General features: G+C 43.6%; 33 protein-coding genes, 3 long non-coding RNA genes and 2 pseudogenes across 54 annotated transcripts; 17 read left to right on the top strand and 21 right to left on the bottom strand.

Annotated features, from left to right (window-relative positions):
* Nucleotides 1–11,354: 11,354 nt before the first annotated feature.
* On the bottom strand, nt 11,355–17,353 carry LOC4337430 (MLO-like protein 14). 2 transcript variants are annotated; one of them, XM_015780298.3, is made up of 15 exons: nt 16,325–17,353; nt 15,915–15,972; nt 15,575–15,822; nt 15,384–15,500; nt 14,616–14,676; nt 14,031–14,125; nt 13,863–13,937; nt 13,584–13,669; nt 13,407–13,456; nt 13,278–13,318; nt 13,037–13,201; nt 12,916–12,951; nt 12,714–12,781; nt 12,563–12,623; nt 11,355–12,107 (listed from the first exon to the last, which is right to left on the bottom strand). In XM_015780298.3, exons 1-15 carry the CDS (start codon nt 16,472–16,474, stop codon nt 11,592–11,594), a joined length of 1,827 nt encoding a protein of 608 aa, XP_015635784.1. In that variant the 5' UTR covers nt 16,475–17,353; the 3' UTR covers nt 11,355–11,591. The 2 variants fall into 2 exon arrangements, with proteins under 2 accessions (XP_015635784.1, XP_066165687.1); XM_066309590.1 differs by lacking the exon at nt 16,325–17,353 and having other exon boundaries at nt 15,575–15,620; nt 15,763–15,822; nt 15,915–15,949.
* A 1,495-nt stretch (nt 17,354–18,848) lies between these two features.
* Nucleotides 18,849–23,262, bottom strand: LOC4337429 (uncharacterized). Its single transcript, XM_015780297.3, has 5 exons — nt 22,672–23,262; nt 21,639–22,554; nt 21,036–21,560; nt 20,463–20,921; nt 18,849–19,551 (listed from the first exon to the last, which is right to left on the bottom strand). The coding sequence occupies exons 1-5, from the start codon at nt 23,229–23,231 to the stop codon at nt 19,246–19,248; spliced, it is 2,766 nt and encodes a 921-aa protein (XP_015635783.1). The 5' UTR covers nt 23,232–23,262; the 3' UTR covers nt 18,849–19,245.
* Nucleotides 23,263–24,627: 1,365 nt separating this feature from the next.
* LOC107276265 (tyrosine--tRNA ligase 1, cytoplasmic) lies at nt 24,628–30,230 on the top strand. Its single transcript, XM_015780302.3, has 12 exons — nt 24,628–24,760; nt 25,075–25,234; nt 25,752–25,784; nt 25,875–26,035; nt 26,158–26,254; nt 26,666–26,777; nt 26,970–27,052; nt 27,876–28,021; nt 28,191–28,296; nt 28,772–28,831; nt 29,835–29,900; nt 30,026–30,230. Exons 2-12 carry the CDS (start codon nt 25,082–25,084, stop codon nt 30,026–30,028), a joined length of 1,020 nt encoding a protein of 339 aa, XP_015635788.1. The 5' UTR covers nt 24,628–24,760; nt 25,075–25,081; the 3' UTR covers nt 30,029–30,230.
* Nucleotides 30,231–32,117: 1,887 nt separating this feature from the next.
* On the bottom strand, nt 32,118–36,865 carry LOC4337428 (probable allantoinase). Its single transcript, NM_001419985.1, has 16 exons — nt 36,672–36,865; nt 36,484–36,580; nt 36,214–36,331; nt 36,042–36,115; nt 35,598–35,674; nt 35,459–35,495; nt 35,210–35,295; nt 34,879–34,938; nt 34,625–34,770; nt 34,080–34,206; nt 33,667–33,822; nt 33,467–33,577; nt 33,151–33,261; nt 32,848–32,946; nt 32,535–32,670; nt 32,118–32,442 (listed from the first exon to the last, which is right to left on the bottom strand). Exons 1-15 carry the CDS (start codon nt 36,765–36,767, stop codon nt 32,542–32,544), a joined length of 1,524 nt encoding a protein of 507 aa, NP_001406914.1. The 5' UTR covers nt 36,768–36,865; the 3' UTR covers nt 32,118–32,442; nt 32,535–32,541.
* A 1,780-nt stretch (nt 36,866–38,645) lies between these two features.
* On the top strand, nt 38,646–41,049 carry LOC4337427 (uncharacterized). Its single transcript, XM_015778825.3, has 5 exons — nt 38,646–38,968; nt 39,079–39,132; nt 39,718–39,821; nt 40,581–40,619; nt 40,718–41,049. Exons 1-5 carry the CDS (start codon nt 38,893–38,895, stop codon nt 40,859–40,861), a joined length of 417 nt encoding a protein of 138 aa, XP_015634311.1. The 5' UTR covers nt 38,646–38,892; the 3' UTR covers nt 40,862–41,049.
* A 3,247-nt stretch (nt 41,050–44,296) lies between these two features.
* LOC4337426 (general transcription and DNA repair factor IIH subunit TFB2) lies at nt 44,297–49,743 on the bottom strand. Of its 2 annotated transcripts, XM_015778262.3 has the most exons (15): nt 49,302–49,743; nt 49,042–49,209; nt 48,356–48,424; nt 47,773–47,866; nt 47,521–47,621; nt 46,985–47,030; nt 46,840–46,899; nt 46,674–46,742; nt 46,118–46,201; nt 45,963–46,046; nt 45,728–45,813; nt 45,042–45,132; nt 44,882–44,962; nt 44,726–44,800; nt 44,297–44,599 (listed from the first exon to the last, which is right to left on the bottom strand). In XM_015778262.3, the coding sequence occupies exons 1-15, from the start codon at nt 49,412–49,414 to the stop codon at nt 44,465–44,467; spliced, it is 1,356 nt and encodes a 451-aa protein (XP_015633748.1). In that variant the 5' UTR covers nt 49,415–49,743; the 3' UTR covers nt 44,297–44,464. The 2 variants fall into 2 exon arrangements, with proteins under 2 accessions (XP_015633748.1, XP_025880940.1); XM_026025155.2 differs by lacking the exon at nt 49,302–49,743 and having other exon boundaries at nt 48,356–48,441; nt 49,042–49,183.
* A 3,828-nt stretch (nt 49,744–53,571) lies between these two features.
* LOC4337425 (tetraspanin-19) lies at nt 53,572–56,949 on the top strand. Its single transcript, XM_015780889.3, has 6 exons — nt 53,572–54,007; nt 55,293–55,392; nt 55,737–55,817; nt 56,017–56,121; nt 56,361–56,555; nt 56,657–56,949. Exons 1-6 carry the CDS (start codon nt 53,847–53,849, stop codon nt 56,666–56,668), a joined length of 654 nt encoding a protein of 217 aa, XP_015636375.1. The 5' UTR covers nt 53,572–53,846; the 3' UTR covers nt 56,669–56,949.
* A 632-nt stretch (nt 56,950–57,581) lies between these two features.
* Nucleotides 57,582–60,159, bottom strand: LOC4337424 (E3 ubiquitin-protein ligase AIRP2-like). Its single transcript, XM_026024772.2, has 6 exons — nt 59,796–60,159; nt 59,367–59,517; nt 59,193–59,259; nt 58,847–59,084; nt 57,885–58,086; nt 57,582–57,804 (listed from the first exon to the last, which is right to left on the bottom strand). The coding sequence occupies exons 1-6, from the start codon at nt 59,873–59,875 to the stop codon at nt 57,775–57,777; spliced, it is 768 nt and encodes a 255-aa protein (XP_025880557.2). The 5' UTR covers nt 59,876–60,159; the 3' UTR covers nt 57,582–57,774.
* A 6,610-nt stretch (nt 60,160–66,769) lies between these two features.
* LOC4337422 (CBS domain-containing protein CBSX5-like) lies at nt 66,770–68,328 on the top strand. The gene is made up of 2 exons (XM_066309589.1): nt 66,770–67,226; nt 67,305–68,328. Exons 1-2 carry the CDS (start codon nt 66,901–66,903, stop codon nt 68,149–68,151), a joined length of 1,173 nt encoding a protein of 390 aa, XP_066165686.1. The 5' UTR covers nt 66,770–66,900; the 3' UTR covers nt 68,152–68,328.
* Nucleotides 68,329–75,582: 7,254 nt separating this feature from the next.
* Nucleotides 75,583–77,584, bottom strand: LOC136356097 (uncharacterized). The gene is made up of 3 exons (XR_010740789.1): nt 76,306–77,584; nt 76,099–76,228; nt 75,583–75,975 (listed from the first exon to the last, which is right to left on the bottom strand). It is a non-coding gene; the product is annotated as an uncharacterized lncRNA (long non-coding RNA).
* A 1,304-nt stretch (nt 77,585–78,888) lies between these two features.
* On the top strand, nt 78,889–80,484 carry LOC4337421 (stem-specific protein TSJT1). Its single transcript, XM_015780474.3, has 3 exons — nt 78,889–79,258; nt 79,359–79,602; nt 79,814–80,484. The coding sequence occupies exons 1-3, from the start codon at nt 79,047–79,049 to the stop codon at nt 80,132–80,134; spliced, it is 777 nt and encodes a 258-aa protein (XP_015635960.1). The 5' UTR covers nt 78,889–79,046; the 3' UTR covers nt 80,135–80,484.
* Nucleotides 80,485–89,706: 9,222 nt separating this feature from the next.
* Nucleotides 89,707–93,668, top strand: LOC4337420 (cold-responsive protein kinase 1). The gene is made up of 7 exons (NM_001419979.1): nt 89,707–90,102; nt 91,211–91,345; nt 91,530–91,645; nt 91,758–91,968; nt 92,059–92,296; nt 92,384–92,531; nt 92,946–93,668. Exons 2-7 carry the CDS (start codon nt 91,279–91,281, stop codon nt 93,288–93,290), a joined length of 1,125 nt encoding a protein of 374 aa, NP_001406908.1. The 5' UTR covers nt 89,707–90,102; nt 91,211–91,278; the 3' UTR covers nt 93,291–93,668.
* LOC4337419 (clathrin light chain 1-like) lies at nt 93,602–97,413 on the bottom strand. The gene is made up of 3 exons (NM_001419980.1): nt 96,946–97,413; nt 94,438–94,591; nt 93,602–94,341 (listed from the first exon to the last, which is right to left on the bottom strand). Exons 1-3 carry the CDS (start codon nt 97,293–97,295, stop codon nt 93,940–93,942), a joined length of 906 nt encoding a protein of 301 aa, NP_001406909.1. The 5' UTR covers nt 97,296–97,413; the 3' UTR covers nt 93,602–93,939.
* A 2,556-nt stretch (nt 97,414–99,969) lies between these two features.
* Nucleotides 99,970–102,213, bottom strand: LOC4337418 (probable polyol transporter 4). Its single transcript, XM_015778424.3, has 2 exons — nt 101,834–102,213; nt 99,970–101,445 (listed from the first exon to the last, which is right to left on the bottom strand). The coding sequence occupies exons 1-2, from the start codon at nt 102,066–102,068 to the stop codon at nt 100,073–100,075; spliced, it is 1,608 nt and encodes a 535-aa protein (XP_015633910.1). The 5' UTR covers nt 102,069–102,213; the 3' UTR covers nt 99,970–100,072.
* Nucleotides 102,214–102,927: 714 nt separating this feature from the next.
* Nucleotides 102,928–105,662, bottom strand: LOC4337417 (probable polyol transporter 4). Its single transcript, XM_015778423.3, has 2 exons — nt 105,285–105,662; nt 102,928–104,650 (listed from the first exon to the last, which is right to left on the bottom strand). Exons 1-2 carry the CDS (start codon nt 105,514–105,516, stop codon nt 103,266–103,268), a joined length of 1,617 nt encoding a protein of 538 aa, XP_015633909.1. The 5' UTR covers nt 105,517–105,662; the 3' UTR covers nt 102,928–103,265.
* Nucleotides 105,663–106,243: 581 nt separating this feature from the next.
* On the bottom strand, nt 106,244–110,017 carry LOC4337416 (probable N-acetylglucosaminyl-phosphatidylinositol de-N-acetylase). The gene is made up of 9 exons (XM_015778583.3): nt 109,606–110,017; nt 109,174–109,244; nt 108,950–109,014; nt 108,806–108,850; nt 108,635–108,715; nt 108,181–108,248; nt 107,595–107,643; nt 107,098–107,255; nt 106,244–106,733 (listed from the first exon to the last, which is right to left on the bottom strand). The coding sequence occupies exons 1-9, from the start codon at nt 109,998–110,000 to the stop codon at nt 106,670–106,672; spliced, it is 996 nt and encodes a 331-aa protein (XP_015634069.1). The 5' UTR covers nt 110,001–110,017; the 3' UTR covers nt 106,244–106,669.
* A 200-nt stretch (nt 110,018–110,217) lies between these two features.
* Nucleotides 110,218–111,855, bottom strand: LOC4337415 (protochlorophyllide reductase A, chloroplastic-like). The gene is made up of 2 exons (NM_001402458.1): nt 111,727–111,855; nt 110,218–111,605 (listed from the first exon to the last, which is right to left on the bottom strand). The coding sequence occupies exons 1-2, from the start codon at nt 111,781–111,783 to the stop codon at nt 110,499–110,501; spliced, it is 1,164 nt and encodes a 387-aa protein (NP_001389387.1). The 5' UTR covers nt 111,784–111,855; the 3' UTR covers nt 110,218–110,498.
* Nucleotides 111,856–118,179: 6,324 nt separating this feature from the next.
* On the top strand, nt 118,180–119,468 carry LOC4337414 (dof zinc finger protein DOF3.1-like; annotated as a pseudogene). The gene is made up of 2 exons (XR_001545635.3): nt 118,180–118,416; nt 118,741–119,468. The product of XR_001545635.3 is annotated as a dof zinc finger protein DOF3.1-like (transcript).
* Nucleotides 119,469–119,754: 286 nt separating this feature from the next.
* On the bottom strand, nt 119,755–125,370 carry LOC4337413 (uncharacterized). The gene is made up of 7 exons (XM_015781503.3): nt 123,703–125,370; nt 121,868–121,958; nt 121,596–121,753; nt 121,462–121,513; nt 121,214–121,296; nt 121,008–121,101; nt 119,755–120,575 (listed from the first exon to the last, which is right to left on the bottom strand). Exons 1-7 carry the CDS (start codon nt 125,098–125,100, stop codon nt 119,992–119,994), a joined length of 2,460 nt encoding a protein of 819 aa, XP_015636989.1. The 5' UTR covers nt 125,101–125,370; the 3' UTR covers nt 119,755–119,991.
* Nucleotides 125,371–130,298: 4,928 nt separating this feature from the next.
* On the bottom strand, nt 130,299–135,510 carry LOC4337412 (uncharacterized). Of its 2 annotated transcripts, none has more exons than XM_015781795.3 (3): nt 134,942–135,510; nt 134,610–134,815; nt 130,299–130,944 (listed from the first exon to the last, which is right to left on the bottom strand). In XM_015781795.3, the coding sequence occupies exons 1-3, from the start codon at nt 135,035–135,037 to the stop codon at nt 130,686–130,688; spliced, it is 561 nt and encodes a 186-aa protein (XP_015637281.1). In that variant the 5' UTR covers nt 135,038–135,510; the 3' UTR covers nt 130,299–130,685. The 2 variants fall into 2 exon arrangements, with proteins under 2 accessions (XP_015637281.1, XP_015637282.1); XM_015781796.3 differs by lacking the exons at nt 134,610–134,815; nt 134,942–135,510 and adding exons at nt 131,532–131,734; nt 131,820–134,066.
* Nucleotides 135,511–136,475: 965 nt separating this feature from the next.
* On the bottom strand, nt 136,476–138,945 carry LOC136356326 (uncharacterized). The gene is made up of 6 exons (XM_066310068.1): nt 138,541–138,945; nt 138,149–138,447; nt 137,814–138,072; nt 137,436–137,721; nt 137,214–137,345; nt 136,476–137,150 (listed from the first exon to the last, which is right to left on the bottom strand). The coding sequence occupies exons 1-6, from the start codon at nt 138,865–138,867 to the stop codon at nt 136,861–136,863; spliced, it is 1,593 nt and encodes a 530-aa protein (XP_066166165.1). The 5' UTR covers nt 138,868–138,945; the 3' UTR covers nt 136,476–136,860.
* Nucleotides 138,946–143,567: 4,622 nt separating this feature from the next.
* On the top strand, nt 143,568–148,548 carry LOC4337409 (uncharacterized). Of its 8 annotated transcripts, none has more exons than XM_066310101.1 (12): nt 143,568–143,749; nt 144,274–144,344; nt 144,537–144,678; nt 144,813–145,007; nt 145,568–145,645; nt 146,041–146,360; nt 146,480–146,590; nt 146,679–147,169; nt 147,259–147,427; nt 147,673–147,912; nt 148,025–148,159; nt 148,243–148,548. In XM_066310101.1, exons 2-12 carry the CDS (start codon nt 144,342–144,344, stop codon nt 148,369–148,371), a joined length of 2,013 nt encoding a protein of 670 aa, XP_066166198.1. In that variant the 5' UTR covers nt 143,568–143,749; nt 144,274–144,341; the 3' UTR covers nt 148,372–148,548. The 8 variants fall into 8 exon arrangements, with proteins under 8 accessions (XP_066166198.1, XP_015633797.1, XP_066166200.1 ...); XM_015778311.3 differs by having other exon boundaries at nt 144,517–144,678; XM_066310103.1 differs by having other exon boundaries at nt 144,501–144,609.
* A 3,242-nt stretch (nt 148,549–151,790) lies between these two features.
* Nucleotides 151,791–161,109, top strand: LOC4337408 (katanin p80 WD40 repeat-containing subunit B1 homolog KTN80.4). The gene is made up of 18 exons (XM_015781199.3): nt 151,791–152,272; nt 152,672–152,802; nt 153,133–153,250; nt 153,408–153,634; nt 153,836–153,938; nt 154,608–154,678; nt 155,440–155,514; nt 155,602–155,745; nt 155,852–156,080; nt 156,181–157,128; nt 157,631–157,687; nt 157,760–157,875; nt 158,695–158,817; nt 159,143–159,217; nt 159,299–159,411; nt 159,597–159,716; nt 159,855–159,923; nt 160,494–161,109. Exons 1-18 carry the CDS (start codon nt 152,239–152,241, stop codon nt 160,555–160,557), a joined length of 2,817 nt encoding a protein of 938 aa, XP_015636685.1. The 5' UTR covers nt 151,791–152,238; the 3' UTR covers nt 160,558–161,109.
* A 220-nt stretch (nt 161,110–161,329) lies between these two features.
* On the bottom strand, nt 161,330–162,277 carry LOC4337407 (uncharacterized). The gene has a single exon (XM_015779651.3). It carries the CDS (start codon nt 162,222–162,224, stop codon nt 161,625–161,627), a length of 600 nt encoding a protein of 199 aa, XP_015635137.1. The 5' UTR covers nt 162,225–162,277; the 3' UTR covers nt 161,330–161,624.
* A 3,744-nt stretch (nt 162,278–166,021) lies between these two features.
* LOC4337406 (pyruvate kinase, cytosolic isozyme) lies at nt 166,022–169,386 on the top strand. The gene is made up of 3 exons (XM_015780286.3): nt 166,022–166,393; nt 167,267–167,728; nt 168,307–169,386. Exons 1-3 carry the CDS (start codon nt 166,133–166,135, stop codon nt 169,117–169,119), a joined length of 1,536 nt encoding a protein of 511 aa, XP_015635772.1. The 5' UTR covers nt 166,022–166,132; the 3' UTR covers nt 169,120–169,386.
* A 527-nt stretch (nt 169,387–169,913) lies between these two features.
* Nucleotides 169,914–173,630, top strand: LOC4337405 (uncharacterized). The gene is made up of 10 exons (XM_015780284.3): nt 169,914–170,217; nt 170,403–170,628; nt 170,735–170,821; nt 170,901–171,070; nt 171,226–171,368; nt 171,461–171,641; nt 171,726–172,329; nt 172,581–172,693; nt 172,817–173,060; nt 173,184–173,630. Exons 1-10 carry the CDS (start codon nt 170,078–170,080, stop codon nt 173,427–173,429), a joined length of 2,154 nt encoding a protein of 717 aa, XP_015635770.1. The 5' UTR covers nt 169,914–170,077; the 3' UTR covers nt 173,430–173,630.
* A 2,505-nt stretch (nt 173,631–176,135) lies between these two features.
* On the top strand, nt 176,136–177,229 carry LOC4337404 (NDR1/HIN1-like protein 6). Its single transcript, XM_015778719.3, has one exon. The coding sequence runs from the start codon at nt 176,218–176,220 to the stop codon at nt 176,983–176,985; it is 768 nt and encodes a 255-aa protein (XP_015634205.1). The 5' UTR covers nt 176,136–176,217; the 3' UTR covers nt 176,986–177,229.
* LOC4337403 (DNA damage-repair/toleration protein DRT100) lies at nt 176,158–179,450 on the bottom strand. The gene has a single exon (XM_026025266.2). It carries the CDS (start codon nt 179,362–179,364, stop codon nt 177,760–177,762), a length of 1,605 nt encoding a protein of 534 aa, XP_025881051.1. The 5' UTR covers nt 179,365–179,450; the 3' UTR covers nt 176,158–177,759.
* A 6,026-nt stretch (nt 179,451–185,476) lies between these two features.
* Nucleotides 185,477–186,012, bottom strand: LOC136356096 (uncharacterized). Its single transcript, XR_010740788.1, has 3 exons — nt 185,872–186,012; nt 185,699–185,769; nt 185,477–185,605 (listed from the first exon to the last, which is right to left on the bottom strand). It is a non-coding gene; the product is annotated as an uncharacterized lncRNA (long non-coding RNA).
* Nucleotides 186,013–186,210: 198 nt separating this feature from the next.
* On the top strand, nt 186,211–188,342 carry LOC4337402 (protein ASPARTIC PROTEASE IN GUARD CELL 2-like). The gene has a single exon (XM_015781780.3). It carries the CDS (start codon nt 186,675–186,677, stop codon nt 188,094–188,096), a length of 1,422 nt encoding a protein of 473 aa, XP_015637266.1. The 5' UTR covers nt 186,211–186,674; the 3' UTR covers nt 188,097–188,342.
* On the bottom strand, nt 188,085–193,744 carry LOC9268644 (probable protein arginine N-methyltransferase 6.1). 6 transcript variants are annotated; one of them, XR_001545688.3, is made up of 15 exons: nt 193,510–193,744; nt 193,299–193,364; nt 193,131–193,199; nt 192,598–192,633; nt 192,099–192,164; nt 191,757–191,825; nt 191,570–191,647; nt 191,289–191,367; nt 191,081–191,175; nt 190,901–190,985; nt 190,470–190,651; nt 190,242–190,360; nt 189,681–189,767; nt 188,706–188,812; nt 188,085–188,603 (listed from the first exon to the last, which is right to left on the bottom strand). XR_001545688.3 is itself a non-coding variant. In XM_015781782.2 (14 exons), exons 1-13 carry the CDS (start codon nt 193,696–193,698, stop codon nt 189,725–189,727), a joined length of 1,176 nt encoding a protein of 391 aa, XP_015637268.1. In that variant the 5' UTR covers nt 193,699–193,744; the 3' UTR covers nt 189,027–189,344; nt 189,681–189,724. The 6 variants fall into 6 exon arrangements, 3 of the variants coding, with proteins under 3 accessions (XP_015637268.1, XP_015637269.1, XP_015637267.1); XR_001545687.3 differs by having other exon boundaries at nt 188,706–188,805; XR_010740787.1 differs by having other exon boundaries at nt 188,706–188,759.
* A 4,327-nt stretch (nt 193,745–198,071) lies between these two features.
* LOC4337401 (uncharacterized) lies at nt 198,072–202,337 on the bottom strand. 3 transcript variants are annotated; one of them, XR_010740786.1, is made up of 4 exons: nt 201,402–202,337; nt 201,237–201,256; nt 200,111–201,108; nt 198,072–198,357 (listed from the first exon to the last, which is right to left on the bottom strand). XR_010740786.1 is itself a non-coding variant. In XM_015778857.3 (4 exons), the coding sequence occupies exon 4, from the start codon at nt 200,881–200,883 to the stop codon at nt 199,900–199,902; it is 984 nt and encodes a 327-aa protein (XP_015634343.1). In that variant the 5' UTR covers nt 200,884–201,108; nt 201,237–201,256; nt 201,402–201,654; nt 201,936–202,337; the 3' UTR covers nt 199,497–199,899. The 3 variants fall into 3 exon arrangements, 2 of the variants coding, with proteins under 2 accessions (XP_015634343.1, XP_025880293.1); XM_015778857.3 differs by lacking the exon at nt 198,072–198,357 and having other exon boundaries at nt 199,497–201,108; nt 201,402–201,654; nt 201,936–202,337; XM_026024508.2 differs by lacking the exon at nt 198,072–198,357 and having other exon boundaries at nt 199,497–201,108; nt 201,237–201,253.
* A 5,289-nt stretch (nt 202,338–207,626) lies between these two features.
* LOC136356248 (uncharacterized) lies at nt 207,627–208,542 on the bottom strand (annotated as a pseudogene).
* Nucleotides 208,543–208,848: 306 nt separating this feature from the next.
* Nucleotides 208,849–210,526, top strand: LOC9266316 (uncharacterized). The gene is made up of 4 exons (XR_010740785.1): nt 208,849–208,934; nt 209,032–209,097; nt 209,201–209,499; nt 209,563–210,526. It is a non-coding gene; the product is annotated as an uncharacterized lncRNA (long non-coding RNA).
* Nucleotides 210,527–215,500: 4,974 nt separating this feature from the next.
* Nucleotides 215,501–219,654, top strand: LOC4337399 (transcription factor SRM1). Its single transcript, NM_001425686.1, has 2 exons — nt 215,501–216,195; nt 218,845–219,654. Exons 1-2 carry the CDS (start codon nt 215,741–215,743, stop codon nt 219,344–219,346), a joined length of 957 nt encoding a protein of 318 aa, NP_001412615.1. The 5' UTR covers nt 215,501–215,740; the 3' UTR covers nt 219,347–219,654.
* Nucleotides 219,655–220,305: 651 nt separating this feature from the next.
* On the top strand, nt 220,306–226,841 carry LOC107276135 (putative B3 domain-containing protein Os04g0676650). Its single transcript, XM_026024707.2, has 11 exons — nt 220,306–220,456; nt 221,400–221,477; nt 221,647–222,209; nt 222,759–223,031; nt 224,553–224,701; nt 224,773–224,892; nt 225,204–225,293; nt 225,450–225,550; nt 226,085–226,131; nt 226,208–226,284; nt 226,436–226,841. Exons 3-11 carry the CDS (start codon nt 221,879–221,881, stop codon nt 226,562–226,564), a joined length of 1,317 nt encoding a protein of 438 aa, XP_025880492.1. The 5' UTR covers nt 220,306–220,456; nt 221,400–221,477; nt 221,647–221,878; the 3' UTR covers nt 226,565–226,841.
* A 1,263-nt stretch (nt 226,842–228,104) lies between these two features.
* On the top strand, nt 228,105–233,640 carry LOC4337398 (B3 domain-containing protein Os04g0676600-like). The gene is made up of 11 exons (NM_001419972.1): nt 228,105–228,308; nt 228,429–228,520; nt 229,171–229,678; nt 230,202–230,483; nt 231,053–231,210; nt 231,282–231,398; nt 231,842–231,931; nt 232,081–232,181; nt 232,942–232,988; nt 233,065–233,141; nt 233,323–233,640. Exons 3-11 carry the CDS (start codon nt 229,378–229,380, stop codon nt 233,449–233,451), a joined length of 1,302 nt encoding a protein of 433 aa, NP_001406901.1. The 5' UTR covers nt 228,105–228,308; nt 228,429–228,520; nt 229,171–229,377; the 3' UTR covers nt 233,452–233,640.
* Nucleotides 233,641–238,734: 5,094 nt separating this feature from the next.
* On the bottom strand, nt 238,735–241,014 carry LOC4337397 (uncharacterized). The gene is made up of 2 exons (XM_015778570.3): nt 239,951–241,014; nt 238,735–239,087 (listed from the first exon to the last, which is right to left on the bottom strand). The coding sequence occupies exon 1, from the start codon at nt 240,953–240,955 to the stop codon at nt 240,080–240,082; it is 876 nt and encodes a 291-aa protein (XP_015634056.2). The 5' UTR covers nt 240,956–241,014; the 3' UTR covers nt 238,735–239,087; nt 239,951–240,079.
* Nucleotides 241,015–249,209: the final 8,195 nt, after the last annotated feature.

Below are 249,209 nucleotides of genomic sequence, written 5' to 3'. Positions count from 1 at the left end.
TCTATTGTCCTATTCACAAGACAAAGAATCACGACCTCTCGAGCTGCAAAGTCTTTCTCGGCGCCATGAAAGCTCAGTCTCCTAAGTCATATATCCCCATCAGGGATAACAGCAAGGAACAAGGAGCGACTCCAACTTCAGATCGATTCGTTGGGGTAATCGATATCGATCCTCACGAACCATCGGTCTTACATCTCCTCGAGGACTATGGGTCATCGACAACGAGCGCGCCGCGGGAGGTATTGGCTATCGATGACGTTGGCACATCAGCGCACGCCAACACAGAAGCGGGGAATCAATCGACTACTCCAGCCCAGCACATCAGGGTTGTTCAAGCGATACTGAGGGAAACTCCCTACGATCCCGTTCTGAACGTTGACCTCGAGCGTTGGACAGAACGACTACGGGAATCGGTGACTAACCTCAGCAACGCGTTTGAAGAAGCCGCTACCGCAGCACACCAGGAGCAGCCACCAACTAGCAAGGCCAATGGTGAAGATCCGGAACGGAGGGAATCACCTCAACAAGCTACCCCTCCACCTCGCGGCACTGGCGATCTTCCAGATCAAATCAACGGCCACCGAGAAGCACGACGCACACGAGACAACGTGAATCGCTCTCGGCGTCATGTCTCTTCACGGCGCCATGACGGCGCCATGATAACGGAAATCGAGGAAATTGCTCAAACGAGGACCGGGACCATGACAACCACCACGATCACAACGATCGAGAACGACGGGTGCCAGACAATACTGGTCATGGCCGCCGCCGTATCGACGACGACGATGGAGATTGGCGCCGAGACAACAGTGGAAGACGACGACAGGATTCCCGAGATCCAGGCCGTCATCCTCGTAATCGTACGCCGGAACCAAGTGACCCATCGTCATCGTCATCATCCGCGTCCTCCTCATTGTCAGACAGACATCCACGAAGGACACACGACCGCCGGCAACCCACCGCCCCCAACGCTGGGAGTAGGGCTTTCGGTCGTTCCCTACGTTATGTCCGATGGCCTGAGAGATTCCGACCCGGAGCAATAGAAAAGTATGATGGGAGCACTGACCCAGAGGAGTTCCTTCAAGTCTACTCCACAGTACTCTATGCTGCCGGAGCAGACAACAACGCGTTAGCGAACTATTTACCAACTGCGTTGAAGGGTTCTGCACGTTCATGGCTGATGCATCTTCCTCCCTACTCAATCCCTTCATGGGCAGACCTGTGGCAACAATTCATCGCCAATTTCCAAGTAACATACAAGCGCCACGCGATCGAAGACGACCTACACGCGTTGACACAGAACTCGGGTGAATCATTGAGGGAATATGTTCGACGTTTCAACGAGTGCAGAAACACAATTCCTGAAATCACCGATGCTTCTGTAATTCGCGCCTTCAAATCCGGTGTCAGAGATCGCTACACTACCCAGGAGTTGGCGACAAGACGCATCACAACCACTCGGAGATTATTCGAGATCGTTGAGCGATGCGCCCACGCTGATGATGCGCTAAGACGCAAGAACGATAGGCTGAAGACCGGGGGAGAGAAGAAACCAGCCACGGACACATCTGAGTCAAGCAAGAAGAAAAATCGCAAAAACGGGAAAAGGAAAGCTCAAGCGGAAGTCCTCGCAGCAGAATACGCGAACCCTCCCAAACGCCCAGACCCACAAAGCAGCGACACAAAGAAATCATGGTGCCCCATACACAAGACGGACAGACATTCTCTGGAAGATTGCCTTGTTTTCAAAAAGTCGCTCGAGAAGCACATGGCATTTGAAAAAGGCAAGCGAGTACGCGTTGTCGAGACGAACGAAGAGACGGCTCCTCACGAATCGGACTCAGCGTATCTAGACTCCGACCTCCACATCTCACACATCTTCGGCGGTTCCACAACGTACTCCTCCAAGCGAGAATACAAGAAAGTGGAACGTGAAGTCTGCTCGACATGGCAGGGGGCTGCACCCAAGATGAAGTGGTCTGAGTAGAAGATAGAGTTCTCGGAAGAAGACCACCCCAAGACCGCCGTTATCCCAGGACGATATCCGATCGTGGTCGAACCCACTATTCGGAACATCAAGGTAGCGCGAGTTCTCATTGACGGTGGTAGCTCAATCAATCTTCTTTTCGCCAGCACTTTGGACGCGATGGGAATTCCGCAAAACGAGTTGACACCAACTGATCAACCCTTCCATGGAATTACTCCCCAATCATCGTCCAGACCTTTGGGCAAGATTACGTTGCCCGTGACTTTCGGTCAAGCCAACAACTTCCGAACAAAACAGATCACCTTTGATGTTGCTGAATTCGATACAGCTTACAACGCCATCATCGGGAGAACTGCACTTGCGAAGTTCATGGCCGCATCTCACTACGCATATCAAGTGCTTAAGATGCCGAGACCGAAGGGAACAATCACTATTCAGGGGAACGCAAAGCTGGCGGTGCAATGCGAAAAGCAAAGCCTCGACATGGTCGAGCAAACGCCCAGCCCACCCGCCACGACTGAGCCACCCAAGAAAGTGACCAAGACAAACAAGACGCCGAAATTAGACAGCGCCATCAAGATTGTTCCACTCTCCAGTGCCAACCCCGACAAGACCGTCAAGATCGGGGCGACACTAAACGAGAAATAGGAACTCGCGCTCATCACCTTCCTCCGCGACAATGCCGACGTGTTCGCTTGGCAACTGTCCGACATGCCGGGGGTCCCCAGGGAGGTGATTGAGCACAAACTCATGGTGCGACCCGATGCCAAGCCAGTAAAGCAAAGATTGCGGAGATTTGCACCAGACCGGAAACAAGCCATACGAGAAGAGCTCGACAAACTTCTCAAAGCTGGCTTCATCAGAGAAGTACTTCATCCCGAGTGGCTAGCCAATCCAGTCATGTTGCGGAAGTCCAACGGAAAATGGAGAATGTGCGTCGACTTCACCGACCTCAACAAGGCGTGCCCCAAGGATCACTTTCCACTTCCTCGAATAGACCAACTGGTGGATTCAACAGCCGGTTGCGAGTTATTGAGCTTCCTCGACGCTTACTCTGGCTACCACCAAATCAGCATGGCAAAAGAGGACGAAGAGAAGACAGCATTCATCACGCCGTTCAGGGTATTTTGCTATGTTAAGATGCCGTTCGGACTGATAACAGCTGGGAATACTTTCCAGCGCACGGTCCAGGGCGCACTTAGCAACCAGCTTGGCAACAATGTCGAGGCTTACGTCGACGACATCGTTGTCAAAACCAAGACAGGCGACTCATTGATTGACGATCTGTGGGAAACGTTCGACAACCTCCGACGATATCGCCTCATGCTCAATCCTGAGAAGTGCACGTTCGGAGTACCGTCGGGCAAGCTGCTCGGATTCCTTGTCTCTGGCAGAGGAATAGAAGCAAACCCCGAGAAGATCAAGGCAATCGAGAACATGAAGTCGCCTACAAGACTCAAGGAGGTACAAAAGCTAACCGGATGCATGGCAGCACTAAGCAGATTCGTCGCTAGGATGGGAGAACGAGGACAACCTTTCTTCGCTCTGTTGAAGAAACAAGACAAATTTGTATGGACACAGGAAGCCGAAGAAGCATTCATTGCACTCAAGCGCTACCTATCAAACCCCCCCGTACTTGTTGCTCCCCCAACCTAATGAAGAATTATTCCTCTATATTGCCGCCACGCCACACTCCGTTAGCACTGTCATTGTTGTCGAGAGAGAGAAAGTACAGCGACTAGTTTATTACGTCAGCGAAGCTCTCCACGACGCAAAGACAAGATACCCACAAATCCAAAAGCTGCTTTACGCAGTTATCATGACATCAAGGAAGCTACGCCACTATTTTCAAGCCCACAGAGTCACAGTTGTCTCCTCTTTCCCTCTTGGTGAAGTTGTGAGAAACAAAGACGTTGTCGGCCGCATTGCGAAATGGGTAGTCGAGCTAAGCCAGTTTGATGTCCACTTTGTGCCACGAACAGCCATCAAGTCCTAGGTACTCGCCGACTTCGTTGCCGATCGGACTATGCCAGATAACAAATCAGACAACCAAGGCGACAATGCAACATGGACAATGGCGTTCGATGGCGCACTCAACAGCCAAGGAGCAGGGGTAGGATTTATCTTGACGTCTCCCTCCGGAGATCAATTCAAGCACGCAATCCACCTCAACTTCAGGGCGACCAATAACACTGCAGAAGGACTACTCGCCGGGGTACGAGCTGCAGCTACACTTGGGGCCAAGCGACTAATCGTCAAAGGGGACTCCGAACTAGTCGCGAACCAGGTACACAAAGATTATAAATGCTCTAACCCTGAGTTATCCAAGTATCTCGCAAAAGTCAGGAAGCTAGAGAAAAAGTTCGATGGGATCGAGGTCCGACACGTCTACCGCAAGGACAACGTCGAGCCAGACGACCTAGCACGACGTGCGTCCAGACGAGAATCGCTCGAGCCTGGCACTTTTCTCGATATCCTGACGAAGTCATCGGTGAAAGAGGTTAGCGGTGAAGTCAGCCCGAACACCCCCGACATTAGCTCGGAGGTCACCGAGGCAGAACGCGCCGTTGCCGACATCTAAACCACAGACGACTGGCGCATCCCACTAATCAAATTCATCAGCAGCGAGGAGTTGCCCGAGGACGACACAGTGGCCGAGAAAATAACCCGTAAAGCAAAGATCTACTGTATGGTCGGCAATGATTTATACAAGAAAGCGCCAAACAGGGTACTTCTCAAATGCGTCTCGACCGACGACGGCAGACACCTCCTCCTCGACATACATGAAGGCATATGTGGGTCACACGCCGCCGGTCGGACATTGGTCGGCAAAGCTTTTCGACAAGGCTTTTTCTGGCCAACCGCCCTTAAAAATGCATGCGACATGGTCCAGCGATGTGAAGCCTGTCAATTCCACAGTAAACACACAAAGCTACCCGCGCAAGCACTCCAGACTATCCCTCTGACTTGGCCATTCTCGTGCTGGGGGCTAGATATACTTGGGCCATTCCCACGAGGACAGGGCGGCTACAGATTCCTATTCGTGGCGATCGACAAATTCACCAAATGGATCGAAGCAGTACTCACGGGGGAAATCAAGGCCGACAACGCCATCAAATTCATCAAAGGGATATTTTGCAGATACGGACTACCACACCGCATCATAACTGATAACGGCTCTCAGTTCATCAGCGCCGATTTCCAGGACTACTGCATCGGGCTGGGGGTCAAAATATGCTTCGCCTCGGTCTCTCACCCTCAAAGCAACGGACAAGTTGAGAGGGCAAACGGCATAGTACTACAAGCGATGAAAACCCGCGTCTACGACAGGATCATGTCACACGACAAAAGGTGGGTTGAAGAACTCCCGTCAGTACTATGGGCCGTACGCACCACACCGACAACGTCTAATAAGGAAACATCCTTCTTCCTCGTGTACGGCTCTGAGGCCATGCTCCCAGGCGAGCTACAACATCAGAGTACACGAGTACAGAAGCACTCCGACGAGAACCAGGAGGAGCAGCGAGATATCGCTGTAAATCTTCTCGAGAAGCATCGGGAACGAGTTGCCGTCCGAGCAGCCAGCTATCAACAGACCCTCCGCCGTTATCACGAGAAGCGCATCCGTGCACGCATACTTTCGATCGGCGACTATGTCCTCCGACGAGTTCAAAGCCAAGCAGGGCAAAACAAACTCTCACCTAAATGGGAAGGACCTTACACGATCACACAAGTCTTGCGGCCAGGCGCATTCAAAATCGCAGACGGCGACGGTCGCGAATTAGCAAATTCTTGGAACATTGACCAACTACGTAAATTCTTTGTATGAGTCAATATCATTCATACCTGTAAGCACCCTTACAGTATCAATAAAGGCTATTTCTAGGCCCATATCACAATCAACGTGTTTCGCCCGATGATCCCTCACTCTGATGACACCTAGCGTTGAAACATGTCCTTATGTCCCTTTACGCCGTCTCGACAAGGCCTCCGAGGAACCTAAGGGATCTTCGGCTGGGGACGCCCAGAGCCGATAAGGCCTTGTCAGATCCTGTAGAGACGAAAGACCATGTAAGATCTGGTCGTGTAAGAGTTCTCACCGTGCGTATTAACCACGCCGTGAAATCGGAAATCAACTTTCCAACTTCACGGCTGGGGGCTAGGATCAGAGCTTATTCAACCAAGGCAGGTCAAAGGTCCAAGAGCCTTATCCTCCGAGAAAACTCCTCCGACGACAAGGCTAGGGGCTAGGGAGAGTGTACGAATCAAACGGCTGACTAAAGTCGTTAACCGAGAACGCACTCTTACACATGACATCCAGAGTAAGAGACATTTGTCAAAGATAGATTTCTTTATTCACAAAATACTCCTTACAGTTTTTTCACAAATCTTTCGCTACATTACATCTTTTCCTAAGATATTTGTCACAGGGTACGAGTACTACCAAGAAGGCCAACGCCAGTCCATAGACTGGAAGATCTTCTCGGCCAACGGTGACATTGACCTTGCCAGATGGTCTATCTCCGCCGGAGTCCTCCGAGAACGAGCAAAACCCTCACGAAGATGTTCGAGGTCCAGGTGCGGGCGATGATCTCGTAAGCAAGCCAACACGTGCCCCCCGGCATATCGGCTCGATCAACGACACTCCTGTTTCAAGGCCTCGTCGATACGCTTGCCGATTCCATTGAGTTGGGCACAGGCCCCATTAAGCCACGAGATGTACCCGGCTGCCGACTCCTCGGGATCTCCGCGGACTACTCGAAGCTCCCTGCATACTCTGGCCATGGATGTGTAGCAACTCTTCAAGTACAAGTTAAACCATACCTCACGGCCTCGGAGCGTTTCCACAACCTGCTCTTTCTTCACGGCCAGCATGGTTCTCTCGAGCTCCGCCACTTCAAACTTCGTCTTCCAGTATTGGATACGACGATCTTGGCTAGCAAGGGCACCCTCGAGATCTGCTAAACGTGATAACCACTAAGTCAAGCTATACATCTCTTTCGGGAACATGGCTGACCTAGTCAGGTGGGCATTAAGGGGTGAAGGGACTACTAACCTGAGGAAGTCGTTGCCATCCTTCCCTCTATATCAAGGGGTTGATCCACATGGTCAGGCGAGACGTGTGGTTCAAACTCGAGTACCGGAATTACTGCCAGTGACTCGGGCTGCCCGCGCTGCTGGATATCCTCGTCATCAATATCTCTACAGAGGACAAAAGTTCCCGAGGACAGCATACCAAAGTAAGCCGGGATAGTAATCGCACGCACAAAGGCGGTCAGAGTTCGAGTTTTACACATTATCTAGGAAATACAAGAAGTCCTACTCTTCAAAAAGAGGGAGAACGGACTCCCCCAGATCACCGACTTCTTCCATCACCTCCTTATGCGTGTCGCTAGCCGCTCCCTGGTCCAAGATCTCGCGCAGATCGAGTTCAGGACGCGACAGCCTTACACACGCGAGGACATGACACGCCCCGGTGTAGATTCCGTTTGACGTCTCCTCCGCAATCCTGGCCGCATGCTTGGAGGGATTTCCCCCATCGCCGTCGCCAGTTCCGCGAGAGAGGAGGTCAGCGAAAACTCATCGGGATTCGCCGGGATCGTGGACGTGACGCCGCATTCCCCGGTGAGCTGGTGAAGCCTAGTGTAGGTGACCCTCAACGAGCCCCGGATCTCAGATAGGTTGTTCCCGAGTTCCGACATTCAGTCCTCGAGCCCCTTCCATTGTCGCTCGTTGCCGGCCGCCAACTCCCTCATCTTCGTGAGGTCTTCACGGGCTTCAGCCAACTCGCGCACCAGTCTGTCAGCACGCGCGTTCGCCGTCGCCGCTTCCGACCTCGCCTCCGCAATCTCGCGGCCGATGCCGCGAGCACCGGCTTCGAGGAGGCGCCCCATCTCGACTTGGAGCTCCTCCTAGGTGAGGACTGCAGCTGGCAGGTCACGACCTGCCGCGGGGTCACTGACTGGGCCACTAGGTGTCACCTCCCGGCTCCCGGCTACGGGCACGACATCCGTCGAGGCCACGACGGGCGACGCACTAGAAGCTCCTTCGGACTTGGCTCGCGCAGCCTTTGCCCGCGCCTCCCTACAGGACGACTACGAGTCAGACAACAATCGAATAAGAGGCGCGGGGATTCAAGAATTCATCTACTTACTTCTCGCCGATTGTCACAATGCGTTGTCGTCATGGAGGTGGGGGAGACGCGTCCGAGGCCTAGAAGACAATCAACGCAAAGTAAGGAAAAATCCTTCTTGCTGCACGATTTAACGATAAAATAAATTACCGAGGGGGTCGACGCCTTGCGACGTTGTCCGATTACAGACGAGAGTTTCCTCGGCTTTGTCAGAACATTGCCACCGCTAGTGGTGGCAGCATCAGACGCCTCCTTGACGACCTTCACTTTCAGAGATGACGCCACCTGATGGTCCGCGAGCGGTCCGATGATATCAGTCAAAGGAAGGGCCTACGCTCAATCAAGTCATAAAGTGATTTCGAAAGGAGAATGCGGGATGTTCATCGAATATACTTACGTTGATGGCTTCATCACGTTCCGCCGCCCCCTTTTCACAAAGGGACATAGGGATGTCACTCGCCGTGGTCGGGCCACTGATCATCACTTGGCCGACGCGGCGCTCCACGGTTTCCCCGCTCAGACCTGTTAATCGAGAACCAACCTTCGATAAGTCAAGAGGAATGCGAACACAAGTATGTCAAGATAAATGCGAGAAAGATACCCCGAGGAGAAACCCGGGTCACGTCCTCTGGCCCGGAATAGTTATAAGCTGGATGGGCCCGAGCCTGAAGCGGTTGGATCCGCCTACCAACGAAGTCTGCAACGACTTCATATCCCGACAAACCCCGTACTCAGAGATTGTCGATGATGTCGATAAACGACTGAAGAGAGGGGGTCAAGGGGGGCTTTGCGGTCCAAGACGGAATCTTGTTCGGTTGATCTTCGGGAACCACGAAGTCAGGGTTCGAGTCCTTGATCTCAAGATAAAACCACCTATTCCTCCACTTGCTGTGAGAAGAAGGGCACTGGAAGGGAATGTAACGCGACTTCAGGCCATCCCGAAGTCGGAACCCGACGCAACCAGATACCCTGTTGGATTCCATCCAACGCAGTTCATAGTAAAAGCGAAAAAGATCAAGGAAAGGCTCTACCCCGATGTAGGCCTCACAAAGATGCACAAAGATGCTAAGGAAGGCGATGGAATTGGGGTTCAAATGGAGAAGAGAGAGGCCATAGAAATTCAAAACCAGGAGAAGAAATTTGGAAGGTGGAGGGAGAAAACCGCAGAGAACATAATCTTCGATCGCAACCATGCGACCCAATATGGGCTGAGGATTAGTACCTCCTGCTTCCCTCTCCATGGTTCCATGGCCAGGAAGAGCGCCATCCTCCTGGAGTTTCTTCAACGTTGCACTAGTGGAAGCTGATTTGCCGAGGTCCATTGCCGATAGAAGGTCGCCGAAAAGCGAGCCTAGGTTGATGAACTAGGGTTTCTTGCGGCGGCAGAGAAGGCAAAGAGTGCTTGGAGGTGGTGTGTGTTTAACAGGTTTGGCGGACTTCAAGATGGACTCCCAAAATTCCTTTAAATAGGCGCACTACCGACGGTGCGAATTCCAGGGAACAGAGAGAGATGTCCGCCGGAAATTTCTGGTCCCGTTACGCGCGGCGGTTTTTTGGACTTCAGTTTAAAATTCGCTCGTGACCGTTGAGCTTCAAATGGTGTGCTCGACTACGGTCTATCTCCGCGGTTCTCGCACCGGGAATGACAACAGTCTCGACACCCGAAGTCGCAAATGGTTGCACGAGTTCATTTTAAGCAGAAGTCGGGGGCTACTGTCAGGGTTACGGGTTAGGCATACCCTTTGCCCTTCGATATACGTTACATATCGATATGGCATACCCACGCGCATGCGGATATTTCCTGTATATTCTAAGGAAACCTTTCACGGAATCTATAGATGGGAAGAATCCTACTCGGGTAGAACTGGGTCGTTGGCGTATCGTATAGGGTCTGATACCTCCGAGTTCTATGAGGAGACCTCCACATCTGTGATATAAAAGGGGCCCCCGGGGGGGGTTTAGACATCGAATCTTAGAGCCAACACAACCTCCACAGCCTATGAAGCCGGAGCTTACGAGGAGCCAAGTCATCGAGAGCTAGTCGAATCAACTCGACTACAATCTCGCCGGATCCGACAAGTTCCCTTGTTCTCTTTGTAACCTGTGTTTTCTACCATATAATCCCACATCAACTGGATTAGAGCTATTACCTATCAAAGGGCCTGAACCAGTATAATTCTTGTCTTTTGTTTGCTTGATGTCGTACTACGTATCCTTGTACCAACGTACCCCAATACCCTCTATATCCGGTCTACGGGTATCACCCGTCGACACATATAACATATAAAAGGTTCTCCATAAATTACATGTAAAACAACTTATCAGCTATAGGCCAAAACGATAGAAGATTAAATACTACTCCCTCCGTTTCGAAATGTTTGACACCGTTGACTTTTTAGCATATAGTTAACCGTTCGTTTTATTATATTTAACAATGAATAAAATGATAGGAAAAGAATTAATAATTACTTAAATTTTTTGAATAAGACGAATGGTCAAATAAGTACTTAAAAAGTCAACGATGTCAAACATTTTGAAACGGATGGAGTAAAACTACTCCACATTAAGTAACAAAATTTATTGATAGTAAAAGGTAAAATTATATCGGTCAACAACGACAGCTATTTGAAGTCGGAGGAAGCATCAAATCGTCCTTCGCCGCGGCGGCGGCGGAGGCGTCAGTAGCCGAGACGGCGGCGGAAGGTGTACCACCCCTTCTTGCACGGCGCGCCGATGACCCTCATGCCGCGCTTGCACGGCTTGGTGACCACCTTCGCCACCATCCTCCTCACGACCGACCTGCGTTTCTTCGCCGGCAGCACGGGCAATGCCTGCTGCTGCTGCTGCGCTCCGGCTCCGCCGCCGCTCTTCCTCGGCGGCGCCGCCGTACATGGCGGCGATGAAGACGACGCCGACGGCGAGCGCATGAAGACGACGCCTCTCTCTATCGTCTCGCCGGCGATCGAGCAGGGAGATGATGGAAACGACGAGTCCTGTAGAGAATGGCTGGCAACGCGCGGCTGCTGCGGCGACTTGTCGAATAATTTGCGCGCACTCGCCGTTGGTTTGGTTTATGTTTAGGCTGCATCGATTTGGGCGGTGGTTGGCACGGTTAGTCTTGCTAATCCTTTTTTTGAGTTTTTGTTTTTATTTATTTTCGAAAGAATGAAAAATAATGGATTAATGCGACAGGGTACAATGTTAAAAAAAAAACGATCAGCTGGAAGAAGGAAATTGTTGTCGAAAGCTGGAAGAAGGTTCTCCAGTAATGACGCTTCAATTACCATTGGTTGATCCATGTACAAAGTCCAATACACTCAGGACTCCTTTGGAACGAATTTTACAGGATTTAGTTGAAATCCTCTAAAATTCTCCAAAATTCCTCCGATTCGAACTCCCTTCCTAAAGTTAAATTACATCTATCTCACAAATAGCTCTGCTATGTATGTGTGTGTATGTGTGTGCTTTGCTTCAGTTACGCGCGTCGCTCAGGCGTGTCGGCGTGCCGGCGCCGGTGCCGGGGCAGGAGCCTCCGGGCGTCCGCGTCAGCGAGGCGAACCCGGGCATCGACATCGACCTCGTCATGCCGCCGCCGCGGGGCGACGGCGACGACGGCGCCGACAGCGACGAGGCCTGCCGCTGCAGCATCGGGTGCGAGCTGCCCTGCGTCGACACGCTGTGCAACGGCGGGAGCCCGACGACGCCGGGGTGGCACGGCGTGCCGGGCCTAGCGCTGCCACCGCCGCTGCGGAGCGGCTGCAGCTGGATCTTCAGGTACGGCCGCGACGGCGTGGTCTCGACGAACTGGCCGTGCTCGTCGTCGCCGTCGTCGTCGTCGAGGGAGCAGACGGTGCTGGTCTCCGTGCGGATGGTGGAGTCGTCGCCGCCGCGGTGCTTCTTCCTCCTCCTCCTCGCGTCTTTCCCCCACCCATGCATCGTCTCTCTGATCCTTCGCGGGATCAGGGCAGCCTTGTACTTTGACCCCATCTGTTGTCGTACCAGCACAGTGAGATTAGTTCAATCTTTTTTTTTTGGGGTTCAAAATTAAATACTAGACCTTCCATTTTCAGAATATATGATACCGTTAAATTTTGGACATTGACAATTCGCCTTATTGAACAATTTTAGTACAAATATGTAAATAATTGAGGCATGCTTAAAATATCTTTAGTGATAAAACAAGTCACAACAAAATAAATGATATTAGCACTAAGTATTTGAATAAGGCGAATGGTGCGTTGTATATTTGAAAATAAAGGTAGTGTGTCTATGGTGCGTTATATATTTGAAAATAAAGGTAGTATGTCTTAAGGTAATGGGAATTATCTCGCCTCTGCAATTCATCTATATTGATCTTGCTAATCAAAATGCCAATCCTTTAGGAGTGATTTCAATTTCATGGTATGCAATCTGAAGCTTTTGGGATATAAACAGGGCATTACCTGAGTGACAAGGGCATAAACAGGCAATGTGCTGTAACTACACAGGAACTGCCCGGCAAACCTGGTACATCAGGATGTATTCTTCGTTATAGGCGAAAAGAAGAAAAACGCAATACAGAGAAATTTTAAGTAAAACTGAGAAGCTGCTTACCCCAATATGAGGCGGCAATATACTATCAGGTGGTTCTTGATGAAGCATGAATCATAACCAAATTGCCACTGCAGCATAATGATACAACCCTGTTAATATTTTACCACTTTACAAATGAATGCTAGCTCACAGCGTCTTATCATGCCGTACGAATTTCCCAGAAAATGTTGCTGTTAACAAAGGTTGAGACAGAAGTAGTTACCCAGAACCAGAAGAAAGAAGCCAATTCAAATGAGTTCTGCAGCAATTAGCAAACCAAAGAGTGTATAAGTTCAGGCTTGCCCTTAATCCTTTTCAAAAGTTAACTAGCAATGCAAATGTACCTGAAAGAGAATGAAATGGATCAGCCACAGGAGAAATTCTGGTTTCTTGAACCAAAAGAGATCATCCCGTGGCTTTATCCTTGGTCCGTATGCATTCATCTTTGCACCCTCTGCTGTTAAAGTTGCTATGACGTATTGCAGCTTTGCGCCAACTAGAAGAACAAGCTGCAGGACATTCAGATTATGGTCAATACCACATCATACATGTTACGGATTGTGCACGAAGCAAGCTGCAACTTACAGTAACAGGAAGAATGGCTATCCAAAAGTACAAGTTCGATCCTACAAGAAAATAACCATGTATAATGCTGGATAATGAGACAGAAATATGATAGTAGTGACGATATTAAAAGAGTGGTTGGAACTTTACCGTTGATATTGAATAACATGAAAGCAACAACAAAACCCCACAGCAGCCCACTGCATAAAAGGATTAAATGAGTAAGTTTTCTGATTATATATCTCCAATGAGAAAAATAAAATGGAAGTAACATCCATAAATAAGCAGCGCATAGACAAAATTATAAGGGTGTACTATTAAACCAACCTCACTCCAACAATCTTCTCAAACTCCTCTTCCATTGAGCGTACCATGTAATCATGGAAATCATATGTTGGTGCAAGATTGTGGGTCTGCAATCATTCTTAAGTCAAACAAGAGAGTACAACTAACAAATTTCAGCACACGCCAAACCAGCATATGGCGACAGAATTTTGAGAACAAGAATATTCAAGAACAATGAAAACAATATATATCTACTCTGTTCAAAACAGAAAAAAAATATGTATATCCACTCAACATGGCCATAGAAAAACAACTGCTTACCATTATGAAACCCTTGCGGAGGATAAGGTAATCTGCTCGAACAACAGATTGACCAAATTGTGCGAGAAAGCAAAACTGTATGGTAACACAATAAAAAAAATGTTAGCTGTGAACACAGCAAAGCCTTATGCCTCACATTAGCAACAGCAATTATTTCCCTCAACATACCACACACTTGATCGCATTATTTTCACTCCAAGAGCGGAATGAATAAGATCTGCCAAGTGCTGGTTGCCTTCTAGTAGCTGATATATAGGCAATCTCTGTTTAAATGAGAACAGAAATGGTCAGATATCTTTCCATTATAATGCCAACATGTTTTTACAAAGATAATACTGGCTTCCTCAGTAGTTCCTTGTAAGAAGTGCTGTACAGCATCCTCAGTGCTAAATGCTTTCAGTTACATTTCATGTCATTATGTCCCATTACTTCGAACTATATATTCTACTCCCTCCGTTTCAGGTTATAAGATGTTTTGACTCTAGTCAAAATCAAACTGCTACAAGTTTGACTAAGTTTATAAAAAAAGTAGTAATATTTTCGACCCAAGATAAATTCAATATAAAAATATATTTAATTATTAATTTAATAAAAGTAATTTGGTAATGTGAATATTACTATATTTTTCTCTAAACTTAGTCAAACTTGAAGCAGTTTGACTTTGACCAACGTTAAAACATCTTATAACCTGAAACGGAGGGAGTATATCTCATTATGAAATCTGAGCATAAAAAAAATGAAAGGTACACTTACGAGAAAATGATTCATGGTTATCCCTAAATGCTTCATCTTCCCATTTTCTCCAAGAATGGATCTGCCACCATCCAAATATTTAAGTATCATGTTTACCTTTTTCATAAACTTATACCAAAATAAGATAATAATAACATTATAAAACCAATTTTAACAGCAAACTTAGAATATAGTATTAACATAGCTAATCCAGATTTTTGTAAAGAGATATCATCATCCGAAAAAGAACAGAGGGACTAATGCATATTATATAGGATGCATAAAATTGAGCATAGACTTTTTCTAGAAGAGACATCAATTTAAAATTCACACGGTACAATTTAAATACTCCAAACAACAGGCGCACAACTATTCCTTGAACCAATAAAATGCATCTGTTTATGTACATCAGAAGTTTTGTATGTAACAAATTTACATATTCTAAATCTGTTTCATCATCATGGTGTGCTTTAGTAGTAAAGACATGCACAAATTAGTAAGCTTGAAAAATGTTAACCAGCAACAAAAGCTTCATGGAAGCCTAGCAGGCAATGCCATTAGCTTTTTAGCCATCCATTGAATTCATACATCGATATGTTGCGTAACCTACATATAGTTACTGTATTTTTTATAAGTGTTTTGATGACATCCAAAGATCCCAAGTTAAAAAATATACCAATGAAAATCAACAGTACATCTTAATAACATTGAAAGTTGCAAATGTTTAGAAAAGTTTATAAGAGGTGTAACTTGTAACTGAAATGGAAATTTATAACAACTAGAAAAAACCTTGAGTATAGCAAGCAGCATCGTCAAGCAACTGTATGTCACATGGGTTACTGCCATGACAAATATAAAGCGGTGCAGCTGCTCCAGACCTTCATGTGAAACAAATGACTCATATCCCTGCACATGACATTTACTACAACATTTGTCATCCAACCCAATAAGTCCAGCAGTCAGAAAGTTAACAAACACACCTCAGCGCAACTTTGATTATGATGGTAACGAGCTTTAAGGTTCCTCCTGGCCGCATGGTGCAGAATGACTTCAATTAGGTGCTTGCGTGCACTAGATACGGCATGCTTAATCTTTATAGATTCTTCAACCTCTTCTCTGGTGCATGGGGAGAAATTGCTGTTGTAGTACTTTGAATCAATGCATATACCTGAGATGATTCTTGATGTAGCTGCCAGAAGCAGAGATATGAAACCAAGCAACATCATTTCTACAGCAAAGTCAGAGCAAATCATTAGTCCACGTTGCACAGCAGTCCAAGAAAACAAGCTAGCAAAGAGAAATAAATAACGGATGGCCTACCTTCTTTCATCTTCTCCATTGCTTTGTGGAGTGGATTTCGGTGGGTTTTCTTCAACCACTGAACATGTACAAGATTACTATGAGTTCTATTTCAACATAACGCGTGACTGAATAATCGATTAAAAGAAAAGGAAGAGAGGCTTTCATATAATGTAGAATAACTTCCACAGAAAAGAAAAGCTTATCCTTCATTGCTTATTGTTCCAAAACTCTGAAAGATGAACAAAAGAAAAAAATAAAGGAGAGTCCCAGACAGGGCCAAGCTACTATTAAACCATCAACACACTTTTTATTTTCTCCAAACAGAAAAAAGAACACACACAGATAATATTGAGCCTCACTAAGCAAGTGACGAACGGATTAACAGAAAGAGATACTACATTTATCAGTGTAATATTCAGGGTACTCACATAGCTGAGGCGATGAATGGAGCGCTCGATGAGCAGCGAGCCGGCGACGAGGAGAGTGAGCACGATGGCCACCGACCACGTCGGCGTCAGCGCCAATGACCGCCCCTCCTCAGGGACGGCGGCAGCCCCGCCGCCCTCGCCTCCGGCCATCTTGTTTTTTTTCCCCTCAAGACGCACACCAAGGAGACACCTTTTGCTCCTTTTCTTCTTCTTCCTCCTGATGAGCAACTCCTCCTATTCTTCTCCACTAACCGCCTCTGCCTCTAATGCAGGCACCACATTGCAATTGCCGCCACGAGAGGAGCTCAAGGATCAAGAACAGACCAAGAAACCGCAGCAATGTGCAGGGGTTGGATTAAAAAGACCCGTTCTTTCCCCAGTTTCTTGGCATGGGATGCAGCTGTCCGCTACATTACATTGCCATTAGCATCAGGCAGAGCAAAACCTGGACCATGGGAAAGAAAAACTAGGGATCTTGGAGGAGGAGGAGGAGAAAGGAGCACCAATATTTTTCTTCAGCTTTGATTACTTTATGGCGCCTTTGCTAAGTTTAGGCTTTTGGACCTTGTGGGGAGAGGAGGGAATGGTGAAGGCAACACCTTGTCGCCAACAACAACAACACTCCTTCCTCGTTACATCAAAGAACTTACTATTAAGCCTTGCAACTGGCAAGATGAGCAGAGCTAGCTAGCTAGCTAGCTAGGAGATGAAGAGTGAAGAGACAAAATGCAAGAACAAAACTCCTTGAGAGGAAGAGCAAAAAACTGAAAGGAGAAGAAGCTCCCAAACTTGTGGGTTCCTCTTTGGGAGCTTGTGGCATAGGAGATCAAGACTCAAGAGGAGGCAAGAAAAGGACGTTTTGCTGCAGAAGCAGCAGCAACGATCAGCTGAGCTAGTGCTTCACCAGCTCCAGCTGCGAGCAGAGAGCGAGAAGAAGAAGGAAAATGCCACTGGAAAGAACTGTCCAAATTGCCAGCCAAAAGGGGATCTTGAATAGACTAGTATAACTGCTACTGCTGCTGCTGCTTAGAACTGTCATTTTGTTATTTTCCATCCCATGATTCGCTGTTGCTGATGGCGCCCGCTAAACTAAACAAATACTACAGCACTGTACTATGATAACAGCACAAGGCAAGAAGAAGATTCGAGGGGGGCTCCTCTCCTCGCTCCTCCTATCTGCTTGGCAAGTACAGGGGGGGTCTCTGACACCAGCACGAGGGGCCATGAGCTAGGTAGACGCTGACGTCACGGCCCCCCTTTGGCTGGCAGGTGGGGCCCAGCGGGGCCCAGCGGAGGCGGGACCAGCAGGTCGGCGTCGATGCATGTGCGGCGATATGTGCATGTGTGCTTCAACTGTCCGGCGTGGCAGTTGGCAAGAGTGATGCGTTGCGCGCAATTAAAGCTCTGTTTGAAGTTTGTATGTATTGTTTAGAAAAATGAACTTGATTTGGGTAGAATTCGTGTGTTTTTTTTCCTGAAATTCCAATTCGTGTGTTTCGCTTGCGTGCCTCGGCACCGGATGTGCCCTGGAATCCGGCCGGGATTTGATGCGGCTAAGTTATTCTTGAACACTAATCATTTTTATTTTTTCCTAGTGGCACCAGATCTAGTACATTTCATGTTCAGCTTTGCATGTACTAGTACTGATCTTAAGCATTGTTATGGGTCTCAATCAGTTTCAATGGCATAGCATCTGACCTGTAAGCGGCTTGTGTTCGGAACTCTTTGTTCCCAACTTTCCCATTTTATTTTCCGCGAGCACGCTTTTCAAACTACTAAACGGTGTGTTTTTTGCAAAAAAGTTTCTATATGAAAGTTGCTTAAAAATCATATTGATCTATTTTTTAAAAAAAGTAGTAAAAACTTAATTAATCATGCGCTAATAGACCGTTCCGTTTTCCGTGCACACAACTTGGGTTGGGAAACAGGATCCATTTTGAAACACCCAAAGGTTATGTGTACTACTCCTTAGTCAATTTAGGTTGCCAAACAGAAAGCATTGCACAACTATGGCTATGGCTTGTGAGCAATTGGTAGGAGGAAGAACTCACCGTACAAAATCCCGGTGCCCATTGCTGAAAAGAGAGCTAGCGCATGTGCATATGCATATGCATGCATCCAGGCTCTTCCTTTGCGATTTTGTAGGACACAGTGCTGATCACATTTGCCAAGGCCATTTATCCGATCCCAACGCACCAACCCAGCAATCAGCTGCCACCCAGCAGCATCATTTAAGAGAGCCTCACCAAATAGCTAGCTGATCCATTCCATGATACAATATCCATCTTAAAATATAAAAGAAGTTTTAAGACTAGACATGAGTATTAAAAAAACTAGATAAAATTAAATAAAGAGTGTTATAATTGATTAGGAAGAGAAGGTAGATATAGAAATTAAAAGATGGAAGATTTTAACTGGTTGATAACAAATTGTAGGTGAAGAAATTGTCATATGTTAGTATAAATTTTAAATGCTAAAAATTATTATATTTTAGGATGGAAGTTGTAATATGATATGCGTGATCTGAACAAACCGGACAATCTTTTTCAACTGCAGAACGAACTGCACGCATGTGTAGTTTATATGTACGGAGATCTGTCTCAAGTACCGTGTGACTTTCACCTGTACAAAACTATGCATATATCTGCCATGGATTAAGAAGTCAAAGGTAACACATGCAAGAATTCGTACTCACAGGCTAATCTTGAATGCCACCATTGTGCATTGTATCAGCGCACAGATCAGCTCCAAGCTCCATTAGTTCCTGGGCCACCTTGTCCAAATCAGTTGTCACATGGCAACCATACGGCTTCAAAATTTCATCTCACGTGGCATACAATCCTGTATAATCCAGCTAGTATCGTGCAAGTGTGCATAAGACGATCTTTGCCATAAGTTTTCGATGAAGCCGTATAATGTGCTTATTCGATGTAGGCGACGGTGCAGCCGTAGTTGAGAGGGCTCTCGTCTTCGAACTTGGCTACTCGAGGATGGTTTCGGAGTATACCAAGGGCACACTCCTTGACAGCTCCAGTGCCCATGCCATGGACAACAAACAGGACCTGGTAACTTCTGCACCCGTCAATTGCCATCTGAAGCTCATGAGATGCCTCAGCGACTCTCATTCCCCGAAGATCCACTGTGTTCTTGGATGTTTGCACAACCGGGCCAAAGGAGACATTGCCATCTTGGTTGGCTTCTGCTGCTGATCTCTTCGGTGTTCGTCCCTGACATGAGATTATAAGACTGATCAGAACAAGGCCTTAAGCTGTGCTAAAACAAAAGATTAAGAACACAACACAACAGTCAACGATCAGCGATTTTATGTTGTTGACCATACCAATCATAAGCTGCCTAAGTATGATTGTAGAGTTAATTAAGGTGCATGTACAAGAGTGTTGCATACTTGCATGGACCATTGACTGTCCAGCTAGCTTACTATCGATCTGTTGCATCTGCCCAGACTAAAGTGGAGACCATCAATACTAGCAAGTCAGATTCAATGCACACTGTAGGCCGCAAGCTAACTTGGTTTCCTTGAATTGACATATTAATATGCAACGTGACCGACAGAACGAATACACGCAAAAGTATTTCAGAAAAATAACACATCAATCTATTGTGACACGAAGCCCAACTCAATTAAGAGTTAAGACTCATATGCCAGCCCAGAGTCTACCTACTATGTCATACAAACTGGATACACTACACTTGCCAGCAATCTGTAGACCAGATTTACCGAGTTAAGAACAAAATCTTTGTCTATGCTGCACGTGCACGCTGTGTAACTGGTGAGTGCTAAACAAGCATCCATTGTTCAATTTTAGACATACATTTACTTGATAAGTTTTGAGGACCATTGTATTCTATGATAATCATGACAACTGTTATGAGACATAATTTAATACATACATTTACTTGATAAGTTCTGAGGACCTAATGTATTCTATGATAATCATGACAACTGTTATGAGACACCATTTGTTGCAATTTAGTTCTTTTTATCACATTTATCTCATGAAATAAATTTCAATTTGCGAACAATATCACCTCTAATTGACCTCTAACATTCAAAACAGATTATGGTGAATGCTAATATATATAATTATCACTAATACAGGGATGATGCAAAGCACACCTTTCCTTTTACAGGAGAGGAGGCTGACGTGTCCTTCGTGCCTCTTTGGACCAGCTTTATCTTGTTTCCTTTGACACGGACCTTTATTTTTCCATACTGAACCATACAGCTACCATCCTCCCCAAGTGTCTCGACAACACTAGCCATACTTCCTCCTCCCAGCCCCTCAACGTACACTTTATCTCCGATTTCAGGAACATATGAGCTCTCATTTTCTTCATCACCGAAGGTAAAATCAGTTGGCTGGTGAGTAGCAGCCAATGAAGCAGTGGCAGCTTCTGCTTTTCTCATTAGTGAATTGTACTGTTCAAGTTCTGAATTCTTGAGTTGAGATTCAAAGTTCTTGATTATTTGGTCCATCTGAGACTTCACAAACTTTAACTCTTGTTGCACCTTTTCAGACTCTGTTGCCCTTAAAGCTGCTACTCGACTATCCAGGTCATCAGCTTCAGAGCGAATCTTCATATCAAAATATTATTAAGTAAGATTTCAAGTAAAATCATCAAAGAGGATCCTTCTACATAAATACTGTGGAAAAGTCAAAAGCAGATCAATAGAGTAAAAGAGATGAACCTCATTGTACAGTCTCTCAACGTCTGAAAGAACAGATGCTGCTTCATTTGCCTGAGACTCCAGTAGTTTTCTTTCATCTAGCAAAGAACCATAGAGTAAACCTTGGCGTTCCTTCTGTTTGTCAGGCAAAAGTTTCTCAACCCATTCTTGTGCACGAGCAAGCACTTTCTGATCAAAACCAATGGACTTGGCAATACTCAATGCATTTGAATTACCAGTACTGCCCCATAAGATCTGATATGTTGGTTGCAGAGTTTCCAAACAAAATTCCATTGCAGCATTCTCAAATCGATCGTCAACAGCTTTCAGACGACTTAGATCAGCATAATGAGTTGTCACAATGGCCAGATTAAGCCTACTAGCAAGATACTTCAAGATGCTTGTTGAAAGGGCTACACCGTCTGACGGATCCGTACCACTGCCGATCTCATCAATAAGAACCAGAGAATCTTTTGACACAACTTGTACAATCTTGCGAAGACGTGATATGTGCCCACTGAAGGTAGAGAGGCTATGCTCCAGCGACTTCAATCCAGAAAAGAGTTTGCATCAATAAGCATCCCCAATTGATTAGAGAAATTCTCTTCAAAAGACAGAGACTACCTGGTGATCTCCGATATCTGCAAGAACTTGATCGAACCATGGAAGCCTAGGGGTTCCTTTGGCTGGGAAGAACATTCCAGCCTTTGACATCAGAGAGGCCAACCCCAACGTCTTCATGGTGGCAGTTTTGCCTCCAGTGTTGGGTCCAGAGATCACAATTATCCTAGTATCGTTTCTCACCTGCATGTCCAGAGGAATAGGCATTGGAGAGACAAGATGTTCATCAGAAAGCTGTCCTTTCCCTACTCTGGTTGATTCTTTTACCATACTAAGAGACTGTTCAAGAAGTAAAGGATGCTGAATGCCCTCGATAAAAACTGAGCATTCACTATTTGGATTCAGTTGAGTATCACTATCCCTGTCAGTAAAGGCTGGCCTCACAGCATTTATCCATAAAGCGTATGAACCTCTGGCACAAGCCAGGTCAAGTTCCAATATTTTCCCCATCAAATGCCTGATCTTCATTTCGGAGTCAGCTATGCTTGAAGTAAGTAGACCCAATATTGCTAATTCTTCAGCTCTTTCATCACCTGAGAGCTTTACTTCCATGTTGTTCAGCCTGATGGCGTCCCTTGGCTCCATAAAATATGTTGCGCCAGAGCCACTGGAACTCAAAACAATTCCACCAGGAACCAGATGCTTGTGTGAAGCTTTAACACCGACACACATCCTAGAACGGCGCTTAGTGACAACAGGGCTATCAATCCCACCACCCTGGAAGATCTTTGTGGATGTATCTCTCAACAGAGATTCTAACATATCAATGTTCTTCCTCCTCTCCTTGCGGATTGTTGCTAGTTTATCGCTGGCCCGATCAAGGACCACAGAAAGAGTATAATCAAGGCAAAACTCTATCCGTTGCACAAGTTCTGTCAAGAAGTCACAGTCTTGCATTATATCCAGAAGAGGAGTGTAGCTGCAGGACAGGAGTGCTAATCAAAGTTACACTTACAGTTACAATCATTAACTCGAAATTATGCATTCAGTTTAGCTCAGTGCTACGAAATTCAGTTCGAGGAAGCAACTTCCTCACCTCCTTCCATCTGGTGTCTCCTCTGAGAGCGTCTTCAATTGGTCGAACACCCTGCGTGCGGCACGGATGCTGCGCCCGACTCCACATATCTCCCTCACCGCAAGCAGCCGGGCCCCAGCCGCCGCGGCGATGGCGGCGGACACGTCCTCCACGCCGCCGAAATCCAGCGGAGCAGGCAGCAGCGCGGCCGCCGCCGTCTGTTCGAGCAGCCGCTCGCTCTCCTCCCGGCTCCGCCCGACGGGCACCCGCCCCTCTCCGCAGGCGGCGCGCCCCGCGGCGGTGGAGGCGAACCCGGCCAGCCGCGCGCACACGCCGCCCCATTCCAGGGCGGCCTCCGTCTCTACCCGCATCTGCTTCGCCTCCGGAGTCTCCGCCGCGACAGGCGACGTTAGGGCCTGGGAGGCGGCGGCGGCGGCGGCGGCGGCCCTGAGGCGTGGCGGCGGGGACCGTGCGCTGCATACGAGGCCGGTGGGAAGAGAAACCCTAGAAGAGGGGATAGCCACGGAGACTGGAAGAAGAAGGTTGGGTTTCGCGGCGGCGGCGGCGGCGGCGGCCGCCATGGCTGTGGCCGTGGGAGAGGCGGGAGAGCTCGGCTTGGCTTCCCGCCGGAAAGTTCGCCTTATCCTGGTTTGTCCCCATCGAATACCGCTTTCGTGTGGACTTGACGTATTCTTCTTACGCTTTCATGTTGCTGCCTCCCTATTATTATTATTATATTATTAAGATAGCTTTGGAAGAAAACACCGTGTTCGCCATCAAGGATAGAAATTCCTACTTTAATAGAAAAAAAAAGAGAGAAAAAAAATCTAAAATATTAGATCATGATGAGCCTATATTATAACGGTTGAGGTTGATTGGATACCTATAAGTATTAAGGTTAGACAAAATATAGAGAGAAATTAATTCTACTCAAACTTGGTAAAAAAAATTGCTACCCTAAAAAAAATAGAAATCATGTTGGAATCATATCCGGACACCCATTCGGACAATGTCTCACACCTCACTACCACGTACTCCATGTTTTTTTAGAGTACATGTTTTTCTTAATAATACTATAAAAAAATATTTATGCATTGTAACGGGTGAATGTTATTATAATCTTATTATTGTTATATAATTTAGTTAAGATGAAATTCAATGTGGAAATTCACTTGGGTATATACTTTTTAGAAAATCATAAGCTGCAATTAAGAGCCTGATCATCTCAAGTTAGCATGCGAGTTTTTTAAAAATATATCTTATACGACTCCTTCCGTATTTCCAAAAGCGAACCTAAAACCTGGCTCAAATATAGATTTGTATTTTTAAAATCAAACGGATTTAAAAACCGACTCATACATTGTATGAATAACGTATCAAGATACACTATACGCAGCATCAACATATGGCCTCATATGTATAGTTATACATGTCTATGAATAAATATATATGGTGGGTTGAGAATATATATTATTAGTTTGGTTGATTGATGGTCGATCAATCCATCAAAGTTGGCACGTATATAGCAGCCTGCTATTGCACGGGCAACAATTTTTGACCTTATAAAATCTGTCAATATTTAATGCCATTATGTTAGCTTTATTTTTTTAACGAACCGCCAGTTAGATAGCGTGAAGTTTCATTGAATATAGTAGTAAAAAGTTAAAAAGAAAAAAAAAACTACACCATGCACTGGTATCGATGTCCCACACAACCGAGGAATGTTTGCTTTACAAGTTGAAAATAGGAAATAATCCGAATTACACCCCTAAACTATAGCAGCGGTGTAAATTACCATCTTAAACCATAAAACAGACATCATTCAGTCTCAACTTTTTAAAATGCTTATATTTTAGGATGGAGCGAGTAGTAATGATATTTTTTAAAAAACTAATAAATTATAATGGCATGGAGCCCACTAAAAGAAAAACTCCAAGTCTAAAGCAAGCCGGTCCAACCAGCCGTCGACCTAACCAAATTTCTTCCTCGTAATTTCTTCCTACGCCGCCAACGCCATCTGTCCGTACGCTGCTGCTGCCGCCGTCTTCTCCCTACACAACGGTGGAGCCGCTTTCCTATCCCCTTCACGACGCTGTCTCCCTCTCCGTCGGTACGCCCTCTATCCTCTCCTTTCAGCAGGAACATGGTCTTTTCGCATTGGAAAAGGGTTTTGGTAAAAAGATTTTTTTTTTCTTCAAAATATGGCAAATCATCAGTTTCATCCTTTTTGGGGTTTAAACCTAAACATGCGACGAATTTAGGGGCGGGCAAATACTCAAATTCCCCACTTATTATATTCTAGAGTTCAACTGTCCCAGGCCACGATATTGATTGACGACCGATCAGGGAAAATTTACAAATCGTAATGTTTCCCCTCAAGTTGTAGTAATGACATCACATGTGAATTTGGTCTTTGTTTTATAGGGATACCATGGAGATGGGATTTGATGAGAAATTTGCACTTCTGAGGAGCATTGCGGAGGAGTGCATATGCGAGGATGAGCTACGCGTATTACTGAAGAAGAAGCCTAATCCCATCTGCTGTGTTTGGTTTGAGCCAACCTCCATGATGGGCATAGAGCAGGTATAGCAACAACAATAAGAAAAAAGGTTATGTCGGTCTTAGAAAATATATATCTATACTACTTCCTCCGTTTCATAATGTAAAACTTTCTAGCATTACCCACATTCATATAGATGTTAATGAATCTAGACATATATGTGTGTATAGATTAATTAACATTTATATGAATGTGGACAATGCTAAAAAGTTTTACATTATGAAACGGAGAGAGTACAGTATAAAAGATAATAGTGGTGGTGGTGGTTCTGCCATTAGCCCCTGATATTAAGGACAAGTTGGGCAGGCTAGGATGAAACTCATCAAGAGGGGTATGAACCAAGAAATATCATAAAAACATAATGGTGGTACTAATATAATACCAGTAGTATATTTGTAGTAGTACAAGAAGCTTGATTTCTATGCCATGGTTCAGACGTGGATCTCTAATTTTTATGTGCTCCTATGCAAATCCAATTCTCTGGTTGCATTTCAAACACTGCTCACAGATAACTAGGTCATGGTCTGTTATCATTTTCAGGGTATTATGAAGACAATCTATGTCAACAAAATGGTTAGAGCTGGCTGTACAGTTAAAATATTGATAGCAGATTGGTTTCCGCAGCGGAACCCTAGATTCACCTGTAACCTAAACAAAATACAGGCTATTATCCGCTACAATATCATGATGTGGAAGGCAGTTGGCATGCACCTTGACAAAGTAGAGATCATATGGTTTTCTGATGAATTGAATCATCACGCTGTCGACTACTGGCCATTTGCTATGGATGTTTCCAGAAAATACACCATGAAAAGAATGGCAAGGTATCTCTACTGTTTACATATATATTCGAGGCATTCTTTCACTTGCAAGACTTGTTCACCTTTGTCTAAATATCTATCAGTGTTTTCTTACACAAAAGTTGCCGCGCTATTATTTTCTGCAGTTATTGTAAGTATGTGGAACCATATGGGCCAGGAATACTTCCTGCTGCCCAGATAATTTACCCTTGCATGCTGGTTTCTGCTGTATTATGCCACAAGGTTGGTTTCTTTATTAACGGTTTCATTATTATTATTAAATGGCATAAGTACTTTTTTTAGAGGAATGGCATTATACTTTTGTTTGTAGTAAGAGAAATTTGGGGCTTAGCAAGTAGCATGTCATGTGTTCAATATATAGTTTGGGCCACATGTTTCTCTTTCTGCAGCCAATTCAGAGGCACCCATTGCGCCCAAGCAACACAAGCACATGTTTCTGTGTTCAAGCTCTAGTTTAGGCCACTTGTTTTTCTTTCTGCAGATTTGCATTAACTTTTCAGCTCACTGTATCCCGTATGTGGTAGTTGTTTGCTTTGGACAGCAAAATTCATCTTCATCTGATTCCTACAACTTCCGACTCTATACTGTGTACCCTGCACCAAAAAACTCAAAAAAACTTTTTTGGTTTTGTAGTTGCAGGCAGACATATGGCTATTCAGCATGGATCTGCGAGACATTGTCATGCTAACTAGAGATTATTGTGAAGATACAAATAGGGGAAACATACCAACTATTTTCCTGCACTGTATCCTGATTCAGACCGTCTGCATTTTCTGTTTGTTCGTTATATGTTTTTGGTGTGTCCGGGTGTGCGAGCACGCACAGATGAGTATGTGTGTAGTTCAGCTTGTTTATTATAAATGAATATGACAAACTCTGGTTTTTCAAACTTAGGATAGTGTCTTGTAATATCATACATCCTTAACTTGATATACAGCTGTGCTACCTAATTTACTAGAAAACCCCGAATTCCAGAATAGAAGAAATCCTGGACGGACTATCTTCATGCTAGATGATGAGGTACTTATGTAATCATCACACAACGGCAGATAATTAGATTCTTATTTAACTTCCATGATAAATTTGCTCAAACTGTTTCAATCCAAGAGTTTTGGAGCTTGCAAATCATTGGTTATTGTGAAATTACAATAAGATCCTTTATAAATTTAAAAATATGGAGGAAGAAAGATATTTATTGCCTCCTAAGGTTTTTCTAGAATATGTGCTGTCAATTTTTCACTGTCTAAATTCTCTATTCTCTCATTGCTTGTATAATACTCCTTCCGTTTTTTAATAGAGACGCTGTTGACTTTTGAACACATATTTGATCATTCGTCTTATTAAAAAAATTTACACAAATATATAAAATATAAATCATGCTTAAAGTATTTTGAGTGATAAAACAACTCACAACAAAATAAATTATAATTACGTATTTTTTAAATAAGATAAATGATCAAACATGTGATAAAAGGTCAACGGCGTCATCTATTAAAAAACGGAGGTAGTAATAAGCTAGTGCTCAAGTGCTTTTTGATAAAAAAAAATGGTGCTTTTAGATTGCAGATTAATAGGAAACTGAAATGTCATTTTCTGTTTGAGAGCCTTATCTCAAAGCGTTATATTTTGATTTCACTAGTCGAATCATTCACCCCTTTTAAATGTATTTTGTGGTAAATCATGATATTCATTTTGGGTCATTTTGACAGTATATTAGTATAACCCCTTCATAGAGAGATAAGATGTTATACATCCTAAATGGACAATGAGGTTTATCTTTTTTGGATAATATGTGGCTCTCCTGGTCACTGTTTTCTACGAATGATGTTTTTGTTTACTGCAGGATGATATAGAAGAAAAAATAAGTTGTGCTTTCTGCCCTTCGAGAGTAGTAGCATGCAACCCATGTTTGGAGTATATAAAATCTGTTGTCCTTCCTTGGTTTGGGAAGTTTGAGGTCGTTCAGAAGGAAGGGAATGGTAGCAACAAGTACTGTTCTTTTAACTCAACTAAAATCTTCTGAAAATTTCTTCTATCTATTTCTTGTGAGACATCTATTTTGTAACTCACGTTGGCTAAAGAGTTGTGTGCTAACCAAATATAAGTACTATAAGTTAATATTGTATTCAACTATTAGTGATCTTTACCTGCTGTACAGGACATATTCAAGCATGAAGGAACTTATTGCTGATTATGAAAGTGGCGATCTTGACTCTTTTGATGTCAAGTTGGCACTGGGAAAAGCAATAAATGACATATTAGAGGTAGCTCTTGTTTATTGAGGCATAAGGTTTTATAATCTGTAATGACTGTCTTTCTTTACAATCAGATGGTGGGGACAAGGACAATATGAAAAAAAAAAGAAGTCAGCCCTTAAAAAAACTTAATTTATTCCTTTTTATTTATTGTTTTTATCACTTGTAAAGTTCAATCAATTAATTCTTGTGATATTATTTGCATCCTTAGTGACTTTTTTTACTTTCTGTTTCCTGTTATAAATGTGCCTAATCAATTAAGTTAATTTGCCAACCACCTTAATTATGACAATTACTTTTGGACAGTAGTGTCATTTTGTACCACCTACCTTAATTCTTGTACTGAATCCAAATGGACTTATATTTGAAATTGAAGGGATTTTGTTTGGGCATCGAAGTTTTCCACCCGTTTCTTTAAAATCCTTCATATTATGTTTACATTCTATTCTGTGGATAATTGTTTACCACTTGGTCTTTCTTCAAGCTTGTCAGCGAGTTTTTCCGTAGCAACGAGGAAGCTCAAGCTCAAATTGTTCCCCACAGGGTACAGTTCTTAACCCATGACTATTATTATTTACCACAATTATGTATTCCGATATAACATACCTATGATGACTTTGCTCCTGAATTGACTCATTGTATTTTAAGGTGAATTTTTCTGTATATATATAATCAAGAGAAATATTCTTTTACACAGTCATGTTTAATTAATGTGATAAAATTTTGATCAAGTTTGCGAAATTTATGCCAATCCACTAGTATCCATGCTAGCTAAATCCGCATGATCACCTAATGATGTTGTTTTTGTGCGATGATGTTACATTTTTGCCTAGGTCTAACAAGTGTCCTAGTGTGTTCTGCTCTGCTGTCCATGGAACATATGGCTAAACGCAGGGTCCGGGATCTTTTATTATAACTATATCACATTAGAGAACATGCACAGACAGGAGAACAATAACTTGCTTCTACTATAATTTTCAACTACTCTACCCCAATGTGTCCCTAAAAGATTAACCAATGCAGCATCTATAAATGCACCAGATAAAATCTTCCCAAAATGTGACTAGTTTCATAGAGCCTGAATTCCTGGCACTAAGATTGATTTTTCTTGAATAAATAAACAATATATGGAAGTACTTCAATGACTCCTCTAGTGTAGGATCTGAAAGGAAAATAGAGTGGTCAACCAAAGATAATTTTTTAGTGAAGTGTTCTACTGATCAGGTTGTGCTATTAGGCTGTGAGATGCAACGGCCAGGATGTTATCCCATTTGACTAAAAGGCACCGAAATTATCCTTTTCACCTGCATAATAACTCTTACCATAAACAACAGATCAGGCAAGTATAATTTAAAAAATTTCGTGCACTTGATATGAGAATTACCATACAAGTTGATCGAGGTACACAAATAAATAGGGTGTTTGGTTTGTGGATCCGGTTGCCGCTAGCACCATACTACATTAGTAACATAAATTTTAAAAATTTATGTCCGATGTTCAATTCCTTTTCGACTTTCTTTTAACTGGATGTTTCCTTTTGACTTCAGTTACAGGATGAAATTGGGGCAGATATCCAGAAGATCCAATTGCAGAACGAGGAGATGTCTGGTCATGTAAGTTTACTTAGACATGTATTTAGACACCTGCGGCAGACCAGATTTAACTACGCAGCTAACTACCGGAATCGTTTTTTTTTTTTGCAAGACATTTATTTTCTCATTAGTTCCTTATTTTCCAGTGATGCCACAGCTGAACGAGGAAGAAAAATACAATATATGTGTTGCCGATAGAGGAGAAATCTGGGTTTCTTTGGACAAACTTGTATATATTGCCGCTAGAGGAGGAAATGAATAAGATAAACTTGTTTAAATGTTTCTGTAACTGTACCAAACATACATCGATGTGACGGAAGTTTTCAAATATATGTAAATTATTATTATTTATATACTAGGGTGAATTTGTGAGCCGTGTATACCATGTGCGCACGATCGAGTTGGATTTACATATATGCGCGTGCACGCAGCCAGCTAACCACGGGCCACGGCATTGTCGCATTTAATTTCCTCTCAGGCAGCAGCGGCAAACCGGTAGACCAAACAAACAAGGGGGTTAATTAAATCCGTACCACTATGAATTTATAGGTTTTAAAATATACCATTATAATTTATAAAATTAAAACTATGTCATTATAACTTAACATTATTTTAATATGTCACCACTTACTCATTCACTACATTTTTCTAATATTTTAAACCAAATTGGCCTTGTTTTTTTCATCCATCCTCTTCTTTCTTCGCCTCTCCTTTTCACCTCTCACCGATGAGTTCATGTAGCCGTCCACGGCACAGGAAGGTTGTAGTAGGACACCCCGATGAGCTCGTGCAGCAGGTGGCCATGGTGTAGGAAGAGCTCGTGAGTATAGTTATGTGGAGCAAAATATCTTCATCGTTTTGAGTGTGTTATAGGTTGTATTCGTGGATAGCGCTCGAAGAGTTTGTGAGTATAGTTATGTGGACTATAATATCAACATTGGTTTTAGAGCATCGGAAGTTCACATTCTTGTTTCTATAGCACCGAAAGATATCAGTTCACTTTAGTAGCAATGAAAGTTATCTCAGTTCCCCATTTTAGCACTATCGTTAGTTTTTCTGCCATTTGCCGTCAAAATTTTCCTCTCTAATCGGTTGCGCCATGGTAGCATCGTCCTGCCATCCTGCCGCTAGCGGAAGAAGGGATGGCACAACGCGTGTGCTCCTACGCTGCTGGCCCTATCGCCTTGGATCGTCGCTCACTCTTGCTGGACCATTTGCTTGTCGTGATGGGCAGTTCATCAGCTCTTCGATGGTGTGTCTCCAGCAGACTCATGTCCATCGCCGGTACCATTGATCCCCATCAATCCTCAATCCTGCTAACAGGTGGCATCCACCTGTCAGGGCATCTCTGACCTCACTTTCCCCTCACTTTCGCCGACGACCGAAGTGGTGACGAGCGGGGCGGCCGACGAGAAAGGAGCAGCGCACGTGCGCGGGCGCCGGCCGATGGGAGGAGAGGAGCGGTGCGCGTACACGGGCGGCGGCCGGAGAGGATAGGAGCGGCGCGGGCGTGCGGGGGGAGGTGTCGCTGACCACGCTCGGGGAGGGGTCGCTGACTGCGGCCACGTGTGCGGGGGAAGGCGTCGGCCATGGAGCGCGCGAGTTCGGCGGCGGAGATGAAGCCGTTGCCGCCGCCGGCCTACCCACCCCCTTGCCAGCCTCGCCGGCCGGCCGCCCCGCTCCGACACGCCAGTCGCCCGCTTCGGTCGCCGGCCGCCCGTCCCACTCAACCGGCCGAAGAGAGAGGATAGAGAGGAGGGGAGAGTAGTGAGGCCCTGATAGGCTGTCAATGTCATCGTCCACGTGGCATGCTATGTAGGTAAGACCACAGTCAAATGAGGCTTTGGACCGGGATGATACATTAAACCAAGTTTAGAGATCTCGATGCTCGTTTTGCAAGTTTGTGGATTTAAGTAAAACCTTGTTACAAGTTTAAGTACTACTAGTGTAATTTACTCTTGATTTTTCAAGGTAAAATTCTCTCCTCGTTGATCAATCAATCCATCCATCTTCAGGAGTAGATTCAGATCAGATTTTGAGTGAGAACCCAGATCCCAGATTATACTACTTAGTATCATTTTATTTGATTGTATGATATGTTATTGTTTTAAGCCAATTTCATTGACACAAGAACTAAAACGGCTGGCAATACTGGGGCAAAGCAAACCTAGCAAGACAGCAATAACACTGGTATGCCGTTTGCCCACCCGACTAGCCGAACCGAGCAATAGCTCAGGCTAACCAGCAAATAAAGCATTTCTAACATCACGCGTTTATTATTCCAGTTCATCTACATAAACAGCTGATAAAGTAACTGAATTACACTTCCACGTAAACTAGATTACAGGAGTATCTGAATAATATAAAAAATACAATCACTATACGCTGTCCACATGAAGTACAATGTAGCACAATCGAATGGAGAGTGGTATATAACAATGGAAGAGCCGGGCTAAATTATACACACAGGGACATTGCCATTTGCAGTTTTGCCGCAAATCAAAATGTGTAGCGCATACGATCATATACACTACAAATCAACAACTGTAAGCACTGGATCCACCTGAAAGACAAGAACAGGAGCAATATGTATTAACATAAATATTTTCGATACTTGTGTGCAGTGAGCTAAACAGAAGCATCTCACTACTACACCTGAATTTTATTTGGCGAGGATTGGAGCACCACATGCAGCCTTTGCATGTTTGTCTTCAGCGAACACAAGATTCCCACCCACAAAGGTGGACAGTATCTTCCCTGAAAGCTGCTTTCCCAAATATGCCGAAATATTCTGCAAAAATGTGAAATAAACTTTACACATAGAATCCAGACTTCACATATAAAATGTGATCTTCAATTTGTAGCATTTTCTAGCTGATTGTTGAGGAAGAGGTCAAAAGTTCCACATGGTCCGACATTTTATATGGAAACAAGTGGAATTCTAACGGGTTCGAGTTAGAAAGCAAACCCGATGCTTATGGTAGACAGGATGGCTGTCATCAAGATGGAATTGAGCCTCAGGTTTCCATACCACAATATCAGCACGGTATCCCGGCAGAACAGCACCCTACAAATTGAGTTTAATTTCTTTTTAGCAATATCAGCATGTACTGTATCGAGTGAGACAACAGATGATGATATAAACAAAGATGAAAACATTAATCATAACCATTAGCTGGTTTTAAGTTACACAAGTGTCATCCAGTAAGAACAGTAGTATGGCACAATGATGCCATGCATTTTGCTAAAAAAGATGACATTAGCCCATTACCTTTTTCTTTAACCCTGCAAGCATAGCAGGCCTTTCGCTCCACCATGATGCCAGTTGATTCAAACTGATACCGTATTTTTTCCCATGCGACCATGTTACAGGGAGAACAAACTGCAAATGTTCATACCAAACTAATTACTACTATGCAAGCACAATCTGGAGGCCTTCACACTTCACCATTATGATTTTACTCAAAATGTTTTTCACGGGCCAGCGGTGGAACGTTGACCAATTTGTATTAAGATTAGGGGAAAATAAAATCGTTACTTGGCACTCTTGGCACGGTACATTTATTCATATGCACTAAAAAACTTACCTGCAAAGATGATATGCCTCCCCATGCCCTTAAGAAGTTACCTTCCTCCATGAGTTTGAGATCAGGAGCTGATGGTGAATGGTCTGAGCTCAACATGTCTATGTGTCCATCCTAATGTTAGCCATATAATAGTTGGCCAGTTAGCCTATAACAGTTTAGTAAAGTTCAACAAACCAATCATAATAAGAAGAATGGCGTACAAGCAGAGCTTCCCAGAGATTATCTCTGTTGGTTGAATCGCGTATAGGAGGAGCACATTTAAAGCGAGTATCTCCATCAGGAACTTCTTCAGCTGAAAACGCCAGGTAATGAGGACAGGTTTCTACACTAACCCTTGCACCATTTTGTTTTGCATCCTACAACCATATAAAAAATTGGAGTAATAAATGGACCAAGAAAACCATAAGTCATTTGAATAAATCGTACTCCACTGTGCATAAGCTTTTTCATCAACAATAAATAATCAGTTTAGATAAGCAATGTAAAATGTTCTCGGCGATTGTGAATATAATATTCTTTTGTTTGGTTGAGACAGAACTTTCTTTCATGACTTCACAAAAACAGATGAATCATTAATACGTTCTGGTCTGTCCATTTGATAATGACATCATACCTTAAGAAGCCCAAGAGAAGTTTTTGCATCTGAGAGATGAACTATGTGAATATGAGCTCCTTCTGACCGACCCCCTATCTCCGTGTCTTTCATCGCACGTTGCAGATCTTTGATCGCTGCTTCCTCCCTAGATATAAATGGCAATAGAATTAGTGAAGTTTGAAGTTGTGATCAGCTCAAAAGGAAAAAAAAAAGGTGTTAAGTTGTGAGTACTTCGGTTCTTTTCAGTGATGGCTATTGGTTAAGCTTTTTTTACACGATTGCATACTATGTACTAAAACAGCATAATGCCATGGTATTCTCATTGATTTGTTGTACATATGCTTTCCAGACAGCCATATAGTTTAAAATCAGAATTGTGCATTCTGATTAACACACAGACTAGACTATGATTCACTCAGGCAATTTTTTTTTCGCGAACGCGCAAAAGGATTGCACGTCAATATATTAGAAGAATAGAGTTTTTGTTACACGACGCACTCAGCCAGACCGGCCTATGCCAAGGACTGAGTGCAATAACTCAGGCAATAACTGACTCAAATTACCATGCTGGTGGTCTAGATTTAAGATATGTCGTATAGGCTTTAGGATCTAGTTCACCATCGATCCCATCTTCATTCTGAACATCGGGTATGCGTTCTGCATGGATAAGTAACGGCCTTTTGTACTTTGCCAATGTAACCAGGCCCTCCTACAGTACAAAAACAGGAATATGAACTCTTCAGGGAGTTGATAAGCTGAATTATGGAACTCTTGTGGTCGCAAGGTAATAAATAACAGAATTGTCAAAGCAGCGCACCTCAATATGAGTTGAATTTGTCATGGGGAAGTCATTTATACCTGAGGGGCACATAAATGACTAAATCAAGAAAAAAAAGATCAATCAGTGTATCATTCTATCATTTGCTTATTTAAAGTAAAATAGAATAAACAGAGTGACATGATGGCATGATAAGGACGTTACAATGACATGAAAAGGACGTGAATAAACCTGTGGGATCCTAGTACTAACCAAACTTACTTTGGAGCTTTGCATGCCTGAAACTAAGGCTTCTTTAACAAGTTGAGAAGATGAATAAACATGTAGAACAACAGAAGTTGAGTGATTACTCTTGTAAGTATGAACAAACCTTGAGCCCTAAGACGCCTGCATTTAATAGGCTCTCTAGTGCACTTGGATTGAGGGCATTCTCTGGAACGAGGCCTCCCCAGAACCCTGTTTGAGAACAGCAGACAAGTCAAAAAAGGTCGGACCATGAAACAAGTTTAGATGCAGAATTACTGTTATTATGGTGGATGAGCTGTTTTTACCTCCCTTGGTTCTCTACTTGCTAATGTGCAATGATACTGAAACGTGTAACTATTGCATTGCAACTTACCTACATCAACATGTAGTTTATCCTTAGCTGCATCCAACTGATAATCAAGCACGTAATGTCAGTGTTGACTAAAGAGAAAGCAGGTAGTAGCAATTTGATGCTTTATATACTGATATTGGTACGATAAAGAAACACTGACCTTCAGCTTGAGAGTTTCTTCAGAAACAGTTGACGGGTAGCTATTAAGAGGCATGTCCACTAATGTTGTAATGCCACCTGAAATGAACAAACCGTGAAACTTTGAGCAAAAAGTCTGATCTCTTTCTGTTATTGAAAAGAAAAAGAAAATTGATTACTCCCTACTAACTCGGTCTCATGTCTCAATCCAAGAATACGAAAATGATAAAACAACAGTCCCAGTGGCAGTATAGTATTCAGAACACATCCCACCATATGCGAGGGATGTTGCCGTACCGAATTCAGAATGCATCCCACATGAGAGGGATAAGAACTAAGAAACGTGCCTTATTTAGAGCATCCCCGACATTAGTACGCAAGGATTAACTTTATTTAGATTGACAAGCCAACACGTTAATGAGGGTTAACTTGATTTAGATTGATAATGACTGATAAAAAGCTGCACCTGCAGCTGCTGCTCTTGTACCAGTGGAGAACCCCTCCCACTCAGCACGTCCTGGCTCATCAAGATGCGCGTGCCTGAAATCAGAACAGTGCAGTGCAGTCACACCACTAGTTTCAAGCAATCGTTCGTATAAGTGATTGATTCTGGCAAGTCGCTAGAGATCGAAGCCTACACATCGATCAGTCCGGGCATGATAACCGCGTCACCGTAGTCCACCACCGGTCGCCGGAGCAGGAAGCTCCGGTAATCCCCGACGGCGATCGCGTTGATCAGCCCTCCCTTCACCTCCACTGCACACACACACAGACACACACAATCCACAACAAGAAGAATCCGTCAGCGACATGGACTCGCTCACTCTGAAAACCCAAAGCATTCAACTGCTCTATCATCATCAGAGTAATAATCAATCAGTCCACTTGTCGTCGATCGAGGTCATCACCTGCGGCGGGGCCGACCCGTCCGAGCGTGACGACGCGCTCGCTGGCGATCCAGAAGTGGTCGTGGGGGAGAAGGCTGCACCCCTCACCGCCCAGGCTCTGCAAAGACAAAGGGATTCTCCTCAGCTTTCTCGTACGAGAGAAGAGATCGCAGATTCGAATACCGGGGGAAAGGGAATCTCCCGGAGACCTTGGAAAAGGGCGCGCGGTAGAGGAGCGCCGCCGCGAGCGCCGCCGCCACCGCCAGCAGCGGCAGGACCCTGCCCTTCGCCGCCGCCATCGCCATCGTCGTCCTCCTCCTCCTCCTCCTCGCGCTCGTGACGAGACCTCCTGTCCTTTTCTGCGTCTGCTTCCTTCCTTCCTCGCGTGCGCGTGGGCTGCGCCTCCACTGGCTCTGGGCTGACGTGGATTCGGGTATCTGAGTCGGGTGGGAGTGGATCTGTACACCTGGTCCAGTGGACTGGTGGGTACGAGGATTCCTGTGGGGCCCACCTGTCTGTGGCGTGGTCTAGTGGACCGCGACCTGGATGATCCGATTCTGGTTTTGTTGCGTTGTGTGAGGGCATCCAAGTGGCTGGAACCTTTGGAGGGATCTCTTGCCTTTTAGTCTTTCTTTTCGTTTTTTTATAAGAAAATCGAGATTCTTTTTTATTTTTTTATTAATAAATTAGAGAATCTCGTGTGTTGTTTTAAGGAATTAGAGAATCTCGTTGTAGCGGTGAGGGGGTGGGTGTGACGCGGCCGCGGAGATGGACGGCGTGGATTGCCTGCTCGGGGTTTGAAACGTCACTGGATAGGAACTGAAATTAAGATTTAAATAAAACAAATCAAATTATTCAATTATTAGAGCAAGTTTATAATAGTATAGCTCACTACTGGCTCCAATTCATCTATAGCCGATCTAATAGACAATTTATACAATAGTTGCTTACTATACTATTAATATATGGTCTCACATGTCATACACACATTACATCTTGGAATCCGTGCTGCAGCTGGCTATAGATCTGTAGCCCGTTGCTCATCTCTTTCATCTTTTATCTTATTAAAATATGTTTACAGCTGGCTTATAGCCTGCTATTGTACCTGCTCTTATAGCGGCCTGCGCTATAGGTGGAAAATTCTACGTGGGGTAGGACATAAAATTCTTTCCAGCTGTATAAGAGGAAACCAGCGGCTAATTTGACAAGTAGTCAACATTTGGTACTCCCTCCTTCCCTAAATGTTTGACACCGTTGACTTTTTAAAACATGTTTGACCGTTCGTTTTATTCAAAAACTTTTGTGATATGTGTAAAACTATATGTATATATAAAAGTATATTTAACAATAAATCAAATGATAGAAAAAGATTTAACAATTACTTAAATTTTTTGAATAAGACGAACGGTCAAACATTTTTTAAAAAGCCAACAGCGTCAAACATTTTGGGATGGAGGTAGTATTTGTTAGTGGCTTATCATACATTTTCTTTTTATAATTTGGTGGGATACCGTTTTATTTTGTAATTTACTCTCATCTTTATATAGCGCATACAGACGTGTGTACATAGAGCTGAAAATCATTTTATATTTCCATGCCTCCAGTAAACTCCAGCTTTGAATATTGTGATGGGACTGTAGTATTATGGTGCTTATCCGAGTCTCGTATGTACTATCTCCATCACAAAATATGTTGATTTTTTATATAACGTTCGATTATTTGTTTTATTCAAAATTTTAGTAATAACTCCTCGGTTGATTAAAAATTACAACAAAATAAATGATATGCATATAACATTTTTCAACTAAGATATATGATCAAACATTATGCGAAGAGTCAATGATGTCATATATTTCAAAACGGAGAGAGTAGCAATTTATTATTAGTATCACCATGGCTTTAAGAAATGACATCAGCCACCAGTAGATAAATTTAAGCCACGTTGAAAGCACAATTGCACATAATAGTAGCAACGTGACTAGCATGAACTCTCAAACTATGTTAGAAGTGGGATACCAGAACCATGGAAATTTATTTTTTTCTGAAATGGAATGGCTTTGAGCTTTCCAATAGTATACAGTACCATTTCCTTATTTACCCTGAAAAATTACCAAATTCTGCAAGGGCCTTTGCGAGAAATTACCATAGCATTTCCGTCCCCGTTCCCGTTCCCGTTCCCGTTTGGGTCCCCCCGTTGGAAAAGAAGAAACGGAGCGCAAGCCGAAGAAAACGCCGCCGCCGCCGCGCCACCTCCTCTTCCCTCCCCTCTCCTCCCCCCCCCCCCCCCCCCCCCCTTGCTCGCCCTCGTCTCCGCCTCCACCCTCACCGGCGCCACGCCGACGCCTCCGCCCTCCTCGACCACCCCCGCCCCCGACCGCGCGAGCTCCGGAGCAGTTGGCGTCGACAAGGAAGGGAGGTGAGGCGGCGGAGATGTTCTCCGGCGAGTGGACGCCGCCGTGCGGCAGCTGCTGCACCAAGAAGTACGCCAGCCTCGTCCAAATCCCATGTCAGTGTGCTACCGCCCAATACTTCCCTCTCGCAAGTCCCCGGTAGAGGATTTGGTTTAATTTGTTGTGCCATTTTTTTGTTTTGGCGCGATTGGGCTTGGATTTGCAGGGAGGGTCTTCTGCAAGAAGGGGTGCGACGCGGACGGCGACACCTGGGACGAGTGTGAGTATTATCATCTGCCAAATGTCGCTGTGAATTGATTCATCCGCTCATTACCCGATTTTGGTTTTGCTGATGGTTTAGTTCATCGCCGATTCAAATATTTTCCATAGGATGAGATATTTATGTTATGTTATTCGTGGCTGTCCTTGTGAATGGATGGAAAATTAATATTAGGCGTATATGCTTTACACCGTTGATGGAAATCATGTTTTGGAGTTCAATAGTACTAGTATGTGGCTAGTTATCTGACAAAATAGGCATGGTTAACATAATGACCCCCTTCATTCAGTGGAATATAGTTAAAATTTTTAATTGGTAACTTGCAGTGCTGTTTGTGTCAATGCTAGCTGCAATGAGTCATGTACTCGTGTTTACAGTGGATCGTTGGTGCATTCCTTGCTCAGAAGTTTGTGTTGTTTCTGTTGGTGCCCTAGGAGCATTTTATTCTTCTGTTGATACCAATCTGTGTGATTTAGGGCTAAGATTCATTCCGATTTTGATTGCACATGAAAAAATTTTGGCTTAAAATTGCTGATCACTTTGTTTTCTAGCATAGCTTAGCTTACTTGCCATAAAAATTCTCAGGCATAAGTAAATGTACGGAAATATGCTACAAAGATCCTGTTTTGGAAGATCACCAGTGGAGTGCATATATCGATCGGTCTCCAGGACAGGATAGCTACTCCTTGGTGAGTTTGTGATCTGTTTGTACAATTCTTATAATTTCCATATTCCTTTTACTGAAAGTACTTTGGTAAGTGATAACCCATTCGATGGCATATGTTTGTACTGTATACTGCTGTCACAGCGAAAGATTAGGTTGCATTTTGCTGACCGAAATTATAATCACCCTCACATGATTACTTGATCATAAACAGGAAGTTATAGTTGTCATATCTTCTATAAGAAAGTGCATATATTTACCATCTGTTGCATGATGGAATAGAATTAACTGCACTAGTTGATTTTGAGTAAGAGTTGTTTGTTCAAGATTTTGTATACCTTTCACATGATTATCACAGTAAAGATCAGTACATCAGACTGCTGTTGTATGGTCCGTAGTCATCATACTACAAGTTTATTGGGTTGCAGTAACATAATACTGCATTTTGCTAATGCTTTGGTCTGATGTAGATAACTAGATACTGTTCCATACACTAACCAGAATGCATGGGTGGTTTTTGTTATAGATAGTTTGCTGTTAGTATGAACTTGTTGGTTAGCTGTAGGAAATTGGGAACGGTCATTGACAGTCAGTTTATTGAATAGTCTACTGCTAATATGCAGAGTAATTTATGGTAAGTTCGTCGGAACATTCTCATTGCAATCCTTTTTACTGAAAACACGGAGTATTCAGTAGTCTATTAAGCTCCCTAGGCAAATCATCTGGCAAAACAAGGAATTGCTCATGATGTTTTTTGTAACATATTGACGTTTCTTGTCTTCAGGAGTGCTTCAATGCTTGTGTTTCTGGATGTGGATATAGGGTATGTAATAAAACTCTCAAGAATGGCATATAATTTGCTGGTCATAATTCAATCCTTGTTTCCATATTCACCACTATTTCTCTTTTGCTGTATGATAGTTTGACATACCAGCGGAGAAAGTGGAGCAAATCAAACCAAACAGGCCATCCAAGCCACCACCACCACCACCTCCTGCAGTAGAGCGGGCCACGAATTCAGAACCTGCTGTGAAGGGTGAAGACGTGCCTTGCACATCAGCATAATAGTAATCTATGCAGCCCCAAATTTTGTGTAACTTTTGGTGCTTCTTTCCCTCATACTGCCTCCTTTTTTTTCTCTTTTCTGGGCTGTTTCTTTGCACCATGTGCTTGAAATTCGCAGTCCACCTTAGGCTGGGCTAGATGCTAACAAGATCTTAACGATAAATCCCAAAATCTTATTTATATTTTCATATGCTTGTTCATCCACATTGTATGTTAGTATGCTCCCTCCGTTCCTTTGTGGATGGCGCCGTTGTTAATAATACTTATAGATGGTTTATCATATCATAAACGAAAGCTTTGTGATTATATTTAGGATGCAACACACTTGGATAATATAGAATCATTTGAAGTGTAAATGATCTTTTTATTAAAAAAAAGACAAGCTCTAAAGTTTTACTATGAATAGTGCCCGGTGCCATGTGACTAATAACTTACTCCCTCTGTCCCAAATTAGATGTCGTTTTGATTTTTTTTTTGCAATGTTTGACAATTCGCCTTATTTAAAAAATAGTGCAAATATAAAAAAAGATAAGCCATACTTAAAATACTTTTGATAATAAAACAAGTCATATACAAAATAAATAATAACTTCATAATCTTTTAAATAAGAAAATGGTCAAACGTTAAAAAAATGATAAGTATTTTGGAACGGATGTAGTATTAATTTGCTGTCATCAGAAGATAATTACACAAGCTAAAATCGCCACGAACAGGAGGTATACAGGGTAGATAAAACCAGTAGTGCAGCATTTGCCATAGATGCTACTATCCCCTGACGATTTGCTCTCCAGCAGCAGCATGGCATGTCTTCTCCTGCGACGCCGAGACCTCCACTTTTCGAGGGCGTCGGGGAGGGGCATGACCAAGAGAGGGGACATGAGGCGGAACACGAGCAACTTCCGCAGGGGGCGGAGGTGGAAGAGGCCGAGCTCGACGCGGCGCTCGCGGTAGGCTCGGAGGACGGCGGCGATGGCGGCGGTGGCGGCGGCGATGTCCGGGAGGTGGCGCGCGTAGGCGTCCCAGGTGCGGATGCCGTCGACGGCGTAGATGGTTTGGTCGAAGATGAGCAGGTGCCACCGGAGCCACACCTCCCGGCCCAGCGGCGTCGTCTTCAACCTCTCGCCATCCTGCATGGACATCGTGCCCCCCGGGGTTCGCACCAGCAGCCTGAATCGCTTCCTCGGAATCTTGAACCTTAACGCCGCCATTGTTCTTGCTCTTGCTCTGCTAGCTAATTCGTCGACGCGCGCTCTGTATGATTTTCTTTTCTTTTTTTTTTTTTTTAGACAGAGAGGGAGATGCTCTGTATGATCTTGGTCGATACTTGCACAGTTATTACACGTCGAAACTTAATTGGTTTTTATATAGGAGTCTGGACGGTGACAGCTACAAATTGTGTGACAACTTAACGACGCGGCCCAGTTTAATCTGGGTATGTACATACAATTGGCCCAGCCCGGCTGTCTGAGCGGTCGTTGTAAGTTGTAACACGGATCGGACACGACACGAACACGATCGATATATCCAAAAAGAAGAAAAGAAAGTAAAAAAGATGGTTCAAAAAAAAAAGAAACAAGTGAGAAAGATCGAACATACGGTCGAATCCGGAGGCCAGGCAGGGAGATCAGATGGCAGCTCATGGTGGCTGATGGCACTAATGCACTAGCATACTCAACCAAGCCAAAAATGCCAAAATATTCGTCATTTGATTTCATTGTAACCGAAAAAGAAAATGCCTTGCCAAATTATGGGTGAGTTTGAGGAGAAGGAGATTGAGAAGATTGAAAAGATACGCAAAACGAGGTGAGTCATTAGCGCATGATTAATTGAGTATTAACTATTTTAAACTTTAAAAATGGATTAATATGATTTTTTAAAGCAACTTTTCTATAGAAATTTTTTACAAAAAACACACCGTTTAGTAGTTTAAGAAGCGTGCACGCGGAATAGAGGTACTTTCTCACCTAAACTCACCGGAACGAACGCACCCTATGTCAAGATGCAACTTTGGTACAAAACCCCCCAAAAAAATGACTAGCCAATTTCTGCCAAAAAAAAATCAACATTGCAGTTTTTTTTTTTTTGGAGAACTGCATATGAATATCAGTCAATTAGCTAGTTAGTGTTAGTGTAAGAGTAGGCCCGTGCGTGCTACTTGTGCTAAATTTGTGGTCTGCAAGAGATGGTCATAACGAACGCGAGGAAGCAAAAACCTCTTCAAATCAACATGCATGATCAAACGTACTAATCCAAGCAAAATAGAGGCTAGGTTATTAAACCCGCGTGCATCGATCATCACACCAAGAAATGCATCACCACATAGGAGTAACATATATCCCCAGATCAGCATATCACATATATATCTTTGTTCAAATACGACGATCGAGTGCAAAACCATACGTACACACAGATATCCATCGATCGGCGATCGCTACTGATCCTATCACAGACAACATGCAAGCTACGTAGTCCAAACTAAAATGCAACGAAAGGTAATCCAGTTCTCAACGTAGGCCAACCCGACCGCATGCAGATAGTATACCTCAGCTCAGACGGCGGCGGTCTCGGTCTCGGTCGCCTCGCCTCCGGTGGTGGCAGCAGCACGTAGGTCGGTAGTTGCCGGCGCCGGCTCCACCTCCTCCTCCTCGTCCCAAGGACCACCAGCAGCAGCAGGAGCGACGACGGGGTCGGCCGCGGCGGCGGCGGCGGCGGCGATGTCGGGGTTGGCGACGTCGATGGGGTCGCCGTCGCAACGACCCGTCACAGTAGCGACGACGAAGGGGTCGCGAGGCGTGGCGCGCATGACCGTCATGTTGTTGATGGACTGCAGCATTCCGCGCGTGAAGGAGCGGCGGTCGGAGTTGCTGCCGCGGCCGCGCGCCTGAGGAGCCGACGACTTCTTGTTCTTCTTGTTCTTGTTCTTCTTCTTCTTCCCCATGCCCGGCGGCCGGCTTTTGCTCTGCTCGTCTACTCTCGTCGGAGGAGTGGGTGGGGTGGGGTGAGAGGCGTGAGACTCCTTATGTAACCCGCGTTTATATACTCGAGCTGGTTACTTGCGTGGTTTAGCCGTCTCCTCTCTCTCTCTGACACCTCTTGTAACAAGAAATGATTCCTCCTAGTTATCTCTCTCTAGCTCTCTCTCTCTCTCTCTCTCTCTCTCTGACACCTTGTAACAAGAAATGATTCCTCCTAGTTAATGATAACCCGTCTCCTCTCTCACACGGATTGACACAGGTGAAAACCTGACACCTGACACACACCCTCCCCCTCCTCTCTGATCGCTCGTCTCTCCCTCTAATCGCTCCTCTCTTGCACGGAGTAATCATCTAGAATAAGTAAAGAAAAATATCTAGAATAAAATGTGATCTATCCTAAAACAACTAATTTGGACTGGACGGATGGAGCACTCCGTAATAATAAACAGGGTAACAGCAGTTAACTCAAAAGTTCAGCGAGTTCCAACTCCTTAACATGATGCAGCCAGTGGATATATTCATGTGTGACAATGGGCCAAATTGGTGCACAACAGTCATTGATAAAGTTCTTACTGTGCAGGAATATAGGAGTACATAGATTGAATAAATTATGCAAACTATAGTTGATTTATCTTAGCCTCCGGAGGAACTCACGCATTTCTGAATGGAACTCCACTCGTACAATTAATCTCATCTTCTTCGCATCCTCCCACAGCAAGCACCCATGATCTCTTGCATAATCACAGCATTGATCAAACATATCCTGCACAAGCAACAGTAGAATAAATATGTTAGCGTTTACACTAATATGAAAAGCACACACCAACATGGTATAAGCAACTCAATATTGTCCCAGTACTATTTCCAAGTTAAATATGCTGGGCTTTACCTTGCTTGGAAAATCTTCATATAAATGCGATAGGGTCATATCAACCCTGTTACGATCCGTTTCCCACAACCTAATCTGCATGGAGGAATTACCAATTCAATTACTTTGGCAAATACGGTTGGCCATGGATGAAAACATTGCCTTGTTCAGTTGTACCTGATCTGTAACGTTCTCTGGGACTGCAGGTATCTTGTCAGCAACACGAGGATGAGCATTCTGCTGAAGGAATGAAATTATCTGAAAAACAACACAAAACAAGAATGACTCTGAGTATCTATATAATGGATCATGCAGAAATTCATACTCCAAGTGATACCTGTTCAGCGGTAATCCCATTCTCAAAAGCACCATAAAGACTTTCTTTTGTAATAGATCCCACAATTAGGTTTGGAAGTTGATACTCCACTCTGCAAAAATATCCTTATTGAACATTCAATGAAGAATGGAGGATGACAGTAATATAAGGTAAAATCTACAGTCGCCACTATTACTGTCATTTTAATAAAACCTTAAGCAAGTGTCCTGTAAAATTAATAAGCAATATTACTTACAACACAGTTATTAATACAGTCATCTTCACTGTATTGTGTTTCCTACTACCTTGATTTAGTACTGGATTCCAGTGAAACAGTTGGCATTCCTGAGTCAATTCAGTCAAGATGAAGGCATCTACTCAACCAAGATAAACGGTATCAGTCACTGAAACAGCAGTGACCAATCACCATTCTACTAGAGCATAGCCAAAAATCAAGATTATGGCATATACTCGCATGACAATTGGCAGAGTTACGCTGGTTAACTAAAGAAAATGTGATGAAGGGTATAGAGCCCTTAGCTCCCTGCCGTCGCTCTTTTGCATGCCAAACATATGGCAAAATGTTAATAATAAATAGAGGAAAGTCGTTCAAGGATGCAACAGAAGCTATGGATCAGTAATTCAGTAGTTAAAAAACCAGTACATAGTTGAGCTAAGTTATGCCAATCATCTAGCACCACACGTACCTTGAAAAAAGGCGCAGAATTTCACAATGTAATCTGGAAGTTGAGTACGCATACATCCGGAAATTTGTCTCCACAACTACAAAACCCTACAGCACCAACATCATACAATGTAATTATTAACAGAAAGTATTTTCATCTTCATTTGTTGTTGCTTAGGTGACGAGTAGATTGAGGTTATGAAAGATTTGGACGTCATGAATAACTGTAATAGCAAGGATATAAAATGTTCTGAAACCTCTTTGTTAGACGATGAATCTGACAAGCTTGCTGAGAGATTTGTAGCCAGTTTTGTAGGTATGAACCAGCTGTCCTTTCGACCCTGCCATGGCTTAACTCTTGACATTTGTATTCATCAAGTTGACTAGGGAAAAGACTAAATCAAAGTTTTACCTGCTGAAGTTTGACCAGTCCCAACTCCGCCAGATCCCTAATAGCATTTCTTTGGACATCGGTCAGAGTATTCAAGCTATAAGCCTGAAGCATGAATAAGTTAAACAGCATGTTGAAGCGAATTTGCAACAGATGAACCAGGCCACAAAGCTTGGACTCCACAACAGATGAAAGATAATGCTTAGTTAATAACATTAATCTACAGACTGATAACCTCTTTTTAAGCACTAAATCTCTGGTACTGTCTGAACTAGTAAGCATTATTAAGCAGGCATGTTAGATTGATGTCCCTATTCTGTTAGATAGATCAGAAACCAATAGAAAATCTTTGAGATGCTCCGTTTCATATACCACTACAATTTACCCAATCCTCTCATAAACTATAATCTGCGTAAAATGTGGCCGTGTTTATTTCTTATATCAATATAACCTACTATTATTGAGGGAAATTATATTTTAATTTCTGTAAAAGAAAAACTGGAGCTGGTCACTTTTTAAAACGATTTTTGAAAAAAAAAGAAGCATCACCACAGTCTTTTAAAAGTGGTTAACTTACCTCTCCTAATGTATGAAAACTAAGTTCCAATAGAAATGATATCAACTCCGTGGGGTCCACACCACGTTCCTATTCAACAGTAATAAAACAATCAGCACAAAGGAAATACAACAAATAAATCAACAATGTAACATCAAAAGCTCTAGAAAGAGCAAGCAACCGATACCTCTGCTGATGAGATGTATTCTCTCATGATGTACCAAAGTTGAGCATTTGTCTCCATCAGCTGGTTAAATAGAAAAGAGTGAGAAACAAATATAGAAGTCTGCAGTCTGTTAGATAATTGGATCAACTGATAGCCAATGACACACCAGAAACTGGAACCCGTTCTCAGTTAATCTTGGAGCTTCACCATCTCTGCAGAATATATCAGATCAGGAACTCTATCGTTCAGTTGTTGTTTGAATATGCAATGAGGAAAGCATATACAATAAAGCTAGAGAATATATAGCAGGGCAAAAAAACTCTAGTAGCTTTTAAAATTCCAGAAATGTGGTGCAAATCTGAACTATCCAAATAAAAAAAGCAACCTGCTAAAAGATGGATTATTAGGATTACTAAGAGACCAATCAGCCCCATTTCACTTACAGGTAAACTGAACACAGATAAACCAAACCAATTAACCAATGACCATCTGCTGTCAGCCCACACCATCTTGGGTATAGTAGTTGCTAGTTCTTCTTAGTGTATATCTATGTAGCTACAGCCATTGGATTTATCATCTAATTGTACTAACAAAAGAAAGAGCTACAGCAATCTGCATATTCTTTGTTGTTGTTACAAAATTTGATTGTCCGTATTTTATGCATAACTCACTGCCAAAAGCAAGGGAGGAAATAAGATGGACCTTGAACTCAGAAGACCTCGCTGAAAAGTTCTCATCATGGATGAGCTGAAACTTGTCCCTCTCTCGACTTGAGATGAGTTGATCAATTGCAGCAAGAAGCACTATTTTCCCATAGAGAAAAGAATGAGTTCCTTTACTAGGGGAGTGAACATTGGTAGCATTCAAACAGTACGATCTGATGAGCAAAAAAAGATAGAAAGTGTTTCCCTAAAATAAAATATACATGCAAACATAAGCTTTTGTCATCCTGACCTCCCACTGCTCAAGAGCAAAAGACTCTAATTCTGCCAATGTAGGCAACCTTGCAGTGACACTCGATGGTATAGGTTCCCTTGGTAAACTTCCACTGCAGAAAAATAAAACTGTAATGTCGTCAACTAGTTTGATATGCTACAACACGCAGAACAAAATACATGGCAATAAAGCTTTAATTATTAGCTCAGGCTGCCCACACAGGAAAAATAACTGAATAACATGAAACATGTAACATACAGTAATTTATTTTTATACAAATTAGTCAATTTGATTTTACTGTTCTTCAGTGCAATCATCGGTAAATTTGTGAACTATTTCCACCCTATTGCTACCACATTGTGGCTTTTTCATTTTCTACATGTAATGTGTGCAGGAGAAATTTTTCTATACATGCAACGTATGCCGGAGTATATAGTAAGGATTACTCTACAATATTAAGAGTTGTACATAATATATATAAGGAAATAAAGCACATGCTTACACTATCATAAAGTTTCGACGGGGAAAAGGCAATTAGCTCAAAATATGAGAAAAGTATGTGGCTTTCAGTAAAAGTAGCTCAGTAGTTACTAAAACTTACCCATCAACCAAATACTTTTGCATGTTGCCCTGGAACTTCTGGTTCATCTTGTAGCTCACCTCCTTTCTTCTGTAGAAAAACATAGTCTACTATGTAGTAAAATTAAAGTAATTCATAAACTGAGTAAGCTATAAGATTCATATTAGCTATGCCTCTGCACATGCAAGAAACAGAACATGTGACAAAGTACACATGAAATTGATGTTCCAGCAGTATAATTAGCTAAAAATAATCGACTACCCCAACTAGAGCTGAATAAAACTTGTTCACGTCCAAGGGTATAATCATCATGATGGTTTCTTCTCATGCCAACATTGATTCATAATTCTTAATGCTGTTGCATATTTCACCTTAAGAGTTTGCACTTTGCAGACCAAATGTGGCATGCCAAATATATTGCTGTTTCCTTTTTACAATAAATAAAAGCATTACTAGTTGCATAGCATCCTTAGGGCCAAACAGTTACACCAAAATTTCAGTAAGTTGACATATATGATAACATATCAGGCCCCCCGGCATGCCAAAGACAGCGCTGGCAAACCACTAAGGCAAAATTAGCACCAGAAATCTGACATTCTGGATTGAAATTATACAGTTGGTTCATCGACTTCTGATCTATAGAGGAAGTTGCAAGTCTGCGGCGCACTTGAAGCACCCAGCGCTGGTGGAGATGGATGAGGCCTTACCGATCGCGCACCTCGACAAATACCCTCAGTTGGAGCAGCCTATCGATGGCGACCCTGTGCTTGGCGGCGTACTCGTCGAGCACCCACTCCTCCATGGCCGCAGCGGCCACCGGCGCCGACACGTACAGCATCTGCAGCGCGTACTTCTTCGCGAGCGGCGGGAGCGACCTGCACAACGAAGTGGCGAAAACACTCGCGATGAAATACAGCACGGAAACGCATCGCCGCAGCCAAGGGCAAGGCCGGCGCGGAGTGGGCACCTGAGCACGGCCTCGCAGATGAAGGCGGAGTCGTAGAGCATGTCGAGCTTGGCGGCCGGCAGCGCGGCCACCATGTCCATGAAGTTCCGCGCGACCACCATTACCTGCGGCATCTTCGCCGGGGGGTGGGGGGTTAGCTCCCAGCGCCGATCCGGTGCGCCGCCGTGCCACACACGTAGAGGGAGCAAGAGCGAGGAGGGGATAGGATGGGAATATCCGGCGACGAGGAGAGAGCGTCGGCGGGAGCCCTACCGGGGAGATAGCGGAGGAGGCTTCGACGAGAGGAGAGGGGGGAACAGGGGAAGAGGTTTCTCTAGAGCTGAGCTGTGTACCGGAGGAGGAGGAGGAGAGCTCGCCGGCGGCGACGGCGACCGGAGGAGGGAGGGAGGCGGCGAGGCGGCGATGTGTGTCGAGCCGAGCAGCGTGGGTGTGAGTTGGGCTTGGATAGAATCCGGATCCTGGCCCATTTAAATTTGCAGTGGAATTGGGCCGTCGGCTCTTTTATGTGGGATAAGTTCACTTCGTGACCCTCAACTGTGATCGAAATCTAATCCACGACCATAAACCACAAAACCGGATATTTCGACCCCAAAACTCTTAAAACCGGAGCAATTTGACTCCCTCGGCGGTTTTGCTAACGTGGCGCCTACGTAGCAGCATTGACTCGGTCTTCTTTCCATGTGGCGTTGATGTGGCGCTTAAGTGGCACTAGAAATAAAAAAAAAAGTGTGGGGCCCATTTGTCATTCAAAAAATATATAGTGTGGGACCCACTGCCATGTGGGGCCCACATGCCATCCTCTCTCTTCTTCTTCCTCCGCTCTTCCTCCCTTCTCTCTTTCTTTCCCTTTCTCTTCTCTCCCCTTCGGCCGGCCGCGGGGAGCACGGGCTGGAGCGGCGGCGAGCGGCGGCGGCGGCGGCGGCGGTGGAAGCTGACGCGGCGGCGGCAAGATTGGAAGTTCGGGACTCGCTGCTCTGTGGGCTGTATGCCTCGCTGCTCTGCCTCCTCCACCGCGGCGCTCCCGGCGCCGGCGGGTCCAGATCCTTCGAGACGGTGGACTCGCTCAACATCTTCAGGGCCAAGGACTACGACGCCACCATCGAGTTATACTGGGCGCCCATGCTCGCCGAGTCCAACTCTGACGGTGCCGCTGTCCTCGACGACCGCCTCATCCGCAGTGCCCCCATGAACAAGCACTCCACCTTCTGGAAGGGCGCCGACGTCCTCGTCTTCAACTCCCACCGCTAGTGGATGACCGACGACAAGATCCAGATCCTATAAGCTGCTAGCTAGCAAACACATAGTCATACATGGCGTGAACGATTGATGGATTCGTTTGTGAGATTGTTTGTGTGTGATTTGTCTGGATCGATGGATTCATCTGGCGGCGGCGACTGCTACAACCAGACGTTGCCGGTGGGCGCGGCCAACGCGGCGTCGTACCGCGGGAGCACGAGCCGAGGGATGCTGCAGGTCCCCGGCGCTGCCGCTTTAGCTTCTTGGGGAAGAAGGGGAGAGAAAGAGAGAGAAGGGAGAGAGGGAGGAGGAAGAAGGAAGAGGACTAACATGTGGGCCCCACATGTCAGTTGGCCCACATTTCTTTTTCTGTGAATGATTAATGGGTTCCACACATATTTTTAATTCTAATGCCACCTAAGTGTCACGTGGAACGAAGACTCGGTCAATATCGTCACGTAGGCGCCACGTCAGCAAAACCGCCCTCCAAAACCGCCGAGGGAGTTAAATTGCACCAGTTTTAGGAGTTTGGGGGTCGAAATATCCGGTTTTGTGGTTTAGGGTTATGGATTAGATTTCGATCACAGTTGAGGGTCACGAAGTGAACTTATTCCCTTTTATGTTAGATTGGGCTACAGGCCTCTTGAATGAAAGGATTGGGCTACCCAACCCTAGCCCATTTTGGCCCATTGGCAAGTTTGTGTTTCAAAGTTGTCCATGCATGGATAATTATTTATATTTTTTTTCTTGTTTTTTTTCGTTTAGACGAAAGACTCATGCATAACTACACAGCACGCTCACGCTCCCATGAATGTGCTTTTATTTTAAAACTACCCATGAACGTGCTTAACATACTCCTAACTACAATTTCCTATCCTAACTAAAATCTGATGAAAAGAACCCCCGAACGTGTATAATATTTGCTCGTTTTTTTCAATTTCAGTACCGTACTCGTACTTTCCAGGATCAATCCGTCAATTAGCCGTCCAATTTTTTTTCCATGTGAAAGAAATAAAATGTACTAGAAAAATGAAATCATTTCACAGGTATACTGGCACCAACATGACAATTTACAAGTCTAGAGTCTGGACATCACCAATGTTGACGTACACGTACGTGTCAAATCGCTTTCCGTGTTAAAATCTTCCTCGCCACACAAAACCAAAGGTGCGCGTTACATGACTTTCGCCGAGCACTCGTCTGCTGCGACGTCAAACTCCAAATTTATACATCAATACATGTGGTTTTGAATTTTTGCTAAAAGGAAATTCATGTGTGGTTTAAGTAGACAAGTAGTAGTTGGAATTTTGAAATGGTGTTCCTGTACTACTTCCTACTACCAAGTACTACGAACCAATGAAAAAAAAATCCGGCGGACAAGTTGAAGCTGGAAATGGTCAGATCAAAAGTCAATACGAAAATGAAACTGATACTTGCCGACTGTCACGCAATTAATACCGATACCAAGCACTACCCCTGTTTAAAGAATTAATAGTAAGATTATACTAAGAAACTAGGGTTGGCAGCCAGATTTTAGCATATAGGAGTAGTTCGATCTTTGGGTTTTACAAATACATCTTTCTCAAATCCTAGACTGTCATCAGAAGCTTGTTGTTGACGAATATCGTCTACCACCGAAAAAATAATTAGCCACAAATACAAGTAATAATGTCAAGTTTAGAATTTAAACTCAGGTGAGCTAGTTCTATCACAGGATAATCATTTTAGTTACGCCTATTTTGCTTTGTAATTTTTTTTAGACATGCTACCACAAGGAGTAATATAGAATTTGTTTTTTTTTTCTTTTTTCTACTTTGGAAAGGATGGTTTTTACACGAAATTTTACATGAACTGACTATTTCCTAATAAAATCAAATAAAAAAACCTACGATCCAATAGTCACAAAACTCCAAACCTAATTCATTTTCCATGTGACTGGGGAGATCAGTCGGTTGATGAACGATAATGTTTTTCTTTTTCTCAACACAATTTCATAAATCATCGTAGCGTTACACACAAGCTAGCGCGTAATGAACATTATTAACCCAGGTGCAAAATCACAAATCACATTCACCCAGGTGCATATGCTAACTACAGGTGCCAGGATTAAAACCTACTCCGTACTCATTGTCCGCATGGCCGTGACTCCACACCACACAAGTACTACTTCCCTAATTTACGCGCTAACTTTTCTTAATCAAACACTCTACACACGACTTATTTGATTACCACGTAACAGTAGCTAGTAATTTCTCCCCCAACTTGTTCTCCGGTCTCCACATCTCATAGGATTTATAGCACATCATTACGTATATCATCATAACAAAACATATCACTCCCCATCAAACATTATGACGTAGTACTATGTAATAATTAGCTCCCTTCATTTTTAATAATTAAGATATGCCTTTTAAATTGTTAAATAGTACATTTCTATGTGAAAACTTTCTATATAAGAATTTCCTCTAAAATATATCAAATAAATATAATTTGAAGTATGTAATTATTGAAACGCAATTGATCATACGCTAATGCTTTCTCATTATGGGTGTACTTACTTAGTCCTCTTGTTCGTCTTGCGAAGAGCCGAGAGATTTGTCATTTTGCTATGTCTAGGTGTTTCATATTATAAGTTGTTTATTTTTTTTCTCTAGCCAAACTTCTTTAAATTTAATTAAGTTTATAAATGAATATAGTAGCATTTTTTAACATAAAACAGACATCCAATGCTGGATTTTATTAAACTAATTTGTTATTTTTGATATTACTAAATTTTTCTATAAATTTAGTTAATCATCTTAACCAAGTTTGACTAAGAAAAAAAACTACAAGTACACTTCTTTTCAAGGTACAGCAGCGTCACGGCAAACCCGTATTTCCACAAGTATATACGGTAGTACAAAATACAATAGAGTAGAAGCAACAATCATTTAATCTTTCACGGAAAAACAATAATAAGTAATATATAAAATAAAAACAAAATAAATGAAGCAGGCAGCAATTAACTCATGTCACATCCGTGCCGAAACAATCCAACCCAAAATTCCCACATCCATTTCTCCAGCGACCCATCCATCCATCGCCTCCTCTTTCCCTCCCACCTCCACACGTCCCCTCCTCTTCCCCAATATTCCACGCCACCGCCGCCGTCAACCTCCGCCATCAGCAGCAGCAGCAGCGGTCTCCCATTCCCATTCTTTGCTCCCACGCGAGGCTGCGCGGAGAACAGCTGCACAGGTGGGGTGGGGGTGCAGACCGAGCTGAGGAGTAGCCGGAGTTGGTGGTGAGAGACGCGGGTGGGGCGCGGCCATGGCGGGGAGGGTGGTGCGGAGCTGCGTGCAGACGGGGCTCAAGGCGGTGAACTCCGTGCTGGGGCTCGCCGGGATGGCCGTCATCCTCTACGCGCTCTGGATGCTCCGCGCATGGTACAGGGACGTCGCCGACCTCCACTACCGCCTCCCGGTCCCATGGTATTCATCCCATCTCCTTCCTCCTCCCCAACTCGGATCTCGTCTGCTACTACTCTCTCGCCTTCTCAATCTCTGCTTTAGTTTTTTATCACTACATCGATTGCAGTTTTTCCCCCCTTTTGGGTTTCTTGATCTGGGCGTGTAACCCTGTGCTAACTGCTAACTGTCCCATATGCTTTGCTTCCGCGAAACTTCGAGACGAATTCGTCGAAGCAAAATGCATATACTCCATACTGTTTCATTGGAGAAAATGGTTTTCTCTATACAGTTTATCTGAGGATTCCGTGCAAGAACAGGGAGGTTTGGAAATTGCGTGTTAGCCGAACCCACCCCCACCACCCAAAGGAAAAAGCAAGCACCTCTCTTTTTCTCCTGTGGAAGTTAAAGTTTACCCTTTTTCTGATGGGTGATGGACAATACTCGGCTCAGCATACCACTATTGCTCCAAATTTGGGTACAGTGATGCGGAAGAAAAGTAGTGGATGTTAGAATTTAGAGAATTTCGGTGGTTGAGGTGATCACCATGAAGTAGTATTGTTTTTGGAATCATACCCCAAAAATTTAGGTGGCGGCTGCAATGTAGCTAGGGCCATATTGGAGCATGACGCAATGGCTTAATGCAATGGATGGCCCAACCAAAAGGGACATGCGACAGTTGATTGGATCTGGTTGGGCGATAGCACTTGCGAAGGAGATAAACGAATAATTTTTGGGTTGGACAATCGCTTTCCTAGACTTGGTGCCTGCTTGGCTGAGCTTCAGATTAGATTTTAAACTTTAGGACTAATTTTAGTGGTTTTCTTCGCCACTTTCTTGTCTGGCTCTAGTTTCATAGTAATTGCTAAAATGGAAAGCTGAAAAACCTATCTAAAACTAGTCTTTAGAAATCAAGCTTTAAAATTCGAAATTGTTTTAAGTTATAATCTGATGCAGAAACAAGCAGGACCGATGACGATTATACCTCTCCGCACCTTTTTTTTTACAATAATGCCCCTCCACATTTCTATTACTGCTAACTAAGATGGTAGTATAAATAGATCTAAACCCTTCGATCAAATGAGATTAACGGTTCAGATTGCTTTCTAATGCCAATGGAGAGCACCATAGTGGGGCTCCAATTAATTTGGGCTGTTATTCATACCTTTCTTGCCGTTAGGATGTCAAAGGTGCTATTCTGTATACTAGATGCATACTTTACCATATAAACATCTAGACATTTACATTCCTTGTAAGTTTGTGATATGAACTAGTAATTCTTTTACTAAAACTTTCACTCACCGTGCAGGTTTATCTACACTTTTATTGGCCTGGGAGTCTTTATGTGCTTGTTGACTTGCTCTGGTCATATTGCAGCTGAAACTGCAAACAGCCACTGTCTCTCTTGTGTATCCTTCAAGCAGCTTGGTTTATGGAGTTGTTTTGGTGCCTAACTTTACACTTTTATGTTTTTAGTTAATAAAGTGAAGTTACCTGCGTGTTCGTTGACCGGATATGTTCTATAGTACAGAACTATGTTTTTTTACTGGTTTATATAATTGAAATGCCACAAAAAAAAATTTCGGTTGAGCAGATCTTTCTTTTTAACATGAGCAGATCATTTCTGAAATGACAGTGCAAACTTCTATTCCCTTTTATTTGCGGGGCAACTCTTGATCCATTTAAGCCTCCAACCTTACATGTAACTCAACCTGGTGATGCAAGGACTATTTTGCCTTAACCTGACATTCAGTACATGATTTTTGTGTTTATTATTATTATATTGGAAGGAGCAATCACCACTGACGTATTTCTGAATAGCAACTGGGAGGAGGTAAGGATCATTTCCTTCTGTTGTTTTTTCCCCTCTCTCTCTCTCTCTCTCTCTCTCTCTCTCTCTCTCTCTCTCAATACAACATTATGGTTTTTAACTGCTTCACCAACATTACGGTATGCATGTATGTATTCCTTTGTAATGGCATGTATTTTCTTCTATTCGATCGGTGATTGTTTGGTATTTTCCAACCCTTCAGGATTTCCCTGATGACCCATCTGGAAAGTTTGAAGAATTCAAGGATTTTATAAGATCAAATTTTGAGATTTGTGAATGGATAGGCCTCTCGGTTGTCGCTGCCCAGGTGATATTTTCTGCTCCTTTGCTGAACTAGGACCCAATTCATTTTTTTTCCTTCTATAACTTGTAACCAAAGAATTGTGTGCGCACATGAGCATGTGTCGTTGAGATCTTCCAATATGCTTGCAAGTTGAATTATACTTCTCTACTGGCATAATGAGAATTCACTGAAAGCCCACCATGTACACTTTGGACTGGAGAAACACTGATTTCCTCTATAACATACTATACAATTATTTTCAGGTGTTGTCAATCGTTCTTGGAATGGTACTTAGGGCTCTTGGACCTGACCGTGAAAGTGACTATGATAGCGACGACGACCCCTCTGTGCCTGCAAGGCTGCCTTTACTAAGAAACCAGTACCAACATGGCATAAACTATTCTGAACATACCTTACCTCAAAGTAGTGATTCATGGAGTTTGCGGATTTTAGATAAGGTGAGATATGTTTTCCAACAAATTATTTCTTCATTTCCTCGATTCCTTCTCAGTTTGTTAAGCATTAGTAATGCCTTTCCATGTTTTCCTTTTCCTTTCAGGCTAACAAATGAAAATTTTCTGACGATGAACCTTTGGATGGAGCTATCACCATGCTTCGGCCTGAAGGTTTAGCTCGACATGAGGAAATGATACCCTTCTTTTTTTTTTCTAGGTAGCAATATTGAATGGCTTCTTTTGATTGCCTAAACATGCACAACTATTTGAGTAGCATGCAACTGACCCTTACAGCCCCTTGATGTTATGGGAAGAATGTTGTATTTTACAGTGCTTCAGAAACAGATGATGGCGTGATTCCGTCACTGACAAAAACACAGTTGAATGTTTTGTAGTCCGTCGAGCTGTCTGATCCATATATACTCCATCCGTTTTATAAAAAGCAAACCTAGGATAGAATATAACATATTCTGGTACTACAAATCTAGATGAAGAACTGTCTAAATTCATAATACTAAGATATATCACATCATGTTCTAGATTTGTTTTTTTATGAGACGAATGTGTTATTTCTGTTGCTGATGAACCTGCCAATGTCCCATGATAATGTCCTATCTTGATCCATAAATCCTCTGGAATCTGAATGCTCAAAAATAGGATTGGCATTTGGGTACGTCAGTACGGTATGACTGAATTTATTGCCACCGGCTGCATTCACCAGCCGCGTTTGGCCCATAAAATCCAGCACGGTGGAGTGGGTTCTCTATTAAGAAATCTGTACTACGAAGCCTGTATACAAGAGTGGCTTTACCAAACGGCAATGTAGTACAACTGTTCATCAACCAGTTTTTCAGCAGCTAACTGGTCCTCGTAAGCAATTTATCTGGTAAGCGTATCGACCAATGTTTGTTAGTAGTGTCAGGTTCAGCACTACACCTCCTACATCATGGTCTTTCCCCAACAGTGATGAGCCTGTAACAAGCTGACTCATGGTTGCTGGAATGCTGGTAATTGCAAAAGAGAAGAAACTGTCATGGTAATGAGCATATATGTACTTGGAATTTCACACTAGGAGTTCAATGTGGAACACAAGGTTTTTCCTCACTAATTTTTTTACACTGCAAATTACAAATCTGTACAAGCATTTACAACATCTGACCACAGCATTGGATCTAGTCAGAATTCACAAGTTCTCTTGTCAAAGTTCAGTCTGCTCCTGGGGTTAGCCACATCCTACGACAAGGAACATCCTCTGCATGAATGAATAAGACATGCGTCACTCTCCGAAAACAATTATGAGTAGGTCATTATGAGTAGCTCTGGTTATTTTACATGAGAATCATAGGCATAGAAGATGTTGTCCGGAGCAACAAGAGGCAGCTTCTCAATGTACATAAACAGGCGCCTAAGGTTCTCTCTAGTAATCGTTGCCATGTCAATGACATCTCGGTCATCTGTGAGCATCCACAGATCACCAGAATTTACTCTTTTGAGGCTGTCACGGCAGAAGGGGCAGGACTGGGATCTTGAGCGCCTGCAACAAGGATAGCACATGGTTCAAAGAATGCAGCAATATCTTAAGAGAGTTCGTAACCAGTGACCACATAGTTATTCATATAGCAGAGAAGCTATTTTTAAGTTCATGTACTGAAGATATAAATTGATATGTATGTCCTTTGAATTCCTTATGTTCATGTAACTGGTAAGGTATTTTATACATAAACATTAGTACTGTCATTTACGTGCGGTACTACATGCTTTGGTGGCAGAGTTTTTGCAGAGCTATGTATTGACATAAGTTTGGGAAATTATGAAACTGAACTGATGTTCTTAAGGCTGTTTTTCCCTTTGCAAGGGATCATTTGCTTAGTGGGGTTATGCCATAGAAGGGATTTCACAGGAGCTAAATTATAGTGTCAAAGAAAAAGTGATCTCTGAAAGACCAGTAAGAGTTAAGCACAAAGCTGACAACCTTGCTGCAATGACTGAAAAATATGCAATGTCTTGCTGTAATAATCAGGTACAGATCTATTAATGAGGTTGCAGCATAGCACCATCTTATTTATTGTGCAGAGCCATTCATACAGAGTAAAACAGCGTGCTGCTATTAACCTCTCAGAACCAAAATGGTCCACTATATCTGGACAGAGTTTTACTCGTGTTTTGACTAAACTAACTTTGAATTGAAGAACTAAACACATCTCAGACTGTTACCAAGGACCAATACGGCATCGATTAACCATTAGTGATGAACATGACAAACAATTTTTGGGATGGAAGGATTTGATTCTCACCATTGACGGTAACACTTCATGCACATAGCATGGCTGCAGTTGGGCAAGACAACCTTGTTATTCATCTCCATGCAAATCCCGCACTCTTCCTCTCTCTCGACATCAATCTCAGAAACATGCCTCTTGCTCTCATCCTCATCTCTTCTTCTGTATCTCTCAGTACAGATTGCCTTCTGCCTCCGGTCATCGACATCGCTGATACCCTTGTGGAGTTGCATGAGTGAGGGAAATATAACAGCTGAAAACAATGCAGGCTAATGTTAACACTTTAGACAGTAAACACCTCTCAATTGTGAACCAAGAAAAAGAAAAAGAAAATCTCAGCTCAACATTTTAGAGCATTTACCATAGAATTCCCTAATGCTCGCTTTCCTTTCATGAGTTGACAAGGTGGTCGTTCCATCTACATAAACCTGATGAACAAACGAAGCCGAACAAAAAAATCGTTAGATTAAAAAAAAGTCACTGACAATATGCAAACTTGAATTCTGAACTCGCACCACGCACGCATACACGCAACCTTATAAATGAGAATCCTGAGGAGGCCAAGAGCACCGGCAAGGCTACAATCCGTCCACTGCACCAGGAAGAGGAAGAACTGCGCGGCGGGGCTGTACGACATCCGCATCTGGAGGCAAGCCCCGTCATAATCCCTCGAGAAATCCGAGGCCCTGTCGAATCCAACCACTTTCACTGTGAATGGTGTGCATCAACTCACCCCCACCGGATTACTGCTACTACTAACCACCATTCATACACAAAGCATGAATTCCTAACTAACTGTCTCCTACTTCTTCATCATCATCATCGCGCACATCGGATCTATCAGCACGCACGGTACGAGTCTAGAACGAAAACCAAACGGCGAACACTGCGAGAACGAAAATTTGGGGAAAGTTGAACAGAATACGATGAAAAAAAAACAAAAAAACAGAGAGCACACACTCACAGGGTGTTGGCATGCTGGATGTCAGCCTCGAGCACCTTGAGCGAGTCCTTGAACGATTTGCGCATGGAGCACAGGACCATCACTGCCTCCTCCTCCTCCTCCTCCCCTCTTCTCCTTCCTCCTCCTCCTCCTCCTCCTCCACCGCGCGTGCGTACCTTGAGCTAGCTCGCCACCACCATAGCTGCTCCTCGATGGCGACGCGACGCAGCTATCCCACCGAAAGCTTCGCCGCGCTTCCTCCTCCTCCTCGGTGCGGTGCGGTGCCGCCCGCTTCGTCGTCTTCCACTTCGCGGTGTTCTTCGCTTCGCTTCTGCTTCTGCTTCTATTCGTTGCGTGCGCGGAGCGGGAGGAGGGAGAGAGGGGCACGCGTCCCAGGAGAGAGAGAGAGATAAAAAGCTCCAACTGACTGACAGGTGGGGCCCAAGCGTGGAGGGCGACGTAGGTGTGTGGTTACCCCTTCGAATGACAGGTGGGGTCGGGTTAAGGTGGGGCCCACCTGTCGGTGGGGGTTGAGGCGCGAGGTGGGAGTGGATGGCGGTGGGGAAAAGTGGAGTGACCTCGTGGGGCCCACGGTTGGACGCTCGAGGCGGCCACGTGAGCTTGGTCTATACACCCACGACCGGGGGGAGTGGGGGTTTAGGGAATGAGACGGAGAAAATTTGGAGAAAAAAAAGGGTGTTGACGAATTTTGCACGGCGGCTTGAACAGTGAATTTGAAAGTGGAAAAGTCGATTCGTACAATTTTCTTCAAGAAAAAAAAATCTTACAAACGCTGAAGTGGCATGGTACAAGTAAATTTAGATTTTTGTATAACTCCTGCTCCTCATATAGTTCGATTTAACGATTAAGAACTTTTTTGTGATTGTTTTTAAATATCCCTTCTTCTAGATGTGGTTTTTAAAAAGGTTTTTCCAAATCCTTATTGAAAACAGGGAGGTAAAAGCTTCCAATCATTTGCCTCACAGTTTATAAGCCGTTGTTAAAATTTAAATTATAAAACTTTGGTTTTGAGTTAAATTTAGGATTTTTTTTATTCAACACTAACTTTTAAACCGCAGAAAACACAAACAGAAAAGTTTGGTCCATAATTTATGACTTGGTTTCTTATATACCGTTTTTGGTTAGTAGTAGTACACCAGACGATATATATAGTAATAATAGAAAAAAAAACAGAGAATCTAGTTCAAATAGAGGATACGTTTGAAAAACCATTCAGGCATCAATCCATTTATGTTCAACTTCTGTTGATGTACACTTGAGAAATCATCTGCAAAACATACCTATTTGTGGACATTTCTTTCGTCTTGATTGAATACCAAGGCTCCTACCTATAATTAATTAATAAGAATACGACTTTGTGCACCACATGCCGTAGTTGGAAAAAATTGTTTGTAGTCTATTCCAAATTTCTACTACTCCGTATGGTCCAGGTGCACAGAGCGGTTGAACTTGGACGGCGAGAAGAAGGTTGGTGCGGTGTTACGGTCATTTGTCACTCTCGTAATCGGTGGTTATGAACTTGTTTGAGAGCGCAAACTGCCGGATTATAAAAAAATATCCTACTTGTCGTCGTGTAGCCTCCTCTCCATTCATGATTAGTGCATGTATTAGCGAAAGATTTCGCTATTATTAATTCGAATGATTAGATTGAGTGGTTGCAAAACAGCTGTTACGTCATCCCCATTCACCGGCCGGTGTAACTTTGTAAGTCCCCAGTTTTCAAACTAAATAAAGCGTAGTAAGTCCATCTGTTAGAGTACCTGAATTGAAGTAAAGCATTTTTTATTTTTGTCGATGGGTGATTTTGTGTTATCTTTTGCAGTGATGAAGAGATAGAAAAAGGAAGAGTGCAGTGGTGGTGCGAACTCCCGGTTCCTCTAGGCCCATGCAATTATATTCCATGGGCCTTCCTTCCATTTATAGCCTGTTTATCCGGCACGTATATAATGGGCCGCATTTTCGTCTCTGTACAGTTTCAGCCCAGATAAAATGGGCCTGAAGTGACTGGCTAACGTTCTGGCCCAAAAAGTGGCCAGCAGCCAGTTGCGGCCCAAAACTTGTTGCATTCTTCACCCACTCTGGTGTCAGTTAGCATTGATCAATGTTTGTTTTGCGTGCAGGATCCACAGTTATCTCAAAGACTCTCAACCCTACCAATTTTTTGGTATTACCAAAATTTAGTAGGGTAACAAACTAAACAAACTCTTACCATTATCACTTTACCAAATTTTAGTATTACCAACTTTGCAAGCCCTTCACACTACTAAATTTTAATAAGGTTAATTTCGATAACAAACCCTACTGGTTTGCTTTCTAGACTCTGAATTGTGATGAGTACTACTACTAGCTAGCTAGCGTCCATTTTGAGGGGACACGACTCGTGGAAAAGAAAGAAGAGAATGATCGAGAGTGTGGCGACCCTTTTTATTGCTGTTTGTTACCGGGTCGATTAAAGTACATTTGTCTTCTTTAATTATGATGAGTAGGCATAAAGGTCACTCAAGGTGAGAACTGAACCTGCTCGATCGAATTTGGGCCAGCTAGTTTAGTGACGGTCCTTTTCAGGTAGTTGGTCACTGGACTTGGAGGTGAACATCCGTTTCACTACCAATGAATACTCGCACATTTCGAATCGAAAAACGGGTACTATGGCCATGTTTAGTTCCTCTCCACCAACTACAAACTTCTAACTTTTCATCACATCAAAAACTTTCCTACACACATAAACTTCTAACTTTTTTTTCAAACTTTCAACTCTTTTTTTAAACTTTCAACTTTTTTCAAACTTCACTTCACTCCTTTTCCACCACCTAAACAATAGATGAACTTTCATCTCTCCGGAATAATCCTATCATCAGCCCGGCCGTCGTTTTCGTTCTGATCAAACGACAGACACAGGGAAATATGGACCTAAATTAATTATCAGGACACTTGTCCGTAACAGAGAAGGGTTTATACAAGTTTTAGGTCTTGGTCGTCGTACACTGTCTATCTGGAGTACTCCGGTGCGATGCAGGCTGGAAATAAGCACCGATCGATCCACTGCACGCCTGCGCATGTATGGATGCAGCTGTGGCCATCTGCATGTCGCGCACCTGTCCTTCCTCCCACATGACCAACGCATTTCTTTGTTCCCCAACACCATCGATCGAGCACCAGCACGCCACCGGTCCACCGCTTGCTGCTTAATTTGGTCCCGCCTGGCACACAAACCGCTAAGAGGAAGTATTATAACCATACTAGTTAAAACCCCACTCATTTCTGTGAAAATTTAGTATGATAATAATAATAATAAATAACGTGTAAAATAGCTAGATAATATCAGATTAAGTAAATTAATGTGGTTTATGATAATTTAAATTTAAATAGTATGTAGAATGGTGATTCAAACGTAAAAAGTAGGGAGATAGTTTGGACCGTAGATTAATCATCTAAAGGCTAAAAACAATTGATGGGATATGACTTAATTAGAGGAAAAAAAGAGAGAGATAATTTGGACCATAGATTAATCATTTAAGAACTAAGTGAGAATGAACTATATAAGTATATAGGATATCATAAAACATAATAAAGATATACATTGAAACATTATGTAATTATGTTGGATGATAATTTAACATGTTTGTATTTGAAAAGCTCTTAAATTATAAAAACTGTAAAGATATATCATGTTTGTATGATGTTTAAATGTGATGATTGTTAGTGGATGATGATGTAACATCTTGTTAATTAGTGAATGATGATGTGGCATCTTGTTAGTGGATGATGATGTGGCATCTTTGCATGTTAAGCTTAAGAAGTTAGTGGGGGATAACTTTATAGTAAGATAGGATAAACTCTTGTGCTTATGCTTATTTGTAACATCCCGGTCTAGGGCTTAATAGGATTAATAGAATACTCATATCAACAAGTTGCAACTTCTTTTACAGAAGCCAATCTCCAAAGAACTCCAGGGTTAAGCGTGCTTGGCCTGGAGCAATTTGGGATGGGTGACCGACCGGGAAATTCTTCCCGGGTGCACATGAGTGAGGATAAAGTGTGCAGAAAAGATATGTGTTGGTCTGTGAGGACAGTCTATGACCTATGAAAGCTATCAGATGTAAGCGGGCCCGGCCTGGGGGAGGCGGGACGTTACAAAATGGTATCAGAGCCAACTCTCGCGGTTTCACGGGTGCGACAGGCCTGGGGGAGGCGGGACGTTACAAAATGGTATCAGAGCCAACTCTCGCGGTTTCACGGGCGCGTGTATCGCAGTTGCGCAGGCATGGTGGGCATGGCTGGTGTAGACTGGGAGTGGTTACACAGCATGGCACATGCGCTAGCACTGGACACATGGATGTGGCCAAGAGAGGACGTTCCTGGCCTAGGGTTGATCGACGGGGGCGTCGATCTCTCTTAAGGGGGTGAGGGTGTAACATCCCAGTCTAGAACTTAATAGGATTAATAGAATACTCATATCAACAAGTTGCAACTTCTTTTCCGGAAGCCAATCTCCAAAGAACTCCAGGTTAAGCGTGCTTGGCCTGGAGCAATGCAGAAAAGATATGTGTTGGTCTGTGAGGGCAGTCTATGATCTATGAAAGCTATCAGATGTAAGCGGGCCTGGCCTGTGGGAGGCGGGATGACCTATGAAAGCTATCAGATGTAAGCGGGCCCGGCCTAGGGGAGGCGGGACGTTACATTACTCCCTCTGGTTCTATATTAATTGACGTTTTGGACAAGATTGAGATTAAGCTTTTACAACTTTGACCATTAATAACTTTAAAAATATTTAGTTTAAAGAAACTAGAAAAACATATATAGATTTGTCTTTCAACACATTATAATAAAAGTAAACATGCATTTATTTATTGTATATATTATAATAGAAAATTAAGGTCAAATGTATATCTTGTAGAGCGTGTCATTGTCCAAAGCGTCAATTAAAATGAAACCGAAGGGAGTATAATACAGATTGTACTACCTCCGTTTCTAAGGATCGTTCATTTTACTACCATTTTTAACCTTATCTTTTTAGATAAAGTTATAAAAAATAGCTACATTTAATTTATTGTCAAAGTTTAGTAAGTACATATAAAGTCTTACCAAAATTTAGCAACCTTGCTAAAATTTTGGTAACCTTACCAAAATTTGGCAATGCCAAAACTTGATAAGGTTGAAATGGTAGCAAAGTGAACAAACCCTAAATATTTGATACCGTTGAATTTTTAGCACATATTTGATTGTTCGTTTTATTTAAAAACTTTTGTGAAATATATAAAATTGTATGTATACATATAAGTATATTTAACAATGAATCAAATGATAGGAAAGAATTAATAATTTCTTAAATTTTTTTAATAAAACGAACGGTCAAACATATTTAAAAAAGTCAACAACGTCAAATATTTAGAAACGGAGGGAGTATATGACAACCACGCCCTCTAGCTGGTGATCAGTTAAATTCATATATAGTGTGAGAAAGAAATAGGAGAAAAAACAAAGCTAATCTTATATTTAATTTATTATACATGTTAGCTAAAATATAAAATGGTTAAGTATACTATTATAAACATGCTTATTATAAACATGCTGTCATATGCAATCTGTATATTCCTACAACCAAATTGTAAAAAAAAAAGACGCAAATATTATAGAATGATCTAATATCAAATAATTAGAATTGGTGAGACTTCGAATCTATATCATTTAGCCCATTAACTTATGAGGGCATTCCCAACCCAATGACTAGAATGGTGTCCATAGCATTAAATGAGTTGCCACCTAGAAAAAAAATGATGTGACAAGTGAATAAATGAGGAAAGAGAAGGAAACCATGTCTTGCATGAGACATGGTTCCTACACAATATCCAATACATCATGTGAGATAAGTAGCATTAAATTGAAGTTATGGAATAGTGGTGTTTGCATTGAAAGAGTAGTGTCTAGTACTATTTTCTTAATGATGTGGAGTTTATAGAAATCATGTCTAGTGTTATGGGTTGGTACTGTCCTGAAGCTGATACGAAACCTTTAGACGTTTCAATCCAATTGTACAGACTACAAAAAATACACAGCTAGCCCAATTTGTCTTTCGTTGGACGCACTGGCAAGGTAAGCAACTAAAGTAGTAAGCACCCACCACGTATATATGTATGTGAAGCATATGGATTATGAAGTTTATTATTCAAATTCATGCACTTGCCACGTGCAATCCCAACTATACTGTTTTGACATGCTGACGATGATGTAAAGTTATAAACAGCAGATCGATTAAGCTTAGTCGTACTAATTAATTCCTCGCAAAAAAAGGCTAATTAATTAATTAATTAATAGTCGTAATTAAACAAACTAATTATTATCGGTCTCACGCTAGCACGTCATTACTGTTTCTCACCGATCACAAGGGAACCGGGCGATGCGTATCGTTGCCACGTCCAAGTAGGCTAGCTACTTCTTCAGCTTAACAACGCAACAGACGTGTCTACGAATGACGCCGACGTCTCGACCGTTTAAGCATACATAACCGCTTCTGTTGATCGGCTCAATCAACGAAATCCCCGAAAACGAGCGGGTGCACTCCACTTATTACTATTATGCTACCAATATTATTAAGAATAAAATAGTTATTTACTAATAAAATAATTAGGAGTTATTTTGCATTTATATTTTTTCCGGGTTAAATTGATTATGATCATCCATTGTGTGCTAGCACAATTCGTATTTCATACAAAAGCCGAAAAAGAGAGAAAAAAATAAAGTTTATTCACTATGACAAGACAATTATATCCCTCTATACTTATTTTATAATAATACTTTTTAATATTGGTGGTAGTATAAATAAATCCAAACAATTCAATCATTTATGAGATAAACGGTTGTTTTCTACTACTGAACCGTTTGGGCGAAGAAAACGCTGGTAGAGATTTAACTCGATGATGATGTCGCCACGACGCCTTGTATATATTTAGCGCCGCTCGCATATCTCAGACTCCAGTCCTCACCAGCTACAGATGATTCTTGCGCTTTTGATTTTCCCTACGCTTTTTTGACTAAAACCCTCGATTCCTCCTCCAAGATCCTGGAGAGACTAGCAGCAGCCGTCGCTGTACGTGTGTATCGTTGCATGGTGCTGCAATCTCACGATGTATCGGATCTCTGCATCGGCAAGCCGCCGGTGAGGTGGCTGCCGCCGTCCTCCACCGTCGCCGATGCCATCGCCGAGATCGAGGCCGGCGGCGGCCGGGGTCCGGACGCTGCCGTCGCCGTGTGGGACGGGACGAAGGGGGAAGTGGATGGCAGGGTGTGCATGGCCGACGTGCACCTCTTCCTCTGCGGCGGCGACGGCGAGGCGGCCAGCCTGGCTTCCCCGGCCGCCGCGCTTCAGGCCACGCTCTCCGACCTCCTCGCCGCCGGCGCGCCGCCCGTCCGCCGCATCGAGCCCCACGCGAGGTCGCGCGCACGCCACGTGTATCGATCTTGACCGCCGGCGCCACATGCGTTTCGTCTGACGAAATTTGTTGGTTACAGTGTGGTGGAAGCGGTGGACGCCTTCTTGGACGGCGCGCACTGCCTCGTCGTGCCGATCCGGGAGCGGTGGCGGCGCGCGGCGGCGGCGGGGGAGATGTGCATGTGCTGGCTCACGGTGGAGGACGTCGTGCGCTTCTTCGTCGGCTGCATCGGCCTCTTCGCCCCGACGGCCTCGCTCTCGGTTTCTCAGCTCGGCATCGTCCGCGAGGCCACGCTCGCCGTCGCCGCCGGCGACAGGGCGCTCTCCGCCGTGCCGCTCCTCAGCGCCGCGCTGGCGACGCACTCCTCCGTCGCCGTCATCACGGGCGCAGGCATCGCCCCCCGCCTCGCCGGCGAGGTGTCGCCGTCGGCGCTCTGCTCCTGCGACGTATCCGTCGCGGCGGCCATCGCCGCGCTCTCGGCTGGCGACCTCACGGCCTTCCTCCACCGCAGCGACCTCCGGTGCCGCCGCAACCTCCCCGGCATGGTCGACCTCCTGTACGCCGGCGACCCTTCGTCGTGGCCCCCCTCCCCCTCCTCCTCTTCCTCCTCCTCGTCGTCATCGTCGTCGTTATCCTCCTTCTCGTCTTCCTCCGACGACGAGGCGGAGGACGGGTACAAACACTATGCGCCAGCGCCGTGCGCGCGGCGAGACAACAACAGGCAGATCATCGCGTGCCACCCGGGGAGCTCGCTGGTGGCGGTGATGGCGCAGGCGGTCGCGCACCGCGTGACGCAGGTGTGGGTGGTGGACTTCGACGACGGCGAGCTGGTCGGCGTCGTCCGCTTCCTCGACGTGCTCTGGGTTCTTCGCGAACACCTCAACCAACCACCCCCTGATCTACCCATCGAATTTCTCATCAATTAATCCCAGTACTAAGCTTCGTTGATGTACATACGAGGACAAAAATTGCGACCATGAACTGAACCTTTTGTTCATCTTAAATTTACGCCATGTGTTTCGTCGGCGGATGAACTTGAAACGAAGGAAGAGTCAAAAGATTGATGGAGGACAGAAACCACCTGTCCCGACAAATTTTGCAAAGTTTGTTGGTCGATATGTGACGTCTGGATTGGATGATGCATACATATGGTTTCAGCGAGAGTAAATTCGGGTTGGTGGCCAGGCGAGCTACATACCAGATTAGTCCAAGGTGGATTCTAATATATCGAATAGACATTCACCCGTTTCTTCCGTATTAACTATATAATTATAAAAAATATTAAAAAATATACACAGTAGATTAATATGTATAAATAAATCACTAGTATACGTATATATAAAAATTATTATTTTTATTATAAGTTGTAGAAGTCGAATTTTAATATGTATATTTGTAAAATAATATATTACATAGTATTAATCTACTTTGTCAATTTTTTTAAATAAAAACTGTTTAGTTTCCCAGCTTAGTCAGAGAGATTTTTTGGCGATCGCAACGAGTTTGATCAGATGAGAGCCCGTACACGAATGACATTTCCCGATGTTCTTTTGTATCCATACTGGAGTAGGAGCATATGAAAGAGGGTTTTGTGTTTTGGCGGTAGCAAACTCTGCATATTGCTCCAGCATATGCATGGCTGGCACCAACATAATCTTGTTTTATCTGCCTTCTCGGCAACTCAACGTTTTGTCTCGACGCGCCACAAAAACGCACGAGGCCAACTGAACTGATGCATATGCTGTTGTGGCATTTGCATCTAGCAACACGTCACTAGGCTCTGGATGTTTGTGAATCGTGTGAGACGCAACTGGATCTCCTTGCCTATGGGCTATGGCCCGTGAGGCATGGCCCATATCAGCGACAACTCCGGTTTCACTCTTCAATGGGCCTTACTTGATTGTCACCAGACGTGGGCCACCTATCAGGCCTGATTCCAACTGGCAAGTTAATTTAGGAATAGGCCGCTATCCACAGAACAAATTAGGCATGGGCTTTGGGTCGTTGGGTGTCCTGATAGATAAAAAAAGGAAAATGTCCACTATAGATACCTCAAGTATGAGTCTTAGTTACATTCGGATATCTTGACTGCAAAACCGGATACAGTGTTGGAATTAATAGATGGGCTAAGGCCCATTCGAAGATTAATTCTTTGGAAAATCTCAAAAGCCCACCTCATGGGATGGCATGCATGTGGAGTTTAGTACCACCTTGCTTATTCTAGGAGAGGGGGACCTCCTTAAAAAGGAGGATGCCCTCCTTGCTACTTGAAACATGTGTGGTGGAGAGAAGAGGGGAAACACGCGCGCTCACTTGCCTCGCCACGTAGGGACCCTTGCGCAGATGCAGCCTCCTTTTGCAGTTTTGTTTTGCTGCGGGATTCGGATGTGTTTTGTTTTGGAAACATTCCGAAATGCAGTTTTGTTTTGCTGCGGGATTCGGATGTGTTTTGTTTTGGAAACATTCCGAAAATCCGGTGCGTGAAAATGGCATGGAGTCCGGATAGGTTACGCGCGACTTATCCGGTTCGGTTTACGCGGGCGCCCTGATCAGGCGATCTATCTCTATATAAACCGAGCCGCCACCTTCACGCAACACACGCGAAATCAATCTAGGGTTTGCCTCCTACTCTGTACTGCGCCGTCGCTCGTAGACTACTCCATCCCGCTCGCCGGCGTGCACCGGCGATCGGGAGAGCAGGTCTCCAGAACCTCTGCCTTCGACGTCCTGTACCGGGAGAAGGCGGCAATAAGGTTTTTGGGAAGCGCTTCGCGCGACTGCTCCCTGTTCGTTCGCGACGGCTCGCCTTCCTCTTCGCTCGCGTGCTTTGCGCCTTCGTTGACGCTCGCAACTGCGAGTAGTTCATGCCGAGCAACCGGACTTTCCGCCACCTCGGTACGTATTCGACATATTGCGCATATTTGATTTGTTCATGTTTTATTGCTTAGTTTACATGTGTAGATCTAATGATGCGTTCAATCTAGTTTACATCTGCAATGTCATGATTTATTTATGGAATAAATTAAATCATTATGTGCTTATAATTTCAACAATCCAAAAACCTTATTATAGGCGCTGTGATTTTACTATGGCTGGTTTTGCCGAAGCACTGAGGCCGGATAAATTCACCGGTGTGCACTTTAAGAGATGGCAGATCAGGGTCACTCTGTGGCTGACGTCTATGAAATGCTTCTAGGTGAGTACTGGCAAACCTGAAGGAATTCTTACTGCTGATCAGCAGAAGCAATTCGAGGAAGCCACTACTCTCTTTGTGGGATGCATTCTTAGCGTTCTTGGCGATCGTCCGGTCGAGGTGTATATGCAAATGACCGACGCTAAGGAGTTGTGGGATGCACTGAATACTAAATTCGGTGCTACTGATGTTAGCAATGATCTGTATATCATGGAGCAGTTTCATGACTACAAGATGGCTGGCAACCGTTCTATAGTCGAACAGGCTCATGAGATACAAACCATGGCTAAGGAACTCGAACTCCTTAAGTGTGTCTTACCCGACAAATTTGTGGCCGGGTGTATTATTGCGAAACTACCTCCATCATGGAGAAGTTTCGGTACTGCACTCAAACACAAGAGACAGGAATACTCCGTTGAGGGGTTGATAGCGTCTCTTGATGTTGAGGAGAAAGCTCGGGAAAAAGACGCCGCGTCTAAGGGCGATGGTGGGCAGTCCTGTGCCAATGTTGTGCACAAGGCCCAGAACAAGAGTAAGGGGAAATACAAAGCTCAACAAACCACCAATTTCAAGAAGCAGAAGAAGAAGAAGAAGAAGAACAACAACAATCCTAACTAGGATGAGAGGACTTGCTTTGTGTGTGGGCAACCTGGTCATCTGGCTAGGAAGTGTCCACAGCGCAAGGGGATGAAGGCACCTGCAGCGCAGACTTCTAAGTCTGCTAATGTGACCATTGGCAACACTGGAGATGGAAGTGGGTATGGTAATTTACCTACTGTTTTTTCAGTTAATCAGTCTACTAATTGGTGGGTTGATATTGGGGCCAATGTACATGTTTGTGCTGACATCTCATTGTTTTCTTCTTATCAGGTCGCACGGGGTTCCACCGTCCTAATGGGGAATGGGTCACATGCTTCTGTTCATGGTGTTGGCACGGTAGTTCTGAAGTTTACTTCGGGAAAGATCGTGCAGCTGAAGAACATGCAGCATGTCCCTTCTATCGACAGGAATCTTGTTAGTGGCTCCCGTCTGGGTAGAGATGGATTTAAGTTGGTTTTTGAGTCTAATAAAGTAGTCGTGTCTAAACATGGATATTTTATTGGTAAAGGATATGAGTGCGGAGGCCTGTTCCGCTTTTCCCTTTCTGATTTCTGCAATAATTCTGTGAACCATATTTGTGGCAGTGTGGATGATGAGGCTAATGTTTGGCACTCACGTTTATGTCATATTAATTTTGGCTTGATGTCTCGGCTTTCCAGCATGTGGTTAATTCCTAAGTTTTCCATTGTCAAAGGTTCTAAGTGCCATAGTTGTGTGCAATTGAAGCAACCTCGCAAGCCTCACAAGGCTGCCGAGGAGAGAAACTTGGCACCACTAGAACTCCTACATTCAGATATTTGTGAAATGAATGGGGTGTTGACGAAGGGTGGAAAACGATATTTCATGACGTTGATTGATGATGCTACTAGATTTTGCTATGTGTACTTGTTGAAAATGAAAGACGAGGCTCTAGACTATTTTAAAATTTATAAGGCGGAAGTTGAAAATCAATTTGACAGAAAGATAAAAAGGCTTAGGTCTGATCATGGTGGAGAGTTTTTCTCGAACGAGTTTGACTTATTCTGTGAGGAACATGGCATCATACATGAGAGGACGCCTCCCTATTCTCCCGAGTCTAATGGGATTGCTGAAATGAAGAACCGCATACTGACTGACTTGGTGAATGCCATGTTAGACACCGCGGGACTACCTAAGGCATGGTGGGGGGAGGCATTGTTGACCTCGAATCATGTGTTAAACAGAGTTCCTAACAGAAAGAAGGACAAAACACCATATGAGATATGGATTGGGAGAAAACCATCACTTTCTTATTTGCGCACATGGGGGGTGCTTGGCGAAAGTCAATGTACCAATAACGAAGAAGCGCAAACTTGGACCTAAGACTGTGGACTGTGTCTTTCTGGGATATGCTCATCATAGCATTGCCTATAGATTTTTAATAGTTAAATGCGAGGTACCTGACATGCATGTTGGTACAATTATGGAGTCTCGTGATGCTACCTTCTTTGAGAGCCTTTTTCCCAATGAAGGATACACATAGTGGTTCGAGCCAACCCTCTGAAATAATTCCCAGTTCAATCACACCACCAGAACAAACTGAACATACACCTGAGGAGGATGTCGGTGAAGCTCCTTGAAGGAGTAAGAGATAAAGGACGGCTAAGTCCATTAGTGATGATTTCACTGTGTACCTCGTGGATGACACTCCTAAGTCAATTTCAGAAGCATATGCATCTCCTGATGCAGACTACTAGAAGGAGGCTGTCCGTAGTGAAATGGATTCCATTATCGCTAACGGGACTTGGGAGGTGACAGAGCGACCCTATGGGTGTAAACCTGTGGGGTGCAAGTGGGTGTTCAAGAAGAAGCTTAGGCCTGACGGTACTATTGAAAAGTACAATGCTCGGCTTGTTGCTAAGGGCTATACTCAGAAAGAAGGCGAAGATTTCTTTGACAATTACTCACCTGTTGCTAGATTGACCACAATTCGTGTGCTACTTTCCCTAGCAGGCTCACATGGTCTTTTCGTTCATCAAATGGACGTTAAGACAGTTTTTCTTAATGGAGAGCTGGATGAGGAGATCTATATGGATCAACCTGATGGGTTTGTAGTTGAAGGTCAAGAAGGCAAAGTGTGCAAATTGTTGAAGTCTTTGTATGGTCTGAAACAAGCTCCTAAGCAATGGCATGAGAAATTTGACAAAACATTGACATCTGCAGGCTTTGCAGTCAATGAGGCAGATAAATGTGTGTACTATCGCCATGATGGGGGTGAGGGAGTTATTCTGTGCTTGTATGTTGACGACATACTGATATTTGGGACAAACCTTGAGGTGATAAATGAGGTTAAATCATTCTTGTCTCAAAATTTTGATATGAAGGATTTGGGAGTAGCTGATGTTATCTTAAACATTAAGCTAATTAGAGGTGAGAATGGGATTACACTCTTGCAGTCCCATTATGTGGAGAAGATCTTGAATCGCTTTGGCTACATTGATAGTAAGCCTTCTCCAACACCTTATGATCCTAGCTTGTTGCTTCTCAAGAACAAAAGAATTGCTAAGAATCAACTGGAATACTCCCAAATCATTGGCTCGCTGATGTACCTGGCTAGTACAACTAGGCCTGATATCTCCTTTGCTGTGAGCAAGTTGAGCCGGTTTACCTCTAATCCAAGAGATGATCACTGGCGTGCGCTCGAGCGAGTAATGCGCTATCTAAAACGTACTATGGAATTGGGGCTTCACTATACTGGGTATCCTGCGATACTGGAGGAATATAGTGATTCTAACTGGATCTCTGATGTGGATGAGATCAAAGCCACTAGTGGATATGTCTTCACACTAGGTGGTGGTGCTGTTTCGTGGAGGTCTTGCAAACAAACCATTTTGACGAGGTCAACCATGGAAGCAGAACTGACGGGACTGGATACTTCTACTGTTGAGGCAGAATGGCTACGCGATCTATTAATGGATCTGCCTATTGTTGAAAAACCAGTGCCGGCTATCCTTATGAACTGTGACAATCAAACGGTAATTGTCAAAGTGAATAGTTCTAAGGATAATATGAAATCGTCTAGACATGTGAAAAGACGATTGAAGTCTGTCAAAAAATTGAGAAACTCCGGAGTTATAACGTTGGATTACATCCAAACAGCTAGAAACCTGGCAGATCCATTCACGAAAGGGATTATCACGAAATGTGATAGATAATGCATCGAAGGAGATGGGTTTGAGACCCATATGAGTTATACTATGGTGGTAACCCAGTCTATGTGATCGGAGATCCCGTGAATTAGAACCTGGGAAGAACAAACCATTAGTAAACTAGAGGAGAGTACCAATCTATACCCTCTCTAAGTGAAGATGCATGTACTCTTGTGAGTTGCAAGGCAGGTTGGCTATGCCTTAATGAGTTCTGTTGGCTTTAATTAGTGAAGATGTTGTCCTGCAGAGCAGTCTTGAAAGAACTCACCTTTGTAAGCTTGACTGTTGGTCGCAGTCTATGGAGATTTTGGGTGAATCTTCTAGGAAGCTTACTAAAGACCTAGGAGTATGACTTATACGCTCCACCCGAGGGGTAGTCTACAGACGGTCTAGTACCAGATAAGACTCTGAGTGAAACTTGCTTGCACAAGACTTGCAATTCAAGGCGTAGTCCATTGTTCAAGTTGTGAGTAAGTGTAGCTTGGAGTTCTAGGTGGATATTCAATCTTAATCGGTCTCCATCGAACCGCTGGTATATAAACAGTACATTGGAAAAGGCAAATCTCAGTGGGATTTTGAGATTTGGTTGGGGATTGTTGGAATTAATAGATGGGCTAAGGCCCATTCGAAGATTAATTCTTTGGAAAATCACAAAAGCCCACCTCATGGGATGGCATGCATGTGGAATTTAGTACCACATTGCTTATTCTAGGAGAGGGGGACCTCCTTAAAAGGGAGAATGCCCTACTAGCCACTTGAAGCATGTGTGGTGGAGAGAATAGGGGAAACACGCGCGCGCGCGCTCGCTCGCCTCGCCGGGCAGGGCAGGCGGCGCGCGTGCACGACGTACGCGTCGAATGGTCCGCAAAATTGGCTCCTCACCCTTGCGCAGATGCAGCCTCCTTTTGCAGTTTTGTTTTGCTGCGGAAAATCAATATAGGGTTTGCCTCCTACTCTGTACTGCGCCATCGCTCGTAGACTACTCCATCCCGCTCGCCGGCGTGCACCGGCGATCGGGAGAGCAGGTCTCCGGAACCTCTGACTTCGACGTCCTGCGCCGGGAGAAGGCGGCAATAAGGTTTTTGGGAAGCGCTTCGCGCGACTGCTCCTTGTTCGTTCACGATGGCTCGCCTTCCTCTTCGCTCGCGTGCTTCGCGCCTTCGTCGACGCTCGCAACCACGAGTAGTTCCTGCCGAACAACCGTTTTTTCCGCCACCTCGGTACATGTTCGACATGTTACGCATATTTGATCTGTTCATGTTTTACTGCTTAGTTTACATGTGTAGATCTAATGATGCGTTCAATCTAGTTTATATCTGCAATGTCATGATTTATTTATGGAATAAATTAAATCATTATGTGCTTATAATTTCAACATACAGAGCATCCGCTGACCATCAAAACCAGTATAAATTGAGTATCTTGCTTAACTGCAAGATAGTTTATCTTACGTAACATATTAACTTTGTCTTCATATCCTGTAACGTCTACATAACACTTAGTACATGGCAAATCGAACCGTATCTTGTCAAGATCAACGTCGAGGAACGCAAATGAAAATCATCTCGTCTAAAATTTTCCACCAAAAAGGCCCAAACTACAAAAGCATTGGGTTCTTTACTTGTTAGGGCATGCGCAATGTATCTTACCCAACTAGTAAATAAGATGGGCCCATGACCAGGAGGTAGTAAGCTGCAACTCTTCTCACAATGCTTATATGAGTGTAGTGGTAAACAAGGTGGGGTCCACCTGAAAAAATCCATCCATCCCAACCCTCCATTACCTGGATCCTGTCAGAATCTTCATATTTTATTTGGTTGTTACCGGCAATAGCACAAATATCAGGTATTAACTACTACCTCTTCCCACAATGCTTACTACTGGGTAGTAGGCTTGAAATAAATGCTTGTTACCTGGTTTTTTGCCACATTGTGGTTGCTCTTAGCCGCTCCACATGTTTGAGGTGGTCCCACATGGAAGGGGAGAGATCCCGTGGATGTTGGGACGTTTGGTGCAGATTGAACATGATATACGCACAGTACGCTAATGAATTTTGTAAGTACGCACTAGTAAGTACTCTAGCTAGGTGTTTATCATGCAGGGTACGTACCGATGCTTACCGTTAACTGTAAGAAGCGGTACGCCGTTGAATAAACCAGTCGACGTGGCGATGTGGCAGCTGAACACGCAGCGGTCCACGCGCCCGCCGATGGACGAGTCTCACCACACCTTACGCGCCGCTAGATCTGGCCAAGCCGTGTGCACCACCGCTCCAGTGAAAAGTGACAGTTAATATAAAAGTTAATCTTGATCAAGTTTTCAAACAAAAAGTTAATCTTCATCAGTGCGACTCTGTCCCACACACTCCTTAAACCCTCATCGATTTTTTTTTAGTTTTAACTTAACTAGTGGTGGATTATTGGTGCTATATATGTAAATAAAGGTAATTAATCTGCTGAGTCACATCTCCGTCAGCTGCTCGGACCAATCAGAGCTTGTGAAACGCACGTCTCCGTCGAGTAAAGCAGAACGGAAAGTTGGCAAGTATCAAGAATCCAACGGCGTAGGATAGAAACATGCCAAAGAAATGTACTCCTGGAGCAAAATTAAAATGGCATAATTACAAAGTATGACGACGAAAGCGACCGTTTCTGACTTACTAGCTAGTATTCCTGGAGCTGTCGAGCATGAGATGAGCGTGTGGCAGTAGTAAGCGTGCAAAAGGCTATAGATATAGAATTTCTACAATACCATCGGATAACAATAAATATGTTTTTAATTCCTAACTATTACAACTGGCAACCTGCATGCACTCGATCCCTTAGCAGTACTCCCTCTGTTTCAAGTCATAAGATTTTTTTTTAATTTGATCAAAGTCAAAATACTTTAAATTTAATTAAATTTATAGAAATAATAATAATATTTTCAAGCCAAGACAAATTTATTATGAAAATATATTAAATTATTGACTTAAATCAGTTTGATTTTGGCTAAAGTCAAAATGCCTTATAACATGAAACACAGAGGGAGTAACTTACACTAGTACAACAATTTCATGCGAGTTGTTCCTTGGCTCCTTGCGATGCAGCATCTGTTGACATCTTCCATACTGCTTATGTAAACACACAGTTTGGACTGTCATGATCCGGTAGAGGATACTAGATCTCATCAGCAGGATTCTGTCAGCCGTAAGCTACATCTAAGTAGCAATATAGAGATTATTAACAACTCTGGCCTGGATAAGCGTCTGGCCAATCTACTGGCCATCCAAGATCAGCGCTACCGACCTGGCGACCTGTACTCTAGTCACGCCTCCTGATCCAATGCATGTGCTCAACTGCTCATCGCTCGCCGCTCGATCGACCTGACCAGTTTTTAATCACCATAATTAACACGCGTAACAGCGACCACAAACTTGGGATTACTACTAGTATAAACACGTTCGTTGCCGCCCTGACAAGAGAGAGAAAAGAGAGAAAAAAAAAAGGTGACTCGCTGCCGAGTCGGACACGTGACAACACGTTGGTGCCGCGTCCGGCTCAACCGCTTGCTCGCGCGGACCTTATCGCTCCGGTCCGACGCGCGGGTGACGTGTACCGAGCGACCATACCGTGCCAGCCTTATCCCCAATCCGGGCCCACACTTTTGTCGTCGCTCGGTGTGGGCCCCACCCTGTCAGTGTACGGCTCGGCGCTCACCGGCGTTTACCTCCCCAGCCCACGGGAAGGAGGCGGCGCGCACGTGGCAGTTGCGGTGGGTGAGGCTGTGAGGGCGGTGCGCGAGCCTACGTGGCACGCCGCGTCCACGGAGGCCGTAGAGAGGTGGCCCCCGTGAGCACGCAGTTCGAGTAGGCGATGACGTGTCCGACAGGTGGTTCAGCGAGCAATAATTACGGGGTAATATAATAAACCGCTCCCGCCAAACTAACGGCGGCAGCCCACGGAAAAGGCGTCCCTCGCTGCTGTTTCCTCCGTTTTTCGCTCACCTCCGGTCATCCTACTCGGCTACCCCGGCGGCAAAAACATGAAGTTCTACAGATCTACGACATCAGTTTACTAGTTTGTCTTTTGTTCTACTTTGCTCTTTCTTTCTTGCGAATTTCTTTTTAATCACGTTTTGTGTAGACCATGTACAGCATCCTCACTTGTGCAGGGTAGGAATTTCACAAGAAAACAGTGCTCGTGCAGCGACTCGATAGAAACGGAAGAAAACCGTATCAACAACCAACACGAGGAGGTGTGTAATACTCCTTTCGCCTTGTAATATAAAAGATTTATATAGATGGATAAATTTTAATACTATAAATTTAAACAAATTTTCTATGTAGATTAGTAGTATGTGTTATATCTATTTAATTTTTTTTATATTTTAAAACGGAAGTAGTAAACAATTACTTATGTAGGCTTTGGGTGCAGGGTACCGTAGGGGGTGAGGGCACCGCACGTCACGGTTAAGGTGGCCGGTTACTACTACTGGTGTCACATCGGCAGCGGCAACTGGTATTACGTGATGATCTTATCCTCGTCGTCTCGCCGTCTTTATCCCGTTCGCTGCTTGCTTTGGCTTCTCACATCAGCACTGACTCCAATAACACGCTCATCAAACAGCGCGCGCGAGCGAGGGATGGATAGGATATTTTCGTTCGCGTTCGTGCCATCCTAAATCCCGTCTATAAAGCCGTGCACATCTCTATCCTCACCTCCATTCCATTCCACTCGCCAACCCGACACGTCTCTCATCTTCACGCAACGAACAGCAGCAGCAGCTCAAGCTAAGCTAAGCTAAAGTACTACGTGTTCTTTCGTCTTCGTCGGCGCCGGAGTTTGATTCGTCGGAGCTAGCTAGCAAGAGGAAGAAGAAAATGTTGGCCATATTCCAGAAGCAGGTGGCGCACGCGCCGGCGGAGCTGAACAGCCCGCGGAGCAGCGCGGCGAAGCCCAAGAACCCCGACGAGATCCTCAGGGACTTCCACGCCCTCCACCCCATCGAGGCCTTCTCCACCTCCTTCGGCGGCGGCGCCGCCCTCGCCTGCGTCGCCGGCCACGCCCGCAATGGCCTCTCTGGCTACGAGAGGTAAATTAAATCAATTTAATCGATGAGGCAATGAATCCGAATAATTAAGGTGATTAAAACGTAGGGGATCGATAATAATGGTAAATGGGTGTGTACACAGGATGTTCTGTGGGCTGGATGACATCTACTGCGTGTTCATGGGGAGGCTGGACAACCTGAGCAGCCTGATCCGGCAGTACGGGCTGTGCAGCCGCTCCACCAACGAGGCGCTGCTCGTCATCGAGGCCTACCGCACCCTCCGCGACCGCGGCCCCTACCCCGCCGACCAGGTCGTCAAGGATCTCTCCGGCTCCTTCGCCTTCGTCGTCTTCGACAACAAGTCCGGCGCCGTCTTCGCCGCCCTGGTAATTTAAACCACTACTAGACTGGTTTTCTGAATCGAATTGATGAATTTGTGCTTCAAATTGAACTTCCTGTGAGTGTAGCGTGGCCCTGTCCCCTTCCCGCTGTTAGGAGTTGTGTTTAGCCGCCGTAGTAGTTCCTAAGCTTCAGTTTCTGATTGTTCTGCTTTTCTTTTTCTTATATATTGACGTTCATTCGCTTTGCGCGATGCAGAGTACGGATGGGGAGGTGCCGTTGTATTGGGGGATCGCGGCGGATGGGTCGGTGGTGATCTGCGACGAGAGGGAGATCGTGAAGGGAGGGTGCGGCAAGTCGTACGCGCCGTTCCCGGTGGGGTGCATGTTCCACAGCGAGGGGGGGCTCAAGAGCTTCGAGCACCCGATGAACCGGCTGAAGGCGATGCCGCGGGTGGACAGCGAGGGCGTCATGTGCGGCGCCACCTTCAAGGTCGACACCTTCACCAAGATCAACTCCATGCCCCGCGTCGGCAGCGCCACCAACTGGGCCGCCACCTGGGACGACGCTGCCGCCTGATGATGGCGCTCCGTACGCCGTCGTCTCGTCGCCGTGCGCCTGCCCTCGCCGCCGGCCTCCTCGCCGTTTGCCGCCGCCGCTCATCTCTTCCTCCTCTTCTTCCTCCTCTCTATATCCGATGTGCTTCTCCGTCCGAAGCATGCAGATTATTAGAGCGATATTTGCAGCTAGCGTGGAAGCGCGCCAATCTATTTTTCTGCGGTGTTTTTACTTAATTTTCACCTCTTCTTTTTAAATTTTTATGTCCATCTTTGGGCTCTCGCCTCTCGGCAATGTATATTCTCGGTCGCGGGTGGCATGTCATGGTACATACTATGAATGATGAATAAGAAAGAGTTTGCTTCACTCAATCCAGTTCGGTCTCTTTTTTGGGTTGCTTATAATTGCCCATGATAGTAAATGGTGTTTGGCTATGCACATCTCATTTTTGGGTTGGTTCGTTTTGGCTTATTTGCTAATTGCTGTGTTTAGATCTAAAGTTTGGATTTAAATTTCAGTCTTTTTCCATCGCATCAACCTGTCATACACACATAACTTTTCAGTTACATCATCTATAATTTTAATTAAAATTTAAACTTTGTGCTGAACTAAACACAACCTAAAACGGTTGGAGTGAACACTGATGAGCTCGCGAGTTACATCATCTCTAATTTCAATCAAAATTTAAACTTTGTGCTAAACTAAACACAACCTAAAACGGTTGGAGTGAACACTGATGAGCTCGCTTTGTACTACTCCCTCTGTTTCGAAATGTTTGACGTCGTTGACTTTTTATCACATATTTGACCATTCGTCTAAGTAATTATTAATTATTTTTATATCATTTGATTCATTGTTAAATATATTTTTATGTAGGCATATAATTTTATATATCTCACAAAAGTTTTTAAATAAGACGAACGGTTAAACATGTGCTAAAAATCAAGTGTCAAACATTTCGAAACGGAGGGAGTATCTCCGTCCACACAAGTAAGGCTTGTTTCAAAATAAAATTAGAGATATTTAGACAAGTTTTTTCATACGTAAGAGTACTATTAATGTCAAATTATATATTACCCCTGTTTTAAAATGTTATTATGATACGATATTTTATAATATAATGAATCTACATTTTAAAACAAGGGAAATAGCTTAAAAAAACTTATCCAGATATATAAAATTTATTATGCTTGTGACAAGTACTTCATTCGTCCCAAAAAAAAATGGTGGAGGGGATATGATTTCTTCTAAAACAATGAATCTGTACTACCCTTTTATCCAGATTCATGTAGCTGGGGATGTGATTTTTTCTAAGACAATAAATCTGTACTACCTTTTATCCAGATTCATGTAGCTGGATGTGACTTCTTCCTATGTAGTAGCAGTACGTCAGATTTAGCAGCAGTGCATAGAGATAGGGCAAGATACTGTACGGAGTATTTATTTGTGAGAATCGTAAAAATGGAAGCCACCCGAATCGGCACTTATCCCATAGCTTGACCCTGACGATGCGACTTTACCTACGGTTTGCAGATCTGATCGTGCAGAAGCGCAGTGCCGGGCCCATTGCACACCTGTGAGCTGTGGCGGCTTTCGGCCTTAGATGCTCGGTGGGCCATAGGCCGAGATGAGAAGCTGCGAAGGCCCATCAAGGAACATCCCCCGCCCCGCGTACTAGGCCGTTATCCCAGGCTCCCTTGCGCCGCTGGGCTATTCTCGCACGCGGGCCGTCAGGCCGTGTGGACTGAACAAGTTGGGCCACCCGCGTACACATCATTTCTGGGCCAGTACAAGAATCGAAGATGATCTCTCGCGTTTGTCTGGGATTTTTGGGGTTCTAATTTTGTACATCTGTTGAAGATGCTCTTAAGAAATCTTCTTTTTATCTCTCTCTCTCTCTCTCTGAAGAAATCAACAGCAGCTGCAAGATTTTATCTACCTTATCAGGGTAAACTAACAAAAGAAAGAGACAAAGATTCTTCTCCATTCCAGAGTCAAAGAGAGAAAATGGAACTATTCAAAGAGGAGAAATGGGATGATTTTGACAATGTATCGGTTGAAAACTCTCCAAATAATTGTCATCTCTCCCAGCCTTTTGACCCTAGACTTTTGTGCGCAGCCGCCCACACTAAAACAGCCACAAAAGCTACATGGATTTTTCAGATCAAATGCAGACAAGCCAAGTAATCCTCATCAGAGATTTTACTTTGAAAGCGTGTGCTTCCATTCATACGTTTAAGTATTTCCATCAGAGACTGCTTCTCCAGATGAGAAATGGTCGCTAATACTTTATCCAACTTGTCCTGCATTTAAATATTTGAATCCCAAACAACATTCCAAGAAGCATCTTTTCCGCACGTATCGGTCTATTTAAAACTACTAAATATCTAACTAATTTATAAGATGCGTTGAGTGCGACCATGGATTGGATGGTAGGGTCACAGCTCACCAAATATGCAACGACTCGATCGACACTTCGACGATGCCATATAGTAGTATATTTTTTTTGTCTGAATAATTCTATGCTCAGGTTCAATAATTCGCCAGTATTTTTGGCTTATAGTAGCACTAATTCTTCACCTGCCCAGTTCTAGATTTTTTAATTTACAGGTGATTCGCCCATGTTTTCAGCTTCAATATGTTTTGTCGGAATAATGCTCAGGTCCAATAATAGTTCACCAGTATTTTTGGCCTGTAGTAGCATTTCTTCACCTGACCAGTTCTATATAAATATATTTTTATTTTTTTTGAAGAAGAACAATTCCATTAAGCAGGTAGTCCAGCTGAATCACTAGCTACCAAATTGCAAACATCATCCGGGAATCCTTCAAGCCAAACAAATTGGCTTCGTGGACCCAGAGAAGCACCAATTTTAGCAAGCTCATGCGCAGCACGATTACATTCTCTAGGACAATACATGACTTGATGGACATTAAAATTCATTGCAAGCAAAAATTTGGCCTCTCTAATGATAACAGCGTTTACACTTCTATCATGTGTTTCATCCAACAAAGCCGCTTTCAGAGCTTGAGCATCAGTTTCAACAATAATGTGGCCCATTCCCATATCATTAGCTAATTTCAAAGCTTGGATGCATGCTAAAGCTTCTGCATCCAAGCTTTCCTCACATGTTCTATATAAAGATTAAAAATATATTTATATCAGTTCTATATAAATATATTTTTAATCTGCAGGTTTTCCTCACATGTTTTTTCAGCTTCATTGCACCTTCCACTAGTAATTGGTAGAGTAAAATATGCTGACTTGACATAAAACCGATGAAGATGAAAATTAAGTTGGCGTACGGAAAACGAGAATGCCATTAGCACATGATTAATTAAGTTTTAATTATTACAAACTTGACAAATCCACATATTTGGTATTTTAAAGCAACTTCTATATAGAAAGTTCTCGTACGAAACACACCGTTTAGTAGTTTGAAAAGTGTGCTAACGAAAACTGAGATAAAATATGAATCTTAATTAGAAAAGAACGGGGCAAAATTTTCTTGTATCTAGAAGAAAATGACCGAGCCCTATGTATCAATTCTCTGTCTTTTGTTATGACCAAGCGGAGGAAAAAAAAGGCAATCATATAGTGTTATATTAATTGACCAATCCCATGACCAGCTTTAATTCATCGTACTCATCAGCTTTCTATGGATAATTCCAATGGGCGATCTACTGTTCTTGTCACCTTTAAAAAGTCAGAGACGTTACTCTCTCTATAATATATATATATATATATATATATATATATATATATATATATATATATATATATATATATATATATATATATATATATATATATATATATATATATATATATATATATGCTAACACGTAAAAAAACTTTGCATATTAATATATTAGAAAAAAAAGTGACACGCCGAGACGATCAACCAGCAAAGCTCCTAAGCTATGACCTCTTGCATGTTAATATATTAGAAAAAAAGTGACACGCCTAGACGATCACCCAACAAAGCTCCTAAGCTGAGACCGAGAGAGGAAGAAACTACACTAAACATAACTAAGCTATGTGCCTAACAACTCTCCAACTGGATTGGCAGTTGTCGCCACCCATTGCCTCCCTTCTTCCACAATCTGCTCCACCACCATCAGCACTTGAGATAGAACATCATCAAGGACATGGGCATTCCTCTCCTTCCATAGTTGACAAGGGAGTCGAGACATTTCCTACTCTTATTATGGTGGCGATGCCGCAAAAGCTTGCCACTAATCTTAGAGCACTGAGTGACGGCCTGGTGAGAGAGTAGCTAGTCCATCAAAAATCAATACTCCCTCCGTACTTGTAAAGGAAGTCGTTTTTGACAGTGACACGGTCTCCAAAACACAACTTTGACTTATTGTTTCTATAAAAATATTTATTGAAAAGTGATATATGTATACTTTTATGAAAGTGTTTTCAAGACAAATCTATTCATATAAGTTTTACATTTTCAAACTTAATAACTTGAGAGTTATTCATAATTTATATTTCTAATGTTTGACTTAAACATTATCCTAAACCATTTCCTTTACTAGTACGGAGGGAGTAGATTGCACAAGACTTACCTAGCAAAGACGCAATAGATAAGGATGTGGTTTGTTATCTCCTCTTCCTGCGCACAGAAGGGGCACATCGAGTGGTTCTCCATCCCTTAACTGAGCATACTATCGATCATCCAGCAGCATCGCTGAATCACCAACCAAAGAAAAAGCTTACATTTGGTTGGTCCGCCACTTTGCCAAAGAGTTGAGTAGTCACCGCTGGTCCAACGCCAAATGAACTTGTCCTTGATGGTACTATACATAAATAGTGAAGCTCGTGAAAAATGAATGGCCGCTGCCCTCATGGAATGGCACCTGGTTGCAAGATGGCATCTTTGAAACCTTTTGACTTGGTTTTTTTGAGGCAGAGAAAAAAAATCTTATTTCGTTAGTAAAAGACGCTATAGATTAAAGAAAATTATAGATATCAAATGTCAACGACCCATGACTTAGGCAAAGTGTTGTGGCCTCAGGTACTGCAGGTTGAATCAACATCAGTCCTCTGCTCTTTTTCCTGTAAAACTGAAGCATCCAACTTAGTCGCATAGTGCTCGTTGTTCTGTCAAGTACCTATCATCCGTGGATGCAGGCAAAACCAAACTAAACTGCATCTATCTGCACATCGCGACGAACAATAACGAGTAATTTATCCTAAGAAATGCAGTACTTTTTGACTGAACCGTCGATTTTTTTAAAGATAATGAAATAGATAATCGTTTGATCTAGTCCCATAAACTGTCATTTGTCATGTCGGAGGACATTGCGTGGAAGCTGAACACAAGGTTCATTCTACTCCTACTATTGATACACCTCTCTGAATTTTACCAAACGAACTGTACGTATTACTGCAAGCAACTTGAAGATCGTCAGATCAATTTATGTGAAAAGAAACACATGGGAAAAGAGTTGATGCATGCACCAACATGACGGTCAGCAAATCACATGGTGAAGCAGCTGGAGTCACGGTGATAATAATGGCGAAAAGCAATGGAGATGCCACTGCCTGCCCACTGGATAGCATTACCACTAACCAACAAGTGTACCACTATAATGAGCAACATACGAATGTGCCTCTCTACCGGTAGATTAGATGACCTTCAAGTCAAATACTAAATAACAAGAGTACTATAACACGTCTGATGCAGCGTTGTCTGAATTTTTGGCCACGAACAGGAGGCAGAAATGCAGAGAAAAAAAATCCACGGTCAAATGAGGCAGTATAATGCGCAGTAATTATGGAAGCTAACAGTGTTGCCATTGGCAGCATTAGAGCAAGTTTAATAGTAGAGCTCACTACTTACTATTAGTCAATGTTAAAGCTAACATGTATAGTAAATTGGCTATAAGTTTATCATTATTTTCTTCATCCTCTCTCTTTCTCTCACCATGAATTTAATGCATATTTCTTGGAGTTTGTGTGCAGTTAACTCTTGCATGAGAGCCAATACTCCCTATTTTTTTGTTTATCTTTCTCTTTCAGATAAACATATAGCTTACTTAGGCCAGTCACAATGGCTAGTGTCATTGCACGGCTACCCAAAATATTATACCATCTTCTCTCAAATGAAATCTTTTATGAAACAATCCCCACAGTGGAGGGGTTTCACTTTGACGTTTCCAAGACTAAGCAAAGCATTTAATTGATACAAGTTGCTGGGATCATTTGTACCCAAAATCCGGCGCGGCGCGGGAGAATGCGGAGGTCGCACGGCGGAGGCGGACGCAAGAGATCCGGTGAATGAAACGAATCGGCCTCAACGGGGGTTTCACTCTGTTACCGAGGACTTGGAAACGACGCTGACGAGTTTCACCAGGATGAAACTCTTTCCTTCTCTCTCATCCCCATTTCATGCAAATAATCATTTTTTATTCAGTCTTACCCCTATTAAATGTGCATGACACACCAGTGAAACCCCCATTGTGACTGGCCTTATAGCCCACTATTATCCTTGCTCTTAGCAGGGATGCTCGGGGATATATGGTAAGATATGGTTGGATCGCCATCAACGCTGGGAGGTCAGCAGCGGCGAATCGATCAAAATGTTCAACGAATCACCATTGCCGGCCTCCGTGGGAAGGCGGCCGGCCGGCTACGTTACCGCAAGATGATTCGTTGGTTATACGTCTCATTCCACTGATGATTATTGATTGGGGCTATCCAAATCTGACAACAGTTTTCTTTTTTAAGAAAAAAGAAAATCTTTAGAGCATAACTATAGTATGGTTACAGTAACTTTTATTTAACTTATAAAAACAGCGTGTGACACAGTTGACCTGTAGACACGTGTTTGTGTCTTGCAGATCGTGCATTCTATACCCACCTTCCATGCGCATCGTACATTTTTTTCCCCTTCTCCCTGAACAAATTTTGATGCAATATGATACTCTAGAAATAGAAAATCTTTTCGACGAACAATTGGCGATAGAGTTCTAGCAATTTCATTCCAAATTTTGATGTAATCTAGCAGTTCAGAAATCAAATGTTTTTTTAATAAACAATTGGTGACAATACTTCTAGCATTTTCATTCTAAATTTCCAACAATTCATATGTTTAGGAGTTATTTTTGAACATAGGAATTTTACAGGATTTTTATAGAAATTAGTTCATTTCATAAACAAAATCCCATTGTATTCATTTTAGATGAGGCTTAATTGAGGGTTTGTAAAAGTTTTCGCTCTCGCGCGTGCTGTACCAATGGATGTAATGACAAAGGTAGTGATCACCCTCACTTAAACTGAGTAGTAGTAAATAAAAAAAACGTTAATTTCAGACTTTAAGATACGATTGATTTATGAGAAGGATCAATGACATGCATTATCATTTCGTGCTCGTGGCTGGTGACAACCTGTGACGAAAGGATTAGGTCACGCTGAAAAGTAGTAGTTTGGCACAACACAACAAAAACACAACAGGAGAGAACACATAATACTATTTTTATACGATGCCGTCAGAGATATGGAGCTCTTCGCTTCTGACGAGTCACATTAGTCTTATACAGTAACAACAACAATAGGGCAATTGGATGATCGTGGCGTAGACTCCTTCAAAACAAATCAGATCACACCAGATGGACGTGTGAACATCAACAGTAACAGAGCATAATTGGTTGACAAGAAGGCAGCAATCATCCAAAACCAAAACAGGAAATAGCAGCGGATGTCAGTCGTTGACTCGTCACCAGTCCACCTAAGCCAACAGCAAGAAAACACAGGAGCTCACTTAAAACGAGGAGTTAAATCATGTAGTAGTATTAATTAACTTGCGTTAATTAACTCTAATTAGGGCTTGATTTTTGTTCGGGTTAGATGAATGATTTTGTGACCACATAGAGTTAAAATATAAATTTAAAGCAGTTTACTTTCTTTTCATGTGTACAACTGTTTGGATTTAGAGGTCAGGTATTAATCCATTTTTTTCAGAAAATTTCTTTGTGAAAACTACACCGTCTAATAACTCATGCATTCCATTCTTCAATTCCTTAAAAACAACATGCCCTAGCTTTGATACGTACAACCTTATCATTTCACTTATAGTGAAACCTATAAGACAAAATTTAAATTTTAAAAGCTGATTTCATGATTTGTTCATCGTAGTTTATTTTACAATATTTAATTCTGAATCATCAAGTACACACATAAAATAATTACTTAAATTATTTTTTGATTGCTAACAAGTAATACGAATAAGAATAACTATAAGCGTGAGCGAAACGACAGGACCGTAGAAAATTATTTCTCAAGCACGTAAATATCTCTCCTCTTTCGTGTACTGTTAACATACGTAGGCTACACGTAGTGACAAGAGCGATGAAAACACCAAGTTTTTTCTACTGACTCCTCGTTCGTTGGCAGCCGCTGGTCCAGATGATCAAGCTAGGGTGTTTTAGTTCACGAAAAAAAAATTTTGGGTGCCACATCAAACGTTTTATCAGTATCAGAAGGGGTTTACGGACACGAATAAAAAACTAATTTCATAACTCGTCTGAAAACCACGAGACTAATTTATTAAGCCTAATTAATCTATCATTAGCACAGGTGAGTTATTGTAGCACTTATAGTTAATTATAGACTAATTAGGCTAAAAAAATTGTATTACGATTAACTGTGCAATTAGTTTATATATATATATATATATATATATATATATATATATATATATATATATATATATATATATATATATATATATAATGTTTCATGTATATGTCTAAAGATTCGATGTGATATTTTTGGGAAAAATATTTTGGTAACTAAACAAGTCCCTAGTTCCACAGACAATCCCCAGTGTGGAAGTGGCCGGCGTGCGATCGATCGAGCTGCGGTCGGCGTACGCGACGACCCTGATGGATATGATTCATCAGGTTAGGCGCCAATACAGGCTCAGGGCAGCGAGCAATGTCCCTGGCTGGCACCGGCAGGTTGGTTGGGATACAATACCAGCAGTAGTAGCACCTAATTATACTCTAAAATAATCTTGGTCTCGCAATAATTAGGGAGAATGATCGGGCAGGGCTTAATGCTAATTATCTGTGCTGATGGCGGCAGCGATTGCGTCGCGCGCTGGTAATTAGCAGGATACTAGCTATTGAGTGTTCTTGTGACAGGTGACAGCTCCACGCCTGGCGGCAGGTGGCAACATCCAGGCAAGCTCCACAGAATTATCTCTCTTCCGAAATATAAAAAAAATTTGAGGTTAGAAAAAGTAGTGTGAACAACAGACAAAATTAAAAGAAAAAAATAGTTGAGAAAATTAATTAAGAAGGACCAAAGCTTAAAAAAGAATATGATTAGTTGAGAAAATTAATTAGGTGAAGAAATTAAAAGATAAGTTGCTTTAACTGGTTGAAAATAGAATACTGATGAAGAAACTATTATATTTTAGGAGATAGATAGAATATTTTCAGGAACAAGAAAACTAAAATAATTTATTATTATATTTTATAACGGAGTAAGTAGTGATTTTTTTAATTTTTTTTATCAAAGGGACTTCAGTGGGAGTAGCAATTACTTAGTAGGAGGTAGGAATAGCAATTAGCATCAGCAAGAAGACCTCTTCTTCTTCCTCCTCCTCTTCCTCATTCCCAGCCGGCTGCTATCTCTCACCTACATCTTCTTGATAGTAGTATTATTTTGTTCCAACTTTTTATTTAGGTTTTGTGGCGTGCTGGTAGCTCCTTCTTCCCTCGTACCATTTTCGCTGTTGGTCTTTATTGCAGCAGCTGCTGCTGTTGCTCGTGCTGAGCTGAGCTGAACCTGCCAATCTGCAACACTGCAATCGTTAGCAAGTTCGCTCAACTGGCCAGCTGCTACAGATATATCTGCTGATAATTGAGCCCCAACCACCTTTCTCTTCCCCCTTTAAACTTCCCTGGTCTCCGTCCTCTTCGATCTCCTCTGCCGTCGATCTCATCGGAAGAGAGCGCCAAGCAAGAAAGGTAACCATAGTGTTCAACGTTTTGTTTTTCTTTGGTACTTTTCTGCTGCTTTCTCGAAGCATTTCTTGCCTCTTGTTGTTTTTATCCCCTCGTGTTCTTGATTTCCTAGTTCTTGGGCTTTCTCGCACACTAGTTTTAGCCTAGAGTTTCTCCACCTGATTTCTGATGATGCGTCTGGAGTCCTGACCTGTGATGTGGTGATGCTCTGGGAGTTTGTGTTCATCAGATGACGATCTGTCAAGAGTTTTTCTTGAGTGGCAAAGCATCATTCGGACAGAGATTCTGAAAATAAGTGATGCCGTCGAATCATCCGCTGGGATGCGAACAAAAGAATTCTTGGAATTGTGGTCTGAATAAACAAGTTGGATGATCCGTTACTTATGAGGTGTTTGAATTGATTGGGGAAAAGAAGTGGATGATAATGGTTTAAGACATGCTGATACTCCCATGAAAATATGCATATGTACAAGCATACAGATTGAGGCGAGTGGACCATGGTGTTAGAAGAAATCACCAAACTTCAGCTTGCTTTGGTGATTGTTCTTGGCAGCTATGCCATCTGGCCGTTTGCTTTGCAAATCATGTGAACTGTTCAGTGGATGAGGTGCTAACCTAGTATTTACATGTGCCATACATGGCCATTGGATCCAGTGGAACATCTGGTATATTCACCTGAGATTGGAGCTATGTGGTCCAAATGCACCTGGCATCCCCAAAATTTTGGGTCATGTTTCTTTTCATCATGAGAATCGCAAGTTCACAATCATGGCACCGATTAATCAGTTATCATTGAAAGCTTGCCAGTATGAGGTTCTTTTGTGCTTTAATCATGAGGAATGATGGATTTAAGATCTAATTGTACTCGGTTTCAAAAAGGAGATTTAATTGTACTCCAGTTCCTGACCTACTCTAGTACAGGCTAATGTGGGTGGATCTGCATCTACCTATCAGTTCTAACAAGAAGTTTTGCGCAGACTTCTGTCTAAAGAGAGTCATGTCCTACTTTTTATTTTCCCTTTTCTGTACTATATATCCAAAATATATAAAATGTACAAATGAACTCAATTTGCAACTCTCTAAGTGGTTGTTTCGCAATGAATTCCTGCAGAATAATTATTCCTGAAGATTCCTCTTCTGCATGTTGAAGTGTACAAGACAGCCACAACAACTGAGGATATGAGCTGGTGGTGTTGCATTCCAAAATCCAAGAAAGGAGAGAATCCTTACTCTCATGGCGTTAGCGGTACGAACTGTATTTGCTTGCAAAATTTATGCTGAATTTGCATAGCAGCCAACAGAGTTTATGAAATAGAAACATGTATATTGTCCCTATCACAGATTCGATCATATTAGGCTAGAGAATGCCAGTACTGAAGCTCCATTTTAAGATTCCATGCTTTACTTAACTAAATGTAACTAACTTTCAGGTATTCCGCCTGAGAAAAACATAAGGCTTTTCTCTTATTCTGAGTTGAGATCAGCAACAGAAAACTTCAACCGCAGTAATAAAATTGGCCGAGGTGGCTTTGGGACAGTATACAAGGTAATGTTTGTTTTTCTTTATATGTGGAAGGGAGGAGTCCATTGAGGGTTATATCCCTTTCAAATCTGAAGCCATCAGTCCTTGCATTCTTACCAATGCTTTGATGTTTCAGGGAACTATTAGAAATGGGCGAGATGTTGCGGTGAAAGTTCTTTCTGCTGAATCCAGGCAGGGCGTTCGAGAATTTTTGACAGAAATTGATGTTATTACCAATGTGAAGCATCCCAACCTTGTTGAATTAATTGGCTGTTGTGTTGAAGGAAACAATCGAATTTTGGTATACGAGTATTTAGAAAACAGCAGCCTTGACCGTGCATTGTTGGGTATGAATATTGATATGTTACAATGACTATTTTTCTATATAAGTGCATTGATTTCGTTTGTTGCTTAACCTTTTATCTTGTGTTCTGTAGGTTCTAATAGCGAACCTGCAAATTTTACTTGGAGCATAAGATCTGCTATATGCATAGGAATCGCCAAAGGACTTGCATACCTGCATGAAGAGATTGCGTCACCGATTGTGCACAGAGATATCAAGGCTAGCAATATACTTCTTGACAAGCTTTACAACCCCAAGATCGGGGACTTCGGTTTAGCCAAGTTATTCCCTGATAATATCACCCACATCAGTACCCGTGTTGCTGGAACGACGTGAGTATTTCAGCATTTAGCAGTTTGTTTGAGTAGAAAGTAACCTTGCAGTTGCAGTAACTGAACTGATCTATTTGTTCAATGCAGAGGCTACCTTGCACCGGAATATGCATGGCATGGCCAATTGACGAAGAGAGCCGATATATACAGTTTTGGCGTCCTTGTACTTGAGATCGTAAGTGGCAAGAGTAGTTCAAGGAGTCTCCTGGCTGACGATAAGATTCTCCTAGAGAAGGTCAGTCTTACTATCATCTTTACTATCCAAAATTCAGAGATTTGCTTTCACCTTCAGACATTTGCTCTAGAGACATTCCAATTAAGCCGTAATCGCTGGACTCTCCATCTAAATCTTTTATTAGAGAATGGAAGTATAATTCCAGCCTCTGCATCAATTAAGGCCGTGTTAATTACGCAGCTATATTTCCCAACTCATCTCTATCGTTTTCCACGCGCATGTCTTTTAAACTGTTAAACGCTATTTTTTTTTTGCAAAAGAGAAGTTGTTTTTAAAAAGAACATATTAATCCATATTTTGAAAAAAAAAAAGTTAGTTAATTATGTACTAATGAGTCGCTCCGTTTTACGTGCGTGTGGGGGATGAGTTACCAACTCTTGCTGCCAAACTCAGCCTAGCTTTCACAATTAACAGGCATGGGAGCTACATGAGGTAGGGAAGCTCAAGGAGCTGGTGGATTCAGAAATGGGAGATTACCCTGAAGAGGAGGTCCTCCGGTACATCAAGACGGCCCTCTTCTGCACGCAGGCGGCGGCGGCGCGGCGGCCGTCGATGCCGCAGGTGGTGACGATGCTGTCCAAGCCCATCCGCATCAACGAGCGCGAGCTCACGGCGCCGGGCTACATCCACGACTACAATGGCACGGTCTCCAAGGCCACCAACTCCAGCAACTCGAGGTTCAAGCACTCGGCGTCCGACACCTCCGACATGTTCAGCACGGTGGTGCCACCCACGGTGTCCGAGATCAGCCCAAGGTGAAAATGGAAGGAAAACATCACCAGGCTGATTGATGCTGATGCTGGGTCTATGTTTCTTGTCTTACCTTTGCATGTTGAGTTGAGTGACAGTGCATAGAGGGCACACGTTTAGATGTGTGCCAATTGTGAATCGTGTTGTTTCTTTCCATTCCTTGTGCAAATTGCGGCATCTAGATCTTGTAAATAGTAGTAGGTTGATCCTGACTTGTTTACGTCAGAGCAATTCAAGATCGCTGCTTGTTGGACATTAATTTTGGGGGCAATTGAACAGAACAGCTTCTGTAGACATGGCACAGGAGAGAGAAATCGTGTATAATCCATCACTCAGTTGCGCTTTCAGTTCTGAACTTATGATCACAGAGTATCCACAGGGAAGAAATCGTGTCTGATATCCATCATTCAGTTACGCTTTCAGTTCTGAACTTATGATCACAAAGTATCCACTGAAGCTACTTGTACCAGGTGAAAACAAGTAAAGAGTACAATTGCTGTGATACTAAGCTGAATGTTCTGAGAGCTGATACATAGCCATCCTGACGCAAATCTCCATAAAAAGATAAATACAGGATAGACAGATCCAGGGATTAGAAATAAAATGCATTTCCATATCTGCAGTCAAGGTTCGGGCGTTCCTGTAGAGCTACCATAAGTTACTCCGATGCTGCAGGCTGCTCCTTCTCTGCTTCCGCAGGCGATCCGTTGGCAGGTTTCTCTTTGCTCTCTGCAGGCTTCTTGGTTCCATTTGCTGGGGCTGGTGTGCCGTCTTTAGCACCATCCTTTGCGCCGTCTTTAGCAGCAGACGCTGGTGGAGGTTGCATCATGTGCGGTGGAGGAGCGTGCTTCAGCTTCACTAAGATCTGGCGCATTCGTGAGAGGTCTGTCGGCTTGCCAGGCTTAGGGCCCTGAATGACTGTGATGGATGGCTTCTTGTCCTTGTCCTTCTTTCCCCGCTTCTCAATGGTAGCTATTTCATGTGGGATGAGCTCCGATATCGACTTCCAGTACTGCTTGTCTGCTTCGGCATGGAATTTCTCCTGGCCAGCTACGAAAATCTGCAGCACACAATAAGTTGTCACTCATGAGAACTTAATGGACATGCTATGAACATTGACATATAATAACTAAAGAAGTTGCTCTGAGCCCCATACCTTCTCTCTTTCTCTGTTATGGACCTTGTTTGTCTCACAGTTCTGTATCCTCTTCTCATAGAAAGCCTTCTTAAACTCTTCGGCTTCAGCAAGTATCTGGGCCCGTAGCTCCTTCTCCTTCCGCTCTTTTTCCTCAAGAACTATAGCATTTTGCCTGAAACAATAGTGATGCTGTTCAAAAGATAGATCATGAACATAATATAATTCTACATGATAAGGAAAACAGTTACTAGAGAACAGCCAAAGCAAAAACATTATAGCAAGATGTATAATATTGTGATTACAATGTTCAGATCATACCAAGCACAGGATAAATTAGGCATAACACGATTCCACTGGTAGTAAAATTGCTAATTACCACCTTACAAACTTTTGAGCTGAGAATGGATATACGAGAAACTAACAAAAAATCTGGATAGGCTGGTGCAGAAGAGTGTGCAAGTGCAGAATATAAGATCATGCCAGACAAAGTGCTCATTACAGAAGCACAAACAAGTAGACAGCTTGCTCATGCTGGCATACACCTTTGGCCAACCATAGCGCTAAAAGCAGTGACTTATGTTCTGGCACTACAAACTCATTTTAAGATCACATAAAGCATCTGATACATTAGAGGACATAAATATCCAAAGGAGTAAGTTCTGGATAAATATTAGGATTCACCAAGATATCCAACTGGAAGAAAACAGATAATGTAGCTCAAGACAAACTAGCCTTACAAGCCTGTGATCATAAATCACAAAACTGTTAGCCTACTGCAGTGCTGCTTAAGCTTTAGGCTTATCTTGAGAGTTGAAACATGTAATAGACCATACATGTATTGTAAAATGACACTGGCCTCACACTAATTTCCATGCCAGGCTGAAAAAAGAAATCGGTGCATGTACTTAGGTTTTCTTCACTAAACAAATCAACATAAGCCTTTTATTGCACATGGAAAGACATCAGCCCCCCTTTGGAGTGTGCGCATAATGAATCAAGCACCTTGTTGTTCCATCGGTAAAAGTTAAGTAATGATTATTTTGTACGTATACCAGAGCTAGAAAACTTTCCTCACAAGCAAAGGCAGTTAAACAGCAGCTCTTGAAGAACGATACTGCAGGGGCATGAGAACCAGATCAGAATTGGTTGTACCTTCAAACTAATCGATCACTTGCCATTTCCTTAACGACAATTTCACTACAACTGTATGACGCCCTCCCTAGCTGAAAATTAGGGAAGATAGCAGATCTAAGCGTTGGATCTCGCTTGAAGGGGTGGAACCCTAGCTCCCACGGAAGCAAACAAACAATAGCAGAAATGGCATAGCCGAAACAGATCAGATGTGGCTCACCTGCGCTATATACTAATGCAAAATATACTGTTGCAATTGTAATGACCAGATTATACCAAGCACAGGATAAATTAGGCACAAAAACACATACCACTGGTAGTAAAACTGCTAACATTACCACCTTACAAAATTTGAGCTGAGAATGGATATACATGAAACTACTAAAAATTTGACAGGTGCAGAAGAGCGTGCAAGTGCAGAATATAAGATCATGACAGACAAAATGCAAATTTCAGAAGCACAAACAAGTAGCCAGTTTGCTCCTGTTGGCACACACCTTTGCCGAGCACGTTCCATGCCCATGTGGCATAGCACTAAAAATGGTGATTTATGTTCTGGCAAATCAAGCTGATTTTAAGATCAATTAAAGCATCCTAAGACAAGCATCAAAAGGAGTAAGGGTGCGAACCATCATCATGGTAAGACCTAGGATTAATATCACCATTCACCAAGAAACATGTAAGATAGCTCAAGATAAACTAAGCATTTGCTCATTAACTCAGAAAACTGTTACGTGTACTGCATTATTGCTTAAGCCTGAGGCTTATCTTGAAAGTTGAAACATGTAACAGACCATGGGTGAATTGCAAAATGAGATTGGCCTTATGCTCATTTCCACACCATGATGATAGAGAAGAATGGTTCAAGTACTTAAAGTGTTTTAACTTCACTAAACAAGAAACATGAGCCTTTTAATGCACATGCAAAGACATCAATTCCCCTTTGGAGTGTGTGCAACACTGATCAAGCATCTTGTTGTTCTATGAGTAGAAGCTAACTAGCGATTATTTTGTACATATACCAGTACCAGAGCTAACAAACTTTCCTCACAAGCAAAGGCATTTAACAACAGCTCCTGCCAAACCAGATTCAATTGCACTAACTAAATTCAGTACCACTAGCTAAGAATTCAGAACCAGTTGAAGCCTCAGCCTAATCAATCACTGCAATTCCTAAACAACAAGTTCAAGTTTCATCCTAACTAAAATCGACATATAATACGATAATACAGCCTCACTACAAACTCTATTCCGCCCCACCTAGCTGAAAATTAGGCGAAATATCAGATCTAAGCGTTAGATCTCGCTCGATGCGTCGGAACCCTAGCACCAGCGAAAGCAAGCAAGCAGTAGCCGAAACGGCAAAGGCCCGGACAGATCAGATGCGGTGCTCACCTGCGCCACTCGCGGAGGAGGATCCCCTCCTCCGCCCCCATCTGGGCCGGCGGCGGGAGGATAGGGCCGTCGCCGCCGTCCAGCTCCGGGTCGGGGGAGAAGGGCGAGGGCGAGAACCCTCCGGAGACGTGGCCGATCGGGACCCCCTCGGACTCCACGGCGATCTCCTCCTCCTCCTCCTCCACATCCTCTACGCCGCCGTCGACGAAGGAGGCGTAGCCGCCGTATCCGGTGTCGTCGGCGGCGGCGCCTCCTGATGCATCGGGCGCGGCGTCGTCGTCGGCGTCGAAGGGGTGGGAGGCGGTGCGGGGGAGCTCGTCGGCGCCGTCGTCGGCGAAGAAGGAGGCCATGGTCGGCGGCGGTGGTGGTGGTGCGAAACGCGGCGGAGGTTTTGGGCGGCGCGTGGTGTGGGGAGGGGACTGGGTGGTGTCCGTGACGCGCGTGTGTAGTATTATTTGCGTGGTTCGCTTCGCTTAATCCGTCACGCGCTCTCTTAATTAATGGTCGCTAATCCGTTCGTAATAGAACTGATCGGTCCCTTTTGGGCTTAATTTTAGGTGCTACTAGAGAGCATGGGCCTCATATACGTTAGGCCCAATACGGAGAATTATTTTTCCCTTTTTTTCTTTTTACTGGAAAAGATGTCCGTGTGTTACAACGGGTGAAGGCTATTTTAATTTTATTATTGTTATATAGTTTAATTAAGGTGAAATTTACTACTCCCTCCGAGCTGATAATACTTGTCGTTTTGGACAAGGGTGAAGTCAAACTTTACAATCTTTGATTATGAATCATTTTTAAAATATTTGTCTTTCAAATATGATGACTACATGTATAGATTAGTCTTAAAAAATACTTTAATATGATCATATATTTGTTAACAATTTAAATAATGATCAAAGTTGTTTTTTTAGAGACCATGTCCTTGTCCAAAACGACAAGGTATTATCAATCCGGAGGGAGTATGAGTTACAAATCGCTTAGGAGCGTATTATTAGAGACGTAACGGAACAACTTTCAGCAAGCAAAAAGAAAGCAGACAAACGATAGGAGGTAGACTGCAATAGAGAAAGAAAGAAAGCAGTAGAGCAGACTTCATCAAGGAGGCTGAAAAACAAACTCATTTTCTTGAATGTCTTCCCCGATCTGCTGGGCCGCTTGTTGTGCATATGGCTCTTGTTGCTTGAAGACCTTAGCATTTATTTGTAGCCAAACGTGTCACCAGGTTTTGATCAGAATTCCCACTCTTCGTTTTGATTCAGCCTTATTGGTTCCATGAGCTAAAGCCATCATCCATTCAGCGGTGGAGTTTGAATTTATCGCAGTTTGCATGCCCTGAGCTACCGCCACTAGGCTCCAAGTGGTTCTAATGAAATCACACTCCCTAAAAAGATGGTCAGTGTCTTCACAGGCGCTTCTACAAAGGGGATATATCCAATCACATTCCCAATGGTGGATTAGCAGATTTTCAGCTGTTAGAGCTCTTTTGTGCAGGATGAGCCAGCCGAAGAACCTTTGCTTGGGTAATGCCTGGGCTCTCCAGTTGGCTTTGAAGGTCTGATCATGTTGACAGGTAATGAATTGGAATTGATATGCACTTTGGGCTGAATATATACCTTTGCTATTTCTCTTCTAGATTATGTAGTCTTCATTTTCTGACGTTAGTTGTGTTTGAGTAAGAAGGCTGCCGAGATGCACAAGCTCTTGGATTACTTCACCATTGTCAATTTCTCTGAATGAGTAGACCCAATGGTTGTGATCAAGTTCAGTTATTAAATTTTTGTTCTTCCTTCTTGCAAGTTGAAAGAGGTTTGGGGCCATATCTTTAGGGCACATTCCTTGTAGCCAGTTGTCTTTCCAGAATAGGATTTTCTTTTCGTTTCCAATAACAATTTCAGTGCAAGCCTAGAATAGTTGTACATCTTTTGCGTTGCGAGGTAGTTCCATCTCATTCCAAGGCCTGTTGTGATCATGCCAGCGCATCCATAGCCATCTCAGTCACAAAGCCAATGAAAATCTTTCCAAATCAAGGATCCCCAGTCCTCCCAAATCTCTCGGCATGCACACGGTCTGCCAGTTTACTAGACTCGTCCCCGGTTTGACGTTCTCCGGTTCCTCTCCCTTCCAGAGGAAAGTCCTTCTCATTTTGTCAATCATTTTGATCACCCACTTTGGGGCCGGCAGGGCAGTGAGATAGTGCACCGGCATTGCCGTGAACACTGACTTAACGAGAGTCTCCCTTCCAACTGATGAGTAATATCTCCCCTTCCAACCCGGGATTTTAGATCCAATTTTATCAAGCAGTGGGACGTAATCGATTTTCCTCGACTTGCGCAGATGAAGGGGCAGACCTAGGTATGTTGTTGGAAAGGATGATAAGGTACTCGGGAAGTGCTGGATTACATTGGGGGCATTCAAATGCGAACATGCAATAGGAAGAATCTGAGTCTTTTGTAGAAATATGGTCTTTAAGTGGTGTTCATTAACTAAGAAATCATATCGAACTCTATCTTTGTTTATGCCTAAAGTTTGTGTTAAAAAAAATCTAAGTAGTACTAGTCAGATTTCTATTTGTGTTTTAAATTTATCCAAAATCACTATAGAAAAACTCAATAAAACTGGCAGAAAAACGTCTCGTGCAGCAAGCAAAAATGGCCCAATGCCCCAATCCGATTCGTGGTGCGACCTTGAAAAATTTTGCTGGTGGGCCGTCGGAAAATGTTCGCACGCAAAGAAACGAGCGCACGCCCATTTTCTGGTGTGGAAGTGGAACAGATGCTGCTTCCTCTGTGTAGTGTACTGTCTGTTGTGCCAGGCTGCTCCCTTCGTTTGCGTAATCCGTTCGTAATTTCATTTATTGGCGTCTAAGAAAAGAGAACGAGCTTTTCTCCTTGCTGTTATCTACGCCCAATACACTCATACGTATCGTAAGCAGGTTTTACCAAACCGTGTGGTTATCATGTTTTCGTGGTTACCATGGTAACCGCCGAACCGCGGGGTGCGTGGTGAAGAGTCATGGCAGAGTTTGCAAGTTGATATCCCGTGTTTACTGCTTAGTAATCAGTAATCACAACTATGACCAAGAAGCTCATAAGAGTGAGATGCTACTTCGTTGGCATGCTACTTATCAGCTCATTTCTTTCCCTTGTACCAGATGTTCCGCGTCACCGAGCTCCACCTCGCCGGCGCCGGCGCCGGCGCCGAACAGGGACTCGATCTGCTCCAGCGACTTGCCGCTCATCTCCGGCACGAACACGTGGACGAACACCACGGACAGCGCCGAGATGGCGGCGAACGCGGCGAAGGCACCCGCGACGGACACGGCGCCGCAGATGGACAGGAACGACATGGCCACCGCGCCGCTGGTCAGCCTGTTCACGGCGAAGCCGAGCGCCACCGCCTGCGCGCGCAGCCGCAGCGGGTAGATCTCCGAGCTCAGCACCATGTTGATCGGCCCGATCCCCACCGAGAAGAACGCCACGAAGCCGCACACCGTCAGGATGGCCGCCCCGATCGCCGCCGCCCGCGGCAGCGCGCCGTGCGCGAGCAGGGAGAGCGACGCGGCGAGCGCGGCCAGGCACGCGGTGATCCCGGCCGTGCTGACGTACAGCAGCGGCTTCCGCCCGACGCGGTCGACGAGGACGATGGCGATCACGATGAACACCGTCTTGGAGAGCCCCACGCCGACGGTGGCGGCGAGCAGCTGGCTCTCGGTGGTGATGCCGGCGTCCCGGAATATCGTCGGGCTGTAGTAGACCAGCGCGTCGATGCCGGTGATCTGCTGGAAGAGCTGCACGCCGATGCCGGTCACCAGCATGCGGCGGATCACCGGCGACGGCCTCAGGAGCTCGCGCCACACGGCCTTGCCGTTGCCGGTGGCCGTGACGCGCGCCGCCTCCTCGATCTCGGCGAGCCTCTCCTGCGCCTCGTCCTCGCCATCGGTGACCTTGAGAAGCACCGCGCGCGCCTCGGCGGCCCGGCCCTGCATGACGAGCCACCGCGGCGACTCCGGGATCACCAGCAGCACGAACGCGACGGAGATGGAAGGGACGATGCCGGCGGCGAGCATGACTCGCCAGTTGATGTGGTCGGGGAGACCGGAGAAGGCGAGGTTGGAGACGTAGCCGAGGAGGATGCCGAGGCTGATGAAGATCTCCGGGAACGAGGCGTACGACCCCCGCAGCGTGGCCGGCGTGATCTCCGATATGTACACCGGCGCCACCATGATCCCGATCCCGATGCCGATGCCGGCCAGCAGCCGGCCCATCATGAGCACGGCGAAGGACGGCGCGAGCGTCATGACGGCCGCGCCGGCCTGGAACACGGCAGCGGCGAGCCCGATGGTCCATTTCCGGCCGACGGCGTCGGACGTCCTCCCGGCGGCGAGGCTGCCGAGGAGGGAGATGAAGCTGAGGCACCCGACGAGCACTTCTTGCTGCACTTCACTGATGTGGAGGTCCTTCTGGATGAATATGATGCAGCCACTCATCACACCAACATCTGAAAATTAACAGCCACGATGTAACACAGGATTTGACAATTTGTGCAAAGATATTTCATCCATTTGAAAGTTTGATCGATTGTTCACGAGACAAACAATGTCAATGGCTGTCTGAGAGAGAGACTCAGATAAAGATTAACAACCATAACAAGTATCTGAACCAAATTACCGGTCAAAATTTACATTTCATCTGAATCTGAAGCAGAGTGGGCTGTCAGTGATGATAACTTTTCAAACACTTCATCTTCTAAAAGCATATTAACATGACATACAATCCCCATATTTTACTAGCTGCAAATCTTGCTTTAATCAGAAAATAAACCCCTGATTATGTGTAATACAACCAAATCTGAATCAAGAACAGTCAAATTCAGGAGAGGGGCTCACCGTAGCCGAGCAGGACATGGTTGAGGGAGGCGAAGACAGAGCAGGCAAAGACGTATCTCCCGCTGCCGCCGCCGCCGCGGACACGAACGACGCCGCCGCCGCCGCCGCCATCTCCCTGCTCATCCGGGAGCACGTCGTCCATGCGCACGTACTTGCTCTTCCTCCCCAAGAAATCCGGAAGGCTCCTCATGCCGCCGCCGTTGCCCGTCGCCGCCTCGGTGGCACGAAGCCCCATTCTCACCGTCTTTCTTGTGCTGTGCTCTGGCTATGGTTGGCTCATCCTCTTCTCTCCTCTTGCAAGCTCCAAGAATGTGGCTTGTGAATGGGAAAAGGACTAGCAATTGGATCTGGAGGAAGGAGGAGACTGTAGGAGGAGGAAGAAACAAGGAGGGAACCATTTGTTTAAGACTAATGAGGCGTTTTTATATGTTTGGTAACCTGATGACTACCTGTTCAGCTTAAAAGAGTTGGAGTCAGGAATCCACAAATTTTGACAATTTGACTCTTTGCAAAAACTATTTTTACAAATGAATCGTTGCCAAAACTTATTTCAAATCTGACTCTTTTGCTCAACGCCAAATTGTGTAGCGTTGAATTTAGACACCTCAGCGCCAAATAGCATGACGCTGAATGTACGTTGGCACGCTGACTTAGTCTCCCATCCGTCGTGGCACCGCATTCAGCGCCAGCTAACGTGGCGCTGAGATGTCTAAGTTCAGCGCCACATGATTTGGCATTGAGCAAAAGGGTCAGATTTGAAATAAGTTTTGGCAGCGGTTCATTTGTAAAAATAGTTTTTGCAAAAAGTCAAATTGTCAAAATTTGTATCAGGAATCTGCCCACATTTTCATGGTTGTGTTATTGTGTATTCAGTAGTAAGGCTTAGAGTGAAATTTTGGAGCTGTGGTCAGTCATTTTGGCATGAACTTGCACAATTGCTGAATTGCAGAGTATTAAACTTGAGGTATCACCTTGTTCTGAATATTCACTCGAGATAATTGCTCTTATACCATGTGGTTAGATGTCAAACTTCCATTTGGCATAAAATTTCTTCTATTTGCTAAAATATCATATAACTCACTGGAAATTCGCTCTTTTTCAATGAATTTGAATAATTCAGTTCAGAATCTATTTACATTCACTGTAATGGTTTCATGGATGTGCAAGTGTAGCTTACTAGCATTACCAACTGTGACTGATTGACTGGCACAGTGGCACCAACATTTACACTGTATGATTCGTTGATGCTACAGAGGATTCTGAAGTTGGAAAAGAGTATGAGATATTTTCTTTCCTATTAGTGCTCTAAAACAAAACAATTTGGTTTGCAATTTGCATTCACCGCAACACCAGTATCTAGTAATACTGTTAAAACCCACCTAAAAAAATGGCCAAGTTCACATTGATCCATTTGGTCAATAACTCAAGATCCTCATCCCTTGTGCACCAGGTGCTCGCCGTCACCGAGCTCCACCTCTCCCCGCGCCGCCTCGCCGTCGCCGCCGCCGCCGCCGAAGAGCAGCTCGATCTCTTCCAGCGTCTTGCCGCTCGTCTCCGGCACGTACCGGTAGACGAACACGACGGACAGGGCGGATATGACGGCGAAGACGGAGAAGGCGCCGGCAACCGAGATGGCGCGGCAGACGGACAGGAAGGACATGGCCACGGCGCCGCTGGTCACCCTGTTCATCACCGCGCCGAGCGCCGCCGCCTGAGACCGCAGCCGGAGCGGGAAGATCTCCGAGCTCATCACCCAGCAGATGGGCCCTATCCCGACGGAGAAGAACGCGACGTCGCCGCACACGGTCAGGATGGCGACGGCGATGCCAGCGCTCCTGGACGCCGACCCGTGCGCGAGCGCGGCGAGCGTCGCCGCGAGCACGACGAGGCAGGCCGTCATGCCGACCGTGCTGACGTACAGCAGCGGCTTCCTCCCGACGCGGTCGATGAGCACGATGGCAAGCGCGATGAACGCCGTCTTGAAGAACCCGACGGCGACGGTGGCGACGAGGAGCTGGCTCTCGGTGGTGATCCCGGCGTCCCGGAATATCGTCGGGCTGTAGTAGACGAGCGCGTCGATGCCGGTGATCTGCTGGAAGCACTGGATGCCTAGCCCGGTGATGAGCATCCGCCGGATCACCGGAGACGGCCTCGTCAGCTCCTGCCACACCGTCTTGTCGCCGTACTTGCCGGCGCTCGCGACGGCGGCGGCGGCCTCGATCTCGGCAAGCCTCTCCTTCGCCTCGTCCTCGCTGTCGGTGACCTTGAGAAGCACCTCGCGCGCCTCGTCGGCCCTGTTCTTCATGACCAGCCACCGCGGCGACTCTGGGATCACCAGCAGTGCAAAGGCGATGGACACCGACGGGAGGATGCCGACGGCGAGCATGACGCGCCAGCTGACGTGGTCCGGGAGGCCGGAGAAGGCGTAGTTGGAGATGTACCCGAGGAGGATGCCGAGGTTGATGAAGATCTCCGGGAAGGAGGTGAAGGAGCCCCGCGACGCCGCCGGGGAGATCTCGGCGATGTACACCGGCGCGATCATGACGCCGAACCCGATGCCGACGCCGGCCAGCAGCCTCCCGACCATGAGCACCTCGAACGACGGGGCGAGCGTCATGACGGCCGCGCCGGCCTGGAACACGATGGCGGCGAGGCCGATCGTCCATTTCCGGCCGACGGCGTCCGACGTCCTTCCGCCGGCGAGGCTGCCGAGGAGGGAGATGAAGCTGAGGCACCCGACGAGCACTTCTTGCTGCACTTCATTGATGTGGAGGTCTCTCTGGATGAAGAGAATGCAGCCGCTCATCACACCAACATCTGGGAACAAAAGGTTTATTACCACACAGAAATTGAATTATATATGCATTTTGTGTGTAATTATCTTAAACTTAATTTTTGCCCGGGTGCAATTTCATCTTAATGAAATCAATTCCATTATCTTAAAAGAAAAAGTTAGTTCTAGTCAAATTTTTAGTGTGTTGCTAAAATGCTGTCGAAAAAAAAAAAGCTACTACGAGCTAGCTGCCGTTGACTGAAATTAGCATCGCGATGATTCCAAATAAGTGGACTATTCGATATCAGTAGTGAATAGAAATCCATCTGAACAAAACATTGTGATACTAGTTACTACTGATTCTTGATTATGAAGAAACTGCATTGCTAATTACTAACCAGTTAACTAGTAACCGTAGTTTAGACTACTCAACAACTCCTACTAAACGCCACAAGGTAACAGACATGGAATAAGCTGGAGAGTCGCCATCAAAGACCGAAGACTAATGAAGAAGAAATAGTCAACGCGATTGGCCAAAACATTTCCTACTCCTTGTGCAGGATCACCAAGAACTTGCCAAGATCCAAGCACGCGTATCGAAATTCTCCATCGATTCAGCCAACACGAACACATATACGTGCGAGAGAGATTCATGTGGAAACGGAGGAGATTAGTTACCGTAGCCGAGGAGGACGGAGTTGAGGGAGGCGAAGACAGAGCAGGCGAAGACGTAGCGCCTGCTGCTGTGGCTCCGGCGGACGCGGACGCCTCCGCCTCCGCCGCCGACGCCGTCCTCCTCCTGCTCCTGCGGCAGCACGTCGTCCATGCGGACGTACTTGCTCTTGCCGCCGAAGAATCCAGGGAGGCCGCCGCCGCTGGCCGCCGGCGGCTCGGCGCCGGGGAGCCCCATGCCTTCTGCTTATCTGATGCGCTCCCTTTGCTCCGTCTTCCTCCTCTCCGGCGAGTAGAGGGCGGCGCTTCGAATGGTACTAATGGTGGTATCGCGGATTGCTGGATCTGAGGAGGAGGAGGAGGAAGAAGAAGTGGAGGCAGCGAGAGAGATTTTATAAGTTTCTAATTCTGTCCGCTTTTGAGTTTTGACACGCGATTTGCTGTTCAACGCCAAAGCGGAGGAGGTCGAATTTTCAAATGGGTCATTTTGTGTTCAAGCCCTTGTACTACTCGTGATTTCTGACAAGGGTACTGTGGGCTCTTGGGGCATTGGGCTGGGCAGTACTTGCACTTCATGGATGAACAGATGGTTCTGAACAACCTTGCACGCCGGCCTCTGTTCTTTTGATATTACGTATTACTCACCGGATTATTGAAACAGATTATTTACTTCACACTTCAAAAAAAAAAATCTTCTATGCATTGCTTAGACCACTTGTTATAGAAGTCTTAATTTATCTCTATAATTAAGTAAGTAGATAATCTGTGACAAAAATCCAATCAGTCATCTAAATCACAGGGCCCGAGATTGTGTACTCCTGCCGGCACAAAAAGGTAGGTCTCGTTTGCAAAGGCATTAGTTTCACAGGAAAAAAAATGCTACGGAGGAGTAGCTTATATCTTTCAGGAGTAAAATGGTACCGCTCTTCTTGATCAAAACTCAAATTCTCAATCTACAATTGTAGTAGTTAGCAATCAAGTCCATAAAGCTCAAAAAGAAGACAAAATTGTCTGGCTTGAATACAGCTTGAGCGACAGCATAGTAATATCAGTTCATCAGTTACCTTGTGTAACACTGCAATATAGATTGATCGTCCAACAACGGCAATAACTCTTCAAGCAAGAGAAACTAGCTGAGGATACAGAGGTCCAATCTAACTCTATGAACACAATCGATGGCCTACAACACAAGTATAAAGGGCATATAATCACAAAGGTTCCTAAACTGTTGCATTTCATCATCACATTTCAGTATCTTTCGAATTCCTGATCCAATGTCAACATTGTTGTCTTTCTTCAGAGAAGCTTCCCGCTTACACTCTGGCACTCTGCATGTACAGGCATTTGACAATCTGAGCCGGAAGGTGCTTGCTTTGGCACGACAACAAACTTCAAATTTTTTGGAGCACATTTATGTATGTGTAGCTTGAGAATAGGACAAACAATCTCCTGAACCTATAAACACAAGCAAAATGTCAGTTTCCTGAATATATTGTAAAACACACAAGTTTTGAGAATTTTGAGCCCCTTAAATGCTTCATTTCTTTCCCATCATGCAGTATCACACAAAAAACAAGTCTAACAATGAGTTCTCAAAAATACAAACAACCAGTCTTACAGTAGTCAAAGAAACAATTGAGATTGTATATGTTGGCCATGACTTTTTTTGGGTGTCAAAGGGATGATTCTTATGAGGTACTACGTCTATATTGCAAGGTAGAAACTTCTTTTTAAGTGATAATTTTGAACCACACAATATATATAGTACTTCCTAGAAGTAGACAACATTTAAGTAGTGAAAACAAAATTTTCAACTTACCAAACCCACTGGCTTTTGTGTGAAGCCATTGCCTCAAAGCTTCTGGAAGGGCTATTATTAACAAGAGTATAAGTTGGTTGTTTTGAGCTTGAGGAGAGGGTGGAAGATAGCCAAATGTCAACTGGACCACTGTACTTGCGAAAAATGTTCAAGCTTACCTATCCAAATAAACAGGCATAATCCAGGTTAGCTTCTTCAAATTAATGTATTCACAGGGAATTGTTTAGAGGTTAACTAGCCTAGTGCCAATAAAAATCATAGAAATTAGCCATCAAATGAGATAGACACATCAAGCAATTCAAATCTATGCAGAGAAGGCATGTGTAGTGTTATTGTTTTCTGTCTTTACTTCCAACGAAAATGATGATATCAATGCATTTAAGCACGCAATTCATAAATTCAAGAAAGCAATGCACAGGCTCTTTTAGACTCTGGAATAAGTAGAGTATATGGCAACGTGAAGAAAATAAAGCTAGGATATCAGGGAAGAATTTTACAAGCTCCCATGCTTCAATGTGTCCTTGCCCGTTGTCACGCAGAAGCTTGCTGTTCATAGAAAAATAGATTTATTAAGACTCCAAAGAAAAATGCTAGAAACACCCTGCAGAAATATGCTACATATGTGTAATCTAGACTGTCATAAGTGAAAGAAATGTAAGCAAATCCGGCATTAAATAGATGGAATAAGTGCACATCACCAACCAAGAGCTACAGGCCATAGTCATGACATACATGAATTAGCCAAACTGTTCAATTAAAGTGTGACCCCAAAACAACTTATATTATATATGCATGAAAGGGATGAGATCATGGGAGAGAAAGAGAGAACCCTTACAAAGGGGTGTGGTGATGGGAAAGGGGAGGCCACAGTTATGTTGAAGTTAGGTAATACACTTTCTTTCGGCAGAACATGTTGTGACTTGACAAGATATGTAACTTAACAACTATGTAGATATTATAGAAGCTTGTGCGGACAAGCTAACAATATAAAATACATCAGTACCAGAAAATTTTTCTTACAAGAGGGCATCAAACTCAAACAGTTGTTATTCTAAAAATGCTAAACAACAAAGTTGAACTAACCAGATTCCATGATGAACATCGCAATGATTTGGATGGCCTGATACTCCTCGGGAATCGAAGGCAACAATCTAAAATGACAACAAATATTGCAGGAGTAAATAGGGGAATCGGAATGAACAAAATGCAAAATTTCCATATTTTGAGGTCTAGAAAATCAGGACGAAAAAGGCATTTCACTTGCACAATCATATGATGTACTCAACCTGGGTACCTGTTTGCAGCAACACCGCACTGAGATTTGGAACAGATTAACTAATACAGTTTTAAATGGCATATAATACAGATAGGCGCACTTGATGCTCCTGTTTCTTCACTATATTTTTTATTTTTAAAGTTGTTCAGAACAGTAAAGCTCGAAGCGAAACATAATACAGGAAAGCACCAAAGTTGATAGAGTATAGATATGAATTATTATTACTGGGAGATCATCTGAATCTTGACATGGAATCATTACCGTGTCGATATTCCATAACTGGGATTGTGCCAGGGTAAGTTCTGCTATTAGTCCATGATCCCAATTTTTATGAAATCCATCCTACAAGGTACATTGTGTAAACTTAAGTATATATTTGGAACAGTACCTACATACAAGCAGGTCGGCAAAAATGAGCTCATAATAAAGCACCTGCAGTTCTGAGTGGTCCAAGACTTTAACTTGCTCAGCTGGAATCTGTAAATACATGATCCATTTCAACACATTTTTCAATGGACAACCGAGGTCAAAAGACCCTCTCCAAGGGGTATAATGGAGCAGAGTAGGACTTATTACCTTAAGAGTGACACAGGCAAGGTAGAGTTCCTCTTTGCGGATATTTCCAAGGCCATCAGCATTGCCTAATATGGGGATTAAATTGACAATCAGAACGACCGACTCAGATGAGGTTTCTTATCCAAATAATGGCGCCCTTAAAGAGTAGAAATACATATGATTGAGCTGAGACATACTGGAAAAGCGAAATACGCACATAGGATCAGAGTGTAGACGTCTTTTACCTTGAGACAAGCACAAGATATGAATGCTGTGACCTTTTGACTTGAGGAAAAGAATAGTCGGAGCAAAAAACCTGTATCAGCAACATGACAATCAATCAGAATCAACCAAAACAAATACTATAAACAAGATTTCCCCTAAACAGTTCCACAAAATAATAAAAAGTTCAGCTGTTCACTTAGTTTCATTTCTGTAATCATCCTGCTTTTGTAAGAACTTTGTTTCATTTCTGTTAAATGGAAATGGAGGGAGAATGCTCCCTTAGCTCAAAAAAAAAAAAACTGTTCACTTGTTCAGGAATTTCATCGAGCAGGTACCGTGCACAGGAGTTAGCCTATTAAGCTTCATTGTTAGCGGTTACTGGAACTGTAGCCCCACGATTTACACAGCGAGGCTCGCAAACGATAAGAGACATGAGGAGGAAGAAGCAGTACATGGATTCGTCGTCGGGGTGGGCGAGAACGAGGAGGACATTCCGGCTCATCCTGTCGCCGCGAGGAGGGGAGAGGAAGGTGGAGTTGGCAGGCAGACACGCCGGCGAGGAGGAGGAGAGCACCCGCCCCAGAGAAACCGCCCACAGGAGCACGGCCCCCGCCGCCATGAGCATCCAGATCCACGCCATAGCCTTCTCCGGCGGCCGCGCGCGCCACTCTTCCCCGTGCCTGTGTGGCTGCGCGGTGGTGGACTGGCCTCTCGTCGGTCTCCTCGAGTTCTCGCCGACGCCCAGCTCGCCGCCTTCCTCCCCCGTGGCGCCACCGCTCGCCGGTGGGCTCCTCGTCCCCTCGACGTCGACGACTTCCGGCGACGAATACGGTGTGACAGCGCTCATGGCGTGAGAAGTGGCTTAATGGGCCAGTGCTGGTCGGCCCATTTAAATGAAGAAACGGGCCGGTTGGATTGGGTACTGGGCCTTGCATCCGGCCTGGAGCCCACCATCCTGTTTCTAATTTTCGTATGGATTAATTAAGGATCGTATTAATGTCATTTCAAACCATACTATTTTCTTAAGTAAAGTTAACAAAGATACGCATTCATTTAGTTTTTTAACCAAACTTTGGTAAATATAAAATAAATCATGTCAAAACTTGACAATATTATCAAATTGCCAAAATTTGGTAAGGTTTATTTTGGCTCCCCTAAACAAGTGGTTAATTACTTAATTTAGGTGGACAAATCGATAATGTAAGCCTGTGGTTTTATTGCATGATTTGTCGGGTAAAAAAAAATTACTAATTGTACATCACTTGACAGGCCTCTCTCACTGAAAGCTGAAACCCCCTAAACCCCGAAGAAATTAACAGTTGAAACGAATGGGTAAATAATAAACTCAGACGAGGCCGACGAGCTTCTCGCTGAGGTCCCAGAGCTTCCTGGCCTTCTCCGGGTCGCTGGCCTCCTGCGAGAGCTGGTTCTCGAACGACGCCGAGTCCTTGTTCCAGCTCCAGTACACGCCGGACTTGGTCAGGCTCGGGTCGCCCACCACCTGCGCCAGCCGCTTCCCGGACTCCGCCTCCGACACGAACCCCTTCGTCACGAACCGCTGGAACGGCGGGAACAGCAGCCGGAACAGCGGGATGTGCTCGCGGAACAAGCCCGTCGTCGCGATGCACCCCGGGTACAGCGACGCGAACGTGATCCCGGTCTCCTCGTGGAATCTCCGGTGGAACTCCTGCATCGTCAGCATGTTACAGATCTTGCTGTCCTTGTACGCCTTGGCGCCGTCGAAGCTCTCCGCGCCGTCGATCATCGCCGACCCGTTCTGCCCGCGGAGCCCGCCGGCGAGCCCCCGGAGGTCGCCTAGCCCGGCCTTGGGAGGGACGTTGCCGGCGAGGGTGTTGGTGTTGCCGGTGATGGAGCCGAGGATGATGAGCCGCCGCGACGGGTAGTCGGATTTCTTGAGGTCGTCGAGCATGAGGCGGGCGAGGAGGAAGTGGCCCAGGTGGTTCACCCCGACGCTCATCTCGTACCCGTCGGCGGTGAACGTCGGCTGCCGCGCCGTCGGCCGGTAGATGGCGGCGTTGCACACCAGCGCGTCGAGCGGCATGCCGGAGCGCCGGAAGTTGTCCACGAACTGGCGGACGCTGTCGAGGGAGGCGAGGTCCAGGTGCATGACGGTGTAGCTCCCCGCCGCCATCCCCGCCGCCTTCGCCGCCGTCGCCGCCTTCAGGAAGTCGCGGCACGCCATCACCACGTGCCACTTCCCCGTCTCCGCCAGCGCCTTCGCCGCCGCGAGCCCGAGCCCCGACGACGCGCCGGTGATCACCACCACCCCCTGCCGCAGCGTCTTCTTCCCGTCCGCCTTCGACGTGCCCGCGCCGGGGCTCGCCACCGGCGCCGCCGGCGTCGCCACCGCCCTCACCACCAGCGACGGCTTCTTGGCCTTCTGGCTCACGCTAAGGAACCCCGGCTCCTTCACCACCGCGCTCAAGTTACCCTGATCAGTCGTCACACATAATCCAATCAAAAACTTGTTCAAAATGCACAAACTTCACACAAATAAATCCATTTTTGACAGAATTCAACAATGCAGATGATTTTTGGGTGCGCATTGTTACCTTCTTGGGGACAGAGAGAGCAGAGGGCAGGAGTGCGGCCTGAACTTGGAGAGCCATTGGTGTGAGTGTTTGAGTTTGGAGTGAGCTCAAGTGTACTATGTTTCTGGTGTCCTTTTGCTTCGTGTTGGTGACCAGCAAGAGTGAGTTCCGGAGGGTATTTATACACGGACCCGAGGAGCGAGGAGCGCCACGGGCTAAGGATAAGGGGGTGGGCCCCCCACCACGCTGGACGCCTCCCAGCCAATCGCAGCTCGTGCCTCGGATTTTCCGCTACGATTTTTTTCCTTCGAGATATTGTCCTGTGAAAGCGACACGTGGTGGGATATTTTTTCGTAACCGACACGGGGGACAGCGACGTCGCGGGATCTTCTGCGCATGGCTGCCCGTAACATATGGTGACGTGGCGTTGTGTGATTGGGTCGTGGCTATCGCGACCCGTGTGCGGTGTTTGGGCGTGGAGGACGGGATGGGAGTCGCAAATAATGCAGCATGGGAGGTGTGGGCCACTGATGGGTGGGACCAGATAGGGCAGATCTGTCGTTTTGCGTGGGAAGATGACGCGAGTTCGTGCCCATGTGAACGTGCGGTAAACGACTGGCTGTGGCCGAGACACGTAGGAAAGGCCCATTGGGTCTGTGCTGACTTGGCAACCGACGTGGCACGATATCCGTTGCACTTTTCATCGCCTCTTCTTGGTGTCAGCATCGCAGCATTGGTAAGATTTTCTTTTCATTGACAAATACAGTACAAAAGTAGGTGTTCATAAGGCGCGTAGACTCATCCCTATAAACACACATATGCACACTCTATCCTATAAATATATTGAAAAACTAAGTTGGGAGATTGACGAAATCACCACCGACGGAATAAGATTTAAATCAGCTGAGGATAGTGTAGTACTCCCTCCATTACTAAAAGACCATCTTTCAACTTTAACCAGTTACTGGTTAATCTGACCAGTAACTTGACCCAAATTTCAACTTTTTACGCTAACGCATAAAAGAATTACACGTCAATATATTAGCAAGGAACAAATTTCACTTTTCAAGTTGCAACTTGCAGGTAGTACGAAACTATTTCTAATCTCTGTCCAAAATGTCAGGTAAAGTGGTAATGGCTTGCATGAAATGCGTACACCAGTCTCAGTTCTGAAATGTCTTACTAGCAGTTAAGCCAAGTATACTTTTTTCTAGGTGAAGTTAAGGGCATGCTCAGCTTACTTGGTCACAACTGCAAACACAAGAGAGTTTTTGCTGATGGTTATCGCTGTTGCATTTGTGTTGCGCTGCAGCTGCGACCAACTCAATCATGCAAGGCCTAGCAAGTACTTGATGCGGTTGTGCGGAATAGTGCATTGTCTTTTTGGTTATGCTTATCCGCATAGTTTATTAACAACCAAATAGTATATATTATAAGTAAAAATTTATACATGTGTCTATAGCAATTTAAAAGCAAACGCCATAAAATAAAAATACGATGAAAAATCATAAAATCATATCAAATTAAAAATTTAAATTTAAATTTTAGCTTACAAATATAAGCATAAGCAAAAATGATAAGGCTATTCGATCCAGAAGCTGTCTCTCGGCGAACAAAATGAACACCTGAGAGACAAAATGAACAAAATGAAGCAAATCTTCTAATTAAGCCCAATACGTTTCATTTCCAGGAGGCCCATTGCTATGGGCCCCATCACTTCCTCATGCAGGCCACAAAAACCTGGGCTAATTACCCACAACAAATAAAGCCCAATTGCCCATGAGGCCATTCAACCCAGAGATTCAACCAAGATGCATGACGAGTTGCCCTCTGGTCGTTATCGTCCTAATCAGACGGTGCCTATTTTAGCTTCCTTCTCCATCAGGATCTCGCTGGAAAGTCCAACTTACCTACATCAGTATATGACATTTTTCATTCACATCAATCTTAGCAAGCATGACATAATTTACTATATGATATTATAGACCGTCGTACGCTCATACTAATGTGATTATCTGCTGATGATGGACATCGACCAGCACACTCGTCCTTATCGTTTGACCAAAATGACCTGATCCAACTAATCATATACATGCGAGATCCTGTGTACTATAGTAATGTATTGTAGCGCTAATTAAATTGAGATGATGGGCGAAGAGGCGTGCTTGGTCGAGAGAGGTAGGATGCGTGTGTCCACGAACAATAGACCAGGGTTCAGCTTAAAATGTTTAACTAGACGCATGCAGATGCAGAAGCTTGCGAGTTGTTCATATGATAATTATTAATTCAGAATATATTACAGCTGATCGATCGAGCTGGTAGCTACTGTAGCTAGCATGCGGCCGCGATTCCGATCGATCCATCAGCTGGGCGTCGCCGTCGCCGGTAACATTGGTCGGTAGGACACCGGATTTTAAAAATGTTGATGGTTTCTGAAGCAACACCCAAGTGTTAATTATTGGAGTATATTGTGTGTAAGAGTGACAGGTGCTACCAAAAAAAACGCTGTTCAATCTCCCGTAGGAGCATATTACTAATTGCTAGCTGATGATCTATGATTAAGCTCTGACTGACTTCTCGGGGGTCAGCAATGCTCGAAGCTACTAGAATACAATTCCGTTCCCAGCAACTTGTGAACTTTTAGCTAGCGATCGAGGAATAAAAGCTAGATGATCGAGCAAGTTCTGAACATTGTTGGGTTGGTGTGTGCATGACATGTGCTAATCCTAACTGATGTAATTGGGATCGGACTATGTGCATTCGTGGCCAGTAGAATTGGAAGGCTCCACGGCGCTCGAGTCAAGGCGCACGCGCGGGCATGGTATGGTGGTCAGGCATCGGCAAACGACAGACAAGGCAGCCAGGCAGAGCACGTTGTGCGTACTCTATATCCACCGAAAGCTAGTGCGTGCCGTCTATGTTCTGTATTGACACAAGTACTATCTTTCTATTCTAAATATATATATTTATCTTTCTATTTTAAATATATTGTATATATCGTTGTTAAATTTTTTATAAATGTTTAACCATTTATTATATTTATTTTTCAAAAAATATAAAAGATATACTCCCTCCGTCCCAAGAAAAGGCAAACCCTGGGTTTCCATGTTCAACTTTGACTGTCCGTCTTATATAAAATTTTTTTATAATTCGTATTTTTATTCTTGTTAAATGATAAAACATGATTAATATTTTATGCGTGACTTGTCTTTTTAATTTTTTTTATAATTTTTTCAAATAAGACGGACGGTCAAACGTTGGGCACGGAAACCAGAGTTTGTCTTTTTTTGGACGGAGAGAGTAAGTTGCTTCATCCGTTACACAATGTAAATTATTTTAGTATTTTTCATATTTATATTGATGTTAATGAATCTAAAAATACTGGAATGACTTAGATTGTAAAACGGAGGAAGTATGTTTGAAGAGCCTTCAGTATGTAATGAATTAAGTCATAAGAACTTAAATAAAAAATATCAGCCGCACGCGCACGCTCACGCACCACCTTGTTTCGCGGGCCGAGCGTCATACAAGGGAGAGCGTGATGCGTGTCTCTCGCATAACGACATCGTTACGTTCACACGAATAAGCAGCATTCACAATAGGCGATGGCAATCACAGGATAAAAAACACAATTATATATCAGTCCAATTGTTCGGGCTCGTATGGAGAAACCGCGCTCTCAGTAAACAAACCAAGCCAAAAAAAAAATAAGATTCTAATTTGAAACTAACATCCTCTAGTAATTTACTATGGGCTACATACGGCGGCCGAAGTATCAAAGTAGACTCATATCAGTTGACGGGGTGTTGACAGGTTAATTATTTTCCAAGTTTAGTCGCTTCATGGTTGCCGATAATTGATCAACCCACCCGGTCAGAAATCCCAGCCGCAGAGAATTCAGATTCCAATTTACTGCTTTTCACGAGCTACAGGGCGGCAGCGCGCTGATGACAAACCAAACCACGGATGCATGCGCCGATCCGACGAGATGCACTGCACGTATGCACGCACCGTGGCTGCGTCGGCCGACAGGTCGCGGTGCGCGTGTGCCCCGCGCGGCGAGCAGCGGGCAGCCCGAGCTGGGGCCAGCAGCCGACGCGCTGCACTGCACTGCACTGCAGAGAAGCGAGCGAGCGAGCAACGCATTCGATTCGATTCGAGAGTAGGAGAAGCAATGCAAGGCGGGGGGCGACGGTGACAGCGCAATATTTCGCGGAGGCGGGGCCCGTCCCGTGGAAAAGCCGCCACCGACCAAGACCCCACACCCGCATCCGTCCTTTTTCCCCAACTCCACCGCCCGCCAACCCAGCCACGCACACCCGTCCTCCTCCTCCGCCCGCGTCCCCATCCATCCATCCATTGCGCCGAGAGATCGATCGATCGATCGAGCGAGCGCTAGAACCTGCCGAACATGAGGATTAAGATGTAAATTAAGTGTTTTTATATAAAACGAGATGATAATAATGTGTGATTAATTAAGTTGTAATTATTATAAACTTAAAAAATGGTTTAATCTAATATTTTAGAACAACTTTCATGTAAAAAGTTTTTACACGAAACGCACCGTTTAGCAGTTTGAAAAGTATTACTTTTATCTAAAAATTTATCCAGCTTTAGTTGGAGATTCGAACAGGGCCGTAGTAGGAGATGAGCGAACCTGGCTGGCTGCCACGCACGCAGACGCAGGAATGCGTGACACGGGCGTGCCCACCGTATAGTGTGCTGCTGACCGATCGAGCTGGCTGGTCATCCAGCCGGGATGGATCCACGCCAGCCAATCCCAGTGGCCAAGATCACTGTACGATTTACACTGTATTCTGCATGACTACTAGAGGCAGGAGCAGTACGTCCACGGTCCACGTACTTCGTACACTAGGAGCATGCATGCATGCTGGTAGACTGGTTTGTTGGTACCTAGTAGTACATGTAGATTGCTCGGGTGAAAATGATAGACGATCAAAATCCCCACCAATCGTGTATCTCGTTAAGTTAAAAGTAGTACTGTAACGTTTTCTTTATCGTTTTGTTCTAGCTATGTGTAAATTCTGTTTTTTTCTCCAGTTTTTTTTAGTGTCGTATTGCGCTAACCAATAGCTAAACGATTTTGCTAGATATTTATCATCAAATTTCTCCCCCTAATATTTGTCAGATGTAATTACAGTACAATTGTAGTGTAACTTGCATGTAATTACAGTACAATCGTAGTGTAATTACACTGTACCTATAATGTAACTTCGAAGAATCTCTCGATAACATGTTATTTCAGTAAAATAGAGGTCGTGGGAACAAATCCTTTCACATATGTGTGTGCTGTGATTTTTTTCTTCCTCACTAGAACAAATCTTGTAACAGATCTAACGATTCAAAATTACGTGAAACTTACATACAAGTTACACTGTAGTTACATACAAGTTACAGTGTAATTACATACAAGTTACAGTGTAATTACATTACGATTGTACTATAATTACATCTGTCAAATTTTTAGTAGAAAATTTGTCGACAAATGTATAGTTGGTCCCATAGCTAAATCGGATATGAAAATTTTCAACTGACCGAGAATTGTTGAGTTTTTTTTCGAACGCGCAAAAGAATTGCATGCCAATATATTAGTAGAAAAAAAGAGTGCTACGCACTCAGGCCCCGTTTAGTTCTCCAATTTTTTTTTCTAAAAACATCACATCGAATCTTTGGACACATGCATAAAACATTAAATATGGATAAATGAAAAAACTAATTGCACAATTAGGAGAAAAATCGCGAGACGAATCTTTTGAGTCTAATAAGTCCATGATTAGCTGTAAGTGCTACAGTAACCCACATATACTAATGACGGATTAATTAGGCTCAAAAGATTCGTCTTGCGGTTTTCAAGCGAGTTCTGAAATTAATTTTTTCATTCGTGTCCGAAAAATCCTTCCAACATCCGGTCAAATATCTGATGTGATACCTAAAAATTTTCTTTTCACAAACTAAACATACTCAGTCAATTGTTGAGTAGAAATGCTATCCTTCCGACCGTTTTCATCCCTGAACGCATGTACGTCTGGTGCGGTGCGTTGCTCTGCTCGTGTGGCCAGAGGCAAGAGGCACGCATCGCGAACCGTGTGTACAGGGCTAGCTAGCTTAGCGAGGTGGTACAAGTTGAGGAAAGCTTAACGCACAAGGAGAGTATATCTCGCTGCGTCAGGCGCGGGCTCCACCGGCGGCCGCCCGCCACCTTCCATTCCTTCCTTCCTCGCGCCTCCGTCTATATATAGCAGCTATGCCAAGCTCGCTCGCCTAGCCTAGCCGGTCCACGACGAAAACCAACACATCACCAACTGCTCAGGCATAATTGCTTTGCCGCCCTCCAGGTCGGACTGACTGCTACGTCTCTGTCTACGTATACCCCAGCCTCCTCGTCGTCGTCTCGTACTAGGATCTTGCTACAAATAGCCGGCTGCTTGCTAGCTTTAGCTTCTTCCTTCTCCCGAGAGAGACGATCGAGATCACGCGCCCACAGAAACTGCAGATTAAGCGGCAGAGATTGTAGATAGCGCGAGGTTATTAAGGCCAGCAGTCTGACCGCGCGCGGCATGCCCTTCTGCTGCTGCAACCGACCAAATGGCTCCTGCGGTTGCCTCCTCCCCGTCACTCGTGCTCTCCGCCGCCGCCGCCACCGCCTCCAACAAGCGCCCGGCCGATTCCGACGCCTCGCCGCCGCACCAGGTCAGTTAATTACTCGGTTACATACTTAATTACACTTGCAGATGCAGTTGCATATTAGCTGTGGAAGTGTGTAGGGATATACGTGGTTTTTAGCTAGTGTTGCTGTTTCTGGAGATTTGTTGAGAATGTAGCGTGGCTCGCTCTTTCTACTTTCTAGAGTTTGTGTTTAGCCGTTCTCTGGCATAAGTCGGTCTGACTGATTGTGTTGTGTAACTACAATTTTTTTATTCTAATATACTACGTGTAATCTTTTTTGCGTGTTCACGAAAAAAATGAAGTGCGTAGGGATCGGCCAGTGATGTGGATGTGGTTTTTGATTTGCAGGGAGATCGCACGGGGCAGCAGGAGAAGAAGCAGCAGCAGCTGGAGTGCCCGCGCTGCCGATCCACCAACACCAAGTTCTGCTACTACAACAACTACAGCACGTCGCAGCCGCGCCACTTCTGCCGCGCCTGCCGCCGCTACTGGACGCACGGGGGCACGCTCCGCGACGTGCCGGTGGGCGGCGCCTCTCGCCGCGGCGGCGGCGGCAAGCGCCGCAGGGTCTCCGCCGACGCCGACCCTTCCTCGGCGTCGCCGCCGCCACCCACGACTTCCACCACGGACGCGTACGCCGACCTCCCAGCCGGCTTCCCGTTCCTCAGTGACGGCGCCTTCCTGCCGCAGTTCGGCCTCGCCGGCGTTGCGCCGGCCGCGTTCTCTTGGGCATCGGCTGTCCCTGACTTGTACAACTGCGGGATCGCGCCGTGGGACGATGGAACGGCGGTCACCGGCGCGGCGTGGGACAACTTCGCCGACATCGCCGGCCTTGATCTCAGCTGGCCGCCGCCGGGTAACTGACGAACAGTACACAGCTGGTCGCTCGTGTTTTGGGGGGCTCCGGTTTTAGCAAAGCAGCCTCAAGTAGTGCGTTCTTCGATCGGTATGCAGGTAGTGTGTTCTTCGATCGGTATGAAGTATATTTTGCTGAGCTAGGGATTATGATATAATTATTGGGAATGTAATTAAGCAGCTCAATTATCCAACGTGGTGTTTGCAGTTTTCTTCTCTCACCAATTTCATACGCTTGCACAATGATGTGGTGATTATCATTGGGATCAGTGAATCGTGATCTGTAGCTGGAAGATGTGTTTACGTATGTGCAGTGTTAATGACAATAATAAGAGTTTGTTGCCATCAAGATTCTAGCATGTGCTCCTAGTAATTAAATGAACTGTAGAATGCTGAACAGTGTAGTTCAATAAAAGCCATACTGGGAGGGAAGATTGCACAATGGATTATCATGGAGTTAGAAATTATCTTCATATATCAATCAGTGTATAACCAAGAAACAATATATGAACAAACAAATCGATGTATTGGTTGTTAACCATACAATTACACAAAGCCTTGTATCAACAGAGGGTAAAAAATAGTGTGGTGCTTAGCAAGTTGGATTGAGCTACTGGGGCTCCCAACCTGACAGCGAAACAGGGAAATCTTTTAGCTAGTAAAAGAACTAGGTGAAATGGAGAAAAAACTAACGATATCTATACAGTAAACAAACGGACATCTCTGAATATTCTCACACTAGCTTTACACTTGAACCGGGAAGCCGAAATTCTGGAACACCCTAATTTCACCACCCCTTCCTGCAGTGACAATCACCAATCCCCAAGCTGACCGGCGCTGAACATCCAAAGCTCCAATGCAAAGGTCGGATGAGCAGTGACCAGGACTGCTCTTGGCAGACGATTGTTTCTCGTCAGGCCAGGACGTTGATACTCCATCCGCTGGAGGATTGCTTGTGCTTGCAACACCTTCACAAACTGGGCGCTTGGTGCATCTATTGACAGTGCCATTCAGATCATGCTCACTGTTCTCTACAGGGGCATCCCGACCCGTGTTCATCACTGCATCGTCTGAATCACTGTTTCTGCTGCTACGGGACCCGAATGAGCCACGGGATTCAGCGCCGGGCCATGTGATAGCCACAGTGACATCATGGCAATGGAAATGCTCATATGAGTTGGTTACATCAACTGCACTCCTGCTTCTGCTCGGATGGGAAGTATTGTCATGCCTCCAGACATACACGTGGGAGTCCTCACTGGCACAGACCACATATTTCCCGTTTGGAGCTACAGAAGCGGATATTTGGCTACTTGTATTTCGGAACCCTGGTGAAAAGATCAAATAAAATGTAAGTGAAACAGTATAAATACTGGCCTACTGAGTGAGCTAATGCACCAATCAAGTGCACAGTTCTTGTGATTAGGGCCTGGTTTAGTTCCCAACTTTTCCATCACATCAAAACTTTCCTACACACACAAACTTCCAACTTTTCCGTCACATCGTTCCAATTTCAATCAAACTTCCAATTTTGGCGTGAACTAAACACACCCATCGGGGGAAATTGGGGAAATGGAACCTATGATTTGATCTGTGAACATGTTAGGAACTGAGGTAAATAGGTGGGATGTGGGGGTTTTCCAAAGTATGAATCACTTGAATTTGGGTTACTTACTACTTTAAATCGGCCAGGTTCCTTCTAGGTGTTCTACATCCGTCAACGTCTAGAGGATACACAAGTACAGTGAATGAAGCATTACCTTTAAATTTGTGAACGAGTTCATCACCATTAACAACACGGATTCTTGAATCTGCAGAGGTAATCAGGACTTCCGACGAGCTTCCAGGAGCAAACTGTATGAAGTAGAGATATTTAGCATGTACAAGAGGCATCAGGCTAACATCTAACTATTAGAGTACAGACCACTCTTTCTTAACAAATGTCCGCCACGCAATTATGCACTACCTGGAAGCCAGTTATCTTCTTCTGGCCAGACTTCTTCTTCCTGATTCTTAGTTCTATCTGACTTTTGTACTGAAGCTTCTTTTCTGAAAAGACAAAATAAATGTGCAAGCTCATTATTGAGGGAAGGCAAACTCTAAAGTCTCTACTCTTGTTTCCTTTGAGATCATGCTATTTTATAGCTACACAAATAGGAACTCTTAGCTAGAACCTAAGATTAGATTGGGGAATAACTGCACTGAGAGACATACCAGTTGTATCAAATAAATGACAGCTTCCCTTGTGTGATCCCACCAGTGCAACCTTCAAAGGCACAAAGAAATATAGAGTAAGCACATTGTGTTTTATGGCCAATAGATAATCATTCACTAGAAACTAGGTCAACCTGTCCATCAGGGGAGTAACACGCAGCAGTGACCATCTCATGAAGATCATTCCAATCCTCAATCTTACGATCATGTACATTCCAAATGCGTACTTTTTCATCCAGTGATCCACTAATGAAGAAGTTATCATCCACGGGATTGAACTGGATGCAAGTCACTGAAACAAATTTGAGTGCAGCGGAGTAATTAATTGTCAGGCTGCTCCAAACATATACATGGTTACTGAAGAAAGGTGTTCATACATAGAAAATGACCCTGTAGCTAGACTTACCATAGTCTGTGTGTGAAAATGTTTTCAGACAGGTACTAGTAGTAATGTCCCATAGTTTAACAGTTTTGTCCATTGAGGATGAAAGCAAGTACTGCATGATAAAAAACCAAACAACCAGTTAGCACCTCCATATAGTTGTATTCAGTTTAAACTGGTTTTCTTTCAAACTTCAAAGACATCAATTTACAATGGGCTTGTTTTACAAACTTCAGATGTGAAGTCCATGTTCATTGATTAGCAACTAATGGTTTCATTGTTATATATTCCATTCAGTGAGTAAGTGAATTAGGTTAAGGAATGAGTGAAATTCTTTCAATTACAGATTAGAATAGTTAACAAGTTTGAATGCAGCTCGTAATAAAAAAAGTGTCATAAAAGCCAATCAAAAAGCAGGGGCAAAAGCTAAATATGCATATTTTGTATAGTATTTATGTGTCAAACCTAAGTGACCTTAGAACAACAGAAAAGACACAAAAGAGATTGCAGAAGTACAAGATGGATAATACAGATTTGCTGCTCATGTATTTGAATTTGACCACTACATAGATCCCGCAGATTAAGTGTATAGGTGATATTTGCAAATTCGTGGGAGTGCAGATGAATTATACGTGATAATGTCAGATGCAAACAAAACAATTATTTCCAATGAGGATTATCACCACATCATTTACGACTATGCTTTACGCTTTTCCTGTCAAAGTACAAATCACAATCGCACTGTACATGGCATTTACGAATAGGGATTTGTAAACCATAGTCCATATATGAAGTATATACCGTCAAGACAAACAATTATCATGGAATATCAGTAGGGCCTATTTCAAGCATATGCAAGAGTGTTGACAAAACCACATTTTGAGTACCCGTCAGCTCAGTGGCCAATGGAACACCACTGATTAGGCAGCAAAATCTGATTAGAATTTCTTCGGGCCTATCAAGAAAATGAGTGGACTATGATGACTGTTTTCAACAGTTTGTATATTTTGGTCATTGACTATCCGATCCCCCCCCCACCCCCCCCCCCCAAAAAAAAAAATCCAACCAACATACGAAGGCAATTAAACAACAGATTTGTTCCTTAATGTTGCAGTTGCATTGACAACAGATCAATCAGGATGACAAAAAAGTAAGGGAAAAAACAGATAGATCACGATTCAATTATACTATCTCAGTAAAATCTTCCGAGTAAATCACAATAACAGTCCTATAATTATAAAGGCTGAGTAGAAAAATCATAACAACCAAACTAAGTTATGCAAAACAATTCCACATACAGATCTTTATAGCTGAAGTGTGAAAAGATTAGGATCAAGTAAGAGTGCTGTTTCCCAGGTTACGAGGCATGGCAATGATACATATTTCACAGACAGGCCAATGAAGTCAAAGAATAGACCATCCTAGCAAGTTGAAACAAATTCACGCCTAGTGCAAGAATCTTTCACCAGTGCAAAACTGTAGTGCTCAACAACCACTCAACCAATTTCACTTTTCTATCAGCAAGATGTAGCCAAATGTTGCATGCTGAAGCCTACGCTCAATTACTATGGCAAAATGACAAAATGCATTGTTTTCCAAATAGCCCGTTGATTTGATCTTTAGCCTTTTTAACAATGCGGGCCTTACTGCCGTACTAAACATCATCAAAACAACAAACGACTTCTTTTCTGTCCTACTATCTAGACAACACTAAAACGAAACATAACTTTTTCCTTGTTGCCCTGAAGAACAAGGCAGTGTGATGGTTTATTATTGTGATTTTTTAGAACATATGCCAGAGTGCCAAAAGTTATGATTTAACAGTTTAACATTCAATCGAAAGATCACAAAGTTCGCACCTGAGATTTGGACCATGATAGATCAAGAACATCGGCGGCGTGACCCAATAGAGAGCATACTGGTTTATCTCTGAACCCAAACACACATTCAGGCACAACTAGATGATCAGAGCCAACAGACTTCCGGCTGCTTTGCATCCTTGGCCTCCTCTTCTTCTCCACAAAACCCCCGTCAGCACAGCTCAATGACAATGTTGCCAGCTCCGGCGATCCATTCCCAACAGCTGCAAGAAACGGGCTGCAGCCACCACCGTTCTCCCTTGCCACCGTACCTTCCCCGAGCAATTCTCCCTTTCTTTCTCCCTCTGATACCTCCCACACATGGATGACACGGTCCTCGCCAGCGCTTGCAAGGTATCGTCCATCCAAGCTGAAGTTGATACACCAGATTGAGCCCGAATGGGCAGCCAATTCTTGTGTCATGAACAGCCCGGTGAGCTCCTTGCACGCCTTCCCATACTGCCGCACCCTGACCCTCCCTGCATTGCGCGAGCCGTTGCCGTCAAGGCTGTCATCGGTGGCGGAGCTCAGGCGCCGCGCTTCCCTCTCCTTCTTCTCCTTCTCCTTCTCCTTGTCCCTCTCATCGGTGCTGCTGCGCCCGTATGCAACGCTTCCCGCCAGGTGCCGGATGCCACGCAGCCAGCCTCCAGGCTTCCTCCGTGGCTTGGATGCTGGGGCGGCGTGGTCGGAGGTGGAGGATGATGCGGCTGTGGTGGCCCGGCGCATGAGCTCTTGGACGATCGGGGAGCGGCCAATGCAGAGCTCGAACTCCTCGAAGGTGAGCTGCCGGCCAGTGCCGACCTCCCGGACCACCTCATCGTGAACCTCCCCGACCTCGAACTCCGTACCGTCGTCCAGGTTCCGGATCCGGCATTGCTCCGCGCCGCCGCTCGGGTTCCTCGCAAGCGGCGGCTTCCCGTGGCCGCTGGATCTGGGCTCCTCCGCGGCGGCCACCACGGGAGCCGGCCGAGGCGGCGACGAGGACGGGGGGGAAGGGGTCGGCGAACGAGGGGAGGAGGATGATACGCGTGGGGACGGGTGCGGCAGGGGCTCGGAGTCGTGGGCGAGGCCGAGCCGACGCAGCAGCACGCGGCGGCGCTCCTCGACGGATGTCGGCTCGGAGATCCAGACCTCGTACGCGGAGAACGTCGCGGACGACGACAGCTGCTGCGGCTGCGGGTGGTGCCGCCGCCTCCGCCGGTGCTGCTGGTCGTCGTCGTCGGAGGCGGACGTGGACGAGCACGACGACGACAGGATCCGATCCAGCGACTCGTAGAACTCCTCATCCTCCTCCTCCTCCTCCTCCTCCTCCTCCTTCTCCTCCATCTCCCTCCTCTCCGCCGCCTCGTCGCCAACCGGATCCATGTGGCCCGCCGCCGCCGCCGCAGCCTCCGGCATTGCGACACCCTCCCCTCCGGCGAGGCGGCCGCGCGCAAATGGGGATTTATATGTGGCGAGGAGGTTTTGGTTTTGGATTATGGTGTGGGTGTTTGTCTAGTTCGTGCGGGGTGCGACGTCGTCGGCGTGCAGTTGGAGTTGGGAAGACAACAACGAGGGCGCCATTTGGATCAACAAGTCTCCTCTCTCATCTCCCTCGACTTTGGACTTTGCAGACGACTCGACTCGACTCGATGATGATGGAGGCGCCGCCGTGGCAAAATTGCTGCTGATCCCTAGTATCAGGGGGATCGGAGGGTATATCCTTGCCGGGGGCTGGGGACAATGACAGGTGGGGCCCCCGGGGAGGTATCGGGCCAAAATTAGCCGGACCGCTCGATTAGATAATGCGAAATGTGCATGCGTCATTTTGAGGCATGGAACATAGGATACATATCCTGCCTAGGATCAAGATGTCTTGGTTTATGACATTATTAATTTTGTGATGCTAATAATGTTTCATGCTAAGAATTTGTTCGTGGTTAGGTTAACTCTTGTGTAGTATCAATGGAGTAGTAGTATCGCTCTTTGTGTGGTTGCCAGTAATTTTCCCCTCTCCAACAACCAATCACATCGTTTCTACTGTGCACTTAGGCCTCTCACAGTGCCGCACGTTTTGTACCACTAGCAATTTCATTTTTCAGATGAAGGTCCAGTTTAGATAAAAACATCACATCGAATCTTTGGACACATGTATAGAGCATTAAATATAAATTAAAAAAACTAATTGTACAGTTAGGAAGAAAATCGCGAGACGGATCTTTTAAGCCTAATTAATCCATGATTAGCCATAAGTGTTAGAGTAACCCACATGTTCTAATGACGGATTAAATAGGCTCAAAAGATTCTTCTTGCGGTTTCCAAACGAGTTATGAAATTAGTTTTTTTTATTCGTGTCCGAAAACCCCTTCCGACATCCGGTCAAACATTTGATGTGATACCTAAAAATTTTCTTTTCGCGAACTAAACACACCCGACGGGTTTTGATGGGAGGGTTTTGTACTCCCCACATTAAATGAACTTATTGGGAAAACTTCAATCAAATCTTATCCTAAACGTTGATCGGAAAGAGTAGCATATTTCCGTGGTGGAGTTGAAAAGAAAAAAAAAACTTAGGTGCTGTACCTGTGAAGATTGAAATCAGAGTTTTTCTTTAAAAGAAAAATCAGAGTATATATAATAGTTACAGTGAATCAGAGTTATGATACTGTAGTATGGATTAGGCAAAATAATTGCATTGCGTGCAGCTAGCAGCGGATGTCGGAGAAATCGAAGGCGCAAAGGTTCATGGTAGGGGTGTTATGTTAAGGCTTGTTTATATCCCCTCGCAAAATTTTACACCATGTTATGTCGAATGTTTGGACGCATGCATAAAGTATTAAAAATAAAAAATAAATAATTAATTACACAAATTGTATGTAAATTGCAAGACGAATATTTTAAGCCTAATTATGCCATGATTTGACAATGTAGTGCTCCAGTACACATTATTAACGACGGATTAATTAGGTTTAATAAATTCGTCTAGCGGATTATGTAATTTGTTTTGTTATTAGATTATATTTAATACTTTAAATATGTGTCCGTATACCCGATATGACACACCAAAACTTTATACCCCTGTCTAAATACAGCCTTAGGCCATGTTTACATCCCACCCTAAAATTTTTCACCCTATCATATCGAACGTTTGAATACATGTATGAAATATTAAATATAGACTAAAAAAATAACTAATTGCACAGATTGCAACTAATTTGCAAGACAAATCTTTTAAGCCTAATTCCTCCATGATTTGATAATGTTGTGTTACAGTAAACATCTGCTAATAACGGATTAATTAGGTTAATAAATTCATCTCGTGGTTTAATGATGGACTATGTAATTAGTTTTTTTATTAGTGCTTAAACACCTCATACGACACCCTATGTAAGACACCTTAAAACTTTATATCCCTATATCTAAACACCTCCTTTGTTAGTTTTTTTTTTAAGAACATTATATTAGCTGTATGCTGCACTCCGGTGCTGTGCCCGCACGTAGGACGAGATCGACGGATGGAATTACGTGGAGAGCAGTTCACTTCACGCGTTACCTAGAAACCAGCAGAGATTCAGATTTCAGAGGAATCAATCAATCATGGTGTTGGCCGGAGTTGGAGCCACGTTTGCGACGACGACGATTTCAACAAGTCAATTTGCAACTGTGCGATCCTCGCCGGCTAGCCGCGCCGACCGCGATGAACCCCAATGCACATTGGATCTGAGCCAATGGAGAATCAAAAGGAAAAAAAGGGTAAAATTAACAGAGATGATTAAAGCTAAGTAGCTAGCTAGAGACCGACCTGCAGTCCAGCTTGATTATTCTTTCGTCAGATTAATTAATCGTGCTTAGCTAATACGGAGTACTAGAGTAAGGCGCCGCGTCAGGCTCTTTCTTCTTCTTCTTCTTCCTGTGAATAAACATGCACATTCGTCAGTAGCCACCACCAACCTTGCACTGGATTAAAGAAACAGGGACTGCACGTTCTGGCTACCTTAGCTAGCTACGATTCGATCCTCTATCTGCACTCTGTTTGGGTTAATATATTTCTTCATTGGAGAGAAGACCACCTTAGTTCGCACTGATTAGATTCCAGCCTAGATCATTAGCGTTCGTGCGTGCGTGCATGCTTCTGTTCTTCCGTGGATCGATCGGAGGTTGGGTGGGTTAGTTGCTAGTACTTGCTACTACTACTTGCTGCTGAAAAGGTGGAAGGAATCCAAAGAGGATCATATCGCTGCTAGTTCATTCGTGCACAGGCACGCGGCTTAGTTAACCACTTAACCACCTCCTAATTAGATGTATCACTGTATGCTAGCTTTGACTATCTTTTAATTTCTTCAGTATTGACACATGCTGGTTAATGTCCACCCTAATAATTCCTAAGTTTATATGTATGTGCAACCACTAACCACCCCTTTGCATGTAGTGGCATATATTTCTGCAAGTTGAAGCTTTCTTTTGTAAGAAACAGGTGGCATACATATTATACATACATCCAGTTAGGTTAGCGTGGAAGCAAAGCAAAACACACGACACTGATTACCTAATTTCTTGTTATAAATACAACCCGTATGTATACGCAGAAAACAAAATTTGATGCAAAGAGCAACGGAAGGAATATTTGCAGGTTTCGGAATATCAACTATTCCTGATTACCTGTAAAGAAAAGTGGAGGCAGAATGCCCTGATTGCGGATTTTACACCAGTACTGATTCGATTATTAGCACAGTAGTCAAATAAGCAGCTAAGGTATGGGTTAGATTGCTCCCTAGGAGCAGTACAGATCCAAGATCTTTCAGTTGTTGTTCAGAGGTGGTAGCTCCTCTAGATTCTAGAAAGGCAGGGGCCAGCGGGAGCAGTTGTTCTTCAGGCCTACCACCACTCAACAATCTCCATGCATGATTCAGTATAGTCCTCGGCTTTTCAGACTAATAATCAGAGCGTGGTCACAGCAAGAAAGCAAGCATGTTGCTTGTCTTGTTCCTGGACCTACGTTTACCTACGCCCTGTTCGATCGAACGAACGATCGATCGATGCCATGGTGGTGAAAAATCATCATGTGCCAGCCACAGTGACAGAGACGCGATATGCAGCAAGCTAGGCGAGCCATCCATGGACGGATGGACCACGTAGGCGTGCAATGCAGTACTCCGATGCAGGTCCAGTCCCTTCACTAGTTAGTCCCATGGCCTTTTCTTCTCAAGCATGTTCATGGCTGGGGTCATGTATATAGGGTCTGTTTGGGATAGCTACTAGCTGCTGTAGCTTCTCATAAAATCTCCAGCTTCCCCCAAACAGTCCATATTGTCATCCATATTCTAAGAATATATAGTTGTGGAATCCAGAAAATGAACTAGAACTCAGAAGCTGGAAAACCCAGCTTCTCTAGATTCTCAGAAGCTGGCTATTAACCAGCAGATTCTCAGAATTTTAAGCTCTATGAGTTTGAGACAAAAAATTTAAGCTCTGTGTCCATGGGATAATCCATCGCCTATAGCTAGCACTAGCAGATCGTCTCGACGTGCCTTCCATATGAGCATATACAGTCATAACATACTGCTACTGCAAATTCAATCGACGACCATGACCGGGATTATTCAGAGTTTCAGACCAATCGATATCGATACAATGCCGGGATTTGCTGAGCACAAGGTCTTCGATCCACAAAGGAGACAAGCGGCATAATCGCATAATCTCAGGGAGGATTATTGGCTATTGCAGAACGAGACGAGAGGAAGTCGTCGTTCATCATGTGCGATTTACTCCGTAGCCGCCAACCTATGAAGATTATCATAATAGTAGCTTTTCTGCTCGACCACGACCATGCAGATTGGCAGATATGCAGACAGATCGATCCTCCGGTCACGTCAGATCGAGACCAAAACAAACAAGAAAAAGCCTACTGCTAGTAATTTAGTGCCAGGTAAAAGAAACATCCCGGCGTACGGCCGCATCCATGACAGTATGCACACTACACTATTCTGTTCTCCTCCATCTTGCCGGCCGGCCGGCCGCAACTGCCGCCGTTGTCGCCGGCAGAAAAAGTACTGAATTCTGTGTAATTGTACCACCCTCTTCTTCTACTACTACACATGTGTTACCTGAAGGGTGAGTAGCAGCAGTAGATTGGATTACTTAAAGGGCAAAGCGACAATGGCTTGCCGGATTGTGCAGGGACAGGCAAAGATGCGGCCTTCCGTGGCAGGGACAGCCAAGGATAACATCATAAACCAACCCTGTTTTTTATAACTGAACTTGAGCTCTGAAACACTGAACATAGAGAGGATGTGAGAAGCTTTTTGTTGTTGTGCCTGACGAACGGCGAGGCCGAAGGCATGCACCGACCACATCTCGGTCTCCTGGCTCCCGAACCGCACGCAGAGGGCTATCCTGCGTCTGCCTCCTGCTCGCGTCGCGGTTTCGCCATAAACAAAGCTGTGGTTTCGCCGGGAGGAGGCAAAGCATGGCGAGCCTGAAAGTTCTTGATTCCGTACGGGTCGAATCGTGTTGCCGGCAGAGTAGTATATGTTACGTTTACAGGTCTTTGTGTCGCAGGATCAACACAACACGATGAAGAACAGATCCAGATCAGTCTCTGAATTATGAACAGAAAGTAAGGAAAAAAAGTTAAGGTACGTGCGTATGTTCCGTTTCTGAATTCTGACACAAGAACAGGGAAAGGATTCACAAGGCTCACAAGACAAACAACACATCGATCCCCAAATTACACAGAAAAACTTCATGTCAATGTGGCCGATCTCACACAGAAACTTCAGGTCAGGTGGCCGATCAATTAATGACCATGAACGCACTCAACTAGAATACCAAAATACAGAGACATGAGCCACGCAGTTACAGATATACTCCATATACTACAGATACTGAGCAATGAGAATGAAATGTACAGAGTAGAGCAATCGAGGTATCAACGCGGGCGTCGAAGTCAGGGGGGATGCAAATGGCAAATGGATTGAGAACCAAGGTGCTGTCTGTCACTCTGTCTACATGCGGGTCATGCCGATGCCGCCGACAATGGGCGGGGGCACGGCGGCGGCGTGGCGGGCCTTGGCGAAGAAGAGGTAGTGGAGCTCGGCGAAGAGCGCGGTGAGGAAGGTGAAGGCGGCGCCGGCGGCGAACACGCCCTTGCGCAGCATCGCGCAGCGCGGTGGCCCGCTAATCACCAGCGTGCTGTACTTGGTGTGGTACGCGTTCCGCACCGACCCCGCCAGCAGGCACAGCTCCGCGATCACGAACGTGAACCTGTCCATAAATCCACCCACCATCATCAGCTCATCAATTCAATAAAAGCAATTTTACTATCCAACATTTGATATCTCAAGATACCACAATTTTTCGATATCTCAAGATACATTGTAGTGTAAAATTTGATGAAATTTTAACATCTAACATTTCCAACATTTGGTATCTCAAGTTATCATGTACCAAATTTTATATTAGAAATATCAAATTTAACACTAGAAAATATTTCGAGATACCAAACATTCGTAGTAACTCGAGATACCAAATGTTGGACGATAAAATTACTTAAATTTGATAGGTACCCAAATTTCGTGTATAAAATATGGTAAATATGGTACTTCGAGGTACCAAATATTGGATGATAAAATTGCTCATTCATTAATCCATTGCAGATTAGTACTAGTAATTTACTGAAACCAAGTCTCGTACTAATAACAAATTGGTTGATCATCCTAGGGACGCGACTGCAGAAAAACCTAAATTCTAAGGGCTTAATTGCAAACGGGCTAGTTAATCCAAGCTACGGAGGCAACGAAGAAGGGGAGCTAGCTAGCTAGCGTGATATGCTTAATTGCTGATTAAATTACCAGCAGACGATGAAGCAGAATCCGGAGAAGGCGCGCCACCGGCCGGGGGACAGCGCGCGGCCGCAGCAGAAGCAGCGGGTGACCACCATGACGACGGCCTGCCCGGCGAGCAGCAGCAGCAGCGCCCCGATGCCGTACCCCGTCGCCGCGTCGGAGCTGTACACGCAGTACTGCCTGCCGCTCGTGTCCTCGCTAAAGGTGGCCTGCATCGTTCCCAACCAGCTCCCTCTCGTCAGACGACGACGACGACGACGACCCATAGTATGGATTTCGCTAGCTATAGCTCACCGTGCTCCGGCGCTTCTCGGCGCCGATGGCGAGGACGAAGGCGAGGGCGTCGAGGACGAACACGACCACCACGAGGATTATGGACGCCATGGATGGATTCGAACTAATTTACGTACCTCCCTTAATTAATCCAACTTGGACTACTGATTCGTGCAGCGAGCGAGCCAAGAGGAGCTCTCACTTTCCTCTTGTTGCAGAAAGAGAGGAGGATTAGGACAAGCGAGCTAGGGAAAGATGGGGGCGTCAAAGACGAGAGGAAAGCTTAGCAGCAAGTCGAGGGAGATGAGGCGATGCACCACGTACACTGCTGCTTTGGTAGCCGGTGAAGGTGACATGTTTCACTCTAACCATTCTCGCGACTTTGGTGGTTCTGTTCCACTGGCACCTGCCTCCGGCCTCTAGCTGAGGCTGACGCGTGGGCCCCCCCGGCTCGCCACCAAAGTATTCGGCGTGGATGATTGGAAACGGTAGGCCAGTGGGAGTGGGATTTGGATGTGCTATCATATGCTCATGTACTCGCATTTTGGCTTTTATTAAAGCAGGTGTGGAAAATATTTTTCCCCTTTAATGTGGGTTAGTAATTAATTTGTTTTGCACCAAGGTCAGTAAAGGAAGCTTGGTGGCGCAGGAGGAATATTTTGTTTTTCCTTTAACTGGACCAGTTATTTCTAGGCACCTATGTTTTTTTATTATCGAAACCTAGGGTTTGTTCGCTTTATTACCAAATTCAGCCTGATTTTATTAGATTTTAGTAGCGTTGATGCATTTTCAAAATTTGGTAGCGTTTTTATAAGATAATGGTTTTGAAACTACTAGAATTTGATTATATGGTGTTGGTGAGGTAGCGTTTAGTTTATTACCATACCAAATTTGAAAAAAGTGGCGATAAAGTGAAACGGCCAATAGAATTCGTTCCGATCGTATGGCCTGCAGCTGATAATTGCTGTAAAATTGCACGTCCGAATAATTTTGGCTGAAAAGCAGGTACAGGAAATATTTTTCATTCCATCTACGTGGGCGAGTAATTAATTTGTGTTTCACCAAGGTCAGTAAAGGTAGCTTAGTGGGGAGGAATATTTGTTTTACCTCTACCTGCGATCGGACATTAACCAGTTACTCCTAAGCACTGCCTCCTCCGTTCCAAAATACTTGTCGCTTTAAGTTTTTGTTTGTAATTTTTATCATTTGTCTTATTCTAAAAAATATGAAATTATTATTTATTTTGTTTATGATTTGCTTTATTATCTAAAGTACTTTAAGTATGACTTATCATTTTTTATATTTACATAAATTTTTCAAATAAGACGAATGGTCAAACGTTACAAGAAAAATGTTAAAGCAACCACTAATTTGGGACGGAGGCAGTAGCATTGTAGGAGTACGTTTTTTTTTCCTTAAAAAAAATCGAAACCAGTACTGTGTGTTCGACCGTCACAACGTCTAAGTCCCTATCGTCTGGCTTCATAGTTAAAACTTTTTTATATATGCTATTTGCAGTTTAAAAGCCAATTTTAAAAGATAAACCATAGTAAAAACCTCAGATCAACACTAATATCAAGTTTTAAAATTCAGATTTTAACGGTGGTCGAAAGGCAAATGATGAGCTTATGCTAGCAAAGCAAAGGTAGTTCCAACTACACGCATAAGAAAGGGTGTAACCACAGATGCAAAGCTGAGCGCTCCTATTGCTAAGAAGGGCAATTAACTAGTAGTGCTTTGCTTTCATCGGGCAATTAACTACTAGTGTTTGCGTTCATCGGCCAACTAACAAGAGGTTGATTGAAACCAGGGATAACATAATTAAAAAGTTCATCACCAAAAATAAAGCGTAATTAAAGAAAGTAAGAGCAACACAGGGACAGCTGACCGCACCGGACAACCAAACATCCACCTCGTTTCAGCTTTTCTTACCGCGAAAAAAGGATGCCGGTGGTAGTGCTTGCTAGTTGCTACTATACTTTGTTTCGTACCGAAGAAAAGCTCAGAGCATAATGTTATAATTGATTGGGCCTTCTTTGTAGCTTCTTCTACTTAATGGGCCAGAAGAGAGTCTATATTCTTTAGATTGGGCTGAAAACTCGGCCCATTATCTCAGGAAGCATCTAGAAGATGGGCTGCATCCAAAGAGCCGACCCGTCCTCTTTCCAGTGGCATCGATCTCGAGGTATGTTTGGTGCAGCTTCAGCTTCGTCGCTCAACCAAACAATTTTAACTTCATTTAAAATTGGAGCGGAGCTGGGTGAAGATCTATCACAAAATAAACCAGAGGTGGAGCTGAATTTATACAGTTTCAAAGCTCCACTTCAGACCCAACTTCTAAAGCTAAATTTAGGAGTAGGAGTTTTACCAAATGCCTATTTGGTACAGCTCCAACTCCTAAATTTAGCTCCAAGAGTTGAGTCTGGAGTGGAGTTCTGGAGCTGTCTAAACCCAGCTCCACAACTCTAGTATATTTTGTGACAAAAAAGGCTCCAAATAGGCCATACATATTGGTCTTCAGTATACAGCACTACAGCACAGCTAGTCAGCCACTGTATACAGCCTACTTACGTATGGTCTTATCCAAATGTACATATATGCAAATGCAATTGGCTTTGAAGCCTATCATGATTCAGTCCAAGTTGCACTAATAATTGGTCATCTCTGTGCAGGTTAATTATGCGAAAGAGAATCTTAATCCCAGGGGCTTTGGTTGCAGTATTGCACACGGAAGCAATTGTACCAGCGCGGAAGAATCAGATGCATCCATGGATGGGATTATGGAAGGAGAAAGTGATGCTAGCTACTTACCAGCAGGTGATGAAGCAGAAGCCGGCGAAGGCGCGCCACCGCCCCGGCGAGAGCGCGCGGCCGCAGCAGAAGCACCGAGTCGCCACCATGATCATCGCCTGCCCTGCCGCCAGCAGCACCAGCGCCCCGATGCCGTACCCCGTCGCCGCGTCGGAGCCGTAGACGCAGTACGGCCGCGCGTTCTGGTCGACGTTCACGTACGCCGCCTGCATCATCCAATCAACACACACCTCCTCGATCGTCAGCACGCAGCAGATGATCGATCGGCTTCGTCTCCGGCGACGGCGATGGCGACGACACATGTATGCATCAACGCGTTCGAGAGCTCTCACCGTGTTCCGGCGTTTCTCGGCGCCGATGGCGAGGACGAAGGCGAGGACGTCGAGGACGAACACGACGGCCAGGATGATTATGGACGCCATGGACATCGAATCGCAGCAAGAATCAGTCACCTAGCTAAGCTTCGAATATAGTTCAATTTGCAGGTTTTGTGGTGCAAGCAAAGCTCACTTTCCTGTGGTTAATCGGCAGCACAAAATGTGGATTAGGACGAGAGAATCAAATGATCAGAGCTAGCTGGAGGCGATGCTGCTGCTACTGCTAAGCAGCTATCCGTGAGGTTGACATTTGAAGACGTGACATGTTTCACTTCACCCCGTTCCCGCGGCTTTGTATTTTGTTAAGTTTTCCTCCTGTGGTTGACGAGTGGGCCCCTCCATGATGAACTGATGATTAACCCTGCGATATTCGGTGTCCATGATTGGAACTTACAGATGGACCGACGAATACTCGAATCTCAGCTTTAAAATATGGAAATAATTTATATATCTTCATTGTGGACGAAGAATTTGATTCATTTTGATTAAATTGCACTGGGATGATGTGCCATGTAACAACAAAGAAAACAGAGCAACACAGTGACATCTGACCGGACACAAGCCTGGGAAATATATTACTGGGCCTTGTATGGGCTGTTCATCTACCAATATGGGCCAACCTGGGAAGTGGGCCGTGCTCTATACTGAGCTGGGCCAACAAACCAACCAACATGTAGAAGTCTAGAAGAGGGCGAGAGACATGGAAGGCGAATTTTTTTTATTTATAATTTTTTTTATTAAAAGTTTTACAAAAATAATTTTCCATTTTGAAAATTGACGGAAATAGTCGCCTACCGCCCTCTGGGAGGGCGATTTTTAAAAATCGCCCTCCCAGAGGGCGGCGAAAATGACGTGGCAGACGGCCGTTCGCTCTCGGGCGACGGCCGTCAACGAAATTTGCAGGCGGCCCCCTTGCCGCCCTCCGCGAGGGCGATTTTGTACTGTGCGGGGGGCCGCCTGCAAATGGGCGGCGAGGGGGGGCATGGAAATTTGCAGGCGGCCCCCTTGCCGCCCTCCGCGAGGGCGATTTTGCACTGTGCGGGGGCCCGCCTGCAAATGGGCGGCGAGGGGGCATGGAATTTTGCAGGCGGCCCCCTTGCCGCCCTGGGGGAGGGCGATTTTGTACTGTGCTCTATATTTTTTTTATATAAATATCAATAGTTATCAAATCTTTTTATATTGAAAACTATACAAGATTAAAATCTCCAAGATTGGTAAAATACAATTTTATTATTTTTTAGGGCATATTTGGAATGTTACCGTACAAATATTTTGTTAATGCCAAAATATAAGCAAGTTTTGGCACTACCAAATATTTGGTAAGGTAAAATTGCATTTGATCATATTTGGTTTGCTGCCAAAATGTAAAATTGTAGTGAAGAATGTTGTACATAATCTCAATTCTAGATTACGTATTACCAATTAATAGGCTTCTATTTTCGTGTGTGGTGTGGTAGTGGGAAAGAAGATATGAAGAGGTTGCCTTCAGATTGTCAATTATATAGCGTCGTTTTCACTGCAATATATGTGAACTCAATGAGATACATTATTCATTAGATGTGACAAGACGATCACGCGTGGGCGTGATTCACTTTATGTCAACAGGCAGCGCCGAAAGTTGATAGTGATAACTCGAGCTGCCGCTTTTCATGTGTGCTGTTGTGGACTGTGCGCGCTACTGGATATGGCACTACCGTGAAGCGCCGAAAGTGTGTTGTTGTGAGCATAAGTTGTTCAAGCACCATACGAATGAAAAGAACTACGTAGACGAGACAAACACAAGTAGTACTGCAGTAGTAATAGCAAAAGTAGTACTGCTTTACAAGTTTGTAAGCCAAAAGAAACGGTCACATAAGGACTGAAGAGGTAGAACACTACTGACGAGGCCTCTTACCCCTGTCCCTCCTACCCTGCGCCCTAATGTGCCCCTGGGAGTACGTGAGTCGGTCCGGGGGTACGGCACGGCCAACCCGTCCTGCCTGTACAGGTGTGACCTCTGGCTGCTCCTGAGTGTGCGCCTCTGGAGCTCCTCCAAGCTGAGAGGAGCCTAGTACGTCCTGGTGGTCTGCACCGTGCAAGTCGTCGTCGTAGAACTGGCTAGTAGGACCAGTCCTACCGGCGTGAGACGAAGAGGCCCCAGTACCGAAGATCCCGGCTGCAAATCCTGCTGGACAAGGACCATCAGTTTCGTATAGGTATTTAACAGTATTAATAAAAAGTAAAGTACCGTGTGGGCGAGGGATCGACGCTCCGTGAGAGGAAGAGCTGGCGAACGCGCCTGAAGAGGTGGCGAACGCCCCTGCGGAGCTCGCGGAAGCGCCGGTCGTGCCTGCGAACGCGCTCGAAGGCATACGAGGTCCTGCGATGAGGAAACGTGCAGTTAAAACATGGTGACACATTCGTGCAAAAGCTGAAACAAAAATGAACTAATATCTGGGCTGAACTGTACCGTGCGAAACCGGTGCTGTAGGTCGCACTGCTCCGAAGCTAGGGGCGCTCGAAGACAAACGAGGTCCTGCTCCGACGGTAGGACCGCGAGGCCGTGGGTGTACCGGACCAGCTGGAGGTACGACGTCCACGGCGCTGCGACAGGAGAAGACGCGCATGACCGCACGCATCTTCTCCTGCATCCGGTCGAAGGTCGACCTCTGCTCAACGTCAGTCAAGTGCAAACCTCTGTTCAACCTCACCTGGACTGCGGTGATATCGGCACTGATATCCCGTGCCGCATCAGCCTATGCAAGATGGAAATAAAAAATTCAGTAGTTGTCCTATATTATGCAAGATAAATGACATAATTGTTGGAAGTAATACAAATTGGACGTACCGCCACGAAGTAGTCTCGGTCACGGTGCGTGGGATACGCGTCCGTGACAGCGGCAACGTGCGGCTCTGGGGCGTCTGGAGTGAAGGTCACACGCGCACGAGTGCGAGGAAGGTACCAGTGAAGGTAGTCACGGTAGTTCTCCTCCGTGTGTGGGAAGAGCTCGTTGATCACCTCCTCTGTAGCTAACACCCAGTCGTCAACGTACTGCTGTACACGTGGAGCCCAAAGTGCGCCTGCTAGCTGTCCCCGTCGAGTCAACCTGTGAAGAGAGGTAAATTGTATGGCTCGATGATGTAATTATCATAAAAATTTAGAAATGAACAATCCGAACTCACGAGTGGTCGGCAGGGGGGACGGTCGGCTGCACGTTGCCGGGAAACACCTGCCTAAGTCCGAACTGTCTCATCACACGCTGCGGCCAGTGAGGCTCAACGAAAATGTCGAACACCATCGGCAGGATGGTGAGCCAGTAAGCCTGGTCGCGTGTGCACAAGGACGAAAGTCCTAGCGGTGCTCTCGCAGCGACGGCCTCTTCTGTGTACGGCTCCCAGATGACGTCGCTCGGCTGGAGACGGTCAAACTCGAACACGAAGTCCGGGTAACCACGTCTCACCTGGACGTGAGCGTAACGACGCTGCAATAAACATGATCGGAATTAGACATGTTATGTGAAGGAAAAAAAAAGAAGAGGACTGATAAACTTATAACGCAGCGAAGTTGCACTAACCCCACGTCGACACCAGTAAGTCCCCATCGTGGGACCGTCCTCTGGCCACTGCGCGCTGCGACCAACCCCGTAGGGTGCGCTGTCCACCACTGGTCGCCCTATGGCAAACCTCTCGGCTGCCCAAAGCTGAAGCAACATAGGACAGCCAGCGATGATCGCTCCCGCGTCAGTCTTCGTGCACGCCTCACAGAGGGCACGGTACGTGGCTGCTAGCACGGCAGAACCCCAGCTCCACTGCGGCACGTCCTGTGGCTGAGCATCCGCGATGGACCGTGCGTAGTGGACCAGCCGGAAGTCCACAGCGTGCCCGTGGGTGCTAGTGAACATCACCCACCCGAACAACCACAACAGGTACGCCTCAAGGGAGCGTCGGACCGAGTAATCATCAGCGTCAGGGTGCAGAAGGTCCGCCTACAGTTAAGAATGAAATGTTAGTACAAAACACTGATCCGGTCGCAAATAAGCACGTATGATAATAACAACTTATTTACTTACAGTGAACTGGAGCAACCAAGCCTTGCTAGGCCCGACTGTAGAGTACGGAGGAAGGGTGGTGGTCGGTCCTAGGTGTGGAAGGCGCATCACCTGCTAGAAGCGCGCAGTGATATCCTCCTTCCACCCAAAAACACCGTCGACGGGACCAACTGGTGCTCCCGCCAGCGGTAGCCCGAGCAGGTACGACACGTCCTGCAGTGTCGGAGCCATCTCCCCACAGGGAAGGTGGAACGTGTGCGTCTCAGGTCTCCAGCGGTCTACAAGAGCGGCAAGGAGTGACCGGTCTGCATCCCACCGCTTCGCTGGGTCACGGTCGTCCGCCGCCGCCTCAACAAGCCTACAAAGTGGTAGAAGGCCTGCCGCACGCAACCTGTATAGAGCAAACTTCAAACATAAGTATAAAACAAAGCAAAGTTGAGTTGAAATGTGAACATACGCGTACCAAGGAACGTGACGGGGGTCGACACGCAACCACTCGCGCGACGTGCGTGGACGGAAGGTGCCGAGCTGTGCACCCTCGACTGCTGACAGGAACGAGCGGTGGTTCCTGTCAATCCCACGGTTCAACAGCGCCGGTGTGTCGTACGCCATACCTGCATCAAATAGGTTGATCAGAAACATATAAATAATTAGTTCAACATAAGTAATAAATGTTCATAAGCGAATTACTAACACATATTAAACAAGAGTACAAACAAACAAAAGTGTTTAGTCCGAACACTCATCACGATAACATTATGATACAACACCGAATAGTTCGCAATACTACTAGTACAACAATAGTCGGAGGTACTCATTACAACAAGATTGAATTGAAATTACACGATAGAAGTATTTAGTCCGAACACTCATTACATCATTTTATTTCCTAAATCGAAAGCATTGTTACACCATGGAATCGCCTGCTGCGCGACGACGCCTTGGCCTTGCGCGCCTGCTTGTTGTTCCTTCACCAGGTGGTCGCCTACCATCACTTGCCTGTCCAGATGGACTAGCATCTGCGCCGCTTGGAACTTCTGCATTCTTCGGGCATGTCTTGTAAGTATGGCCGCGCAGATCACACTTGCTGCAGCGTAAAGTCCTCCCACCTGCTTCTGACTCATCCATATCATTTCTGATGCGTCTAGTTTGGCGTCGACCCTTTTTCACCCTAAACTTAGATGGATCTGGAATATAAAAAACTTGGGCACTCAGCGTTGTGTAAGATCCTGAGATCCCGAACCCATATATCTCCTCACTCCATGTATGAAAGATTGCTTCTTTCCTGAAATAATTTGAGACGTACACATTGGGAGATATGCCACAATCACCGGCAGCAGCAAGAACGTGTGAGCAAGGAAGGTGATGAAGCTTCGGCTTCATACAACTGCAGGTACATCCACCATCCGCCTTCAAGACACATTCCTGCACGGCTTGCTTGCGATAGATACCACGCCTGCTCCTATCAACACACATTATTTCATACCGATGCACTTGTGTGCCTTGAGCAACAACTCTATGTCTCCGTGCCTTTTTGATTTTATCTTCCATGTACTTTGTCACTACGTTGCCAAACACTATGTTGTTATCGGCCATGGACGGACCAATTTTCTTGTATCGATCCCTAAAGTAGGCTTGCGTGCCGTGAAGGATGAATTCAACAATAGCAACCAATGGAAGTACCCGAACTCCTCGCATTACCCAGTTGTACACCTCTGCCAAATTGGTTGTCATTATGCCATACCGAGATCCATCGGTGTCGAACAATAGAGCCCACTTCTCCTTAGGCTCATTCTCAATCCACTGAGAGAAATTTCTGATGGCCGACCCTGACCTCCTTCTCATTGTTGGTGGGTCATCATGTAATGCACCAAGAGGTATGGGAGGCTCGTCACCTTCAACTTGTGGTCTGCGAGATTGCTCATCTGTTTGCTTCGTTGTCAACTCATCCAACTTGTCCCACAACTCATTAAATTTCTTCTCTTGGTTCTGTGCACAGAGCCTCTTAAAGAGCTCCATAAGATGCTTGTTCTTGAATTGCTTGTAGAAATTTGCACCCATGTGACGCATGCACCACCGACTCCGAACATCAGGCCACTTAGCTGGAAGTCCCTTCTCATCCCAACCGTTCTGCAAGTAGTCAATAGCCCGCAACATACCCGCATGACGATCATGTATAAGGCAAACGTTGGGCCTCATACGCACCACTGCAATGTGCACTCTCTCTAGGAACCAGTACCAGCTTTCAGTGTTCTCACTCTCTACAAATGCAAAAGCCATAGGTAGAACCTGGTTGTTCCCATTACACCCAATTGCTGTCAATATCTGACCTCGGTATTTACCTGTCATAAAAGTTCCATCTATGCATAGAACAGGTCGACAATGCACAAAAGCATTGATGCAAGCACCCAATGAGAAAAAGGCTCTTTGCAGCACACTCTTTGTTCTATCTTCAACCGATGTAAATGTATGTAGGTCATAGTAAGTATTATTATTCCTCTGGGCAATGGTGGCTAACAAACGAGGCAAATTATCATAAGAAGCTTCAAATGTGCCATACCTCATCTCAATGATCTTTTGTTTGGCTCTCCAGGCCTTTGCATAGCTTATGGTGTACTTGAATTTGTTCTCGATGTGCCTAATAATTGATTTTGGTTCAAAGCCAATGTTACCAACAACACTGCTGTACATCTCACTTGCCACAAAAGCTGAAGTGATGTTTCGGTGATACTTCTCCACCCCTTGTAAGTAGCACTTGTGCTCGGTCACAATGCTAACTTTCCAATAATCATTCCATTTACCCTTATATGCATGGACACGCCACGGACAATCTTCCTTCATGCACCTCACTTCATACACATAATTTGTTGACTTGACCACCCTAAACTCTCTCTGCAATGAAACTGCCCAATGCTTCACCGCCTCCTTCATCTCATCCTTATGAGCATACCTTGCACCCTCAATTACCTCGTACTCCTTATACTCCCAGGGTACATGATCACCCTCTGATATAACAAGACCAGAGAAGTCCTCATTTGCCCAATCAGTGGCCATTACATCACCTTCCTCATCGGATGATGCGTCGTCCTCCGCTTGCTCATTATCCGAATCTTCCCTCTCCATTTCATCAACAATTATACCGACTCTCTCCCCCTCATCCGCCATGCCCATGGCCTGCTCCTCCCTTGGTTGATTTTCCTCATTTTGCATCGATGGTCCAACAACATCCCCTGCATTGCTAGGACCCTCCACATCTTCGGTTTGCATTGAAACATTTGTATCTTTCTCTTGTACCGACACAAATATAACGAGGGGCCATGACCGTTCAAAAGCCATTTCCACATACCGTCTCCAAGCAGCAGTGCTGTCCATCGGCATTAGTTCCCAAAAATAACCTTCTATTGCACGACTCACTACAACAGATACTGACATTGTGTAGACTTCTTGGTCTATTCTAAATCCTCTCAACAACCAACTATAAATTGACTGAAATGTTCTCTCCGCAGGCCTATCGATGCCCTTAGATGTCATTACAAAATCTGACAGATCAACACCATCTGGACCAAATCTAATATTTCCTTCACCGTGAACTATCTGAAATGTGACCTTACTTGACATTGTGCCTGATGAAAACAATAACTGCGTTAACCTCGCATTTCTGTACTACGCCCTAAGTTACATTCTCTACAATATTGTTCTCTAAATTTCTAAAAGTAGGTTACATTCTCCAGATCAAACAAAACTACATCTTACAATTAACACTACTGTCTATGTCTCAATTCATACTATTATATTCTATGCTCTGGATCTACACATATGTGCTGTGTGCTACAGATCTGCTAAAATATATGGAACTAAAACTAAAACGCAACATATGTACTCAAACGTAATATATTAGTACAAATGCAAAAGATGTATGGGAGCATACCTGTGATGAAGTGAGCGAACCAGCAGGGCTTCGCCGCTCCCCTTCTGCTGCCCTCCCCTCTCTCTCTTTCGTTTTTTTTGGATTTTTAGTGAATATAATGAAATTTCATAGGGGAGGGGCTGGGCTTTATAGGGGGGAGGCAAAAATCGCCCTCGCGGAGGGCGGCAAGGGGGCCGCCTGCAAAATTCCATGCCCCCTCGCCGCCCATTTGCAGGCGGCCCCCCGCACAGTGCAAAATCGCCCTCGCGGAGGGCGGCAAGGGGGCCGCCTGCAAATTTCCATGCCCCCCTCGCCGCCCATTTGCAGGCGGCCCCCCGCACAGTGCAAAATCGCCCTCGCGGAGGGCGGCAAGGGGGCCGCCTGCAAATTTCCATGCCCCCCTCGCCGCCCATTTGCAGGCGGCCCCCCGCACAGTACAAAATCGCCCTCGCGGAGGGCGGCAAGGGGGCCGCCTGCAAATTTCGTTGACGGCCGTCGCCCGAGAGCGAACGGCCGTCTGCCACGTCATTTTCGCCGCCCGAGGGCGGTAGGCGACTATTTCCGTCAATTTTCAAAATGGAAAATTATTTTTGTAAAACTTTTAATAAGAAAAATTATAAATAAAAAAAATTCCATGGAAGGCATCGAGATGAACAGAAGCTGCAGAGGCGACGAGAAGAGAGGCAATCGCTCCCCGTCGTCTTCCCCCTTCTCCCCTGCTCGTCGTCGCGGGCGCAATCGGGTAGGTCGCCGGCGGCCGCGGTTGGGTGCGCGAGAGCGGCGGCGGGGTCGCTCTCTTTGGCCTGGAGTATCCTCGGTTGGAATCAGGTAAGCGCGCTCGTCTCTGATGGCTCTCTCATCTCTATTACTGCACGCGATGCGTCGATCCTAGTGTGGAGCTTGGGACTCTGAGACTGTGACTGCCGGCGGCGGGAGCTTGCTGCTCGGAGGAGGTCGGGGGGAAGGAGCGGCGGCGGAGGATCTCGGGCGGAGTCCTCTTATCGCGATTCCGATTCAGAAACGCTCTGAATTTGGTTTCTTCTCCATGTTGAGCTTCATGAGCCCTATTAGTATTTTGTCTTGTTTGGTGGTGAATGGTATAGGTAGGGGAGTTTCCAGTGCTTGCTATCTGCGCCCCCATTACTCTTTTAATGTTGCCTGCTGGTTAATGCCCAATGGAGTTTCCTTCTCTATATATATATTGAGAAAATTCATAGTTCTGAGTTCTGATTGACTGGCTCATATAGCAATAGCAGATCTGTTTTTGACTGCTTGAATGATGGAATTGCATATTATGGTAGGGCTTCTGTTGCATAATCAGGCAGAGTTTAACATGGTTGATATCAACCCAGATTCTGACGGTGCGTGTGGTCTGGTGGCAATCCTAGAGACAGTAAAGTTGATGATCTCATCATAAGAGATGGTGAGTTACTACTAGAGTGCTTTTGCTACCTTTGCCTTCATTGATGGGTGTTTGGATTTACGGAATTTACTTGGTGCTCACTTTTTTTTTCTCAGAATCACAAGTATTTCATGAAAACATCTAGATAGGGTTTGCTTGGTACTAACTCCTCTCTAGTTTATTCCTGAATTAGATAACCGGTCTGATCCTCAGGAGCCATCAAGAAATCCTGGCATTTGGCAATGCACCATTTGCGAACACGGAAATGATGCAAAAAAAAAATCATGTGAGCAATGCGGTGTTCTTCGATATTTCTCGCTGTATTTCAATAATGCCCTTGAAGTTGATGGCAGAGGTATAGTGTATTCCTTGTTGTTCCATTCCCTGGTATGGTTAGTTTTTTGTTGCACTGTTGACTTATGGCTTTGATTAGATATATTTATGTTTTCTAGCCTGTTAATTTATTTATTTTTCTATCATGACATCCAGCTAAACGGAGAGACAAGCATTATGCGGTATCTGTACTGGCAAGAACTCTTTTCTCACCATCCAGTGCCAAGTCAAAAGACGTTGTTCTTTCTGGTGGCTTTAAAGCTAGCAGAAATGCAACAGGAAGTACACGAGCTACGTTGGATGCGCTGCATAAGACATACATGACCCGTAAAGAACGCCACATTAACATAGGTACACTGCATTTGTACATCAAGCGCTTTTGGTAATTTGATTTGTTTAATTTATGGCATTATCCAAATTCTTGTAGTTATATGTACTTGCTGCTATATATAAACCAGATATTTAATGTTGTATGATTCTATATATGCTAGTCATTTGCATAGCTTAACTCTCAATTGCCTCATTGTGCATCTGGTGTGACTACCATTTTGGGTGTAAAATTTTCCTGTTTCAAAACCAAGTGACTGTCTGAACTATAAGCTTAGCTAGCCTGCCATGGTCCTTCTGCAAACAAACAAACTGAAGCACATATGTGGGAGGTAGCTTACAGGTCTTGGGAGTTTACAGGGTTTTATATAATTTGGTTTACCTGAACTTTGAAATATGAAGATAGTCAGTGTAAATTTTAACCTACTTATGAATGTTCAGTTCTTCCCCTGAATTAGGGTAAGCATTCAGTTGACCCGTGTTTTTCCAATGGGAGATCCATATGTTGAACTTATGTTTCATTTATTTATTAGACTTCCTGATGGAGAAATCTGTAATATGACTGCATATCTTCATGTTCACAGTGCCTTTCAAGTTTGATACACCATCTCCGGATGACGTGGTCGCTACAGGACTAAAATCGTCGAGAAGTTTTAGAAAAGGTATTATCTCTGCATTCCCCCACTCCCATGTAGTTAGACTAACTCAGACTAGTGAAAAGGATGCATCTTAACAACTTAACATTAACATCTATATGTGAAACCTTTATTTTCTTTTCTATGCGCGAGTCTTTGTGGAACCTTTTCAGTTAATTAGTTTGATTAGAGTTTATGCTGAATGAGTTAGTCTGGTCAGATAGAGAACTACTGTGTGCCAACACACTTGAACATTTGAACTGTTCCTTGTTATAGATATTGTTATTTTCAAAATTTATGTGGTTGGTACCAATGAAAGGTTATGCTAAGATAGTTTTCTAAACAAAGTTTCTTTTCCACACTTGAATAATTTTGGTTGTGCAGTGCGTGCTATAGTTCCATAGTAACTTGATTCACATCAGTTGACACAGATGCTCCCCATGTCACTGAAAAGAGGGTGATGGATAATGATAGTTCTACACCTGAGAAGGATACAACTGCAGACTCAAATTTGCCTGTAAAGTCGAATGAATTCGGTGAAAGTAGTGAGAGTGTTTCTGTTGGTAGTCAAAATGAAACACTTTGCTTGGACCATGAGCTACAGCATTTGAGTTTGGAGAGGAAGTCACAAAAAAGTAAAGCCAATATTAAAAAGCCAGTTTCTTCATCCCTGTACAAGCCAGAACCATGGATGCTCCAGCATGAAGATGAAGGCATCCCTAGACAATTAAATCTTGCTATTGTAAGCAACTACATATCTATATATACACGATATATTTGATGTATCCATCATTTTGCTTATTACTTGTTTGCCTTCTATCTGCCTATCTTTATGAATAACTCAAACCAGAAACATGCTAGGTTGGCCATGTCGATTCTGGGAAATCAACTCTATGTGGTCGTTTGTTACATGCCCTGGGGAGGATTTCAAAAAAGCAAATGCATAAATATGAGAAGGAAGCTAAAGAAAAGGTTCTCTTATTTTAATGATTGATGTTATCTCAGTATGTGCCTTTTATGCATCTTGGGAGCTGTTCATATATAACGTTTCTTCTTCCAGGGGAAAGGATCATTTGCATATGCTTGGGCAATGGATGAGAGTGCTGATGAAAGGGAGCGTGGCATTACAATGACTGTCGGTGTTGCATACTTTGACACCAAAAATTACCATGTTGTTTTGCTGGACTCCCCTGGCCACAAAGATTTTGTTCCTAATATGATATCTGGAGCAACACAATCTGATGCAGCTATCCTAGTTATTGACGCTTCTATAGGATCATTTGAAGCAGGTATGGGCATCAATGGGATTGGACAGACAAAGGAGCACTCGCAGCTTGTTAGAAGCTTTGGCGTGGATAACTTGATAGTTGTTGTTAACAAGATGGACTCGGTGGAATATTCAAAAGAGCGATTTAATTTTATCAAATCACAGCTTGGTGCTTTTCTGCGGTCATGCGGTTACAAAGACTCAGCAGTTGCCTGGGTTCCAATTAGTGCAATGGAGAATGAGAACTTAATGACAACAGCTTCAGATACTCGACTATCATCATGGTAATAGATATTCCCTATGGTAAACCTGCATATCCCTTGACCTTAAAACCTGGTGGTTGTTCGCCAACGTAATTGATGCATGGTGTCAGGTATGATGGAAATTGCCTGTTGAAAGCCATTGACACATTACCGCCTCCTTCTCGTGATGTTTCAAAGCCACTGCGCCTTCCAATTTGTGATGTCTTTTCGTCACATAAGCTGGGGCAAGTTGCAATTGGTGGTAAAGTAGAGGTTGGAGCAACCCGAAGTGGTTCTAAGGTATCACCCTGCTGTTATTCTAAGCACATACTACAATACATTTGTCTTTGTTTCTTATATTGCCTTAGTGCGAGATATTTATGTATGGTTGAACATCACTTGTGTTCTAACTATATCTTTTGCACTGTTTTCGTTGTCCTACCACTTTTCCGTCTAAATAATGTTGTGCTCAATGATTAAATAACTATGCTTTTGCCTGTAAGATGTTCAAGCAGTTTCCTGATTTCATGGTACTCTTGTTTCAGATCCTCGTCATGCCTTTTGGGGAGTTAGCTGTGGTGAAAACTATTGAGCGGAATTCCTCTAGTTGCAATTTAGCAAGAGCTGGGGACAATGTCGCTATTGGTTTGCAAGGGATTGACCCTAGTCATATCATGCCTGGCGGAGTCATATGCCATCCAGATTATCCTGTGTCCGTGGCTTCTTGCTTGGAGCTAAAAATTTTGGTCCTAGATATCACTGTACCAATACTGGTTGGCTTGCAGGTAAGCAAAAGAGGGGAGCATATCTCTTCAACTGTTCATGCTTCATTTATTTTTTAAAGAGAACTTCAGGCCTAATATCGACACCTTACATGGTCGCTACCCATGTTTCTAGTTTGAGCTCCACATCCATCATGCGAAGGTGTCTGCAAGCATGGTGAAAATACTGTCATTGCTGGAGCAGAAGACCGGCAAAGCCTCAAAGAAGATACCACGATTTCTCACCTCGAGACAGACTGCTGTAATCGAGGTAAGCTTACAGCAGATGGATGGGGTAGTTTTGTTGCTGATATCATGTTTGTTGTCTCTGTAACGCTTGGTGTTTTCTTTCAGGTGAAGCTGGAGAAAGAGGTATGCGTGGAAGAATTCTCAAACCTGAAAGCGCTAGGCCGAGTGTTCCTACGATCTCAGGGAAACACCATCGCGGTTGGCATTGTGAGCCGAGTACGAGAGCAGGCTTAGTTCCAGTGGTTTAATCAAACATAACATGTATACAAGTTGTATGTGGTAGATCAGTACGTTATAATCAGTAATACGGAGTAGAAAACGTGCTGGTTATTCACGTCGAGGTGAAAAGGGCCCTGTCATGAAACAATAACAAACTTCATCGTAACTAACTTAACGCTAACTTGGAGGTCCGTTCAATTGTGTCAACTCGAATATAATGCACTTGTTAAGATGTTTATAAACTGTGAAGGGCTAGCCGAGCCCCTGCTTCATTTGCTGTTTCCTGCAGCCTCGTAGCCGCAGCAGCGGCGCTCCCGTGTGGGCATCGCGTCGCGTCGTATCGTACCCCACCGCGGCCGGACGCGTCTGCTCGGGCGCGTTTGGGCGCCGCACCATAAATCGCACGGCGGCCAGGCGGAGCGGGCGAGAAGAATTTACGAACTCCACGCGCGGGATCCCATGAAACGGGGACCGCGCGATCTCCCGTTGGATTTTCCCGGCCGCGTCCGTCCGCGCTCGCGGCTGCAGTTGAGCGATCCAATCCAATCCCCCGTAACAACAACGCCGCGCCAAGCCAAGCCCGAGCACAACGCGGGGGGCTATAGAATCCCACGTCGCGTTGCTCGTGCGGCGCGGTGCACAACACCACCACCAGGTGGTTGATGCGTCTCAATTGAAGGAATCCGATGTGCAGTAGCAGCAGCAGCAGAAGCAGCAGCTATCCCTGTCCGTCTTGTGCCTTGCCTCTCGCTCGGCTGCCTGTACTGAAACGCCGGCCGGGGTCGGTCGGTCGCGTGTTGCGATCCTCGCGTTTACTGCTGAAAATCAGCTATCCGCAAGTACCCTGCACCGACACTTGCCACCCTATAGCTAAGCTGAAAATTTGCTCAGTTCCTCTGCTCCTACTACTCGTTTTAGCTCCAATGCTGACTGCAACCTCTCCAGTACTTGCCTGCACACCAACTGCCCTTTACCTTTCAACGACCGTAACGTCCAGCCTCCAGCCTCGACGACGACATATGCTCATCAAACCAATCCCACAATTCGTACTACTCGTCTACTCCTACTACTTGTAATAATACTACTCCAGATGGTGGATTAAGCTAGCTACCTAATCAATAATTAACTAAGCTTATTCCGGATTCTAATAGCCTAATTTGGTGATGAAAGGCTGAAGAGAGATTGGGGGTAGCGAGGTCCTCCACATGGGTCACGCACACGACAATCATCGGTCGTCGTCGCCGGGCATGTGGCCAGGCGCGACATCACGCAGCTCCATCCATCATCTGTGAAGGAGAGGCCAGGATGATGGTGGCATAATTGTATTACGCTTTGTGCATTATTGGTCCCCTACAATGATCTCCGGGACGTCTCCTCTGCGTGCCTTCCCCTAACCCCATTACTGTTATACTAGCTTTTCAGTTGCAAAGCTCGATTAACTCTTCCATTTGCTGCTAAGATATTTTTTCTGCCTTTAAATTAGGTCCGGATCAGGATCACTAGCTAGTGTTTCGGTTTCACCGGCCGTGGTGGTGTTGCTGAAGCTGGGAAGTTGTATACCTGTCGGTTGAGGCCGTTGGTCCTGCTGCCGGTTAACTTCGCTCATCTATACAGCAGCAGCGGAGGCAGAGCTGTCTGAAAACTCTTCGCTTAGACACAGTTTACAGGACAAGGACGCTTTGTCCGTGCGTTGTGCTAGAGCAGTGGATGACAGGCTTCGATCACCAAACACTCTTTCGACGGCATATATTTTTCACTTTTTTTTCCCAAAACACGGTAAGCACGCGTATGCTCATATTCATACAAGCGTCTCGCTATCAACTAATATGTCAAACATCACTTAAAAAAATAACTAACCGTAAATATAAATAGTCGTACAAAGTCGAGTGCTTAAATCCATCTAAACAAATTTCACCGTAAGGAACCTAACTCGCCGGCTTCTTGGTTTGTATTTTTTTTGGTTAAAAAAAACAACTGCATAGTGGGAATATTAGTAGTAACTTCTAATAGTGAAATTCCGAATTTGCATACATAGTATTTCTTACAAGAGATTTAATGCTCACGTGGCATGTATCCATTCCCCTGATACACGAACAGCTACGGGGTACATGTATGTTATTAGTATGTAGAGCTATACGTGGGTACATGTATGGAGCCCATATTGTGGCAGGAGGTAGTATGCCCGTATGTATGGGTGCGGCACACACAGCGGAAAACGATACAGAGAGGAGGTCGCGGCCACGTCAAAAGGATCCCTTGGTGGTGGGACCCGCAAGGAGGCTGGAGGCCACGTGCTTTTCGTTGATTTGGACGACCCAACCGTACTAGTACACCCAAGTAATCTCGACTCTCAAATTCCGAACTGATGGGCCCGTCTCAACGCACAGGTCCCCCGAAAATACAGGGTACTCGTCGTATGTATACGTTTGTAGTAGTACTTTGTACGGTTCTCCCATACTTTGAAAATGACAAAAAAAATGTAGATAGCAAAATTATATTTTCAGAGGCTTAATTAGGTGATTCTTTATCTAATCACTACGCATACGTCAGGAAAAGGAGAAAACTACTGGGCGGACAATGTTATAAGGGATGGGATCGCTCTACTTGATTATAATACTACGATTTTTTTCCTCTGCGATTAGCCAACTTAACCACTGCTAATCATGAACTCACCAAGCTGCCACGGCCCCGCCCTATTAAAATACGAGCGCACCATGCACACTAATGGAGTCTCTTTTTTCAAGTGTCACACTGTTTCGTTTGTCCTGCTGTACGTATTCGTTTTTATACACATTCATTCTGCGAGGAAATCTACTAGTGAGCTAATTTGAATGTGCTATTATATGTCTACGCAAAATTACAATGCGATTATATAAACCCCCCCCCCCCTGCATTTAGTTATATTCAAGCCACAGATAAACTAAATCTTACCTTGAAGGCTTAAACAACAAATTAAGCGTAACAACCACGAACATAAATGGAGTGTTGGATATGCAACAAGCAAACGTGCACTCCTAGTAACCATGTTGTGTCCAACAAGTGCAAGATATTTTTCTCCCCATAAAACGTTAAACAAATGGTATGACCATTTGCCGTCCCAATTGTACACGCCGGTAGTGTTAACTAGTTTAATCATTCATTCGGTTGTTGAGCTCGATGGCACATACTACTCAACCACTTTTAAAAACCCACTACTACAAAACACAAAGAAACCCAGACAAATTCCAAAACTCAAATTCACCCTTTCAAAAAAACGCAGCTGCTGGTGGTGCGTGAATCCGTGAAACCATCAAACTGTATGGATTTAAAACTGAGATTTTAAAACTTTTGTTCGCGAACCAACCGAGAAGTGGACAAGATCCATCTGGGCTTGCATTTCCCCCAACACTGGCGCTCCATTTTTAATCCGGTATCGCCTCCAACCCCAACCCTTTGTTAATTCAAAATTTTCGAAGCGGAGGAGGGCTGCGTCTTCCTTCTCCACCACCCGGCCCCAACCAGACAGCTCCATTCCCCCCTCCGCCTCCGCCTCCACCACCACCTCGCCCGCGCGCACCAAACCCCAAATCGCCACCGCATTTGCTCCACCTGCCCTCCTCTCGCCGCATCTCCGGGGAGGCGGCGGCGGCGGGAGAGAGGAGGGTGGTTTGGTCCCACGGGGGCGGTGGCGGCGGCGGAGGAGGCGGCGCCGGGTTCGCACAGGGGTGGGAGGGACTGAGGGCGGGGGCGTGTGTGGTGGAGCTGGCCCGGGGGAGGGCGGCGGCGCGAGATCCGGGGGGTAGGGGAGGGGGGACGGGGGAGGGGGGTGGCGCCGTGGCGGCGGCGTGATCTGGAGATGAGATTGGAGCCCGAGGCGCGGTGTTCGGAGACGACCTGCCTGCCATGACGACCAACACCAAGCGCGCCTACAAGCTCCGTATCCTCGCGAATTCGTTTCCAGTATTTTTGACTAGTATTTTTTGTATTTTTTTTCGAGGTACATTGTGTCTGTTTGACCGATCCATCGCCACTGTCGCATTCATTCTGCTAGCTGGGCGATTTAGTTCTTCAAATTTAACCCATCATTTTATTATGCTTTTATCTCGCTTGCCCCTCGTTAAGATAATGGGGGATTTAGTGTTTGCTCGATTTTATCACTTAAGCTGTTGCTGATCACTAGTTAGTAGTGACCGTGGTTATGTCTGATTGTCGGACAAGTGGGATTACTGCTGCTTTGTGCTTATGAACTGCCTGAAGATTGCAACATGATTTATTTGGGGGTGATTTTGTGGGTGAACTTGCGACATTGGAATGCCTTGACTTGCGTTTGGCGTAGAGGAGTTTGTGGCGCATTCATCCAATGTCAACTGCCTCAAGATTGGGAGGAAGACTTCACGAGTTCTCGTGACAGGAGGAGATGACCATAAGGTTAATCTTTGGGCTATTGGGAAGCCCAATTCAATTTTGGTAAGTCTCTATTGTCCTGTTCTGACTAGTATGCCTACTATGTAAAATGTGGTTCTATAGCAAAACAGGCAAGTAAGTCTACCCAATAGTCAATGGGGCATTTAATTAACCACCAGATGAAAATTTCACCATTTTAGCTCTTGTCGACTTCTCCAGCATCACTTTCTGTATGTTGGTGTTTTATTAACTAGGGGCTACTTTTATGTGAAGTGTCAACCTACTACCTTACATGTGTTCGATCACAGTGGGTCTAGCTACTGGAGGTGTCATCTGTGTTGTTTCAGCTGATGGAATACTTTATTTGATTAACTTCTTTTTGTTGTTATACAGAGTTTATCAGGGCACACCAGTGCTGTGGAGTCTGTTAATTTTGATTCCACAGAAGTTTTCGTGGCCGCAGGAGCAGCCAGTGGAACAATAAAACTATGGGATTTAGAGGAGGCAAAAAGTACGTGAATGCGAATGCCTTTTGCTGTTGCATATATACCTGACCACATTCCTTGTCTATATGTGAATGCAAATGCTTTTTACTATCGCATGTATACTGACTACATTCTGTGTCCTATCTTATTTGATTAGCACCACTTGATTTGTTTTGTATGCAGTTGTCCGCACGCTTACTGGACATAGGTCAAACTGCATGTCAGTTGATTTCCATCCTTTTGGAGAATTCTTTGCCTCGGGGTCACTGGACACAAATCTGAAGATATGGGATATAAGAAGGAAGGGCTGTATCCACACGTACAAAGGCCACACAAGAGGTGTAAATGCAATTAGATTCACACCTGATGGCCGCTGGGTTGTGTCTGGTGGTGAAGATAATGTTGTGAAGGTAAGAATTGTCAATGCCTAATAATCTTTCAAATCATACACTACATCGTTGTGCTGATTCTGCGGTAGATTCTGCTAGCGTGAAGATTTTAGCAAACAGGTTGATTTTCCTTTAGTGAACTCAACATGATGATGATGAATTTGCCTTACAGTAAATTTTCCATAGAACTTGTTTTTTCTTATGGTAAGTTTGCCTTGGCAGCTCTGGGATCTGACAGCTGGAAAGTTATTACATGATTTCAAGTGTCATGAAGGCCAGATTCAGTGCATAGATTTCCATCCCCATGAGTTCCTTCTGGCAACAGGTTAGGTTCAGATGTTACAATGCTAATCTGACACTTAGTCATCAACTTTTCTTTGACCCTTTTGGTTGTACAGCGTAGTCTGTTATACTTAACTCTTGGGCTTCCTTCGTTTAGTGATTAGAAACATATGCTGTACATGCTAGTATAGTAGTATTTGAAAATAATTTAAATGGTAAACTGCAATTCACCATATTATGGCTATAAATGGTATGTGCCCATATATATATTGTGAAAGTCCTGGCAGTTTTAATACACTCCCCTTTTTTGCTGTCCAACAATGCCAAACATCAAATTGTCTTGTTCTGGCATTTTTTAAATTGCTATGTCAGTACATCGGTTATTATTTCTTTGCGAAATATATATTTTTGCATATTTTAATGACCTATTTTTGAAATGAAAGATTTGCATGAATTTTTAAGATATTGGTATGTTATAATCTTTTCCTCCATTGAAATTGTGTGCAATACAACAATGTAGTTAGAAATATTTTGTTCATTGGTGTAGAATAAGAATCCCATTTCAGTTATCATGGAGATGCATACCATTTTTGCAGCCTGGGCACTGTTCGAATATAACTGTTTATGTCAGAAGTTGTGCTTGCCTCTTTTTTGTTTCCTGTACGCTTTGCTACTAAAGATTCATTGTATGACTCCTGTTTGCCTCATTCAGGTTCATCCGATAAAACTGTCAAGTTTTGGGATTTGGAGACCTTTGAATTGATTGGGTCTACTGGACCTGAGGTATGTAAAACCTTGGGGTTTCGCTATAAAGCTTTGTTATGCTTGCAAGACCGGATGACTTTTAGTAGGCACAGATTTCTCAACCAAAAAATGTTGGAGGACTTCTTGAACATGTAAAGGAGTGCTTCAAATGTTTGTCCTCATATTTGTTCTTTCTTATATTACTCCATTACACTAACAACTAATCATTAGTTTCCAACACACAGGCTTTCTTTTAATTTTTTAATCACATTAACTGCATGGTTTTCAGCCACTCATTGGTTGCTGTTCGACTACTCAGTACTTTAGGATTTGTGTCACTCTAATTTTGGTAGAGCATAGAAGCACCAATCTAGAATTAAATAGCATACTGCATAGTTCTCTTAAGTCATGACATCATTGATTATATTTTAATTCTTTTGTGATATTTCTCTATTTGGTGTGCCCAACCATATTTTACTATGTCGTAATCAGCTCTCAACAGCATGTCATAACCTCATTATCTCCTCAAAACATGTGGGCTACCTGTTCTAGTGCATATGCTAGAAGGCTCGCAATTACATGTCCTTATACAATCACCTGTGCTTACCTAATTCTATGGTCCATTTGCTTATGGCATAGCATGGCCTTTCAACATTCAAGTGTAGTTAGTGCTTTATATGCTGCTGTAGTGACAACTAGCATATATACATCAAGATTAGCACAGGCTGCCCAAAGTTCCTGAGAACCTCAAAATAAAAGATCCATTATATTACTTGCTGACGTCTCTATTTGAATATCAGACAACAGGTGTTCGATCCATGACATTCAATCCTGATGGAAGATCTCTGTTGTGTGGGTTGCATGAAAGTTTAAAGGTATGGTCATTACTTTCTCATGTTACAGCATGGCAACAAATTTCTTCTCCATGTTTCCTAGAGATAAACTTCTCTTAATCTAAGCAGGTTTTCTCTTGGGAACCAATAAGATGTCATGATACCGTTGATGTGGGATGGTCTAGACTGTCTGATCTAAATGTCCACGAGGGAAAACTTCTTGGTTGTTCATTTAATCAAAGTTGTGTTGGAATATGGGTTGTAGATCTAACGGTATGTTTCTGGCTTCCCTGCTACAGTTCTAACACCAATATATTATTTTCATTGAAGTTCCCCATTTGTTTTTAGTTATAATGTACTAAAAACCATCAATTTTCAGCGTCTTGAGCCATATGCAACGGGTACTTCAACAAAATTAAATGGTCATTCAGAGTTGAAAAGTTCGTCAAGTAGCACTATGCCATTACAAAATGACAGTGGTTCAAGGGCTAACATTGGGCGGTTATCAGTTCTACAAAATTCTGAGAATAACATAAAGTCTTCTACAGGAAGATTATCAGTTTCTCAAAATTCAGACTCTGCATTGAAAGAGACAAAATCAACAACTTGTATGTCACTGATTTTCTCTGTCTTTACACGTTTATATTCAGTTGAAACACTTGATATGCCTAATGTGTCCTTTATTTATCTGTTCTTACCATATTGAAGCAAGCGGGTTGGTTCCAGTCACACCTCAGAGAGCTGGTAATGGCTCCAGTACCAAAACAGTTGGAAATTCAACCTTTGCATCTAGTGGCACCAACCTGAAGAGAGGTTCACTGAAGAGTAACAACTCTTCTAGTCTTCAGAATTTTAGCAAAATTGATGTGGTGCCTGTGATAATACCAAGAACTAGCTCAGGACCAGAGCTGGCTACTGATTCTAGGAGTGATGCTGCTGATGTGGGCCCTGTTCTTTCTAAGAGTGGTAGAAGAATAGAGATTGCAAATGATTCTAGGAAAGAAAGTTCTGATGTGGCAGCAGCTGTTGTTCCCAGAACAAACTCTAGAACAGAAATGGCCTCTGATTCAGCACCTGTTGTTGGTCCCAGAGCTAACTTAAGAATGGAAGTAAGCGCTGACTCGGCACCTATTGTTCCCAAGTCAGGCAGAAGGTTAGAGTCTTCTGTTGAATCTAGGAAAGAAAGTACTGATGTAGCATCTGCTGCTGCTCCGAAGACTAGTTCACGGATGGAAGTGGCCCCAGATTCTGCACCTCTTCTTTCTAAGGCAGGCAGAAGGGTAGAGTCTGCTACTGATTCAAGGAAAGAAAGTGCTGATGTGGCACCTGTTGTTCCCAGAACAACTTCTAGAATGGAAATGGCTCCGGATTCTAGGAGAGAAATTTCTGCTGGAAGAATGTCACCGTTTAGGGTCCAATCAAGATATAGTGAACTACGAAAGTTAAATAATGCCAAAGCTGATGCAGATAAAGTTGATGCAGGGAGCAAAAACAGTGAAACAGATGATTTTACTTGTCAAATATACCTTCCTCGGAGGAATGGTGTTGTTCAGTCTGGAATTTCTGAAGAAACCCGGGAAGATGCAAAACCTGGTGTGATTGACAGGATGGGATTTCCAAGTTCTGCTGAACCAAATACACACCGCAGTGAGAATTGTATGCCCTGTACCCTCAACTTCCATACCGGATTTACACACTGCTACAATTTAGTTCAAATACTATTCAACAACATTAATGGTGCTTGATTTCCTTGCCTGTCTGTATATTTTAGTCATAATACATGAGTCTTTTGGTACTGTAGATTTCAAAGCTCATGTAGATCCATCGAATCTTTATGTGATTTAAACCATAGTTCCATGTCCTTACACTCAATCAAGAATAATGTTAGTAACTGAATTTATCTGTTTGAGGTGTTGCGTTGTATAGTTAGATATTTGCATGTTTCGTGGTCATCAGCTGAGTCTGATTAATCAATACTCACTTTGCTACATGTTACCTGGGAAATGTATGGGTTGGCATATCTTATGTTCTGATTCTTTTGAGAAACATGCTCTCTGCTCTTGTTGAGTTATTATCCTGTGTTTCGGCGAAAAAAGTCTCTTTTCTTTGGTAAACTAGTAAATTGTAACTGCTTTGAACATTGGTACTCTTTTTGTAGATGTTTCTAGAATGCGTAAGCCAAGAGATAACTGCTATATTGAAGTTTCAAGAGCAGGTAAATGTTTTACTACCCTTAGGTGCTTGCAATAATTTGTTCAGCTGGTTTTAATCTTGAAGTATCATGTAGGAAGAACAAGGCCAACTGCTTCTAATTGGGAAAGCAGAGATCAGTCACCTGGTAATGAAGAACCGACAACAAGCAATTCTTCTTCGATGGCTCCTACAGGCCGATTATATTCATCTGTATGTGTGACACAAACCAATAAGATTTTATCTACTTTTGATTTTCTGTTCTTCCTTGTCAATTCATTATCCACAATGTTTCTTTTCTATATGGAATTCACCATTTTACCTTGATTGTATCATCTCTAACCAGTATGGAATTAAAATATAGTATAAATGAATAAAGGAAAACGATGTCGTAAGAATTCAACATGTATTCCCTCCGTTTCAAATTACTTATCGTTTTTGTTTGTCCTAAGTAACATTCCTAACTTTGACTATCAGTTTCTAGAAATTCATATAGTTCAACAACATGTAAACTATATATTATGAAAGCATTTCTCATGGTGAATCTAAAAACATAAATCTTATCATGTTGGACTATATAAATTTTTAAAAATTAATAGTCAAAGTTAGTAATGTTTGACTTAGGACAAAAGCTAAAACGACGAGTAATTTGAAACGGAGGGAGTGCTTGTTTTATTTAAGAGCAGCAAATGTTGCTTAATGGGTTATGTCTTTATCTCATGGATGGATGGATCTGTTTTTTGCCCCTTAGTTTCTAGTTGTTGAATTAGCACATACTGACTTCTGTTACCCAGCTTGTGTATGTGAATATCATGGACCAAAGATAGGGCTTAACAAATCCATTCTATACCTTGAATATTCAACCAAAGATAAATCAACAGATCATGAATCTTACTGTAATGAAGAGCTGTAAACCAACTTTGTTTTGGCAGCTCTAGCTTATACCTGGAAGGTTTTGCCGAATTCACCTATTTTCATGTTTGATCTTCTCTTGTACATGGAGAGTCACTTTCTGTATCTTATATTTTGCAGAGAGGAAGCAGTCAAGCTGCTGAAACTCCAACGATAGCAAGTGATGAGGATGTTCTATCTGTTCTAATGGAGCAGCATGAGCTATTTCTAAGCTCAACTCGATCTCGGTTGACAAAATTGCAGGTCAGTATGGTACTTTGCATTTTCTTTAAGATCCCCCCCCCCCCACTTCTAGTATCTTTATTCTCAAACTTCTCAATGGTATTTGAGTTGATTAATAAGATATAGAGATATGGAGAAAAAAGAGGTAGGCATACGTTGTGTCCTATTTTGCAGTGTTCTAGTGTACGACAGGCTGTTGATACTTGTATACTTTATACTGAAATATGACCTGTTGAATTAGCTAAATTGCTCTGTTGCATTCTCAGAATTTTCAATACTAAAATCTGTAGGCTTTCAAAATGCAATTGCTCGAATGCTGTATCTGACTATTTTAAGTGACTTGCAGATTGTTCATCAAATGTGGCAAAGAAATGATATACGGGGCATTATTGCAGCAATGGAGAAGATGTCTGATCATGCCGTCAGTACTTTGAACATTTCTCTTCCGTGTGCAGTGCACTAAACAACATAGTTATAACAACCTGATTTCTGGCAAGTGCAGGTATCTGCTGATGTTGCAAGTGTTCTGATGGAGAAAAGTGAAACAATCACACTAGATTTATGTACTGTTATTCTGCCCGTCCTTACTGACCTTCTGGAGAGTAAAACTGACAGGTAACTTACCGCTGCTTTTGTTATTATTATGATCCTGTTGTGGGAGTATATAGAAATGGTTAGAGACAATTTATTCATATGTATGTACCGTACTGCACTGATTGCCTTAACATCTTATATGCCATGCATTTATTTATTTTAAATTGCAATTAAAAGTATTTCTTACAAAAGCTAAATCTACACAGGCACTTAGGTGTTTCACTGGAATTGTTGGTGAAGCTTGTCAGGACGTTTGGATCAGTAATACATTCAACAGTATCAGCTGGTCCCTCTTCTGTTGGTGTAGATCTGCAAGCAGAGCAAAGGTATTATTTCAGTCAGACTGTCCTAGTATGCTACAGTATATTGCTAGAACTGTCCTCCTATTATGTTATATTGCTAGAGTATTACTAACTCATTGATAGATTCAGTAATGTGGTTTCTTAACTGTTTTTTCATCTTAGGCGGGAGCGTTGCAACCTATGCTTTATTGAATTGGAGAAGGTCAAAAATAAGCTTCCATTTCTTTCCAGGTATGGGATGCAATACATATGATACTTTACTGAAATTGTACTTTTTACCTGAATGAATTATGTAAGTGCCTATGAGTTATCTGGCTGAAACGGCACCTGCATTTACTGCTTGAGAATAAAGTTTGAGTGCCAGTTGCTGAGTTAAAATAACCACGCAAAACAATGCACAACCCACAGATCAGATCTCGTGAATTGCTTTCTCTGGCTGCTAGAATTGGCACTTTCCAGTGGATCTTACGTTTTCCTGAATTAAATGCATAGCTCCCTGTCACTTGCCGTTTGGTTCATGGTCACTCTTTGCCACACCTCAACTTAGGTAGCTTTGGCCGAGATAGTTCATTGTCACGCTTGTGGCAAGATTTTTTTTTAAGCACCTTGGTCCCACATGGCATTGTTCACCATATTGTGGTGCCAAATTTGTTCGTCTAACCTTAGACAAGCTTGGCAAGAAAACTATGGCAACCCTAGGCAATGTTATAATACAAACCAAACAACGAATGTCAGGCTATCATGATTCTGTGGTATGTATTTTTGTAATCTTTACATGTTTTCCCTTGTTTTTTTCAACAGAAGAAAAGGGGCAGTCGCAAACACGGCACAGGAGCTCAGTCTTGTCTTCCAGGAAGTTATGTAGTTGACTGACCACACACTGTCATACATACACAACTGAATGGGAAATGCATTCCCGCTGATGGCACCAATGTTGGGCATCAGTTGCCATGGAGAGCTGTTCGTTCGTGCCCAGTCACCGAGCTCCAAGGCACAGCAGCAGTGGATAACATTTTGTTGCCACTGTTTGTTCCTCTTGTACACACACTAACCAACAGTGCTCGAGATCCTTGTCTGTTGTCACTTTTGAAGGGAAGCTGCCATGAGCGGTGACATCTGCCGGCAGCGTTCTTCGCGTTTGTCTCATTGGTTTCTGAAGATACCAGTTTGCCCTTGATAGATGTGGATGACCGTGAGATGGAGCGAATGTCAGCGATTGTAATGCCTTGCTGGCTGTAGCCTCTTCTCTCGTGTCTTGTGTTAGCGGGTTGCATTTGATAGTTTATTGTTTGGTTGTGATGTCTGGTCGATTCAATGACAAGATTGATGAAGAGTGATTGAGCTCCTTGTACACCTGTACATCAGTTTTCTTTTGAATAGTATTTGAGATCTATACTCTTGATCGACACCTTTGTTACTCGTTGGCTTGTCACGTCCCTACAACAGCTAATGTCTGAGTTTTGATGAAACATTTCTTTGCTTGTAAGTGAGATATGCCCTTTGGAGTATTATCTGGAGGGTCATGAACATTTCATTGTTAAGCTTCATCTTCTGGGTAAAAACACAACTGTACCTTCAATTTTTTTTCAGGGTACAGAACAGTAAACTCCTGAATAATTCTGCTCACATTCACAAAATCAAACAAACCAACATACAATCTCATTAAACTCGTAACCACATTTCACACGACAAAGGACCTACCATGCAACATCAAAAACACCATATAATTAAGAAGACTAGAACAACAACAAACATTGGGCCTAAACAAATTAATTCGACGACATATATGAGATGAGAGGCACTCATGCAAGTGCAGCATGCCCCTGCTTATTCCCTTCTTTACCAAGCAGGCAAAACAAGCTAATTACCATGATCAAGGCTACTACGAAACCGAAGGATTCGATGGATGAATCGAATCGCGGCAAGAACGAGCTAGCCGCAGGTGGGGATGCAGGACTTGGAGCACTTGGCGGAGCACTTGGTGTGCGCCGACATGGTGCAGGTCTTGCCGCACATGAGCCTCTTCTTGTGGCACTCCTCCTTGGTCACGCAGCTCTTCGACTTCTCCGCCTCCTTGCCGCCGCCGCCGCCTCCCTCCTTGCCGTGCTCGTTGCCGCCGCCGCCGCCGCTCTTGTCGTCCCCCTGCGTCGCGATGAGGCGGCCCGCCGTCTTCGTCTTCGCCTCCTGCCGCTCCAGCGCCACCGGCATCGCCGCGGCGCCCGCGTCGCCGCCGCCGTCCTTCTTCTGATCCTCGGCCGCCGACGCCACCCTCACGCCGGCCGCGGCAGCTTGGCCCGCCGCGATGGTGGTGGCGGCGGCCAACTCCTCCTCCACATTGTGCAGCAGCTGGTGGGCGTCGGTGTCGGTGTCGGCGTCGGAGTCTGCCAGGAGGATCCGCTCGTTGTGCGTCGCCTCCTCGTGCGCGGGCTCCTCCGCCGCCGTGGTGGCGGCGCTGGCCGTGACGACGGCGAGCATGAGGAGGAGCACTGACACTACCGCGAAGCTGGAGCTGCAGGAGCGAGACGACGACATGGCTGCCTTTATTGACTACGTTTCCTTCTTCGCGCCTTGGGTGGTGTGGCTGCGAGAAGCTGGGGTTGCTGCTCCTATCCGTGTTTATAGCTAGAGCTCAGCATGCTGCGTTGCTCGATAAATAGCGATGAGATCGATAGCTAGCTTAGCTGCATGAGCGTGCATGGCGTGGCGCAACTAACCGAGAATACTTCGGTGAGGAGCGGGAGATGCATGCCGCTAGATGGGAATGGTGGCAATTGGCGATTTTGAAATACACCGTTGCCTCATCTTTTTTTCATCATTACACTCCTTTTTCACACTGTAAAAAAAAATCGGTGTTGTGGTGTTAAGGCCACTCCCCGCGACTTTGGTACATTTTCATAAATCCTTCGAAAAACAGTAATCCATTCATTTCACAATGTAAGTCATTTTAGCGTTTTCCACATTTATATTTATGTTAATGAATCTAGACATACATCAATATGAATGTGGGAAATGATAGAATGAATTACATTGTGAAATTGTGAAACAGAGGAAGTATATACATTTAAAAAAATATGAAAGGAACAATATAGTTTTAAAATTTAATCTAGCAACTGCTAAGCAAGAAAATTCCCATGAAAAACTGCATGGGCTTTACTGGCAGCTGCTACTGTTAATCTGAATAAGTTACTCACAATATACTGCATCTATCTATCTACTCAAACGAGATCAACCAAAGGATAACATTATTGGTGCCTTTTCAGTTAACATGGACTCACCTAAATATTTGCGGTGTTAATAGAGTTGCCAACTAACTTAATCTAGAAAAGCTCGTGACGAAGATGGGTTTAGAAAAAAAATCAAAACCGATTAGGCGGAGCCAATTTAAAGAACAAACCAGTCTTAAGACCGATTTAAAATCAATTTAGAGATAACTACATGTTTTATGGGCTAATCAAAAAGTTTACGGGACAACCCTAGAAAAATATCACACTCTTGCAGCAATGACATTCTTGTCCCATCAACCAAAAGGAGTCTGTCAGCGCGATTGTCTTTGGACAACAATTGTCTACCCTCATTTGTTATGTTTTTTTTTTTCTTTTCGCTGTCTCTTTATAAGTTATATCAAGACATTTGAGTATGTAACTAAATCTCTTCTTTTTATAAAGTTAATGTCCACTAAACACTTAATGTCCATCATTAGCAAATATTTACTGTGGCACCACATTGTCATATCATGACGCAATTAGGTTTAAAAGATTCGTCTCGCAATTTACACGTAAACTATGTAATTTATTTTTTTCGTATATATTTAATACTCCGTACATGTGTTTAAACGTTCGATGTGACGGGAAAAAAAAATTTGCCGGTGGATTTAAACACCCCCTTAATGTCGATGCAACAGTACTCGAGTCCTTGGCGGGGGTTATATTTTCTTGGCTACTCCAATTAGCTTGCAGATCTGGTTGGATTTTTTTTTATTGTGAGCTAGCTTAATTTAGTCGGTATTGCGAGGGTAATGTTGAATGTTTTTTTTTCTTAAGGGACACATCATGTCTGATATTGCGGTTAGGGGTAAATTTTAGACTTGACGATAAATTAAGGGATCTAAAATGAGCTTATTCCTCTCTAAAAAGCCCATCCACTTAAGAGGGGAAAAGTATAGCCCATTACTACTTTGCGCGGCTGATGGCGGATGGAGGGAGCCGCAACTGACCGTGGTCAAACTGTCCAAGGCACCTTTGGCTTTTTCTTTAGCTTTAGGAATTCACCCAGCTTAGCTTGCTTTAATGTTGTAGTATAAGCTATGCATGCGATTTGCTAGTTTAGATTAAATCCACTATCACAACGAGAAAATCAAATACTCCTTTAGTTTTGGCTTCAATAAACATGCCACGGGTATTGACCTGGCCTAACCTACCATGTAAAGAACTCCCTCCGTCCCAAAAAAAAGTCAAACCCTAAGTTTCCGTGTCCAATTTTGACTGTCCGTCTTATATAATTTTTTTTTATAATTCGTATTTTTATTATTGTTAGATGATAAAATATAATTAATATTTTATACGTGACTTGTCTTTTTAATTTTTTTTATAATTTTTTTAAATAAAACAGACGGTCAAACGTTGGGCACGGAAACCAGAGTTTGTCTTTTTTTTTTTGGACGGAGGGAGTATGTACTACCTGCTTCTGTTTTGCTGTAAAATTATTTTATTTTCTTCGATGTTGTTGTCAAGGTCGACGGTGACTGTTCCAATTCTAGAACCATGCCTACGAAACAAAAATGATCGTCAAACGGATTGAGAAATTCCAAACTCAACAGAACCTTCTCCTCTTGTAACAAAGGACTAAAGAAGTTTCTTCTCTGGTAATAAAAGACTAAAGAAGAAGAAAAGAGGACAAAAGAAAGTTCCATTCTTGATTCTTTCATGCGCTTATTTTCTCATCAATTAAGCAAGCCAATTGTGAACTGTCTCGCGGAAGAAACCATTTGTTATACAAAATTTACATATTTTTTCTTTTTTATTAAAGAGGTTTCTGATAAGTTGACTTCGGTGCAGGATGATCAATGGACGCAACCACGTCTGCCCATCGCGTGTACGTACACTGTTGGTCAATCGTCACAAGAGAATTCGAACTGCAGATTCTTTCTAAATTTTTTTTGGCAAAACAAAACAAATTAATGTTTTGGCCGTGTTTAGTTGTTTTGGAAAAAAAATTATCATATACATACACACATTTGAAGTATTAAACGTAGACTAATAACAAAACTAATTACAGAATCCGTCAGTAAATCGCGAGACGAATTTATTAAGTCTAATTAATCTGTTATTAAAAAATGTTTACTGTAACATCACATTATCAAATCATGGCGTAATTAGGCTCAAAAGATTCATCTCGTAATTTACATGTAAATTGTTTTTTCGTCCACATTTAATACTTATACATGTGTGCAAATGATGTGAAGGAAAAATTAAAAGTTTAAAGGGAACTAAACACAGCAAAAATAACAAAATGATGGAGGAATAGAAGCAGAGTTGTGGAGATGTAGAGAGAAAGGAAAACGGAAGAGGAGAAAGACCAGGCAGCCAGCTAGCAGATGGATCGCTGGACCGACGAATGGGAAACAGAGGGTGAGGTCGCGGTTTTTGACGCGGACGTCGCTGGTTTTGCCGGATGCTGGCGCCGCCCTGATTGCCCACCGCCCCATCGCCGTTCGCTGGTATATGCCGTTGTCTTGGAATCATCTCCTCGAGATGTCAAACTCACCCCAAGATTAGCACGCCCACACACTTTACCCAACCAACTCCATTCAGTGCGATTTTGGCCAGTAATTAGCCACACTGCATATTAGCCACGACACCACAAGTTTCAAATTATAAACCTTAAAGTTGTGTTAAGTTCATGTTAAAATTAAAAATTTAATTGAAATTAAAATGATACGACAGAAAAGTTAAAAGTTTATGTACGTAGGAAAGTTTTGATGTGATAAAAAAATTTAGAAATTTGAAAAAAAAATTGAGAACTAAACCAGTCCCAAATCAAACAGTCCTACTAGTTGCATTTTGTAACTTCTTCCCCAAGAAGATCAGTGGGGATGATTTCCATGTGGAGAAATGGAGACAGTGAGGCAGGCACTGAATCGCCTCACCTCGACCCTCTGCCCCTCAACTCGGTGGTGACCACGCGTCCACATCTCTCATCTTTCTTTCTCCGCTATTCTCCTCCAGTCCTCTTCTCTTCTTCCTCCCTCCCTTCGCCCACTGAATCGCCAAAAAAATTCCCCTCCTCCACTCCATCTCTATAAAAATCCTCCCCCAAATCTCGCCTCGTTTAGCCAGCACAACTCACACAACTCTCTCTCTCTCTCTCTCTCTCTCTCTCTCGTCGTCTGCAAGCTTCCGCCTCCCGGATCGCGGCGACCACCGGAGGAGGAGGGAGCAGCCATGGCGAACATCGACATGGGGAAGATCCTGGCGGGGCTGGAGAACGACGACGCGCGGGTGCCCAAGACCAAGCTGGTCTGCACGCTCGGCCCGGCCTCCCGCTCCGTCCCCATGCTCGAGAAGCTGCTCCGCGCCGGGATGAACGTCGCGCGCTTCAACTTCTCCCACGGCACCCACGAGTACCACCAGGAGACCCTCGACAACCTCCGCCAGGCCATGCACAACACCGGCGTCCTCTGCGCCGTCATGCTCGATACCAAGGTTACCCCCTCACTGCTTTGCTTGTCGATCTCTACATGCTTGTATGCTGCTGGGTTGTTCGGATCGGACCAGTCGGGGTAGCTTGCGTTTGATACAGAGCGGATTTCGATTTGGATCTGCTCGTCTTTTTTATCGGGAGAAGCTGGGTTTGATTTGGAGGCAGCATGGTAGGATTATGAGTTGAGTTTACAGCGGTTTGACTTTGGAGGACTCGACAAAATGGTATCCGGGGTTAGATTTGCCTGCGCTTGCGCTTTTGCCTTGTCGCAGATGGCTGGATCTTGGATTGGGGGCTCAGGCTTGCGTCTCCATGTGGGTAGTTAGTTTTGGAGTCTTATGGATTCTGAGCAAGTGTAAGTGTGTAACTGGTTCGTAGTGTGATCCGTTTGCGGTGTTGGTGAGATTGATGAGCTGCGTGCATCTTGTTTGTCATATTTAGCTTTACAGTTCGTCTCTATGCTTTTTCAAGTTAATTTATTCATTTGTAGAGTTGGATTGGAAGGATGGTTAACAGATCTTGGGATCGGTGGCTTTGGAGTATGGAGTGTTCAAATCCTAGTGTTCTGATTTTGTTGCTTTTGTAGGAGGATATGATTAACACGTAAAAGAAGGCTTTATTAGTGTAGTCATTTCTTCTATTATGCCTTGATGTTTCTGTCATGCACGTAACTATTGGTGCTTATCTTTTTACACTCTCACACTTCATGGTTTGCTTTGTAGTTCAAATAAGTTACTTACAGAATTGTACTGCACACAGTTTATCTTTTTTATCACTTCTTGTACTGCAATTAGTTCCATTATTTTTACCTGTTTAGTAGCATATTTAAGGCGATTCTGTGGTGACTGTTCTGAACATTTCATTCATTGCTTCAGGGTCCTGAGATTCGTACTGGATTTTTGAAGGATGGCAAGCCAATCAAGCTAACAAAGGGTCAAGAACTCACTGTTACCACCGATTATGAGATCAAGGGTGATGAGAACATGATTACCATGAGTTACAAGAAACTGCCAGTTGATGTGAAGCCTGGAAATGTCATTCTCTGCGCCGATGGTACAATCTCTTTGACTGTTTTGTCCTGTGATCCAAAGGCTGGAACTGTGAGGTGTAGGTGTGAGAACACAGCAATGCTTGGCGAGAGAAAGAATTGCAATCTGCCAGGAATTGTTGTGGACCTTCCTACACTGACTGAGAAGGATAAAGAAGACATTTTGGGATGGGGTGTGCCAAATGACATAGACATGATTGCTCTGTCGTTTGTCCGTAAAGGATCAGATTTGGTTACCGTCAGACAACTTCTTGGACAGCATGCAAAGCGCATCAAGCTGATGTCAAAGGTTTGTAATCATTATCACTATTTTTTGGGTCCTGTTAGGTTTTCAGTTCCACAGTTTGCTTAAGTATTTAATTACCAGGACGGTTGAGTGACAATACTTCTCAGTTAGATGCTTTAATTAATGTTTTGTTGTCCCTTTCTGGTATATACTGGAGCCAGAATTGTTTGGTCTCTGCCTTTGTACATTGACCATTTGACCCCTTTTTGTGCTATATTAGGTAATAAAATGCAATTTTGTTCCTTTTCTATGTGCTTGAACAACTAGTTTCAGAATAACCTTTTTTCACGTTTGCTTGTTCAAATAGCAGCTACTTATTTTCTCATGCACTTTCACTGATAGGGTTTAGCTTGTTGCCTGATATGCATTAAAATGAGGAATTCAGGTTATTGCATTTCTTTGCTGCTAACTGAAATTTTGGATCTAGATGGTTCACCGTGTTATAAATGACCCTGTCTTACTGCCATGATGATAAAATATATTCGTGATGATGATAATACATATGAGGTGCCTGGTAATTTACCATGCTGGTTATGTTGCTGTGCGTCTAATTTCTTTCTTAACTTTTTCCTTGTTTTTAGGTTGAAAACCAAGAGGGTGTTGTAAACTTCGATGAGATCTTGAGGGAAACGGATGCATTTATGGTTGCTAGAGGTGATCTTGGAATGGAGATTCCAGTTGAGAAGATATTCCTTGCACAGAAGATGATGATTTACAAGTGCAACCTTGCTGGAAAGCCTGTTGTGACTGCTACTCAGATGCTTGAGTCGATGATCAAATCACCACGTCCAACTCGTGCTGAGGCAACTGACGTTGCAAATGCAGTTCTTGATGGAACTGACTGCGTCATGCTTAGTGGAGAGAGTGCTGCTGGAGCATACCCTGAAGTAGCTGTGAAGATCATGGCACGTATATGTGTTGAGGCAGAGTCTTCCCTTGACAACGAAGCTGTCTTCAAGGAGATGATCAGGTCTGCGCCCCTTCCGATGAGCCCATTGGAGTCTCTCGCATCCTCTGCTGTACGCACAGCCAACAAGGCCAAGGCAGCCCTGATTGTTGTCTTGACTCGTGGTGGTACCACGGCAAAGCTGGTTGCCAAGTATCGTCCCAGGGTTCCAATCCTCTCTGTGGTTGTCCCCGTGTTGACAACCGATTCATTCGACTGGACAATCAGCTCGGAGGGCCCAGCAAGGCACAGCCTAATCTACAGAGGTCTTGTTCCTCTCCTGGCTGAGGGTTCTGCCAAAGCCACCGATTCGGAGTCGACAGAGGTCATCCTTGATGCTGCTCTCAAGTCAGCTGTACAGAAGCAGTTGTGCAAGCCTGGTGATGCTGTTGTTGCTCTGCACCGTATTGGCGTCGCATCCGTGATCAAGATCTGCATCGTGAAGTAATCGCTACACGGTGTCTTCTTAGCGCCATTTTGCTGGGTTAAGTGGCAAAACAAAAACTGCTATGCTTGTTTTTACTCCCATAGTCCATCTTTGGGAGACAATTTAATTACCGTATCAGCCCCTGCAGTTCGCAGGGTGCCTTTCGTTACATAGATTTGCTGGTAAAATGAGGAGAGATAGAACTCCATTATGTAGAGCTCTATTTATCGTCGATGCCATGTAGTATGGCAGGTGGTTTCTATTCCATGCCTGCACAATTTTCTGGTAGCTACTGTGTTGTTTGATTACTGTTTTTTCAGGTGATGTCGATGGAGTTGATAATAATATTGGCATCATTGTCGTTGTATACGAGTTAAAAAAGAATGTCCCAGGATTCATCAGGAATCTGGTGTGCCCATATGGCCATATGGATTTTTGTCTTGTTTAAGATTCCGGTGACCGGGGTACGAAATCTTGGTTGGTAATCGGCGGCCTGAGCCGTTTAACGGTATACTAATTGCATGAACTATGTATTCTGCAACGTTATTTGTGGTAATACATTATTATGTTCCATTTGCTGTATCTATAAAACAATGGTTGATCAGAACAACCAAAAGCTCGAATTTACTTTTAAGTACCATATACAACTAGTTTTTTAATTCAAACTAATAATAACGTTTACAATCCGATAATTCGAGAGGGCAAACAGCACAGGGAGGAGTGGCTGGGTGGACGGCCGAGTCCGTCGGAGACGAAGGAAAGAAGGAAAAAAAAACCCGCGCGCGCCTAACTGTCCGCGAAAAGGGCAAGGCGGAACGCATGCATCGCATTGCGTCGCAGAGCATCCGTCAAAAGCACGGCACGTCTCCAACAAATCTCGCTTGCCTTAAACGGGCGGCGTGACGGGGACACACTGCCGACGATCGAACGAACGAACGAACGATGCGTCCCTCCTGGTGCTCCGTCGTCGCCACCCCAGATGGGTCTCCTTGAGGACCTCCTCCTCGCCCCGCGCGTCGACGGCGGTGGCGGCGGCGACGGCGAGGCCATGGCGGCGCCCGACTACGCCATCCCTCCCCTCTCCCCAACCGCCGCCTCCGTCGTCCACCGATGCGCCCGGTATGATCTCCCTCATCTCCTCCTCGTCGTATGGATTAATGTCCAATTTGATTTAATTGATCGATTCCTGATCGATCGCGGCGAGAAACGTCAACCTGGGTTCGAAACCTCACCTCTTCTGATTATTTGATATTAGGTCGTTATTTCTTAATATTCGTGTATTTTTTTATCGATCGTGGCTGCAGGATCGCCGGCGTGGAGGTGGAGCAGCTGCTGCGGCGGTTCGAGCCGGAGAAGGGGGACCAGCCGCTGGCGTACGCCAGGAGCGTCGTGGAGTACTGCTCCTACATTGCCCTGCGCGTCGAGACCAAGCGCCATGACTACCTCAGCGACAGCGAGTTCCACTCGCTCACCTACGACATGATGATCGCCTGGGAAGCCCCCGACGACGAGACGGACGCCGCGTTGCAGGTGATGACACCCCGGTTTTCTTTTTTTTTTTCACCCCCAATTCAACATCACCATCTTGTTTGTTGTTCATACGCAACTCTGATCAGAAACCGATACGCTATAACAGAAAATGTCATTTAGCTTCGTTGACGGCAAGGATGACGACGATTGTGGGTCCATGTTCTGTTTGAGCCCCACACAAATGGCCATTCAGGTTATATATATATCTCTGTCAATTTGACATATTTTGTGGTTTCTCAAGTATCAATCCAAACATTTGATGAAATATTTAGGTTGATGGGAGGAGAACGGTCAGTCCTGAAGCATTTGCCAAGATTATTCCTGCGTGTCCTGCAATGGCACACGCGATCACTGTTCGCAACTTATTTGATGCGCTCACAAACTCTACGGGAGGCCGCCTGCATTTTCTCATCTACCATAAGTACCTCAAATGTTTAGACAAGTATGCATTGGCACCAGCTTCTCTTGTTTCTCTTCATTGTTACAGTTATTGTCATTCTCTGAAACCTGAACAATGAGCATTACTGAATATTCAGGCACTCGGTTACTTTCACTGCATGATTGCCTTACTATGGCGCCTCTGGTTTCTGATGTTAGGGTGCTGAGATTTGCGAAACGTATATCAGGTGGACACAAAGCTCCAGCTCTTCAACTTTCTGATGGAGAAGTGATCCTTGATATCTATGGTGCCGCGACAACCAAGCCGATTCTTCAACACATTGGGACGTCCACTTGGCCTGGTTAAGAATCCTCCCTATGGTAATTTTGATCAGTGTTGGTGAATTGTTTCCTTCACTATGGCCTTAAGGTGTATAAGGTGCATATTTTGCAGGGAGGCTCACACTGACAACCCATGCTTTGTACTTTGAGCCAGTCAGTGTTGATTTCTCATACAACGAGGCTGTGGTGTATGATCTGTCAAGGGACTTGAAGCAGTCTATAAAACGTGAATCAACTGGCCCATGGGGTGCTCAGCTATTTGACAAAGCTGTCATGTACAAATCTAGCTCTACGTGAGTAATTACTACTGTAGAATAAAATTTTTTTTAAGTTTCTGCTCATCTTGTAGCTTTGCTCATACAATTTTACTTTGACAGAAGAGAGCCGGTGTTCTTCGAATTTCCTCAATTCAAAGGTCACACTCGTCGAGACTACTGGTTTGCAATCATCAAAGAGGTGTTGCACGCTCACAAGTTCATTAGGAAGTACAGGATGATCAATTTACATAAGGCCGAGGCGCTTTCTGTTGCGACACTAGGAATTCTCAGATACCGCACGGTGAAGGAGGGATTCCACATACTGCCTGCACATTTCAAGACTACCCTTGCCTTCAATTTGGCAGAGAAATTGCCCAAGGGGGACAAGATACTGGAAGCATTGTATGGTCAGATGAAAGATTATTCCTCAAGGTTCAGAGTAGATGAAGATTCTGTTCAAAGCAGTTCAGATGATCTGACGCTTGCTGATCCTTTCCCACTTTCTGCATATACTTTGGTGAACATGGGTTTGTTGACACTCAAAGAGGAGGACAATCCCGAGGAATGGGATCTCACTGTCCGAGATGTGCAGACGGGAGGAACTAGCTCAGTGCAAATGGCTCTAGAGAGATCTGTAGGTTACTCTGGCAGAGTGGAGGCTGCGAGGGCGACCCTTGATCAGGTCAAAGTGGAAGACATCGACACTAATGTGGCTGTCCTGAAGGTACTAAATGTCATTTTCTCATAATCTTCTAAACTAAGATATGAATTCAGATAGGAAAAGTCTTGAGTTCTGGAACAACCACTGAGCTCTGAGTGACCTGTACAGGCATACCTAAGCCTGAATTTCCATTCATAGTTTTAGATTGCTCAATAATTGTAGACTGATAGTTGCTTCCAATGTCATCAAGATTGATCACAATTCAAGCCATTATTAAGTGTATTAATGTTTGTTGATTTACTGTTAATATGCAGGAACTGCTATTTCCGTTAATTGAAATAGGCAAAAGGCTTCTCTTTTTGGCTGAGTGGGAAGATCCACTTAAATCATACGTCTTCTTGTTCTGTTTCCTCTTCATAGTTTACAGGTAATATCTGAAATCACCTCTCTTTTTTTTTTGGCTAAAACGAACTGAAATACTTCTACCAGTAGTTAAAAAATTTTGTTTCACGGAGCAATGTTAATACCTATTCCATACTAAACCCTGCAGAGGCTGGATTTGGTACATTTTCCCTGTCTTTCTGCTTGGTTCTACCATCTTCATGCTATGGCAAAGGCATACCGGGAACGGGCAGATGATAGGCGCATTTGAAGTCACAACTCCACCTAGGAGACGAACTGTAGAACAGCTACTGGCGCTGCAACAAGCTATCTCGCAATTAGAGGCACAAGTGCAAGCCGGAAACATTTTTCTTCTCAAGCTCCGATCCCTCCTGCTTGCAGCGTTCCCTCAAGTACGTTACTTCTTCTCACATTATCACTCACAACTACGAATTACTTTGTAAACCATCACATCAAAACTCTAAATCTTGCAACATTCTGCAATTACTATATAACAATTGTTATTGTCTGGTCAGAGCACGAACAAAGTAGCAGCTACAATGCTCGTGGCATCTGCGATATTCGCGTACCTGCCCTTGAGAAGCATACTTGTACTGATTGTGCTGGAAGCATACACGAGGCATATGCCGGCGAGGAAGAAGAGCAGCGAGAAGTTGGTGAGGAGACTGAGAGAGTGGTGGCTGCGAATCCCAGCTGCTCCTGTACAGCTCTTGAGGCCTCAGGATACCAGGAGATGGACATCGAGGTTGAGATCGAGATGACCCACATCGGAAATGTCGGTACTTTACACATGTATTATATGTACCTGTAAATTCATCATGTTGTTAGAAATGTTGATATATACGATCAGATTTTTGTGTTGAAATGGAAAGTACATATTGTGCAAAATGGAATTGTGGGTGGATCGTATTTTGTATTGTGAATTTTTGTTGAAAGCTGCACTGAAGGAATTTGGCTGTCTATCCTATGCAGTAGCTACTATGCATTTATTTGAAAATCAAACTGATCATTAGCTGGTATCTGACTGAAGTCAGAGTGAGAGGCCACAAACCAAGACTTGCCTTGTTGAATTCACACTTCTGTCTGGGCTGCTAATGGATTAAATTTTAGTCGCTGTCATATCGGATGTTTGACACTAATTAGAAGTATTAAACGCAGATAAATAATAAAACTAATTGCATAAATGAGAGCTAATTCGCGAGATAAATTTTTTAAACCTAATTAATCCATAATAAAACATCCGATCTGACAGGGACTAATTAGTCTCTAGATTCAAACACTACCTAAGCGCCCCGTTTGAGTTAACTTTAAGATAGAGAAGTACGGGTATGTAAAACGACAAAGATATTAGTAACGGTTTGAGCTATTCACATGCCATCTAATTAGATAAGGTGTCCCAGATTTTTCTAATGTATTTGCATTCCACCAGGAAATGGAATGACATTTTAGTGTATGACGGCAAAGCGGGCAATATGCATTGTTTGGCTATCCATGGACTGCCATAAAATATATTCTTGTTAGCTATAAAGTACTTAATCACATCCACTCACGCAATTTGGTGTATCCATGATGCAATTTATCTACTCCCTCCATCCTAAAATGTTTGACGCCGTTAACTTTTTTAAAAATGTTTGACCGTTCGTCTTATTCAAAAAATTTAAGCAATTATTAATTCTTTTTCTATCATTTGATTTATTGTTAAATATACTTTTATGTATACATATAGTTTTACACATTTCACAAAAGTTTTTGAATAAGACGAACGGTCAAATATGTTTAAAAAAGTCAACAGTGTCAAACATTTAGTAAAGGAGGGAATATTATGTATTGAACTAGTTATATTTATAGTTTGACTAATTGTTTATTAAAAATCATAACAAAGATCCGGTTTTAAAAAACAAAACATCCTATAAAAATCATCAGAGGAAGGACCATGTAGCTTGCAAGCTTCAGTAGCAGCAACACATATGTTTTTGGTTCCATTAAAAAAAAAACACATATGTTTTTGGAGAGGCTTGAGTTACATAGGTTAGGTAGTAGCTAGCGTGTCACACCAATTTGTTTTTATATATATGCTACTAGATGTGCACACGTTGATATTCCATTTGAGTTTTGTTAACACGGAGTTTGTTGGGCTTGTCGTGTAAATACAAAATACGGAAGGACCGTCGGCAACCGTTGATCACGTCATGCCTGAAGATCCCCAAATTGATGCAGTAGCCTCTCTGAATTTTCAACACGACAAGCAGCCGTCCGGTCAGCTGCAGCGTGGTTAATTATTCAGAGATTAGAGAGGCGTCTTCCAGGCAATTATTCAACCTATTTCTCCTGACGAACTTGCTCTTTGCTAACCTGAAGCTTCGTGATCGACGGCAGCTACGCATGACATGATGTCATTATGGTTGTGAGCAAATGTTTTTTCAAGAGTTTTTCATGTGATCTCGTCAGTAATTCCGTCCCTCGGTTAACAACAACCATTCAACACGATGTACGGACCGTGACATCAGATTCAGCGTACATGGGTAGCACTCGGGCGCAGCTCATACTTCATCATTTTCAAAATATTTGACACTGTTGACTTTTTAGTACATATTTAACCATTTGTCTTATTAAAAAAATTTGTGAAATATGTAAAACTATATGTGTACATGAAAGTATATTTAACAATGAATCAAATGATATAAAAATAATAAATAATTACTTAAACTTTTAAATAAGACGAATGGTCAAACATGTACTAAAAAGTCAACGGTGTCAAACATTTTGAAACGGAGGGATACATTTCTGCAAGTCGCTTAATTCGTATCGAAACGCAACACGGCGATAACCTGAGCGATCACATGACGGTAATTAATCAATAACTAATCCAGCTGCTACTGTAAATGATTATAAATGTAACGCGTCGTACAAAGAGTAGTCAAAATCTGAACACACAGAAAGTTAAAAGGAAAGGGACATGACCATTCCTGCGAGAATCAGCATAGATTTCTTGTGTTCTCCAATTAATTTCAAGAAGAAAAAAATAATACTACCTCCGACCTAAAATAAGTACAAATAATACTACCTCCGACCTAAAATAAGTACAGCTGTAGCTATCTGTGCACAACGTTTGACGGTTCGTCTTATTTAAAAAGATATAAAAAATTAAAAATTAGTCACACATAAAGTACGATTCATATTTTATCATTTAATAACAATAAAAATAATAATCATAAAATTATTTAAATAAGATAAAATGGTCAAATATTAGATTGGACGGTATAAAATTACACTTTTTTTTTGAGACTGAGGAGTAATCAGCAACCTTGAAGTCAATCACACATGCGGCAGCCATGGCAACCAAGTCAAGAGCTGAACATGATAAACTAATAAATCCATCACGTCTAGAAGCCAAATTAACCAAACCAAAAACGAAAACGTGTCACGAATCGTCACGTATAAATTGCACTGTGTACTTAGACATCCATAACGTTTTCACCAAATCAACTCTGCCATTTCGTCGATTGTCCTCCTCTTCCCTTGACGGTGCAAAGCAGCATCTCCATCGCAATGGATTACCACCGAATCCACCCGGTGGGCGTCGGCTCGCCGGCGCCGGCGCCGGACAGCCAGCAGCAGGTCGGCAAGGGGAGGTCGACGGCGAGCTACGGTGAGAAGGAGCAGCTGCCGATCACCGCGCCACGGCCGTACGCGCCGGCACCGCTGCCGCCGCCGCCGCCGCGGCGCAGGAGCCGCGGGCGGCGGTGCTGCCGGTGCGTGTGCTGGACGCTGCTCGCCGTACTCGTCCTCGCCGTGGCGCTGGGCGCCACGGCGGGCATCCTGTACGCGGTGTTCAAGCCCAAGATACCGGACTTCCACGTGGACCGGCTCACCGTGACGCGGTTCGACGTGAACGCGACGGCGGCGACGGTGAGCGACGCGTTCGAGGTGGAGGTGACGTCGACGAACCCGAACCGGCGGATCGGGATCTACTACGACGGCGGCGAGGTGACGGCGTCGTTCAACGGCACGGAGCTGTGCCGCGGCGGGTTCCCGGCGCTGTACCAGGGCCACCGGAGCACGGTGCGCCCCGTCATCCTGCTCGCCGGCGAGACGCGGCTGGACAGCGCCGTGGCGCTGCAGCTGGCGCGGCAGCAGCAGGCCGGGTTCGTGCCGCTCACGGTGTGGGCGCGCGTGCCGATCCGCATCAAGTTCGGCGCCATCAAGCTGTGGAAGATGACCGGGAAGGCGACCTGCAACCTCGTCGTCGACAACCTCGTCGCCGGCAGGCAGATCCGCATCCGCTCCAACAGCTGCAGCTTCAAGCTCAAGGTCTGATCGAGCTTTGTAGAGGCGTTGATCCATCTCCATTTCTGTGAATCCATCCGTTGAGTTGAGATTAGCAGGTGGTAGAGGCGTGTATTTTTACATTTTTACCAATACTAGTTTCTGTGAATCCATCCGTTTTTGGAAGCTCTGCTACTCAGATTAGGTTTAATGTATGAGCACCGATGTATATATGAAAATGCATACGCGATGAATTTCTTTGAAAATGGCAATAAAGATGGCGAATTTGTTCGTCTGGCATGCCCCAACTGAAGCAATTTCAGTATAAACTCACTCCCAAAAAGAACACCTTTAGCCGCCCCGTTGGTATGGGTCTATCCAAGTAAGGTCTTAATGGGCCGGTCTACAAATTAAAAGTCTATGCTGCCTACCTCAACTATGGCACACCTGGTTTCAGGTCTTTCTCCTTTGATCAATATATATAGGTAGTTCCTTGATAAAACATTAAAACTCAATTAGATACGTATGACAGAAACGAAATTAGTACGCAGCTACAGTGCCCAATACCGACTTCCACGTCATCATTTTACAGTGCGACCACAACATTTATCATCCTCCTCTACCCTAAACTAGATTTGTGTAACTTCCCGATTTACAAAGTATATGATCAGGAGATATTACAAATCAGACAATGCACTACTACTCTATTTCTCTAAACCTCGTAAAACATCTCACACAAAGTAGTCTTGTGCTGTACCGATCGAAATGCACCATATATGTCACCCATGGCGAAGCAGCAATCACTGCCACGCACGGCGGCGCCGGTCAAATCTGCCTGCACGGCGGCAGCGGCTTGCCGCAGAGGCACAGGTTGCCGGCGTACGCGGCGGCGGGGAGCAGGTTGAACGGCCTGGCCTGCGGTATCTTGCCGCACAGCTTGTTGCCCCGGAAGCTCGCGTGCCGGAGCCTCGCCATCCGGGCGAAGCTGTCCGGTATCCTCCCGACGAGCGCGTTGCCGGAGATGTCCAGCCACCGGAGGCTCGCCATCGACGCCACGGATGCCGGGATGGTGCCCCTGATCTTGTTCCGGGAGATGTCCAGCCTCTGGAGCCCGACCAGCCTCCACACCGAGCTTGGTATCTGGCCGCCGATGGCATTGCCCGACACGTCCAGCCACCTCAAGCTCGCGCCGGCGCCGAACTCCGGCAAGGCTCCGGTGATACTGTTCTTGGACAGGTCCAGGTGTTGTAGTTGCCGAGGAAGAAAGATCACTGACATGTCTGAGCTTGCATTCTTGGTCAGCCTCCTTGCTGGTGATATGCTTCTGAAGAAGTGATCAATGCCGCCGACGAGATGGTTGTGAGAGAGGTCCATGGACACGAGAGACGGCAATCCATGGCGGATTCCGGGAGGAAGTGAACCTGACAACCCGTTTCTTGACAGGTTCAGGTTCCACAGCTTCTGCAGACCAAACAGTGACTCTGGGATCGAGCCTACGAGCAGATTGCTGTCAATGGAGAGAGAATTCAGAGAAGAAATGCTGCCGATCTGAGAAGGGATCACGCCGGTGAGCTTGTTATGGCGCAGGGAGAGATCAGTGAGGTTGCGTAGGCCGCACAGCGACGCCGGAATCTCGCCGGAGAAGCCGTTGTTGCTGAGGTCAAGCATGGCCAGGCTCTTGAGCTGCTGCCCAAAGAACGCCGGAATTGCACCGGAGAGGAGGTTGTTGCTCAGGTCGAGATACGCCAACCTGGAGAGATTCTTGTAGCTCGGCGGCACCTCGCCGGAGAGCCGATTCCCGGCGAGGTTGATCTGCACCAGCCCCGGGAGTGACCCGAGCTCCGGCGGCAGCTTCCCCTCGAACCGGTTTCCGGCGAGCGACAGGTACTGGAGGGAGGCCATGCCGCTGAGGACGCTGCCGGGGACGCCGCCGGCGAGCATGCTGCCCTCGAGGTAGAGCTGCTTGAGGCGCGACAGCCGCGACAGGCTCGCCGGGATGGCGCCGCCGATCCGCGCCATGTCGCGGATCACCAGCGTCTCCAGGAACTCGAGCCCGCCGAGCGAGGCGGACAGGGCGCCCTCCATGTAGCTCCGCCGCGGCGGCGGCAGCGGCGGCGCCTCCAGCTGCAGCGCGACGACCCTCCCCGTGGCGGCGTCGCACGACACGCCCTCCCACGCGCCGCAGCAGTCGTTCCCGCCGTCCCACGTCGCGAGGATCCCCGTCGTGTCGACGGTGACCCCGGCCTTGAAACCGAGCAGCGCGGCGCGGTCGGCCGGCGAGCACGGCGTCGGAGGCGGTTCGTCGTCGCCGCCGGCGCCATCGTGCCCCGCTTCTGCGCGCGGCGGCGGCAGCAGAGCGGCCACCACAAGAAGGAGAAGCAGAGCGCTCGGCGCAGCCAAACGCGACTTCTTCGAAACCTGCATTGCCATTGCCACTCTCTGATCAGAATTCAGAAACTGCAAGGCTTTATCTTGTTTTTTTTTTCGTGTGGATTTCTTGGAGAAGCGAGTGCGATCTGTGAGGAGTATTTATAGCGGGAAGAGGAGCCTCGCGTTCGCGTCGCGAGCATTTAGTGTGTTCATGTGTTTGCGCCATGGGAGGGAGCCTGAAACAACCTCGGAGCGTTCTCTGAAAATATTTTGATTTTTTACCGTTCGTAGCAGACGCGGGACATGTTGGATCGCATGACATGTGTGGGCGCAACGCAAAAATGGCTTTTGATGTTGGCTACGAGCTGTGGTGGTTGCACTCGATGAATAATCGGTTATTCAGTTAGCAGTTGCTAGTTGCTACCAGCGTATGTACGAAGAGTAGTACTACATGTACGAAAAATCTATCTATCTATCTATCTATCTATTATATTATTAAAACAGCTTTGAAAGAAGGCTCCACGTTCGCTGTAGTGGCTAGAAATTCCCACATTAATCGGAAAAAAAAAGAAAAATATTAGCCATTGGATTAAAATAGATCTAGATTAATGGTTGTGATTTAATATGAGTCTACATATTTTATGGAAACAGTGTCAATAAACCAAACAGGAACCAACCAGACTCCAGTCTGATTTTTGGAAGCTTGGAAGCTCAGGAACCAAGCCGGAATAGAACTCTAACATAGAAGACTACTACATGCTACTAGGCACTTAGGCAGCAGTGCAAACGTGAAATCGTATCATGACAGTATTTTTTGAAGCAGTAGTAGCGTAACTCTAATTTTAAAAAAGTAAAACATAATACCGATACTGATTCCAAGTTAAAATCAACGGAACCAACCAGACTCCATGATTTTTGGAAGCTTGGAAGCTCAGGAACCAAGCCGGAATATAAAATCCAAAATTAGCAAAAAAAAAAGAAGAGTTCAAGTAGGAATACAATTTAAAATTAGCTGAAATTCGGAATTAAAAATAAACACTGTTGAAAGAAAAATCCATATAAGAACCCAATATGAGATTAATTAAAATTTAGAATAAAAAAATAAAATAATATCCAAAATTAGAAAAAATAAAAGAGAGTTCAAGTAGGAATACAATTTTGAAACAACTGAAATTGAAAATAAAAAAATAAAAATATTAAAAGAACACGATACATATTATTTATTTTTTTAAAAAATAAATTCTAAAATTAGAAAAAGAAGAAAAACAAGATTTCAATTAGGAATACAATTTATAAATAACTAAAAATGTGATAAAAATAAAGACTATTGAAAGAAAAGACCATCTAAAACACATGACGAGATAAATTAAGTAACAAGCCTATAAAGGAGTAGAGTGGTGGCGGTTGATATGACATATAAAAACTGTTAATAAAACACCAAATAGAATCCTAATGACGATTAAAAGGAAGAACGACAGGCAGGCTGTGAAGCAAACGAGCAAGGCGATTGTCGGGACTTCTAGAAAGCAAAAAAGATAAACCCCATTGATAATCATATTCGATTTTTAAAATATCAATGACAATAAAAAGGAGAAGCAGCGGGCGGGGTGTATAGGAGTATAATTGCAGAGCCGCTGACGGTTGACAGGACTTCTAGAAAATAAAAAATGGATTCCAACGATAGTTATGTTCGACTTTTAGAATTACAATGACAATAAAGAGTAGGCGGCGGATGGGCCGTAGAGGAGCATAGTGGCATCGTTTAACGAGACTTCTAGAAATTATAAAAAATAAAACCCAACAAGACAATAACTCTAAAAACTACAAGGTTCAGTTTTTAAAGGTTCGGAACTTCCAAAAAGTAAAAAAAATGATAATCATGTTCGATTTTAAAATATCAATGATAATAAAGAAGGGAGTCAGCGGGCGAGCCGTAGAGAAGTACAAGGCAAAGCCGCTGACGGTTTGGCGGGACTTATAGAAAGTAAAAATGAACCCAAACGGTAATTATGTTCGATTTTTAAAATCTCAATGACAATAAAGAGAAGAGACAGTGGACGGGCCATAGAGAAGTATAATAGCAACGTTTGACGGGACGTCTAGAAATTATAAAAATGAACCCAACGTGATAATAAACTCTAAAAACTACAAGATCCAATTTCTAAAGGTTCCAATGAGAATGAATAGAAATAGTGATAAATCGAGCAAGCAAATAAAGAAGGAGATGACATAGGGGTAGCAACTGGTGTGACTTTTAAAAAACTATATAATTAGAAACACGTAGATGATAAGGTTTGGTATTTCAAACTCTTAAGACAATGAGATAGCTATTTAATAAAATTTAAGTAAAATCATATAAAAAATATATGATTTTATTTAAGTGCTAGCCGCGCAATTGCGTGGGCCACCCAGCTAGTTTCTTGCAAACAAAAATTTCAACCGTTTGATTGAATCAACTGAAAGATTCAACACACATCAGTGTTTATAGAAAGTTTGTAAAAGTAATTTGAGTAAATTTCATAAAACTACATATACTTTACACAATCTATCATAAAACTACATATTTAAGAACTTATTTCACAAAACTACAGATTCAATGTCTTCGTTTATCACAAAACTACAGGTACTTTGCACAATATATATCATAAAACTACATATTTAAGAATTTATTTCACAAAACTACATATTTAATATCTTCATTTATCACAAAACTACAGGTTTAGTGTCTTCATTATCACAAAACTATATGTTTTAGCATTGTTAAATTTGTAGTTTTATGATAATGGAGACACTAAATTTGTAGTTTTGTGATAAATGAAAACACTAAATGTGTAGTTCTTTGATAAACGAATACACTAAATCTATAGTTTTGTCAACAAGTTCTTAAATCTGTAGTTTTGTGATAGATTGTACAAAGTACTTGTAGTTTTGTGATAAACGGAAATACTAAATCTGTAATTTTGTGAAACAAACTTTTAATTTATGATAAATTGTGCAAAATACCTGTAGTTTTGTGAAATTTCCTCAAAAAATTTAGTACTCATTTCGTTTCCCATGTATGAATCGTGTCTTCAGTTTTTTCTGTCACGTTTCGTTACAGATTAGCTAAGCGTACAGTTTGTGTCGGTAAGTACTAGTATTGGATACGTAATTTCTGCATCTACCATTGTACATCGAACAAGATTCTTAGCCTCACATCTGAACTCTGAACAAGTACTCAAGCATTGCCTTGAAACTCACTTATGCTGCATTCGGAATAAAACCTTTTTTCTGTAAATTATATATTTCCGTCGTGGCTTGACTAACGGAGGTTCTCTTTGAGTTAGAAAATGATTAATCAAAGCTGGGAGGAGAATCGCTTTATCTGAAACTCTGAAATGAATGTGACAGAGGAAGAGGTTAGTATCACTGTACAAGGCTGTGCTGTGGTGTGTGTAGCTTTGCGAGAACAAACAGAGCTGGCCCAGAGAGAGACTGAAGCAGCATCGATGGTGGATATACTCCCTCCATCCAAGAATATAGCAACCTAAGACTAATGAGACATCACATGTAATAATGTGTCGAGATATATCTCATATCTAAATACATTATACTAGATGATGTCATATCTAATTCTAGGTTACTATGTTGTGGTACGGAGGAAGTATGTATACGGAGATAGGGGACCCGGATGGGGAGAGCTTTGGCCGCCGATCCTGTGGCTTTTGCGTCCATGCAAGCCGAAAAAGGGAGCACTGAAATCGTGGCCTTTGATCGGCTTTTGCAAACAACACCAGCTGTACTGTAGGGCTCTCTGCTTTAGTACATGACGATGATGATTGATCAGATGATGCGCTAATCTATCTATCACCTGACGTCAAACTTTGCTTTCTGAGGCTGCTCTGCTTTGGTGCGGGGACGAGCCGACGGGGATTTCTCGAGGCAACGCTGCATCGGCGCAGATGTAGGTTGGATGGATCGATGCGTTGGCCGGCCCTGTTCGGAAACAAGTTGAAGAAGTAGCAACCTGTTGCCTTTTGGGCTTTGCAGGCTACTTGTTGATGCTGCTGCTGCTGCAGGCCGAGGCCCAGTACGCACCCGTATCCCGCGGAAGGTGGAGCCGAAGTTCTCGGCAGGCCGCGCGTGCAGGTTGTCCCATAAACTTTCCAACCTACCCAGGCCGAGCCGTGGGTCGACATGGGTAGATCACGCCTGGCGAAAAGTCCGCAAAAGTTGAGCCCAAATCTGCGGCGCGGCCAGCTCCAGCCGCTCGCGCGCACGGGCAGCCCAATTAGCTCTTCTCGAGCCCATGCCCATTTCCGCCCCCCAGGAGTGGGCCTATCCGCGACCTGCCAACGCTACGAAGTGAAGTGCCCACGTCGCGAATCGCTTCAGTGATTCGTTGTAGCCGCCACTACCGCTCGGAAGCAGAGGACTCTCACAAATGCTAAGCGGAACATAATCATGTGTTCGCTTAGCGGTAATTAGTTTGGGTCTCGGCTCATCTGTTAATAGTTTTAGAATGTAAAATTTTCTTGTAACATTTTTTTATCTTAATAATATTTGAATGATCTTCTTTCCTCTGGTCATCCCGATGAGAAGAAAAGAAACATGCGTCAAACTGTCTACTACCAAACTACTCATAACACACGCCGCCATGGTGCATATGGGAGGACCGTTCATGTATGATCACCAGCAAGAGCACATCATTTGGATTTTGGAACCATCGAAAAAAATTTTCTTATGCTTTCGCGAAACAAAAATTATCTTATCAACACTAACATGCTCGTTATTTTTCTCCACTTTTCCCCCTTTGTTGTTGATTTGGTCCGATTGCCTTCCTCCAATAATTCGACAGGTGTACTAGATGAGTGCCTCCCACCGCTGAGGCGCTAACGTAGTTAACCAAAAAACCTCGATTAATTCATTAGTTAATCCTTTCTCTCATGCTCTTTCACTAGCTACCTGTTGCTGCTGCTGCTGGTAACATCCCCACTACTACATACTAATAAAACCAAACCTGAATTAGTTTCTTGTCGCCCACCTCTATTATTTCAGCACTCACTCACCCATTCATGTAAGCATGCTTTGCTAGCTCTGAATTTCAGTTTGTTTAACCAATCCCTTCCTTTTCGCCAAACCAACTGATTCATTGTGCCGTATAGCATTGTGTGTGTCCGTACCTGGCTAGCAACTTAGTGCTAGCTCCTAATTTGGCAGGTCCACATGTACTTGTCATAGCTTAAGCTACTGTTGCTATTATAGTCCTTCAGAACTGAGCCTGTCTGTTAAACTCTCAATCAAACTGAAACACAATATTTACATGGAATATATGAGGCTTTACATGAGTCAATTTGGTGTTCATTTCGTAGAGGGTATATATGCAAATGTCTGTAGCATTTGAGAATATTTTTGCTGCTCATGTAAAGATATGAGATTAACTATACAGGTTAAGGCGTGAATCTGTCATTTTCGATCGTACAAGTTAACAAAATGAGACACCATTTTTGTCGCCGGCTTTTGATAACCACGCATGCAACCAACAGCGATCACAATGCAGAGATTAGAGAAAGAGAATGATAGTACTAGTGGCAGGAGCAAATCATACGCTAATTAATCTTTCAGCACGCAATGGACTGCCAACTTTGTGTTCAACACTTCAACTAACTCGATCGATCTACTACTACTTATTTAATGGTTGGTATAGTGAGCACACCATTTCGAAAACGCTTGGAAAGGGACTGAACAACTTGTTTTCAACGACAAAAAGACGGCCGACTCAGATGTCATGTTTTGAACAATGACATGTGTTTGCATATATTTAGATGATGATATGTTAGTACAGTATATGCTTACACACAATCCCTCTCCACACAGCCTACAAAAGTAACCAAAAGAAACCTAACTTTCTAACTCATCCCACTCACTGGCACATCATAATTAGTTGGAAAAAGACAACAATGATAGTAACTTTCTTCTTGTAATCAAGTTTTGATTATCAATTGCATGCATGCAAACGTTTTGTTTCTAGATGCAGCATGGCATATATACTAGACTCTGTTTATACTTTTCATGTTTGATTGTATAGTAGACTCTGTTGTATTTTTATGCTGAATTTTGTATCTGTACATGATTCCCTGCCTTGGTGAGCATGTGCAGAAGTATCTCAGTACCTGCTAATTTGAATATCAGCTAGCAGAATTTTTTTTGTTGTTTTCAGAACCAATCTTAAAGGCTAATCCAGCATGCAAACTGGAGCTTAATTTTGTGCGGTCCCTTCATGCTTTTGATCGATACAGGCTAGAGGGACATCTGAAAGCACCTTCTCATCAAAACACAATCAGTTAGTCCTCGTCAGTCGTCACCATGCTGCAATCTCCAATAGGCATGATTAATAAAGATTATTCCTTTCTACCTTGGCGAGTAGGTTCAGTTCATGACACTTGTGCTAGTACTTGAGTTCCATGGCTGCATGCCTCCAGAAATCTGTCACAATTACAGCGAAAAATGTGGTATCAAAGGGTTAACTTGCCACATTTTTTCATGAACTTGTTCTGTCAGAGCTGGAATTAGCAAGTATATACATACCAATATTCGTTTATGTGCTGCATCTGCCGGCGAAGAAGAAAAAGAAGCATCAAGAAAGGCAAAGGACGATATCGAATCTAAATGCGAAAGGCCTTTTTGTTCGTGCAAACTATTAAAGGCATCACCTTAAAAGATTCAAAAACCCAAAAACGGACAAAACTGAATCATGTTGCCTCGCTGTCAAACTGACTGTAATCCAACTCCACTAATGCTGCACGCACGCACGAGTTAGGCTGATGAATGCTTTTGTCTTCAAGTTTTTTCCATTGTGTCAGGATGTGATCACCGATAAGGAAAAGTTTACTAACGTGACAAGTTAATTCCTGAAGAAATTTCTGAATGAACCCAGAGAAGTTGTCCAGGTTCTAAACTTCAAACCATCGGTAGCAAAAAGTCGGTCACTTTTCTGCATTTTGCAAGCAAAAACTACATTTGCTTGAGTCTTGGGCTCTGGACTCTGGTTGATCAACTCCCTAACTTTTTTTTTCTCCCTTAAAACAGTGGTTGATATCATGCATGAAGAAATAGTTTCACTCTTCCAACAAAAGAATTTCACTCATGGAAGAATTGATAGCGTCAAAGATCCGAAAGGTGAAGACACATCTACTCCCAACAACTATACCACTACATCTGTACAAGTACATAGCACTAGTTGCAGACCTTGACACTTTGAGACTTGCACTAGTGCCACGGCCAGGCTCCCAGGCACAGAGAGATAAATTCACCAGCCTCGCCCGCGCCTCCTCACACACTTGCAAAGCATTTCAACTACACCAAGAGGGAAAAAACGTGCCAAGAAAACCATGGAGTTCGTCGCCAACGGCAAGGTCATCCTCTTCCTCCTCTTCGTCTCCACATCGGTGCTCATCGTCTCCCCCGCCTCGCCGCCGCGCTTCCACTACATCAACCCTCACAACTTCACCACGCCGGCGTCATCGTCGTCGTCGGCGTCGGCGTCGGCCGTTCACCGTAGCCGCAACAACAACAACCCTTCGCTCTCCTTGGTGCACCGCGACGCGATCTCCGGCGCCACGTACCCGTCGCGCCGGCACCAAGTCGTCGGCCTCGTCGCGCGCGACAATGCCCGCGTCGAGCACCTGGAGAAGCGGCTGGTGGCCTCGACGTCGCCGTACCTCCCCGAGGACCTGGTGTCGGAGGTGGTGCCCGGCGTCGACGACGGCAGCGGCGAGTACTTCGTCCGCGTCGGCGTCGGCTCGCCGCCCACGGATCAGTACCTCGTCGTGGACTCCGGCAGCGACGTCATCTGGGTGCAGTGCCGCCCCTGCGAGCAGTGCTACGCGCAGACCGACCCGCTGTTCGACCCGGCCGCCTCGTCGTCCTTCTCCGGCGTGTCGTGCGGCTCCGCCATCTGCCGGACGCTGTCGGGCACCGGGTGCGGCGGCGGCGGCGACGCGGGGAAGTGCGACTACTCGGTGACGTATGGCGACGGGTCGTACACCAAGGGGGAGCTCGCGCTCGAGACGCTCACGTTAGGCGGCACGGCGGTGCAGGGCGTCGCCATCGGCTGCGGCCACCGCAACAGCGGCCTCTTCGTCGGGGCGGCCGGGCTGCTCGGCCTCGGCTGGGGCGCCATGTCGCTCGTTGGCCAGCTCGGCGGCGCGGCGGGCGGCGTGTTCAGCTACTGCCTGGCGAGCCGCGGCGCCGGCGGCGCCGGGTCGCTCGTCCTCGGCCGGACCGAGGCCGTCCCCGTGGGCGCCGTGTGGGTGCCGCTCGTGCGCAACAACCAGGCGTCGAGCTTCTACTACGTCGGGCTGACGGGGATCGGCGTCGGCGGCGAGAGGCTGCCGCTGCAGGACAGCCTGTTCCAGCTCACCGAGGACGGCGCCGGCGGCGTGGTGATGGACACCGGCACGGCCGTGACGCGCCTCCCGCGGGAGGCGTACGCCGCGCTGCGCGGCGCGTTCGACGGCGCCATGGGCGCGCTCCCGCGCTCGCCGGCCGTGTCGCTGCTCGACACGTGCTACGACCTGAGCGGGTACGCGAGCGTGCGCGTGCCGACCGTGTCGTTCTACTTCGACCAGGGCGCCGTGCTGACGCTGCCGGCGAGGAACCTGCTGGTGGAGGTCGGCGGCGCCGTGTTCTGCCTGGCGTTCGCGCCGTCGTCGTCGGGGATCTCCATCCTGGGGAACATACAGCAGGAAGGGATCCAGATCACCGTCGACTCAGCCAACGGATACGTCGGCTTCGGACCCAATACATGCTAGAAGTATATATAAGCAGTACACTACTCGTACTCGCTATCAGGCTACCAAGTACCTATACTTTACTACTCCACATGTAGCACGTATACCCCTCGAGTGGCACACACGTGCTTGCCAAGTATGGGCACATACGGAGTATGACCGTACATATTATGTATAGATAGATACTACTCCCTCCGTTTCACAATGTAAGTCATTCTAGCATTTCCCACATTCATATTGATATTAATAAATCTAGACATATATATCTATCTAGATTCATTAACATTAATATGAATAGGGAAAATGCTAGAATCACTTACATTGTGAAACGGAGGAAGTATTGTCCAGAGAAAGTGCAGCTATTAGGCCTTTCCTGAAGTTCTGAACTTGTCAAATGGCCAAGTACTGTAATATGTACTGCAACTGTGCAATGCATGCAAGTTGGAAGAATGATGAGTTAACCATGCATGGTGAGTTGGTGACAGGTTCAGTTCTACCACTGTATCTGTATGCATGATAATACAGCCCCTGGTGCAGACAAATGTAACAAGTTTGTTAGCTTTGCTTGCGTTAGGGGTGATGTCCTGGGAACAATAATGTAGCACATCAGCTTTTGCATTTCAACCTGACCTGTTGTGGGCTTGTGGCCTGTGCAGATGTGGAGACAACGCTAGCAGCCATTTGCTGCGGGAAATGATGCACACGTAAGATCACGCTTAACATAATTTATCTGGAAACTTCAAACAGAGCAGTGTCAGGGAAAAGATTAGTAAATTAAGACCAGTGTCAGTCGCATCCACGTGAACACACGCACGACTGCACGCTCAAAGCACCTGACTGTCAGCACTCACCAGTCAACACCGGGAAGTAAGAATTCAAGGGGTTAAAGTTTACGATGGCTACAGCAGCTTTAATCTACAGGCACGTTAACTATAGTTTATTACTGCAGCGAAAGAAGAATATCACGAGATTCATTAAGTCAATCTATCTGACAGAAAATCTTAAGTCTACATCCTGCTTCACGATTGGGTGAAACCAAAAGGTCCAATTCAACCACATTGGTCGCTTTGAGCTGGAACACCACCAACAAAAAAAAAGAGGCTCACTTTGTGCAGGCTGACGCAATGACTAAAGTACAAGCGTCTCAAGAAAGTAAAAGCTCAATGTCACAGCAGGCAAAGGTTATGCTGTAGCCTTTTTGGTTCAAGAGAAAAACAGCTCGTCTCCATTTTTCCCATCTTCTCACTTTACCCTTATCTCTCATCCTGACTGCTGACACGGAGACTCGGAGTTAAGCACATCAAAGTCAGACAAGATACCAACGAAAAAGCATCCACAAAACTAAAGCATTCGACAAACTGAAATAATGCAATCCTATCTCCACTGCACTTAAACCGAAAATTTGCATTCTCGGTTCATCTACATCGCCAGTGAAAACTAGAAAAAATAAACACAAGGAAAAACTCAAAAGAATAAAGGAAAGAAAATAAGTGGAGGAATTCTCGTTACTGTTATCAACATGCATACAACAATTCAGCATCAATTGCCAATGACCTCAGTTCATGATTGCTGGAAGAGACCCTCTTGCAAGTTGTAGGATCTTACCATCAGAAGTCGGGGAATCCAGATCAGCAAACTAAGAACACCATTCATCGCATGGCATAATCTTTCACCAATGTTTGGCCTCCCGTGCTGTTGTACACAAACATAGCGTCAGAGAGGGAAAGCGAGAAATTATATAACTTTCATTCACAAACAAAACTTGTACCAAGTTAGAATATACATACAGCAGGACAGCTGCTTAAAACAAAACTTGCACCAAAGCTCAAAATGAACTAAATCAAGCTATAGTACTACACAAATGTAAATTCGAACTTGCTAGGAAACAGGGACTTCTATATCAGAATCCAACAAAATGATCCGCTAGAGGCACAAGCAGGCAATGTATGCAATTTATCATCCTTGCAAATTTCAATCGCCCATATGGGCAGCATAATTCACATCCTGACACCATGGACAAAATTCAAAACAGAGCATGCTATAAGGAATTCAGAGTGCTTGTGTAGCTTGGCTAAATCTGAATCCATGTAACTACAAGATTATAACATCTATCGAGCAACTGTGTTGAGCCGGACGACAAAATAGCAATCTCTAGTAAGAACTTACGTGCAATCTAGTTGAATATTCAGAAAACGTGGGTTTTCCTCACTCTGAGACACTTTTACAGAGCCTTCTATAATTTGGTCTTGTTTCACCTCTATAGGATCAGGGAAGTACAGAATAGTCTGCAGAACAAGAAATGACCATATTACACATTTACACCAAGAAGAGCAGGAATAGCGTAATATATTGAATAGATCAATTAAGGATAACACCATTTTCAGAAATCAGAACCTGATGCCAATGAGTTGGCTCATCCTCTGGGGCTGTGGATAGCACCACTGGATCTTCTGATCCTCGGCGCCTTTTCTTACGAATAACATCGAGTGGATTCAAATCGGAAGGAGATTTGTCTGTGGGATTTGAAGGGCCATTGAACTCCACTTCAAACCATAAACCAAAGCCATGAATGGGAGCTTCACATGGAAGATATTTTCTATCAGCAAATTAAGATAGGATATGTATGGTGTATAAACAGAAAGATGAGCAATCAAAGACCGATCAGTAGTTTCAGAACTGAATAAACATTGAAAAATGCAGCTGAGCATTGATGTTTCATATGATAAACTGTATGTGGATGAAGATTGAAGAAGATTTTATAGATTCGAGTCAAATAGCAGATTCGGCATCAGGAATAATATTATACAGGAAAAGAGACGATTCACCTAACATCATGGATGAAACTTTGTATTTAGTTGTGAAAGATTTGAGCTCCTCGGCCTTAAAAGTGTAGCAATCTATGTGTTTGACCTGTAAGTAGACATAAAGAAGTTAATAAGCCTCAACAGGTAAATATGGTTATTTATTTGAAAAGTATTATCCACAACAGTCTTGTGAAGACTCACCACAAATGGCCAGCTCAAAACATTCTCTCCACCGATTATTTCAATGGAGGGCTCCTCCGATGTAAACTTTTTGGCAAGTGGCACAAGTGCAGACACTGTAGCAGTACAAGCACGAAATCAAGTTATAGTGTGCAAAAATCAGCATCCAACATGAGATGGTGAATGTGATGCATAATGCGGCTCTAATAACAAAACAATAGTAACTTACTATTTATGCCATAGACATCAGACCAGAAATCAACACTTCCTTCATACCTCTCAGAATTTGTTATGGGTGCCATGAAGAGCTATCGAAAAGAAGGATACATAGTTAATCAGGCTTAGAACTGTTCTGCAATTTGTGCCAAGGCTTAGAACTGTTCTGTAATTTGTATGCACATGTAAGATAGGTAAGATATTGGTTGCAAAAGTAGGATTTTTTTTCTCTAGGTCTATCTTATTTTATATGCACATGCATGAGAAATAAAATGACATGTGATAATTATATACCGTAGCATGAGATGGAAGGATAAGACCACCAGGTTTAAGCCATTTATCCCTTGCAAACAGGACACTAGGCAGCATACTCTGCAGATCAGACGAAAACAGAACTAGAGAAATCAGAAGGAGATAGAACTAGGGAAGATAAGAGAATATCAAATTGTGACGCAAAAAACAACCATATAAAAGAATGAACCTCATAGAGAAGCATATAACCCATCCACTCTGATATTATCACATCAACCTTATCCTCAACTTCAACATCCTGCACTGTCAATTCAGTGTAAGTTAAAAAAATGCAGATAAAAAAAGTAAAGATGTAAAAATACTAATGTAAATATATTTTCAAACAATAATGACTCAGAGATTGTATCATGTGAAAATAGAGAAGGAAACACAAGCTTTATGCCCTGATAATCCAAACTTTGTATTCAATCTAGTAGACCCTACTTGGCAAATGCAGATAACTCTTCCAGTGAAATACTTAGGGATTGAGAGAATACATATAACCAAAAAAAACATAAATGCAGAATCTTACCTCAACGCGTCCATGAACAACGACGACCTTATCATCCAGATTATTTGCCTTTACAATTTCACGAGCCTGCGCAAAAAGGAGTACATTTATTTGCCGCAGCATACCCATAAGAGTAGTTACTTTTCAAAATAGTATGATCCGCTAGATTACTATAAATATGACACTAATATTCAATATCTGCAAAGATCAAGATCAATACACTATTTTAATATATTGTTATATACTCTCTTGTGAGTTGTGACTGGTAGTATTAACTGGTAACTGGTATTTTATAGAAGATGAGTAGGAAGCTTCACTGTCAATCTTTGTTATGGATACCACTACAAACACCTAGTTCATGAATACACTTGAGTGCTGTCATTTTGCAACCGTGTATTCTATGTCCTTATATTGTATAACTAAAAAAATGGTCCACACATAAACAACAAAAGAACAACAAACAAGATATGGAAAGAATACAATTTAATATTAGAGTATATATCCTAAAAAATAATGTTACCTGAGTTGCCATTTCACTAGCTTCCACTGCATACACCTGTAAGTCCATTTGAATACACATGGAAAAAGTTCACTGTTATAAGGCAGACAAATGGACCAGTGAAAACAGAAAAATACGTTAAGAGTGCCATATACTACAAGACTTAACATCTAGTTGAATCAGGGAAAAACACAGCTGCCATCAGTTAGTTAGCACACACAGATCCATGTCACTTTTGTTAGGACATAGAAATGATAAAATTAAAAGCTGTTTTTCTTTCACAAACAAGAACTGAGCTGGTTTTTCCTTTTGTATAGCACAACAAAATGAAGCATTGAAAAAAATCCATCTTACAACACTTATCGCTGCTCAATTTGCAAGCATGCAAAACTATACTAGTACCTCTGAATCAGCACAAAATGTACTTCTTTACACTAAAGTAGGATTCACTGGATGAGAGAGCACGGTCAAATTAGTTTTGCAAGCATGATCCAAACATTATGCTATGCATTTAAATTGGCCAATCATCTCAGCACAGGGATTTTGTAGCTTACACATTTTGCACCAGCGCGAGCACAGAACACCGAGAGTATTCCAGTTCCACACCCCACATCCATCACAACCTGCATAGCATAAAGTTTCGAAATCAATCACCGAAATTTGTAATCCAATCCCAACAGCACGCAATAATCATCCACCCCCAATTCGGCGAGCAAATTTACCTTCCCCTCGATGAACTTCTGGTGGTGCATGATGGCAGAGCGGTAAGCATCCGTCCTAACGCGATCCTGCCCAACGAAACCGAACACACGTCATCCCCACCAAATCGCGACTTCGGACTCACAACACGGGTCGGCCCAGGGGTTGTGGGGGTTTAGGGTTTGGACGGAGAGGGCGACTGAATCGGGTACGGATGTGGGCATGGCGGCTTACCTTGATCATGGCCTCGTGGATTCCGATGTGGGAGTATGACTGGAAGTAGATGCGGTCGTGCTCCGCCAGCGGAGCGTCCGCCGCCGCCGCCGCCGCATCGGAATCCCCGGTGGCTGGCGGCGAGGCGGCGGAGAGGCGAGGGCAGCGGCGCGCGAGGGGGGAGTGGCCGTTGAGGTGCGACGGCAGCATGGTGTCAGGGAGGAAGCTAGGGATCGAGGGGAGACGAGAGAGATTCAAATGGAGATTTCTGAATCAAATGCGTTCTTCTCTGCTCGCTCCGACCTCCCGTCGCTTTGCGCTTTTTTTTTTTTTTGGGGGGGGGGGGTGGGGTGTGGTTTGCAGTTCTGGATTATTATAATCCAGATTATCATGAGTAATCTAAAAGAAACAGATAACTTATTAAATTAGTTTATTATAATTTGAAGCTCAGCTTATTATAATCTGATAAGCTCATTTAGGTGAACTTTTTTTTTAGATTATTGAGTGAAAAATTACCCACCATGCCACCCCACTTCCTCTTTAGACTTGCAAACCCAATAATCTAGACTCTAATAATCTAGGAAAGAAACAACTAACCGCTTATTCTAATACAGATTATAACAATCTAGCTTATAGTAATCTGACTCAATAATCTAGATTATAATAATCACAAGCTGGAAGAAACAGGGCCTTAGCCTTTTTAGATGGGACTAAAACTTTTACTAAGTCCCTCTCACATCGGATGTTTGGACACTAATTATAAATATTAAACGTAGATTATTAATAAAACTCATCCATAATCTTGGACTAATTTGCAAGACGAATCTATTGAGCCTAATTAATCCATGATTAGCCTATGTGATGCTACAGTAAACATACACTAATTATGGATTAATTAGACTTAAAAAATTTGTCACGCGAATTAGCTCTTATTTATGTAATTAGTTTTATAAGTTGCCTATGTTTAATACTCCAAATTCATCCGATATGACAGGGACTAAAGTTTAGTCCCTGGATCCAATCACCACCTTAGGATTATTATAATCTAGATTATTAGGAGTAAGTTGAAACAAACAGATAGCTTATTGTGATAGCTTATTATAATCTATAAGCCACATTACTATAATATGATAATCCACTCTAAAGGTGTTTTTTTAGATTATTAGGTGGCTAACAGCTAACAAACAACTAATAATCCAGAGAAACAAACAGGTAACAATTTATTCTATGTCGGCTTATTATAATCCAGCTTATAGTAATCTGGCTCAATAATCTAGATTACAATAATCTTAATTGAAACAAACACAGCTTTAGTATATGCATGTCACAGGATGACACTGCGTGCATCTTGGCCGTCCAAACCGAATCGAACGGCTGCTTTACTTGGGCCCGCACGCAGGCAAAACAAATGCCTAACAGGAGGCCACGCGGCCTGAGACGGCCTCGCACCTCGCTCCAGATCGGCGTCCGCCAGCGCCGCCGCCGCGACCGAAGAGGCGCCAGGCCGCCCTGCCCTGCCGCTGCGACCGGGGGTGCGTGGAGGCGGCCGGCCGGCAGGGCTGATGGCGCGCTGATGCAGGCGGGCAGGGCCACATCCCGAGCCCGGCGGGTGGAGGAGGCCGCGGTGCTCCGACCGGTCGTCAGGAACACACTCCGCCCGCGCCGCACCTCCAATTTCGGCGGCCTCGACTCGTTGATGGGGTTCAGCGTACGAGCCCGCACCGGTCAGTCACCCACTTCGTCACCGGCGAGGGGGGACGCCGTCGCACGGCTTCGTCCAGTGGAGAACGCTGCACCGTTTCCTGTGTCCGCGAGGTGTTTGCGAAAATGCCCCCAAGGCTGTGTGGTTCTGTATTGTGAAATGCCCCTGCCCCTGCTCTGTGGTTCTGTATTGTGTGGTTCTCAGGTTCTGTATCGTGGAAATTGATTATGTAATCTTGATTTTTGTCATAAAAAAAGGTGAAACATTATTCAGCAGTTCTGATGTGCTGAACAGGGATATATGAGAACCTGGTTGCAAATGTCTAATTTGGTATATGAGTGGTTGTTGTTGCTTGCTGAGCATTGAGTTGCCTGAATCTGTGAACATTTCAGTAACTGCAAAACTGCAGATTGTATGACCTTAGAACACTGCATAATAATGCGGCAAGTTTTTACTTATAATAGGAGTATGTGAGCTCATTAATTTCAGCTGAAATTGAAATAAGTATAATTGGAGTACGAGGGCCTCCTAGCACTTGTGTCGATTTCTAAGATCGGCAATAAAATTTATAGGGTGCGCTAGATGCTAGAAAGAAATGGTGACACTTATTTATACGGGTTCAGTCCCTCAGGATAGGTAATACCCTAGTCCAGTTGTTTGGTGGATTATCTGTGTATTGAGTGTTGAGTGAAGAGAGTGCCTAACCCCCTAGGAGTGCTGCCGATCCCCTTTATTTAGGGGCAGGGTGATCGGCGGTAAGAAGGATGCGATATCCCTTGTAATCCGGGTACATGCCATCCATCAAGATACGGCGGATAGGTTTCTACCGGACGTTGCCGTGATTCATTGACTAGACACCATCGTCAATCGAGGATCCGTGTGAGCAAGCTGCCATCGTTGGACAGCTTGCCTCCAGGTTATGGAAGCCTCTGCCAATATTGATACTACGTACGGTTCTGTTTGATCCCTGGCTCACTGCGAAAGTGGGGAAAAGATGGCAGAGATTTAGAAGCGACCATGATTCCATGAATTAGAATATCTAGCAGTCAGAAATCAAGGATTGGTACCAACGACAGGGAAGACGATCTCCTTCGATGCTACTCCCTCCGTCCCAAAATGACCGAATTCTTCGGTTTTCGTGTCCAACATTTAATCGTCTGTTTTATATGAAATTTTTTTATGATTAGTATTTTCTTTATTGTTAGATGATAAAACATAAACAATACTTTATGCATGACTTATCTTTTTAATTTTTTCATATTTTTTTCAAATAAGACGAACAGTCAAACGTTAGACATGGAAACTCAGGAATTGAGTTTTTTTAGGACGGGGGAGTAGTGCCTAGTTGTGCCCAGGTCATGACGCCGATCGGCCGAGATGGACCACCACGCCGTCGTCGCTGTACCGCCGATGGATTACCTGTAGCCACCGGGCCTCGCTTCCTGGCCGAATCGCCGACGGATCGCGCTGGCATCATGGCCGAATTGCCGATGGATAGCGCCATGGACGCACGCCACCGCGTCTGTTTCGCCAGAGATGTCTCGCTTTACTGAGAAATAATCAGCGATGGTTAGTTAAATTATCCCGGGATCTCTTTGGCTGTGTAGGTTCGATCGGATATGTGATCTCTGCGTTGGTTGAATGGATGGACGGTCGACTGAAGCATGTGTACGTACTCACCGGAGTATATAATTATTTTCCTATATTATATTACTCCCTCCGTCCCATAATATAATAGATTTTGAGTTTTTACTTATATTGTTTTACCACTCGTCTTATTCAACAAATTTATGCAAATATAATAAACGAAAAGTTGTGCTTAAAGTACTTTGGATAATAAAGTAAGTCAAAAAAAATAATAATTCCAAAATTTTTTGAATAAGACGAGAGGTCAAACAATACAAACAAAAAATCAAAATCCCTTATATTATAGGACGGAGGGAGTATATATTATTACAATGTTAAATGCCTATCACTTATATTATACTCCCTTCATCAACAAAAGTTACACCTATTACTTCCTGTTACTTTTGTTACCATGACCAAGGAGAAATTAAATCATCTTGGATGTTACAAAATTAAAGAGTAAATGCAATCATGCAACCAATGAGTATTTAGATGAATCCTTGAGTTCTAATCAAATATTTAATTTATCTATTCATTTAAGTCTTAAGTGCATAAAGACTACAAATAGGAACAATTTATTTAGAAAAACTCAAATGTGAAATATGTGTAACTTTTGTGGATGGAGGGAGTATTCAAGTTTCAATCAGCAGTTCTGTATTCCTATCAAATTACTTAGCTTTATTAAATACCTCATTTCTTTTACAGCTTCTAGTTCTACATTTATGCGTTGGAACAAAGCAGTTTTTAACTTTTTATGCTTCATTCTGGAGAATTGAAAGATAATTTGAATGGAGCTAAAGTTTTTTTGGAGGATTATAATTGCTGATCATGTGAGCAAATGCACAACAAAAGGGAGATGAGGAGGAGCAGCAGAAAAGAGGGAGGCCCGTGGCGTGTGCAATGCGTTCCTGTTCGTGTGAATTGCGAGCGCAACACTAGAACTTCCTGAAGATATTCCCATGACGAACGGGCAGACTTCTTGTTCGTGTATGGACCAAATTGTTGTGCATGCACTAGAAAAGTTGCGTTGTATTATTTTGACGAAATGTTAGGTACAAAAATCAACTATCATAATAATGAGGTTTATACTCTGGGTTTGAGGTCTAACGACCAACATAGAGTTTGCCAACATGCTAAATTAACCTCTTGGGAATTTTGCAGTTGGTTTGCTCATCAGCACTAATAAGATCTTAGTTAACCATCTTAATCATGTATCACAGAAAATAAATAAAAGATAGGCATGCAAGTGTGAAAAGTTTTTTTTTTTAGGGGAAATCAGGATTTCCATTACTATGACAATGCTGAATCATCAACAACCAGGTACATCATTTGTGCCGGAATAGGAGCCAAAACAGGGGCCTCCGTCGGATCGCAGACACTACCCATAGCTGCCAGTTCATGAGCTACTCTGTTACATAGCCGAGGTACATGACTAACACTCCAGGAAATGAAATTCAGACGCAGTAAGTGTGAAAAGGTTTCTCATGATGTCGTCTCCATAGTTCCTCCTTTTACCATGAGGATGCAATTATTGCCTGAATCTATTCACCAGATGCAAATGTTATATGAATTTATTCACCAAATGAAAGCCAGTATATATGTTTTAGTAATTTTAGCAAAAAAAAAAAAGACCAAGGCATATCATTTTTCTTTCAAAGTTGCGATGTTATTTTACAAATGAGGCTACGTACCAAAACTTTTGTTAAGCAATTTCTGTGCACTTGCTTTTCATAAGCAACATAGTGAAAGTTAAAAGAACAAATGCCACCGTACGTTAGTACCGGCATATTGTTAGGGTCTGTTTAGATCCCCTCGCAAAATTTTTCACCCTCTCACACCGAATATTTGGACACATGCATTGAGTATTAAATATAAACGAAAAAAATAACTAATTACACAGATTGCGTGTAAATTGCGAGACGAATCTTTTAAGCATAATTGCTCTATGATTTAACAATGGGGTGCTACAATAAATAATTACTTATGACGGATTAATTAAGCTTAATAAATCCGTCTCGAATTTACATGCGGATTATGTAATTTATTTTGTTATTAGTCTACGTTTAATACTTCAAATGTGTGTCCATATATTCGATGTGACACGCCAAAACTTTACAACCATAGATCTAAACACCCCCTTAGTTAAACAATATAAACAATACAATAACTCTCTCCAGAAATCTCAAATCTGTCATTGTATGCTTGCAAGCCAAAAAATAGGTTATTTTGCTGTTGTGTTTTTTTTATTAACGCAATCACTAGTATCTTAATAAATGGATTCTGTAGTACTCCCTCTGTTATCAAATGAAAGGAATTTACCTTTACAAATCAAACTTTTGGAAGTTTGATTAGATCTAAAGAAAAAACAGTACTCCCTCCATTTCACAATGTAAGTCATTCTAGCATTTCATATATTCATATTGATGTTAATAAATCTAGACACATATATCTATTTAGATTCATTAACATCAATATAAATATAGGAAATGCTAGAATAACTTACCTTGTGAAACGGAGGTAGTACTATTTTCAACAACAAACAAACTATTGCAAAAGTATATTCAAAGATAATTTTAATTAAATTAATTTGATGTTGCTGCATTTCTATATAAACTTGAGTGTTTTGTTTGGTTACGTGCACGCTGACTGCCTTACTAGTTGGAAAGGGTACTACCGTAGGTGACAGAAAACATCAATATCTCAGGAATAAATTAACGAAACTAAAATAGGACATAATACACACTACCAAACCAAACGGAATACCCAGATGTCTTTTACAGCCCTAGTCCCAAAATTATTTAGACATACTACATACTCCCTCCGTCCCTAAATATTTGACACCGTTGACTTTTTTTAATATATTTAATCGTTCGTCTTATTCAAAAAATTTATGAAATATGTAAACTATATGTATACATAAAAGTATATTTAACAATGATTCAAATGATAAGAAAAGAATTAATAATTACTTAAATTTTTGAATAAGACGAATGGTCAAACATGTTTAAAAAAGTCAACGGCGTCAAATATTTAGAGATTGAGGGAGTAATAGATAAGAGAGTTGAACGCAAGATCCAAATTATTCAGAACACTCTCTCGATCTCACCGCTGCCATTAGGCACGTGAAGTTTAGACTCATACTTGATCATTCGGAGATCCCCCGTGCCGCCATTTGCAATGCCACTACTAGTATCATGGACACACGGCACGACATCGACACCAGTCAAGACAACAAAACGATTATCAACTATTTGATCATAATAGTAGCCCATGAGATGGCGAGTGTAGAAAAACCTTGCAATGCAGAACCTGCCAGAGCCCAGACTGACAAGATGAGAGTTGGATAAATCCCACCAATTCTTGGGTGGGGAAAGCTCCATCCAAGTTTTCAATAGCTCTGGCTGCTGGAAGCAGTCGTCGTCCATGGCGGAGAGGTCAGTAGCAGCCAAGTGGTTGGTCTTGGCAGAGAGGCCAAACCAGAGCTTGAGCTCGGGTACATACTTAACCTTGCCGTTGAAGGGCAAGATCCACTCACCGACATGCCTCCATGTATGCTTCACTGTGTCCATGCAGTAAGTGCCAGCCCCTTCAACCGATATGCACATCTCAGAGCCACCACTAACCACTGCGTACGAGGTGATCTTGGTGCGTATGTTGGAGAATTTGGGGTCTCGGACGAAAGGGGGTGGAGGGAGGGATTGGCAGGTGGACGAAAGGTGGCGGCGAGGGGAGGGCGTGCGGTAGACAAAGGCCTCAAACTGATCGCTGCGCGGCCCACTGCTTGTCGACTTCGGTTTAACAACAGACTCCATGATGAAGAGGCTGCCGCTGTCATTATCAACTCCGGTGCTGGGGACAAACAAGGAGAGTGGGAATCGCTTGGGCTGACAGAGGCCGGGCATGGTAACAGCGTTGCGTGTGTCTCCGTCGAAGAGAAAACAACACCCATTCTGGTCGATGCAGAGCACCTCGCGACCTCTAAGCGGGAAGCATCCAATCTCCCAGTGATGGGCCACACTTGAAGCTTGGAAGTTGAAGATGGGTCTTGGAAGTTGAATACTATCCATGCTGCTTGCGCCGGCCTCCTCCTCCTCCTTATTATTATTCTTCTGCTTCTGGATGCAGGCATCAGCCGCGATAACTTTGGACTCTGATCCGTTCCGATTCGGTGGAGTAGCGTTGAAGAAATTCTAGAGCGTGAGGTCGATGCAGCGCAGCGATTTGGATCCAGGGAAGCCGTTGTCCACGATTAGATTCAGAAACCTCCGGGAGAGGGCCATTATCGGAGTGAACTTCAAAATCAAAATAAACAACACGAAAAGCATTTGTTACCAAGAAGTAAGGATGAAATCATCAAAATCAAAATCAAAATAAACAGGAAAGATTTGTTTACCAAGGGAAGGGGAAAAAACAGGCCTACCTTAGGTCCAGGTACAGCTGCTATTGTGAGGGAATGAGTGATTCCAGCAAGGAGGAGAGCGTATAGTTGCAGGGTTGGCAAGAAGGCATCAAGTGAGCAGCCTTATATAATCATCAGAGAGAACAAGGAAAGAGAGTGGATGTAGATCTCGGGGAAAGGGCATACCTCGCCAAGCCGGAGAAGGGAAGGAGGAGCACCCAGCACCCCCAACAGAATGGCGGCAGCCGGCGGGGATGGGAGTAGGGAGATCTGCTAGGGATAGGTCTACCCGACTTGGGTAACCTAATTAAAAGATTCGTATTTTTATATCTTATATTAACTAATAACCTAATTAAAAGATTCGTATTTTTCCTTTCGTCACTTGTTTTTCGTCCGTGTAAGCGCTAATTGTCCGCATTGCTCACGATCCCCTCCACCCCTGCGCATCATACCCGATTACTCGGATCGAAAAGAATCCGAAATAAATAAAACAGTCAAGAACAAATCCCATCGCGCCCATCGTCCTGAACCCCGATCGTTGTTTGCATCCTCAGAATCAAAGAAAGGAAAACCAAGTTGTATTAACAAAATCCTCCCAAAGTTGGAATAATTGTCCCAAAGTTTCATAGCTTTAATACTACCACCACAAAGCCAAGAACAAGAACAAAAGCTTAAAAAACAAATAAAAATACCAATTAAAAAAACTAATATTTGGTCTACCTCTAGCCGCTTGAGGGTTTTCACCCTCTTCTTCAACGACTACAGCGGGCGGGTTGCTGGATCAGGCGCCCCCGAGCTCACCGCCGCCAGATCTTATAGCCACAAGATCATGCTGGATGAGAGAAAGCAGGAGGAATCGGAGAGGACGACCCAGATCTGGACGCTTTGAGCGGCGGCGGCTGCGGCAGCCTCATCTGCCTCCTCTCCTCTCCGTCTTCCCCGCGCCCTTCCGTCCCTAATCCGGTTGCCGGAGCTGCGGAGCGATGCATGGAAGCAGCGAGCGGTGCCGGTGGGGATAGAGACAACGCGGTGGAGGAAAACAGCGAGCGGCGCGGATGGGGTGGAGCCGTGGAGGCAGCGAGAGGCGCGACCAGAGACGGAGGAAGCGAGAGGCGCGGTGCTGGAGGGGAGCAGCGATGAATTGGGAGTTTTAATCCCAATTTTCTCTGTAGGGAGAAAATTGGGATTATACTATCATAAAAGAATGTTTTCGCTGAAATGCTACCGCTTCAAAGTGATTCACTGGAATGCCATCCTAAATTGAAGGTGTTCACTAAAATACCATTTTTGGTTATTTTTGTAAATAAAAATGTTTTTGCTCAATTTTATATTTTTCTGGACCAAAATACCTCTGACGCGAGCCCCACCTGTCATAGTCTCTTCCCTCTCTCTTACCACTTTTCCTCTCTCGATGACGCCGTCGGCTGGTGGGGGTGGCGTGCTGCGGGCAGTGGCCGGCGGCCGGGAGGCGGGCAGTGGCCGGTGGATCTCGCGACCGACGTAGTCCTCATCGCCGCTGAGGTAGTCCACGCCATCACTGTCCGCATCTCCGAGGTCCTGCTCGACGTCGGCTTCGCCATTGACCTCGCGCACGCGCTCGACGTGGGTCTCCTCGCCGCGGAACACCGTGCAGCTCCTTGTGGACGGGCTCGTCATCCAGGCGCCTGCCGCCCTCGGGGTAACCCATGGTCCCGGAAGCCCCCGCCGCGCGGCGGACATCCGCGATGGCGCTCTGGTAGGCCTCGGCCAGCAACAGCAACTCATCTTCCCCAACTCTCTCCACTGCTACTGTTGTCGCTGGCTGCCCCTACTCCTCAAGATGTGGCGACCAGCAGAAGCAACAACTCAGCAAGACCAGAGCAGAGCATCGCCACCGCATATTTTGAGGGAGGCCGGGGAGCTGCTCGCGTCTGGGCGTGCGGACGTGAACTACGCCGGGGTGGTGTGGCTCAAGGCGTGCGCTCTTCCTCGCCGCCGGCAACGGGGACGCCGCGCTCGTCCGGGCGCTGCTTATGAGTGCCCTTCCCCTGCCCGTGCTTCTCGAAATTCGAGGTGTTCCAAGCCGGGGATGCCGCCGTGCCACCGAGGAGCAGCTCGACGACGTGCATTAGGCCACGCTCGCCGGCCACCGGCGCCCGTCCTCGAGACAGGAAGAGGGGAAAGAGAGGGGGAGAGGGAATGACAGGTGGGGTCTACATCAAGGGTATTTTGGTCTGAGAAAATAGTAAAATTGCAAAAACATTTCTATTTACAAAAATAACCGAAAATAGTATTTTGGTGAACACGACGTGCAAATCGATGGGACCACTTGCTACTGGTGGGTGCTCGTACTATTCAATTAGAGCAGGTACAATAGCAGGCTAATGCTATTAGCCAGCTATAAATATATTTTAATGAGATATACAATGAGAGATAAGAGCAGCGGGCTACAGATCTGTAGCCAGCTACAGCACAGACTTTAAGACATACTGTGTGTATGACAGGTGGGACCATATATTAATAGTATAGTAAACAACTATTGTATGAATTAGCTATTAAATTGGCTATAGATGAATTAGAGCTAGTAGTGGGCTGTACTATTAGACTTGCTCTTAGTAGTACGTACTCCTACTTCCATTCAATAGATTAACTACTCCCTCGATTCCAAATTGATTTATATATAGTCTTTTTTGAGGTTATTCCTAAATGATCTACATATTTGTGTTCATTCATTAGGTCTATTTGTTATTTGTACATTGGAGTAAATGAACATTGATGCATGCATCCATGCACATAAGCATTTATAACCCACATACAATATCTTGATTTGCTATTAGCCAGAAAATAGTGGGGATGGTGCATGCATTGAGTTTGTTGCTAGAGTAAATATAGTATAAGAGAGTTATTAACTTTTCTTGGTCTTGATGTACCTTTAAAATATGTAGATCAATTTCGAATAGAGGGAGTATAATGTACTCTGTCAGACAAAAAGAGATATTTTTCTCGTTTCGGTTAATGAAGGCTGCTAACTAAAATAAATTAAATACTTACGACGGAATTTCTTAGTCTCGATATTTTCAGTCTCCATCATGCTCTTTCAGTTTGGACTTTTTTTTTCCCACCCCATTGATGGATGTATGGACGGCGGATGGGGGAGCTCAAGCGCTGGGAGTAGGGATGGGATAGATGATGGGAGTGGGAAAGCACATGATCATCTGGTATTTCGGCTTTTTCGGGTACCTAGACCGGATAAACAAAACAAGAATCGATCTTCATAAACCCCAGACCGTACCGCAGAGTAGAATCCGATGATCGACTCACCAGCGGTCAGTTTTTTTCACCCCTAGCAAGGCCCTGCGCTTCACTAACCTTCAACGCATATTTCACTAACCTTCAAGATAAATACTTGATGTATTAAAAAAACGAACGAACTTAGAAACCGACTCAAATACGGACGACGTACTAAATTATCGGCGAAAACATCATTATTATTTCGGGACACATTAACTACTTCAAAAATAAGTAACTTTCTGATCATCATAATTTTTTCGTCCGTGAGTCCGACCGAGCGACGCCCTCCGTCTCCGCACGTGCGTAATCGCGTACAACAACCAAAGCAAAAGAGAGAGAGAGATCCATACAAAATCCTAATCGCGTAAGGAGTACAAATCATAACATCAAAGATCGATTGAAAAAACAATCGAGCAATCATAGTCTTGCATGCATTAGAACTAAACCAGCCGATAATCCTAGAAAAAAAAGAAGAAAAATAAAAGTCGCACAAGTTGCTAGAGCAGAGAAATCAAGGAGGTGCAACAAGTTATTGGCGGGACCGCGGGACAAATCAATGACGGTATTGCTGCTCATAGTCCATGCCTCACCTTGAGCCACCAAGCATTGGCCGGCGTGATGGGGCAACGTAAAGGACCAGGCGACCATCGACAGCTCGGATGAAGCCCGGTGCACATGGTCTACATCAAACTGGTACATAAGGATGTTAACATGTGTTCAACACTTCATTTTTCAATGACATAACAAGTATAGTCCAAGCCAGTCCTGGCCTGCTAACCATTCTTAGCGACTTGATCCAAAACCAAATCTCACCCAAATGCTTATTATTTAATCTGAAGTTCTTATTCAATAATCCAAACGAGTAGAAATCACTTCTCATCAAACAAATCCCCTGCTCCTTGAAGAACAAACAAATCTTGAAGAAACAAATCCCCTGCTGCTTGAAGAACAAACAAATCTTGAAGGAGGAAAAACAATTGACCGGCCGTCGTCGCTGCGGCACAAGGTGTGGCCGGCCAATTGGAACTGCAGCCCTCTTCCATGGCAGCTCGAAGTTACCTGCTCCCAGTCTCCCAGGCCGATGGAGCCAGTGATGGGTAGAGAGTTGGAGGCAGCAGCACGGGTAGCGTAGCAGGCTCGCACCGAACACACGTGGGGGTTGGGGATGGCTGCTGCGGCGTCGTCTCGCCGAGGAAGATGGATGGGCGACGAGGAAGACGAGAGTAGCACCGCCGCCGTCTCCCGTCTCGGCTGCGGCGGTGTCTCGCGTCTCCCAGAGACCCAGTCTCGTGCCCTAATGTGGTGGCGCCCAACGGGCTATGCGGGATGGGCCAAACAATTTTGCAAAACCATACGGGATGGCCCGCCCGCAAATTTACGGGCTTTTTTGTGGGGCGGGACTACGGGCCATAAAAAAAGCCAGCCCCACTTGCACCCCTAATTTTAACTCCCTCCCATATACTCCTTCCATCCCAAAATATTTGACACCGTTGACTTTTTTAATCATGTTTGACCGTTCGTCTTATTCAAAAAAATTTAAGTATTTTTTAATTATTTTTCTATCATTTGATTCATTGTTAAATATATTTTTATGTATACATATAGTTTTATATATTTCATAAAATTTTTTGAATAAGACAAACGGTCAAAAATGTTTAAAAAAGTCAACGGCATCAAACATTTAGGGATGGAGGGAGTAACTTCAATCTAATTCACATCCCTGAATCACAATACCACATATCTTTACACTCAACTATTAGAACTGGTTTAATTTAACTCTATCAGTGGTTTTGAAGGGAGGTTTCGCTGATGTGACGCTTTGACTTGGTCTAAGCTGCCGAGTCATCTTGTGGAGCCCACCTGTCAATGACTATATCTCTTCTCTTCCCTTCCTTTCCGCTTCATCAGATCGGTGCTACCTCATCTTTTGCCTTCCGCTCCACGTCGGGCCACCGTTGGGGAGAAGCGCGAACGTCAGGGGGAGTGGCGACGAGCCGGCCCATGGCAACGAGCTCGCCAGGTCAGCAACGGGCAAGACGACATACCGAAGACGGTTCAGCTTCGTCCTCCTCGACATCTCCATGCCCTAGCTTGCGCCTGCTGCATGTGCTTGAGTAGCGGGTATAGCGGTAGGGCACCGCGATCTCCTGGCTGCCGACGGCGGCCGGGTCGTTCCCCTCGACGACGACGACGCACACACATGAAGCCAGCGATGCACCCGGCGGTGGAGAACTGCACCGGGCCGAGGAACTTCCCTTCAGGCACCAAATGGCGTAGGGACGACGACAACGAGATGACAGCTTTCTCTTTTCTCTTTTATTTTTTATATGTCTTTATCTCAAGATCTGAGCTAATCAAGTTGTATTTTTTTTCCATTTAATTTTTAAGTATTTATCTTAGAATTTGAGCTAATCAAGTTATTTGAGTTAGCTTGATTATTTTGCTTCATGGCTTTTTTCTGATTGTGTGCCATTCTATACGAAACAAATTATGCCGAACATCCTACTTTCAATGGAAGTGTTATACTCCCTCCGTTTCATAATGTAAGTCATTCTATCATTTTCCATATTCATATTGATGCTAATAAATCTAGACATATATGTTTATCTAGATTCATTAACATCACTATGAATGTGGGAAATACTAAAATGACTTACATTATAAAACAGAGGAAGTAGTAATTTTATTTCCTTGCTTTTTACTTATCTGTCATAGAAGGTAGATCCGTCATATACGTTTGGATTGATTTATTTGTTAGGGATGAGTTGTAACTGTGTAATTTCTCTAGCAATATCATTCTTTTAAAGTGCTCCAATCTTAAAAATTAATCATCTCGTGAAATTTGAGTGTTGCCGATGCAACGCATGGGCACTTTGCTAGTATATATAAATAGTTGGAATAAGTACACCGAAGGTCCCTCAACTTGTCATCAGGATAAAAAAACGTCCTCGAACCGTAAAACCAGATATGCGGGGTCTCTTAACTAACCAAAACCAGTCACAATATGTCCCTCGATGGTTTTCCAACCCAGTTTTGTCTAACTTGGCGGCTGAGTCAGCGTGGGACCCACGTGTGCCCCCACATGTTAGCTGGCCATGTCATCACCCTCTCCCTCCTCTCCCTTTCTCCTCTCTCTCTCTCTCACTCTTCTCCTGTTTGGGTAGGCAGCTAGGGAGGACGTCGGCGGGCTGTTGCCTTCGGCGGGGCGAGGAGGGAGAGGACGAGGGCGTTGGCGGCCGACGATGGTCGACACGACGGCGACGCTTGGCAACTAGCGACGCGCCGCCGCCGCTGCTCCGCCACCGCTCTCGCCCGCCATTGCAGAGGCCGCAGGCGCAGAGGCGGGCCGCCATCGAGGGAGGAGGTAGGGCAAGCAAGGGGGGTGGGGAGGCCAGTGGGCGGCGACCTTCTCACCGGCCATGACATCGCTCGATCTGGCGGATCTCATCGAAGAAATAGGCGTCGTAGACACCGCTTGCGTGGGCGAAGTGGACGACGCTGAAGAGGCGGTGCTTCTCGACATGGGCGAGCGCGGCGTTGCGCCGCTGCCGCACCCCGCCATCCGACCGCGTTGTCGTCACTACTATCAGCATCCGCCTCGACCTACTCCCCTTCTCCTCCTCGTCGCCCATGTCCACCACCGCGCCGTTCCTGACCCCGACCCCGGCCGCCTCCGCCGCCGCCGCATCCAGCACCAAGCTCACCTGCTGGTTCACTGCGACGTGAGACGCGGCAAGCTAGTGGTGCGGCTGGAATAGGAGAAGAACAACTAGCGCGGAGAAGGAGAACAGCGGGCAGCGTGACTCCGGTTTTGTCCGACATGGTAGCCGACTCAGCGTGGGTCCCACGTGTCAGCCTCTTCTTCCCGAGGGACCTAGTTTGCACTGGTTTTGTACGTTGAGGGATGCGTTGTATTCGGTTTTACGGTTCGAGGATGATTTTTTAACTCGATGACAAGTTGAGGGACCTTCGGTGTACTACTATACTACTACTACACTACTGTATACAAACTTTGTGTACGCGTATACAAACTTTGTATATATGTAAATACATACATATTTGAAAACCGAAAACCAAGAAAAAAACAAAAAAAACACCACGTATAGAAAAAAAACCAGAAAAAAACGAAAAGAAAACCGAAAGAAAAAAAACGAGAAACGCCAAATCTGGAAAAAAACAGAAAAAAACGAAAAGAAAAACCGAAAGAAAAAAAACGAAAAAGAAAACGAGAAACGCGCGCACGGCGCTCCCGCGCCGTTCCACCGCGGCCCCCTCTCCGCGCGTGCCACGTGGCCGCGCCGCGCAGGAGGGGAGGCCCGCGACTGATCGCTTTTTAGCGATTTCGGCAGAACCTATCCCTAGCAGATCTCCCTACTCCCATCCCCGCCGGCCGCCGCCATTCTGTTGGGGGTGCTGGGTGCTCCTCCTTCCCTTCTCCGGCTTGGCGAGGTATGCCCTTTCTCCGAGATCTACATCCACTCTCTTTCCTTGTTCTCTCTGATGATTATAAGGCTGCTCACTTGATGCCTTCTTGCCAACCCTGCAGCTATACGCTCTCCTCCTTGCTGGAATCACTCATTCCCTCACAATAGCAGCTGTACCTGGACCTAAGGTAGGCATGTTTTTTCCCCTTCCCTTGGTAAACAAATCTTTCCTGTTTATTTTGATTTTGATGATTTCATCCTTCTTCTTGGTAACAAATGCTTTTCCTGTAGTTTATTTTTTATCTTGAAGTTCACTCCGATAATGGCCCTCTCTCGGAGGTTTCTGAATCTGATCATGGACAGCCGCTTCCCAGAATCCAAATCGCTGCGCTGCATCGACCTCACGCTCCACAATTTCTTCAACGCTACTCCACCGAACCGAAACGGACCAGAGTCCAAAGTTGTCGCGGCTGATGCCTGCATCCAGAAGCAGAACAATAATAAGGAGGAGGCCGCCACCGCCACCGTAAGCAGCATGGATAGGATTCAACTTCCAAGCCCCATCTTCAACTTCCAAGCTTCACGTTCAGGTATTGACGACTATTGGAAGATAGACTGCTTGCCGCTTTTTGATCGCAGGGTGGTGTGTGCAGACCAGTCGGGACGCTGCTTTATCTTTGAGGCGGAAGAAGACGCGTGGTTATGCTGCCCTGTCTTCACCAGCCCAAGGAGATACCCATCTCCATCTTCGTCCCCTGCCTGGAGGAAGCCGGTGACTTCGACGGTGGCAACCTTTACATAATGGATAAGAGGAGTAAAACAGGAAAGTTAGGAAACAATCAATTCGAGGCCTTCATCTACTGCCACTATCGTGGAAGCAGCACCTTGAAGTCCTGGACCCGCCAGATCCTCCTGCCACCGCCATGTATCTATGACAGAGCATACTTGGGCAGGTACCTGGAGATCAGTTCCTATGCTTTGCTTGGTGACGGCTCGAACATCTGCATCTCTGTAAAAGGTGTCGGCACCTATTGTATGGACATGCGGAGCTTCACATGGAGCCACCTCGGCAAATGGATGCTACCCTTCACCGGCAAGGTTGAGTATGTACCTGAGCTCAAGCTCTGGGTTGGCATTTCTGCCGACACCCAAGACTTGGCTGCTGCTGATCTCTCATCGATGAATTCCCAGCCACAGCTACTAGCTACTTGTAAGGAGTTTGACCAGCCAGAGGAATGGAAGCGATGCAAGGATTCTCAACTTGTCAACCTTGGCTCGGGCAAGTTCTGCATTGCAAGGTTCTTTCACAATAAGACTCCCCAAGGGGACTCCGATGAATTAATTGGGAAGAACATTACTGTCTTGACCGGTGTGGAGGTGGTGCCGAGTGTTTATCATGCCAATGGCAACGACAACAGTAGGAAAGGGGAACTCCAAATGATCCCTCATAAATCGAGATTGTATGCTGGCAGCGATACCATCTGGGCAGTGTTGTGAACAAGTTCGGACATTCTCCTGTGCTGTCCATTTCATACTTCGATGTATTTTGATAGTCACCTCTGCAGTGGTTTGTAATGAAGTCATGCTACCATTTAATGGCACTCTTAATTTGTGTTATCTCCTTATATGAGTGACGACTTGGCTTGCCGAGTGTTGAGCTCTAGGATCATAATTATAACTGTAATTAATTGGTATCACTGTGACCCTGTTCTTTTCTTCAACAAAATTTGATAAAATTTTGGATACTCGTGGCACGCTTTTCAAATTACTAAACGATGCGTTTCGTGCGAAAACTTTCTATATGAAAGTTACTTTAAAATGTCATATTAATCTATTTTCTAGTTTGTAATAATTAAAACCCAATTAATCATATATTAATATCATCTCGTTTTGCGTATAAAACTTCATCTTCAAGAGAAAAGAACGTCACTATAGAAATAACGGATTACTAATTTACCGGCTCACATTCTTCATTGTGTTGGTTACACTTTTTCCTTCATGGTTTTGGTTTCACTTTTTCTATCTTACTTTGTCTCTGTTCATCATATTATAAGTCTTCCTTTCATATTATAATAATTAAGTCGCTTTGAAATATTATTAATCGCTTTGAAACAAGGGAGTATGTCTTAGATTTTGTTTCCTGAATTGGGACATGCTTGCCGAAATAAAAAAAAATGGTAAGGTTTGTGCTATCCTAGCTCAAAAATAGGATTATTATACCAAAATCACTTCTTTTAGTGCCAAAAGGAGGTGAACTATAGGAGTCGGAACGATATGCGCGTAGTAGGAAGTGGGGGACTTAGCTTGGATTCCCCTGGTGTATTTTTCTCTAGGGCCTGCTTGGGATTTGGGAACACCACATATTTTTCCCCTTATTTTTAATGAAAATACACCTGTAATTCTCGTTTACCCAAATCACCAGTGAAAAAAGAGTCGTTGGTATGCTTACCGTTTGAAATGTGAAACATTCTTCAGGAAAAGCTGTGACAATTAAAAAAGCATAACATCTTTGATCGATTTGGGGACGAGGATTAGAAACTGAGTGCAAACATTCCAATTAAATTACAGAGAGAAACAACACACCATAGCTAGTAGGCTGTGTTCCTTTCCTTGCGTTGGAAACCCATTTTCTTCACGTATAAAACGGAGCGGCATATTTTTTTTTATAATTAATTAAATATTTACTAATTTTTTTTAAAAAAAATGGGTTAATATATCTTTTTAAAGCAACTTTCGTATAGATAATTTTTTTTAAAAAAATACCATTCAGTAGTTTAAAAAGCGTGCCCGTGTAAAACAAGGTAGATGAGTTAGTAAAGTTGGAGAAAGAACCGATCGATCAAGAACCAATCGCTAAAAGAGCTAGAAATATAGTCAGTTCTCCGAGTGGAGTAAACCCATAGCAACTTGCCCAATGGTTGAATATTAATACCGGTTCGTTTAAAAAAAATGGTTGAATATTAATTGCATCTAATCCTATCTTACTATAAAGTTACCCCCACTAATTCCTTAAGCTCATACAAAGATATCACATCATCATCCATTAATCCACTAATTAACAAGATGCCACATCATCATCCATTAACAATCATCACATTTAAACATCATGCAAACATGCTATATCTTTATAGTTTTTATAATTTAAGAGTTTTTTAAATATAAACATGTTAAATTATCATCCAACATAATTCATATAATGTTTTAATGTATATCTTTATTGTGTTTTATGATATCCTATATACTTATATAGTTCATCCTCACTTAGTTAGTGTTTAAATGATTAATCTATGGTCCAAATTATCTTTCTTCTTTTTTCCTCTAATTAAGTCATATCACATCAATTGTTTTTTAGCCTTTAGATGATTAATCTACGGTCCAAATTATCTCCCTATTTTTCTTCTTCCATAAAGTCATATCACCTTACTTTTTACGTTTGAATCACCGTTCTACATACTATTTAAATTTAAACTATCATAAACCACATTAATTTAATTAATCTGATGTTATCTAGCTATCTTACACGTTATTTTTTTTATTGTTATCATACTAAATTCCCGCAGCAATGCGCGGGGTTTCACCTAATTTATCAAATGATGAAGGGACAATTGCTCATTTTATCCTCTTTTGAAGTCAAACTATCAATCTGATCTTGTTTTTTCAGGTTTGTTTATTTGACCCTCTTGAAAACAGATCAAGGCTTTTTGTTTATCGTGAAGACAATATAACATTGTTAACTAAGGGATAAATTGCCATTCTTACCCTTGCTCATTTGACCTTGAAATATCAAAGTTTTGTTTATTTGGACTTTTTTGACATATTTAAAACAAGATTTGCAAATTTTAAAATGTCAGATTTTAAGTTTTTGCCAAATTTTGGATGTTTACAATCTTATGTTCATAATAGGATATTTTGATAAGTTTATCCAAATTTTGGAAGTTTTTGTCCTAGGGGTATTTTGGTCATTTGGATGAAATTGTACCGTGCTAACGGAGGCTAACCGGACGGCGATGGTAAATCGTAGAAGTTAAACAACAACCGATGGCATATTGTAGAACATAACAAAGTCAGTGGTAAATCGTGGACGTATGACAAGTCAGTGGCATATAATGAATTCTCTCTTATGTTTTATATTCATCGTATCATGTATATTTACTAGTAACTCCTTCATGCCTCCATGTTTTCAGTATTGTTATGATGCTCTAAGGACATGTGCAATAATCATTAGACATAGGAGGTTTTTAGTCCTACCAATTGGGAATATTTTGCTAATACGAAAAAGAAAAAAAGAAGATGACGTTACTGTAGTTAACAGTGGCTCAACAATGACTTTTGACCTCTATATTGAAAACATGGTTACATAAGGGTGAAAAAAAAGAGAGAATAGTAATAAAAAATTAGTCAATGGTTAGAGATTTATAGTCTCAGCTGTTGTATCTAATGACAGTCCCTAAATAATCTTGTACTACTATTACTTAAAAGTAGGGATGAAAACGGACGGAAACTAGCTTTATCATATTCGTTTTAATATTTTTTTTCGAAATCGGAATCGGAATCGAAAACTTGGATACGGAAATGAAATCGAATATTATCGAATACAAATACGGAGCGAATACGAGACGGAACGAATACGGTAGCGAATATTTATCGGTATATAAAAAACCCCTCAAATTGAGTTTCTTGATCAAGGAAGAGATATCGCTTATTATTTTAGTTCAACATCTCCAACATTTATATCGTCAATTTTATAGACGGTCCCACAACTGTATGTGGAAATCGATTTTCATGGCTGTTCCTCTAAGAGATCCATATGCAAATATGATTATCATTTTCTATTCCCGAGACCTTTCACTAGATGTATAACTTACTTACCATTGTATAAATTGGAGATTTTGTTTATTTTACTTCACATCTTCGAAACTTGTAATGTTTGTATTGTACTTTAAATGCTTTCAAATACAAATGTTATAAACTGCAAAGTGGTAGATCCCATTGAGCTCTACAATTTTGATATGGAACACATCTCCTCAGATGTCGTTGAATTGTAGATCTGAGATTTTGTAAAAATTAATATGGTATATTATAATGAATATTTAGACCCATAAATGACCTCAAATAATAAAATAGTCAATAATAAAGTTGTAGATCTCATCGAGCTCTACAATGTTGATATAAAGTTTGTCTTCATCTGATTCCGTATGAAAAAGTTATGTATATATACGTGTTTTTTATATAATTTGCTTAATGTCTGCGGATATCTGAAAAAAATTCTGGATAGTTTCCGACCGTTTTCTGATTCCGACGGATATTACCCTTACTGTATTCGTTTTCGTTTCCAAGAAAAAATATCCGAATTCGTTTCCGAATCCGAGAATTTCCGGATAATTCCGACTGAAACTATCCTAATCCGAAAAATGGTCCGGACGGACGAAAACTATCCGAACCAGTTTCATCCCTACTTAAAAGCTTACAGGGTGGTGCTAATATAGCTAAACAAATAATAGGGTGATGGGATGATCCTTCTAGGTAACTAACCATGTTATAATTCTAGCTCATGAATTACTCACTTCATCCCATAATATAAAGAATTTTGAAGGGATGTGACACTTCTTAGGACTACGAATCTGGATAAAGAGCCTGTCAAGATTCGTAGTCCTAGAAAGTGTCACTCCCCTCTAAAATTCTTTGTATTATGAGACGGAAGGAGTATTTGTTTTTGTAATATTTAAATCCATGATGTAGAGTATTATGGTCAAAAATAGCCTTTTTAGATAACTAATATACTGGTAGACATAGATTTACCTCCATTTTACTGCATGAATTCCATTTTTTATACATATAAGATAACTAGATAAGTCCCATATATCCATGAACTGAGAACATTTATTTACGCCAAACATTATATGTCTATATTGGTAAAACAATTAAATATATCTGTTCTTTATAAACCGCTATCACGCTTGAAACACGACAAAACTTGTTGAATATAAATAATTGAAAAGATGCAAATCATGCTCTCGCTATCACCGGTAATCAGGAGCATATGGACAGCGACAGGAAGAGATAAACACGAACTCATGATTAATACTGCCTAGACGCTGTTGATTTTTTATCTAACGTTTGATCATTCGTCTTATTCAAAAAATGTATATAATTATTATTCATTTTAGTGTGACTTAATTCATCATCAAATATTCTTTAAGCATGATATAAATATTTTCATTTTACACAAAAATAAAACGAATAGTCAAACATTGGTTAAAAAGTCAACGACGTTATACATTGAAATACGGAGAGAGTAGTAACCAGCTAGTACATCTATAACACCCAAAAAGAAAAGTCCCTCCCCACAAAATCACAGAAAGAGAACAAAATGAAAAAGGAAAAAAAAAGAAAAAAAAAAGAGACGGAGAAATAATACGGCCGGCGTCGCGCCAGCCAGCGGCCATGTCCGCGTCTGCATCCGCTGTCTGTCTCCTTCCTCCCCGAGGAGGAAGCCTGGCCCGACCCGACACCGCACTCCCCCCAGCCAGCCAGCCAGCCACTGTCGCGGTGAACCAAAATATCCCCCGCCTCGCCTCGCCTCGCCTCGCGGTAACATCCATCACACTCCTCCCCCGCCGCGGCCGCCGCTGCGCGGTAGATCTCCTCCTCCTCCACCTCCACCGTCTCCTGCTCTTCCTCTCTCTCTTCTCGGAGGAAACCCCCAATTTATTCCTTCCCCGCAAACCCGCAGCCTTCCTAAAACGAATTAAATCTCCCTCCCTTATCCGCCGCTGCAATCCCTCCCCACAAAATCTCGCTGCGCCGCGCGCTGTTTTAGGGTTTGAGCTCATGGCGGTGGAGGAGGCGAGCAGCAGCAGTGGCGGCGGTCGTGGTGGGGGTGGCGGTGGGGGTGGGGAGGAGGGGTTGTCCGGTTGCGGCGGTGGGTGGACGCGCGAGCAGGAGAAGGCGTTCGAGAACGCGCTGGCGACGGTGGGGGATGACGAGGAGGAAGGGGACGGGTTGTGGGAGAAGCTAGCGGAGGCCGTGGAGGGGAAGACGGCCGACGAGGTGAGGCGGCACTACGAGCTGCTGGTGGAGGACGTCGACGGCATCGAGGCCGGGCGGGTGCCGCTCCTGGTGTACGCCGGCGACGGGGGCGTCGAGGAGGGCTCTGCGGGAGGTGGGAAGAAGGGGGGTGGTGGGGGAGGAGGTGGAGGTGGAGGGGGGCATGGGGAGAAGGGGTCGGCTAAGTCCTCTGAGCAGGAGCGCCGGAAGGGGATCGCCTGGACGGAGGACGAGCACAGGTTAGCTTTGCCTTCGTTCCTATCTACCAAATTGCATTGCTGCTCTAGCCTAGACAATATTTGATGATTGCAGAAACTGGCTTCTGTTCGGAGCCTGTACAACTTCACTGTTTTATTGTGGATTAATCCGTCTAGTCATTGTAAATGGAAGTTGAAATTGAAATGCTCTGGGAATTTTGGAAATCGCTGTTTAGACAGTCTAGCAGCTTCTTTTGGTTGCAGAACTGCATACTTGTAGGTGTGTTGCTCTTCAGCTTTCTTTGCACTGGACAATTAGGTAGCTCCCTTTTCTATTTCTTGAATAAATGATTGCATAGGAGCTAGAATAGTAGTTTATTTAATCGTGAATTAGGTACCGCTTCTGTGTTGTTGGGAATTTTGCCGATTGGTTTGTCTTGTTATTGCAGCCTGTTTACGATTTTGGAAATTACTGCTTCAGACCCCAGGAAGTAGGCTTGTTGGTTTGTGTGTGCTAGGTTTTGTCCCGCATGGTTTTTTTATGGGTTTCACCACTTGGCAGTTTATGTTACATCCTGCATAGTTCTTCTCAGATGGAGCGGCTGATTACTTGTGCTGCATACTTGTTTTCAACTGGAAGTGGTTCATTGGAGATGTTGTTTCTTCCTTGCTAGTTTCGACAACTCCAGTAACTACTTAACTCAATCAATTTTTGAATTATAAACTGTTTTCTAACAATAACCTATTCACGTTACTTCTTATGGTGGATCCTATGCATTTCGAGCTACATCCCACTGATTTAGTTTTAGGTTTGTTTCTCATTTCTTCTTGCTGAAGGCTTGTTTAATTGATTCATCTTAGCATATTTCACCTTCCTCCTAAAAGGATGAGAAAATTCTGTTCATAGCACAATTCGTAAAATACAACTAAGCTTTTTCTCACTCTGCTTAATACCATAGCGCATCAGTTTTTTGTTTGAAAAATACCACCGAAAGACCAAAATAATTTTACTTCAATTGCAATGCAACAAGACCTACCTCTTACGCATTCCTGTTTGCTGGGGTTCCTCTGGCGCGTTCTCCTTCTCTTTGTTCAATCTGACACCTCCATTAGCTCATACATCATCTTTAATCACAAACCAACAGATCAAACAGATAGTTTATCAAATATCTTTGTCACCATTACAGAAATCTCCTATTTCATAGGTACAAATAAAAGAAAGAAAGCAAATCTGTCTGCTTGCATCTACTTTGATTTTCCGAACGCCAATGCTCAATCCCCTACATAGCTCCAGCAGTTCATGGAATACAAAATTAAACTTGGTCATTTGGCTTCAAAGTGGAGTGAAGAACGATGTTGTGCATGTGCGCCTTGGCTTCCAGCTAGAAGATCGATTAGCCATTGACCTGGGTTAACACGTGGTGAGCCAGCAGGCTAGCGTCACTGGCAAGCAACCATACGGCCACATCCACCAAGCGCGTTTGCTGTGTGCAGGTTGGAGGGACGGCAATCACCATGGACGTCGCTAAGCTTCGAGCTCACAGGAGTTGGTTGAGGGTGAGGCGGTGGCACCAGCAAGTGACCACACTGCCGCGTCCAGCAATCGCGAGCATACAGGGGAGGGGAATGGCGGCCACCACTAGCCCGTGCCTGCCGAGAATGACGAAACACAAGCAGGCCCCAGCAGCGGAAGAGGGGGTTAGATCAAGGGATTTGAGGATTTGGAGGAGATGGGGAATTATTGTTCAGTCAGGAACTTACAAGATGGGTTCGAATCATCTAGGCTCAATCTGAGGGACAATTTTGTCCAAATAAACTCCCGTTAGCTCAAAAGATGACGGTAGTGGTATTTCCCCTAGAAAAACCCACAACCTGTGGCATTATGAAGGTTTGTGCTATTTTCTGAATTTAATGGTCAGCGTGTGTCATGGACGAATTTTCCCTAAAAGGAGTTAGAGGAATCAGGACAATGGTAGCTTATAACTGATTTTTGTCCATCTTAAATTTATTTCAGCAAAATGAACATTTTGAACGCATTTGTTTCACATTTCATTTTTTTTTCCGTATTTGATATGCTAATTTTAGTTGAAATTTTCCTGCTAGCTTTAGACCGGAACAAGCTAGTACATGCTTGCTGTGCGCATATAATTGGTTTTTGTGTCTTTTAGACATAGTCCTGTTTTCATTTGCAACCTGTTTCTTCCATGATATTGTGGACAGTATTTCTGGTCCAAGGAGATAAAATTTTGATATCTTATTGGCATATTGGTAATATTGAATGTGTTTTATCAGTATATAAGGCAGTATGCTTGTCAGATCCCCATATAAAATGATGTGATTATCGTGTATTTTTGTCTGTTTGAATGGCTGAATGAGTGAAATAGACATAACATACCAAGATGATGCAGAGCATGAAAATACGTTTCAAGTAGAAGTAACCTGATGCCCTGATGGATGCTAATGTGTTGTTCGTTCATTGCCATGTATGCACATGCATGATATTGATTACAACTCAAGTGAAAGCATGGTTGTAAAAATGGCACAACTAACCTCCTTTTGTTCTGATGCATAAATTTGTAGCTATTACCCCTCTCTTCAGGATGAGAAATATCCAAAGTTGATTAATTCATGCAGACTGCCCTTTACTCATATGGTTATTGATGTGTCCTACCACTTGATTTTAATTTGCAGGCTGTTCCTTCTTGGACTTGAGAAGTACGGCAAAGGCGACTGGAGGAGTATCTCAAGAAACTTTGTGATCTCAAGGACACCCACCCAAGTAGCTAGTCATGCACAGAAGTATTTTATTCGCCTGAACTCAATGAACAGAGAGAGGCGGCGATCAAGTATACATGACATAACCAGCGTGAACAATGGAGATACATCTGCTGCTCAGGGGCCAATCACAGGTCAGCCAAATGGCCCATCAGCAAATCCTGGAAAATCCTCTAAGCAGTCTCTACAGCCAGCAAATGCGCCTCCAGGCGTCGATGCTTATGGTACGACAATTGGACAGCCAGTTGGTGGTCCTCTTGTGTCCGCAGTTGGCACTCCTGTTACACTTCCTGTTCCTGCTGCACCTCATATAGCCTATGGCATGCATGCCCCTGTCCCTGGAGCTGTAGTCCCTGGTGCCCCAGTAAACATGCCTCCAATGCCCTACCCCATGCCGCCACCAACATCTCATGGATGAGGGCTTTGAATACTACAGTTCTTCTAGACAAACTCATAATATCTGTCTTGTTTAGAGTTTCAATGCATGCTGTTATGTCTCAATAAAGCAATATCAATAAACTCTTGTACATTACAAATGGTTATTGAATGTAGCATTTTGAGGACATCCTGGACTGTATTTATCATCTTTGTTACGCCTGCACTTCGTTCCATCTTCAATGTACGCCTGCCACCCTGCCCCAGTCGTAAAATGGTTGGAATGCTGAATCTCCTTCAGCCCAGATGTAGTGGTTTATTATCTGAAAAGTAAATATCGAGTCAATACGTAATCATGAACATATGTAATGGTTCAGTAAGTATCCGACTATCTGATTCGTAATTATGAACAGATGTATTGGTTCACTACCTGATTCGTACTAGTAATGAACCTGGTGCAGGTACAAAGAGATCGAAACCTTGCCGTGCTGCTCTAACTCCATTTTTGTTGCACTGGTTATTTGCGTCACACTAATAATCATGGTGGTCGTACGTGACGTAATAACGTATTATGTCGTCAGTTTCGCTCTTATACATTTTTTTTTGTCTGACAAGTTTCTGCTTTTTAAGAGCGTGCCAACTATAGCAGAAAAAAAGAGGCAGCAAATCCTGGAAAATAGCAACGTTTTACGTTACATTCCGAGTCATTTCCATCCGTCACTTCCTGGTTTGGGAGGTGTTACCGTTACCATCCTAATTTAATTCCTCCTAATCAGTAATCACCCTTGTAATCAAAGCTTCTATGATTTAATCATTCGTGTGAAACCAATCGTAAAACCCCAATTTGGTTATTAGCATTACCACGATCCCATTGGCTTCGTGAGAGACGCGATTGCAAACCGAACGGTCATTTCCATCCGTTTTTATTGTTTTTTCCGCTCCCAACGGGCCGCGGCCCACGACATCAAGAAAGCTTCTCCCATCGGCCCAACTCCTCCTCCCGATCTCTTCTCTCTCTCTCTCTCTCTCTCTCAGGCCAAGCGCGACGAGGGGACGGCGACGCAAACCACAAGCCAGCGAGCAGCCGGCGACCACCGCGCCATCAACGGCGTTCGAGATTCCCCTGGAGATCGCCGTGGTGAGAACTCGCCAGGTATGCGTGTGCTCCTCTACCCTAAACCCTAGCCCGATCTCCTCCGGCCATCCCGCCTAGCGCGACCAGGTCTTCCATTCCCGCGCGCCTTTCCGCTGCGTCGAGTCGACGCCGCCTTCCTCAACCAGCACCGACCTCGGGCCGCCGCCGTCTGGTCGCTTTCCGCTGGATCGCTGCATGTTAGATCTGGGCATTCCAGTTCTTGAATTTTGTAAAACAATTTTGTTCTTGATGATATGATACTGATCAAGTGCGAATCCGCCACTTTGGCTCAGCTGCAAAACCCCTCACTCATTTCAAATAATCTGATGCTGCATTTTTACTGTAGTTGATTTACAGTTTTTTTAATGTGTCGACAAAGGATATTTTATATCAACAAAGGTTAGAGATTATGTCATATTTTCAAAATGCAGGAACATCTCTGTCAATATGATTTATCATTTGTTAGGCGATTGCAGCATCCATCAAGCTGCAACCCACTCAACACATCCGTATACCCTTTTTGTAGTCATCTGAATTTGATAACTCTAGAATGGTGAATAGTCATGTTAGATTGTGGTTCTTTTAAAAAAAAAAAGTTAGATTGTGGTTCACTGGTTTCAGTCTTAATATGCTCAAGCCAGAATGTACTTGATCATCCAAAATTCCACATAGTTTGATTTGTGGGTAACTTAATATTGTAAGTGAGATTCTTATCTAAAACTGTTGGATTACCATAGTACATGTCTTAATTTTGGATTTGGTAAATCACATAATTGTAACTTTGTAACGATTGAGCATGCTGGCGGTGTTGGTTCTTTTCATTTGGTTTTTTTAACTATATTGCCTACAAAATTTTACGGAAGCATTCCTGAATAAAGTTTATAACTATAGATATTCATTTTCTTATGATTTCAGCATGAATGCGCAAAGCAAGTTTCATAATTTGTCTGTCATGTTTCAGGATGAATGTAACTTATGAAGCCTACAAATCATTGATGTGATTTTAGCTTAGCTCAGATCAGGATTGTGGACTGTAAAGGTGAGCATTCGTGGAAGATTGTTTCTATCTCATTCAATTTTGAACAATCTCACACTGAATTTTCATGTGGAGGTAGTGTATATGCAATAATTCTAACAGTTTCTACCTATTTATTTATTTTTTTAAAACTACAATTGATTTATTTTCACCTTGCCTTTTTTCTTAACAGTGTAACAGCAAAGTGAGCTCCCTTTCCCAGAGAAGATTTTTTTGGTCATCTGTTCCCCTACAAAAAAAAAAAATCCCCCAAAGTGAACCAAGTCTTCGAAATCAAAAGAGAGCAGGAGGGGGCACCTACCCCTTCAAGCCCACGGCTACTTCCACCATCGGTCCATCGTCTCTCACACTCTCTCACTCTCTAAACAGCACACAAGGCAAAGCTGCGTGCTACGTGCGCGCGCATGGCTGATGCTAGGGGCTCCTCTTCTTCTTCCGGCGATGGCGGTGGCGGCGAGGGCAAGGGCGGAGCAGGCCATGGTGACTTTGTGGGGGGCGGCCAGCACAACTGGTACCATGGGATCCTTGGGGCCGTGCCGCCGCCCAACGTTGGGCGACAAAACATCGTGCACCATCAGTACCCTGCTGCTAGCTTGATCCAGCAGCACCACCAGTCGCCAACAATGCCGCTACCGATGGCGCAGCTCCCCTACGTGCCCCAATACACCGTGCTGCCTACGCCCGCCGTGCTCCCGTCGCACCACCACCACCACGGCCAGTCGCAGATATCTCAAGGTTAGTTCTCTCCTGCTCCACATACATGATACTCCTTCCGTCCCTAAATATTTGACGCTGTTGATTTTTTTAAACGTGTTTGACCGTTCGTCTTATTTAAAAACTTTTGTGAAATATGTAAAACTATATGTATAGATAAAAGGTACATTTAACAATAAATCAAATGATAGGAAAAGAATTAATAATTATTTAAATTTTTTAAATAAGACGAACGGTCAAACATGCTTAAAAAATTCAACGACGTCGAACATTTAGAGACGGAGGGAGTACATCTTAATTTTCTCATGGCTGAATTTGGCACGACAGATCTTTTCCCCCATAGGGTTTTTTTCTAGGTCGTTCTAGGGTTACTTATGTGCACGCAGAGATCTGTGTGTTTTCTCATGGCTCATGCTACCTAGATGTGAGACCCGGTCTTGCATTTCTTGCCCTCGTCAGTGTTATTATTCCTGCCAACACTTGATGCTTCATGCTGTTTATTCTTTAGTTCCTTCTCGCTTGTCTCCCAATATGACCTATCATTAATAATTTTGTTTGATCGTTCTTCAGAAAACTTCCAAGACTGGGTTCCCTCCAACAATGTTGCAGCTCCGCATGTTCCCAGCGCTTTTCAGGATTGGAGGCAAATGTGCAATGGGTCGGCATTCATGCCTTTTGGCCAAACTGCTGCCAATAGCAATGTTTTTTACCAGAATCTGACCTTCAATTCATGGACTAGCAATAACATGCCGAGGAACCCTGTCTACACTAGTTTCCACCCTGCTGCAATTGAGGATCACCATGCTCCTCTATTCCATAGCAACAATCATGACATAGACCCAGGTACATATATATGCACGCATGCATGGTCTTTGACAAATATTAAATAGAATATGTACATGGATTGATATTCTGTGCAATTATATATAGAGGGTTAGAAAAGGGACATTACTACATTAGGGTAAACCCTCAGGGCTACCAACAACCCTGGGAGAGTAGGATAAAGTGAGTGTTTATGCAAAGTGTGGAATGGGGATTTGAAGTAGAAAACTGTAGTGGTTGTAAACGGTTTGTCTCATAAACCACTTACCCTATTTAGATTAGTTGAATACGTAATTGATATTTAAGATGATTGTTCCTGCTCTACCAATATGAACTTCGCACTGTCTCGTGCGAGTCGTTAAACAAAAAGATATTTAAGATGATTGTGCTATAAGTAAAGGGGATATATAGGTTATTTCCTTTGAAGATTTAAGGGCATCCACAATGTAGAAATTGAGGGGGTCATAAGCTAGACCCTTAAGTTCTACATATACATTGTGGAGATGGTTCTTACAGAGTTTTTGGGAAACCGACACTTGCATGGAGTTGACATCGCCGGAGCTCCACCCGCAAAAGCCACCTCACCTGCCACCGCCGGAGGTCTGCTCACGAACACAGCCCCTGCCACCGTGTCACAGATCCATGCGAGATGCCGCCGTCGCCAAATCTACCGCTGCTGTGGCCTTCTTCCGCGAGCACCTCCACCATCAGATCCGTGTGCGTTCGCGAGGGCCACCATCACCGCTGCCAGATCCGCCCGCGGCCTCCTCTCTCATTTGTACGGTGGCTTGGTGTTTTGGCTTGTTGGGAAAAGGAAGCTGGGGGAGAAACGAGAGAGGAAGAGAAAAGTGGTGGCTGGGATGGTAAATATTATTGTATTGAAATATGGGGCCCAACTTAATAACTCTTCTTGCTATGTACATCATAATGTTGGATCGCGCTCCTCTGACGTAAAGTCAGAGGGACGTGGGTCACTGACGTGTGGGCCCAACCTTTGTGGGTCCTACATGTCAGTGACAAAGTCCCTCTGACTTTACGTCAGAGGAGACTCATCCCATGATGTTATACTTTAGTTGGGCCCATTTGGGACCCACCATAAGGCCAAGGCTGCGTTGGATTTAACATTTGGAGATGGATTTTCTACCGTATGCAAAATAAGACGGGCTATTAGCGCATGATTATTTGAGTATTTATTATTACAAACTTGAAAATAGATTTATTTATTTTTTTAAAGAAACTTTTATATATATAATTTTTGCAAAAAAATGTACCTTAGCAGTTTGGGAAGCATGCTAACAAAAAAGGGGAAGTTGTAATTTAAAGTTAGAGGTAAGGAGGCCTTAAGCCATATATACACACATTGTATTTATTAATTCACCATGCATTTCATGTAAGTATGCAAATATATATGGGGAAACTATTTTGATCCCTTGAGGATCCCCTATATGGCTGTGTGCTACTACTTTTATGCATTGCCTCACTCTAAGCATCTTATTATGTGCAGGCTTTTAGGCTAACTTTTTTCTTTTTTTTTGGAGATAGGCTTTCAGACTAACTTCAGGATGGATCAAGCATTTGTACCTGCTTCTTCACCTTTTCCACCGGTGTCATCATCATCCCATAGTTTCTCCTCAGCTAAAATTTCAAATGGACCAACATATACTAAGAAAGCCAAGAAATCAAATGTAAAAGTAAGACTCTTTTAGAACTCGTTGATAGATTTCGGGTTCATATGAGCAGTCCTAATGTGAGATTTCTACAGGATCCACCAATTGTCTTCAGAAGGAGCGATATGGAGAGCGAAAAAAACGATGATAATCCAGATCAAACTCCGGTTAGTGAGCCTCCAAGCATGAATCAGAACGGTGAAAATCTTATTATTGTAAGTAACACAATGCCATTCATCTTGAATGCTACTATTCTCTATTAGTACATGAATGCATTTTTAACTGTTCCATTATTGGTAGATTAAAAGTATCATTAACAATTGGTAGATTAAAAGTATCAGTAACAATTTCATTACTTTTTAGGATAATGGCAACTATTCCACAATTTTTTAACTAAATGATTCTACCTTTAGCAAGGAGGATTAGATTGACTTCAATCAATTCGTTCTGCATGTACATCATTATAGTACGCAGTCTTCCCGGGGACACTAACTTAAATCTGAACTAACTCTGAACTTCCAAGCAGAGATTCAACTGTAGAGAATACCGTGTTATCTTGCGCAAGGAGTTAACAAACAGTGATGTTGGTAATATTGGAAGAATCGTGATGCCAAAGGTAAAATCTTGTATATTCTCTTAATTAAGTGACATCAACATATTATATTCTACAACAGATACTGTTCTAGCACGAACCACACAACTACTGTGCGATATATTTAGTTATGAAGTCTTGAGAGTTGAGTGTGATTTTATTTCCTTCCAAATTTTGTAGAGGGATGCAGAGGCTCATCTTCCAGCATTGCATCAAAGGGAAGGTGTGACGCTGAAAATGGATGACTTCAAGTTTGAAACTACATGGAATTTTAAGTATAGGTAATCCGATCATAATATCATATTACTAGTCTAGGGAATTGTGTACAGATCACCAGCTGAAGTTCGAATATTATGTCTGCAATGATGTAGTAACACTATGATCTAATTCTATCCTATTGTGAGAAAGTACTTTAAATTATATCAAGTGCACGTGACATCATTTCTTCCATGTAACCCAATAATTATAAAGAAAATCTTAAACGTAGAATAAGATAGATTATGCTGTTATCTATTGGTTTACAAATATACAAACTCAAATGTGATCTATACATGGAAAAAAAATCAGACTATGTAAAGTGCAATCGCATTTATAGTCTAGATAATATGTCAATCTGCTTCTATCTCTCTAGATAAAATTTGACCTTCACATGTTTGTGGAGCAATAGATGATTGTACAATAATCTTCTTTGTTAGTTTTTTTTCTTCAAAGTTTTTCGTAAATCGTAATTATCTGGGTCACATGAGAGAAACGCGAACATATATGGCTTATAATCTGCGTCACATATTACTGATATAATTGGAGATACCTTTCAGGTTCTGGCCCAACAACAAGAGCAGAATGTATGTCTTGGAAAGCACCGGTACGTTTAAACACTGAAGCATATACTTTTGGATTTTTCTAAGCTTGTACTGAACTTGATGGATTGCTCTCTTCAGGTGGTTTTGTGAAGCATCACGGTCTCCAGACAGGCGACATATTCATCATTTACAAAAGCTCGGAGTCTGGGAAATTTGTATGTCGATCATAACCACAATTCCTTATTCATCATTTACAACCTATTGGATTTCTTGTTTCCACACATGGCTAATCTTTTCAAATGTATTTCCTAAAGTTGTATTACTGTTGTATATGATATAGTATGTTGCCTTATGCCTCTTTTGAAGGTTGTTCGTGGGGAGAAGGCCATTAAGCCGAATGCCATCATGCCTGTTGTGGACTGCAGCTGCAAAAATGAACTCAACAAAAGCGAAGAATGCGGGTTCACCATCAGCCTACAGACCAAGAAAACCTGATGGAATGGCAGCTTCAGGTCTTGACTTAAGATCAGCATAAGAGAGCCTTATTAGAAGGCAATGCATGTTGTCATGTTATTGAAGAAATGTGATAATGCTCCACAGTTTTTAACTTTGTAGATAAAAATGCAAGATTGTAAATTATTATTTAACAATCCTTATTTTTGACAAATAATGGTCCACATTAGAGATTGCAACAGAGAATTAGCTAGAAACTCTCTTTAACTCATACATGAAACTCTCAAGGCCATGAATACACCATCTTATACTTGCAACATACAGAGCCTATATAGCAGTTCCATACTTCGCAAGTCGTTAATGACAAAACATATTCCTCCGTCAAAAAAAAAGACAAACCCTATGTTTCCGTGTCCAATGTTTAACTGTCGTCTTATATGAAACTTTTTTATAATTAGTATTTTCATTGTTGTTAGATGATAAAACATGATTAATACTTTATGCGTGACTTGTCTTTTTAATTTTTTTCATATTTTTTTAAATAAGACGGACGGTCAAACGTTGGACACGGAAACCTAGAGATTTTCTTTTTTTTTAGGACGGATGGAGTAGATGCATTCATAATAATCTAACAATATATATTTTGTATCCTATATCATACAACATCATCATCCATCTTGAAGTCTAGGTCTTTTTTTTTTGTAAAATGGGTTTTTATAACTGAAAAAGGGATTTATAAAATTAATTTAAGAGTGTGCCAACTATATATAGCAAAAAAAAAGCAAATCCTGTAAATAAGATAACTGGCCCCATCCTTGATGATCTCTCTGGTCTAGGTGAGCTCCGTGCCATTTACTTCCACAACGTACGGAGAATCCGACGGTGAGGACTACAACGGTGATAGAAGCGGCCCCGGTGCCGGAGAGGTGGCCGACGAAGGTGTGCGGGATGCCGAGCCGACACCTCACACAAGCTTTTGTATGGAGGCCTGGAGAGAGGGGGGAGAAGTAGAAGAAGATTGGGCCAGTGACATTTGGGTCACACGCTGACTCAGCCGCCACGTCAGCTAAAACCGCTCTTAATACTGTATTTAGACCTAATGTGACCTGGTTTTATAAGATTAGAGATATGTTATATCTTACATTCTGGTTCAAAGACGTTTTTAAAACATGACGATAACTCGATAAGAGATCTCAAAGTGAACTTTTTCCTCCTCCTAGTCATCCTTCTAAGACTGCATTCGGTATAGGAAGTTCCCAACCCTTCTCCCTCGTTTTCCGCGCGCATGCTTTTCAAACTAATAAACGGTGTATTTTTACGAAAGTTGCTTAATAAAACATATCGATCTATTTTTTAAAAAAAATTAGCTAATATTTAATTAATCACACGTTAAACGCTGCTCCATTTTATGTGCTAGGGGATGAGGGTTCCCAACACTCCCTCCCGAACGTAGCCTAAATGTGGTCTACGACTCTACATAGTGGGCCCCCACAAATTCCATGGCCCATCAACTTTTGGCCCAGAATAGGCAATGGCCCAGTGATGCTACCGATGAAGCGATCCGACGCGCCCGCATTCCCCACGCTGCTCCCTATTCCCCATTCCCCCCACGCGACAGTGGAGACGACAAGTGAAGCGATCGCCACAAGCCGCCATCCGCAGCGCCGACTCCGACGCCGGACGCCGGGCGCCGCGTCGGCGCCGAGACGCTCACGCCGGCCGGCCATCACGGTATAGCCACCACCGTGTCCGGCATCCGGCCAGGCGGCGCAGGCGGCAGGGGAAGGCAATGCTCTATATACTTTCTCTCCATTTCTTTCTTATATTTTAATCAGTGTAAAACAGTAGTAGGATTTGCTGCGTTCTCTGTGACTGTGATTATATTAACGGCGATTGTTTTCTTCAGATTTCAGAAAGCCTGAGTTTGGTTGGTATTGTTGCGCGAAGATAAACAGGAAAGAAAGTGAGATCAGGGAACAAGTGTCTAAGGAGAAAGTGGTATGCCCTATTATATGGCTGAAAATTATCTCATCTAATAGTTTTATTGTATTCTTAGAACTCCAACTGAAACCTTAGAGACTAACAATGGTTACGGGCTTACGGCAAGCTATCAAGGAATTATTAGATAAATTAAGGATACAATCATACAAACTACGGTGATTTGCTAGTTCAACATAATTATTGGTGATATGTTTGAAATAAATTAGGGAATGATGTAATCATCGGTAATTTGGATGTTTATACTAAGGGCTTTAAGTGTTCATTGATACTTCCTCCGTCCCAATATAAGTGCAATTTTGCACTATTCACCTCCAATGTTTGACCATTCGTTTTATTTAAAAAATTTTTATGATTACTATTTTTATTGTTATTAGATGATAAAACATGAATAGTACTTTATGTGTGACTAACTTTTTTTAATTTTTTCATAAAATTTTCAAATAAGACGGACGGTCAAACGTTAGACACGGATTTTCATTGCTGCACTTATTTTGGGACGGATGTAGTAATTGTTATTATTTAGATGTTTATACTAAGGGTTTTCGTGTTAATATTTAGAAATGTAGACCTAGTTTGTCACCTAATTATTTGTTTCTCAAAAAGGATAATTGGTTTATTTTTCACTCGCCTTGCCTTATTTTTATCAGTGTGAAGACGAGGCGAGCTCCCTTTTGGGAGAAGATTCCTTTTTAGGCATATGCTTCCCTACAAAACTTCCCCAAAGTGAACCTGGAGGAGATTTTTTTTTTGGCGAGAGAGAGAGAGTGGGAGGGGCACCTACCCCTTCAAGCCCACGACCACGGCCGCCGCCTCTTCTTGTGCACAAGGGGACGTTGTGTGCTTCGTGCACACGCATGGCCGACACGAGAGGCTCCACTTCCTCTGGCGGCGGCGATGACAGGGGCAGAGAAGGCCACGATGACTTCACAGGGGGCGGCCAATACAACAGGTACCATAGGATCCTTGAGGCCGTGCCGTCACCCCTTGTTAGGCGTGAGAATGGTGTGCATCATCAGTACCCCACTGGCCTAATCCACCACCCGTCGTCGACAATGCCGGTGGCGCCATGCTCCTACGTGCCCCGGTACACCATGGTGCCAACATCCGCCATGCTCCCGCTGCAGCACCACCACCGCCAATTGCAGATATCTCAAGGTTAGTCTTCTCCTAACCGCCATATACATCTTGTTGCACCACGATCATCTGCACTTGTTGAATTCAGCACGAAGATATTTTCCCCATAGGGCTTCGTCTAGGTCAGTCTAGGGTTTATTGTGCATGTGGGGCCTATGTTTTTTCATGGTTCCTGCTACCTACATATAAGATCCGGTGTCTCTCTTCCCTTGCCACTGTTCCTTGCATGTCAGGTAGGGTTTCTGTCTCATTAGAATCACGCATGTTCTTGTGAGCATAAAAATCATTCTACAGTTTGAGATCCACTGCAAGTCTGCAACAACATGGTAACTAGGATCTTCAATGTAATTCATGTATGTTATACATCATCTTGCATTTCTTATGGTCAGTGACGACATATATAGATAGCAATTATGTACAGCATATATATACCATCTTGCATCTCTTGCTCTGGTCAGTGTTACTATTCCTGCTTATTCTTTAATTCCTTATCGTCTTGTGTCCTTATATGTTATTTCATCAGTTTTGTTTGATTTTTCTTCAGAAAACTTCCAAGACCGAGTTCCCTCCAATAATGTTGCAGCTCCGCATCTTCCTAGCAATTTTCAGGATTTGAGGCCAATGTGCAATGGGCCGCCATTCATGTCTTATGGCCAGACTGCTTCCAATAGAAATGTTCTTTATCAGAATCTGACGCCATACTCCTTCAATGCATGGGCTAGCAATAACATGCCGAGGAACCCTGTCTACACTAGTTACCACCCTACTGCAATTGAGGATCCCCATGCTACTCCATTCCACATCAACAATCATGACACAGACCAAGGTTATATACATGCATGCATGGCCTTTGATGAACATAGTACTTAGTGGTTGTAAAAGGTTTATCTCCTTTACTAGTAGCCCTATTTAGATTAGTTCACTACTAGAAAAATGATTTTCGCAGACGGGGCCCATTTCAGTATTTCACTAAGCAGGAGGGCCAAAATTTTCCTCCCAAATGGCCGCCTGCAATGTTGTGGGGGGGGGGGGGGGTGGATGGCCGTCCACCTAACATAAAGGGTTATTTCCTTTAGAAGATTTAAGAGTAGATTTCAGAGGGCAATGCATTGATTAGTCCACCATGAATTGATTATTTCACAATGCATTTCATCCAAGTGTGCAACTATATGGATGTCAGTGTTACTACTACTTATGGGGTGGATGGCCGTCCACCTAACATAAAGGGTTATTTCCTTTGGAAGATTTAAGAGTAGATTTCAGAGGGCAATGCATTGATTAGTCCACCATGAATTGATTATTTCACAATGCATTTCATCCAAGTGTGCAACTATATGGATGTCAGTGTTACTACTACTTATGCATTTCCTCACCTCTGAGCATCTTATTGTGCAGGTTTCTTCACCGTTTCTACTAGCTTCAGGGTGGATCAATCATTTGTACATGCTCCTTCACCCTTTCCACCAGTGTCTTCATCATCCCGCAGTTTCTCTTCAGCTCAAATTTCAAATGGACCGATAGACGCTAAGAAAGCCAAGAAATCAGATATAAAAGTAAGACTCTTCTAGAGCATGTTGATATATTCTGGGTTCACATGAGCAGTCCTGACATGAGATTTCTACAGGATCAACCAATTGTTTTAAGAAGAAGTGATACGGAGAGTGAAAAAAATGATGAACTAGATCAAACTCCGGCTAGTGAGCCTTCAAGCATGAGTCATAACAGTGCAAATTCGACTATTGTAAGTAACATGATGCCTTGGTGATGATGGCATCCATATATCCTGAATACTACTATTCTCTATTTGGTACATAAATAAATGCATTTTGTAACTTGATAACTTAATTGTTCCATTGATAGATTAAAAGTTGCAGGAACAATTTCATTATTATTTTTAATTAGGATAATGGCAACTATTCCGCAATTTTCCAACTAACTGCAATCATTAGTACCATAGTTTAGTAGTCAGATCTGAACCACCTATACAATCATTGTTGACTGCAGTTTACATTGACTTCAATCAATTTGTTCTGCATGTATCTTGTTAATTAGACTGCTCTTGTGAGAGCCTTGCTCTGTATATGTAAATTTTGCTTCTATCATAATAGAACAGAGGACTTCTCCCACACCCACTTTGGAAGGGACATTAACTTCAAACTGAACTAACTCTGAATTTTCTAGCAGAGATTCAACTGTAGAGAATACCGTGTTATCTTGCGCAAGGAGTTGACAAATAGTGATGTTGGTAATATTGGAAGAATTGTGATGCCAAAGGTAAAATATTGTATATTCTCACATTAATATATTATATCTACAACAAATACAGTTCTAGCATGATCCACATAACTACGGTGCAATATATTTAGTTACGAGTCTTGAGACTTGAGAGTCGAGTGTAATTTTATTATCTTCAAATTTTGTAGAGGGATGCAGAGGCTCATCTTCCAGCATTGCATCAAAGGGAAGGTGTGATGCTGAAAATGGATGACTTCAAGCTTGAAACTACTTGGAATTTTAAGTACAGGTAATCTTATCATAATATCATATTACTAGTCTAGCAGAGTTGTGTGCAGCACCAGATCAAGTTCGAATATTATGTAATGTGGTACAGTGTTAGAGAGTTGGTATATCTGCCTATTACTCCCTCCGTTTTTTAATAGATGACACCGTTGACTTTTTCTCACATGTTTGACCATTCGTCTTATTCAAAAATTTTATGCAAATGTATAAGATATAAATCACACTTAAAGTACTATGAGTGATAAAACAACTCATAACAAAATAAATTATAATTACGTAAATTTTTCGAATAAGATGAATGGTCAAACATGTGAGAAAAAGTCAACGGCGTCATCTATTAAAAAACGGAGGTAGTATTATCTAATTCAATCCTATCTTGAGAAAGTATTTTACATTATCAAGTGCATGTGGCCTCATTTCAGCATGCAATCCAAATAGTTATAAATAATCTTAAACATAGAATAGAATATATAATGGTGTTGTCTATCGGTGCACAGATATGCAATTTGATCTACGCATAGAGAAACAGTACAGCAAATCAGACTATGGAAAGTGCAATCACATTTTTAGTTGACTTTGTTAATCTGTTTCTCTCTCTGTAGATAAAAATTTGACCTTTACAAACAAGCAATAGGTGATACAATCATCTGCGTTGTCACTTTTTTTTTTCAAAATTTTTCGTAATTATTTGGGTCACATGCGAGAAACACAAACATATATGGCTTGTAATCCGCTACATATTACTCATAGGAGATACCTTTCAGGTTCTGGCCCAACAACAAGAGCAGAATGTATGTCTTGGAAAGCACGGGTACGTTTAAACATTGAAACATATACTTTTGGATTTTTCTTAGTTTGTACTGGAGCTGATGAATTGCTCTCTTTAGGTGGCTTTGTGAAGCAGCATGGTCTCCAGACAGGGGACATATTCATCATCTACAAAAGCTCGGAGTCTGAGAAATTAGTACGTCGATCGTAACCCGAATTCCTTTTGTCACCCCCATAATCTATTGGATTTCTGGTTTCTACATATGGCTAATCTTTATGAGAAAATCCAAGAAATGTATAGATATTTTCCTGAAGTTGTATTGCTGATATTTCCATATATGTTGCCTTATGCCTCTACTGTGCTGGCTCTTTTGAAGGTTGTTCGTGGGGAGAAGGCCATTAAGCCGAATGTCATCATGCCTATTGTGGACTGCAGCTGCAAAAATGATCTCAACAACAGCGAAGAATGCGGGTTCGCTATCAGCCTGCTGACTAAGAAAACCTGATGTGGAATGGCAGCTTCATGTCTTGAGACCATCATCTGAAAGCCTCATTACAAGGCAATGCATTTTTGTTATTGGAGAATGTGTTGCCCCACACTTTTAACTTCATAGATAAAAGTACAAGACTATGGATTATTATTTAGTAACTCTTTTTTTTTCCAAATAATAGTCCACATCAGAGATTGCAACAGCGAAATAGATAGAAACTACCTTTAACTCATAGCTGAAAGTCTTAAAGCCATCGCCATCGGTAGTAGCTTGTGTTGTACCTTTAACAGTTTGTTGCAGAGCAACCGATGGTTTCGTTTATATTGCTGTTGTGCTGTGGGATTATTACTTCTGAAGTTGCTGAAGTTTCTGGAGAAAGATGAAAATTTGCTTTGGTAACATGGAGCCATGGAGGTAACTAGGTAAGAACAATTGTAATCAGAGAAGGTGATCACTATTTTAGACAGCTAATGTTGTGATTGGACTTGGCTGTCGTCTGCTAGATCCTTTCGATTCAACAGGATGGATTGTGATTTTAGGGAGTGTTGGTGTGACGACCTAAGTGCACCCTATTTTAACTTGAGCTTCATAGGCACAAACTAAAGCATAGGATCAAAAGTATCGTGTGAAGACAACATAGTGAAACATAGAGCTTCAGTGTTTAAACATCTATCATCATAGAGCCTATGACTGGTTACAATTTGCTTGTCACCTTTACAAGAAGAAGTTTGCTTCGGTTTCTGTAAGATCCCTATGTGAACCATATCATATACATTTCTTTTCACTGTCTCTTTTTTAAAGAGTATACTGCTCTTCCTGATTTAGTAATGTGCTACATAGACTTTCCCTAGGGAAAAAGCTAGATTGACAATGAGAAGAGCTGAAGTGGAGGGTTTTTTTTTTTAACAATGACAGAGGCACTGCCTTATTTATTTATTTATTTATTTTTTTAAAAAAAAGCTAAGCTAGATTGACAATGAGAAGAGCTGAAGTGAAGGTTTTTTTTTTGTTTTTTAGAAACAATGACAGAGGCACTGCCTTATTTAAAAAAAAAGGCTAGACACTGGGGAAGTACCAATGTCGAATTTATTAAAAAAGGGGATGAGCGAGTCCGGCCAGAGTCAAACGCAGGTCGCGGAGAGCACAACGGCTGCACCATGGCATCTGCGCTACGTGCAGTCTATTTCATTGATAAAGAAGAGATACACATCGACCCTAGAAAGGTTCAAACCGAAAACACCATCGTACAAACACCTCAATCTCATACCCTAAAGCTCCACTAAACACCTGAAAACACCAAAGCTGGATGGAGTTTCATGATTAGCTTTGGCAAAATGGTAATCCTCTAGAAGAAACAAAGCCCAAGGCTAGAGTCCTAGGATCAACACTAGATGGACATCAAGTCTCAGTCAAAATTCGCCTAAAAAAATTATCTTCCTACAAGGCTTGTAATAAATATGGTGGTGGCTAAGGGAGTTGATAGTGGAGGCGGTTGCAAGTTAGCCAGGCGTTTTGGAGGGGCGTGTTCCAGCGATGTGCAGCCATAGAGTCCACCGTGCTATGACACTTGTCACTGAGATGGCTAGGCGGAGCGGCGGCAACCCTAGGTAAAGCAATGACCGAAGAATATTTGAGGTTTTATCTTCTAGCCTTGTTTTTATTGTTATTTTATTGTGTTGTTCCTTAGTTATGAGACATGGAGTCTAAGTATTCCTATAACTTCTAACTGCGTATTCCCACTTATAGGTATAGAAGCCGTATATATAAAAAAATCATCTGTATAGGTAGTTGGATGTGAAAACGATAATGAGTGAAGTTGTCATGAAAACCAAATCCTATGTTACATTTCTTTTTTTTTCCAAGTAATTAACAATAAATTTTAGAAGTAAAAGTAAAAACGTTGGGATTAACATCTGATTATACAGGTTCGCACCTAAACGGTTGTTTGGATATGCAGGACTATTCTGACATGACTTTGTTTTTGGACCATGGCGCCTCACCAGCTGTTTCAAGAGCTGAAGGAGGAAAAAAAAATCTAGTGCATGGCCATCCAAATCAACCATCTGAGTGATCCGATTCGTTTGATCAGCATGGCAAAGTATGCAATCATATGGCCTATTAGCCACACAAACCTGGCCTGACAACGACTATGCCGATCGAATGTATGACACTCTCACTCTCCAACCGCAACTACTTCCTCCTTCCTCTCAAAATATAAAATATAAGAGATTTAGTCCAGATTCGTAGTGCTAGAAAGTGTCCTATCTATTTAAAATCTCTTATATTTTAAGAGGGTGGGAGTATCTTCCTGTGCATGGCTTCCTCCAAAATCGCCTAAAGATTTCTTTTTCAGTGATAACTCACCCAAACTTTCTCATGTACAACAGCGAACAGTTTCAGAACTTCAGATAAGTATAGCTGTCTTTACGCATCCAAAATCACTCACTCCATCTATGGTGCGTACTAACAACAGTATAGATCACTAGGCCCCTGTTTGAGACAGTGTTTCCCAAACCACCGGGTCCGGGGTTATCGCTCCCTGGCGGTAAGCACCGCGGTAACCGTAGCAAACCGTACGAAACCATGTAAAATTTATCAAAATTTTAAATTATTTCTTTAATTTATTTGAATTTAAGGAGGTTATCGCGGTTTTCCTTTTACCGTACCCCGCGATAACCGCACAGTTACCGGCGGTTTTGCAAACCCTGGTTTGAGATAGCTTTTTCTCCTGATTATTAGTGCGGATTGTTTATTTGACCAACGCGATAAACTCTCGAATGGATGGTCTAATCAATGCAGTAGAAAAAGTTATTTGAGAAATCGTATTTTTCCAAGAGTGGAGCAGATAATCCATAGCAAAAAAAAGAAAACCCTGAGAAAAATATCTATAAAGAACAGTGTAGAGATTATGGGTATCATATACCCACATGGCTGCACTATCCGACTGACTATATGGGATAGATCATATGAATAGAATATGTATAGGATTAGGACTTGGGTGTTATATTTATTTGTGTATCAAGGAAACATGTTCTTAGTTTGGTACGATTGTAAAGTAGTTATAGAAATGTAAATTATCTTGTAAACTTGCCTCCTCTGACTATATAAGGAAGGCAGGGTGTCCCTTTAGGGCATAACCACACTGAAGATCATCAGATTAATACTACAATCGGCGGATTCAATCTCCAAACAGGAGTAGGGTAGGTCTGAACCTATCTAAACTCTTAGTCTCATAACCCATCCACTTTTTTCTTGTGCGTTACCCTTTTCATATTGCCGAATTATAGTTTCGATAAACAGGGTGCCATTTGTGGTACCGTCCAGTGTAACGTCCACTTTAGTCTGAAGATTAGCACATCAATTTTTGAACAGTTTTCAGATTGGCATCTGCATATCTGATATATATGGATGATACGATGAGTTTTTTGAGTCACCATTTATAATTTCACCTTGAGCCGTGAGTGACACTACAACACAGGCTCACGAGGAGCTCTGCCGAACGCACCAGAGGCCTCGACGGCTACAGATCACCCTAAAAATTCCCGGCGACGGCGACAAGCCCTAGCTAGGCCGGCGGTGGTGGGGACGACGGCGACGCTTTAGCTGATGCTTCTCGGCAGCAACTTCACACTACCACATTTCCTGCACTGGCTCTGCTTATCCCTGCAAATGCCTCGTGATCTGCTGCCTCTGCTGGTTCACTGCACTTCCACTCCTCCCGTCGCTTTCAGCATGATAGGTTAACGCAAGAACACAACAAGAACTGCAGATGACACTGCATTCTGCATATTTTACATTGTATACAGTTGTGGTGGTGAGTGCTGGCATGAGGACCACTGGTAGCTCAGCTCTAGGCTCTGTTCATGCAGAAAGATATGTAAAAGAAATTTCTGAAAATTATCAGATGGTGGTTGTGTGGTCGCCATAACAGTGCTCCTCTGATGTTTGTCAAGTGCAAAGCCCTGCTCTTGCATAGTTTAGTGATCATAATTGAAGCCTAGGGCAGCAGCTAAGTGTGCCTACTGACCTTAAGCAAAGACTTGTCCATGGCACAGGTGTTACTACCAGGGATGATCAGGGTGTCTGAAGTTGCAATAACAATTAGGATTTGTGTGGCATCTTGTGGTATAGGGGTAGTAGGATTAGTAGTAGCCTTTACAGATTTAAGTGCAAGTTCCAGTCATGTTGGATAATGGAGTTTGTGAGGACTAGCCAGGAGTGATAGGATAATTCATGAGAATGAATTCAGGCCTGGAAATCTGGTGTGTAAGCTAGCCGATTGTAGATGACTGTGACAAAGAAAAAATGTGATGAGACAGTAAAAAGCAGATTAATTTGGAACTTGTAGCTGCCTTTCACGCAACGCAATATATACAATGTTCTGCCTTACCAAATCACAATCATTCAGTTGTTCTTGTAGCAAGGATGGTTCAGTTTCATGGCCCTTTCGGCAGTGCGATGCGAGGAACCATGCCATGCCGATGAAGTGGTTCAGATGCCACTTTCAGTAGCCATTATGAACAAATACTCATATCAGCCTCATTTCAGAAGTAACTGGATTGAATGTGGACAGAAGTGGTTAAACAATAATACTAACATAGAGAGCATATATCAGCTGATGAGAAGCATCATATACAAATACATATACTCCTATAATCTTCAAAATATATTTTGTCAAGTTAACATCATTGATGCACTTTATGAGGTATCAGGTAATAATAATCAGTACTCCAGGAAGATGATGACTTAAACTACTGACCAGTATTACTAGTATTACTACTACTTCAACAGATCAGGAATTGATTCTGCTTATGTCATACTGAAAGCAATACTGCACGGTTTTCAGAGCAAAGTACGCATATACAAGTACAGGTACTGATAGCAACAGAAAATCTCGACATTACTCTGAAAAAAATGCTCTCCGGGCATCATATGTCAAGATCGACAGAAATGTTCCATTGGTGTCATCTCAGAGAGTTGCAGCCTTTACATTTCAAGAAAGTCTTTGGTCCTCTGCAGTTCAATGATTTTTCACCACTTAGGATTTCTTCGTCGCTGCATATTGAAGGACTGAAGGAATCAAGGAATAGTTTGTGAGAAAGGTTCACATCAAAAAAATCAATTCTTTCCTGACCATTATGAGTTGTATATATGCAAACATGGACCATTATATATGTGGGGTTTTTTTCTCCTCATTATTAGCACCCTATGCATCTAAGATTTGTTACTCAAATGAGTTGTTGGTTATCCATTTCAAACAGTGAGCAAATAGATAGCAACATTAGAACAGTGGACCAATTTGGTGGCATGGTCATTGACCTGTGGCTGACATTTAAACAACACAGCCACAATGTGGCATCCAAACAGTATAGATATAATCACAAGCACACCCACTACCCACCAGAATTAACTCCATAGGAACTTTGGACAATTAGCACTGTTATAATCAGTAAAAGAGCTGTAGGAAAAGGAAAGGAGGAGAAAGAGAAAGCTAAGAACAAAATGCCAGGCCACCACAGCTGATAAAGGAGAGCCTAACAACAAAGTACCAATTCAAAAACCATCACTTCAGCACATTAAGGTCATCTGTCTAGCAGCTTCCATAGCACCACCATCCACCATCCATCCATTCATTCTGGAACCTCCACATCCTGCAAATTCCAAGATGGATGGAAACAAAATCGTCAATTTGATGGTCCTGCCCACTTGTCAATGACACATGTCACAATAGGAATCTTGTTTTCATGGAAAAACAGTCGAATTTGAAATTTCAGAACTCCCAAGTGACTGAAAATTATGCTGGTTCAAACACAATCAAAAGGAGTTATTAGTCTACATCCAACCATTGGTAACTGCATGTGCTTTCTGATCTGTACAGTTCCTATTCGAAGCAAAGAACCTATAAAAAAAAGGAAGATGCTTGTAACTCAAGGTGCTTCTTTAGTTCTTCTTTTTCAACATAAAGGGTGCCATTACCCTGTATTCAGTGAACTACTGAAGATCCAGAAATTCAGAAACAAAATTTACCCACAGTCAAAACTAAAGGTCAGATCAACGTGGAAATAATCAAACTTTAGATGTGATGATCCACGAGTTAGATCCTAATGGCACCGAAAGGGAAAGAAGTGGGCCGGACTGCGAGTGCCGAAGCCGACCATTTCCTTTTCTTTCTTACTTAAAGTTACAACGCCAACAGCTTAAGCGGCAACCGACCGAGCACGCGCACACGACAGGTCATGCCGGGTAAGCATCAACGAATTAATCATGGATTAACTGATCATTACTGTTTAATTTGAGTTTTAAGCTTCTAAAATAATTGTGTTTTTACCAAAAACAACAACAAATGGTTTTTCGCAAATACGTAAAGATTGCACGTCTATATATTAGAAGAGATTGTAATTAATATAATTGCGAACAGCTACAAATGGTAATTAATATTTTTTTGATTATATTAATGGTAAGTTACTAGATTGAATGAAAGATTTATTTATTTATTATTTTTAATGTAAGTTACCTGAAGATGATGATACGATTAGCCCGGCTTCCTCCGCTCCGGCGATCTCTTCGGCGAACAATGAAAAACCAAAGATGATGAAAATTTCTATATGTATTGTACGGCGGAGGGGAGTGGATCGGAGGGAGCTTATTGCCGGCCGAAGGAGTGGCGATTCTTCTTGATGAAATCGTCGAATCGCCGGTTCATCTCCTCCGCTCCGATCGACGGGTCGCGCGCTCGCGGCGGCGGCGGCCCTGCGGGAGGCGCCTTCTGCGCCGGAGGGGCCGCCATTGCCGGCGCGGTGGCCGGGCGCGTCTTCTGCATGATGGCGTTCCACGTGGCGTCCAGGTCGTCGTCGTCGTCGTCATCGGCGGCGGCGGCGGCGGCGTCCCTGCCGCTGTCGACGGCCGGGAGCGGCAGCGAGAACTCCCGCTCGAGAACCGAGTGTTCCTGCGGCGGCGGCGCAAGGCTCCGCCTCTCGTCGGAGGTGTACGACGCGGCGGTGGACGCGTCCTCGTCGGACTCCGTGGTCACGCAGGACTCGCCGCCGCCGGAGTCCGGGGAGATCTCCGGGGAGGCTTCGTGCTCCGGCATGCCGCCGCCGCCGCCGCCGCCGTACACGGCCGCCGCGGCGTTGAACTCCTCCTTGGGCTTGACAACAAGCGATGGCGCATCCTCTGCCGCGGCCACTGGAACAGCCGGATGCGGGTGCGGCCATGGATCCTTGAGCTGCTGCTGCTGCGCCTGGAAGTGCTTGTGGTCGGAGAGCTTCCAGATGACGAGGATGATGAGGTGCACGGTGACGAACAGGTACGGCGGCACGAGCCACACCCTCGCCGCCGCCCACACCCGCGGGAACACGGCGCCGGCCACGGACACGAGCTGCGGCACGGCGAGGCGCGCGAAGGAGCCAGCCCCGGCGACCGCCGCCGCCGCGAACGCCACCTTAGCCGCAAGCACCGTCGCGGCCATCCCTCCACCGCCGCCCCCGCCACGTCGCCGCGAGGCGTAGCTGTACGACATGGTGGTTGGTCTCGTCGGCGTCGGCGTCGGCGAGGATGGCGAAGTGATGGGCAGCGAGCGGGTGAGGGGGAGCGGGTGCGCGGCTATTTATTGGGGGGAGAGTGGTTGCCATTGCCAAGTTGGAATTCAAAATTCGGGGGGATTTTAATTCGAAACCAATAATAATCGCAATAATTTGCGCCCCGATTTCAATCATTTTTTTTAAATAACAGGATACTATTACTACTGTATTAATGGTGATTCTTTGGTAGGGTGAGGGTCCCCTTGTGATAATGAAGTGAAGGAAAGTGATGGATCATGTATGGGGGCAGTGGTGATTGCATCCATTGTTGGACCTAAATCAAATCAAATTTGTTTCTTAAGATAATCATGTGCATCTTGCAACCATTTAAATTGCCAATTAGTACTACCTCCGTCCCAAAATAATTACAATTTTATGTTATTTAGCATATATTAAGGTTTGAGAAAAAAGACTATGGTGTCTCTCATTAAATGTTGTTTATGTGAGAGTGGGAAGATAGTTGAGGGTAAAATAGGGAGAAATTTGAATGAGATATGATTGATGGGGCAATTAGTACTCTAGAATTACAATTATTTTAGAATAAATTTTAAATCATAGAAATGCAATTATTTTGGGACGGAGGTAGTAGTAATTTGCAAGACAGATTAACCAGCTGTCGGCACTGGCACTGTTGTTACCTGCTGACATTGCAACGAACAATCGATCTCATTAATTTTTTCTTGAAAGTTCATCGATCTGATTAATTCGATCAATCAACTAAATTGCAGAAGCTTGAGTTCCCCGATTTGACTACAGGAAGTATGGGAGGATGTAGTGTACACACAAGGGCTGTCAGAAAAGTCAACTTCTCCAATTAAACAACACCTATTCTTGGATCACCGTACCGGTCGATCCAGATCAACCTAACGATCCAATGCTAATATGAGGGTCGTTGGTCAATGGCCAAAGTTAATTATTCCAGGACACAAGTGAACAGGCAGAGCAGTTAGAAACAGAAAATGATGAAACGCAATACACCTGGCCTGTCTTTAACCTAACCGTTAGGACTATATCACATTAATAAGTGAATAAATTACGATTTACCTGCTCAACCATCACATGAACTGATGAACAAATTTCCTTGGATTTACTAGTACAGTATCAAATTAGCAATGACTTATCCAGACATGAGATGCATGATGAGATATTAGTAGGATATGTGGGTGGTGGACAGAGTAGAGTTTCCTCCGCTTTTGCCTTTTCGGGAAAAGCGAAGCAGCAGCTAGCGATTTGTTGGTTTGCAGCAAGCTAATCTCTGTAGGTTAGAGCAAGGCTAATAATACAGCCGACCTGCTGGCTATAAGGTTCTTTATAGTCTTCTCTCAGCCTACCTATATAATAGTTAGCTCTTCACAATTAATACAGGGCCCACTTGTCTCTCTCATAGAGTTTCTTGGTTCTTGTGTCCAAGCCGGCTATAAGTTTATAGCCCGCTTCTCCTCTCTCTCCTCTCTTCTTTCCTCCAACTTAGCATTTAGCCGGCTTATAACCTACTATTATACTTGATCTTATTAGAGCACCCGCAATGGTAAAGTAAGGTCCTATCTATAAAACATGTACATCTCAGCAATAGACTAGAATAATAGTAAACCATCTCAATAGTATGTCTACATGGGTATCTATAGCTCTCTAATACATTGTCTCGTTTTTCTCTATAGACTATCTCCAGGTTAGTAGATAGCTTTGCTCTCTCTCTTCATTTAATCTCTTCTAAGTAGGAAAATATGCTGACATGGATCTCTTATAGAGAGCCTATAGATAACCATTGTGGGTGCCCTTAGCGGAGCAGCAGGTGTTCTAGATGCTTCCTGCCTCGTCGGCCATGATGCCCATGCAGCATGCACCGATCTACTACCAATCACCATGGCGAAATGGCGAGTGACCTCACATCACCCAGGGCAAATCGTCTGCTGTACTGCACCTCTAGTAGGTGTCACTGACATGTGGGTCCCACCTGCTTCGGGCCCCACATGTCAGTGACACCCACCGCATGTGCATTACAGCATAGGATCTCCACTCCACATCACCCAGCATCCATCGATCTGTCCACGGCGAAATGGGCCGTCCATTACGTCGCCGGCTAATTCAGAGTTTCAGACATTATTATCGTAAGAAAAGATTCAGAGTTCAGATTTGTTGCGTGCGTTCGTCGGCTTCAGAAAGTTCAGAGCGGCAGATTGTGCAGATCGATGCAGCCCATGCCAAGATCATCAATTCATCATCAACCTTTTTCTCTATACTTGTAGATCATTGGTTCGGATTATCATGGCACGTTTTTGCAAGCTGAAATGGTGGGGTTTTTTTTATAAGAAATTATCATCGGTGTTTCTTAAAGTATTTTGTTATCATTCTTTTTAACTTTTAAAACAATTAATACTTTATTCATTTGTGTCATCTACTAATTATTATGAATCATCTTTAAAATTAATTATTATGAACTCAGCATTATCTTTTTTTAATAATAGAATAAACATTCCGGCCTTTGTGCTCGGATATTAGAATTCAGCGATGCAAAATATGTAGGGGAGGATCCACCATCCAGTGCCCTGGCTCGTCGGTCTGAAGTGTAAATGTGCAATGGATTTAAAATGTTTTTCATTGCGAGCAAATATTTCATACTTCATACGATTCATATTTTAAGTTATTTTGACTTTTTTTCTAATCAAATTTATTTAAGTTTAACCAAGCTTAAGTAGCATTTTTAACACAAAACAAACAAACTATTAAAATATATTCAATGAAACTAGTTTGGTGTTCTAAATATTGCTATATTTTTCTATGAAGTTGATCAAACAAGAAAATAAGTCAAAATGACTTATAGTTTTTCTTTTTGGATTTGCCATTAATAATATGTGTATCTTTTTGGGACTATGATTTTGAGACTGAATTTGGAGAAAACCTCACCAATTTAAGCGTCGTTGTAGTCACTCCCGGAGCGGCCGGCCGAAACTGAATGCAGATTATAGAAACAGATTGATTGATGGCGACCTGCATTCACATCCGGGAAACGATGGAGACCAGTTCGTCAGCGCGATCCGAACATGTACGACGGGTCGGACTCGAACCGATTCAGGTCAAGCATGGCGGTCTCGTCCCTCAAAATACGTGCGTTATCGCGATCGAACGACAGAATTGATTACGTCGGTCACTGTCCTAATCGTATGGGATTTACCTGAATATATCTCCCGCGTATTACAGCTACTACCTCCGTCCCAAAATAAATACAGCCGTAGATATCCGTGCCCAACGTTTGACCATCCGTCTTATTTGAAAAATTTGTGAAAAAATTAAAAATATTTAGTTACATATAAAATACTATTCATGTTTTATCATCTAATAGCAATAAAAATACTAATCATAAAAAATTTTCAAATAAGACGAACGGTTAAACGTTGAACGTGAATAGTGCAAAACTGCATTTATTTTGGGACGGAGTGAGTACCATACTACTACTATTGAATGCAGGTCAATTCTAACAAAAATGAATGCTTACTACTCCTTCCATCCTAAATTATAAATTCTATATTTTTAAAAAGATTTTAATGATATGCTTTGATCAATAATTTATTTCATATTCCTATGAAATTAGCATTACATTAAAATACTTTAAAATATGAATTTAGTGATATAACATGTATAATATTTAGCATAGATATAATTAGTATGATCATTAATAAAAAAATATCAAGTTTGATATTCCTAGATAATGATGTTATATAATTTGAGACGAAGAGAATACTACTAGCTAGCTTGCTCCAGAAGCTCTATGCATTTTTTTAATTCTTTTCTGAAAGGAAAATACATTATGCAATTTTGCACGCCGATTGATTTAGACTTTTATCCTACATTATCTATTTGTTATAAAGATAAATTAAATATTTTAATAAATAAAAAATAAGGAATTTCTTAACAAAATAAGTAAAATATTTTTGTAGAAAATTAATAATTTTTAAAAATCATAAAACGAATAAATAATCCGTCTCGATAATCTAATGAGCTATCAGAAAGAACGGGCTGTGATTTAAGTGATATTTTTTTAAAAAAAAAAATGGAAACGAGGTATTAATTTATTCCGGAGGAGACGAACACTACCCTAGCTGATCGATCGTTTTATTCTTCAGTTCCACTATATTTGTCAATAATTATTGTTCGCATCAGGGAATAATTTTTATTCGCGCCGTTTGCAATCATATGAATGGACCAAATAGCGTAAGATTAGCCTTTGTTGATGCCCTATGTTTGCTTTACTTAATCATACAGTGCCCTCTAATTAATTTGTTCTGACTAAAATATTAAGAACTAATTTTAAATAAGTATGACTCGATGAATTATAGTACTGTGAGTGAGTGTGAGATAGTATAAAACTAGCTGATCGATATGATACTGAACAGGAAGCAAGTTATATACATATCGATAGGTGCATGCTTGTACTTGCTCCATTCTATTTTTCTTTTTAAAAAAGAAAGAAAAGGAAAGAAAGGGAGTAAAACTGGATATATTTATGAATTGGTATAGCTAAAGCTTAATTAGTGATGGTTTTGTTTAGCTTAAAAGAATGATTAGTTCAAACGCGAACCCTAACCACCATAGTTTGGTTCCCTTCCGTACATTCCAGATCAACAATGGGTGCTGCTTTATTTTATACTATCCATCTTTAGTTAGCCCTTTATTCCTTGCTTCTCCAAAAATAAATACACACCACGCATCACCAAATAAAGATAGATGATGGTCCATACATGCATACTTGCTGTCAGACCAATCGATTATTATTCAGTTGGAACCACCAACAATAAGCTAATTAATTAATTAGTTACTAATAATTAAGACTGGTTCGAAATATCCAATGAAGGCATATAAAATTACTCCATCCGGTTGATAATACTTGTCGTTTTGGACAAGGGCACGGTCTCCAAAAAACAACTTTAACTATTATTTTCTATTATAATATGTATAAAAGTGTTAACAAATATACGATTTTATTAAAGTACTATTTAAGACTAATCTATACATGTAGTCACTATATTGAAAGACAAATATTTTAAAAAATGATTCATAATAAAAAATTCTAAAGTTTGACCTCACCCTTTCTCTAAAACGACAAGTATTATCAGCCCGGAGGGAGTAGATAGACGTTACATATAGAGAAACTTATGTTTCATGAGCAATTAATTGTAGTGCAAGTAGGAGGCATTCCATCGCCATGTTTTGGAATCCATTTTTGTTTGATTAGGGCAACACTTAGTGGAATCTCATAAGAAATTATTAATACAAGTCGATGAGACTAGCTATTCATGTCCACTCTGCAGCTTCGGTTTTTCTTTCTTTTTATTATTTTTTTTTCTTTTGGGCTTCAGGTTGAGAGTAACTACCATCCGAGACCTTCCAGTGAAGATTATTATAGGGCCGGTTCATTTTATGCCATTTTCAACCTTACCAAATTTTAACCCTGCTAAAATTTTAGCAACTTAACAAAATTTTGGTAGGATTTCTTATATACTTACTAAAATTTGACAGCAAACTAAGGGCCTATTCACTTTAATGCCATTTTCAACCTTACTAAATTTTAGTAAAGTTGCCAATAAAATGGCTACATTTAATTTACTGCCAAATTTTGATAATTATATAAGAAATCCTGTCAAAATTTTGGCGAGTTATCAAAATTTTGGTATAGTTGCCAAAATTTTGGCATTGCCAAAATGGTAAGGTTTTTTTTTGGCATCAAAGTGAACATGCCCTAAATATAGCTAATTTTTAACAACTTTACTAAAATTTGGTAAGGTTAAAAATAGCATCAAAGTGAACAGAACCATAGTCAAGTTTAAGCAAGCAGACATGGCATAGACAAGGTGAAGCTGTAACAGCTTTTCAAGCAAGTTTAACTGTCGAGTACTCCATCTGTACTCGTAAAGGAAGTCGTTTAGAACAGCGACACGGTCTCCAAAACATAACTTTGACTTCTTGTTTCTATAAAAATATTTATTGAAAAGTGATATATGTATACTTTTATGAAAGTATTTTTCAAGACAAATCTATTCATATAATTTTTACATTTTCAAACTCAACAACTTGAGAGTTATTCATGATTTATATTCCCAATGTTTGACTTAAACATTGTCCTAAACGACTTCCTTTACAAATACGGAGGGGTACACTTTATTTAGCTGAGTGAGGAAAATAATCATGCATGCCTTACTTCTAGAATGTAGGAGTACACAGTTGACGATCAAGAGCAAATTAAATAAGATGTAGGTACCTAAACTTGCATACAACTCATAAACAACTGTATACTATAGTACCCGCAAAAAAAAAAGTATACGTACTATAGTATAATACTAATAATACATATCCAACAGATAGAGCAATCAATATGAACGTACCCAATCAGTGTTAATACTAGAACTATATATCAATAAAACTGATAAATATTACTATGCCTCAATTTTGAATATACCATCAATGTCCCGGTTCAAATTCAAAGGATTTTAATTTGGAGGGATAATTCTTGCTTTGCTTGCATTAATTGGATGCATGGTGATGGATGGATCATGGATGGATGGATAATTGATCGATGCATGGGTGAAGCATAGAGGAGGCAGCATGCATGCAGGCATATCCCCATCACTCAAAGGCCAGCCATAATCCAACAACTAATTATCAGCCAATATTGTAAAGTGGACGCATTCCATGGTGGGGGCTCTTATCTTTCCATGGACGGTGCAGTCGTGCGTGATCTGCCCCTTCTCTTTCCATCTTCTTCTTCTCCTTCTTTAGACCATTAATTACCAATCCATCGTCATCTTCACCATCATTCCTTAATCCACGTACATTGGTTTGTGGATCATCATCTCTCCATCTCCTTGTAAATGAAATGGAAATTATCAAACTGCATGTGCCAGTGGCACTGTTTGAGTGTGATGTGTAGGTTTTTCGCTTGGAGCTAGCTGTCGATTGAAACGACCTAATTTATTCAGAAAAGTACTGTTCTAGTGAAGAAAATCTTCAGTGACAGTGATCGGCATACAAAGTGGTTGCTTGGTTTCAAAGTCTGGTGATAAGCACGGCTGAGTGGTTTGTGCTGACAGACGATTGATCATGCCAAAAAAAATCGAGGGAATGCAATGAAAGTTTCTGTGAACTTTACCTGAATACTGGTACTATTTTATATGCCTTTAGTAACAGTACAGTCAAAGTCATTGATCATGCCAAAAAAATCGAGGGAATGCAACGAAAGTTTATGTGAACTTTACCTGAATTCTGGTACTATTTTATATGCCTTTAGTAACAGTACAGTCAAAGTCTTGCAACTGGGAGTATTCAGTCGGGCCCTTCAGGATTTGATATTTCATAGAAAATTCAGACGTTTGACAAACTCGTGTCTCTCAGCCTGTTCTTAATTCCACGATCGAATCTGATTCTGCATATATGATGATATAATTACAAGGATCAAAGTGTGTGTGGTCGGCTTGAATTAGACGTGAAGAAATTTCAAGGTTAGTGTGGTTTAGTGACATGGGGATTGGACTCTTTGGGTGGATGGAAACGGCACAGCACAATGAGGTGTGGTGTGCCCCGCTCTGCTTTGCAATCATCATGTGTGATCGATCGATGTGATTCCTTGCCCCAAACCGCACATTTGCATTGGCATTTTCATGTGGGGTTTGCCTTTGCCCAAGCTAATCATTCTTTCACCGATCTATCCCCAACTTTATTACTAGCTAGCATCTACTACTAGATAATTGAACAGCATTACTAGAGTTTGCGTGAAGCAAATCATAGTGTGGCAGAGTTTACAAGAAACTAATGACCTTGTAATTTAACTCACTTTATTGAAATATGGCCATCATATTTCTAACCCAATCCACCATGTGAATGTCACTTCCCCCAAGTTGGCTCCATCCTCCAGTGATACTAGTAGTCTGCTAATCTGCAGTAGGAGGTGTACTGGCGTGTAGCATGCCAGGGAGGCAGAGATAGCCACAACAACAGTAGGAAAGCTATGTTGTTACTGTAGCTCGTGTTCGTCGTCTCAGATTATCTGTAATTATCTAATCTGAAGATATGATCAACAGTTTATCACTGGAGAGAGAACATGCGCGGCCAGTACTTTCAAATTGGAAGCATTGGCATGCAGCAACAATTGCTTGTAAGATGTGTCGTCACTCGTCACACTAGCAGTCGCAGCAGCAGCAGCTA

Source organism: Oryza sativa, chromosome 4 (assembly GCF_034140825.1).
Source record: "Oryza sativa Japonica Group chromosome 4, ASM3414082v1".
Taxonomy (NCBI): domain Eukaryota; kingdom Viridiplantae; phylum Streptophyta; class Magnoliopsida; order Poales; family Poaceae; genus Oryza; species Oryza sativa.
Note: the sequence above shows the minus strand (reverse complement) of the source record. Positions and strands in the feature narration are given on the sequence as shown.

Coding starts and splice junctions, on each gene's coding strand:
- LOC4337426 (XM_015778262.3), bottom strand. CDS start 49,414: ATGCCGCAGGTAATGGTGGTCGCGCGGAACTTCATGGACATGGTGGCC. Junction 47,031..47,520: donor CGAGGTCTTCTGAGTTCAAG/GTCCATCTTATT, acceptor TATATTCTGCAG/AGATGGTGAAGCTCCAAGAT. Junction 45,814..45,962: donor ATTCATCGTCTAACAAAGAG/GTTTCAGAACAT, acceptor TTGGTGCTGTAG/GGTTTTGTAGTTGTGGAGAC.
- LOC4337402 (XM_015781780.3), top strand. CDS start 186,675: ATGGAGTTCGTCGCCAACGGCAAGGTCATCCTCTTCCTCCTCTTCGTC.
- LOC4337398 (NM_001419972.1), top strand. CDS start 229,378: ATGGCCGACACGAGAGGCTCCACTTCCTCTGGCGGCGGCGATGACAGG. Junction 231,211..231,281: donor CCAAGAAATCAGATATAAAA/GTAAGACTCTTC, acceptor AGATTTCTACAG/GATCAACCAATTGTTTTAAG. Junction 233,142..233,322: donor GCTCGGAGTCTGAGAAATTA/GTACGTCGATCG, acceptor GCTCTTTTGAAG/GTTGTTCGTGGGGAGAAGGC.
- LOC4337413 (XM_015781503.3), bottom strand. CDS start 125,100: ATGCCGGAGGCTGCGGCGGCGGCGGCGGGCCACATGGATCCGGTTGGC. Junction 121,959..123,702: donor TATCATGGTCCAAATCTCAG/GTGCGAACTTTG, acceptor TTTATCATGCAG/TACTTGCTTTCATCCTCAAT. Junction 121,514..121,595: donor GTTACTCCCCTGATGGACAG/GTTGACCTAGTT, acceptor GTGCCTTTGAAG/GTTGCACTGGTGGGATCACA.
- LOC9268644 (XM_015781782.2), bottom strand. CDS start 193,698: ATGCTGCCGTCGCACCTCAACGGCCACTCCCCCCTCGCGCGCCGCTGC. Junction 191,176..191,288: donor TGATGTCTATGGCATAAATA/GTAAGTTACTAT, acceptor GTACTGCTACAG/TGTCTGCACTTGTGCCACTT. Junction 190,361..190,469: donor AGCCAACTCATTGGCATCAG/GTTCTGATTTCT, acceptor CTTGTTCTGCAG/ACTATTCTGTACTTCCCTGA.
- LOC4337401 (XM_026024508.2), bottom strand. CDS start 200,883: ATGGATAGTATTCAACTTCCAAGACCCATCTTCAACTTCCAAGCTTCA.
- LOC4337412 (XM_015781795.3), bottom strand. CDS start 135,037: ATGTCCATGGCGTCCATAATCATCCTGGCCGTCGTGTTCGTCCTCGAC. Junction 134,816..134,941: donor CCGAGAAACGCCGGAACACG/GTGAGAGCTCTC, acceptor TGGATGATGCAG/GCGGCGTACGTGAACGTCGA. Junction 130,945..134,609: donor TTCTGCTTCATCACCTGCTG/GTAAGTAGCTAG, acceptor ATTTATGGACAG/GTTCACGTTCGTGATCGCGG.
- LOC4337425 (XM_015780889.3), top strand. CDS start 53,847: ATGGCGGGGAGGGTGGTGCGGAGCTGCGTGCAGACGGGGCTCAAGGCG. Junction 54,008..55,292: donor TACCGCCTCCCGGTCCCATG/GTATTCATCCCA, acceptor CTCACCGTGCAG/GTTTATCTACACTTTTATTG. Junction 55,393..55,736: donor ACAGCCACTGTCTCTCTTGT/GTATCCTTCAAG, acceptor CCTGACATTCAG/TACATGATTTTTGTGTTTAT.
- LOC4337420 (NM_001419979.1), top strand. CDS start 91,279: ATGAGCTGGTGGTGTTGCATTCCAAAATCCAAGAAAGGAGAGAATCCT. Junction 91,346..91,529: donor TTACTCTCATGGCGTTAGCG/GTACGAACTGTA, acceptor ACTAACTTTCAG/GTATTCCGCCTGAGAAAAAC. Junction 91,646..91,757: donor GCTTTGGGACAGTATACAAG/GTAATGTTTGTT, acceptor TTGATGTTTCAG/GGAACTATTAGAAATGGGCG.
- LOC107276135 (XM_026024707.2), top strand. CDS start 221,879: ATGGCTGATGCTAGGGGCTCCTCTTCTTCTTCCGGCGATGGCGGTGGC. Junction 222,210..222,758: donor CCAGTCGCAGATATCTCAAG/GTTAGTTCTCTC, acceptor ATCGTTCTTCAG/AAAACTTCCAAGACTGGGTT. Junction 226,132..226,207: donor GTATGTCTTGGAAAGCACCG/GTACGTTTAAAC, acceptor TGCTCTCTTCAG/GTGGTTTTGTGAAGCATCAC.
- LOC107276265 (XM_015780302.3), top strand. CDS start 25,082: ATGGAGATGGGATTTGATGAGAAATTTGCACTTCTGAGGAGCATTGCG. Junction 26,778..26,969: donor ACCAACTATTTTCCTGCACT/GTATCCTGATTC, acceptor CTTGATATACAG/CTGTGCTACCTAATTTACTA. Junction 27,053..27,875: donor TCTTCATGCTAGATGATGAG/GTACTTATGTAA, acceptor TGTTTACTGCAG/GATGATATAGAAGAAAAAAT.
- LOC136356326 (XM_066310068.1), bottom strand. CDS start 138,867: ATGTTCACTAGCACCCACGGGCACGCTGTGGACTTCCGGCTGGTCCAC. Junction 137,346..137,435: donor TACAGCACCGGTTTCGCACG/GTACAGTTCAGC, acceptor TCCTCATCGCAG/GACCTCGTATGCCTTCGAGC. Junction 137,151..137,213: donor GTCGATCCCTCGCCCACACG/GTACTTTACTTT, acceptor CTTGTCCAGCAG/GATTTGCAGCCGGGATCTTC.
- LOC4337409 (XM_066310097.1), top strand. Junction 145,008..145,567: donor AGAACGCCACATTAACATAG/GTACACTGCATT, acceptor TCATGTTCACAG/TGCCTTTCAAGTTTGATACA. Junction 147,428..147,672: donor CAACCCGAAGTGGTTCTAAG/GTATCACCCTGC, acceptor CTCTTGTTTCAG/ATCCTCGTCATGCCTTTTGG.
- LOC4337429 (XM_015780297.3), bottom strand. CDS start 23,231: ATGGCGGCCGCCGCCGCCGCCGCCGCCGCGAAACCCAACCTTCTTCTT. Junction 20,922..21,035: donor TTGAGAGACTGTACAATGAG/GTTCATCTCTTT, acceptor TTTGATATGAAG/ATTCGCTCTGAAGCTGATGA. Junction 19,552..20,462: donor CCTCTCCTGTAAAAGGAAAG/GTGTGCTTTGCA, acceptor ATCTCATGTCAG/GGACGAACACCGAAGAGATC.
- LOC4337406 (XM_015780286.3), top strand. CDS start 166,133: ATGGCGAACATCGACATGGGGAAGATCCTGGCGGGGCTGGAGAACGAC. Junction 166,394..167,266: donor CCGTCATGCTCGATACCAAG/GTTACCCCCTCA, acceptor TCATTGCTTCAG/GGTCCTGAGATTCGTACTGG. Junction 167,729..168,306: donor GCATCAAGCTGATGTCAAAG/GTTTGTAATCAT, acceptor CCTTGTTTTTAG/GTTGAAAACCAAGAGGGTGT.
- LOC4337422 (XM_066309589.1), top strand. CDS start 66,901: ATGGTGCTGCAATCTCACGATGTATCGGATCTCTGCATCGGCAAGCCG. Junction 67,227..67,304: donor CGCATCGAGCCCCACGCGAG/GTCGCGCGCACG, acceptor TGTTGGTTACAG/TGTGGTGGAAGCGGTGGACG.
- LOC4337424 (XM_026024772.2), bottom strand. CDS start 59,875: ATGGTCCTGTGCTCCATGCGCAAATCGTTCAAGGACTCGCTCAAGGTG. Junction 59,260..59,366: donor TCAGGATTCTCATTTATAAG/GTTGCGTGTATG, acceptor TTTGTTCATCAG/GTTTATGTAGATGGAACGAC. Junction 57,805..57,884: donor TCTATGCCTATGATTCTCAT/GTAAAATAACCA, acceptor TCATTCATGCAG/AGGATGTTCCTTGTCGTAGG.
- LOC4337407 (XM_015779651.3), bottom strand. CDS start 162,224: ATGTCGTCGTCTCGCTCCTGCAGCTCCAGCTTCGCGGTAGTGTCAGTG.
- LOC4337417 (XM_015778423.3), bottom strand. CDS start 105,516: ATGGGGCTCCCCGGCGCCGAGCCGCCGGCGGCCAGCGGCGGCGGCCTC. Junction 104,651..105,284: donor CTCCGTCCTCCTCGGCTACG/GTAACTAATCTC, acceptor TTTTGTTCCCAG/ATGTTGGTGTGATGAGCGGC.
- LOC4337404 (XM_015778719.3), top strand. CDS start 176,218: ATGGATTACCACCGAATCCACCCGGTGGGCGTCGGCTCGCCGGCGCCG.
- LOC4337416 (XM_015778583.3), bottom strand. CDS start 110,000: ATGAGCGCTGTCACACCGTATTCGTCGCCGGAAGTCGTCGACGTCGAG. Junction 109,015..109,173: donor TATCTTGTGCTTGTCTCAAG/GTAAAAGACGTC, acceptor TCCCCATATTAG/GCAATGCTGATGGCCTTGGA. Junction 108,249..108,634: donor AGTTATGGAATATCGACACG/GTAATGATTCCA, acceptor TTGTCATTTTAG/ATTGTTGCCTTCGATTCCCG.
- LOC4337418 (XM_015778424.3), bottom strand. CDS start 102,068: ATGGGGCTTCGTGCCACCGAGGCGGCGACGGGCAACGGCGGCGGCATG. Junction 101,446..101,833: donor CCATGTCCTGCTCGGCTACG/GTGAGCCCCTCT, acceptor GTTAATTTTCAG/ATGTTGGTGTGATGAGTGGC.
- LOC4337419 (NM_001419980.1), bottom strand. CDS start 97,295: ATGGCCTCCTTCTTCGCCGACGACGGCGCCGACGAGCTCCCCCGCACC. Junction 94,592..96,945: donor CTCCTCCGCGAGTGGCGCAG/GTGAGCACCGCA, acceptor CTATTGTTTCAG/GCAAAATGCTATAGTTCTTG. Junction 94,342..94,437: donor ATAACAGAGAAAGAGAGAAG/GTATGGGGCTCA, acceptor TGTGTGCTGCAG/ATTTTCGTAGCTGGCCAGGA.
- LOC4337430 (XM_015780298.3), bottom strand. CDS start 16,474: ATGGCCGGAGGCGAGGGCGGCGGGGCTGCCGCCGTCCCTGAGGAGGGG. Junction 13,202..13,277: donor TAGCCATTCTTCCTGTTACT/GTAAGTTGCAGC, acceptor AATGTCCTGCAG/CTTGTTCTTCTAGTTGGCGC. Junction 12,782..12,915: donor CTTCTTTCTTCTGGTTCTGG/GTAACTACTTCT, acceptor ATTATGCTGCAG/TGGCAATTTGGTTATGATTC.
- LOC4337397 (XM_015778570.3), bottom strand. CDS start 240,955: ATGTCGTACAGCTACGCCTCGCGGCGACGTGGCGGGGGCGGCGGTGGA.
- LOC4337421 (XM_015780474.3), top strand. CDS start 79,047: ATGTTGGCCATATTCCAGAAGCAGGTGGCGCACGCGCCGGCGGAGCTG. Junction 79,259..79,358: donor GGCCTCTCTGGCTACGAGAG/GTAAATTAAATC, acceptor GTGTGTACACAG/GATGTTCTGTGGGCTGGATG. Junction 79,603..79,813: donor GCGCCGTCTTCGCCGCCCTG/GTAATTTAAACC, acceptor TGCGCGATGCAG/AGTACGGATGGGGAGGTGCC.
- LOC4337408 (XM_015781199.3), top strand. CDS start 152,239: ATGACGACCAACACCAAGCGCGCCTACAAGCTCC. Junction 154,679..155,439: donor TTGGGTCTACTGGACCTGAG/GTATGTAAAACC, acceptor TTTGAATATCAG/ACAACAGGTGTTCGATCCAT. Junction 155,746..155,851: donor TATGGGTTGTAGATCTAACG/GTATGTTTCTGG, acceptor ATCAATTTTCAG/CGTCTTGAGCCATATGCAAC.
- LOC4337415 (NM_001402458.1), bottom strand. CDS start 111,783: ATGGCTCTCCAAGTTCAGGCCGCACTCCTGCCCTCTGCTCTCTCTGTC. Junction 111,606..111,726: donor CTCTCTCTGTCCCCAAGAAG/GTAACAATGCGC, acceptor ACGACTGATCAG/GGTAACTTGAGCGCGGTGGT.
- LOC4337399 (NM_001425686.1), top strand. CDS start 215,741: ATGGCGGTGGAGGAGGCGAGCAGCAGCAGTGGCGGCGGTCGTGGTGGG. Junction 216,196..218,844: donor TGGACGGAGGACGAGCACAG/GTTAGCTTTGCC, acceptor TTTAATTTGCAG/GCTGTTCCTTCTTGGACTTG.
- LOC4337405 (XM_015780284.3), top strand. CDS start 170,078: ATGGGTCTCCTTGAGGACCTCCTCCTCGCCCCGCGCGTCGACGGCGGT. Junction 171,369..171,460: donor TGGGACGTCCACTTGGCCTG/GTTAAGAATCCT, acceptor CATATTTTGCAG/GGAGGCTCACACTGACAACC. Junction 173,061..173,183: donor TGCTTGCAGCGTTCCCTCAA/GTACGTTACTTC, acceptor TTGTCTGGTCAG/AGCACGAACAAAGTAGCAGC.
- LOC4337427 (XM_015778825.3), top strand. CDS start 38,893: ATGTTCTCCGGCGAGTGGACGCCGCCGTGCGGCAGCTGCTGCACCAAG. Junction 38,969..39,078: donor CAGCCTCGTCCAAATCCCAT/GTCAGTGTGCTA, acceptor TTGGATTTGCAG/GGAGGGTCTTCTGCAAGAAG. Junction 40,620..40,717: donor TTTCTGGATGTGGATATAGG/GTATGTAATAAA, acceptor GCTGTATGATAG/TTTGACATACCAGCGGAGAA.
- LOC4337428 (NM_001419985.1), bottom strand. CDS start 36,767: ATGGCGATGGCGGCGGCGAAGGGCAGGGTCCTGCCGCTGCTGGCGGTG. Junction 35,296..35,458: donor TAAACTACATGTTGATGTAG/GTAAGTTGCAAT, acceptor GTTCTCAAACAG/GGTTCTGGGGAGGCCTCGTT. Junction 32,671..32,847: donor CTGTCTACCATAAGCATCGG/GTTTGCTTTCTA, acceptor ACATTTTTGCAG/AATATTTCGGCATATTTGGG.
- LOC4337403 (XM_026025266.2), bottom strand. CDS start 179,364: ATGGCAATGCAGGTTTCGAAGAAGTCGCGTTTGGCTGCGCCGAGCGCT.